Source organism: Bombina bombina, chromosome 2 (assembly GCF_027579735.1).
Source record: "Bombina bombina isolate aBomBom1 chromosome 2, aBomBom1.pri, whole genome shotgun sequence".
NCBI classification, from domain to species: Eukaryota; Metazoa; Chordata; class Amphibia; order Anura; family Bombinatoridae; genus Bombina; species Bombina bombina.
In genome coordinates this window covers 1,227,872,067-1,228,160,424 of record NC_069500.1, presented here as the reverse complement: position 1 = coordinate 1,228,160,424, position 288,358 = coordinate 1,227,872,067, and the positions used below count along the sequence as shown (strand labels likewise).

At 40.6% G+C, this 288,358-nt stretch overlaps 1 protein-coding gene across 2 annotated transcripts; it reads left to right on the top strand.

Moving 5' to 3' along the window:
* The first annotated feature begins 45,988 nt into the window (after nt 1-45,988).
* On the top strand, nt 45,989-282,958 carry SLAIN2 (SLAIN motif family member 2). 2 transcript variants are annotated; one of them, XM_053703984.1, is made up of 10 exons: nt 45,989-46,480; nt 138,563-138,711; nt 191,726-191,893; nt 193,268-193,432; nt 221,574-221,933; nt 222,796-222,933; nt 223,978-223,980; nt 235,290-235,367; nt 275,061-275,328; nt 280,095-282,958. In XM_053703984.1, the coding sequence occupies exons 1-10, from the start codon at nt 46,065-46,067 to the stop codon at nt 280,159-280,161; spliced, it is 1,812 nt and encodes a 603-aa protein (XP_053559959.1). In that variant the 5' UTR covers nt 45,989-46,064; the 3' UTR covers nt 280,162-282,958. The 2 variants fall into 2 exon arrangements, with proteins under 2 accessions (XP_053559959.1, XP_053559958.1); XM_053703983.1 differs by lacking the exons at nt 223,978-223,980; nt 235,290-235,367.
* Nucleotides 282,959-288,358: the final 5,400 nt, after the last annotated feature.

Genomic DNA, 288,358 nt, shown 5'->3' with positions numbered 1-288,358 from the left:
CTTTATGAACTGTTTTTCAAAATTATTACAAGGTGGCACTATGTTCCTGCAAAACTTCACAAGATGTTCCCGGACTGCTCCCCTCTTTGCTGGAGAGGATGTCAGGAGGTGAGCGACCTCCAACACGTGTGGTGGGCTTGGTCCGCCATTACCCCTTTGTGGAACAAAATTGAAACTCTGTGCTGCCGTCTTGGCCTGGTCGAGTCCCTCTCCCCGGAAAAGGCATTAGCTCATGTAGGCTTCAGTCCCATCTCTCCTCCAAAACGCTCACTCCTGATTATGATGGCGGCAAAACTATCAATAGCCAGGAACGGGAAGAAACCTAATCCCCCTAACTGGCAAGCACTGATCCAGCTTATCTCATATTTTAAGTCCATGGAGTGTTTTGTGTATACCTCCCGACATCAAGCAGATTTGTATTCTATGATATGGGAGCCGTGGGACTCATTGGCAGAGAGCTCGATCTCTTCTATGCTTCTCGAAGGCAGCTGAACTAGTAATTAGCTCAAGTAGTTTGGGGAGTCACGTGGAGAGGGTCTGTGTCGTTTCCCCCTCTCTGACGTTAGGCTCTGCCCACAATTTCTTCCCCCCTTAATTATTAGGGGCGGGGGTTCTGTCTTGGTTTTTTTTTTTTCCTCTCTCTCTCCCTTCCCCCTCCCCCCTCAGTCACCAACATTTCCACTTTGGAATTCTTTCGGACGGAAGTTTTCCATTTGAACTCTGTCCCTCTGACGGTAAACTTAATTCATATTGGTTTCATCTCCGTCTCAAATTACCAAATTATCAGATTTTTGTATTCTCTCTGTTACTCACACTAGTTAATCTTTTAAAACACATATATAAAACTCTAAAAGTCTAAATCCCACTTTGAAACCTGCTCGTTCAGTTTAGAGGAAGCGGTTCAATAGCTTTCAGTCCACAATAAGATTTGAACTGTCTTATATTTGGAAGAGTATATTCCGCTTTTCATTTTGTTTTCATATGGGCTGTTAATGTTTAATGTTTTTTGTTATTTATTGTCATGTGATTTTGACTTTAATAAAAAATAAAAAGTAAAAAAAGAAAGAAAAAAACCCACAAAGAAATCACAAATATTTTGAATAAACATTCTGATATCCTCAGAACTGATGAGGACTTGAGAGATGTGGTTGGGGAATATGTGGCAGTTAGTTGGATTATTATTATTGGACTATTAGCAACAAAGGCTTTCTCAGGAACCCACAGCTGTGAGCCCTGCTTATTCTGTAAATACATGCATAACCGCAAAGAAATACAGACGTTTCCAAAAGGTATAAAAATTTTTACAGATTTTGCTAACTGCAGAACCAAGAATGTTATATACTGGTTACAGTGTGACTGTAATAAATACTATGTGGGGATCACAACAAGAAAGGTATGCACCCGGCTTGGTGAACATATTAACAACATTAAAAATAGCACTGAGGATAGCAATAAAGTGAAAACCTTAACATCACTAGCCATAATTTATATTCACTTTTAACATAGAGATACATACATATACATGTCTACATATGGATATGGATATGTATATATATATATATATATATATATATATATGTGTGTCTATAAATGTGTACATATGTATTTTGTGTATAAATATGTTTACAGACATATATACACATATAAACAAATAAACAGATATGTACACACATATAGACATATATACAAGTCCGTTAGAGCCTTTTGCCATTAAGTAGATGAAAACATGTAAAAGGATATTTATGCACTATTCATATTTAATAAAAGTTGTAAATATGTATTTACTGTAAATATTTCACATTTCAATGTTCTGTACATAGCAGAATATGTTCTTTGTGTGTCTAAATAGATATTCCTATATATTTCTGTATATATCTTTACCTATATATAATCATATGTAGAAATATTTATGAACATATTCCGTTATGTAAAGAACTTTGGAATATGACATTCATATATTCATGTCGGGTTTGTGCTAATGAGAATATGTCATGGTGTTTTGGCGAGAGTCAGGTTTTAGGTTATTTTAAATATTTTTTCTCCATTGACTTCTATGGGGGAATGCGAAAACGTGAATTTTGACTTTTTTGCGATTTGGGTTACCGCTAGAGAAATTTTTTTTACTATCAACTTGTAATGCCAGCGCAATCTGACTAGCGCAAAAATGAAAATCCTAGCGGAGTTTTCGCTCTAGCGAAAGTGCAAAATACTGCTCCACTTGTAATCTAGCACATTGTGTTTAATACAACTTTTTTCTTCCCCTACCCTTTACGCGAGCTCTCAAGTCGGGCTAACATGATAAGCATAAATCTTGGTTGTGCTCAAGCAAAAGTGTTTACTTTCAACTTGTAATACGGCAAGTATGTGTGAAAAGCATGTGAAATACAGGCATCCTGTGTAAATTCTAATCTGTGATATTTTATCTAAACATCACTTTATAATAAACCACTAAAAAAGAATAACACTTAAATGGACATTGTACACTAGATTTTTCTTTGCATAAATGTTTTGTAAATAATCCATTTATATAGCCCATCTGGGAGTGTTTTTGTAACAATGTATAGTTTTGCTTATTTTTTAACAACATTGTGCTGATTTTCAGACTCCTAACCAAGCCTCGAAGTGTCAGATGTATAAGCTCATTTAGAGACTACTTCTGGCTCCTGAGTGAAGGGTGTCTGCGCTTCCTGGTTTCCTAGCCCCTTTCAGTTGGTGTCCCAGCCTAATCTCTTCAACAGTGCTAAACTGGGAGCTTCTAAGTAAGTTTTTAAAAGGTTTTATACTGGAGTTTTAGATCAGCATCTGTGCATATTATTCTGGTGGAATTGTCCAGTTTTGCAAAGAATTTATATGGATAAATTATATATGTTGGGATGATATAAATATTTACAGGTATTATTTTTTATCATTATTATTATTATACTTTATACATAGAGCGCCAACAAATTCCGCAACACTGTCCATGGGTACAAATGATAAAAGTACAACAGTGATAAAATATTTGAAAGAGAGGACATAAATTATCAAATACAGGAGGAATTGAGGGCCCTATTCCTCTGGGAACAAGAAGATATATACAGGATTTATTAAATCTAGAGAATGTATCCCATTAAATCACAATCGCCTAGATTTAGAGTTTTGCGCCCGAAGGGGTGCGTTAGCTAAGCGTCTTTTTTTTCTAGCGCTGCTTCTAAACAATGCTGGTATTTAGAGTTCTCTGAAGGGCTGCGTTAGGCTCCAAAAAAGGGAGCGTAAAGGCATATTTACCGTCACTTCAACTCTCAATACCAGCGTTGCTTACGGTAGCGGATAGCTGGAAAAACGTGCTTGTGCGCGATTCCCCCATAGGAAACAATGGGGCAAAAACCTAACACCTGCAAAAAAGCAGCGTTAAGCTCCTAACGCAGCCCCATTGTTTCCTATGGGGAAACAGTTTCTAAGTCTGCACCTAACACCCTAACATGAACCCCGAGTCTAAACACTCCTAACCTTACACTTATTAACCCCTAATCTGCCGCCCCCGCTATCGCTGACAACTGCATTACACAATTAACCCCTAATCTGCCGCTCCGGACACCGCTGCAACCTACATTATTCCTATGTACCCCTAATCTGCTGCCCCTAACATCTCTGACACCTACATAATATTTATTAACCCCTAATCTGCCCCCCCCAACGTCGCCGCTACCTAACTACACTTATTAACCCCTAATCTGCTGACCGGACCTCGCCGCCACTATAATAAATGTATTAACCCCTAAACCGCCGCACTCCCGCCTCGCAAACCCTATAATAAATAGTATTAACCCCTAATCTGCCCTCCCCAACATCGCCGCCACCTAACTTCAAGTATTAACCCCTAATCTGCCGACCGGACCTCGCCGCTACTCTAATAAATGTATTAACTCCTAAAGCTAAGTCTAACCCTAACCCTAACACCCCCCTAAATTAAATATAATTTTAATCTAGCGAAATAAATTAAATCTTATTAACTAAAGTATTCCTATTTAAAACTAAATACTTACCTGTAAAATAAACCCTAATATAGCTACAATATAACGAATAATTATAAAAAATAAAAAAAAGATTACAAGAATATTAGGCTAATTAAACCTACTCTAAGCCCTCTAATAAAATAAAAAAGCCCCCCAAAATAATAAAGGTCCCTACCCTATTCTAAATTAAAAAGTAACCAGCTCTTTTACCAGCCCTTAAAAGGGCTTTTTACAAGGCATGCCCCAAAGTAATCAGCTCTTTTGCCTTTAAAAACAATACAACCCCCCAACATTAAAACCCACCACCCACATACCCCTACTCTAACCCAAACCCCCCTTAAATAAACCTAACACTACCCCCCTGAAGATCTCCCTACCTTGAGCCGTGTTCACCCAGCCGGGCACTGATGGACCAAAAGAGGACATCCGGAGGGGCAGAAGTCTTCATCCTATCCGGGCAGAAGAGGACATCCGGACTGGCAGACATCTTCATCCAAGCGGCATCTTCTATCTTCATCCATCCGACGAGGAGCGGCTCCACCTTCAAGACCTCCGGCACGGAACATCCTTCTTCCCCGACGACTAGACGACGAATGACGGTTCCTTTAAATGATGTCATCCAAGATGGCATCCCTCGAATTCCGATTGGCTGATAGGATTCTATCAGCCAATCGGAATTAAGGTAGGAAAAATCTGGTTGGCTGATTGAATCAGCCAATCAGATTCAAGTTCAATCCGATTTTTCTGATCCAATCAGCCAATCAGATTGAGCTTGTATTCTATTGATCGGAACAGCCAATAGAATGCGAGCTCAATCTGATTGGCTGATTGGTAATTTTGTAATTATTTTAACTAGATAGCTATTAAATAGTAAATAACTATTTAATAGCTATTGTACCTAGTTAAAATAAATACAAAGCTGCCTGTAAAATAAATATAAATCCTAAAATAGCTACAATATAATTATTTGTTATATTGTAGCTATATTAGGGTTTATTTTACAGGTAAGTATTTAGTTTTAAAAAGGAATACTTTAGTTAATAAGATTTAATTTATTTTGTTAGATTAAAATTATATTTAACTTAGGGGGGTGTTAGGGTTAGACTTAGCTTTAGGGGTTAATACTTTTATTAGAGTAGCGGCGAGGTCCGGTCGGCAGATTAGGGGTTAATACTTGAAGTTAGGTGGTGGCGACGTTGGGGAGGGCAGATTAGGGGTTAATACAATTTATTATATTGTTTGTGAGGCGGGAGTGCGGCGGTTTAGGGGTTAATACATTTATTAGAGTAGTGGCGAGGTCCAGTCGGCAAATTAGGGGTTAATAAGTGTAGTTAGGTAGCGGCAACGTTGGGGGGGCAGATTAGGGGTTAAATATTATTATGTAGGTGTCGGCGATGTAAGTGGCAGCAGATTAGGGGTTCATAGGGATAATGTAGGTGTCGGCGGTGTGCAGTCGGCAGACTAGGGGTTAAAAAAATGTATTATAGTGGCGGCGATGTGGGGGGACCTCGGTTTAGGGGTACATAGGTAGTTTATGGCTGTTAGTGTACTTTATAGCACAGTAGTTAAGAGCTTTATAAACCGGCGTTAGCCCAGAAAGCTCTTAACTACTGACTTTTTTTTGCGGCTGGAGTCTTGTCGGTAGAGGGTCTACCGCTCACTTCAGCCAAGACTCTAAATACCAGCCTTAGGAAGATCCCATTGAAAAGATAGGATACGCAATTCGCGTAAGGGGATCTGCGGTATGGAAAAGTCGCGGCTTGAAAGTGAGCGTTAGACCTTTACTTACACGACGGCCAAAAGCAGCCCTTAACGCTGCTTTTGACGGCTACCGCAGAACTCTAAATCCAGGCGAATGTTAAGCATATCGTCCTTAGCCAGTGGTAGCAATATCTGCTATAATAAGCCCATAGAAGAGGCTAGATCCAGGACTGAACTGAATGTACTTCATGGGTAGCATATACAGCATCAACAACAGGTGGCGCATTATACCACACCAGTATTTACAATCACGTGTTACAATAGAAATAAGAATAAGGCACATATCTCTTCATATACAAGTTACCCAAATACATTACTTTTTGCAGGAAATAATACAAGCTTTTAGCTTTTTACACCTCAGGCTGCCACCTGACTGGAATTGCTATTCAGAAACATGCAGAAGTGCCCAGGACAAAAATCCACACATAGGGGCCTATCACAATCTGGTAGATATGTGTGTGGGTGGAACACAACTGCAGAATAGTAAAAATATGTATGTTACACAGGACTGTCTAAAACCTTTATTACTGAAAAGGTTTCCTTCAGTCTCGTGTATAAAGTATTATATATCAAGATTTGAAAACTTATTCAAGAGGTAGTGAATAAGAGACTAAAGATACTGTTAAGATCACCTTTAGATAATAACAGGAAAACGGACAATAAGATAAAGATTCAGACAGGCAGCAATTGAGATTCAGTGTAACAAACAAAGTGAAGTTGCGGTTTAAGGCTTTGAAGTATATGCTTAAACTTCTTATCTTTAATACAAGTCTGAGTTGCATACGTTATGAGATATGTTGTTAGCTGTAATTTGTACCTTGGTAATGCAGGCAGCCAGGAGAGCTAGCAGGGTTACCTTCGTAGGTGAGTCAGAGAGGTTAGAGCGAGACCGGAGCAGACCCGGAAGTGACGTCACGCTGTGTAGCGTAATCCGCTGAATCAGACTGACAGGCTGAATGAACACTGAGGGTATGAGCTGCGGCAAAAGGGAAAGCAGCGAAAGGTATTAGAAAATACAGTAGGTACTTTACCCCACAAGGAGAGAGAGTGACTTTATTTGGAAATCCAATGTAGAACTTGCTGAATTAGGAAAAAGGCTCAGAACTCCGGAATATGAGGTAGGGGTGGAAATGGCTGAGCAGGCAGGTAATCCTCTCTGTAGCGAAGATCATCAATACTGAGCAAGGTGTAACAGGTGAGCGGCACTCTTAAGGAAGGAGGAACAAATCAGAAAATAGTGGGTGTAGCTAGGAGGAAAATGGGTTGAAACAGGCAGAACCTGACAGAACCCCCTCCTCAAGGACGCTGTTCCACAGCGGTTGGACGAGGCCGGTCAGGATGGCGACGATGAAACAAGGAGAGAAGTCTAGGTGAGTTGAGGTTGGAAAGAGGCTCCCAAGAATCCTCATCACTTGAATAATTTTTCCACCTGACCAAGTACTGTAGAACACCCCTGGAGATCCTGGAGTCCAAAATGGATTCAACTTCATACTCATCATCTGCAAGAGGAAGGTTTGTAGGAGGTAGAAGAACTCGTGCATCTCTTGCGGGTACATAAGGTTTTAATAAGGATACGTGGAACGTAGGATGAATCCTAAGAGAGCTGGGAAGGCGTAGCTTGACAGCATTGGCATTGATAACCCTTTGGATAGGAAAGGGACCAATGAAAAGACTGGCCATCTTTTTGGAAGGAACTTGTAATCTTAAGTTCTTAGTAGAAAGCCAGACTAAATCTCCCGCGGAGTATTCAGGCGGCTTCCTTCTTCTGAGGTCATAATAATGTTTTTGGTTATCTTGGGCCAATCGAATGTTCTCCTGGATGACATTGAAATTCTCCTGCAGAGAATTGTGGAGCTGATCCAGCAGTGGTGAATCCGATGAGGCAAGGGTTGAGAAAGTCAGAGTGGGGTGATAGGCATAGTTCGCGAAGAAGGGTGTCATTTTTGTAGACGCATTGGTTAAGTTATTGTAGGCAAATTCAGCCATAGAGAGATAATTCATCCAATCGTTCTGTTGATAGGAACAATAACATCTGAGAAAGTGTTCGAGCCATTGGTTTAACCTCTCTGACTGCCCATTAGTTTGGGGATGAAAAGCGGTAGTAAAACGATGTTCCATATTAATCAATGTACATAATTTGCTCCAAAATCTTGAGGTGAATTGTGTACCCCTATCTGTCGTCAAGATAGAAGGTATCCCATGCAACTTAATGATGTGGTCTATGAACAGGGTGGCGGTTTCGGAAGAAGTGGGAAGTTTATGGAAAGGGATGAAATGAGCCATCTTAGTGAATAAATCAATGACCACAAGAATAGTTGTTTGATTTTTTGATGGTGGTAAATCTACAATAAAATCCATGGAAACATGGTGCCAAGGCTGTTTAGGGACTGGTAAAGGCATGAGCAAGCCAAAAGGTGGTCTTCTTTCTGGTTTGCAAGTAACACAAGTCCTGCAACTGGAGATATGATCAGAAATGGTGGATTTCATGTGTGGCCACCAATAAGTACGTGAGACGAGATCCAAAGTACGTTGAAGACCTGGGTGTCCAGCTAAGGGAATGTCATGGCAGGTCTCTATAATTTGTTTTCTCAAGGAGGGTGGTATGAAGATTTTCTTATCATAGTAGTAAATGCCATGCATTTTGGTTAAAGTTGGTTCAGGTGGGGTTGAATTTTCCTTGCAGTAATTGCGGAGATCAGTCAAGATCGTCGAAGTGAACCCAATGAAGCATTGTGGAGAAACAATGTCCTTTCTGACAGGGATGTGAGTTGGTCGTTCTGGTAACCGGGATAGAGCATCAGCTTTGATGTTTTTATTAGCTGGTCTGTAAATGATAACGAAATTGAAACGGTCAAAGTACAGGCTCCAACGAACCTGTCTGGCAGATAAGGTTTTATTAGATTGTAAATACTGGAGGTTCTTGTGGTCTGTGTAGATATTAATTGGCAGAGTAGTGCCTTCAAGGAGGTGTCTCCAGTGTTCAAGGGATCGTCGAATGGCCAATAACTCCTTATCTCCAATGGCATAATTTTGTTCGGCAGGTGACATTAGTTTGGAGAAATAGGAAATTGGATGGAGAGGATCAGTTAGAGATTTTTGTTGTGAGAGAACTGCTCCAATGGCGAAATCAGAAGAATCAACCTCCAGAGTGTATTGATAAGAAGGATTGGGAAATTGGAGGATTGGTGCGGAGGTAAATCTGGATTTCAAATAACGGAAAGCTTGTACAGCATCTGAACCCCATGAGAAAGGTGTTGTAGAGCCTGTTAAAACTGTGAGTGGTTTTACAATTTTAGAAAAACCCTTGATAAATTTTCTATAATAATTTGAAAAGCCAAGGAAACGTTGCAGGTCTTTTCTAGTCTTTGGTTCTGGCCAATCCAACACAGCTTCAACCTTCTCTTTCTGCATTTGGATTCCAGAAGGGGAAATATCGTATCCCAGAAAGGATACCTGTGTTGTGTGGAATTTGCATTTCTCCAATTTGGCGTACAATTTATTCGCTCTGAGTCGCGCAAGGACTTGTCGAACATGCCTGATGTGTTCCTGCATAGTTCTGGAATAGATGAGTATATCATCCAGATATATAACAATGCATACATCTAGGAGGTCTCGGAATACATCATTAATGAAGTATTGAAATGTGGCTGGGGCATTGCAGAGACCAAACGGCATTACGAGGTACTCGAACAACCCGTATCTGGTCCTGAATGCCGTCAGCCATTCATGACCCTCTTTAATCCTGACGAGATTGTATGCCCCTCTTAAGTCAAGTTTAGTAAAAACAGTAGCATCAGAAAGCCTCTCGATCATTTCAGGGATTAGGGGCAAGGGATAACGATTCTTAATCGTGCATTTATTTAGTTCACGATAATCTATGATGGGTCTGAGGCTGGAATCTTTGTTACGAACAAAGAAAAAACCCGCCCCTGCTGGAGAAGTTGATGGCCTAATGAAGCCTTTCTTTAAGTTGTCGTCAAGATACACTTTAAGATGTTCCAGTTCAGGATTACTTAATGGGTAAAGGTGTCCAATAGGTATGCGGGCACCAGGAAGGAGATCGATAGGGCAATCATATGCCCTATGAGGCGGCAGGTTCTCTGCCTCGGTCTTACTAAATACATCTTTAAATTCCATATATTGAGAGGGTAAGCCCTCAGAATCAGTAATAGTGTGTAACAAGACAGGACTAGGGAAACATGTTTCTTTGCAATAAGTGGAACAAAACTTTATTTGAAAAGGGTGCCAAACAATAGTGGGATTATGAAGTTGTAGCCACTTCAACCCAAGAACCAAACAAAAATGGGGAGAGGGAAGAACATCAAAAGAGAGCAATTCGAAATGTCCAGATATATTAAGCATAAGTGGAACAGACTCATGAGTTATAGGGCCAGAGAACATGAGTGAACCATCTATGACTCTGATTGGTATGGGAGTAGTTTTCTTTATCAGTGGTATATTTTCCCTAATGCAATAGTCCCTGTCGATGTAATTCCCTGAAGCGCCAGAGTCGACAATGGCATCACTGATCCTCAGTTGACTTTGCTCCAACTGTAGGGAGACAGATAGACTACAATAAGAAGATTGTTCAGGGGAAGGTAGAGATGTGTAAAGGTAAGTGGACTTACATTTTTTGTTCTTCAAAGGTTGGGGACAGTCCTGAACAGCGTGACTTGGGCTAGCGCAGTATAGGCATAGATTCCTTAAGCGTCTGCGTTGTTTCTCCTCTTGAGAGAGGGGGCCTCTGAGGAAGCCAATCTCCATGGGTTCCACAGAGGGTTTTGTAGCAGAAATACTGCTTGGGGCTGAAGAGCCAGAAGTGGGTTTAGGTTTTAGGTCTGTCGAATACTTTTCAGCCTTCCTTTCACGCAAACGGCGGTCTATCTGGATAGCTGTTTTCATAAAAGCTTCCGGGGTTGTTGGTAATTCAATTCTGGCGAATTCGTCTTTTAAAGACTCTGAAAGTCCCAACCGAAATTGATTTCGGAGGGCGACTGGGGTCCAGAGAGCATCCGTGGCGAACTGTTTGAAGTCTGTGATATAGTCTTCCACAGGTCTCTTTCCTTGTTTTAAACTCCTCAGACTCATCTCAGCAGTAAGCTGGATATCTGTGTCCTGAAACATTTCATCCATACTGGTGAAGAAATCTACAAGAGATCCGAGAATGGGATCCTGGTTCTCTATGAATTTATCAGCCCAATTCCTTGGATCCCCCCTGAGAAAGGAGATTGTAGTGAGGACTTTCACTCTCTCAGTGGGGTAAGTCCTAGGTTTCATTGAAAACAATAAAAGGCAGGCGTTTTTAAATTGCCTATAGGCTTTTATATTACCACAGAAGAGGTCTGGAAGAGAGACTTGAGGTTCAATAACACTTTCAGTCTGGTTACCCTTTATTGAGATAGACTCTGTAATTACTTTTCTCAGAGCAGCATTCTCAATTTGTAAATCATGCAGGCCCTGTGCCAGTTGATCAACCTTTTGATTTAGGTTATACACTATCTGGTGTAGGTCTGCTGGTTCCATAGTAGGGCTCAGTATTATATCACAATCTGGTAGATATGTGTGTGGGTGGAACACAACTGCAGAATAGTAAAAATATGTATGTTACACAGGACTGTCTAAAACCTTTATTACTGAAAAGGTTTCCTTCAGTCTCGTGTATAAAGTATTATATATCAAGATTTGAAAACTTATTCAAGAGGTAGTGAATAAGAGACTAAAGATACTGTTAAGATCACCTTTAGATAATAACAGGAAAACGGACAATAAGATAAAGATTCAGACAGGCAGCAATTGAGATTCAGTGTAACAAACAAAGTGAAGTTGCGGTTTAAGGCTTTGAAGTATATGCTTAAACTTCTTATCTTTAATACAAGTCTGAGTTGCATACGTTATGAGATATGTTGTTAGCTGTAATTTGTACCTTGGTAATGCAGGCAGCCAGGAGAGCTAGCAGGGTTACCTTCGTAGGTGAGTCAGAGAGGTTAGAGCGAGACCGGAGCAGACCCGGAAGTGACGTCACGCTGTGTAGCGTAATCCGCTGAATCAGACTGACAGGCTGAATGAACACTGAGGGTATGAGCTGCGGCAAAAGGGAAAGCAGCGAAAGGTATTAGAAAACACAGTAGGTACTTTACCCCACAAGGAGAGAGAGTGACTTTATTTGGAAATCCAATGTAGAACTTGCTGAATTAGGAAAAAGGCTCAGAACTCCGGAATATGAGGTAGGGGAGGAAATGGCTGAGCAGGCAGGTAATCCTCTCTGTAGCGAAGATCATCAATACTGAGCAAGGTGTAACAGGTGAGCGGCACTCTTAAGGAAGGAGGAACAAATCAGAAAATAGTGGGTGTAGCTAGGAGGAAAATGGGTTGAAACAGGCAGAACCTGACAGGGCCAATTTATTAAGATGTGAATGCAGCTGTTTCCGCGTCAGCCTTCAGGCTCTCCGATAAGATACGATTGGAATGATTGACACCCCTTGCTACCGGCCGATTGGCCGCGAATGTGCAGGGGGCGGCATTGCACAAAAATTTCACTAGAAATGCTTGTGCAATGTTAAATGCCGACAGCGTATTTTTATTTATTTATTTATAAAATATTTTACCAGGAAGGATACATTGAGATTTCTCTCGTTTTCAAGTATGTGCTGTAGTGGATCATGTCCGTCCGAAATTTAATAAATCTACCCCCTAATCTCTCTACTCTTGTACTTTAAAATGTATTTTTGATGTGTTTTGTGCAACTTTTTTGTGTTGCGTAACAGTTAACCAGTGCTCTAACGTGCGCGTTAAATTCATTTGTACTCAAATGAACACGTTTACTTTAAACTCGTAATTCTGTGCTACTTCAGAACCGCGAAAAGATAAACCCCTTGTCGCTCACACACACAGTTAGCGCTCCACTTGTAATCTAGCCCATACTGTGATATGGTTTATATGCAAATACAATAGCTTTTACATGTTCGAGTATAGTTACCTAGTGCTGTACAATACATGTACATGCGTGTGAATTGCAGGTCCCATGATTTCTTGCATTTTTTTTTTTTTATTTTTTTTTAAAGATTTTTATTCATTTTCAAACTTATAGAAGTAACAATGAGGGACACGCAGGTCCCAAACACAAACATCAATAGCATACATAAATATACGGTTACGGATCAGACCAGAGGTCCCAAAGATAAGAAATAATACAATAGTGATAAGATTAGATGGACTCCCCTGGTGGAGAGATGACATCTCACATCAATCTGAAAGCAAATGGGAGACCTTGAAAGAAACCTATACAACACATCGCATATCCTGAAATCAGAACAAAGTCCAGGGGGGGGAAAGGAGGGGGGGGGAGCATAGAAGAGGAGAGGGGAGAAATGGGGGAAGACGGTAGACAGATCAAAGAGAGTCAGGCCATAGGCTTTAGGACGTGACAGGAGGGCTCCAGGAAGTATCAAACTTATCTTTCCATTCTTGCATTTTTTTATTAGTTATGAAAATACATTTATGACCCATATGGCGGTAGCACAAACTTTTTGAACCTTGCAGTAGGAATCCAAAACTACACTACTGTGTTGTGGTAGTAAAGCACAAGCTTGAAGCATAGGAGTAAAACTATACAGCATTGTTGGTGCAGCAGATGTCATGATGTAAGGAACAGTGATATTATAGAACTGAGGTAATGCTTAGCTATCCTCACATGAGTGAGTCATTGTGCCTATAAGCAGGATCGTTCACATGAGCTAATCCAGTGTTACTATATTCAGGAAATGTAACAGCAGCCAGCAATTTATTTAATGAAGCGAACAAGATGATTTACTGTACAGGGCAGACCACTTTCACTCCTAATAACACAGGGAAGCTCATGCATGATGTATGCTGCACATTCTTGGTCTGACTAAATGGAATGGTTTTGTAGTGTTTATTGCATCCTCAGATTATTAAAGTGTGAACACATTAATACACTGTAATGGTCTCTTCACTGTTGTCTCTGCATAGTTTTTTTCCTCATATTCATTAGACTGGAAGAGCCTTGCTGTGCCATATATATATTATTATTTCTTTCATATGGTGGTGAGAGTCAACGATTCCTTACTGTTGGCAATTCATCAGATAGCCACCAGGAGGAGGCAAAGACACCCGACACCAAGAACTTTAATATCCCTCCTACTTCACTGACCCTCCCAGTATTTTTTTCTGACTCACTTAGGAGCAGGTGAAGTTAGAGGTGCTCAGGAATCTATTTTAAGAATTATAGGGATATTATTCCCATGTATCCTCATAAGGTGAAACTTGGAATAGAGGGATGTTGGAGAGTACTGGCTGTGCAATGTAAATCTCCTTGCAGGTTAAGTGGTCACAAGCCCACCTCAGGGGTCGCTGGGTCTCTTCCTTTTTGCCTCCTCCTGTCTTACCAAGCTGATGTACTCCTTCAGTATATCCACTACTGTTGGTAATAGTACTGAATGGCAATCTCCTGTATCCTCAGAATGCAAACGGGTAAGATCAGTGGAGTGGGCAGCTGCTTTGTGAGTACCTGCATCTTCATACAGCCCTTGGGCTATTATCAGGTACACTGCTTAGTGTACATCATAGCCAGCATTGTGCAAATTGTTGGATATTCAGATATTCAGCCTCAAGTATCAGAGATGAATGTTATGTTTGTGCACTATTACATTTGTGGTTGCCATCTTAAATGCATTGCCCCCTTAAGGTGTCCCACACTTCACTAACTCTTGCCGATCTCAGTTCCCTGCATACTTATAGCGTTGTGGCTGTATTCAGTCAGAGGAAGTACTACCCAGCTTCAGAGGAGTGTGCAGGACACAGAATATAAGGAACGCAGCATGATAGGCCTTCAGGCACTTCACCAGTGCAGTCCCTCAGTCCCTCCTTTTCACTCTGGTGGTGGCCATTTTTTGATTAGGTTGTTCTGATCTATGAAAAGCGGTTTTACCAGAGGGGGTAAAATTAGCCCTATACCATGATGAAGGGGGGTTATGGTGGGAGATTTAACTGTGCAGACAAAACATTTTGGAAACTTTAGCAGTTTAACGAAGTAATTTAGAGGGCGTTACTGTCAGTTAAGTAAGTCTGCTTTCTACTTCACTGTGAGCTGTGTTCCATTCCTTGGGAAATATGTTCGTTATCTTTGCAGAAAGTTTATCTTTTAACATTTATTAGCCTATTCACTGTATAGTTGCACTACTAGAGGGTATTACGGGGGCATCTCACATTTCTGTAATACTACTGCCTGTTTCTCTCACTCAAATATTTTTAGTGTTGCAGTACACATTGTTTATAGGGTGATTTATCTGTGTTAAATTGTTTTTGTGCTTGATGCAATACTTCAGTCTTTATAATGGAGTGGACTGGAACTGCCTCTGCTGGGGTTGATCAGTTAGATCCACAGACTTTGTTTTGCCAACGAATAAATGTTTGCTTGCAAATTGGTTACTATCTGTCCTCCAGCTCAGCTTTGCAGTACTTGTCTAAATTCTGTCTTACAGTCTCATTTGTCTAAGTTTACTACTTACTACTGTTAATCCAGTTTGCACCCCACCAGTTTATACTTCTCAGATTGGTGTTAATGATTTCCCCCAGATATTAAGAATCATTTAAAGTCAGCTATTTCTGAGGTTATGGCAGTTTTGCCTCCTTCAAGTAAGTGTAAAGGTAAATATATTTCTTCAAATTCCTCTACTAGAGGTGATGTACTTACTGTTTCTGAGGCTCTAAAGTCAGTTCAGATATCTGACTCGACGATTCTTCTTCACTGTCTGGTTGAGAATTGTTTTCTGAGGAATTATCCTCAAATTTGCATCAGGAATCTGAGAAATCTACCTTTCATTTTAAGCTAAGAGCGTCTATGTTCCTTACTTCAAGAAGTTTGAAGACTCTATGGGTTCAGGACCCTAAACCTGCTGGGGATAAGGCCTTAAAGCCTTCTGTCTCATGTCTCAAGGAGACAAGAGAAATGAGCAGCATTCATTCAGTGTGTACAGGATCTGGAGAATATGGATGTAATGTTTCCTGTTCCTGTGTCAAAGAAGGAGGTACGTTCAGACCCATTCTGGATCTGAAAACCTTAAACAAGTTCTTGAGGGTTCCTTCTTTCAAGATGGAAACTATCAGATCTAGCCTCACTAGTTCTCCAGGGTCAGTTCATGACAACTATAGACTTGAAGGGTGCTTACCTATACATTCCTATCCACAAGGAACATCAATTGTTACTTCGTTTTGCATTCCTGGACAGACATTATCAGTTTGTAGTTCGTCCTTTTGGTCTAGCTACAGCTCCCAGGGATTTTACCAAAAGTTCTGGGTGCTCTACTGTCTGTCATCAGAGCTCAGGGAATAGTTGTGGCTCCTTACTTGGATGATATTTTGGTTCAAGCCCCCTCTTTACCTTTAGCAACTGCTCATGCAGAGAAACTACTATGGTTTCTTCACAGTCATGATTTGAAGGTCAGCATTGCAAAGAGCTCTGTTTGAAAGGTTTTATTTGCGTCCACTGCAACTATGCATGCTAAGGCAGGGGAATGCAGACCACACCAACCTGTCCAAGTTAATAAATTTAGATTCTTCAATTAAGAAATGTTTTCCGTTGTAAATACCCCCCACTCCAGTTTCCTTTGGGATGCTCTTCCTTTGTCCGTCATGGGAAATAATTACCACAGATGCCAGGCTCTTAGGTTGGTGTGTGGTCTGGGGATTTTCGAAGGTCTCAGGGAGTTTGGTCTCTCCATGAGGCGAGGTTACCAATAAATATCTTGGAACTCCATGAGATTTTCAGAGCTCTTCAGGTGTGGCCTCTTCTCAGGACTGTTCCATTCATTTGTTTTAAATTTAACAACATTTCAGCGGTAGCTTATATCAATCATCAGGGTGGTACTCGTAGCGCTCTAGCGATGAAAGAGGTTTCTCGTATACTGAATTGGGCTTACCTATACATTCCTATCAACAAAGAACATCAATTGTTACATTGTTTTGCATTCCTGGACAGACATTATCAGTTTGTAGTTCTTGCTACAGCTCCCAGGGTTTTAGCCAAAGTACTGGGTGCTCTACTGTCTGTCATCAGAGCTCAGGGAATAGTTGTGGCTCCTTACTTGGATGATATTTTGGTTCAAGCCCCCTCTTTACCTTTAGCAACTGCTCATGCAGAGAAACGACTTGATGGCATCCTGCATGAATCACAAACTCCCCAAATATGAGTCGAGGTTAAGAGATCCTTAAGCAGAATTGATAGATGCTCTAGCAGTTCAGTGGTCTTTTCATGTAGTTTATCTGTTTCCCCCACTTGTACTTCTTGTGAAGGTAATTGCTCAAGTCAAACAGGAATGAATTTCAACAACCTGAATAGCTCCTGCTTGACCTTGCAGGACATGGTATGCCAATCTGGTTTAGATGTCCAGGACTTCTAGGTGGAGTCTTCCTCAGCACCCAGATCTGTTTTCCTAAGTTTCTTTCTTTTATCAAAATCTTCCATCTCTCAATTTGAGTGCTTGGAGAGTGAACGCTTAGTTCTTTCTCAAAAAGATTTCTCTGACTCTGTAGTGGATATTTTGATTCAGACTCGCAAGCCAGTCACTAGAAAAGCTTACTACAAAGTGTGGAAGGAATATTTTTCTTGGTGTGCAGACCGGGGTTATACATGACATTTTGTTCAGATTCCCCAAATCTTACAATTAATTCAAAATGTCTTAGACAACTTTTCTGCACTTTCAGTTTTATTGCACAGGAAGCTTGCTCGTCTTCCACATATTCAAGCATTTATTCTGGGCTTAGTTAGAATCAGACCTGTTATCAGGCCTATTTCTCCTCCATGGAATATGAATTTGGTCCTAAAGGTTTTGCAATATCCTCCTTTTGAACCTATGCATATGTTACAGGTAAAGCCAGAAATCCGGGTAATCCTAGGATTACCCAGTAGCTGTGGGTAAAGACCAATGTAAGATCATATTTTGGGCTTTACCCGGGTAATGCTAGGAGGGTAATGCTAGGAAAACACACCAACAGTAAAGTAAAGATTTTTATTTTGGATTAAACAAACACTTATGTTTTGTACAATGTTTTTGTTACAACAAAAGGAAATTAAAAAAATATATTTCATATGTGGATTTTTCATATGTTTTGTACCCTATTTTGTTACAACAACAGGAAATTAAACATTTTTATATTTCATATGTGGATTTTTCATGTTTTGTACCATGTTTTGTTACAACAACTGGAAATTAAACATTTTCAACAACAAAAATTTTATTTTTCAAAATTAAACATTTTTTATTTTTCAAAATTAAACATTTTTTATTTTTCAAAATTAAACATTTTTATTTTTGGGTGAAGCCCAAAATATGGCCTAGATTTAGAGTTTGGCGTTAGTGGTGAAAACCAGCGTTAGAGGCTCCTAACGCTGGTTTTAGGCTACCTCCGGTATTTGGAGTCACTCAAAAAAGGGTCTAACGCTCACTTTTCAGCCGCGATTTTTCCATACTGCAGATCCCCTTACGTCAATTGCGTATCCTATCTTTTCAATGGGATCTTTCTAACTCCGGTATTTAGAGTCGTGTCTAAAGTGAGCGTTAGACATCTAACGACAAAACTCCAGCCGCAGGAAAAAAGTCAGTAGTTAAGAGTTTTCTGCGCCGGTTTATAAAGCTCTTAACTACTGTACTCTAAAGTACACTAACACCCATAAACTACCTATGTACCCCTAAACCGAGGTCCCCCCACATCGCCGCCACTCAATTAAATTTTTTTAACCCCTAATCTGCCGACCGCCACCTACGTTATCCTTTTGTACCCCTAATCTGCTGCCCCTAACAACGCCGACCCCTGTATTATATTTATTAACCCCTAACCTGCCCCCCACAACGTCGCCGCCAGCTACCTACACCTATTAACCCCTAATCTGCCGACCGGACCGCACCGCTATTATTATAAAGTTATTAACCCCTAATCCGCCTCACTAACCCTATAATAAATAGTATTAACCCCTAATCTGCCCTCCCTAACATCGCCGACACCTAACTTCAAACATTAACCCCTAATCTGCCGACTGGAGCTCACCGCTATTCTAATAAATGTATTAACCCCTAAAGCTAAGTCTAACCCTAACACTAACACCCCCCTAAGTTAAATATAATTTAAATCTAACAAAATAAATTAACTCTTATTAAATAAATTATTCCTATTTAAAGCTAAATACTTACCTGTAAAATAAATCCTAATATAGCTACAATATAAATTATAATTATATTATAGCTATTTTAGGATTTATATTTATTTTACAGGTAACTTTGTATTTATTTTAACCAGGTACAATAGCTATTAAATAGTTAAGAACTATTTAATAGCTAAAATAGTTAAAATAATTACAAATTTACCTGTAAAATAAATCCTAACCTAAGTTACAATTAAACCTAACACTACACTATCAATAAATTAATTAAATAAACTACCTACAATTACCTACAATTAACCTAACACTACACTATCAATAAATTAATTAAATACAATTCCTACAAATAAATACAATTAAATAAACTAGCTAAAGTACAAAAAATAAAAAAGAACTAAGTTACAAAAAATAAAAAAATATTTACAAACATAAGAAAAATATTACAACAATTTTAAACTAATTACACCTACTCTAAGCCCCCTAATAAAATAACAAAGCCCCCCAAAATAAAAAAATGCCCTACCCTATTCTAAATTACTAAAGTTCAAAGCTCTTTTACCTTACCAGCCCTGAACAGGGCCCTTTGCGGGGCATGCCCCAAGAAGTTCAGCTCTTTTGCCTGTAAAAAAAAACATACAATACCCAAGCCCCCCAACAATACAACCCACCACCCACATACCCCTAATCTAACCCAAACCCCCCTTAAATAAACCTAACACTAAGCCCCTGAAGATCTTCCTACCTTGTCTTCACCTCACCGGGTTCACCGATCTGTCCAGAAGAGCTCCTCCGATGTCCTGATCCAAGCCCAAGCGGGGGGCTGAAGAGGTCCATGATCCGGCTGAAGTCTTCATCCAAGCGGGGCAGAAGAGGTCTTCCATCCGATTAAAGTCTTCATCCAAGCGGCATCCATCCGGAGCGGAGCGGCAGCATCCTGAAGACCTCCGACGCGGAACATCCATCCTGGCCGACGACTGAACGACAAATGACGGTTCCTTTAAATGACGTCATCCAAGATGGCGTCCCTCGAATTCCGATTGGCTGATAGGATTCTATCAGCCAATCGGAATTAAGGTAGGAATATTCTGATTGGCTGATGGAGTCAGCCAATCAGAATCAAGTTCAATCCGATTGGCTGATCCGATCAGCCAATCAGATTGAGCTTGCATTCTATTGGCTGATCGGAACAGCCAATAGAATGCGAGCTCAATCTGATTGGCTGATTGGATCAGCCAATCGGATTGAACTTGATTCTGATTGGCTGATTCCATCAGCCAATCAGAATATTCCTACCTTAATTCCGATTGGCTGATAGAATCCTATCAGCCAATCGGAATTCGAGGGACGCCATCTTGGATGACGTCATTTAAAGGAACCGTCATTCGTCGTTCAGTCGTCAGCCAGGATGGATGTTCCGCGTCGGAGGTCTTCAGGATGCTGCCGCTCCGCTCCGGATGGATGCCGCTTGGATGAAGACTTCAATCGGATGGAAGACCTCTTCTGCCCCGCTTGGATGAAGACTTCAGCCGGATCATGGACCTCTTCAGCCCCCCGCTTGGGCTTGGATCAGGACATCGGAGGAGCTCTTCTGGACAGATCGGTGAACCCGGTGAGGTGAAGACAAGGTAGGAAGATCTTCAGGGGCTTAGTGTTAGGTTTATTTAAGGGGGGTTTGGGTTAGATTAGGGGTATGTGGGTGGTGGGTTGTAATGTTGGGGGGCTTGGGTATTGTATGGTTTTTTTTACAGGCAAAAGAGCTGAACTTCTTGGGGCATGCCCCGCAAAGGGCCCTGTTCAGGGCTGGTAAGGTAAAAGAGCTTTGAACTTTAGTAATTTAGAATAGGGTAGGGCATTTTTTTTATTTTGGGGGGCTTTGTTATTTTATTAGGGGGCTTAGAGTAGGTGTAATTAGTTTAAAATTGTTGTAATATTTTTCTTATGTTTGTAAATATTTTTTTATTTTTTGTAACTTAGTTCTTTTTTATTTTTTGTACTTTAGCTAGTTTATTTAATTGTATTTATTTGTAGGAATTGTATTTAATTAATTTATTGATAGTGTAGTGTTAGGTTAATTGTAGGTAATTGTAGGTAGTTTATTTAATTAATTTATTGATAGTGTAGTGTTAGGTTTAATTGTAACTTAGGTTAGGATTTATTTTACAGGTAATTTTGTAATTATTTTAACTATTTTAGCTATTAAATAGTTCTTAACTATTTAATAGCTATTGTACCTGGTTAAAATAAATACAAAGTTACCTGTAAAATAAATATAAATCCTAAAATAGCTATAATATAATTATAATTTATATTGTAGCTATATTAGGATTTATTTTACAGGTAAGTATTTAGCTTTAAATAGGAATAATTTATTTAATAAGAGTTAATTAATTTCGTTAGATTTAAATTATATTTAATTTAGGGGGGTGTTAGTGTTAGGGTTAGACTTAGCTTTAGGGGTTAATACATTTATTAGAATAGCGGTGAGCTCCAGTCGGCAGATTAGGGGTTAATGTTTGAAGTTAGGTGCCGGCGATGTTAGGGAGGGCAGATTAGGGGTTAATACTATTTATTATAGGGTTAGTGAGGCGGATTAGGGGTTAATAACTTTATAATAATAGCGGTGCGGTCCGGTCGGCAGATTAGGGGTTAATAAGTGTAGGCAGGTGGAGGCGACGTTGTGGGGGGCAGATTAGGGGTTAATAAATATAATATAGGGGTCGGCGATGTTAGGGCAGCAGATTAGGGGTACATAGGGATAATGTAAGTAGCGGCGGTTTACGGAGCGGCAGATTAGGGGTTAATAATAATATGCAGGGGTCAGCGATAGCGGGGGCGGCAGATTAGGGGTTAATAAGTGTAAGGTTAGGGGTGTTTAGACTCGGGGTACATGTTAGAGTGTTAGGTGCAGACGTAGGAAGTGTTTCCGCATAGCAAACAATGGGGCTGCGTTAGGAGCTGAACGCGGCTTTTTTGCAGGTGTTAGGTTTTTTTTCAGCTCAAACAGCTCCATTGTTTCCTATGGGGGAGTCGTGCACGAGCACGTTTTTGAGGCTGGCCGCTTGCGTAAGCAACTCTGGTATCGAGAGTTGAAGCTGCGTTAAATATGCTCTACGCTCCTTTTTTGGAGCCTAACGCAGCCTTTATGTGGACTCTCAATACCAGACTTATTTTTATGGTGCGGCCAGAAAAAAGCCGGCGTTAGCTACGCGGGTCCTTACCGACAAAACTCTAAATCTAGCCGTATGATTTTACATTGGGCTTTACCCACAGCCACTGGGTAATCCTAGGATTACCCAATTTCTGACTTTACCCGTAACACATACATTGGATCTACAGATGTTATCCTGGAAGGTTCTATTTCTATTAGCGATTTCCTTGGATAGGAGAGTCTCTGAGTTGTCTACTCTTTCACTGTATCTGGTGTTTCGTCAAGACAAAGCAGTTTTATGAAATTTGTACAGTTTCTTACGTAAGGTGGTTTCTTCAGAGAATATTAACCAGGAAATTGTGGTTCCCTGTTTATGTCCTAATCCAAAATCTTCAAAAGAGAGATTATTACACAATTGTGATGTAGTCAGGGCATTGAAGTTGTATCTTAAGGCTACACCAGTCTTCCAGTTTGTTTTGTTTTCAGGTAAACGTAAGGGTCAAAAGGCAACTTGTTACTTTAGCTTCATGGTTGAAGAGTATAATTCCCAGATTTACTTGGAGGTGTGACAGTTGTCGTCTTTACATAGTACAGTTTATTAAGCCAGTTCTGTGTCTAATTCTTGGGCTTTCAAGAATGAAACATCAGTAAAACAAATTTGCAAGGCTGCAACATGGTCGTCTTTACCCACTTTCACTAAATGTTATAAGTTTTATGTTTTTGCCTCAGCTGAGGCAGATTTTGGTAGGAAATTTCTTTATACTGTGGTTCCTGGTAAATAGGTGCTTGCCTTTTTCCTTTTTTGTTCCACCCATTTTTTTGTGGACTCCACAGCTAGGGTATTAGTTCCCAACAGTAAGGAATTATGGACTCTCACCACCATAAGCAAGAAAACTTAATTTATTCTTACCTGATAAATTCCTTTTGTTCTTGGTTGTGGGAGTCCACGATCCCACCCAATTTTCCTAGTGGCGGCAGTACTAGTTTGCATCTTTTTACCCTATTATCTTTCTTACTTCTTCCTCCTATTCTTGGCTATACGTAATACTGGGAGGGTCAGGAAAGTAGGAGGGATATTAAAGCTCTTGGTATAGGTTATCTTTACCTCTACCAACAGTAAAGAATTGTGGAATCTCATCAACAAGAAAGAAAGCAATTTATCAGGTAAGAATAAATTATGTTTTTTTTATAAACATTTTTATTGAGGTTTAAAGAAAATGACAAATAGCTTATGTTTCAACAGTGCAAATAATTAAATAGCATAACATAACAATGACAATATCACATACAGCATAATATCAGATTAGCCTAATTAAAAAACAAACAAAACTAGTTCTAAACCTCTAATTTATATCTTTTTTTATCCTCCTTGTATCCACTGTTGGTCCTCCTCCAAGACGTATGCTTTAGTCAGTGGAGGGAACAATAATCAACATTCTTCAAACAAGTATAGGGAGAAGAGCCACTCGTCATCTTTTACACTATGGAGATGTTTTCCACATAGAAAAGAATGCCCTGTAACTGCAGCAAAGACAATAAAGAAAATCAGCAAATAATTATATACAGCACCAATCCACTATGTCTGTATAGCTACTCTAATTATCAATACAAAAGGCAAGCTAGAGATATATAACTAATAAAAAAGGCTACCATTTAGTAAACTCTGAACAGTGTCTTCCAATACTTTTCAAACAGCAAGACCAGAAATGTATCTTTCATCTTTTTTGTTAACTTGGCAGCCAGTTGAGGCTTTGGGCTACTATATCTTATGAATTAAAATCAAATAGTAAATAGCACAGTTTATAAACATAAAGAATATCCTGCAGAGATGAGTGCCAGTGCCAAAAATAATAATAATAAGGGAATAGCCCCAGTTCTCTGCTAGTAGCAATTAGTCCAATATATATATATATATATATATATATATATATATATATATATATAAAAAAACATCCTTATCAGGGCTGTGATTTACAGCTCTTTAAAAACAGAGAGAATAGATATTTCCTGCTGCATTAGCATAGTGACATCAGTACTTACAAACTTTAGACTATGAAAGTAAAAAAGCAGAGGGGTAAACAACAAATATCAAACTGGCAGCAGCTCAACTCCACAGAAGTTCATTACTAGCTGCCAAAAGTTCACAAAAAATATATAAATTGATGTTTTATCCTACTTTAATGCACAGAACATCTTACAACTCCTACAGATTAAGTAAACTAACAGCTAGATTACGAGTTTTGAGCGCTATAGGGATTTTAACAAACGCCACAAAAGCGGCGTTATTTCACCTCCCTATAGCGCTGGTATTACAGGTTTTAAAAAAGCAGGCTTGTGCGGGCAAAATGGTTGTGTTGAGCTCCATACCGCACTGAAAACAAGTGCTGCTTTGACGTACTCGTGCATGATATCCCCATAGACATCATTGGGGAGAGTAGGCAAAAAAAAATGTCTAACACTTGCGATCGCGGAAACAAAAGCTCTGTAACACAGCCTCATTGATGTCTATGGGTAAAAAGAAAATAATGTTTAAACCTAACACCCTAACATAAACCCCGAGTCTAAATACCCCTAATCTGCTGCCCCCAACATCGCCGCCACCTACATGATGTTATTAACCCCTAATCTGCCACCCCCAATATCGCCGCCACCTACATAAACTATTAACCCCTAATCTGCCGCTCTCAATGTCGCTGTCACTATACTAAAGTTATTAACCCCTAAACCTCTGGCCTCCCATATCACTACCACTAAATAAATCCATTAACCCCTAAACCTAACGTAACCCTAACCCTAACGTAACCCTAAGCCTAACCCTAACACCCACTAACTTTAACATAATAAAATATAGCTAAATTAAATTTACAATTATTAACTAAATATACCTATTAGCCCCTAAACCGCCAGCCCCCCCCACATTGCAACAATCTAAATTAAACTATATTAACCCCTAAACCTAACCCTAACCCCCCCTAACTTTAACATAATTAAAAAAGAGCTAAATTAAATTTACAATTATTAACTAAATAATTCCTATTTAAAACTAAATACATACTTACCTGTGAAATAAAACCTAAGCTAGCTACAATATAACTAATAGTTACATTGTAGCTAGCTTAGGAATTATTTTTATTTTACAGGTAAGTTTGTATTTATTTTAACTAGGTAGACTAGTTAGTAAATAGTTATCAACTATTTACTAACTACCTAGTTAAAATATATACAAACTTACCTGTGAAATAAAACCTAACCTGCCTTACACTAAAACCTAAAATTACAAAAAAAAACACTAAATTACAAAAAATAAGAAACAAATTATCAAAAATAAAAAAGAATTACACCTAATCTAATAGCCCTATCAAAGTAAAAAAGCCCCCCAAAATAAAAAAAACCCTAGCCTACAATAAACTACCAATGGCCCTTAAAAGGGCATTTTGTGGGGCATTGCCCCAAAGAAATCAGCTCTTTTACCTGTAAAAAAATACAAACACCCTCCAACAGTAAAACCCACCACCCCCACAATTAACCTCCCCAAATAAAATAACTATCTAAAAAAAACCTAAGTTCCCCATTGCCCTGAAAAGGGCATTTGTATGGGCATTGCCCTTAAAAGGACATTTAGCTCTTTTACATGCCCAGACCCTAAACTAAAAATAAAACCCACCCAAAAAACCCTTAAAAAAAACCTAACACTAACCCCCGACGATCCACTTACAGTTCTTGAAGTCCCGCTTGAAGGATCCATCCAGCGGGCGAAGACATCATCCATGCGGCAAGAAGTCTTCATCCAGGTGGCCTCTTCTATCTTCATCCATCTGACGAAGTTCTCATCCAGGCGACAAGAAGCCTTCATCCAGACGGCATCTTCTATCTTCATCCATCTGGCGAAGTCCTCATCCACGCGGCAAGAAGTCTTCATCCAGACGGCATCTTCTATCGTTATCCTTCCGGCGCGGAGCGGATCTCAACTGAAAACATCCAGCGCGGAGCATCCTCTTCATACGGTCGCCGCCGTAAACTGGAACTTCAATGCAAGTGACGCCATCCAAGATGGCGCCCCTTGCATTCCTATTGGCTGAAAGATTTCAATCAGCCAATAGGATTAGAGCTGCTAAAATCATATTGGCTGTTCCAATCAATGGGAATCTTAGTTTTTTTTTAGATAGTTATTTTATTTGGGGGTGTTGGTTGTAGGGGTGTTGGGTTTTACTGTTCCTGGGGGGGGGTGTTTGTATTTTTTTTACAGGTAAAAGAGCTTATTTCTTTGGGGCAATGCCCCACAAAAGGCCCTTTTGAGGGCCATTGGTAGTTTATTGTAGGCTAGGTTTTTTTTTTATTTTAGGGGGGCTTTTTTATTTTGATAGGGCTATTAGATTAAGTGTAATTCTTTTTTATTTTTGATCATTTGTTTCTTATTTTTCGTATTTTAGTGTTTGTTTTTTTTGTAATTTAGTTTTTTTTTGTAATTAGATACTTTTTGTAATTTTTAGAGTAGTGTTAGGATTTTTTTAATGTGTAGTTTAGTTTAATTTAATTGGTAGTTAAATTAATTGTAGTTTAATAATTATCTTAGTTTAATTGTTAGTTTAAAATTTATTTAATTTGACAGGCAAGTTTTAATTTAAGATAGGGAAATTGCAATTTTAATATAAAGTTAGGGCGTCGTTAGGTTTAGGGGTTAATAGGTTTATTATAGCGGCGGTGTGGGCGGATGACAGATTAGAGGTTAATAATATTTAAATAGTGTTTGCGATGCGGGAAGCCGGAGGTTTAGGGGTTAATAGGTTTATTATAGTGGCGACGATGTCGGGGAGCGACGGAATAGGGGTTAATACATTGTAATAGTGGCGGCGATGTCCGGAGCGGCAGATTAGGGGTTAATAAATTTATTATAGTGTTTATGATGCGGGAGGGCCTCGGTTTAGGGGTTAATAGGTAGTTTATGGGTGTTAGTGTACCTTTTAACACTTTAGTTATGAGTTTTTGCTACAGCTTTGTAATGTAAAACTAATAACTACTGACTTTAGATGGCGGTACGGATCTTGTCAGTATAGGGTGTAACGCCCACTTTTTTGCCTCCCAGGCAAACTCGTAATACTGGCGCTATGGGAGTCCCATTGAAACTTAAAGTGCGGTACTGACGTTGCGTGACGGGCTAAAAGGTGTGCGGTACACCTATACCGACAAGACTTGTAATAGCAGCGTTAGGGAAAAAGCAGCGTTAAGGGCCATAACGCTGCTTTTTCACTAATAACGCCAAACTCGTAATCTAGCTGTATGTTAATAACCTCAATAAGTATTTGGATGATTAGTAAAGCCTCTCTATAATTAGGTTATCAGATAAGATGAAATATACCCCAAAAATTAATGCTGCATAACAATTCAAACAACAGTAATGAGAGTAATAAGACGCAAGTCTTCTCTAGAGACATTCATATTATATATGAGCAATAACTACTATTTGAGCAACATACTATCATAAAAAAACAAAAGCCTGGAAGAGGCTCAATTGATTTTCTACTAACTGTCACCGTTCTCTGCATAGTAGATAGAAGAGAGTCCACAATATATAAGAAGCGAACTGTCAACTATGAATTAAGTATGGTAATATGAAGTAACCCTCTTTATCTGACTATCCAACACTATAAGAAAATTGTCTATAATACAATTAGGAGTAATGTTACCTTAACATAAAGAAAATTAAAGACTAACAGTACTATGCAAGTATTCTAGCGTATATCATAATGTCCAACACATGCTTGTAGAAGGTGACTGTGCTAACAGCTCAGCAAGCTCTTTAACAGCATAAGGACATTGTAAGAATGAGTCCAACAAGTATACTTTTTGTTTAGCCAATTACCCTTCTATACTGAGAAATTGCAATTTTTTTAGCTGAATCCTGCTTTCACTGAAATTGCACATCCGATAGACCAAATTTGAGAGAGGGTCATATCTAGAAAGGAACATACCAGATATCTGCTAAACCTGGATAGTAAACATAGAGTTCTCTTCAAAACAAAATTTGGAAAGCAAGTCTTTCTGCTTCACAGTTAGGATATCTCCTTCTACATACTTAGCAATTGGAGCCCCTTGAGTGCTGTCCGTACCTTTAGTCTGCCACATCAGAATAGCACTCCCTTAAGTTACCATCCATGGGTCCTTCTGGTCACTCTTATCTATGGGTTGGCAGCGCTAAAAGTTAGTTTCAAGGCCTAGATGACCTTATTTTGATTGCATAGGTAAGTAGCAGGATATTCAATCACTCAATAAGCTTTGCAAGCAACATCCAGCAGGGAATGTTAGCAGAGCCACTGCTATAGTCAAACCACATGTCTCCAGATTTATTCTCAGATTGCCTTGTTGGGGAAATGCTGTCGGGGTGTCTGCTCAGACGTTTCCCATCTTACATAGGAACCGATGTCAGTGTGACTGTGGATGGCAAAGCCAAATGCAATATCCTTTCAAGTTCTGAAAAATGTTGCTTGAGGAGCTTTTTCACCTCAGCCTCCCGCTTGTCAATAGTAGTCATGAATGGAATTTCCCTGTGGAAACCTGTTCTGTCTTTTTTTTACTCTCCAACACATCTCACACATGCAATAGGTTAGATGCAAGTCTAGTTGTATGATCTAACTGCCATAGGAACATTTTGTTGCTTTGGCTAATAATGAAAATGAGTGGCATCTTCTACTGTAGGTTGAAGATACAACATGTATTGAAGATACAACATGCTTGAACCCCGTATATCGTGTATGGGGGGGGGCCGGGTTGAAAGACTCTCCTTGTGAGGGTTGCAGTAGGCTCAGTTATCTGGTGTAGAACTCAGCACAATCTGACATAAAAAAACTCAGCACAGTCTGTAGATTTCAGACACCTTTATGTAAAGGATAAATGGTTTTGCTAACTGCTGATAAGTAGCATATTATCAGCATTCCACACATAGCAACAAATATTGCTCCCACTCAAGGTGCTGCCCAGCGACAAGCCCCCCCCCCCATATATACAGCATGTTCACTTTAAATGTTTCAATTATTTATTCTTAGGGCCAAATAATCTAAAGCTCTGGTGAGATTGTCTATGCATTTTATATAAAGTATTAGAACAGAAAGATATATACAATATAGGGCCAGATTATGATAATTTGTGCGCAGGTTCAATTGCGCTTCTATTACTAGTCGAAAGTAAACACGATCACTTGAGCGCAATCATGATTTATGCTAGAAGGATTACGAGACTTCAGAGCTTTGGTTATCGCGAAAATAAAAAGTTGCACAAATTACATTACAAAGTGCACTTACACTCATAATAACACCATCTAATAAAAAAATTTAAACAAAAATATTGCACACAAAAGTTATAAGTACTCAAAGATATGAGTTTTCAGGTGTTAGAAAAAAAAATCTTTAGACCTTATATTGTAATATAGGAGTCTCTCCTTCACATGAAGAACACTGAATAGTGACATAAACTTGTCTCAGGAGAAAATTTCGGCTAGATTACGAGTCTTGCATTAAGCTGAAAAAGCAGCGTTAACAGGTCCTAATGCTGCTTTTTCATTACCGCTGCTATTACGAGTCTTGCAGGTTTAGGGGCACCGCGCACTTCTTTGGCCTTACCAGCAAAACGACTTACGTAAACTTCATAAATCCTTTTTTCTATGGGACTTCCATAGCGCTGGTATTACAAGTCTGTCCTGGGAGGCCAAAACGTGAGCGGTACACCCTCTACCTCCAAGATCCGTAACGCATTCTAAAGTCAGTAGTTAAGAGTTTTATGGTACAACGCTGTAGCATAAAACTCATAACTAAAGTGCTAAAAAGTACACTAACACCCATAAACTACCTATTAACCCCTAAACCGAGGCCCTCCCGCATCGCAAACACTATAATAAATTTTTTAACCCCTAATCTGCCGCTCCAGACATCGCCGCCACTAGAATAAATATATTAACCCCTAAACCGCCACACTCCCACCTCGCAAACACTAGTTAAATATTTTTAACCCCTAATCTGCTGTCCCCAACGTCGCCGCCACTATATTAAATGTATTAACCCCTAAATCTAAGTCTAACCCTAGCCCCCTAACTTAAATATAATTTAAATAAATCTAAAGAAAATTACTATAATTAACTACATTACTCCTATTTAAAACTAAATACTTACCTATAAAATAAACCCTAAGATAGCTACAATATAACTAACCTAAGTTACAATAAAACCTAACACTACACTACAATTAAATAAATTAACTAAATTAAAACAATTAAATAAATTAAATTAAATTAGCTTTAAATTAGGATGGATGTCCAGTCTTCAAAACAGTAAGTCGATCTTCAGGGGGTTAGTGTTAGGTTTTTTAAGGTTGTATTGGGTGGGTTTATTTTTTAGGTTAGGGCTTTGGGCTGCAATAGAGCTAAATATCCTTTTAAGGACAATGCCCATCCAAATGCCCTTTTCAGGGCAATGGGGAGCTTAGTTTTTTTTAGTTAGTATTTTATTTGGGGGGTTGGTTGTGTGGGTAGTGGGTTTTACTGTTGGGGGGGTTGTTTGTATTTTTTTTTACAGGTAAAAGAGCTGATTACTTTGGGGCAATGCCCCGCAAAAAGCCCTTTTAAGGGCTATTGATAGTTTAGTTTAGTTTAGATAGCTACAATATAACTAACCTAAGTTACAATAACACCTAACACTACACTACAATTAAATAAATTAACTAAATTAAAACAATTAAATAAATTAAATTAAATTAGCTAAATTTAAAAAAAAACCCCCACTAAATTACAGAAAATAAAAAACAAATTACAGATCTTTAAAATAATTACACCTAATCTAATAGCCCTATCAAAATAAAAAAGCCCCCCCAAAAATAAAAAAACCCTAGCCTAAACTAAACTATCAATAGCCCTTAAGAGGGCCTTTTGCGGAGCATTGCCCCAAAGTAATCAGCTCTTTTACCTGTAAAAAAAAAAAAAACAACACCCCCAACAGTAAAACCCACCACCCACACAACCAAACCGCCAAATAAAATACTGGAACAGCCAATAGAATGCGAGTAGCCAATAGGATTGAACTTCAATCCTATTGACTGATTGAATCAGCCAATAGGATTTTTTTCTACCTTAATACCGATTGGCTGATAGAATTCTATCAGCCAATCGGAATCTAAGGGACGCCATCTTGGATGACGTCATTTAAAGGAACTGTCATTCAGTAAGAAGATTCTGGATGAAGAGGATGCTCCGTGTCGGATGTCTTGAAGATGGACCCGCTCCGCGTCGGATGATTGAAGATAGAAGATGCCGTCTGGATGAAGACTTCTGCCCATCTGGAGGCCCACCTGGCCCGGCTTGGATGAAGACTTCTCCCGGCTTCGTTGAGGACTTCGGCCCGGTTGGATGAAGACTTCTGCCACTTCCTTGAGGATGGATGTCCGGTCTTCAAAACAGTAAGTCGATCTTCAGGGGGTTAGTGTTAGGTTTTTTTAAGGTTGTATTGGGTGGATTTATTTTTTAAGTTAGGGCTTTGGGCTGCAATAGAGCTAAATATCCTTTTAAGGGCAATGTCCATCCAAATGCCCTTTTCAGGACAATGGGGAGCTTAGTTTTTTTTAGTTAGTATTTTATTTGGGGGGTTGGTTGTGTGGGTAGTGGGTTTTACTGTTGTGGGGGTTGTTTGTTTTTTATTTACAGGTAAAAGAGCTGATTACTTTGGGGCAATGCCCAGCAAAAGGCCCTTTTAAGGGCTATTGATAGTTTAGTTTAGGCTAGAGTTTTTTTTTATTTTGGGGGGGGCTTTTTTATTTTGATAGGGCTATTAGATTAGGTGTAATTATTTTAAAGATCTGTAATTTGTTTTTTATTTTCTGTAATTTAGTGTTTGTTATTTTTTGTGATTTAGCTAATTTAATTTATTTAATTGTTTTTAATTTAGTTAATTTATTTAATTGTAGTGTAGTATTAGGTGTTATTGTAACTTAGGTTAGGTTTTATTTTACAGGTCAATTTGTATTTATTTTAGCTAGGTAGTTATTAAATAGTTAATAACTATTTAATAACTTTTCTACCTAGTTAAAATAAATACAAACTTGCCTGTAAAATAATAATAAACCCTAAGATAGCTACAATGTAACTCTTAGTTATATTGTAGCTAGCTTAGGGTTTATTTTATAGGTAAGTATTTAATTTTTTAATAGGAATAATTTAGTTAATGATAGTAATTTTATTTAGATTTATTTAAATTATATTTAAATTAGGGGGTGTTAGGGTTAGACTTAGGTTTAGGGGTTAATCAATTTAATATAGTGGCAGCGACGTTGGGGGCGGCAGATTAGGGGTTAATAAGTGTAGGTAGGTTGCAGCGACATTGGGGGCAGCAGATTAGGGGTTAATAAATATAATGTAGGTGTCGGCGATGTTGGGGCAGCAGATTAGGGGTTAATAAGTATAATGTAGGTGGCAGCGGTGTCCGGAGCGGCAGATTAGGGGTTAATAAGTATCGTTTTGGTGTCAGCGATGTCGGGGGCGGCAGATTAGGGGTTAATAAGTGTAAGGTTAGGGGTGTTTAGACTCGGGGTTCATGTTAGGGTGTTAGATGTAAACATAGCTTTAGTTTCCCCATAGGAATCAATCTGGCTGCGTTACTGAGATTTACGCTGCTTTTTGGCAGGTGTTAGACTTTTTCTCAGCCGGCTCTCCTCATTGATGTCTATGGGGAAATTGTGCACAAGCACGTACGACCAGCTCACCGCTGACTTAAGCAGCGCTGGTATTGGAGTGCGGTAAGGAGCACAATTTTGCTCTACGCTCACTTCTTGCCTTTTACCGCCGGGTTTGTAAAAACCCGTAATACCAGCGCTGCAGGTAAGTGAGCGGTGAGAAAAAACTGCTTGTTAGCACTGCATAGCTCCTAACGCAAAACTCATAATCTGGCCGTTTGTGTTTTTAAATTTTTTGAAGGGCCTCAGCCGCCTCACTGTACTGACGAGACTTCTTAGCTCATTGCACCTGAGTGGAGAGCTTTAGATCAGTGCTGATAGAGAGGCTACTTTTATCTTAATATTTATTTCTCTGTCTCAATCAATTCTATTTTTTTGTTGGTGCTGCCTGGAACAGATATCATAATCCTACAGAGGGAAATCCTAAAACTAGAGCTAAATACTATGAGAAACTAACTAAAGATAATTTGTCAGTTATCTGCTATTGCTGAACCACACCTACCTTTTAGCTCAATAATTTACAAATTTAAAACATGTTTTTATAACATATTTAGAGTTTGTAATAAAAAAACGTCTATCACTGCATGCCAAACAGACTTTGTTCCTTGGAGGGAGTGGCTTTCTAATAACAATGAAGAGTGTTTGGGGTGTAACATGTCTGTATATCCTGTGTATTTATACTGATAAAACTGTCTATGCCATTTCTGAGACATACATTAGCAAGCATCCTTATATAGCATTTCATTTTTATATTACTAACCCTAACCTGGGCCTAATAATAAAAGGATTGTCAGAACTGCAAGATATTGCCTTTTTGGCCTCGCCAGTCTTGCAGTCGGTGGGTCCGGCGATATTTTAAAAGAAAGAAGGCTGACCCTCTCTGTGCTGGCGAGCAGCAAATATCCCTCCATAGGAAATAATAGGAATTGCAGTTTTAGCAATAGTCCGCCAACATCACCAGTGATCTCAGATCTTGGAGTGGGGGCTGTATTTAAAGTACGTTTACACAACATAGACTGTACGTTCACTAAAACAAAAATTGGTTTCTTTGTAGTAACAATTCAAATAATATTTATGTAATTATTTTCACTGTACATTAAGTGGATTTCTCGAATGGAAAATTCTCGCCACTGAAAAGCTGGTCAGATTGATATGGCTGAGAAGGTGCATCTAAGATTGAGAATAGTCCTTTCAAATTAGAAAGTCATGGCGCTGTTTAACCATTAAAATACAGGTTACTCCTATGAAACGTCCATGAAACTCACACGGAAGACCTGCATGTCTGCGATCTCTGTTGTTAATAAAGAACAAAAAAAATATTTATATTAAAACTATAGGAGCAGTGGGGATGTATATTATACATACGTGTATACAATGCTTTAATTTTATGTATTTTATTGTATAATGTTATCCTATCATATGTATTTTAGTCTTATCATGATTGTAAACATTGTGGGCTAGATTACAAGTGAAGTGCAAATGTTTTTGAGCAAGAGATATTGTGTTTTCATAAGCAGTTTTAATTGCGCTGATATTACAAGTTGAGCGAAATCCCAATTTACGCTACAATACTTACTGCGATCTCAGAGCTGTGGTTAACTGTTTTCTGAAACTAAAAAGTTGCAGAAAACACATAAAAAATACATTACAAAGTAAGTTACACTCATAATTACACCATCTAATAAAAATTATTACAAACAAATATTGCACAAAAAAGTTATAAGGGCTCAAAAGCCAAATAGACACAAGATCGATGACTGCTAGTTAACAACAGTCCGATGCTCATCGCCCCGTACTTGGTGTGCGTGTTTTTGACGGCTTTTTTATAAAGAAGGAAATCGTATTGAGATCCCCGGCCGCGATGTTTGGAGATATTAGGCGAGCGTATTGATGCCGGCTAATGAAACATAGTTGACGCTTTGATAAATATCACCCATAATATTGTGACCGCACTGTAACAAACGTGTTCTATATTAATAACAAGTTTGTTTACGTGCAGTATGACTATTATAACACATTCAGAATAATTAAATGTATAGTAAAACGACCAGACTGCCTTCAAACACTGATTTTAGTACTTTTTAACTTTTCACCGGCAATCTTGATCGCATGACGGATAACTTTTTAAAATAACACCAGAACATCGAGTCCTATGTGTTCATTCCCACAAGCAATTAGAGTATTTCATTTTTGCATTAAATTGTCTCTTTATAGGGGCATGAAAGCCCAAATTAAACTTTAATAGTTCAAATGGAGCATACAGTTTTAAGAGACTTTTTATTTAACTTTTTTTCATCAAATGTGCTTCATTTTCAGGGTGTCCATCATTGAGAAGCATACCTAGGTAAGCGCAGGAACAACAATGTACCAGTGGAAACTAGCAGGCTACACACATATGCCTCTTGTCTTTGGCTCACCAGATGTGTTAAGCTATGTCCCAGTAGTGCACTGAACCATCTGAAGATGTGTGAGAGACAAACTCCGGGCATGGCTCTTATTCATGGATAAGAAACAGAACCAAAGAATCAAACATCACTGCACTGAACACTGTTAGAGGGAAAAACATTGATAGATAATTTAAAAAACACATTATGTAGAGTAGTATGGTTTAAAGGGACACTAAACTGAAAATTAAACTTAATTAAATTCAGATAGGGCATGTAGTTTTAAAAGACTTTCCAATTTACTCCCATTTTCAAATTTTGCATAGTATTTTTATACACATTTTTTCTGAGGCTCCTACTAAGCATATGCACATATTTTCACTGTATGTATAAATATATATATATATATATATATATATATTAGGCTGTAATTGGCTGGTGGCTGTCACATGATAAAGGGGCGAAGCAAAAAATGGGGGGAATAAGTAACTTTGAAAAGAATCTCCTGCTTATTTGAAATTCAGATTAAGGGGCCGTTTTATCAAGCTTGATACCCCAGTTTCCGCGCAAGCCTTCAGGCTCGCCGGAAACAGAAGTTATGAAGCAGCGGTGTAACACCGCTGCTCCATAACTTGTCCACCTGCTCTGAGGCCGTGGACAGAAATCAACCCGATCGAATACAATCTGGTTGATTGACACCCCCTGCTCTTGGCCACAAATCTGCAGGGGGCGGCATTGAACTGCTGGTGCAATGATAAATGCCGACAGCGTACATGATACCCTACATCGTATCATGTCCACTTGCACTATGATAAATCTAACCCTAAGTGTTATTGCAATGTCTTTTTATTACGCACTTGTTAATTATGTAATTTTACTGTATTTTTTAGCTAAAAACACTTTTAATGTCCTTTTAAGTAAGTAATGTTCCAGGTAATCAGTAGTTTGCCACATCTGTGCAAGTCCTTACTAGATTACTAAAAATTATATTTTATAAATAGACACAGGTTAACATCTGCTACAAGAAAAAAATGCAAACTTCTATTATTTAACTCAATATATAGAAAGAAAGTTTTGCAAATCTTAAAAGTTGTTTTATGTAAAACATAAACAATTGGGAATTCTATGCTCAGTTACATGTCAGCATTGTACAGCATTATTACTTTAAATAATTGCTTTAAATGACGATGTTTATGAATTGAAGCGGGAACAGGCCTGCTATTTCTCTATGGGGCAGAGGTTGTACCAACCAGAGACATTGTGGAAGAAAAAAGAGTTTCATCTTGGGACTGTTCAGTTATAAAACCAAACACCCACAAGGAGCTAAAGTCATATGTGATAATTATAAACATATTCACATATGTCTGCGGTATATCTTGCATGTTATAAGTACAAAGTAAAAAAATGTTTATTGTGCTTTTAATAGACATATTACAGCTAGCAAACATTAGAGCAATTTAAGCAAGTTTGTGATCTATATTTACTGCTCAACTATATGTAAAATTTTCAATTGTTTAAATCTGTCTTTAACACAAAGATATTATGTTGTGCATATAAAAAAATAATTTAAACATCTTAAAATATTTTTACATGACAAAAAACTTGTTAAATCCATTGAAATTGATATTTAAAATAACATACAGCTAGATTATGAGTTTGGCGTTATGAGTGAAAAAGCAGCGTTATGGCCCATAACGTTTCATTTTCCCTAATGCTGCTATTACAAGTCTTGTCAGTATAGGTGTACTGCACACCTTTTAGCCAGTCACGCAACGTCAGTACTGCACTTTTAATGGGATTTTCATAGCGCCGGTATTACGAGTTTGCCTGGGAGGCCAAAAAGTGAGCGTTACACTCTAAAACCACAAGATCTGTACCGCCATCTAAAGTCAGTAGTTATGAGTTTTACGTTACAAAGCTGTACCATAAAACTCATAACTAAAGTGTTAAAAAGTACACTAACACCCATAAACTACCTATTAACCCCTAAACCGAGGCCTTCCCGCATCGCAAACACTATAATAAATTTATTAACCCCTAATCTGCCGCTCCGGACATCGCCGCCACTATTAAAATGTATTAACCCCTATTCCGCCGCTCCCCGACATCGTTGCCACTATAATAAACCTATTAACCCCTAAACTGCCACCCTCCCGCATCACAAACACTATTTAAATATAATTAACCCCTAATCTGCCGTCCGCCCACACCGCCGCTATAATAAACCTATTAACCCCTAAACTACAAGCCCCCCACAACAAAATATACTTAAACTATTATCCCCTAAACTGAAAGCCCCCACAACGAAATATACTGTACTAAAATAAACTATTAACCCCTAAACCTAACGCCCCCTAACTTTATATTAAAATTACAATTTCCCTATCTTAAATTAAATTAAAACTTAACTGTCAAATTAAATAAAAACTAACAATTAAACTAAGATAATTATTAAACTACAATTAAACTAACTACACATTAAAAGAAATCCTAACACTACTTTAAAAATTACAAAAAGTATCTAATCACAAAAAAAACCTAAATTACAAACCCCCCCCCCACTAAATTACGAAAAATAAGAAACAAATTATCAAAAATAAAAAAGAATTACACCTAAGCTAATAGCCTTATCAAAATAAAAAAGCCCCACAAAATACATTTTTAGGATGAGAGCTCAATCCTATTGGCTGATTGGAATTTTTTTGCTGGCTCTCCCCATTGATGTCTATGGGGAAATCGTGCACGAGCATGTCAAAGCAGAGCTTGATTTAGGTGTGGTATAGAGCTCAACATAACCATATCGCCCGCACAAGCCTGCTTTTTTAAAACTCGTAATACCAGCGCTATAGGGAGGTGAAGTAACGCTGCTTTTGTGGTGGTCGCTAAAATCCCTATAGCGCTCAAAACTCGTAATCTAGCTATTTGCTAGACCGTACAATTTTAGCTCTTGCAGACATGCAACTCTATGGGGGGTAGTTATCAAGCCGTCAACCTCAAATACGCTGGAATTTCGCAGCGTATTTGTGGCGAGGCTGATTCGCCTTAGTTATCAAAGGCTAGAGACCGGCAAAAGTAGAATTTTGTGACGTAAGCCTCGATCCGCCGGACTCAGTCCGACACAGATCGATTCTTACGTCACTCCAGATGTTCCGCACACAAGTGCGGCACAATCTGACTACTTTTGCTAGTTATCAAAAAACTAGCAGGTACGCTCGGCACTTTTCCGGCCCAGCGTACCTGGTTTTCAAACCGCCGCCCTGGAGGTGGCTGATCCCATAGGAATCAATGGGAGTCTGACCATAGCGAAAGTTCATGTTCGCTGCTGCCAGACGTCCCATTGATTCCTATGGGAGCTGTCTACACCTAACACCCTAACATGTACCCCGAGTCTAAACACCCCTAATCTGTCCCCCCCTACACCGCCGCAACTAAATAAAGTGTTTTCCCCCTAAACCGCTGCTCTCGGACCCGCCGCCACTATAATAAATATGTTAACCCCCTATACCGGCGCCCCCGGAGCCCCCCACAACTAAATTAAGTTAGTAAATCGCCGCTCCTAGACCCCGCCGCAACTCTTATAAATGTATTAACCCCTAAACTGCCGCTCCCGGACACCGCCGCCTCCTACATTATACCTACTAACCCCTATCCTGCCCCCCCCCTATACCGTCGCCACCTATAATAAATTTATTAACCCCTATCCTGCCCCCCCTACACCGCCGCCACTGTAATAAATTTATTAACCCCTAAACCTAAGTCTAACACTAAACCTAACACCCCCCTAACTTAAATATTAATTAAATAAATCTAAATAATATTTCTATTATTAACTAAATGAATCCTATTTAAAACTAAATACTTACCTATAAAATAAACCCTAATATAGCTACAATATAAATAATAATTATATTGTAGCTATCTTCGGATTTATTTTTATTTTACAGGCATCTTTCAATTTATTTTAACTAGGTACAATAGCTATTAAATAGTTATTAACTATTTAATAGCTTACCTAGCTAAAATAAAGAGAAATTTACCTGTAAAATAAATCCTAACCTAAGTTACAATTACACCTAACACTACACTATACTTTAATAAATTATTCCTATTTAAACTAAATACTTACCTGTAAAATAAACCCTAAGATAGCTACAATATAATTAATAATTACATTGTAGCTATTTTAGGATTTATGTTTATTTTACAGGTAACTTTGTATTTATTTTAGCTAGTTAGAATAGTTATTAAATAGTTATTAACTATTTAATAACTACCTAGCTAAAAGAAATACAAAATTACCTGTAAAATAAATCCTAACCTAAGTTACAATTAAACCTAACACTACACTATCATTAAATTAATTACCTACAAATAACTACAATTAAATACAATTACATAAACTAACTAAAGTACAAAAAATAAAAAAAGCTAAGTTACAAAAAATAAAAAAAATAAGTTACAAACATTTAAAAAATATTACAACAATTTTAAGCTACTTACACCTAATCTAAGCCCCCTAATAAAATAACAAAGCCCCCCAAAATAAAAAAATGCCCTACCCTATTCTAAATTAAAAAAGTTCAAAGCTCTTTTACCTTACCAGCCCTTAAAAGGGCCTTTTGCGGGGCAAAACAGCCAATAGAATGCGAGCTCAATCTGATTGGCTGATTCAATCAGCCAATCATATTTTTCCTACCTTAATTCCGATTGGCTGATAGAATCCTATCAGCCAATCGGAATTGAAGGGATGCCATCTTGGATGACGTCCCTTAAAGGAGCCTTCATTCGTCGTTAGTCCGTCGGGGAAGAAGGATGTTCCGCGTCGGCGGGATGAAGATGGATCCTGAAAAAAGAAGATTGAAGACCCCGCTTGGAAGATGACATCGCCCGGATGGAAGACTTCTTCAGCGCCGCTTGGAAGATGACATCGCCCGGATGGAAGACTTCTTCAGCGCCCCTTGGAGGATCACTTCATCTGATCGAAGACTTCTTCAGCGCCCCTTGGAGGATCACTTCTGCCGCTCCGGATCTCTTCTTCGGTTCCATCGGTGGCTCGGCTGAGTGAAGACGACTCAAGGTAGGATGATCTTCAGGGGGGTAGTGTTAGGTTTTATTAAGGGGGGTTTGGGTTAGATTAGGGGTATGTGGGTGGTGGGTTTTAACGTTGGAGGGGTTGTATTTTTCTTTTACAGGCAAAAGAGCTGTTTTCTTTGGGACATGCCCCGCAAAAGGCCCTTTTAAGGGCTGGTAAGGTAAAAGAGCTTTGAACTTTTTTAATTTAGAATAGGGTAGGGCATTTTTTTATTTTGGGGGGCTTTGTTATTTTATTAGGGGGCTTAGATTAGGTGTAAGTAGCTTAAAATTGTTGTAATATTTTTGAAATGTTTGTAACTTATTTTTTTATTTTTTGTAACTTAGCTTTTTTATTTTTTGTACTTTAGTTAGTTTATGTAATTGTATTTAATTGTAGTTATTTGTAGGTAATTAATTTAATGATAGTGTAGTATTAGGTTTAATTGTAACTTAGGTTAGGATTTATTTTACAGGTAATTTTGTATTTCTTTTAGCTAGATAGTTATTAAATAGTTAATAACTATTTAATAACTATTCTAACTAGCTAAAATAAATACAAAGTTACCTGTAAAATAAATATAAATCCTAAAATAGCTACAATGTAATTATTAATTACATTGTAGCTATCTTAGGGTTTATTTTACAGGTAAGTATTTAGTTTTAAATAGGAATAATTTATTAAAGTATAGTGTAGTGTTAGGTGTAATTGTAACTTAGGTTAGTTTTTATTTTACAGGTAAATTTCTCTTTATTTTAGCTAGGTAAGCTATTAAATAGTTAATAACTATTTAATAGCTATTGTACCTGGTTAAAATAAATTGAAAGATGCCTGTAAAATAAAAATAAATCCTAAAATAGCTACAATATAATTATTATTTATATTGTAGCTATATTAGGGTTTATTTTATAGGTAAGTATTTAGTTTTAAATAGGATTCATTTAGTTAATAATAGAAATATTATTTAGATTTATTTAATTAATATTTAAGTTGGGGGTGTTAGGGTTAGGGTTAGACTTATGTTTAGGGGTTAATAATTTTATTACAGTGGCGGCGGTGTAGGGGGGGCAGGATAGGGGTTAATAAATGTATTATAGGTGGCGACGGTGTAAGGGGGGCAGATTAGGGGTTAATAAGTTTAATATAGGTTGCGGCGGGGTCCGGGAGCAGCGGTTTAGGGGTTAAACTATTTATTTAGTTGCGGCGAGGTCCGGGATCAGCAGGATAGGGGTTAATAACTTTATTATAGGTGTCGGCGGTATAGGGGGGGCAGGATAGGGGTTACTAGGTATAATGTAGGTGGCGGCGGTGTCCGGGAGCGGCGGTTTAGGGGTTAATAGATTTATAAGAGTTGCGGCGGGGTCTAGGAGCGGCGGTTTAGGGGTTAATAACTTTATTTAGTTGCGGGGGGCTCCGGTATAGGGGGTAGAACAGTGTAGTTTAGTGTGGGTGCTTAGTGACAGGCTAGCAATAAAGCTGTCAAAAAGCCGAAGAGCAGCGAGATCGGATGAGTGATAACTATCACAATCCGCTGCTCATCGCCCCGTACTTGGTGCGCGGCTTTTTGACAGATTTATTGATAACTTAGGGAAATTTTGCAGGTCTGCGGCGGCGATGGTAGGCGAGCTTAGGCGGGCGTATTGGGCCGGCGAAGGCAGGAAAGTTGACACGTTGATAACTAGGCCTCCAAGTGTTTAATCCTTATCAAGTGGTTAAACTAAGGTGGTCATCTGTCCCAAATTTTCCGAGACAGTCCTGAATTTGGGAACTCTGTCTGTAATTTATCTGGTGTGCTGGTTTGTCAAGAATATGCAGAGTATGCCCCTCACATTGCCGCACACCCCTACTGAACCACTGCAGTAACCGCCTACTCATTTTACCCAACTGCAAGCAGCAGTAGTTCAGTAGGAATGTTGTGCAAATTTGGGACATAGTAATGAGTTAAAGGGACACTGAACCCAAATGTTTTCTTTTGTGATTCGGACAGAGCATGAAATTTTAAGCAACTTTCTAATTTACTCCTATTATCACATTTTCTTCATTCTCTTGGTATCTTTATTTGAATGTAAGTTTAGATGCCGGACCATTTTTGGTGAACAACCTGGGTTGTTCTTGCTGATTGATGGATAAATTAATCCACCAATAAAAAAGTGCTGTCCAGAGGTCTGAACCAAAAAAAAAAAGCTTAGATGCATTCTTTTTCAAATAAAGATAGCAAGAGAACGAAGAAAAATTGATAATAGGAGTAAATTAGAAAGTTGCTTAAAATTGCATGCTCTATCTAAATCATGAAAGAAAAAATTTGTGTTTAGTGTCCCTTTAAGTGGCAGAGTTCCTCTACCCTCAATTCTTTGTGCTCGCTCGTACTTAGTTCTTGTAGCCATTGGAATGTAACAACTTCTACCCACGGACGGGTGGCTCAAGCAGCTTCGGAAGTGCCACCCTTTGTGGTTAGGGTAAAACCTTGGGTTAAAGGGTAGTGGGGTGGATAAGCAGGTTACATACAGACCTGGTAAACAACCCAACAAAGAGCAGAAGGCACCAGGGTTGAGGAGAGCAGGACTGAAAGAATGAAGTTAAAAGGGTACTAGGGGGAGTAAGTGCTGTAACAACAGGAGCCAGGCCCCACGTATATTAATAGCTTAACCCTTCCACTGCTAGCTATGGCAACATTCTCAGTCTAGATTAATGTTGGTTCCGTCAAGTCATATGTTCTAAATTATATGTGTAGTTTTTCTATAAAGCAGTTTCCTACATGTAACGGGACCATTTTTTTTTATCAATGGTAAAGACATAATTAATTTCCAGGAAAGGCAATCATTAATTTGTTTGTACTACTGCATAGCTTTTGCACTAATCAGTCACCCTTTCTGCTAAAGAAGCACATTTTTTTTAATTATATAGTTATCTAATTAAATATATTGGGTCAAAGGCGTAAAATGTGTGTGAGTGGGTGTTTGTGTGTGGACGTGGGAGTATGCAGCTCTTCTTAATTTTAAAGTAAGGATAACAGTCTTATCAATAGTTTTTACTATTCGCTTTCATTGTAGGTAAACTATTTTCACATGCCTGTATACATTAAAATTTAAAACAGATTTTTTTTACCACCTCCTCAACATTGATGAGGTATCACGAATTTGAGTCTGGGAAATCTGGTCACCTAGCTAAACACGTAGTTAAAGTACCACTCAGGGGCCACAAAGAACTGCTGGTTCCAAGCAGAAACTGGCAGTGAGCCAATCAACAGCGGCAGTCGCATGTTTGGGTTGTGCAACTACACCTGCTGATTGGGTAATCAGCTGTTCGGAATAATGAAAGTATTTAAAGACAAGCGGAGAGATATAGAAAGGAAGCATTATTAGAACACTTATTTCTGAGTCGGATTAATAACAAATTGGGGGTAGGAGGGCTATATGTAAATAAAATATACCTTTTATTAGTGAATATGTAAAAAAAAACAAAAAAAAACGATGGACTATGCCATCCGCAAATAACACACATTTAAAAAACATAGAAATCTAATCAAGACTAACCTCTCGCTATATTTATCTATAATGAGGAGCTTGAGGTAACTATTAATTGCGGCTGGGGAAAAAAGTTGTATCCACAAATTAAAGTTTAAGTGTCAGGTTTGAGCCGGACCCACAGGGGAGTATGAGGGAGAATAAACAATCACCCACTCTGTGTAACCATCGTGCATAAGGACCGCAAAAACCCAAGTATTCCCCGTTTACCAAATTCCTCACTAAGCCCCTATATGCCAATGAAGGCCAACAATATTATATTAGCTGAGTATAGAGAGGCAGTGCGATCGGCGCCTTTGTTAAAGCAGTGGCAAAACGCGCTAATAAAAGGTATATTTTATTTACATATAGCCCTCATACCCCCAATTTGTTATTAATCTTCCTCAGAAATAAGTGTGCTAATAATGCTTCTTTTCTTTATCTCTCCTCTTGTCTTTAAGTTATGATTTGGCATTATGCACTGCCTCTTTAAGGCTACATAGGATTACCTTAAGGGGATATTTGTTCTGAGTTTAGATTTCCAAAGCCTACCCTGGGCACATCCAGAGATTTACTGGAAGTATTGAAAGATGCCATTCTGGGAACCAGTTCAACATAATTTAGAGTTATGTACATTGGTACTTTCCCATTTTACAGGACAACTGTTTTTGCCATTATACCAGGCCCGGACTGGCCATAGGGCATACAGGGAAAATGTCCGGTGGGCCAGGCTCTTTTGTGCACCTTGCTGCTATATACCACTCTCTCTTAATATGGGTAACAATAGAAAAGCTGTTATAGTCTGCCTATTTTATAAAGCAGAAAGTACATTGTCTGTTGGCTGATAAGCAGAGGTGATGCAGGATGAGGGATCTGGTATATTATGACTACCTAGCTGACAGAAGTCTAACTGATGTTGTCTGCTCTGCATTTAAATGCCTGGGCCTATTTGTGGTCCCAGTCCAGCCCTGCATTATACAGTTATACAGGACGTCAACTGAAACTCCTGCTGCTAAAAAAGAGCTGCTATGTAAGTGTTGCACAGGCACTTGCTAGTTATCCATGGGGAAGCACAGACTATTTTGAATTTCTATTACAGTACTAAACCATCAATTTCACAACTTGAATTCAATGGGACATGAAACAAATAAAAAAACAAGTCATGATTCATATGGAGCATACAATGTTAAACAACTTTCCAATTTACTTATATGATCAAATTTGCTTCATTTTCTTGGTATCCTTTGTTGAACGAGCAGTAAGGGACTACTGGGAATTACCTGAACACATTGAGTGAGCCAATGACAGGATGTTTATATGTGCAGTCACCAATCAGCAGCTAGCTCCCAGTAGTGCATTGATGTTACTTAGCCTATCTAGCCTGCTCTTCAAAAAAGAACCAATAAAATAAATCAAATTAGATAAAAGGAGAAAATTAGGAGTTGTTTAAAATTGTATGCTCTAAAAGTTTCAATTTAACTTTACAGTCCCTTAAAGGGATACTAAACCCAATTTTTTTTATTTTGAAATTCAGATAGATAGAGCATGCAATTTTAAGCAACGTTCTAATTTACTCCTATTATCAATTTGTTTTCACTTTCTTTTTATCTTTATTTAAGAAACAGGAATGTAAAGCTTAGGAGCCGGCCCATTTTTTATTCAGAACCTGGGTTACGCTTGGTTAGTTATTGGTGGCTAAATGTAGCCACCAATAAGCAAGCACTATCCAGGGTGCTGAACCTAAAATGGGCAGGCTCCTAAGCTTTACATTCCTGCTTTTTAAAAATAAAGATAGCAAGAGAATGAAGAAAAATTGATAATAGGAGTCGTCTGGCATTACTTTTAGTTTTCACCATTTTATAATAATAAAGTTCCCATAGTGAAGGACAAGGTCGATATGTAGTAATATGCGCTTCAATTTTCTGTAAACGATACAATTCCATGTCACTAAATGACTCATAATTAAACGTACAAACGATTACGTTTTCTTGTTTTGCCCGAATCAAAAATGGTAGATTCGTCAAACATCACATAACTTTTGTCTGCAGACTCGGCTAACTGGCAGCTGTATACAGTAAATCGAGACACAGGGGCTTGGCCATGATGTGTCGCCACGTCTCTTCTGGTACGTGAAGACGACGCGTAGAGGGAAGGTGGCTGGTGGAGAGAATTATGTGGGCGGGACTAGTTTATTATTGGTGATGTCAGTGTCATGGTCGCGTCTGGGCGTGGTTAGTTGGCAGAGAGTGGCAGTTGGTTGGAACTAGCCGGGCCAAGTGCTCAGGCCGGGTCTGGGGAAAGAGCGAGAACTCGTGGGAGATATGGAGGACTTAAACTCTAACGTGAAGGCTGACCAGGAGGTACGCAAGCTGCAGGCGCTGGTGAAGAAGCTTGAGAAGCAGAATGAGCAGCTTCGCTCACGCTCCACAATCACCCCCGGGTCCCCTGGAACCCCAACTTTTCCCGGAGCCCCTATACAGCATAACCGACAGCAGCCTTCCCCGCACCCCGCCTCGCTTCTCTTTCTTGGAGCCGAGGAACGTATGATGAGCACGAGCCCTGTGCAGCACGATCGGGGCGGGGGAGGTGGGGATGTAGCCGTCTGGGAAGACCTGATGGAAGAAATAAACGAGGAGAGGAGGAAGGACAGTAACAGTGGCCTCTTGCTGGACAAGGTGGTGCTTCTCCGGGTGGAGGACATGGACAGGCTGGTGGCTTTTGAGGAGGAAGAAAGCTGGTAAGTTTGGGTTATGTACCGGGCTTCAGCGATGTAAACACAGTGTGATCTGTAACTCTAAAGTCTCCAAAAGTTTACTGATCGCTTCCACCTTCACATCGGAAGTTATATCTTTAGTAAGTTGTGCTGCTTCCAGTAACAAGTTCCATTAGAAGAACTTATTTACCTGCCTAAAATATTGGTAATTCTGTATCTACTTATATAATTGCACTAATATTAGAAAAATAAAACTGCTTTTCTTAAACTAATTACATTTTAAAACCAATACAAGGCAAATGCAGTTACCCTTCGGATGTTAAAAACTGATACATCTCTTTGCAAAACAAAGTAGTTCATCCAGCCGTCTGGCATCCAATGGGTTAAGGAAGCTCCAAGTCTCCAAAACAGCTCCCAAGGAAAACATAACCTTTTGTCACCACAACTCTGTACACTCACTCAGTCCCTTTGCAAAAAGCCTAAAACTTCTAATGTAGGACATTACAGCTGTTTCCTTCTTGCTTGTGTGGAAGCCTCGGAATTACATAGAACACCTGTAATTAACAACAGGTTGCAATAAAAATTGTTAATAATAAACCACTAATCAATTCTTATTAGCAATACAACCTATCTTCAAGGGTGTAAATATATGGGATAAAAATAGCATGAGTACATGTTTTTATTTTTCTCAAATCGAAGTATAATCTGCTACTCTACTGTAAAGGGATATAGATGCCAGTCTTTTACTTTGATTTATTAGTTTTCTTTTAGAAGTGACAATAGTCTAAGTATTGTCAAACCTTTTGGGGGAAATTCATAGCTGTAGTTTAATTATCAAAAGCAAGAAGAGTTTCACTGCTATAAAAAGGACTAAGAATTCATTTCTTCTGTAAGATACTCGCTTCACATGATTTTCCAGTTTCTTGCTGGCTTTTACTTGTGGTGTTGCTGGGGTGGGGGGCAGAATGTGGATTATAGCAGTGATACACAACTTGCAACCTGGCGCTGCAGGTGAACCTCATCCTTCTTGTCTGAAGGGCAAAATACTAGATCTCCCACTTACTTGACAAAACACATAAGACTGTCTCTACTCTCCTTTAAACTTAGTGTGTTTTCCATTAAAATTCTTGTCTGTTGGATACTGTGTAGATTAAGGTGTTAAATGGTTATGTCCAGTGCTGGGCTAAAGGTTTAGTGAGGATTGTGGTACTGCTTATGCTGTTCCTTTTGAACAATATAGCAGACCCCTCATTGTTATAAAGAGTTTGCAATCTTCCACTGCATTGACATTTGTTTGAAGCATTGATATGTTGAGCTCTGTTCTGAAATGACTTATTAGGAAGATTTGTTAAATCAAAATATTTTAAAGTTTAATTTAAAGTTTATTTTTAGAGCTTGTGAATTATTGGTTGAAATAATATTTTGTTTTAGAAAAGTGCAGTATGTAAATACTTTACGACATTCAAATATAAAAATACATGATTTTTTCCCCCCCTCGTTTAACACATAGGAGATTATATTGTTAACTGTGAAACAAAGTATCATGCATGATATATATAGATATATATATATTAGTATATAATATATTTAGGCACTGGACATTTATGATCACCTGCTAGAAAACAGTTTTGGCATTTAGGATGTTTTTCATTTTTATTTTTTAACTGTAGTATTTATACTGACTGCACCTTCTTATTTAAAGGGATATAATGAGCTCTTGCTAGATCTGTTTGGAACTGGTTTAGTGCTTTTTATGTGTGTGTGTTACAGTTTATAAAGGATCATAGCTGAGCTTTTAAATTGTGTAAAAGGTACAAATGCACTTGTTTATCTATGTAGGTGTGAAATAAAATTTTTAAGCTAAATGAATTGTTAGGGTTAAAAAAACCTTTGCATTCTGGAGCTTCAGATACCAACATTTTGGATATATTTTAGTTGTCAAGCTCTATAAATAATAAAATAAATTGCAAAGTTGTTTCATTACGTATAACTAAACTTAATCCTTTCAATGTTAATGTTTGGATTATTTTACATAGGTACGTTTGTAGTCCTCTCTTTAACCAATCTCTCACCGCTGGCACATTTCCTGATACATTAAAACATGCGTCAATCATACCAATCCTAAAAAAGCCTTTGCTTGACCCCTCCACGCCTTCTATCAACCGGTCTCCTTACTTCCCTTTGCTTCAAAATTATTGGAACGACTGGTCTATAATCGGCTAACTCAATTTCTCACAACTAACTCCTTACTTGATCCACTACAATCTGGTTTCCGCCCTAAACACTCAACAGAAACTGTTCTTGCTAAAGTAACAAATGACCTGTTATCAGCTAAAGCAAAAGGCCACTACTCCTTTCTAATTATTCTTGACCTATCCTCTGCTTTTGACACAGTTGACCATCCTCTCCTCCTAAAAATACTACATTTATTTGGTATCCGAGACACAGCCCTCTCCTGGTTTGCCTCATATCTCTCAAACCACTCGTTTTTAGTTTCCTTTAACAACATATCTTGCAATCCTAAGCCTCTCTCGGAGTACCGCAAGGCTCTGTCTTGGGCCCCTTGCTTTTTTTTCTCTATACATCCTCTCTTGGAAAACTTATAGCCTCCTTTGGATTCCAGTACCACTTATTTGCTAATACCACCCAAATCTCCTCTCCTGATATCTCTTCCTCTTTACTCAACCAGATTTCCAAATGCCTCTCTGCAATTTCCTCTTGGATGACTTCACACTACCTCCAACTCAATCTGTCCAATACTGAGCTGCTTCTTATTCCCCTCTTTTCGAGACATCCAACACCTGACATTTCTGTGATGGTTGGAGACTATTCTCAACACCTCACCCCAGGTCCGCTGTCTTGGGGTCACACTAGACTCAGAGCTCACATTCAACCCACATATACAAGCACTTACCAAATCCTGCCGTTCACACCTATGCAACATTTCCAGAATTCGTCTCTTCCTTACTCATAAAACTACAAAAATACTTATTCATTCCCTCATTTTGTCACGCATTGATTATTGCAATCTTCTCCTAAATGGCCTTCCAAAACACCACCTCTCCTCCCTCAAATCTATTATGAATGCTTCTGCTAGACTCATCCACCTAAGTCTTCCGATCTACATCAGCTGCTCCACTCTGCCAGTCTCTACACTGGTTCCCCATACACTCCAGAATACAATTTAAAGTATTAACCCTAACTTACAAAGCACTAAACAGTCTTACTCCCAACTATATTTCCTCTCTCATCGTGAAATATTCTGCATACCGTCCTCTTTGATCAACCTCTGACCTACGTCTCTCCACCTCTGTTATCTCTACGTCCCACTCCCGCCTCCAATACTTAGCACGTGCTGCTCCTGTCCTCTGGAACTCAGTCTCTCTACCCCTCTCCATAAGACTTTCTCCAGCCTTGTATAGCTTCAGACGCTCCTTGAAAACCCACCTATTTAGAGAGGCTTACCATCTCTCCTCCATCCCTCATCCTAACCAAACTAATACATGAACTGCCTGACTCACTGCTGCAACTACAACCGATGTGACAAGCTACCCCAACCTTATGTCTCTGCACCCTAAACCTGTAGACTGTGAGCTCTCCTGTGCAGGGCCCTCTTCCTCCTGTACTGTAGATTTGTTTAGTTTTATGTTTTGTATTTTATCACAATACCTTGTCATTGCATACTCCTATCATTGTACCCAGCGCTACGGAATTTGACGGCGCTTTACAAATAAATGATAATAATAGACACTCATGTCTGGTTTTTAAAAAAAATAAAAAATAAATGCATGGCAGGCTTAAAAATTTGTAATGTATGTGTCAAACAGTTTTTTGGATTATTGGACTATTATTATTTTATATTAGGAGGTTTAAAAACCTCCCTTTTTAACAATTTTTTTTGTACTTTAAAAAATAAATTAAAAACTAGTCTTAAAGGGATACTAAACACAGATTTTTCTTTTGATTCAGATAGAGTTTGCAATTTTAAGCATCTTTTTAATTTACTCCTATTATCAATTTTTCTTTGTTCTTTTGCTATCTTTCTTTAAAAAGCAGGAATGTAAAGCTTAGGAGTCGGCCCGTTTTTGGTTCACCACCATGGTAGCGCTTGGTGATTAGTGGCTAAATGTAGCCACCAATAATCAAGCGGTATCCATGGTGCTGAACCTAAAATGGGCTAGCTCCTAAGCTTTACATTCCTGCTTTTTAAAGAAAGATAGCAAAAGAACGAAGAAAAATTGATAATAGGAGTAAATTCGAAAGTTGCTTAAAATTACGTGCTCTATCTGAATCATTAAAGACAAAAAATGGGTTTAGTGTCCCTTTTAATATACTTCTATACTTTTATATACTCTATACTTCTTTTTTTGTTTGAATGTCACTGCAATATAGGAAATCCCATAAGGCAAACAAAAGGTGATCTTTATTAACTTTTTGTTTTAGAACAGGAAATAAATGTTAGATGATTGTTTTATGCTTTTAGTTTGTCTGAGACTACTGTGTCTTGTGATTCTTGAATCTATTACCTTCTCTTTCCATCATAAACCTATAAAACCTCAAACTGTTTTACTTGTTCTTTATACCTCCCATTTTTTTCTTTTCTTTACTACATTTTTATTGTCACCTGTCACAAAAATCTTTGATGCCTATTAATCACAATACAGGCTTGAATTTAATTTCACTAGGTTGAACAGAGTTGGTTGCATTATAGTATTTTTTTTTTCTTTTCTTGTAAAACAGTTGTACTTGTTCCTGAACGTAGAGTGAGAAAAACAGATGTTTTTGTTGTTATGCTTTTGAGGTGTCACTGGCCAATAAAACAGCAGGAGATCTTTTAGCAGCCAGTGAGCAGTCAGCCCTTAACCTTTTAACGCCGTTATGTCGTTCTATTCCGTCATAATTACACTGGGCTTTAAAGCCGTTATGACGGCATAGAACGTCATAACAAACGGCTGCCCTGAAGCCTTCTGCGCTTCTAGGACTTGATCGCGGTCTGGAGGGCGTTCCTAGGGTTGTAGGGACGCCCCCCAGATGCGATCCAATAATTGAAATCTCGCGATCGTATGCACGATCGCGTAGTTTCAATTTGTCTACATCGGAACAGGTGTTCCGATGTAGGCACTTTCACCCTGTCACTAAAGGGTTAAAGGGTTAGAAAACAATGCAAAATTGAACCTAAAATGAAAGTCAACTATTGATTATCTTTATGCCGCACATAAAAATACATCTTTAAATATTATGACTTTAAATAATTATTTATTTTTAAAGAAGTTTCTTTAGCATAGTTATTTACCTTCCAATCCGCAAAACGATCTTGCTGTTCCTCCGCCCAACTAAAAAAACGTAGGCCTAGATTTAGAGTTCGGCGGTAAAAGGGCTGTTAACGCTCCGCGGGTTTTTTTCTGGCCGCACCATAAATTTAACTCTGGTATCGAGAGTTCAAACAAATGCTGCGTTAGGCTCCAAAAAAGGAGCGTAGAGCATTTTTACCGCAAATGCAACTCTCGATACCAGAGTTGCTTACGGACGCGGCCGGCATCAAAAACGTGCTCGTGCACGATTCTCCCATAGGAAACAATGGGGCTGTTTGAGCTGAAAAAAAACCTAACACCTGCAAAAAAGCAGCGTTCAGCTCCTAACGCAGCCCCATTGTTTCCTATGGGGAAACACTTCCTACGTCTGCACCTAACACCCTAACATGTACCCCGAGTCTAAACACCCCTAACCTTACACTTATTAACCCCTAATCTGCCGCCCCCGCTATCGCTGACCCCTGCATTACACTTTTAACCCCTAATCTGCCGCTCCGTAAACCGCCGCCACCTACGTTATCCCTATGTACCCCTAATCTGCTGCCCTAACATCGCCGACCCCTATGTTATATTTATTAACCCCTAATCTGCCCCCCACAACGTCGCCGACACCTACCTACACTTATTAACCCCTAATCTGCCGAGCGGACCTGAGCGCTACTATAATAAAGTTATTAACCCCTAATCCGCCTCGCTAACCCTATCATAAATAGTATTAACCCCTAATCTGCCCTCCCTAACATCGCCGACACCTACCTTCAATTATTAACCCCTAATCTGCCGACCGGAGCTCACCGCTATTCTAATAAATGTATTAACCCCTAAAGCTAAGTCTAACCCTAACACTAACACCCCCCTAAGTTAAATATAATTTTTATCTAACGAAATAAATTAACTCTTATTAAATAAATAATTCCTATTTAAAGCTAAATACTTACCTGTAAAATACATCCTAATATAGCTACAATATAAATTATAATTATATTATAGCTATTTTAGGATTAATATTTATTTTACAGGCAACTTTGTAATTATTTTAACCAGGTACAATAGCTATTAAATAGTTAAGAACTATTTAATAGTTACCTAGTTAAAATAATTACAAATTTACCTGTAAAATAAATCCTAACCTAAGATATAATTAAACCTAACACTACCCTATCAATAAAATAATTAAATAAACTACCTACAATTACCTACAATTAACCTAACACTACACTATCAATAAATTAATTAAACACAATTGCTACAAATAAATAAAATTAAATAAACTATCTAAAGTACAAAAAATAAAAAAGAACTAAGTTACAGAAAATAATAAAATATTTACAAACATAAGAAAAATATTACAACAATTTTAAACTAATTACACCTACTCTAAGCCCCCTAATAAAATAACAAAGCCCCCCAAAATAAAAAATTCCCTACCCTATTCTAAAATACAAATATTACAAGCTCTTTTACCTTACCAGCCCTGAACAGGGCCCTTTGCGGGGCATGCCCCAAGAATTTCAGCTCTTTTGCCTGTAAAAAAAAACATACAATACCCCCCCCCCAACATTACAACCCACCACCCACATACCCCTAATCTAACCCAAACCCCCCTTAAATAAACCTAACACTACCCCCCTGATGATCTTCCTACCTTGTCTTCACCATGCCAGGTTCACCGATCCGTCCTGGCTCCAAGATCTTCATCCACCCCAAGCGGGGGCTAGACATCCACTGAAGAAGTCCAGAAGAGGGTCCAAAGTCTTCCTCCTATCCGGCAAGAAGAGGACATCCGGACCGGCAAACATCTTCTCCAAGCGGCATCTTCTATCTTCTTCCATCCGATGACGACCGGCTCCATCTTGAAGACCTCCAGCGCGGATCCATCCTCTTCTTCCGACGACTAGACGACGAATGACGGTTCCTTTAAGGGACGTCATCCAAGATGGCGTCCCTCGAATTCCGATTGGCTGATAGGATTCTATCAGCCAATCGGAATTAAGGTAGGAATTTTCTGATTGGCTGATGGAATCAGCCAATCAGAATCAAGTTCAATCCGATTGGCTGATCCAATCAGCCAATCAGATTGAGCTCGCATTCTATTGGCTGATCGGAACAGCCAATAGAATGCGAGCTCAATCTGATTGGCTGATTGGATCAGCCAATCGGATTGAACTATATTCTGATTGGCTGATTCCATCAGCCAATCAGAAAATTCCTACCTTAATTCCGATTGGCTGATAGAATCCTATCAGCCAATCGGAATTCGAGGGACGCCATCTTGGATGACGTCCCTTAAAGGAACCGTCATTCGTCGTCTAGTCGTCGGAAGAAGAGGATGGATCCGCGCTGGAGGTCTTCAAGATGGAGCCGGTCGTCATCGGATGGAAGAAGATAGAAGATGCCGCTTGGAGAAGATGTTTGCCGGTCCGGATGTCCTCTTCTTGCCGGATAGGAGGAAGACTTTGGACCCTCTTCTGGACTTCTTCAGTGGATGTCTAGCCCCCGCTTGGGGTGGATGAAGATCTTGGAGCCAGGACGGATCGGTGAACCTGGCATGGTGAAGACAAGGTAGGAAGATCATCAGGGGGGTAGTGTTAGGTTTATTTAAGGGGGGTTTGGGTTAGATTAGGGGTATGTGGGTGGTGGGTTGTAATGTTGGGGGGGGGGTATTGTATGTTTTTTTTTACAGGCAAAAGAGCTGAAATTCTTGGGGCATGCCCCGCAAAGGGCCCTGTTCAGGGCTGGTAAGGTAAAAGAGCTTGTAATATTTGTATTTTAGAATAGGGTAGGGAATTTTTTATTTTGGGGGGCTTTGTTATTTTATTAGGGGGCTTAGAGTAGGTGTAATTAGTTTAAAATTGTTGTAATATTTTTCTTATGTTTGTAAATATTTTATTATTTTCTGTAACTTAGTTCTTTTTTATTTTTTGTACTTTAGATAGTTTATTTAATTTTATTTATTTGTAGCAATTGTGTTTAATTAATTTATTGATAGTGTAGTGTTAGGTTAATTGTAGGTAATTGTAGGTAGTTTATTTAATTATTTTATTGATAGGGTAGTGTTAGGTTTAATTATATCTTAGGTTAGGATTTATTTTACAGGTAAATTTGTAATTATTTTAACTAGGTAACTATTAAATAGTTCTTAACTATTTAATAGCTATTGTACCTGGTTAAAATAATTACAAAGTTGCCTGTAAAATAAATATTAATCCTAAAATAGCTATAATATAATTATAATTTATATTGTAGCTATATTAGGATGTATTTTACAGGTAAGTATTTAGCTTTAAATAGGAATTATTTATTTAATAAGAGTTAATTTATTTCGTTAGATAAAAATTATATTTAACTTAGGGGGGTGTTAGTGTTAGGGTTAGACTTAGCTTTAGGGGTTAATACATTTATTAGAATAGCGGTGAGCTCCGGTCGGCAGATTAGGGGTTAATAATTGAAGGTAGGTGTCGGCGATGTTAGGGAGGGCAGATTAGGGGTTAATACTATTTATGATAGGGTTAGTGAGGCGGATTAGGGGTTAATAACTTTATTATAGTAGCGCTCAGGTCCGCTCGGCAGATTAGGGGTTAATAAGTGTAGGTAGGTGTCGGCGACGTTGTGGGGGGCAGATTAGGGGTTAATAAATATAACATAGGGGTCGGCGATGTTAGGGGTAGCAGATTAGGGGTACATAGGGATAACGTAGGTGGCGGCGATTTGCGGTCGGAAGATTAGGGGTTAATTATTTTAAATAGCTTGCGGCGACGTTGTGGGGGGCAAGTTAGGGGTTAATAGATATAATACAGGGGTCGGCGGTGTTAGGGGCAGCAGATTAGGGGTACATAAGTATAACGTAGGTGGCGGTCGGCAGATTAGGGGTTAAAAATTTTAATCGAGTGGCGGCGATGTGGGGGGACCTCGGTTTAGGGGTACATAGGTAGTTTATGGGTGTTAGTGTACTTTAGGGTACAGTAGTTAAGAGCTTTAGAAACCGGCGTTAGCCAGAAAGCTCTTAACTCCTGCTATTTTCAGGCGGCTGGAATCTTGTCGTTAGAGCTCTAACGCTCACTGCAGAAACGACTCTAAATACCAGCGTTAGAAAGATCCCATTGAAAAGATAGGCTACGCAAATGGCGTAGGGGGATCTGCGGTATGGAAAAGTCGCGGCTGAAAAGTGAGCGTTAGACCCTTTAATCACTGACTCCAAATACCAGCGGGCGCCCAAAACCAGCGTTAGGAGCCTCTAACGCTGGTTTTGACGGCTACCGCCGAACTCTAAATCTAGGCCGTAGTGTTTTGAGATGACGAATATCGCTACAACTAATTGATTGGTCCCCCCGTACCGTCTGTAAAGCTTCAGTTTACACACCAATGTTCAAATGCGCATGTGCTACTCACTAGCGCGTTCATAAGACACACATGCGCATTGAACTGAACAGGGAAACCCAGCTAATTACGTAACTGCATCCGCACACAACGATCGGAGCAAGTTACTAGTTGTCATCAGTCTTGAACGAGAGCTAGCACGTATGACCACGTATAGAGCGAGTGGGATCGCTCTTGCGTGTAAAAGTCCAAAAGCAGGAAACGAGCAGGGGGCGGAGGAACCTACAAGACGGTAGGATAGAGCGAACATACAAATTTAGAAATTGGAAACTAATTTTTAAAAAATAAGTTGACTACATAGTTTGATACAAGGTAAATCCATAGCATTATTCCAGTTTGTTAAAATTTACTTTCAGTTAACTAAAACACATTATTATAACAACTATTATATATGTTATTATGAAAGGAGGGATAACAACCACCCACAAAAGGTGTAGTTTGTTAATTCTGCTACCGCCCCCCCCCATCCAAAGGTGATGCATTTGTGTCCCTTTGTTTAAATATTCATTTCAGCCCACATTGCATGCGCACTTGCTATTTAAGGAATTTGCATGCACACTACTTATGTAAATGTACAGCGGCCATAATTGTACTTTCTCCAACATAGGTGTGTCCGGTCCACGGCGTCATCCTTACTTGTGGGATATTCTCTTCCCCAACAGGAAATGGCAAAGCTGGTCACATGATCCCTCCTAGGCTCCGCCTTCCCCAGTCATTCTCTTTGCCGTTGCACAGGCAACATCTCCACGGAGATGGCTTAGAGTTTTTTGGTGTTTAAATGTAGTTTTATTCTTCAATCAAGAGTTTGTTATTTTAAAATAGTGCTGGTATGTACTATTTACTCTGAAACAGAAAAGAGATGAAGATTTCTGTTTGTAAGAGGAAGATGATTTTAGCAACCGTTACTAAAATCGATGACTGTTTCCACACAGGACTGTTGAGATGAAGTAACTTCAGTTGGGGGAAACAGTGTGCAGACTTTGCTGCTTGAGGTATGACACATTTCTAACAAGACTTGGTAATGCTGGAAGCTGTCATTTTCCCTATGGGATCCGGTAAGCCATTTTCTTAGTTTAAATATAAGAATAAAGGGCTTCACAAGGGCTTTAAAGACTGGTAGACATTTTTCTGGGCTAAAACGATTACTTTATAAGCATATTTAATGGATTATAACTTTGAAGAGTTATTTTAATCTGGGAATTGTATTAAAAAAACGGCAGGCACTGTATTGGACACCTTTTTCACTGGGGGCCTTTTCTAGTCATAGGCAGAGCCTCATTTTCGCGCCACTAATGCGCAGTTGTTTTTGGAAAGCAAGGCATGCAGATGCATGTGTGAGGAGCTCAGATCCACTGAAAAAGCTTATTGAAGGCGTCATTTGGTATCGTATTCCCCTCTGGGCTTGGTTGGGTCTCAGCAAAGCAGATACCAGGGACTGTATAGGGGTTAAATGTAAAAACGGCTCCGGTTCCGTTATTTTAAGAGTTAAAGCTTTCAAATTTGGTGTGCAATACTTTTAAGGCTTTATAACACTGTGGTGTAATTTTGGTGAATTTTGAACAATTCCTTCATACTTTTTCACATATTCAGTAATAAAGTGTGTTCAGTTTAAAATTTAAAGTGACAGTAACGGTTTTATTTTAAAACGTTTTTTGTGCTTTGTTATCAAGTTTATGCCTATTAACATGTCTGAACCATCAGATAGACGATGTTCTGTATGTTCGGAAGCCAAGGTTCCTCTCCATTTAAATATATGTGATGAATGTGATAAACAAAGTAGGGACAATGATGCCACTGATAATAATGTTGCCCAAAATGATTCCTTAAGTGAGGGGAGTAAGCATGGTACTGCATCATCTCCTTCTATGTCTACCCAAGTCTTGCCCACTCAGGAGGTCCCTAGTTCATCTAGTGCGCCAATCCTCCTTACTATGCAACAATTAACGGCTGTAATGGATAATTCTATTAAAAACATTTTAGCCAAAATGCCCACTTATCAGCGAAAGCGCGACTGCTCTGTTTTAGATACTGAAGAGCATGAGGACGCTGATGATAATGGTTCTGACATGCCCTTACACCAGTCTGAAGGGGCCAGGGAGGTTTTGTCTGAGGGAGAAATTTCAGATTCAGGAAAAATTTCTCAACAAGCTGAACCTGACGTTATTACATTCAAATTTAAATTGGAACATCTCCGCGCTCTGCTTAAGGAGGTGTTATCTACTCTGGATGATTGTGACAATTTGGTCATTCCAGAGAAATTATGTAAGATGGACAAGTTCCTAGAGGTCCCGGTGCCCCCCGAAGCTTTTCCTATACCCAAGCGGGTGGCGGACATTGTAAATAAAGAATGGGAAAGGCCCGGCATACCTTTTGTCCCTCCCCCTATATTTAAGAAATTATTTCCTATGGTCGACCCCAGGAAGGACTTATGGCAGACAGTCCCCAAGGTCGAGGGGGCGGTTTCTACTCTAAACAAACGCACTACTATCCCTATAGAAGATAGTTGTGCTTTCAAAGATCCTATGGATAAAAAATTAGAGGGTTTGCTTAAAAAGATGTTTGTTCAGCAAGGTTACCTTCTACAACCAATTTCATGCATTGTTCCTGTCACTACAGCAGCGTGTTTCTGGTTCGAAGAACTAGAAAAGTCGCTCAATAAAGAATCTTCTTATGAGGAGGTTATGGACAGAGTTCAAGCACTTAAATTGGCTAACTCTTTTACCTTAGACGCCACTTTGCAATTAGCTAGATTAGCGGCGAAAAATTCAGGTTTTGCTATTGTGGCGCGCAGAGCGCTTTGGCTAAAGTCTTGGTCGGCGGATGTGTCCTCCAAGAACAAATTGCTTAACATCCCTTTCAAGGGGAAAACGCTGTTTGGCCCTGACTTGAAAGAGATTATTTCAGACATCACTGGGGGAAAGGGCCACGCCCTTCCTCAGGATAGGTCTTTTAAGGCTAAAAATAAACCAAATTTTCGTCCCTTTCGCAGAAACGGACCAGCCTCAAATTCTACATCCTCTAAGCAAGAGGGTAATACTTCTCAAACCAAGCCAGCCTGGAGACCGATGCAAGGCTGGAACAAAGGTAAGCAGGCCAAGAAGCCTGCTCCCGCTACTAAGACAGCATGAGATGTTGGCCCCCGATCCGGGACTGGATCTGGTGGGGGGCAGACTCTCTCTCTTCGCTCAGGCTTGGGCAAGAGATGTTCAGGATCCTTGGGCGCTAGAAATAGTTTCTCAAGGTTATCTCCTGGAATTCAAGGAACTGCCCCCAAGGGGAAGGTTCCACAGGTCTCAATTGTCTTCAGACCAAATAAAAAGACAGGCATTCTTACATTGTGTAGAAGACCTGTTAAAAATGGGAGTGATTCATCCTGTTCCATTAGGAGAACAAGGGATGGGGTTTTACTCCAATCTGTTCATAGTTCCCAAAAAAGAGGGAACATTCAGACCAATTTTGGATCTCAAGATCCTAAACAAATTTCTCAGGGTTCCATCGTTCAAAATGGAAACCATTCGGACAATTCTTCCTACCATCCAGGAAGGTCAATTCATGACCACGGTGGATTTAAAGGATGCGTATCTACATATTCCTATCCACAAGGAACATTATCGGTTCCTAAGGTTCGCCTTTCTGGACAAGCATTACCAGTTTGTGGCACTTCCATTCGGATTAGCCACTGCTCCAAGAATTTTCACAAAGGTACTAGGGTCCCTTCTAGCGGTGCTAAGGCCAAGGGGCATTGCAGTAGTACCTTACTTGGACGACATACTGATTCAAGCGTCGTCTCTACCACAAGCAAAGGCTCATACGGACATTGTCCTAGCCTTTCTCAGATCTCACGGGTGGAAAGTGAACGTAGAAAAAAGTTCTCTATTCCCGTCAACAAGAGTTCCCTTCTTGGGAACAATAATAGACTCCTTAGAAATGAAGATTTTTCTGACAGAGGCCAGAAAATCAAAACTTCTAAGCTCTTGTCAAGTACTTCATTCTGTTCTTCTTCCTTCCATAGCGCAGTGCATGGAAGTAATAGGTTTGATGGTTGCGGCAATGGACATAGTTCCTTTTGCGCGAATTCATCTAAGACCATTACAACTGTGCATGCTCAGACAGTGGAATGGGGATTATACAGACTTGTCTCCGACGATCCAAGTAGATCAGTGGTACAGAGATTCACTCTGTTGGTGGCTGACCCTGGACAATCTGTCACAAGGGATGAGCTTCTGCAGACCAGAATGGGTCATTGTCACGACCGACGCCAGTCTGGTGGGCTGGGGCGCGGTCTGGGAACCCCTGAAAGCTCAGGGTCTATGGTCTCGGGAAGAATCTCTTCTCCCGATAAACATTTTGGAACTGAGAGCGATATTCAATGCTCTCAAGGCTTGGCCTCAACTAGCAAAGGCCAAATTCATAAGATTTCAATCAGACAACATGACGACTGTTGCATACATCAACCATCAGGGGGGAACAAGGAGTTCCCTGGCGATGGAAGAAGTGACCAAAATAATTCAATGGGCGGAGAATCACTCCTGCCACTTGTCTGCAATCCACATCCCAGGAGTGGAAAATTGGGAAGCGGATTTTCTGAGTCGTCAGACATTTCATCCGGGGGAGTGGGAACTCCATCCGGAAATCTTTGCCCAAATAACTCAATTATGGGGCATTCCAGACATGGATCTGATGGCGTCTCGTCAGAACTTCAAGGTTCCTTGCTACGCGTCCAGATCCAGGGATCCCAAGGCGACTCTAGTCGATGCACTAGTAGCGCCCTGGACCTTCAACCTAGCTTACGTATTCCCACCGTTTCCTCTCATTCCCAGGCTGGTAGCCAGGATCAATCAGGAGAGGGCTTCGGTGATCTTGATAGCTCCTGCGTGGCCACGCAGAACTTGGTATGCAGACCTGGTGAATATGTCATCGGCTCCACCATGGAAGCTACCTTTGAGGCAGGACCTTCTTGTTCAAGGTCCGTTCGAACATCCGAATCTGGCCTCACTCCAACTGACTGCTTGGAGATTGAACGCTTGATTTTATCAAAGCGTGGGTTCTCAGATTCTGTCATTGATACTCTTATTCAGGCTAGAAAGCCTGTAACTAGAAAAATTTACCATAAAATATGGAAAAAATATATCTGTTGGTGCGAATCTAAAGGATTCCCATGGAACAAGATTAAGATTCCTAAGATTCTATCCTTTCTACAAGAGGGTTTGGAGAAAGGATTATCTGCAAGTTCTTTGAAGGGACAGATTTCTGCTTTATCTGTTTTACTTCACAAAAAGCTGGCGGCTGTGCCAGATGTTCAAGCTTTTGTTCAGGCTCTGGTTAGAATCAAGCCTGTTTACAAACCTTTGACTCCTCCTTGGAGTCTCAATTTAGTTCTTTCAGTTCTTCAAGGGGTTCCGTTTGAACCCTTACATTCCGTAGATATTAAGTTATTATCTTGGAAAGTTTTGTTTTTGGTTGCAATTTCTTCTGCTAGAAGAGTTTCAGAGTTATCTGCTCTGCAGTGTTCTTCTCCTTATCTGGTGTTCCATGCAGATAAGGTGGTTTTGCGTACTAAACCTGGTTTTCTTCCGAAAGTTGTTTCTAACAAAAATATTAACCAGGAGATAGTTGTGCCTTCTTTGTGTCCGAATCCAGTTTCAAAGAAGGAACGTTTGTTGCACAATTTGGATGTAGTTCGTGCTCTAAAATTCTATTTAGAGGCTACAAAGGATTTCAGACAAACATCTTCCTTGTTTGTTGTTTATTCTGGTAAAAGGAGAGGTCAAAAAGCAACTTCTACCTCTCTCTCTTTTTGGCTTAAAAGCATCATCCGATTGGCTTATGAGACTGCCGGACGGCAGCCTCCTGAAAGAATCACAGCTCACTCCACGAGGGCTGTGGCTTCCACGTGGGCCTTCAAGAACGAGGCTTCTGTTGATCAGATATGTAAGGCAGCGACTTGGTCTTCACTGCACACTTTTACCAAATTTTACAAATTTGATACTTTTGCTTCTTCGGAGGCTATTTTTGGGAGAAAGGTTTTGCAAGCCGTGGTGCCTTCCATCTAGGTGACCTGATTTGCTCCCTCCCATCATCCGTGTCCTAAAGCTTTGGTATTGGTTCCCACAAGTAAGGATGACGCCGTGGACCGGACACACCTATGTTGGAGAAAACAGAATTTATGCTTACCTGATAAATTACTTTCTCCAACGGTGTGTCCGGTCCACGGCCCGCCCTGGTTTTTTTAATCAGGTCTGATGAATTATTTTCTCTAACTACAGTCACCACGGTATCATGATTTCTCCTATGCGTCGGTCGAATGACTGGGGAAGGCGGAGCCTAGGAGGGATCATGTGACCAGCTTTGCTGGGCTCTTTGCCATTTCCTGTTGGGGAAGAGAATATCCCACAAGTAAGGATGACGCCGTGGACCGGACACACCGTTGGAGAAAGTAATTTATCAGGTAAGCATAAATTCTGTTTTTTTTCCGTCTAGGGTAGTACTTCATATACTTTATAACATGCTCGTTAGTCTAGGAGTACTTTGCATACTTCGCTCAAATGACACTGGTAAATCTGCTGCCGCTCTTTCTTCTTCAACTTCCATGGTCCCCAGAACTTCAGCGCTCTGGTGCGCCACTCCCCCATCATGATCCACATGTCCATCCGTTGCCTGGATTGTGATGCGCTGCTAGAGAAAGTAGAGAAGGGACGATTCTGCGCATACATGGGCAATAGAATAATTTTAATGCGCATGCGGGCCGCCATGATGTTTCTCCCTAGATAGAACATCATAGGGCTCATATAACAAGTAAAAAATAGGTTTGGCACAGTAGTAATTTTATAAATAAAAATGACAAGAAAATGAAAGACAAATTTAAATAGGTACCTATTAGAAATAGATTTATTATATACAGTTTTGCGCAAGTTAAATACATTTTTTGGTTTTCTATCCCATTAAACCTTTTAGTGTGAATGGCAACCACATTGTCATCAAGGGTGGGGTGCTTTTGGTTTTCATTGCGCCCCCCCCCACCACTTGCACTTACCCCACATCCCTGGTGGTCTAGGGCTCCAGCATCGCTTAGGGAATCCAGGCATGCAGGTGACGTCACCACGCCCAGGATACCCCAAAGTGCCTAAATTGCTTGAGGGGCGCTAGATGGTCTAACCTCTCTATCGCAGCTCCCTTAAACACCACCAAGACTCAGTTTGAAAGTTAATCTCCCTCTCTTTCAAAGTGTGTCTTGGGGATTAAAACACTATTTTTACTCAATTTAACGTGTGTATATATCCATGTATAAAAGGCAATCCAAAAAGGCCTAGAGACCATCAAAATCCCTTGTTTTAAAGCCCCTCTTAAAAGTAAAGCCACAATATAAGTGTTAATGATAATAGTGATCACCTGGCATTAATAAATGACAGTTTATTTGCAGAGTCTCATTGGAGCCCCTATGTGCAGATTAAAGTTGCATAACTATACCCTATGCCCCTTATTTATATCAGGAAAATCCCTTCTTTTTACCATTGAAAAAGCCAGGAAAGGCGAAATACGTGTTGGAACATTTATCAATCCTGGGCCAAGGGAAGGGGCATTTAGGTATTAAGACATATTGTTTTGTCCGCAAAATATTTTTTGGCATTGTGATACAATATATGTACCATTTGTTACCTGATGTGCCCGTAAGGCAATTGGTGTTGTTTTAACAAAATAAATATATTTGAAGAAACACTGGCGGTGTGGCTGGTTGTGTGCCTAACATAACATTGCCCCAATACGATAGAGCTCGGTAAAAGCTCAGAACCACGTGAGTAATGAAAAACTGAATTTTGCAGTTGGTTCTCCTAATAGGATTACTCTATTGCCTCCCTCTGTTTCTTCTTTCAGAGGTGTTTTGTTGGAAACATAAGAACTCAAGGAGAAATTTGGCACAGTGGATCCATTTTCACATAAATAATTTCACTAAATTCACATTTTATTTTTATCACGTGTTTTAATGTTTTGTGTTGAATTGTGATTTATCATTATTTTATTTATTACACTGATATCGTAAAATAATGGTATAGTTGAAATCTGCTGGATCTCCTGGTATAAAATATCTGTATGGGTTTCTCACTGAAAAATGACCTACAGTAGGGCCTAAATGCGAGCAGCATCTAACATCTGCAAAACCGCTCAGCAGGTAAAGGATTAATAAAGTCAAAATGAAACTTAAATGGATCGGATAGATCATGCAATTAAAAACTACTTTCTTCTGTTAGCAAATTTGTTTAGTTGTCTTGGTATCCTTTGCTAAAGAGTAATCCTAGATAAGAGATTAAGATTGTGCACGTGTCTTTAGCCACCGGACAGTGTTTGCATTAGTGTTTATAGCAATGTTATACATAGTTGCAAACATTGCTGCCTTAGACTGCTAAAGAGACACACGCGCCTAAGCTCTTATCAGCCTACCAAGGTTTACTTTTCAGCCAAGGATACCAAGAGAACAAAGCAAATTAGATAATAGAAGTAAATTGTAAAGTTGTTTTTAAAATTGCATTATCTATCTGAATCATTACTGTCACTTTAAGGCCTAGGTGTATACAGGCATGAATAAACAGCCTTTTTGTTTAAAAATTATATATACACTTTACTATTATACTATAGACATTTTAAGTTAAACTCTAATTGCATTTCAAGTAAATAGTTTTGCTTTTGTAAATCTTGTGAATGTCTCATTTCTCTTGCATCTGTGATTTAGAACAAAATAATTGGAAGAGAGATCTAAAACTGGTCTTTTTTGCATTAGTAAGTCTCCTAGTTAACTCCAACAAAATTGTTAAAGGGATGGAACTCAAATTATTTCCGTCTTGATTCAGAGCGTACACATTTAAACAACGTTCTAATTTGCTTCTATTATCTAATTTGCTTAGTTTTATTGATGTCCTTTATTAAAAAGAATACCTAGGCAGGCTCAGGAGCTGGGACCTAGCTACTAATTGGTGGCTGCAATGAAATGCCTTTTTGTTATTGGCTTATTGATATTTTCAGCTAGCTCCCAGTAGTGCCTTGTTGCTCCTTCAACAAAGGATACTAAGAGAATGAAGTGAAATATGATACTAAAAGTACATTGAAAAGTAGTTTAAACATCTATGCTCTATCTGATTCATAAAAGAAAACTGTTGGGTTTAATGTTCCTTTAAGCACAAGCAAATTCCCAATTGGTAGCTGCCACCTTTGCAGCTTTTGAGCAGGATACAGCCGGCTAGCTCCCAGTAGTGCCTTGTTGCTCCTTCAACAAAGGATACTAAGAGAATGAAGTGAAATATGATACTAAAAGTACATTGAAAAGTAGTTTAAACATCTATGCTCTATCTGATTCATAAAAGAAAACTGTTGGGTTTAATGTTCCTTTAAGCACAAGCAAATTCCCAATTGGTAGCTGCCACCTTTGCAGCTTTTGAGCAGGATACAGCCGGTACCGGAACCAGTCAGGAGCTACAGTAGCACAACCCTATGAATGTGTCCTGTTTAAGCAGCAGCAGGAATTGTATCTAGGTGTTAAACCACTTTGTAACATAGTTATCTAGACTAATACAAAACAAAAATCACATTTCTTCCTTTTGAATGGCCCTTTAAGAGCAAGAAATACAATTTTATTAGCTGTCTCATGCTTTCTGGATTTGTCAAGTTCTGTAGTGTGTATTATGTCATAGTTAAATTTGATGGGGTATTATTATAATTCTCATTTATTTCTGTAGCGCTGGGTACAGAGATAGGAGTAAACAATGACAAGGACTTGTAATAACATACAAATCTAGTATAGGAGGAAGAAGGCCCTGCTCTGGAGAGCTTACGGTCTACAGGTAGAGGGTGCAGAGGCATAATGTTTGGGGTAGCTTGTCACATGGATTGTAAGTTGCAGCAGTGAGTCAAAGCACGTTTTAAGGTTTATTTTGCTTACTTTAAAGGGACAGTAAAGTGAAAATTAAACTTTCATGATTCGGATAGAGCATGCAACTTTCTAATTTACTCCTATTATAAATTTTTCTTTGTTCTCTTGGTATCTTTATTTGAATGTAAGCTTATGATCTGGCCCGTTTTTGGTTCAGAACCTTGGTAGCACTTGCTGATTGGTGCCTGCATTTAGACACCAATCAGAAAGTGCTAACCAGGTTCTGAACCAAAAATGGGCCGGCCCCTATGTTTTTATTCTTGCTTTTTCAAATAAAGATACCAAGAGAACGAAGAGAAATGTATAATAGGAGTAAATTAGAAAGTTGCTTAAAATTGCATGCTCTATCTGAATCATGAAAGTTTCATTTTGACTAGACTATTCCTTTAAGGTTTATTTTGGTTAGGATAAAAATCGGAGGAGAGATGGAAAGCCTCTGGATAGGTGAGTTTTCATAGAGCGTCTGAAGCTATACTAGGTTGGAGTCTTATGGAGCGAGTAGAGAGTTCCAGAGGACAGGAGCAGAACAGGAGAAGTCTTGTAGGTGAGAGAGGGACGGAGTGGAGAGATGTAGGTCAGAGGTTGATTGAAGTGGACGGCTTTATAAATTAGGGTGAATATTTATTTCCTAATTTTTCAGATTTCTGTGGCTTCTGAATATGGAAAAAGTTAAAATTAAAAAAATAAATAAAAATTTGGCTCAGTATGGTTTTATCATGTGGAAAACATTGAACAAAATAACGTTGTTGCATGATTACATGTTTCTGGGGAATGTATCAAATTAGAAACAATTTGAATGTTCTTAGAAAACTGGGATATACATAAAGATTCCCAGCACCACGCATAATTTAAGAAATATTTTGTTAGATATTAAATAAAAATATACCCATATTTACTCATACACAATACTAGTGTCAAATGAGTCATCTCAGAAATACAGACCCTTTAAAAAAATATATTCTCCAGTATATTTTGTTTGTTACAATAAAAAAAAGTCTTTAGAAATGTAAACACACTTGAGTTTATTGCACAAATGCTACGCCAGCAGAGTATGTAGGCACTCAGGCACAAGCTGTTATATAGTCCGAGCAGCAGAGCATAAAATCACACATGCAGTTAAAACATCAGAATTGGGATGAGCAAATGTTTGAACATTTAATAGAAGCTCAGCACATCAATCAAACACTTGATATTGGTTTTATAGCTTTTACAGTCTAATGAATCAAAGGCCAATCTGTAACTCTATATAGCACCAAATGGGATTAGCATTATAGCCTCTAATTAGGGCTAATCCAGGTCACTCATCTTGTCCAGAACTAGTTTGTTAGCACTGGTTGTGTGCATGATACAATGCCTTACCAATCCTGTGTGTTACTTATGTGCATTGCTGTGCATCTGTAGTTAGTGTCTCATGCTCCTCTTTAGCAACCAGTGTCTATCTAAGAATGGAAAGAAGTGCCCCTGCTGTATAGTTCAGGGTTTGTGTCCCTTCCATTGTAGTAAGCCCTGATGCCCAGGATGAGCCCTGGGTTTGTAATAGCATTTGGGCAGAGGCATGGCATGCTCGCCTGCAGACTGGGAGTGCTTCTTTATATACCTGCATAAACAGAGGCACGCCTGTTGCTACCCAGGTGGGAGAGATCCTCAGCTACATTTTACAAGCAACTAAAACAGGTTTTGGTGCCAGTTTAGACTTTTATAGCTGTTTGTACTGAAAAAAAGTTCTAGGTTGTTTTTGATCTGTGTGGAGTTATTTACATCTTGGTTTTACATCAAATGTTTAATGTGTCAATGACAATGAGTGAGTCAAATGTCAGGAAATGATCACATTTGCATTGTTTTAATTATTATTATTATTATTATTATTATTATTAATAATAATAATAATAGTCATTTGTTTTAAAGGGATGGTAAACCCCTTGGGATTATATTATAAAATATTAAAGGGACAGTCGATATTAATATAATAATAAAAAAACAAAACTTAATTTGCTTCTGGAATTTACTGGTAGCGCCTATTTTACATTTCAACAGAGCTAGCTATCAGTAATATTGTTAATCTCTCAGTGTAGCCAGATTAGCTTGTTCCACAAGTGTAAATCTGTTTACGTTGTGGCAATCACAAGAGCTTGATCTGCCCAGATCTCTGCATTTTACTTCTGGCTACAAATCATTTAAATTAATAGAGCTAAATAGGTACCTGTTAGTGTATCAGCAATTACTTCAGGTCCCCCCCCCCCCCCCCCCCCATGGTTGGGTCTGTGCAGTAGATATGTTGCTTTTGGCGTTAAGAAAGGCCCTCATTGCAAGTCTGGTGAATATTATATTTGTAAGGATATGGTCCATAACTGTGCCATATATAGACTGTCACTTTATAAATAATTATCTGTTCTTTCTGTTTCCATGAAGTGTCAGAGTCATACAAACAACAATAGTTTAATGTCCCTTTTAACTAGTTTGTTGCAGGTTTGTTTAAAATAAATTTTGGTGAACAATGCTCCCTTTTTAAGTATCCCAAAGAGCATTTAGAAGCTTTTATGAACAATTGTAGTGTTGAAGAAGCAGCGGCTTGCCCTTTTGGCAGTGTCTTGGTATCATATTAGTCATTTGTTTTAAAGGGATGGTAAACACCTTGGGATTATATTATAAAATATTAAAGGGACAGTCGATATTATTGTTACATAATTCTAAACTATGTGCATAATTATGTAGCATTAATCTAGTGGCAAATTTAAACAAAATAAGGCATATTAAAGATTTAACCTCCCCAGAATTTGACTTGCCTTCCTCACCATCATATTCTGCTCCTGTTTTGTTCATAAGTGCCGTGATTAAACAGTGCAGGAACAGTAAGGAGAGTTGTTAAAAACTTGGGTGAAATTTTATACCTGCCTGTAATTTTTGTTAAAATGAATTGCTAAGAACTTATTAAAGGGATATGAAACCCAAATATGTTGTTTTATGATTCAGAGAGAGCATACAATTTAAAAAAAAGAAAAGAAAAACGTATCAAATTTGCTTTGTTTCCATGTTCTTCTTTGTTAAAGAGATACCTATGTAGGCTTCCAGAGCACTACACGGCAGAAAATAATGCTCTTGCAAAACTGTTGCCATATAGTGCTCCGGAAGTGCACACTCCTGAGCTTCTTTTTTTTTTTTTTTAACACAAGATACAAAGAGAATGAAAGAAGCAGAAGTTAGAAACTTTTTAAAATCACATGCTGTACCTGAATCCTATAAACAAAAGGGGTTTTATGTCTCTTGTTTTCAGGTAACTGCATAAAATTAGCACATATCCTGGTTTTGTTTTTGCTTGATGGGAATGTAACGTTTAAAGGGACATGAAGTTGCATGGTTTAAATTCTAAAAGTTTCATTTTACCATTACTCTCCTCTTAAATTGTTTTTTTTTTTTGCCCTAGACGCTGCAGGCCTTACGCATGATTTGCTAGGACCTCTGCATTTAACCAAGCTCAATATTTCTCTCAAAATGTTATATTGGAGTAGATGGGCATGGTGTGCATATTTTTATTAAAAAAAAAAAACATTCTATTGTGTTAATATAACGCTCGGTTTTTGTTTTCAGAATTTTTTTTTTATAAATTGATAATAGGAGTAAATTAGAAAGTAAAATTGCTGCTCTATCTGAATCATGAAAGGGAAAAAAATGGGTTTCATATCCTAGCTTAAAGGGACAGTAAAGTCATAATTAGACATCCATGATTTAAAACAGTTTTCATTAGCACAAGCAAGCTTACATACAATGGGTCTGGCTTCCAATTTGAAAGAAAAAACAGCCCATTTTTAGTTCAGCACTACATTCAGCCACCAATCGGCAAGCACTACCCAGGTGTTGAACCAAAAATGGGCAGACTCCTAAGTTTACATTCCTGCTTATCAAATGATGATACAAACGAAGAAAAAATTAAAATGGGAGTAAATTAGAAAGTTGCTTAGGGCTCAATTCATCATTCTCCTATTTTTTCTCCTAAATGTTTGCATGTGAACTAATGCCCAATTTATCATTCAAATATGCGCCTAAAATAGGCAAGTTCGACTATAAAATTCTCCTACTCTGTTCCCATTCTCTGTGGAGAACATGTTCTCCAGAAAAATGGTTAAATTAGGTCCTTTTAGTTGTATTTCATATAGTTCTCCTCATTATTTCCCCTAGTTACAAATTTATCATTGATATTCTCCTGTGGAGGACTGGAAGTTCTCCTGCAAGTTCCTGCATTAAAGTTCTCCATAGCTACAGTGGAAAACAGCATTAGAAATCTATTCTCTACCAGTTGTAGAAGCAATGTTACCAAAAAAAGGTCTCTCTAAAAGGTGCAAATAACAGCGCAATAATAATGTTTATTGGAGCGCAATAATAATTTATATTGGGGTGATAAAAAAATATATAATGGAGCGCCAAGATAATATATAACCGAGCACAAAAATTATATCTATTGAGGTATAAAAATAAGAAATAAAATAAGTGCAAAAAGTGAAGTGCAAAAACAATGAAAATGTAGCTCTATTATCTTACATGACAGTTGGTTGAAGAGGGGCGTTAACAAAGCTGCTAGGGGGCTGTATAAATATTTCTTTTGGTTTATATATGATTCACATGTAGAATAGTTGCTTATTTTCAGTGATAAATAAGGCTAAGATACTAATCCGACTAGAGAAATGTATCATTAAGTGCCATAAAACAGGTTGAGATCTGTGCATATTCTAAAAGGGCTAATTAAGTAAAAATAGTTTGCATAAAATTGTTTAAAAATTGCTGGCAAGTATTTTAAAAATTTCAAAAATAAGCAAAATTGCTTACAAAGCCATGCTGTCTGGAGAAGTCTGATCCACCTCCCCTTATCAGTGTTTAGCATCAGAAACAAAGGCATTATATTTTAACTTAGTTCACAGCAGCTTATTTCCTTCTAGGCATGCTTCAGCAGATAATGACTGTTAAAGTCTTGAATTCTACCATATCAATGGTGGATATAGATGCAGCCATGAAAGGAATTGTGTTAGGAGAGTTAGAGCTGTACAATTCGGAAACTTAAAAGAAAGGGTTAATGGCAAGGCACTGAAGTATAAATTTGCAGGTAAAGTAATTTAAAGTACATATATTTTGTCTCTATCCCAACTTGTTTTATGTCCCTTTAGTTCTCAAATAAATCAAGCCCTTAAAATTCCATGCTCTATCTGAATTTGGGTTTCATATCCATTTTCTCCAACATAGGTGTGTCCGGTCCACGGCGTCATCCTTACTTGTGGGATATTCTCCTCCCCAACAGGAAATGGCAAAGAGCCCAGCAAAGCTGGTCACATGATCCCTCCTAGGCTCCGCCTACCCCAGTCATTCTCTTTGCCGTTGTACAGGCAACATCTCCACGGAGATGGCTTAGAGTTTTTTAGTGTTTAACTGTAGTTTTTCATTATTCAATCAAGAGTTTGTTATTTTCAAATAGTGCTGGTACGTACTATTTACTCAGAAACAGAAAAGAGATGAAGAATTCTGTTTGTATGAGGAAAATGATTTTAGCAACCGTAACTAAAATCCATGGCTGTTCCACACAGGACTGTTGAGAGCAATTAACTTCAGTTGGGGGAACAGTTTGCAGTCCCTTGCTGCTTGAGGTATGACACATTCTAACAAGACGATGTAATGCTGGAAGCTGTCATTTTCCCTATGGGATCCGGTAAGCCATGTTTATTACGATTGTAAATAAGGGCTTCACAAGGGCTTATTTAAACTGTAGACTTTTTCTGGGCTAAATCGATTGATTATTAACACATATTTAGCCTTGAGGAATCATTTTATCTGGGTATTTTGATATAATAATATCGGCAGGCACTGTTTTAGACACCTTATTCTTTAGGGGCTTTCCCAAAGCATAGGCAGAGTCTCATTTTCGCGCCGGTGTTGCGCACTTGTTTTTGAGAGGCATGGCATGCAGTCGCATGTGAGAGGAGCTCTGATACTTATAAAAGACTTCTGAAGGCGTCATTTGGTATCGTATTCCCCTTTGGGTTTGGTTGGGTCTCAGCAAAGCAGATACCAGGGACTGTAAAGGGGTTTAAAGCTTAAAACGGCTCCGGTTCCGTTATTTTAAGGGTTAAAGCTTCCAAAATTGGTGTGCAATATTTTCAAGGTTTTAAGACGCTGTGGTGAAAATTTGGTGAATTTTGAACAATTCCTTCATGTTTTTTCGCAATTGCAGTAATAAAGTGTGTTCAGTTTAAAATTTAAAGTGACAGTAACGGTTTTATTTTAAAACGTTTTTTGTACTTTCTGATCAAGTTTATGCCTGTTTAACATGTCTGAACTACCAGATAGACTGTGTTCTGAATGTGGGGAAGCCAGAATTCCTATTCATTTAAATAAATGTGATTTATGTGATAATGACAATGATGCCCAAGATGATTCCTCAAGTGAGGGGAGTAAGCATGGTACTGCATCATTCCCTCCTTCGTCTACACGAGTCTTGCCCACTCAGGAGGCCCCTAGTACATCTAGCGCGCCAATACTCCTTACTATGCAACAATTAACGGCTGTAATGGATAATTCTGTCAAAAACATTTTAGCCAAAATTAACCCTTGTCAGCGTAAGCGTGGCTGCTCTGTTTTAGTTACTGAAGAGCATGACGACGCTGATATTAATATCTCTGAAGGGCCCCTAACCCAATCTGAGGGGGCCAGGGAGGTTTTGTCTGAGGGAGAAATTACTGATTTAGGGAACATTTCTCAGCAGGCTGAATCTGATGTGATTACATTTAAATTTAAATTGGAACATCTCCGCATTTTGCTTAAGGAGGTATTATCCACTCTGGATGATTGTGAAAATTTAGTCATCCCAGAGAAACTATGTAAAATGGACAAGTTCCTAGAGGTGCCGGGGCTCCCAGAAGCTTTTCCTATACCCAAGCGGGTGGCGGACATTGTTAATAAAGAATGGGAAAGGCCCGGTATTCCTTTCGTCCCTCCCCCCATATTTAAAAAATTGTTTCCTATGGTCGACCCCAGAAAGGACTTATGGCAGTCAGTCCCCAAGGTCGAGGGAGCGGTTTCTACTTTAAACAAACGCACCACTATTCCCATAGAGGATAGTTGTGCTTTCAAAGATCCTATGGATAAAAAATTAGAAGGTTTGCTTAAAAAGATGTTTGTTCAGCAGGGTTACCTTCTACAACCCATTTCATGCATTGTCCCTGTCACTACTGCCGCATATTTCTGGTTTGATGAACTGCTTAAGGTGCTCGATAGTGACTCTCCTCCTTATGAGGAGATTATGGACAGAATCAATGCTCTCAAATTGGCTAATTCTTTCACTCTAGACGCCTCTTTGCAATTGGCTAAGTTAGCGGCTAAGAACTCTGGGTTTGCTATTGTGGCGCGCAGAGCGCTTTGGTTGAAATCTTGGTCGGCTGATGCGTCTTCCAAGAACAAGCTACTAAACATTCCTTTCAAGGGGAAAACGCTGTTTGGTCCTGACTTGAAAGAGATTATCTCTGATATCACTGGGGGTAAGGGCCACGCCCTTCCTCAGGATCGGCCCTTCAAGACAAAAATTAGACCTAATTTTCGTCCCTTTCGTAAAAACGGACCAGCCCAAGGTGCTACGTCCTCTAAGCAAGAGGGTAATACTTCTCAGGCCAAGCCAGCTTGGAGACCAATGCAAGGCTGGAACAAGGGAAAGCAGGCCAAGAAACCTGCCACTGCTACCAAGACAGCATGAAATATTGGCCCCCGATCCGGGACCGGATCTGGTGGGGGGCAGACTCTCTCTCTTTGCTCAGCTTGGGCAAGAGATGTTCTGGATCCTTGGGCGCTAGAAATAGTCTCCCAGGGTTATCTTCTGGAATTCAAGGGACTTCCCCCAAGGGGGAGGTTCCACAGGTCGCAGTTGTCTTCAGACCACATAACAAGACAGGCGTTCTTACATTGTGTAGAAGACCTGTTAAAAATGGGAGTGATTCATCCTGTTCCATTAAGAGAACAAGGGATGGGGTTCTACTCCAATCTGTTCATAGTTCCCAAAAAAGAGGGAACGTTCAGACCAATCCTAGATCTCAAGATCTTAAACAAATTTCTCAAGGTCCCATCGTTCAAGATGGAAACCATTCGAACTATCCTTCCTTCCATCCAGGAAGGTCAATTCATGACCACGGTGGATTTAAAGGATGCGTATCTACATATTCCTATCCACAAGGAACATCATCGGTTCCTAAGGTTTGCATTCCTGGACAAACATTACCAGTTCGTGGCGCTTCCTTTCGGATTAGCCACTGCTCCAAGGATTTTCACAAAAGTACTAGGGTCCCTTCTAGCGGTGCTAAGACCAAGGGGCATTGCAGTAGTACCTTACCTGGACGACATTCTGATTCAAGCGTCGTCCCTTCCTCAAGCAAAGGCTCACACGGACATTGTCCTGGCCTTTCTCAGATCTCACGGCTGGAAAGTGAACGTGGAAAAGAGTTCTCTATCCCCGTCAACAAGGGTTCCCTTCTTGGGAACAATTATAGACTCCTTAGAAATGAGGATCTTTCTAACAGAGGCCAGAAAAACAAAGCTTCTGGACTCTTGTCGGATACTTCATTCCGTTCCTCTTCCTTCCATAGCTCAGTGCATGGAAGTGATCGGGTTGATGGTGGCGGCGATGGACATAGTTCCTTTTGCGCGCATTCATCTAAGACCATTACAACTGTGCATGCTCAGTCAGTGGAATGGGGACTATACAGACTTGTCTCCGAAGATACAAGTAAATCAGAGAACCAGAGACTCACTCCGTTGGTGGCTGTCCCTGGACAATCTGTCTCAAGGGATGATGTTCCACAGACCAGAGTGGGTCATTGTCACGACCGACGCCAGTCTGATAGGCTGGGGCGCGGTCTGGGGATCCCTGAAAGCTCAGGGTCTTTGGTCTCGGGAAGAATCTCTTCTACCGATAAATATTCTGGAACTGAGAGCGATATTCAATGCTCTCCAGGCCTGGCCCCAGCTTGCGAGGACCAGGTTCATACGGTTTCAATCAGACAACATGACGACTGTTGCGTACATCAACCATCAGGGGGGACCAAGGAGTTCCCTAGCGATGGAAGAAGTAACCAAAATTATTCTTTGGGCGGAGTCTCACTCCTGCCACCTGTCTGCTATCCACATCCCAGGAGTGGAAAATTGGGAAGCGGATTTTCTGAGTCGGCAGACATTGCATCCGGGGGAGTGGGAACTCCATCCGGAAATCTTTGCCCAAGTCACTCACCTGTGGGGCATTCCAGACATGGATCTGATGGCCTCTCGTCAGAACTTCAAAGTTCCTTGCTACGGGGCCAGATCCAGGGATCCCAAGGCGGCTCTAGTGGATGCACTAGTAGCACCTTGGACCTTCAAACTAGCTTATGTGTTCCCGCCATTTCCTCTCATCCCCAGGCTGATAGCCAGGATCAAGCAGGAGAGGGCGTCGGTGATCTTGATAGCTCCTGCGTGGCCACGCAGGACTTGGTATGCAGATCTGGTGAATATGTCATCGGCTCCACCTTGGAAGCTACCTTTGAGACGAGACCTTCTTGTTCAGGGTCCGTTCGAACATCCGAATCTGGTTTCACTCCAGCTGACTGCTTGGAGATTGAACGCTTGATTTTTTCGAAGCGAGAATTCTCAGATTCTGTTATCGATACTCTTGTTCAGGCCAGAAAGCCTGTGACTAGAAAGATTTACCATAAAATTTGGAAAAAATATATCTGTTGGTGTGAATCTAAAGGATTCCCTTGGGACAAGGTTAAGATTCCTAGGATTCTATCCTTCCTTCAAGAAGGATTGGAAAAAGGATTATCTGCAAGTTCCCTGAAGGGACAGATTTCTGCCTTGTCGGTATTACTTCACAAAAAGCTGGCAGCTGTGCCAGATGTTCAAGCCTTTGTTCAGGCTCTGGTTAGAATCAAGCCTGTTTACAAACCTTTGACTCCTCCTTGGAGTCTCAATTTAGTTCTTTCAGTTCTTCAGGGGGTTCCGTTTGAACCCTTACATTCCGTTGATATTAAGTTATTATCTTGGAAAGTTTTGTTTTTAGTTGCGATTTCTTCTGCTAGAAGAGTCTCAGAATTATCTGCTCTGCAGTGTTCTCCTCCTTATCTGGTGTTCCATGCAGATAAGGTGGTTTTACGTACTAAACCTGGTTTTCTTCCAAAAGTTGTTTCTAACAAAAACATTAACCAGGAGATTATCGTACCTTCTCTGTGTCCAAAACCAGTTTCAAAGAAGGAACGTTTGTTGCACAATTTGGATGTTGTTCGCGCTCTAAAATTCTATTTAGATGCTACAAAGGATTTTAGACAAACATCTTCCTTGTTTGTTGTTTATTCAGGTAAAAGGAGAGGTCAAAAAGCAACTTCTACCTCTCTCTCTTTGTGGATTAAAAGCATCATCAGATTGGCTTACGAGACTGCCGGACGGCAGCCTCCCGAAAGAATCACAGCTCATTCCACTAGGGCTGTGGCTTCCACATGGGCCTTCAAGAACGAGGCTTCTGTTGATCAGATATGTAGGGCAGCGACTTGGTCTTCACTGCACACTTTTACCAAATTTTACAAGTTTGATACTTTTGCTTCTTCTGAGGCTATTTTTGGGAGAAAGGTTTTGCAAGCCGTGGTGCCTTCCATTTAGGTGACCTGATTTGCTCCCTCCCTTCATCCGTGTCCTAAAGCTTTGGTATTGGTTCCCACAAGTAAGGATGACGCCGTGGACCGGACACACCTATGTTGGAGAAAACAGAATTTATGTTTACCTGATAAATTACTTTCTCCAACGGTGTGTCCGGTCCACGGCCCGCCCTGGTTTTTTTAATCAGGTCTGATATTTTATTTTCTTTAACTACAGTCACCACGGTTCCATATGGTTTCTCCTATGCAAATATTCCTCCTTAACGTCGGTCGAATGACTGGGGTAGGCGGAGCCTAGGAGGGATCATGTGACCAGCTTTGCTGGGCTCTTTGCCATTTCCTGTTGGGGAGGAGAATATCCCACAAGTAAGGATGACGCCGTGGACCGGACACACCGTTGGAGAAAGAAATTTATCAGGTAAACATAAATTCTGTTTTATCAATAAAAAATATCATGTAGACTGTCCCTTTAAGCCCTACAGTAGGTCATTTGTAGGATCAGTTTAGTGCGAAACTCAAACAAAATATATATATATATATATATATATATATATATATATATATATATATATATATATATATATATATATATATATATATAATTTTTTATTTTTTTTAAATTAAGCAAACACAGCATTTTATATGTGTATGACGTGAGAACTCTACAACAAATTGTGCGTACAAAATGTATATTTTTGTTAAAACTTTAATAAACAAAGTTGTATGCTGTGTGTGTTTCTAAATTCCTTTAGTCAAGATAAGGGTTATCTTCTTAAAAATAAGTGCCTTTGGGTATATGTATATCACTTTGATGTGCACCTAGGGGTCTCCCATAAACCTCTACTCAAATGAATTCACATTTACTCCCTCTAGGTGATCACTGTTAGCACAGAGATCACATGGCTATTAAAACTTATAAAGGGGCTTATGAGCTTTATAGTAAGGGGCCATGGGTGGTCTCTAGGTCTTTTTGATGGCCTATATTATGTGTGTAAAGTGTTTAAAACTGTTTTTATTTTTACTTTAAAATTGTGCTTATTCTTTAATCCCCAAGACGCACCATTTGAAAGGTACACCTTTTGAAATGTCTTGGGGGTTTCTAGGGCTTAAGGAAGCTTAGAGCGAGGGGTCTGAATACTTATCCCTCATCCAGTTCCCTGTAAAGCAGTCTGAGACTTTATTTTTTTACATACACATTAAATGCTGTTTGGGGTTTACAACATTCACCCGTACAATCAGTGAAAAGAAAAGTAAAGAAAATAAGACGAGACATGTAAGGGATGTGATTATTAGGTTCCAAAATTTTAGTTCCGGACAGGTCCATCAGATTCATGACAGCAATATTATAACAAGTTCTACCTTTTCCATTTTCTCATCTTTTCCTTACATTAAATCTTATACAATGTTTATCAAAACAGTGAGTAAGGATTTGACCGTAACTTTTAACAAAGTCATACGGGTTCATTTAGCAACAAGTATTGTCAATACCAGCCGTGGTCACAGTTTCTCTCATCGACCAGGAATCAGTCAGGGAGTAAGTATTATTTAAAATAAATAGGAAGGAGGAAAAAAAAAGGGAGAGGGAAAGGGGGAACTCATCCGAACTGGGTATGTCATAAGAGGGGGTATTGTACAGTAGTCCCCCATTCATAAAGTTTCCTAAACTCCTCCGCTCCACAGATGGAGCAACATTTCGTACTCGTCTGCATTTGATATGTTTATGTAGTGTTATTTTTCCAGCTGCAAGAGGTCACAGACATTCTGTTTCCAGTCGCCAACCGTGGGTACTTGCGCAGTCTTCCACAGAGAGGGGATATTTTCTGGGCTTTTTAACAGATTCCCCCAGCAATGCTGATACCCTTGGCCACCCCACATTGCCCCAGTAAATGTGGAAATGTGACACCTGGTCATCTGCGGAAATAAGTAAATTGGGAATTAACTTTTAACTTTCATGTATATCATCTCTGCTCTTCCTAACTGCCATCTATCTCCTTTAAAATCTATATTGAATGCCTCTGCCATGCTGATCTTCCTTACATGTTGCTCCTCATCTGCTGCAACTTTCTACCAATCCCTTCACTCACTTCACTGGCTTCCTCTAGCCTCCAGAATAAAACACAAAATCCTAGTTTTGACATTGTAGGCCCTCAAAAACACTGCTCTCCCTATTCCTAAGGCCTTGTCTCCATATACTCTCCCTCCTGTCTTCTTCGCTCTGTTCACAACCTCCTTCTCTCTTGTTACCTCCTCACATTCCTTTCTAAAGGACTTCTCCAGAATGGTCCTTATTTTGTGGAACACTCTGCCTCGCTCAACTAAAAGTTCCCTTAGTTTTTTTAATTGCAAGCTTTCCTTAAAGACTCTACGGTTCAGGGATGCATACAATACACACTATCCTTTTGTCATCCCCTTGAACCCCTTTAGTATGTAAGCCTACGAGCCCAGCTAATTTTGTAAATCACTTCCATAACGGGTGATTTAAGACTCTTGGCAGGGCCCTCTATGCATTTGTCTCCTATAAATGCTACCTTTGCACATTACACACATGGTTTTTAGCATTGCAGAATCGGTATCATCCATTCAGGTTTTATGACTATAGCCCCAGCTATATTTTCTCATAGACTTGCATTCGATTTTTGAAAGCTGCAGTTCTTTATTTGCATAGCATATAACATGCATGAAAATGTGGCTTTGTTTGTGTACCCACTCTGGTTTGAGAGTGCAGACCACGTGTGTGTGTTTTGTATGTCTTCAAGGGAGGTTACAAATAGTTATGACACCCTTGGGAGTTCTCGGTGTGTGTTGGCTGTAGATTAGGACCCAGGTAAGAAGACACTGTGCAGTGGTTTATTATTGTGTTTATCACTGTTTGGGCCAAACACTGTTAGCAAACTACATTTTTATGCTTTTAGCCTAGCTGTGTGTTGGAGTGCTGTCTATTCTGTTTGTCTGTATGTATGTATTCTATCTATCCTGAATTCGAAATTGTTGTCTTTTGGTATTGTTTTGTACTTTTTATTGGGGGTGATTTCAGAACCATTGCAATAATTGGATCTGTCGTCAGTAATTACCTCCCATTAGTATAACCCTTCCGGGATAAGCCTTATGCTAAAACAAAGTTTTATAGAATGCTTTTACAGCATTTTCATTTTTCTTAAATGAGTCGAGTGGTGTGTCACTAATGTATGTTGGATGATATAGTAGGAATGAAATTATTTATGAGCTTATGTTCAAATTGCTATCCTGATTACTTAGTGCTAAGAATACATTTCCATGTTTAACTACATCCTTTCCCCCCCCCCTACATAACTTCCATTTTGTAATTACCCTTTCCAAGCTGCACAACATTTCTCTGTATTAGGATTCATTTGTAAAGTGCCACCATTTTCTATAGATCCAAGCAAATGATAATGGGAGTATATATAGACCCAAACAAATGATCATGGGAGTATAGAATACATTACCCCTGTAAAAAATGCTAGACCAATTATTAGACGTGACATAAAGTAATATTACATCAGAAGAGAATTACCTTCTGTATAGTTATTTAGCTTGTAGAATGGTTTGTAGTTCTGGTGTATAGTGATGAACATCTTTATGATAGAAGGTTCTCTAAACAGGTGAATTTTCAAATGGCTCTTGAAGCTTTTATAAGTGGGAGACAATTTGAGTGAGTTAAAGAGTTAAATAATGTAGATGCAGCACAAGAGATGTCTTGGTGATGGGAGAGTGAGGAAGCAATGATGGAGAACAGATAGATCAAAGAAAGTATTTTGGGCAGTACCTGGGGACATGTGTGGAATATAGTTTGGTACAAGATTGTTTGATTAAGTGTACGTCAAGATAAGTATTTTGAATTTTACTAGGGACCTTATGGGGAGCCAGTATAAGGATTGACATAGGTATGGTTTGTAATTAAAGGGACAGTCTAGTCAAAATTAAATTTGATTCAGATAGTTCATGCTATTTTAAACAACTTTCCAATTTACTTTTACCATCAAATTTGCTTTGTTCCTTGGTATTCTTGGTTGAAAGCTATACCTAGTTAGGCTCATGTGCTAATTTCTAAGCCCTTGAAGGCCGCCTCTTATCTGGATGCTTTTGACTGTTTTTCACAGCTAGAGGGCGTGCGTTTGTGTGTCTCGTATAGATAACATTGTGCCCATGTCCGTGTAGTTATAAGAGGGCACTGATTTGGCTAAAATGCAAGTCTGTCAAAAGAACTGAAATAAGTTGGCAGTCTGCAAAGGCTTATTAATAAAAAGTATATTAATATAACAGTGTTGGTTATGCAAAACTGGGGTATGGGTAATAAAGGATTATCTAACTATGTATCTAGAGTAGACTGTCCCTTTTTAATATTGAATAACATGCCGCTGCCTTGCTCCTTTATCTCTGGTAGATTTAAGAGTGGATAGGGTGGTAGACCAAAGAGTAGGATGCAGAAGTCCGTGAGACAGGATAAGTAAGTGAATTCTGATGTCTTTTGTGAGGATTGGAAAGGGTCAATTCTTGAGATGTTACATAGTTGAGAACAGCAGGATTTGTAGAACAGAAAATAGGTTGTGTCTTAGAAGCTTCAGATTGAATAAGCAAGAATTGAGACAGTACAGTATAGGTATTGGGTTGTGACACGGGGGAATTATTTGTGATGTCATCTGCAAGCTTTTGGGCAGTGAGCCTGTTGCTGAATGAGGGAGTTGGATTGACAGATGAGAAAATTAAGTTAAAAATAGTATCTTCACAACCATTCACCTGAAAATAGCGCTGCAGAATCTGTTGGCGCTCTACAAATAACCGATAATAATAACCAAGAAACATAACCTCAATTTTGCAATTCCCTTTTCCAGTTTCAGTGCACATGATCCCTATGTATTTGCAGGCTGTTTCTTTCCTAAAATGATGATGGCCCACAGTCCGCCATAACATATGGGATATATTTCCCGCCACTAGGAGGAGGTCAATAATTCATACAAGAGCTTTAAAACCCTCCTACCTCCAATTTCTCAGTTTTGTTCTTCGTCTCTTAGGAGATGTTTGAGAATAGAGGTTGTTCCAGCTACTTGCTTATGGATTACAAATTGGGAGCTCAGACCTATGTTAAAGGGACACTAAAACTATTTATTTTTTTCTTTGATAATTCAGATAGAACATGCAATTTAAAGCAACGTTTTAATTTACTCCTATTATCAATTTTTCTTTGTTCTCTTGCTATCTTTATTTGAAAAAGGAATCTAAGCTAAGAAGCCAGACAATTTTTGGTTGATACCCTGGACAACACTTGTTTATTGGTGCTGTCCAATCAGCAAGGACAACCCAGGTTGTGAACCAAAAATGGTCCGGCTTCTAAACTTTCTTGCTTTTCAAATAAAGATAGAAAGAGAATGAATACAAATTGATAATAGGAGTAAATTAGAAAGTTGCTTAAAATTGCATGCTCTATCTGAATCATGAAAGAAAAAATGTGGGTTCAGTGTTTCTTTAAGCCCAGATTCCTTGAGGAGTATAATTTACAATAAAGAAAGAAAACTCTTCACAGCAACTGAATGATACAGGGACACAGAAATACCCTGTTATGTGCACAGCATTTCCCTAATGGGACTTCAGCCATAACTACCCTCAGGACTCTTCCCTAGCCTCCCCCTGAGGGACTCTGGCATTTCCTACTGCAATCCTCTGCGGTACTCGATACCTACACTAGATGGGCACTCTAATGGATACAGCTACATGCCTGGTAAGCCTGTGGAGAGGTGCTGTGTAAGGTAACCCAGAGACTATTTGTAGATACTCTGACACAGGTAAAGCATAGCCAAGGGACTTAACCTGCTCCCCTCATAACACAATTTTTTCTCCATTTCATATCCCTAGCTTTGGGCACATTATTAGGGAAGCATCTGACCTTTTTTTTTAACCCTCTGGCATCTTTAGGATTTTTTATTTGAGCACTTTTAAGAATTGTGTATGGCCTTTTTGATAGAACCGGCAATAGCTTAGTGCATGATGGGGTTCGGTAGTGCAGGCTCCAGTTAGGCTGGGGAACACATTTTGACAGGGTTTATATGATTATTATGTTATGCTTGATGCACTATATTTTATTCTTAAACAACCAAAAGTGTTTTTTTTGTTTGTTTTTTTTTTCTTGTTTTTTTTTTTTTTTTTCATTACTCAGACACCAGCTGGCTGTAGCTCCACCCCTCAGTGTTTCTAGAGTTTTCTCTCTCAATCTGGAGCCTCTGTGACTAGATTTCAGGCCAGAACTGATTACATTGGGAGATTGTTTTAAGTGTCTGAGGGAGTATTATTATAGTGGTAGAGTGCTCTCTACCAAGTTTTCTCTGTACTGTTTTATATAAGGTGTCATAGTATACTGTTATATAAACATGGAACAAATTATATATATATATATATATATATATATATATATATATGTATATATGTTTTTATATATATATATATATATATATATATATATATATATATATATTTGCAAAGGTGTTCCAGTATAACGGGTCACTTAAATATGTAAGAATTTTCTGCATACTTATCAGCTGCAACAATCTCTAATGTTCAGAGGGAATTCTCCCTGTACTTGACACTCATGGGAAAAACGACTGTTTTTACCCCTGAAGCTAAAAATAAAATATACAAATTAGTGACGGTTTGTTTAATGGCTGTCCCCAAACTAAGTAAGTGTAAGCATAAATCTGGGGTTTTACTAATTTGTCTGAGGTAAATGTGCACAATATTTATTATGCTGATAACCTATGGTTCAGCATTAATAACATCCTCCCTAAAGTTTTTTTTTTTTTTATAAGGATCTTAGGCAGCTGTACACCATAGCACATTCTTATGTGATCTGCAGTGTACCCATTTTATTATATTATGTGCAATTATATATGGTAATAACCATAATAACATATGTTGTCATTACCATTTATTATAATTATCTGTGCTTTCAATATTTATTTAGAAGTCAATTAATCAGTTTACTCCCATCATTGCTAGGGGATATAAACTGTTTATGCCAGTCTGCATTTTTAAACTGTTGTATCATGCGGATGCTGTACACTATTCTGTTAAACAAAAAATACTTTTTACATAGACATAACTCCTGTCTCTGTGGATGCATGACATTACATGTCCTATGCTATTAGTGAACACAATCTATAGTATATACCCCACTAGGTATATACTTTTTCATTCATGGTGCTCTGCGTGTTTATTTCCTATAACAGTTGGCAGGATTTATCTGTCATTTTATACAACAGTGGAGATCCTTTATACCTATGTTATGTGTAAATTTATATGCACAAAGGTGCTTTCATGCTGATACTGGACATTGATCATTAATATTTTCACTATTTTTGGAGATCCATACATTGTTATCTCTTGTTCCATTGTATGAGTGATTTAGATGCATGCACATCTATTTTTCATGCAGACAGAGTATGAATTAGGAATATTTTCATTAACTATGCACATTGTACATTTACTTTGTGAGTATACACAGTGTCTGCTTACTGTTGGTGTACCTGTTGGTCTGTTTTCTGCTCATTTAGTCAGGAAGGCCACATAAGTATTTGCACATAGACTGTTAAGTAGGTACATGTGTACTACATATGATGTTTGTCATGTACAGATTTTTAAACTTTGTATAAATTTATGTATAAGTTTCTACATTTCAGGTTCTACCCTGAAAATATTTTGGATATCAGGACCGATTCTCTTATCCTTCAAGAGATCAAGTGTTTTTGTTCTCTTTGAGCAGTTCTCTCTGATTGACCAGTGGTCCTATCCAAATGTTGTCTATAATCTTTAAAGTGAAGGTGAATTTTGATGAATTAGTGCCCGGTTTTTAATAATCCTATTAAAACACGGGAACTTTAATTCATCAAAATTGACATTTCTCCAACATAGGTGTGTCCGGTCCACGGCGTCATCCTTACTTGTGGGATATTCTCCTCCCCAACAGGAAATGGCAAAGAGCCCAGCAAAGCTGGTCACATGATCCCTCCTAGGCTCCGCCTTCCCCAGTCATTCTCTTTGCCGTTGTACAGGCAACATCTCCACGGAGATGGCTTAGAGTTTTTTAGTGTTTAACTGTAGTTTTTATTATTCAATCAAGAGTTTGTTATTTTAAAATAGTGCTGGTATGTACTATTTACTCTGAAACAGAAAAGAGATGAAGATTTCTGTTTGTAAGAGGAAAACGATTTTAGCAACCGTTACTAAAATCGATGGCTGTTTCCACACAGGACTGTTGAGAGGAATTAACTTCAGTTGGGGGAAACAGGGAGCAGACTTTTGCTGCTTGAGGTATGACACATTTCTAACAAGACGATGTAATGCTGGAAGCTGTCATTTTCCCTATGGGATCCGGTAAGCCATTTTTATTACATGAAGAGAAAAAAGGGCTTCACAAGGGCTTTTAAGACTGTAGACATTTTCTGGGCTAAAACGATTTATATATAAGCATATTTTATACTCCATAGCCTTGAGGAATTATTTTAATCTTGGGAACTATGTAAAATAACCGGCAGGCACTGTATTGGACACCTTATTCTCTAGGGGCTTTCCCTAATCATAGGCAGAGTCTCATTTTCGCGCCTCTATTGCGCACTTGTTTTTGGGAAGCATGACATGCAGATGCATGTGTGAGGAGCTCTGATACATAGAAAAGACTTTCTGAAGGCGTCATTTGGTATCGTATTCCCCTTTGGGCTTGGTTGGGTCTCAGCAAAGCAGATACCAGGGACTGTAAAGGGGTTAAATATAAAAACGGCTCCGGTTCCGTTATTTTAAGGGTTAAAGCTTCCAAATTTGGTGTGCAATACTTTTAAGGCTTTAAGACACTGTGGTGAAATTTTGGTGAATTTTGAACAATTCCTTCATACTTTTTCACATATGCAGTAATAAAGTGTGTTCAGTTTAAAATTTAAAGTGACAGTAACGGTTTTATTTTAAAACGTTTTTTGTACTTTGTTATCAAGTTTATGCCTGTTTAACATGTCTGAACTACCAGATAGACTGTGTTCTGTATGTGGGGAAGCCAAGGTTCCTTCTCATTTAAATAGATGTGATTTATGTGACACAAAATTTAGAGAAAATGATGCCCAAGATGATTCCTCAAGTGAGGGGAGTAAGCATGGTACTGCATCATCCCCTCCTTCGTCTACACCAGTCTTGCCCACACAGGAGGCCCCTAGTACATCTAGTGCGCCAATACTCCTTACTATGCAACAATTAACGGCTGTAATGGATAATTCTATCAAAAACATTTTAGCCAAAATGCCCACTTATCAGCGAAAGCGCGACTGCTCTGTTTTAGAAAATACTGAAGAGCATGAGGACGCTGATGATATTGGTTCTGAAGTACCCCTACACCAATCTGAGGGGGCCAGGGAGGTTTTGTCTGAGGGAGAAATTTCAGATTCAGGGAAAATTTCTCAACAAGCTGAACCTGATGTGATTACATTTAAATTTAAATTGGAACATCTCCGCGCACTGCTTAAGGAGGTATTATCTACTCTGGATGATTGTGAGAATTTGGTCATTCCAGAGAAATTATGTAAAATGGACAAGTTCCTAGAGGTCCCGGGGCTCCCCGAAGCTTTTCCTATACCCAAGCGGGTGGCGGACATTGTAAATAAAGAATGGGATAGGCCCGGTATACCTTTCGTCCCTCCCCCCATATTTAAGAAATTGTTTCCTATGGTCGACCCCAGAAAGGACTTATGGCAGACAGTCCCCAAGGTCGAGGGGGCGGTTTCTACTCTAAACAAACGCACCACTATACCCATAGAAGATAGTTGTGCTTTCAAAGATCCTATGGATAAAAAATTAGAGGGTTTGCTTAAAAAGATGTTTGTTCAGCAAGGTTACCTTCTACAACCAATTTCATGCATTGTTCCTGTCACTACAGCAGCGTGTTTCTGGTTCGATGAACTAGAAAAGGCGCTCAATAATAATTCTTCTTCTTATGAGGAGATTATGGACAGAATTCATGCTCTCAAATTGGCTAATTCTTTCACCCTAGACGCCACTTTGCAATTGGCTAGGTTAGCGGCGAAAAATTCTGGTTTTGCTATTGTGGCGCGCAGAGCGCTTTGGCTAAAATCTTGGTCAGCGGATGCGTCTTCCAAGAACAAATTGCTTAACATTCCTTTCAAGGGGAAAACGCTGTTTGGCCCTGACTTGAAAGAGATTATCTCTGATATCACTGGGGGCAAGGGCCACACCCTTCCTCAGGATAGGTCTTTCAAAGCCAAAAATAAACCTAATTTTCGTCCCTTTCGCAGAAACGGACCAGCCCCAAGTGCTACGTCCTCTAAGCAAGAGGGTAATACTTCTCAAGCCAAGCCAGCCTGGAGGCCAATGCAAGGCTGGAACAAAGGAAAGCAGGCCAAGAAACCTGCCACTGCTACCAAGACAGCATGAGATGTTGGCCCCCGATCCGGGACCGGATCTGGTGGGGGGCAGACTCTCTCTCTTCGCTCAGGCTTGGGCAAGAGATGTTCTGGATCCTTGGGCACTAGAAATAGTCTCCCAAGGTTATCTTCTGGAATTCAAGGGGCTTCCCCCAAGGTGGAGGTTCCACAGGTCTCAATTGTCTTCAGACCTCATAAAAAAACAGGCATTCTTACATTGTATAGAAGACCTGTTAAAAATGGGAGTGATGCATCCTGTTCCATTAGGAGAACAAGGGATGGGGTTCTACTCCAATCTGTTCGTAGTTCCCAAAAAAGAGGGAACATTCAGACCAATCTTAGATCTCAAGATCCTAAACAAGTTTCTCAATGTTCCATCGTTCAAAATGGAAACCATTCGAACAATTCTTCCTTCCATCCAGGAAGGTCAATTCATGACCACAGTGGATTTAAAGGATGCGTATCTACATATTCCTATCCACAAGGAACATCATCGGTTCCTAAGGTTCGCATTCCTGGACAAGCATTACCAGTTTGTGGCACTTCCGTTCGGGTTAGCCACTGCTCCAAGAATTTTCACAAAGGTACTAGGGTCCCTTCTAGCGGTGCTAAGACCAAGGGGCATTGCAGTAGTACCTTACTTGGACGACATTCTGATTCAAGCGTCGTCCCTTCCACAAGCAAAGGCTCACACGGACATTGTCCTGGCCTTTCTCAGATCTCACGGGTGGAAAGTGAACGTAGAAAAAAGTTCGCTATCTCCGTCAACATGGGTTCCCTTCTTGGGAACAATAATAGACTCCTTAGAAATGAGGATTTTTCTGACAGAGGCCAGAAAATCAAAACTTCTAAACTCTTGTCAAATACTTCATTCTGTTCCTCTTCCTTCCATAGCGCAGTGCATGGAAGTAATAGGTTTGATGGTAGCGGCAATGGACATAGTTCCTTTTGCGCGAATTCATCTAAGACCATTACAACTGTGCATGCTCAGTCAGTGGAATGGGGACTATACAGACTTGTCTCCGACGATACAAGTAGATCAGAGGACCAGAGATTCACTCCGTTGGTGGCTGTCCCTGGACAACCTGTCACAGGGGATGAGCTTCCGCAGACCAGAGTGGGTCATTGTCACGACCGACGCCAGTCTGGTGGGCTGGGGCGCGGTCTGGGGACCCCTGAAAGCTCAGGGTCTTTGGTCTCGGGAAGAATCTCTTCTCCCGATAAATATTCTGGAACTGAGAGCGATATTCAATGCTCTCAAGGCTTGGCCTCAGCTAGCAAAGGCCAAGTTCATACGGTTTCAATCAGACAACATGACGACTGTTGCGTACATCAACCATCAGGGGGGAACAAGGAGTTCCCTGGCGATGGAAGAAGTGACCAAAATCATTCAATGGGCGGAGACTCACCCCTGCCACTTGTCTGCAATCCACATCCCAGGAGTGGAAAATTGGTAAGCGGATTTTCTGAGTCGTCAGACATTTCATCCGGGGGAGTGGGAACTCCATCCGGAAATCTTTGCCCAAATTACTCAATTGTGGGGCATTCCAGACATGGATCTGATGGCCTCTCGTCAGAACTTCAAGGTTCCTTGCTACGGGTCCAGATCCAGGGATCCCAAGGCGACTCTAGTAGATGCACTAGTAGCACCTTGGACCTTCAAACTAGCTTATGTATTCCCGCCGTTTCCTCTCATCCCCAGGCTGGTAGCCAGGATCAATCAGGAGAGGGCATCGGTGATCTTGATAGCTCCTGCGTGGCCACGCAGGACTTGGTATGCAGACCTGGTGAATATGTCATCGGCTCCACCATGGAAGCTACCTTTGAGACGAGACCTTCTTGTTCAAGGTCCGTTCGAACATCCGAATCTGGTCTCACTCCAACTGACTGCTTGGAGATTGAACGCTTGATCTTATCAAAGCGAGGGTTCTCAGATTCTGTCATTGATACTCTTGTTCAGGCCAGAAAGCCTGTAACTAGAAAAATCTACCACAAAATATGGAAAAAATATATCTGTTGGTGTGAATCTAAAGGATTCCCTTGGGACAAGGTAAAAATTATTAAGATTCTATCCTTTCTTCAAGAAGGTTTGGAGAAAGGATTATCTGCAAGTTCTTTGAAGGGACAGATTTCTGCCTTGTCTGTGTTACTTCACAAAAAGCTGGCAGCTGTGCCAGATGTTCAAGCCTTTGTTCAGGCTCTGGTTAGAATCAAGCCTGTTTACAAACATTTGACTCCTCCTTGGAGTCTCAATTTAGTTCTTTCAGTTCTTCAGGGGGTTCCGTTTGAACCCTTACATTCCGTTGATATTAAGTTATTATCTTGGAAAGTTTTGTTTTTGGTTGCAATTTCTTCTGCTAGAAGAGTTTCAGAATTATCTGCTCTGCAGTGTTCTCCTCCTTATCTGGTGTTCCATGCAGATAAGGTGGTTTTACGTACTAAACCTGGTTTTCTTCCGAAAGTTGTTTCTAACAAAAACATTAACCAGGAGATAGTCGTGCCTTCTTTGTGTCCGAATCCAGTTTCAAAGAAGGAACGTTTGTTGCACAATTTGGATGTAGTTCGTGCTCTAAAATTCTATTTAGATGCTACAAAGGATTTTAGACAAACATCTTCTTTGTTTATTCTGGTAAAAGGAGAGGTCAAAAAGCAACTTCTACCTCTCTCTCTTTTTGGATTAAAAGCATCATCAGATTGGCTTACGAGACTGCCGGACGGCAGCCTCCTGAAAGAATCACAGCTCATTCTACTAGGGCTGTGGCTTCCACATGGGCCTTCAAGAACGAGGCTTCTGTTGATCAGATATGTAAGGCAGCGACTTGGTCTTCACTGCACACTTTTACTAATTTTTACAAATTTGATACTTTTGCTTCTTCTGAGGCTATTTTTGGGAGAAAGGTTTTGCAAGCCGTGGTGCCTTCCATCTAGGTGACCTGATTTGCTCCCTCCCTTCATCCGTGTCCTAAAGCTTTGGTATTGGTTCCCACAAGTAAGGATGACGCCGTGGACCGGACACACCTATGTTGGAGAAAACAGAATTTATGTTTACCTGATAAATTACTTTCTCCAACGGTGTGTCCGGTCCACGGCCCGCCCTGGTTTTTTATCAGGTCTGATAATTTATTTTCTTTAACTACAGTCACCACGGTATCATATGATTTCTCCTATGCAAATATTCCTCCTTTACGTCGGTCGAATGACTGGGGAAGGCGGAGCCTAGGAGGGATCATGTGACCAGCTTTGCTGGGCTCTTTGCCATTTCCTGTTGGGGAGGAGAATATCCCACAAGTAAGGATGACGCCGTGGACCGGACACACCGTTGGAGAAAGTAATTTATCAGGTAAACATAAATTCTGTTTTCACTCGTTTTCTTCAAAAACGTACCTTTTTTTTAATCCTGGCAGCCGCTCCAGCACTTCCTCCGCCCGTCGCAAGCCTCCTTCGCGGGTCCGGAATGACGAATCCAGCTTCCTCCAATCACAGCGTTGCATCAGGCCAAGATTCCCCGGTGGGGGGCGTGATTGGAGGAAGCCGGATTCATCATTTTTGATGCCAACAGAGGCTTCTGACGGCCGGTGGAATTGCTGGAGAGGCTGCCAGGATTAAAAGGTAAGTTTTTGAAGAAAACTAGTGAAATGTCAATTTTGATGAATTAAAGTGCCCTTGTTTTTAATAGGATTATTAAAAACCGGGCACTAATTCATCAAAATTGACCTTCACTTTAAGAGCGGCAACATTTACAAAAGGATTTGGAGGATAGGAGCATATTTAATCCTATTACCTTTGTAATCTCAGGGTCGAGATTTTACTCCAATCTGTTTTTTTTATACAAAAGATTTACAGTTCTTCCCTGGATTTCATATCCCTAAACATATTCGTCTGGATTTTTAATTCTATAATGGGAACATCCTTCACTGTCTTTATCCCTTAATCAAGGGTCAGTTTATGACTACTATAGGATCCTTATCTGCACTTTCTTATACATAGGGATTATTTTGTGCTCCTCTGTCTTTGTCCCTTGGGACATCAATCTTTAGTCTTGGTCTATTGTACCGACAAACTCCGGGCTCTCAGACTGGTGGGGGGTCTGGGTTTCTTGAAGATCTTAAAGAGTATGGTATCGCCTTAAGGCAATGTTACCAATCAACATTCCGGAACTTTAAGTAATCTTCAGGCTAGTCAGCCCTGACCTTTTTTGAAGGAGGAAAGTTTATCTGTTTCCAGTCGGACAACATCATGGTGGTGGCCTACATAAGTTATCACGGGGGTTAACTGCAGTCCACTATCCATGCAGAAAGTGTCTATTACTTTTTCTTGAGCAGAGAGGAATTATAGATCCTTATTGGCAATCACAATACCATGTGTGAACTGGGAGATGGATCATTCCAGCAGTCAATCGGTCCATTCATTATTGGTCTCTCTATAGGACATTTTCGATTGCTTACTGATCCTAATGGCCTCACTTAAATCTCACACTGCCAAGCTATTGTGCAAGATCAGGTTCACCTAGGTTCACATATCCGTTACCTTGGTATGTCCATGGGACTTTCATCTAGCATACCTGTCTTTCTTGGATCAAACAGAAGTCAACATTAGTAATATTAGTTGCTCCAGCCTGACTTCGCAAGACTTAATGTGCGGACCTAGTTCCAATGTCCTTTTGCTTTCCATAGCTCTTTTTTTTTTCTAAGACACACTGTTGACTCGAGTTTCTATTTTCCGATCAAGATCTCAAATCTCTAATTTAATGACTTGAAGTTTGAACACCTAGTTTTCGAGCATGACAATTCTATTTGATTCAGTCATTTAATTTTTAATGCAGGCCAGAAATCCTGTAACACAAGAGATTTCACACAAGAATAAAAGACACATATTTTAAGTGGTGTCCTTCCAGTGGGTTTTCTTGGTATCCTTTACAATTCGTAGAATCCTTCAGTTTTCAGGATGCCATGGTCAAGGGTTTGTCTTCTGCCTTATCTATTTTTCATAGGAAAATGTTTGTTCTCCACGTTCAATACCCTTCTCCGCCCACCTCCTACTACAACTTCTCTCTGAGTCGATTTTGTTATTAAAGTGACTGGCAAAATCTTGAGCTATCAGAAATGAAATCAGCTCTCAACAGAATACCAGTCTCCCACCCCCTCAAAAGCTTACAATCATCCAAAACTCACATAGCCATAAATTTTAGCTCTTTTGCACCTGTTACAGAGGAAGAAGTTTCTGCCCTTATACTGTCCTCTCACCTCACTACCTGTCCCCTCGACCCCATCCCCTCATAGCTACTCCCCTCCCTCTCTTCTACCCTTACTCCTATACTCACACATGTCTTCAACCTCTCCCTCAGCACTGGTATATTTCCCTCATCTCTTAAACACGTACTGGTCACACCTATCCTCAAAAAAACCCATCGATCCAACCTCGCCATCCAATTACCGCCCTATTTCCCTACTCCCTCTTGCCTCAAAGCTTCTTGAAAAGCAAGTATATACATGTCTATCCCATTTCCTTACATCAAACTCCCCTCCTTGACCCACTACAATCTGGATTTCGCCCCCATCACTCCATAGAGGCAGCAATTGTTAAGGTTACCAATGACCTACTTACAGCAAAATCCAAAGGCCACTTTTCTCTGCTTATAGTCCTTGGTCTGTCTGCATCCTTTAAAACTGTCGACCACCCTCTTCTGCTCCAAACCCTCCAATCCTTTGGTATTTGCTACACAGCTCTCTCTTGGTTCTCTTCCTATCTGTCTAACCGTACCTTTTAGTGTAGCCTTCTCTAGGTTATCCTCTGCCCGTTACCACTTTCTGCTGGGGTACCGCAAGGCTCTTTCCTCTGTCTCCTTTTCTTCTCAATCTACACATCATAGGTTCCTTAATAAAGTCCCAAGGGGTTCAATATCATTTGTATGCCGATGACACCCAAATCAACCTCTGCAGCAGACAGATATCCTTCTCACTAACTGTCTTACCATCTTAATATGGGAAGAGTCCACTTCTGCATTCCTTACTTGTGGGAAATACTGAACCTGGCCACGAGGAGGAGGCAAAGACACCCCAGCCAAAGTCTTAAATACCTCCCCCACTTCCTCATAACTCCAGTCATTCTTTGCCTTTTGTCACAGGAGGTTGGCAGAGAAGTGTTAGAAGATTTCAGAGTAGTCTCTTATGGAGGGTGGTACTCTTCGAGATGGGACTGGAGTTTTAAGTAGTCCTGTCAGCCTCTTAGAGCATGGATGAAAGTTAGAGTCTGGAGATGCAGGGAAACCATCCCGACTCAAATTAACAGCTCCATAGGCAATCAGCGTTGACGAGTTTCACTGCCTGCTTTTGTCACTCAAGTCCATGTCAGAAGCGATGCTACCATCTGTCACACTTGAAGGGTGGTGTTCCTGTTCCACGGCGTAGATTCTGGTAAGATAGTTTCATATTTTATACATGTATGATAACGCGGGGATTATTGAACAGGGGGGAATAATCTCATATGTTTATTTGATTTTATGCTGCTTTTATGTGTGAGAGATGTTATGGGCTCATAGGCTGTTATGGAATATACAGGTTTCACTTTCACTTTGAGAGCCATGCAGCTTACAAGCTGGAGCACTTTTTCTCATAGCAGGGACAGTCCTGCATTGTGCACCATGTGATTAATTCCCTCTTTCCTGACCATGATAAATCTTTGTACTATCTGGGTCATAGGAAGTGGTGAGTGCCCTAGCCATTGGGGTATAACGGTGCAGTTTTTTTGAATAAAATAAGATGTTTTCTCTTGTAAGATGTATCGAGTCCACGGATTCATCCTTACTTGTGGGATATTCTCCTCCCCTACAGGAAGTGGCAGAGAGAGCACCCACAGCAGAGCTGCCTTTATAGCCCCCCCTTAGCTCCACCCCCCAGTCATTCTCTCTGCCTGCTTAACTGCTAGGAAGGGCAAAGAGGAGTGTGGTGACAAAAATGTTAGGTTTTTATTTTCTCAAGCAAAAGTTTATTTTTAAATGGTACCAGTGTGTACTATTTACTCTCTGGCAGAAAAGGGATGAAGATTTCTGCAAGGAGGATGATGATCTTAGCATTTTGTAACTAAGATCCACTGCTGTTCTCACAAGGGCTGAAGAGTACAGGATAACTTCAGTTGGGGGAACAGTTTGCAGGCTAAACTGCATTAAGGTATGTTCAGTCTATTTTTTTCTAGACAGACTATGTTATTTCTAGAAAAGGCTGGCAATATCCCCATGAGGGAAGGGTAAGCTGTATTCAGACACTTGGATAGGAATTTCAGCTTGCATGAAGGGCTCATTAGTTACTGGTGACACTGTTTGGTAAAAACGTTTTTGTTTATTCAGTGAATGATGCAATTATAACGTTTTTTTTAAGGGACTAAAGGGGTCCTTGTGGCTTGTTTTTGAGTTTTCTAACCCACATGGTTAATTTAGAGACACTCTAGTGTTTGTCTGTTAGGCCTCAAAACATTGAGTGAGGTGGGAGGGGCCTATTTTCACGCCTCAGTTGTGCAGTTTCTTTTCCTCTGAGACATCTAACTGCTTCTCCAGAGGTTCCTGCCGTGTTTGAGGGCTATAAAATAAGTTTTTTTCCCACAAATTGTTCTGAAGGGCAGGTAGGAGCTACAGCAGAGCTGTGGCAAAGTGCTGAAAGTCTTTTTTTTACTAGTTTTGATGTTTTTTCAATCCGGTTTTGCCATTAAGGGGTTAATTGTTTATTTGCATAGCTGTGCAAAGTTACTAAGGCTATATGATACTACTGTAAAAATGTTGTTATGTTTACTGCTTTTTTACACTGTTTTGCAGAATTTGTGCAGCTTTTTTTCTCTTAAAGGCACAATACCGTTTTATTTCTAAGTGTTATTTACTTTGATTACAGTGTTTTCCAAGCTTGCTTGTTAGATTACTAGCCTGTTTAACATGTCTGACACCAAGGAAAATCCTTGTTCAATATGTTTGGAAGCCATTGTGGTACCCCCTCTTAGAATGTGTCCCAATTGTACTGATATGTCTATAAACTATAAAGAACATATATTAGCACTTAAAAATAGAGCAAAAGGTGATTCTCAGTCAGAAGTAAATGAGGGTTCGCCATCTAGCTCTCCCCAAGTGTCACAACCAGTAACGCCCGCACAAGTGACGCAAAGTACCTTTTAGTGTGTCGAATTCATTTATTTTACAAGACATGGCCACAGTTACGAATACAACCCTCACAGAGGTTTTATCCTGGCTGCCTGGTTTACAAGGAAAGCGGGACAGCTCTGGGTTAAGGAAAAATGCTGAGCAGTCTGACGCTTTAGTAGCCGTATCTGATATGCCCTCACAATGCTCTGAGGTAAGGGTGAGGGATTTGTTATCTGAGGGAGAAATTTCTGATTCTGGAAAGACGCTTCCTCAGACAGATTCTGATATGACGGCCTTTAAATTTAAGCTTGAACACCTCCGCTTATTGCTCAGGGAGGTATTAGCGGCTCTAGATGATTGTGACCCTATAGTGGTCCCAGAGAAATTGTGTAAGATGGATAAATACTTAGAGGTTCCTGTTTACACTGATGTTTTTTTCCAATCCCGGAGGATTGTGAATATTATTGCTAAGGAGTGCGATAGACCAGGTATTCCGTTCATTCCCTCTCCTGTTTTTAAGAAAATGTTTCCCATATCTGACACCATGCGGGACTCGTGGCAGACAGTTCCTAAGGTGGAGGGAGCTATTTCTACTCTGTATAATCGTACAACTATACCTATTGAAGTCAGTTGTGCTTTCAAAGATCCTATGGATAAAAAATTAGAGGGTCTCCTGAAGAAAATTTTTGTTCATCAAGGTTTTCTTCTTCAACCTATTGCGTGCATTGTTCCTGCAACTACTGCAGCTGCTTTCTGGTTTGAGGCTCTAGAAGAGGCTCTTCAGATGGAGACTCCATTAGAAGAAATTTTAGACAGAATTAAGGCCCTTAAATTGGTAAATTCTTTTATTACAGATGCCGCTTTTCAACTGGCTAAATTAGCGGCAAAGAATTCAGGTTTTGCCATTTTAGCACGCAGGGCGTTATGGCTTAAATCCTGGTCTGCTGATGTGTCATCTAAAACTAAACTTTTGAACATCCCTTTCAAAGGAAAGACCCTATTCAGGCCTGAACTGAAAGAGATTATTTCAGACATCACTGGAGAAAAAGGTCATGCCCTCCCTCAGGATAGATCAAATAAGATGAGGACCAAACAAAATAATTTTCGTTCCTTTTCAAATTTTAAGAGTGGTCCCGCTTCAGCTTCCTCTGCTGCAAAGCAAGAGGGGAATTTTGCCCAATCCAAGTCAGTTTGGAGACCTAACCAGGCTTGGAACAAGGGTAAACAGGCCAAGAAGCCTGCAGCTGCCTCCAAGACAGCATGAAGGGGTAGCCCCCGATCCAGGACCGGATCTAGTAGGGGGCAGACTCTCTCTTCGCTCAGGCTTGGGCAAGAGATGTTCATGATCCCTGGGTTTTAGAAATTGTGTCCCAGGGATATTTTCTGGAATTCAAAGGCTCTCTTCCAAGGGGGACTTTTCACATTTCTCGATTGTCTGTAAACAGACAAAGAGAGAGGCGTTCTTACGCTGTGTAGAAGACCTACATACCATGGGGGTGATCTGCCTAGTCCCAAAAGAGAAACAGGGGCTAGGTTTTTACTCAAACCTGTTTGTGGTTTCCAAAAAAGAGGGACCTTTCAGATCAATCTTGAATCTCAAAATTTTGAACAAGTTCCTCAAAGTTCCATCATTCAAGATGGAGACTATTCGGTCTATTCTACCTCTGATCCAGGAGGGTCAATATATGACCACCGTGGACTTAAAGGATGCGTATCTACACATCCCTATTCACAGAATTTTCACAAGGGTGCTAGGGTCCCTTCTGGCGGTTCTACGACCACGGGGCATAGCAGTGGCGCCTTATCTAGACGACATCTTATTTCAGGTGTCAACTTTCCAGCTATCCAAGTCTCACACGGCCATTGTGTTGGCTTTTCTGAGATCTCACGGGTGGACGGTGAACATAAAAAAAAAGAGTTCTCTCTTCCCTCTTATAAGAGTTTAGTTCCTAGGGACTCTGATAGACTCAGTAGAAATGAAAATATTTCTGACGGCGGTCAGAAAATCAAAGCTCTTAACCACTTGCCGAGCTCTTCATTCCATTCCTCGGCCATTAGTGGCTCAGTATATGGAGGTAATCGGACTCATGGTAGCGGCAATGGACATAGTTCCTTTTGCCCGCCTACACCTCAGACCACTACATCTATGCATTCTCAAACAGTGGAATGCTGATTATGCAGATTTGTCTCCTCAACTGCATCTGGACCAGGAGACAAGAGATTCTCTTCTCTGGTGGTTGTCTCAGGACCACCTGTCTCAGGGAATGTGTTTCCGCAGGCCAGAGTGGCTCATTGTAACGACAGATACCAGCCTGCTAGGCTGGGATGCAGTCTGGATCTCCCTGAAAGCACAGGGCTTATGGTCTTGGGAGGAATCTCTTCTCCCGATAAATATTCTAGAACTGAGAGCGATATTCAATGCGCTTCAGGCGTGGCCTCAGCTTGCTGCGGCCAAATTCATCAGGTTTCAGTCGGACAACATCACGACTGTAGCTTATATCAATCATCAAGGAGGAACAAGGAGTTCTCTAGCGATGCTGGAGGTAACTAAAATAATCCGATGGGCAGAGGATCACTCTTGCCATCTCTCAGCAATCCACATCCCAGGAGTAGAGGACTGGGAGGCGGATTTCCTAAGTCGTTAGACTTTTCATCTCGGGGAGTGGGAACTCCATCCGGAGGTATTTGCCCAGCTGATTCAGCTATGGGGCACATCAGAATTGGATCTGATGGCGTCCCATCAGAATGCCAAACTTTCTCGTTACGGGTCCAGGTCCCGGGATCCCAAGGCGGTACTGATAGATGCTCTAGCAGTGCCTTGGTCCTTCGATCTGGCCTATGTATTTCCTCTCCTTCTACGTCTGGTTGCCAGAATAAAGCAGGATAGAGCTTTGGTGATTCTGATAGCACCTGCATGGCCACGCAGGACTTGGTATGCAGACCTAGTGGACATATCCTCGGTTCTACCATGGACTCTGCCAATGAGGCAGGACCTTCTAATCCAAGGTCTGTTCATGCATCCAAATCTAATTTCTCTGCGTCTGACTGCTTGGAGATTGAACGCCTGATTCTATCAAAGCGTGGTTTCTCTGAGTCAGTCATTGATACCCTGATTCAGGCTAGAAAGCCTGTCACCAGGAAGATCTATCATAAGATTTGGCGCAAATATCTTTATTGGTGTGAATCCAAAGGTTACTCGTGGAGTAAGATTAGGATTCCTAGAATATTGTCTTTTCTCCAAGAAGGTTTGGAGAAGGGATTATCGGCTAGTTCCTTATAATGACAAATATCTGCTTTGTCTATTCTTCTACACAAATGTCTGGCAGATATCCCAGACGTTCGAGCATTTAGTCTGGCTTTGGTCAGAATCAAGCCTGTATTTAAACCTGTTGCTCCGCCATGGAGCCTAAATTTAGTTCTTAAAGTTCTTGAAGGGTTTCCGTTTGAACTTATGCATTCCATGGATATTAATCTTCTATCTTGGAAAGTTTTGTTTTTAGTAGCTATCTCTTCGGGTCGAAGAGTTTCTGAGCTATATGCTTTACAGTGTGATTCCCCGTATCTTATTTTCCATGCAGATAAGGTGGTTTTGCGTACCAAACCTGGGTTTCTTCCTAAGGTTGTTTCTTATAAGAATATCAATCAAGAGATTGTTGTTCCTTCACTGTGTCCTAATCCTTCTTCAAAGAAGGAACGTCTGTTGCACAATCTTGGTGTGGTTCATGCTTTTAAGTTCTACTTACAAGCAACTAAAGATTTCTGTCAAACATCTTCATTGTTTGTTGTTTATTCTGGTAAGCAGAGAGGTGAGAAGGCTTACGGCTACCTCTTTCCTTTTGGCTGAAAAGCATTATCAGTTTGGCTTATGAGACTGCTGGCCAACAGTCTCCTGAAAGAATTACTGCTCATTCTACTAGAGCTGTGGCTTCCACATGGCTTTTAAAAATGAGGCTTCTGTTGAACAGATTTGTAATGCGAAGACTTGGTCTTCGTTTAATACTTTTTCCAAATTTTCCAAATTTGATACTTTTGCTTCTTCGGAGGTTATTTTTGGGAGAAAGATTCTACAAGCAGTGGTGCCTTCCGTTTAAGGTCCCTGTCTTGTCCCTCCCTTCATCCGTGTCCTAAAGCTTTGGTATTGGTATCCCACAAGTAAGGATGAATCCGTGGACTCGATACATCTTAAAAGAGGAAACATAATTTATGCTTACCTGATAAATTTATTTCTCTTGTGATGTATCGAGTTTACGGCCCGCCCTGTTTATTAAGACAGGCATATATATTTTTATTTTTAAACTTTCAGTCACCACTGCACCCTATAGTTTTTCCTTTTTCTTCCTAGCCTTCGGTCGAATGACTGGGGGGTGGGGCTAAGGGGGGAGCTATATAGGCAGCTCTGCTGTGGGTGCTCTCTCTGCCACTTCCTGTAGGGGAGGAGAATATCCCACAAGTAAGGATCAATCCGTGGACTCGATACATCACAAGAGAGAGAAATTTATCAGGTAAGCATAAATTATGTTTTATTTCTATAGTTCTCCGGTTATTGCTCTAACGATGGAGGATTCTGTTACCTTACAGGGCTCTCCCTCTATTCCTAAAGAGTAATTTCTGTTTATTTGGTGAGGAGGCCTTAGTTCCGCCCTCTCAATTATGTTCCATATGCCTTGATTATGTGATGATATCAAATATGTTTGATACCATGGAGCCGCCCACCTTTGAGGAGCTGTCGTCCAGTGAGGTGCGTACCCTACATTATCTCTCTACACATGCAGTTTTCCCGTAGCATTGCTGATCCTCCATCTGGAGGGGGCCTTTTTTCACCAGACGTTACTGCGCAGTTCAGATGGCGGTGTCTGCGGCCTTTAATGCTTTACCTCGCCCTGCTAAGCGCAAGTGAAAGGTTACGTATTGCACTCCTTCCCAGAGTACATCAGATACTATATTGGATTTAACTGATAGGGTTATCCGAGGATGAAGTTCTTTCTGAGACTTCAGAGTATGAAATTCTGGGTCGGAGTCTGCTGTCTCTAAACCTCCGGGTGTGGAGGAACCTGACTTTAGTTTAGAAATTTGCGCTTTCTTCTAAAGGAAGTTTTTGGCGCATGCAGAGGTTCCAGAGGCCAAATTGCCTGATAAACCTTTCATTCCTAAATTGGATAGAGTTTGAGGACAGGGTAGTACCCTGCTCCTGTTAAATGGCGAACATTATTTAGAATGAATGGGACAGGATTGGATTCCTTTTCCCCCTCTTCTCCCTTTAACAAATTGTCCCCGGTCCTGGACTCTTAATGGAGTTGTGAGGTTCCGTCCCTAAATTATCTTCACCCTTGCTAAACGTACTACTATCCCACTTGAGGATAGTTCTTCGTTTGAAGAGCCCATGGATATAAGATGGAAACTTTAAGAAAGATGTTTCAACATACGGGATATTTGTTTCAACCGGCGGTGGCTGTTGCCGCGGTTACTGGAGAAACCACCTTCTGGTGTGACTCCTTAAAGGATTTGATCGGGGTGGAGGATCCCCCAACGTTACTTAGAAAAGACTTACGGCCTTGAGGGTTGTTAATTCTTTTATCTGTGCTGCTATTAGGCAGTTTGTTCGCTTGAATGCTATGGCTTCAGCTTTTTTCTGTTCAGTTCCGTCAGGCTCTGGCTGAAGTCATGGTCTGCGGATATGACTTCTAAGTATAGACTTCTTCCCTCCCTTTAAGGGAATGATTTTGTCTGGTCCAGGCCTGGACTCTGTTATCTCCACGGTCACAGGGGGCAAGGGTGCCCTCCTACCGCAAGAGTATATGAGATTTGCAAGAGGAGGATCTTATAACGTCTCAATGTTAAGCTACCCAGATAGGGACCGAAGTACAGGGAATCCTCAGGCTGAGCTATCAGATGCATTAGCGGTGCCTTGGAGGTTCAATCAAATTTATCGTTTCCGACCGTTACCACTTCTTCCTAGTGTAGTGACTCGAGTCAAGCAGCTGTCAGTGATATTGACTGCTCCGTCTTGGCTGCGAAGGATATGGTTTGCGTATCTAGTGTGGATGTCATCATCTCCTCCGTGGAAGTTACCTTGTCGCAGGGATCTTCTGACCAAGGTATCTTTGTTCATCGATGTCTAGATTCTCTGAGGCTGACTGTGTGGAGATTGAACGCTTAGTCCTAGCCAAGAGAGGGTTTTCTGAGAGAGTTATTTTTACTTTCATTCAAGCTTGTAAGAATGAAGAAAAATTGATAATAGGAGTAAATTAGAAAGTTGCTTAAGATTGCTTGCTTTATCTGAATCACAAAATAAAAAAAATTGGGTTCAGTGTCCCTTTTAAGCTAAATCTCCTCCTTATTTTCCCCCCTTCTTCCAAAATCTCCCCCCCATTTCTCTAACTGTTGATAACTTCATCATTACCCCTACCCCACATGCCCGATGTCTTCGGGTCACACTTGACTCAGATCTTTCTTTCACTCCTCACATTCAGTCTTGGGCTAAAGCCTGCCGCTTCTACCTTTTTAAAAAATCTCTAAAATTAGATAATTCCTCACACAAGACACAACTAAGATTTTAATCCACTCTCTCATCTTTCCCGCCTTCACTACTGCAACTCCATCTTCTCTGCTCTCCCTAACTGCCACCTAGCTCCTTTATAATCCATAATGAAGGCCTCTGCCAGGCTCATCTTCCTTATACGTCACTCCTTAATCTGCTGTACCTCTCAGCCAATCCCTTCACTGGCTTCCTCTTACCTCCAGGCTTAAACACAAAATTCTCACTCTGACATTTAAAAGCCCTCAACTGCATTGCTCCCCCCTACATCTCAGACCTTGTCTCCAGATACTCTCCCTCCCAACCCCTTCGCTCTGCTCACAATCTCCTACTCTCCTTCTTGTTACTTTCGCACATTCCTGTTTACAAGACTTGTCCAGACTGGCTCTCATCTTATGGAACTCTCTGCCTCGCTCCACATGACTCCCCCCTAGTTTTGAAAACTTCAAGCGCTCCCTTAAGACTTTACTATTCAGGGATTCATACAACCTACACTAACCTTTTCCTAACTCCATTACTATCCCCTTGAAACCCTTCACATGTAAGCCTATGAGCCCAGCTGTTTGTAGATCGCCTTCAATGCAACTCTCGGCAGGGCCCTCTACCCATTTGATCCCTATAAATGATATCTTGCATACAGCCTATGTTTAACTGCAGAATCTGTTGGCCCTCTACAAATACCTTATAATTACGACAACGCTTCCTGTAGTTCAGGCTTTTGTGCAGGCGTTAAAATTCGGCCACTGACAGATCCTTTTTCTCCACCCTGGAATCAGAACTTACTTTTCTATATATTACAAGATTCTTCTCTTAAACCTTTGCATTACATTACATTACATTGCAGTTAGGAACTTGTTAAGTGTGCTTTGCTGTGTTTTCCTAACATGTTGCTGCCCTGGTATAGAAAGCCAGAGTAAGTTTACTGTCTTTCTTTTTTTCTACAGGTCTATGTGAGGAGCGGCATTCTCTCATACCTAGTGAGCTGTCCTCCTGCCGGACGGCCAGACTGCAGGTAAGTGCCTTTGTCTTCTATGTATGGGGACTTGCACTGTTGGGCCAAACTGCAATTTTATTTGGGACAGGGTATATATCCTTTGGAAGGATATTTTAGGCAGAAGGCAGGTACTTTTGGGTGACAGGGAGACTAGGGGTTAATACTTTTCTATTTATTTAATTTTCGCAACTCTTATATCTAATTTTTACTTTAATTATAGTGTTTGATCTGCCTTTTACTAGGAAAGGAGTAATGGCAGAGAGGTAAAACTTTTTTTACTCTGGAGGTGTATGTTGTGCAGCGCCATTTTCTGGATCTAATGCCTTTTCTTTTTGTTTCGGCTGACAGAATGAAGCGTGATTCTAGCTCTTAGCTGCGCGCTTTATTTCTGCGACGACTCTGTGCTCTTCCTATTTTCTGTTGCGTAGTCAGTATAGGACAGAAGCGCCATTTTCGGCTCTCTGAGCCGGTTTTGCGTACACGCCTTTTTTTCTCGGAATACGTTGGAGCGTTATGTTCAGAGACATGTTTGTCTTTTATATTAAGTGCGCAAGTGGGGAGCTTGAGAAATGCTTTATCTTGCTTTCTGTGGGGCTGCCCTATTGTATATCATGGTCGGCAATAACGTTTTCCTGTGATTTACAGTTTAAACTAGTATTTTTAATGCGTATGATGTTATTCAGCCTTACAATTAAAGTTTGTGCCACTGTTATTTTCCATTGCCTTATATAAAGTGTATTTAGGGCATGTAATATTAAACAATTTTCCAATTTACTTTTATCACCAATTTTGCTTTGTTTTCTTGGTTTTCTTAGTTGAAAGCGTAACCTAGGAGGTTCATATGCTAATTTATTAGACCTTGAAGGCCGCCTCTTAAGAATGCATTTTAACAGGTTATTTACCACTAGAGGGTGTTAGTTCATGTGTTTCATATAGATAACACTGTGCTCATGCACATGAAGTTACCTGGAAACTATCACTTATTGGCTAAACTGCAAGTCTGTCAAAAGAACTGAAATAAAGGGGCAGTTTGCAGAGGCTTAGATACAAGATAATCACAGAGGTAAAAAATATATAAATATAACTGTTGGTTATGCAAAACTGGGGAATGGGTAATAAATAGATTATCTATCTTTTAAAACAATAACAATTCTGGTGTAGACTGTCCCTTTAATGCATATGATAAACAATTCAGCTTTATAATTAAAGTTTTTGATTGTTTTCTAAGATAGTGTCCCTTTTTTGTTTTATGGTGGAATAGAGGTCTGTTCCTAGGAATAAATATTTTTTGCTTTTGAGCATGTCTGTTTTTTAAAATGGGCCTTATTTCTCCCAGGATGATGTTGTTCAGGCGATGCCACAGCTTTCTCCTCAAATGTTCCTAGCCTCTATGGGGTCACCTTCAGTGCCCTGCGGTTCCTCATAGTCTCCTGGAGGAGTATATTTGCCTGCAGATTTTGCAGCTCAGGTATTCTTGCAATATCTGTAGCTTTATCTGACTTTCTTTTTCTTCAGGGAAAGTGCAAGAGGATATTTATATATTCAGATAGGCCATTTCTGCTATATAATTTTGCTTCCCTCATTAGTCTCATACGGTGCAGTAACTAGTAGCTTCGGAGGTTTTTATATCAGATTTGTTCAGTATAATTCCTTCATCTGATGCTGAAGAGTTTCCTTTGGGGCGACTCTGATACGCATGTCGTTGTCAACCCTAAGAATCTGTTCTTTTCAGGATTATTGGACTAAGCTGGGTCTTACATGGAAGTTTGGTATGCCACTGTGTCAAGTGTGGCATCTTATGGGTGCAATGCCTTTTACAATTCCATTTTGGTAGAGACTCCTTTTAGAGCAGATCCAGTACAGACTTAAGGCTCTTAAGCTAGTCAAAATTCCTTATTTCTGATGCTCCCATGCATTTTCTGACGGGAGTCAAGATATCTGGCTTCGCTGTACTAGCCTGTGGGGTGTTTTGGACAGTGGATTTTTCCTCTGAGTCCAAGTTTCTGGTACATCCGTACAAGGATAAGACCTTGTTTGGTTCTGATCTGTATGGCGTGGTTCTGATATTAAAGGAATTTGCTCCCAATCCGGGATTAGTCCAAGTGGGGGGGTTGATTCTCTCTGTCTTCAAACTTAGATGCGAGGTGTCCCAGATATTCTGTGGACATAGTACATCTGGGTTCTACGTAGTAGCCCTTCCTTCTCTGCCTGTGGCAGGTTCCACCTTTTTAATTTTATCTGCAGGCCAGATAACAGTGAATGCTTTGGGATTTCTCTTCCCTGTGAAGGATAGTCTCGGTTCCTGTAAGAGAACAGGGCCTAGGATTTTTTTCATTCCTCTTTGAGGTCCTTGATTAGGAGGGAATTCCTATAAGTAGACCTAAAGTGTCTCAACGGGTTGTCTCAGGGTACCATTCTTCCTTCTTATCTGAGAAAGGTCAATTCATGGTGACCATTGTCCTGGAGGAAGCATATATTGCAGTTTTCTGAGCTTTGCTTTTCTGTCACACACTTTCAGTTTGTGGTTCTTCTCTTTGGCCTTGCCATGGCGCTCAGAGGGGCTGTATTGGCAGGAATCAGTTTTCAGGGAGTTACTGTGGTGCCATTCCTGGATGTCATAATGGTTCAGGCACCATGTGTTCAACAAGCATTTTCTCATTCTGAGATATTGCTGTCTTTTTTCATTCCTCGATTGGAAGTGAATCTGAAAATAAGTTCCCTTGGTCCAGCTACAGAGGTAGTGTCTTTGGGACCAGATTGGTTTACTTCTCTCTGAGGTTATTTTTGTCAGAGGTCAGGTCATAAAGGATTTTTTCTTCTTTCGGCACTCTACAGTTTGGCCTTTTAGGGGCCTGATGTATGGAATGGTCTTATGATTGTTTATTTGGACATCATCCCTTTTGTCAGTTTGCGGTTATGCATGTTCTGATAGTGGACCAAGGATTTTCTGGCTCTGTCTTAAAGGATTCATATAGATCTGCCGAAATGAGATTCTTCCCTGTGATTTAGAGAGGGGAATTTGTGGTAGAGCGCTCGTTTTGTTTGCAATAGTTAGCAGGATTGTTACCCGCATTCTTCAGAGGCTTTTGGGTTTCTCTGGAGCATCTGTTTTGAGGTGCATTCTTACGCAAGCTCTAGTGGTCCGGTAGATAGCTTAGCCTCCTTGCAACCAGAGGGTTGGGAGTTTGAACCCAGTTGCAGTTGAATTAATGGTGTACCTGTGTGGTCTTGTGGGTAGCCTTATATGCTTACAAGCAGGAGCTTGAGAGTTCGATCCCGCCTGCTACTGAAGTATCTGATTTTTAAGACCTTTCTGAATAATAGTCACAGTCGCTAGCCTGTTTGGTTGGTGACTATGTTCTTGGGAGTAGTTTACTCTCCACATCACCATCTTGGAGTGAAGAGCAATCTAAAATGCTCTGACGACTTGGACTCCGTTGTCCTATCCGGTTTTTCAGGTTATAGTTACTATTTCTTCTTAGTGGTTTACACCAACTACCTGGGAGGATCCTGAAGTTCCTTTGCCATGATTGGCATGGGTTGTTCGGTGGGAGGACGCTCAAATTCTAGTTTATCCACTATTCACTTTTCAGTGTATACTAGGTGCGGAGTTCCTGAGCTGTTAGTTTTTTCATCCCGGGAGTGGGTTTTCTCGGAGGGGTTCTCCAGGCTAACTTTCACATGGGGGTGCTGGAGTTTGAGATTACAGTACACCAAGTCTCCAGGTTATGTTTAGGGTCAGTGATTAGCAGGCTGCTCTGCTAAATACCCTGGCGGTTCCTTGGGGACTGATGGCTCTCCTCTTCGAGTCTTTGCTCCATATCAAATGAGAGTGAGCATCAGTATGGTTATAAGTTCCTGCATAGTCGCAGGGTCTTGTTTTCAGACCTAGCAGAGATGTGTTTTTTCCATCTTGGTGGTTGTTCCTGTGGAAGGACCTTCTAGTTCAGGGTCTTTTCTTTCATTCAACTTCTTTTTCTCTGAAGCTTTCTGCTTGGAGATTGTCTGCTTAGTTATGTCTAAGCGTGGTTTTTCTGAATCTGTCATTGAGATCATGATTAAGACTTGCAAGTCTGTTTCTAGTTTCTTTTATCATAAGGTATGGGTTATTTTCCGAATTGGTGTGAATCCATGAACTTGGAAGTAGGGTCAGGATTCTTAAGGGTTTTGCCCTTCTCCAGGTCGGTCTGGAGGAGGGTTGTCTGTTCGTTTTGGCTTTCTAACTAAAGTTTCTGTTGAACATATTTGCAAGTCTGCAAATGTTACAAATATGATTTGTTGTCTCGGTTGAGGCTTCTTTTGGGATATAGGTTCTTCAAGCAGTGGTTCCTTCTCTTTAGGTTACCTGTCTTGTCCCTCCCTAATCATCTGTTTCCTCTAGCTTGGCTATTGGTTCCCACTAGTAATTGATGATTCAGTGGACTCACCATATCTTAGGAAAAAAAAGCCTAATTTATGCTTACCTGATAAATTTATTTATTTCCGGATATGTTGAGTCCACTACCCACCCTTTATTTTAAGACAGTTATTTTTACTAAAACCTCAGGCACCTCTACACCTTTGTGTTATCTTATTCCATTTATCTTCGGCTGAATGACTGGGTGTTATGGGTAAGGGAAGTGACATATATAGCAGCTTTGCTGTGGTGCTATTTGCCTCCTCCTGCAAGCCAGGAGTTATATTCCCACTAGTAATTGATGATTCCATGGACTCGCCATATCCGGAAATAAATACATTTATCAGGTAAGCATAAATTATGTTTTTAGTGATTTATAAATCCTATCTCCTATCCCCCCCCCCCCCCATTTTTTGGGGATTCAGAAAGACAACACAATTTAAAAAAAAAATATATATATATTTTCTTCTATTGACTTTTTTCTTCATTCTCATTAGGGCTGCAACTAACCATTTTCATAATTGATTAATCGGGGGCTTTTTATTTTTTCAATTATTTGGATAAAAAAATATTAAATACCATGTTTTCCTATATTTAATATGCAATGCACAAACTGAGTGTTACAAAACAGACCATCATTTTACATTCACACAACTGTTTTTAACAATTTGTAAGCAGCAGTACAACAAACTGTTCGAACAGAGGTAGAAGTAGAAAGAGGTAGACTATCGCTGTTTAGAACATTGTTAATCACTCTTCCAGAAACTTTCCGTTGAAATGCAAAAATGGCAACATGTCTACATGCTCCTGGCTGAGCCTGGCACTCTGTTTGCAAGCTATATTGCCTGCATCAGAGAAGAGGCACTCGGATCGTATTGAGGTGCCTGGGATGCATAAGTAACATTTTTCCAATTTCACCAATATATGATATTTATCTTTAACTCTCCACCAATGCAAATGGATTTCCTCCTTGGCAAGGGGCCTCTTGACAAAGTTAATATGGACTTAATTTCTTACTTAAAGCGATACCAAACCCAATTTATTTTCTTTCATGATTCAAATAGATCATGCAATTTTAAGCAACTTTTATCTTTTTTTTTTTTCGTTCTCTTGGTATCTTTATTTGAAATAGCAGGTCTGTAAGCTTACGAGCCGGACGATTTTTGGTTCAGAACCTGGGTAGCGTCTGCTGATTGGCTAAATGTAGCCACAAATCCGCAAACGCTACCCAGGTGATAGTCCCAAATCACCTTATTTAATATAAACAATCCAAACAATGACCCCTATTATTTTTGGACTGCACAGGTGATCTAACCCACATAGGCCAGAAGAAGTTGTAAGGTTAAAAAGAACCTTTAAACAAAAAAAAATGAAGTGTCTGTAGATGTTTGCTCTGGACACATGCACACCCTTAGCCTACTTACATAGTTTTCTACAAAAGATAAGAGAAGAAAAAAGTTATTGTATTTTGTTAATAGAAGTGGACTTTTTTTTTTGCATGCTCTCTAATCGTGAAGAACCATGGCATTTCCAAAGTAATTGTACACCAGGGCTTGCAAAACACTTGCATACACTTAGGTTGATTGAATTGGCACATGTGTATGAGCAGTAATAATAAAAAAATAAAAATAAACACACAGTGGAGCAGTGCTGCAAAGTGACAGTTCTCTTCAAACAGAGCTTTGCTCTGGCTGCACTGTTTTTCTTTACACTGCACATCCAGAGCAAAGTGCTGTTTGAAGAGAACAGGCACAGTGGGAGGGAACTGCTGTAATGCACTTGTGCCAAATTAGTAATTGGTGATGCAGAACACCTGTCCTGCTTAAAGGGACAGTATACACCAATGTTTATATAACTGCATGTAATAGACACTACTATAAAGAACATGCACAGATACTGATATATAAATCCAGTATAAAGCATTTTAAAAACTTACTTAGACGCTCCGAGTTTAGCACTGTTGATGAGGTTAGGCTGGGACACCAACTGAAAGGGGGTGGGAAAGCAAGAAGAGCAGGTATAGGGCCAAAAGTATGTGGACACTTGTCTACCACACCTATGTGAGTTTGTTGGGCATAGCATTCTAAAACCAAGGTCATTAATATGGCCCTACCCCTGAAAAACAGCCACAAACCATTATCCCTCCTTCACCAAACTTTACAGTAGGTGCTGTGCATTCTGGTAGGTAGCGTTCTCCTGGCATCCACCACACCCGGATGACAATACGTCATTACGCATGTTGTGAGGCTTGTGTACAGCTGCTCAGCCGTGGAAACCTATTTCATGAAGCTCCCAACACACAGTTCTTGTGCTGATGTTACTTCCTGAGCCAGTTTGGAACTCTGTAGTGAGTGATGCAACAGATGAAAGATTATTTTTGCGCGCTTCAGCACAGTTTGCGTGGTCTACCAGAGACCGAGAGCAAGGGGGGGAAATATTTAGATGTAAATCCTATGGAAACATTTGCCTTTTATATATGTATATATAATCTTACATTATTAATTATAACATTTAATACAAGAATTTTGTTTTTTAAGAACATAACAAAGCCTTGTCTATACTGAAATCTCCTGCTCAGCATAGGCCGTGTCTTATCAAAGCATTTCATGAACCGCTCATTCTAAATATAGTTGAGAAAAACTCAGCAATATGTGGTTAATGTCTGATCTGGTAAAATAACCCTCTTGCATGGTATTTGTTTTGCTATCACATAACTGTGCCTTGTTTATATAAACATGATACCCATTTGTAGTGTTTCTATTTTTTTAATGTGACTAACTGCAAGGCTTCTGTTTCCAACACGTATAAATCGCTTAATTTATTTTAGCATGTGAGGTTTTTTTATGTATAGCAGCTGTTGTCTATATTAAGTGCTCTTATATCCCACAGCTGTTTTTGTAACACTGGATTTAAGTATATTACTACAGTGTACTGGTTATTTATGTATATAAAAATAAGTTGTGTTTTTTTTTTCCCAATGACAACTTGTTTAATTCAAGAGAATTACACATTTATTTTTATATGTCACATTTGTGTGTGTGTGTGTGTGTGTATATGTATGTATATATATATATATATATATATATATATATATATATATATATATATATATATATATATATATATATATATATATATATATATATATATATATATATATATGTATATGTGTGTGTATATATATATATGTATATGTGTGTGTATATATATATATGTATATGTGTGTGTATATATATATATGTATATGTGTGTGTATATATATATATATATATGTGTGTATATATATATATATATATGTGTGTATATATATATATATATATATATGTGTATATATATATGTATATATGCACACACACACACGCATATATAGACACACACACACACGCATATATAGACACACACACACACGCATATATAGACACACACACATATATAGACACACACACACACACACACACATACATATATATATATATATATATATATATTTATTTATTAAACACTGGCTACCTCTTACCAGTTACAAGGTCAATCTATGCAACATTGTATACCTAATCGTAAGATTGTTTGTTTGTTTTTAAAGGGATACTGAACCCAATTTTTTTTTAGATAGAGCATGCAATTTAAGCACCTTTCTAAGTTACTCCTATTATCAATTTTTCTTTGTTTTCTTGGTATCTTTATTTGAAAAAGCAGGGATGTAAGCTTATGAGCCGGCCCAGCTTTGGATCAGCACCTGGGTAGTGATTGGTGGCTAAATGTAGCCACCAATCAGCAAGCACTATCCAGGGTGCTGAATCAAAAATGACCAGGCTCCTATGCTTGCATTCCTGCTTTTTCAAATAGCAAGAGAACTGAGATAAATTGATAATAGTAGTAACTTGGAAAGATGTTTAAAATTGTATGCTCTATCTGAATCTGGAAATTTTTTTAGTTCAGTTTCCCTTTAACCTTGGCTAGGATTGCCAGATTCATGATTTTAAGGTAGGGTTTCTTGGTTTGAAATAATTTATTTATACAAAGCTACTTGTTATGGTGCTGCAGAAGTATATTACTAGAAGCTTATTCAGTGCAATCTTTATGCCATTGCAAGCTGTTTGCAAGATACTCCTATCCTGCATCTTTATGTGATGAACAAATAATATATTTTACTTTTGTAAGTTGTAGACTAGTTAGGCTTCAGATTTTCTCAAGTTTTTTCCTCAGATCATATGCTTTCTAGTCCTATAACACATATGTAAGTTCATGTTGGTGAAGTGACCATGAGCTGTGTATAATAATAATAATGTGGCTTTTTATTTACTTGTGCACCTCACTGACCATTCTCTGCTGGCACCAAGGTCCCTATACACATTTTTGCAGATTTATAAATTCTTGTGGCTTCAAAACCTAAACATTGAAACCAATTTTAAATACAATGCAGTGTATACATATTTAGCTTGCATGCTGTTACTACACTCAGAGAATAGGTTGCATTTTCTTTCCTATGGCATGGAGAGTCAACGACTTAATTCCAATTACTGGTGGCATATTCAACTCCTGACCAGCAGGAGGAGACAAAGAGCACCCCAGCAAAGCTGTTAAGTGTAACTTCCCTTACCCATAATCCCCAGTCATTCTCTTTGCCTTTGTCAATGGAGGATGTGCGAAGATGGTGTCTGAAGATATTTAATCCTTTTATGGGTACTTTTCCCTGCAAGCAAGGATTGGGGCTATGCTGTGTACTAAAGATTGCTATTTAGTAAGAGTAATGGTGGCTTTTAGCAGTTAGAAAGGGGTGAAGTTGTCTTTGTTTTATTGCTAACATTATTGCTACCCCTTTATAGAAAGCCAGGGTTGGTTCTTTCTTTTTCTGGTACTCTGTTCTTTCTTTTTCTGAAGGTCCCTGATAGAGAGTGGAGTGTCTATTGCACCTAAGAAGCTGTTCCCGCCCTGCAGCTGGATCCACAGGTAAGTGCATTTGCCTTCTAGGTATTGAAGGACAGCAATTTGGAGGTTAATTCCTCTAGTGGATTTACTCTTGGGACAGTTTTAACCTTAGCTTAGGTTAACAGTTTGGGCAGTTTTTTTTGCAGGCACGGGCATGTGAGCATTAAGGGGTTAATTCCCTGATGAGACTTAATAAGAGACTTAATAACTTAAGAGGCTCGTCTGAAGGGTTATAAGTTTTTGCTTTATTATGCAGCAAAGTTTTTTGTCCCTATTATATAAGAAGGGAATTAGAGTGCTTAGAATGTTTACAATTATTTATTGCACAGTCAGAAATGCACGTTTTTACTGTGGTGCAGTTTCTTTTCAGAGTCTGATCACGTGACGCTCCGCTCTTCTGTTTTACACATAGTTGAGCGGAGTTAGTATCTGCAGTAAAGTGAATACGTAGCTTTAGACGGTCAGTGTGTAACCGCTACAGCCGACGTTATACCGGAGAGAGAGGGGGTGTTGCAGAAGGCTGACATCATCCAAAGGCAGCCACAAACTCGACTCAGAGAATCAGGCAAGGTGCAAAGCCTCGTGAAGCGGGAACAAACCACTAAAGGAAACAATGTCAGAAAAAGACTGCACAACAGGTAAAAAATAAAGAGCAAATAGGTTTATTGTAATAATAAAACCTTGACAGACATGGACAGATAGTCTGACGCATTTCGCACCCCCTAGTGGCACTTAATCATAGACTCAATTGTGCTACAAAGCATACATCTTTAAACAGGGCTATAATTGCCCTTACATTTGCCAATACTTCATTCAACAAAAAGTGCACAAAATATTTTCAAAGCAAAAATACAGAGAATAATTTCCATCTTATATATTAGCTGAAGCCTTGTTCATTTGAGACGTTATTTGGAGTAATACTGTCATACTATAACCATTTATATTTAATTACAATTTTAATTATAATTTTAAATATAATTTTAAAAGATAGACTGGGATAGATGTTGTGAGAATGAGCTATGTAAATATGCATTATTGTTTTACCTGTATGGTTATGGGAGTACTTGAATCCTAGATGAACAGAACAGACACTAATAAAAGACCCTGTTTCAAGTTATACATAAAGAGTGCAAATAGCATAATTCTATATGTCATCAAAATAATATTCACATACCCCTAAATAACCAATATTGTTAGTGAATAAATGGTCTAAACAGTATTATTTAAAACATTGAAATTACACAAAGTAGCCGATATCCCACTCCTTATTAAGGCCATTGGGAATTCTTGTTTTTAATTTATAGATCCAGTAGAGTTCCTTTTTTAACTAAAATCTTATTTTTGTTACCTCCCCTAACTGGGGAAAATAATAATAAATAATACTGTTTAGACCATTTATTCACTAATACTATTGGTTATTTAGGGGTATGTGTGTTCACACTTACTTTATTAGTAGTGACACTGTTGAATATTATTTTGATGACATATAGAATTATGCTATTTGCACTCTTTAGGTATATCTTGAAACAGGGTCTTTAAATATAGTGTTTGTGAGAATGAGCTATGTAAATATGCATTATTGTTTTACCTGTATGGTTATGGGAGTACTTTGAATCCTAGATGAACAAACATCTATCCCAGTCTATCTTTTAAAAATGTATATTTAAAATTATAATTAAATATAAATGGTTATAGTATGACAGTATTACTCCTAATAACGTCTCAAATGAACCAGGCTTCAGCTAATATATATAATGTAAGCTGGAAATTATTCTCTGTATTTTGTGTGTATTTTTGCTTTTAAAATATTTTGTGCACTTTTTCTCCAACATAGGTGTGTCCGGTCCACGGCGTCATCCTTACTTGTGGGATATTCTCTTCCCCAACAGGAAATGGCAAAGAGCCCAGCAAAGCTGGTCACATGATCCCTCCTAGGCTCCGCCTTCCCCAGTCATTCTCTTTGCCGTTGTACAGGCAACATCTCCACGGAGATGGCTTAGAGTTTTTTGGTGTTTAACTGTAGTTTTTATTATTCAATCAAGAGTTTGTTATTTTAAAATAGTGCTGGTATGTACTATTTACTCTGAAACAGAAAAGAGATGAAGATTTCTGTTTGTAAGAGGAAAATGATTTTAGCAACCGTTACTAAAATCGATGGCTGTTTCCACACAGGACTGTTGAGAGGAATTAACTTCAGTTGGGGGAAACAGTGAGCAGACTTTTGCTGCTTGAGGTATGACACATTTCTAACAAGACGATGTAATGCTGGAAGCTGTCATTTTCCCTATGGGATCCGGTAAGCCATTTTTATTACATAAGAAAAAAAGGGCTTCACAAGGGCTTTCAAGACTGTAGACATTTTCTGGGCTAAAACGATTGATATATAAGCATATTTTATACTTCATAGCTTTGAGGAATTATTTTATTCTTGGGAATTATGTAAAATAACCGGCAGGCACTGTATTGGACACCTTATTCTCTAGGGGCTTTCCCTAATCATAGGCAGAGCCTCATTTTCGCGCCTCTATTGCGCACTTGTTTTTGGGAAGCATGACATGCAGATGCATGTGTGAGGAGCTCTGATACATAGAAAAGACTTTCTGAAGGCGTCATTTGGTATCGTATTCCCCTTTGGGCTTGGTTGGGTCTCAGCAAAGCAGATACCAGGGACTGTAAAGGGGTTAATTATAAAAATGGCTCCGGTTCCGTTATTTTAAGAGTTAAAGCTTTCAAATTTGGTGTGCAATACTTTTAAGGCTTTAAGACACTTTTGGTGAATTTTGAACAATTCCTTCATACTTTTTCACATTTGCAGTAATAAAGTGTGTTCAGTTTAAAATTTAAAGTGACAGTAACGGTTTTATTTTAAAACGTTTTTTGTACTTTGTTATCAAGTTTATGCCTGTTTAACATGTCTGAACTACCAGATAGACTGTGTTCTGTATGTGGGGAAGCCAAGGTTCCTTCTCATTTAAATAGATGTGATTTATGTGACACAAAATTTAGAGAAAATGATGCCCAAGATGATTCCTCAAGTGAGGGGAGTAAGCATGGTACTGCATCATCCCCTCCTTCGTCTACACCAGTCTTGCCCACACAGGAGGCCCCTAGTACATCTAGTGCGCCAATACTCCTTACTATGCAACAATTAACGGCTGTAATGGATAATTCTATCAAAAACATTTTAGCCAAAATGCCCACTTATCATCGAAAGCGCGACTGCTCTGTTTTAGAAGATACTGAAGAGCATGAGGACGCTGATGATATTGGTTCTGAAGTGCCCCTACACCAGTCTGAGGGGGCCAGGGAGGTTTTGTCTGAGGGAGAAATTTCAGATTCAGGGAAAATTTCTCAACAAGCTGAACCTGATGTGATTACATTTAAATTTAAATTGGAACATCTCCGCGCCCTGCTTAAGGAGGTGTTATCTACTCTGGATGATTGTGAGAATTTGGTCATTCCAGAGAAATTATGTAAAATGGACAAGTTCCTAGAGGTCCCGGGGCCCCCCGAAGCTTTTCCTATACCCAAGCGGGTGGCGGACATTGTAAATAAAGAATGGGAAAGGCCCGGCATACCTTTCGTCCCTCCCCCTATATTTAAGAAATTGTTTCCTATGGTCGACCCCAGAAAGGACTTATGGCAGACAGTCCCCAAGGTCGAGGGGGCGGTTTCTACTCTAAACAAACGCACCACTATACCCATAGAAGATAGTTGTGCTTTCAAAGATCCTATGGATAAAAAATTAGAGGGTTTGCTTAAAAAGATGTTTGTTCAGCAAGGTTACCTTCTACAACCAATTTCATGCATTGTTCCTGTCACTACAGCAGCGTGTTTCTGGTTCGATGAACTAGAAAAGGCGCTCAATAAAGATTCTTCTTATGAGGAGATTTTGGACAGAATTCATGCTCTCAAATTGGCTAACTCTTTCACCCTAGACGCCACTTTGCAATTGGCTAGATTAGCGGCGAAAAATTCTGGGTTTGCTATTGTGGCGCGCAGAGCGCTTTGGCTAAAATCTTGGTCAGCGGATGCATCTTCCAAGAACAAATTGCTTAACATTCCTTTCAAGGGGAAAACGCTGTTTGGCCCTGACTTGAAAGAGATTATTTCTGATATCACTGGGGGCAAGGGCCACGCCCTTCCTCAGGATAGGTCTTTCAAGGCCAAAAATAAACCTAATTTTCGTCCCTTTCGCAGAAACGGACCAGCCCCAAGTGCTACGTCCTCTAAGCAAGAGGGTAATACTTCTCAAGCCAAGCCAGCCTGGAGGCCAATGCAAGGCTGGAACAAAGGTAAGCAGGCCAAGAAACCTGCCACTGCTACCAAGACAGCATGAGATGTTGGCCCCCGATCCGGGACCGGATCTGGTGGGGGGCAGACTCTCTCTCTTCGCTCAGGCTTGGGCAAGAGATGTTCTGGATCCTTGGGCGCTAGAAATAGTCTCCCAAGGTTATCTTCTGGAATTCAAGGGGCTTCCCCCAAGGGGGAGGTTCCACAGGTCTCAATTGTCTTCAGACCACATAAAAAAACAGGCATTCTTACATTGTGTAGAAGACCTGTTAAAAATGGGAGTGATTCATCCTGTTCCATTAGGAGAACAAGGGATGGGGTTCTACTCCAATCTGTTCGTAGTTCCCAAAAAAGAGGGAACATTCAGACCAATCTTAGATCTCAAGATCCTAAACAAGTTTCTCAAGGTTCCATCGTTCAAAATGGAAACCATTCGAACAATTCTTCCTTCCATCCAGGAAGGTCAATTCATGACCACGGTGGATTTAAAGGATGCGTATCTACATATTCCTATCCACAAGGAACATCATCGGTTCCTAAGGTTCGCATTTCTGGACAAGCATTACCAGTTTGTGGCACTTCCGTTCGGATTAGCCACTGCTCCAAGAATTTTCACAAAGGTACTAGGGTCCCTTCTAGCGGTGCTAAGACCAAGGGGCATTGCAGTAGTACCTTACTTGGACGACATACTGATTCAAGCGTCGTCCCTTCCACAAGCAAAGGCTCACATGGACATTGTCCTGGCCTTTCTCAGATCTCACGGGTGGAAAGTGAACGTAGAAAAAAGTTCTCTATCTCCGTCAACAAGGGTTCCCTTCTTGGGAACAATAATAGACTCCTTAGAAATGAGGATTTTTCTGACAGAGGCCAGAAAATCAAAACTTCTAAACTCTTGTCAAATACTTCATTCTGTTCCTCTTCCTTCCATAGCGCAGTGCATGGAAGTAATAGGTTTGATGGTAGCGGCAATGGACATAGTTCCTTTTGCGCGAATTCATCTAAGACCATTACAACTGTGCATGCTCAGTCAGTGGAATGGGGATTATACAGACTTGTCTCCGACGATACAAGTAGATCAGAGGACCAGAGATTCACTCCGTTGGTGGCTGTCCCTGGACAACCTGTCACAGGGGATGAGCTTCCGCAGACCAGAGTGGGTCATTGTCACGACCGACGCCAGTCTGGTGGGCTGGGGCGCGGTCTGGGGACCCCTGAAAGCTCAGGGTCTTTGGTCTCGGGAAGAATCTCTTCTCCCGATAAATATTCTGGAACTGAGAGCGATATTCAATGCTCTCAAGGCTTGGCCTCAGCTAGCAAAGGCCAAATTCATACGGTTTCAATCAGACAACATGACAACTGTTGCGTACATCAACCATCAGGGGGGAACAAGGAGTTCCCTGGCGATGGAAGAAGTGACCAAAATCATTCAATGGGCGGAGACTCACTCCTGCCACTTGTCTGCAATCCACATCCCAGGAGTGGAAAATTGGGAAGCGGATTTTCTGAGTCGTCAGACTTTTCATCCGGGGGAGTGGGAACTCCATCCGGAAATCTTTGCCCAAATTACTCAATTGTGGGGCATTCCAGACATGGATCTGATGGCCTCTCGTCAGAACTTCAAGGTTCCTTCCTACGGGTCCAGATCCAGGGATCCCAAGGCGACTCTAGTAGATGCACTAGTAGCACCTTGGACCTTCAAACTAGCTTATGTTTTCCCGCCGTTTCCTCTCATCCCCAGGCTGGTAGCCAGGATCAATCGGGAGAGGGCATCGGTGATCTTGATAGCTCCTGCGTGGCCACGCAGGACTTGGTATGCAGACCTGGTGAATATGTCATCGGCTCCACCATGGAAGCTACCTTTGAGACGAGACCTTCTTGTTCAAGGTCCGTTCGAACATCCGAATCTAGTCTCACTCCAACTGACTGCTTGGAGATTGAACGCTTGATCTTATTAAAGCGAGGGTTCTCAGATTCTGTCATTGATACCCTTGTTCAGGCCAGAAAGCCTGTAACTAGAAAAATCTACCACAAAATATGGAAAAGATATATCTGTTGGTGTGAATCTAAAGGATTCCCTTGGGACAAGATAAAAATTCCTAAGATTCTATCTTTTCTTCAAGAAGGTTTGGAGAAAGGATTATCTGCAAGTTCTTTGAAGGGACAGATTTCTGCCTTGTCTGTATTACTTCACAAAAAGCTGGCAGCTGTGCCAGATGTTCAAGCCTTTGTTCAGGCTCTGGTTAGAATCAAGCCTGTTTACAAACCTTTGACTCCTCCTTGGAGCCTCAATTTAGTTCTTTCAGTTCTTCAGGGGGTTCCGTTTGAACCCTTACATTCCGTTGATATTAAGTTATTATCTTGGAAAGTTTTGTTTTTGGTTGCAATTTCTTCTGCTAGAAGAGTTTCAGAGTTATCTGCTCTGCAGTGTTCTCCTCCTTATCTGGTGTTCCATGCAGATAAGGTGGTTTTGCGTACTAAACCTGGTTTTCTTCCGAAAGTTGTTTCTAACAAAAACATTAACCAGGAGATAGTCGTGCCTTCTTTGTGTCCGAATCCAGTTTCAAAGAAGGAACGTTTGTTGCACAATTTGGATGTAGTTCGTGCTCTAAAATTCTATTTAGATGCTACAAAGGATTTTAGACAAACATCTTCCTTGTTTGTTGTTTATTCTGGTAAAAGGAGAGGTCAAAAAGCAACTTCTACCTCTCTCTCTTTTTGGCTTAAAAGCATCATCAGATTGGCTTACGAGACTGCCGGACGGCAGCCTCCTGAAAGAATCACAGCTCATTCCACTAGGGCTGTGGCTTCCACATGGGCCTTCAAGAACGAGGCTTCTGTTGTTCAGATATGTAAGGCAGCGACTTGGTCTTCACTGCACACTTTTACTAAATTTTACAAATTTGATACTTTTGCTTCTTCTGAGGCTATTTTTGGGAGAAAGGTTTTGCAAGCCGTGGTGCCTTCCATCTAGGTGACCTGATTTGCTCTCTCCCTTCATCCGTGTCCTAAAGCTTTGGTATTGGTTCCCACAAGTAAGGATGACGCCGTGGACCGGACACACCTATGTTGGAGAAAACAGAATTTATGTTTACCTGATAAATTACTTTCTCCAACGGTGTGTCCGGTCCACGGCCCGCCCTGGTTTTTTAATCAGGTCTGATAATTTATTTTCTTTAACTACAGTCACCACGGTATCATATGATTTCTCCTATGCAAATATTCCTCCTTTACGTCGGTCGAATGACTGGGGAAGGCGGAGCCTAGGAGGGATCATGTGACCAGCTTTGCTGGGCTCTTTGCAATTTCCTGTTGGGGAAGAGAATATCCCACAAGTAAGGATGACGCAGTGGACCGGACACACCGTTGGAGAAAGTAATTTATCAGGTAAACATAAATTCTGTTTTTGTTGAATAAAGTACAGGTATACCTCATTTTACAGCGCTCCACTTTACAGCGATTCGCTAATACAGCGCTTTGTGGAGCTGAAGTTCAACCTCCAAGGATTTTGAAACAGTGCTGTAATCATTGTGAGATTGCTAGAAAAGTGACTGGCACCATTTTGTTATGCTTAGTTCACTCTGTTTATAGCATTACAGTGCAATCTGTGTCTCAGTGTTATAGTCTGGCAAATTCACTACAGTAATTGTCACTATTTTACAGGTACAGTATTTATTAAATACTAATTGAAATACTTGCTGTGCTAGTGTTAAACTAAACGTAGCACTATTGCACCCATAATATAAGTTAGTTCAAACATGTTTTCAAGATTTTAAACACTGAAAAGAAAGCTAAAACTGCCTTGTTTCACTTTAAGGCGGTTTTCACTTTACAGCGGGGCTCCGGTCCCTAACCCGCTGTATGAGTGGGGTATACCTGTATTGGCAAATGTAAGGGCAATTATAGCCCTATTTAAAGATATATGCTTTGTATTACAATTAAGTCTATAATTAAGCGCCACTAGGGGGCACGAAAAGTGTCAGGCTATCTACCCGTCCATGTCTGTCAAGGTTTTATTATTACAATAAACCTATTTGCCTTTTATTTTTTACCTGTTGTTCAGCCTTTTTTTGACATGGATCACGTAGCTTTCTTTGTGTAGACTAGTTGGATCGAGCCGGATCTTTTCGACAGCTCGCTTAGCCTGATAGTTTATCCCGACAGCGGATTGGATGCATGAGTGTTTCTTTGCAGTTTCTAGTGAGGTCCTGGTGCGGTAAGACTCAGCTTGCTGAGGTATAGAGGTGTCGGTAAAATAAAATAAAAAATCTTTAAAATGACTGTCTTTTTTCTCAGTTGCTTGTGGCTGATTTATTTACCGGACTAGTGAAATTATTATCTTAAGATTTGGGAATCAGTTTTGTGGTTATGGACCCAGACCAAATTACTATTTCCTTTTGATAATCTTTGCTTTGTCTGGAGGCCCAGGTTACCCCCCCCCCCGTACAATTTTACGCCACTTGCTTATCTAAGACCCTTAAGTTTTTAAAGACAAATTAGTGCCTTCTGGGCCATATATCTCTCAGGACAATGCTGTTCAGGATATGCCTCGGCTTTCTCCTCAGACATCCCAAGCGCTGATAGTCTCACATGCAGTGCCCTGCAGTTCCTCTCAACCTCCTGGGGGTGTTTATTTGCCAGGAGATTTAGCTGCGCAGATAACTTCTGCGGTGTCTGCAGCTTTATCTGCTTTCCCTACTTCGAGTAAGCGTAAGAAACCTTACCAGCAGAAATATGTTTAGATTTCTTCTGACACCTCTAAATCTGCGCTGGTCAACCTTTCCCAAATGTCTGATGAGGAGGATACTTCAGTAGCTTCTGAAAGTGAGATCTCAGACTCTGACACGATGGGGAAAAATCTTCAGAATCTGAAGAAGTTAATTTCAGATTTAAGCTTGCTCCGATTGCTACTGAAGGAGGTTCTAGCTACTTTGGACAACTCTGAACCTTTGGTTGCTGTCAACCCTAAAAAGTCTATTAAACTTAATAGAGTTAATGATTCTCCCTCATCTGTGGAAGTTTTTCCTGCTCCAGACAAGATGTCTGAAATTATAGCTCGGGAATGGGATAAGCCAGGGATTCCTTTTTCCCCTTCCCCTGTTTTTAAAAATGTTTCCTGTTGCTGACTCAATTTGTGACTCATGGCGCACTGTGCCTAAAGTAGAAGGAGCCATATCTACTCTAGCTAAAATAACTACTATTCCTATAGAGGATAGTTTTCTCTTGTTAAGTGTGTTCAGTCCACGGGTCATCCATTACTTATGGGATATATTCTCCTTCCCAACAGGAAGTTGCAAGAGGATCACCCAAGCAGAGCTGCTATATAGCTCCTCCCCTCACATGTCATATCCAGTCATTCTCTTGCAACTCTCAACAAAGAAGGAGGTCGTGAGAGGAGTTAGGAGTTTTTTACTTATTCTTCAATCAAAAGTTTGTTATTTTAAAATGGCACCGGAGTGTGCTGTTTTTTCTCTCAGGCAGTATTTAGAAGAAGAATCTGCCTGCGTTTTCTATGATCTTAGCAGACGTAACTAAGATCCACTGGCTGTTCTCGCACATTCTGAGGAGTGGGGTAACTTCAGAAAAGGGAATAGCATGCGGTGTCCCCTGCAAATGAGGTATGTGCAGTAAAATATTTTCTAGGAATGGAATTGACTAAGAAAACACTGCCGATACCCATATGATGTAAGTACAGCCTAAAATGCAGTAGTAGCGACTGGTATCAGGCTGGTAAATGTATGCACAGTAGAGTTAATTTCTAGGGACTAGAATTTGACTGAAAAAATACTGTTAATACTGAAATAATGTATGAGCCTTAACTGCAGTAGAAGCGACTGGTAGCAGGCTTAGTGATAACTTTATACAACATCTGAAATGTTGTTTTTTAAAACGTTTGCTGGCATGTTAATCGTTTTGTGAGGTACTTTGGTGATAAATCTCTTGGGGCATGATTTTTTCCACATGGCTAACGTATATTTCTGCATAGAAACAGTTATAGCTGGTCTCCCACTGTTGTAATATGAGTGGGAGGGGCTTTTGTTAGCGCCTTGTTGCGCAGTTAAAATTCAATCATAGTCTTCCTGTTTTCCTCCTCCTTGATCCAGGACGTCTCCAGAGAGCTCAGGGGTCTTCAAAATTTATATTTGAGGGAGGTAATCAGTCACAGCAGACCTGTGACAGTGTGTTTGACTGTGATAAAAAAAACACTAACTGTTAAATTGATTATCCGTTTTTGGTTATTAAGGGGTTAATCATCCTTTTGCTAGTGGGTGCAATACTCTGCTAATTTCATACATTTAATGTAAAGATTTGGTTGCTATAACTGAATTAGTTCATTGTTATTTCAACTGTAATTGTTTTTTGTGTTTTTTTTTTTTTTTTTTTAATAATTTTTATTTGAGGTTTTTTTGAAAAAAAAAAGGCATACAAAAATCTTGAAACAGTAATACAGAATAGCATTGGGTTACAATAGTAATATGCAATTTAAACATACATGTATGAAATGCCTAGTACTCAACCTTCCTCTAAATTCACACACAAGACCGCTCTTGGGCCTCAAGCAAAAATAAACCAAGTTTAGGAGGTTATTGCTATCTGGAGAGACCACTCACAGGCCTCAATGACAAACCTCATTTTATATTTGAGATAGGTTACAATATTTAAGATGGCACCTTGAACAAAAAAAAAAACTTGAAACATCATTCTCCTAACTTAATAGGCCACTTTTGGACCTAACCTATATATTTACTCAAGGTAGGAGAGAAGAATTATTTAAATATAGGTACCCTTTGCTTGCGAGAGTCGGTGTATAAGAAAGATAAGTCCCCAGAAGGAAAATAATGGCCACTCTTGGACCATTCACATTAGTATGTGTTAGTAGGGGGACATAGCAGGGGTCACTTGTAGACAGTAGGAAAAGTAAGTGGGTACGTTGTATCTAAAAGGATACATTATATAGATAGTTATGGTGGTAGTTATAATAATTAGGTAGATAAATTATGGCATAGGAAAGAGAAGCCATATAGTTAACCCTCCTAAATTAGGAGGTGTATTATGGGGGGGGGGGGAGGTGGTAAATTGTATATGGTGTGAAAAACATACAGCTTGGGAAGCTTTTTATATCGTACTTCAAAGTAAGCGTTCATTAACAAAACAAGGTACCACATCAGAGCGAGAGATCTACTTAGAACATAGATTGTCAGTATGAATGCGAAAGGGACCAAGTGTACATTGTACCATTGCAAGATCCGACATACCAGGGCTTAAAAAAAAAATCTTAGGGAATAAGTTTAATGGAAGTTACATAGATCAACTGTGGCATCCTGAGGAGGGAAACCATATATAAAGCAGGACCAGCCTGCAATAACAGACATGTTAAATGCGCGGATGCTAGATTGCACACAGTAATATATGGGTATTAATGAAGAGCAAAAATCTGACAAAATGTGGCTGTAAGGTGACTATAATGGAGGCTCACATGTAGCATAACATATAAACTTAGTGCCAACTTCAAGCAGACATTGTGGAGTAGTATATTTATAACCCTGTGGGGAGGAATCCCAAAAGTTAAGCATATATACAGTATAAAAGAAAAAAAAGTGCTCTTAAATCTTTTAAGCATAAAACAATTCTAAACAGTCATACCAGCTAACGTCTCCAGGGGGTAAATCTGCAAAATAAATAACAAGGGACATTTGACCGGCATAAAAAAACACAATTGAGTTTTAGCGCTAGAGTTCAAAGGCGCTCTTGCTTAGACCTAGGGGTCACTTATGTGAATGGTAATAATCTATTTACGGATAGTAATTAAAGGCTAATCTCACATAAACATAAAATGTAGTGGTTTAGTTACTTCTATGCAAGCAATAGCATTGTCATGAGATCTTCACTGATGTTAAGTGGAACAGAAGGGTAGCTATTTTCGAATTGGGAAGCACATATTTCCTATTTAATTAGTAGAAACCTGGTGATTGGGCATGGGCCCTATGCCCATCACACAAGATCCCACATAGGTGGAGGCCAAATACAAATATATGAGGGGAGGGAAAAAGAGTTTAAAGGAACCCTGCGCAAGTGTAAATGTACCAAAGGATAACAAAGAGAGCAAATAATAATACACTGCAGCCTAAATATTGTTGTAACATATGAAGCTGCATGGGCATTAATATAGGCAATATAAACAAATAGTCAAGAATGCTGCAGCAGAGTGTTCTAGAAAACAGGGCTCATATCCTTTTTGCTAACGGAGCAGTAGCTTATTCCTGTTACCGAGTTCAAGTCTGCTCAAACCCTTCAGAACCTTGTCCCTAGAGTAGATTAAATGTCAGGCTTTACATAGTTCAGATCGCCACCGGGATCCCAGCCTCTTAGAAGGGAAAAGAGTACACAGAATGTTATATGAGGCTGCGGTGGAGCTGTCAGGGTAATCGCTAAGGCAAGCAACAGCAGATCTGTCGTCGGGAAAAGTATGGGGGAAGTGCCGGGGTTGATGCCCACATTTGTATAGCTCCCAGAGAGGTATAGTGGGTAACGGGCTGTAAGTGAGTCTATAATGAAATTTAGGCCAGCCGCCAGGCTAAGGTACCTGTGAGCTCGGCTTGATTCTTTGCGTGGCTTCTTCCTCCTTTTTTCAAAGAGAGTCGACTTTGGGTCTAGCTGGGGGAGACACAGGGTATTAGGTGATTGACCCACTACAGGAACATTTGAGGCTCTCTCTGAAGTGTCATTTACATTGAGCTGGCCTCGAGGGGCGTCTGAGGGGCAACTTGAAAGTGTGCACTTGGTACTGGTGATAAAATGTTCAGAGCAATAGGATTCACGCTCCGCTATGTAAGGCATCTTGTTAAAGTGGACCCCGCCTAGAGTTATTGTATCTGAGTCACGTTTTCCCCTTATATGCTGAGAATCAGTGTGCATACTCACATCTCGCTTGTTGTGCAACTGACCGGGGTATGTGGGTCCACTGAGGCTTATCAATAGGTCCGTATCTTCACTGTCTCCGCTTTCACAACTAGTGTGTAGGTTTGTGGGTGCTACAGATAAAGGTAAGGTTGTCTGTGTAGCAGTTAGCGTGTCAGTAGAGCTAAACGCTGCGTGCAACTCAACTTCCAGAGCGCTATGATGATCCTGGAGTAGTCTCCGGAGTTCATTGAAGAAATCAATAGCCCTCTCCATGTTAGCGCCACTTAGTGTAGATGTTACTCAGGTAGAGAGGGCCTTTAGCCCAGTATGTGTACCTCAGATAGATGAGTTGTGGAGCTGCTGCAAGAGGGATGTGGTGTCCATTCAGCTTTGTACTGTAATAAAGATTTTGAAGATATTTTAACTGCGCCTAATAAACAAGATGGCCACCGGCACTTCTCTTTCTCTTCTCTATCTCAGCTTGCTTCAAGCTCCTTAAAGGCATGCAGTATCTCTCTGGATCTAGGGCTAGATGTTCAGGGTACGATTAACAGTTAGATTCAGGTGTTTCAAGCTGTCTTTTATGGGAGGTGAGCGGTGTTAGATGAAGGTTTGTTCGGAGCTCACAAGATGTGCGACCGCTCACCTACCCGGCTGACTCCGCCCCCCGTTTTTTGTGTTTTTAAACGCGCTGCCGCGTTTTTACATTGCTTGAAAAATTTCTGAAAGTAATTTCCAAGCTTGCTAGCCTCATTGCTAGTCTGTTTAAACATGTCTGATACAGATGAATCTGCTTGTTCATTATGTTTAAAAGCCAATGTGGAGCCCAATAGAAATATGTGTACCAATTGTATTGATATTACTTTAAATAAAGGTCAGTCTTTACCGGTAAAGAAATTATCACCAGACATCGAGGGGGAAGTTATGCCGCCTAACTCTCCTCACGTGTCAGTACCTGTGCCTTCCGCTCAGGAGGTGTGTGATGTTGTGGCGCCAAGTACATCAAGGCCCTTACAAATCACTTTACAAGATATGGCTAATGTTATGAAAGAAGTATTATCTAATTTGCCTGAGTTAAGAGGCAAGTGCGATAGCTCTGGGTTAAGGACAGAGCGCGCTGATGACACGAGAGCCATGTCTGATACTGCGTCACAATTTGCAGAACATGAGGACGGAGAGCTTCATTCTGTGGGTGACGGATCTGATCCAGGGAGACCGGATTCAGAAATGTCAAATTTTAAATTTAAGCTTGAGAACCTCCGTGTATTGCTAGGGGGGGTGTTAGCGGCTCTGAATGATTGTGATACGGTCGCAATCCCAGAGAAGTTATGTAGGCTGGATAAATACTATACGGTGCCGGTGTGTACTGACGTTTTTCCTATACCTAAAAGGCTTACAGAGATTATTAGCAAGGAGTGGGATAGACCTGGTGTGCCCTTTTCCCCTCCTCCGATATTTAGAAAAATGTTCCCAATAGACGCTACCACACGAGACTTATGGCAGACGGTCCCTAAGGTGGAGGGAGCAGTTTCTACTTTAGCTAAGCGCACCACTATCCCGGTGGAGGATAGTTGTGCTTTCTCAGATCCAATGGATAAAAAATTAGAAGGTTACCTTAAGAAAATGTTTGTTCAACAAGGTTTTATATTACAGCCCCTTGCATGCATTGCGCCCGTCACTGCTGCGGCGGCTTTCTGGTTTGAGTCTCTAGAAAAGGCTATTCGCACAGCACCATTGGATGAGATCATGAACAAGCTTAAAGCACTTAAGCTAGCTAATGCATTTGTTTCGGACGCCGTTGTGCACTTAACCAAACTAACGGCTAAGAACTCCGGATTTGCCATCCAGGCACGCAGAGCGCTATGGCTTAAATCCTGGTCAGCAGATGTGACTTCTAAATCTAAATTGCTTAATATTCCTTTCAAAGGGCAAACCTTATTCGGGCCCGGCTTGAAAGAAATTATTGCTGACATTACTGGAGGTAAGGGTCACTCCCTTCCTCAGGATAGGGCCAAATCAAAGGCCAAACAGTCTAATTTTCGTGCCTTTCGTAATTTCAAGGCAGGAGCAGCATCAACTTCCTCCGCTCCAAAACAGGAAGGAACTGCTGCTCGTTACAGGCAGGGTTGGAAAAGCAACCAATCCTGGAACAAGGGCAAGCAGGCCAGAAAGCCTACTTCTGCCCCTAAGACAGCATGAAGGACGAGCCCCCTATCCGGAAACGGACCTAGTGGGGGGCAGACTCTCTCTCTTCGCCCAGGCTTGGGCAAGAGATGTCCAGGATCCCTGGACGTTGGAGATCATATCTCAGGGATACCTTCTGGACTTCAAAGCTTCTCCTCCACGGGGGAGATTTCATCTGTCAAGGTTATCAACAAACCTAATAAAGAAAGAGGCATTTCTACAATGTGTACAAGACCTCTTAGTAATGGGAGTGATCCACCCAGTTCCGCGAACGGAACAAGGGCAAGGGTTTTACTCAAACCTGTTTGTGGTTCCCAAAAAAGAGGGAACCTTCAGACCAATCTTGGACCTAAAGATCCTAAACAAGTTCCTAAGGGTTCCATCGTTCAAAATGGAAACTATTCGAACCATCCTACCCATGATCCAAGAGGGTCAGTATATGACCACAGTGGACTTAAAGGATGCCTACCTTCACATACCGATTCACAAAGATCATTATCGGTACCTAAGGTTTGCCTTTCTAGACAGGCATTTCCAGTTTGTAGCTCTTCCCTTCAGGTTAGCTACGGCCCCGAGAATTTTTACAAAGGTTCTGGGCTCACTTCTGGCGGTACTAAGACCGCGAGGCATAGAGGTGGCTCCGTACCTAGACGACATTCTGATACAAGCGTCGAGTTCTCAAAATGCAAAGTCTTATACAGAGATAGTTCTTGCATTTCTGAGGTCGCATGGGTGGAAAGTGAACGTGGAAAAGAGTTCTCTGTTACCACTCACAAGGGTTCCTTTTCTAGGGACTCTGATAGATTCTGTAGAGATGAAGATTTACCTGACGGAGTCCAGGTTATCAAAGATTCTAAATGCTTGCCGTGTCCTTCATTCCATTCCAAGGCCATCGGTAGCTCAGTGCATGGAAGTAATCGGCTTAATGGTCGCGGCAATGGACATAGTGCCATTTGCGCGCCTGCATCTCAGACCGCTGCAATTATGCATGCTAAGTCAGTGGAATGGGGATTATTCAGATCTGTCCCCTCTACTGAATCTGGACCAGGAAGCCAGAGATTCGCTTCTCTGGTGGTTGTCGCGGGTTCATCTGTCCAAAGGAATGACTTTTCGCAGGCCAGATTGGACGATTGTAACAACAGATGCCAGCCTACTAGACTGGGGCGCAGTCTGGAACTCCCTGAAGGCTCAGGGATCGTGGACTCAGGAGGAGAAACTCCTCCCAATAAATATTCTGGAATTAAGAGCAATATTCAATGCTCTTCTAGCTTGGCCTCAGTTAGCAACACTGAGGTTCATCAGATTTCAGTCGGACAACATCACGACTGTGGCTTACATCAACCATCAAGGGGGAACCAGGAGTTCCCTAGCGATGTTAGAAGTCTCAAAGATAATTCGCTGGGCAGAGTCTCACTCTTGCCACCTGTCAGCGATCCACATCCCAGGCGTGGAGAACTGGGAGGCGGACTTTCTAAGTCGCCAGACTTTTCATCCGGGGGAGTGGGAACTTCATCCGGAGGTCTTTGCTCAACTGATTCATCGTTGGGGCAAACCAGAACTGGATCTCATGGCGTCTCGCCAGAACGCCAAGCTTCCTTGTTACGGATCCAGGTCCAGGGACCCGGGAGCGGTGCTGATAGATGCTCTAGCAGCTCCTTGGGGTTTCAAGATGGCTTATGTGTTTCCTCCGTTTCCGTTGCTGCCTCGATTGATTGCCAGGATCAAACAGGAGATCACGCAGGTGATTTTGATAGCGCCTGCGTGGCCACGCAGGACCTGGTATGCAGACCTAGTGGACACGTCGTCCTGTCCACCGTGGTCTCTGCCTCTGAGGCAGGACCTTCTAATTCAGGGTCCTTTCAACCATCCAAGCCTAATTTCTCTGAGGCTGACTGCATGGAGATTGAACGCTTGATTCTATCAAAGCGTGGTTTCTCGGAGTCGGTTATTGATACATTAATACAGGCTCGGAAACCTGTTACCAGAAAGATTTACCATAAGATTTGGCGTAAATATTTATACTGGTGTGAATCCAAGAGTTACTCATGGAGTAAGGTCAGGATTCCTAGGATATTGTCTTTTCTACAAGAGGGTTTAGAAAAGGGTTTATCTGCTAGTTCGTTAAAGGGACAGATTTCTGCTCTGTCTATTCTTTTACACAAACGTCTGGCAGAAGTTACAGACGTTCAGGCTTTTTGTCAGGCTTTGGCTAGGATTAAGCCTGTGTTTAAGACTGTTGCTCCACCGTGGAGTTTAAACTTAGTTCTTAAAGTTCTTCAAGGTGTTCCGTTTGTACCCCTTCATTCCATTGATATTAAGCTGTTATCTTGGAAAGTTCTGTTTTTGATGGCTATTTCCTCGGCTCGAAGAGTCTCTTGAGTTATCTGCCTTACATTGTGATTCTCCTTATCTGATTTTTCATTCAGACAAGGTAGTTCTGCGTACTAAACCTGGGTTTTTACCTAAGGTGGTTTCTAACAGGAATATCAATCAAGAGATTGTTGTTCCATCATTATGTCCTAATCCTTCTTCGAAGAAGGAACGTCTTTTACATAATCTGGATGTAGTCCGTGCCCTGAAGTTCTACTTACAGGCAACAAAAAATTTTCGACAAACTTTTTCTCTGTTTGTCGTTTATTCTGGACAGAGGAGAGGTCAAAAGGCTTCGGCCACCTCTCTCTCTTTTTGGCTTCGTAGCATAATTCGTTTAGCCTATGTGACTGCTGGACAGCAGCCCCCTGAAAGAATTACAGCTCATTCCACTAGAGCTGTGGCTTCCACCTGGGCCTTTAAGAATGAGGCCTCTGTTGAACAGATTTGCAAGGCTGCGACTTGGTCTTCACTTCATACCTTTTCAAAATTTTACAAATTTGACACTTTTGCTTCTTCGGAGGCTGTTTTTGGGAGAAAGGTTCTACAGGCAGTGGTTCCTTCTGTTTAATGTTCCTGCCTTGTCCCTCCCATCATCCGTGTACTTTAGCTTTGGTATTGGTATCCCATAAGTAATGGATGACCCGTGGACTGAACACACTTAACAAGAGAAAACATAATTTATGCTTACCTGATAAATTTATTTCTCTTGTAGTGTGTTCAGTCCACGGCCCGCCCTGTCTTTTTGAGGCAGTTCTAAATTTTAATTGAAACTCCAGTCACCACTGCACCCTATAGTTTCTCCTTTCTCGTCTTGTTTCGGTCGAATGACTGGATATGACATGTGAGGGGAGGAGCTATATAGCAGCTCTGCTTGGGTGATCCTCTTGCAACTTCCTGTTGGGAAGGAGAATATATCCCATAAGTAATGGATGACCCGTGGACTGAACACACTACAAGAGAAATACATTTATCAGGTAAGCATAAATTATGTTTTTCTTTTAAGGATACCATGGATAAGAAGCTAGAGACTCACTTAAAAAATATGTACATCCATCAGGGATTACAGTGGCAACCTGCTGCAAGTATTTCTATGGTTGCAGGAGCACCATCTTATTGGTGCGATGCCTTGTCTGAGCTGATATCAGAAGAGACTACAATAGAGGAGATCCAAGATAGGATCAAGGCTCTTAAACATACCAATACCTTTATCTGCAATGCTAACATGCAGGTAATTAGACTGGGAGCTAAGATGTCTAGCTTCACTGTTCTAGCTCGCTGAGCTCTGTGGTTAAAATCTTGGTCGGCTGATGTAACTTCAAAGGCCAAGCTTTTGTCTTTGCTTTATAAAGGTAAAACTTTATTTGGTCCTGGTCTGGCAGAAATAATTTCCGAGATTACGGGTTGAAAGGGTTCTTTCCTACCTCAGGACAAGAAGAATAAACCTAAGGGTCGCCAGAGTTCTAATTTTCGCTGCCTTCGTAATTTAAAGGACCGAAGTCTTCCTCCTCCTCCTTCTTCCAAACCAGAGCATTCCAAAACCTCATGGAGGTTCAGTCAGCCATGGCATAAGGAGAAGCAAAACAAGAAGCCTTCCACTGATTCTAAATCGGCATGAAGGGTCTGCCCCCGATCCAATTTTGGATCAAGTGGGGGGCAGGCTTTCTCTTTTAGAAAGCTTGGATACGCGATGTCCCAAATCCATGGGCTGTGGACATAGTTTCTCAGGGTTACAGAATAGGATTTAAGTCTTGCCCTCCAAGGGGCAGATTTCTCCTTTCAAGACTATCCACAAACTAGGTAAAGAGGGAGGCCTTCTTAAACTGCGTAGAGGACCTATCCTCCCTGGTAGTAATTGTTCCAGTTCCTGTAGAGGAACAGGGTCAAGGATTCTATTCAAATCTCTTTGTAGTTCCCAAAAGAGGGAACTTTCCGTCCCATCCTAGACATAAAGTGTCTCAACAAATTCCTCAGAGTTCCGCCTTCAAGATGGAAACTGTTCGTTCCATTCTTCCATTGATTCAGGAAGGTCAGTTCATGACAACCATAGACCTAAAGAACACGTATCTTCATGTTCCCATTCACAGGGATCACCACCAGTTTCTGAGGTTTGCCTTTTTGGAAAAGCATTTCCAGTTTGTTGCACTTCCGTTTGGTCTTGCCACGGCTCCCAGAATATTCTCAAACGTTCTGGGGGCCCTTTTGGTGGTGGTCAGATCTCAGGGAATTACGGTGGCGCCTTACCTAGACAACATTTTGGTTCAGGCGTCCTTTTTTCAACTAGCAAAATCTCATACAGAGTTGTTGTCTTTTCTACATTCCCACAGATGGGAAGTGAATCTGGAAAAGAGTTCCCTTGTTCCAGCTACAAGGGTGTGTTTCTTAGGGACAATCATAGATTCCCTGTCCATGACAATTTTTCTGACAGATGTCAAAAAATCCAAACTTCTTGCTTCGTGCCTTTCTCTCCAGTTTGCTATTCGTCCATCAGTGGCTCAATGCATGAAGGTGATTGGTCTGATGGTTGCCTCCATGGACATCATTCCTTTTGCTCGGTTCCATCTGAGACCTCTGCAACTATGCAAGCTCAGTCAATGGAACAGAGACCATTCAGCTTTATTGTAGAGGATAGATCTGGATCCTCTAACAAGAGACTCTCTCGTGGTGGATTTAACAGGAACATCTGTCTTGGGGCACTTGCTTCCTGAGACCTTCCTGGGTTATTGTGACTACAGACACCAGCCTGTTAGGCTGGGGAGAAGTTTGGGGCTCTCTAAAAGCTCAGGGCCTGTGGACTCGGGAGGAGTCTTCTCTTCCCATAAACATCTTGGAGTTGAGAGCAATCTTCAATGCCTTGACAGCTTGGCCTCAATTATCTTTAGTCCGGTTTATCAGATTCTAATCGGACAACATCACCTCAGTGGCTTACATCAATCACCAGGAAGGAACTCTTGAGTTCCTTGGCCGTGAAGGAGGTGACTTGCATTTTGCAGTGGGCGGAAGCTCACGATTGTCTCCTATCTGCCATCCACATTCCAGGAGTGGACAACTGGGAGGTGGATTTTCTGAGCAGACAGACATTTCATCCCGGTGAGTTGGCTCTCCATCCTGAAGTGTTTTCAGAGATAGCCCTCAGGTGGGGGGTTCCGGAGTTCGATCTGATGGCGTCTCGTCAAAACGCCAAGCCTCCGAAGTACGGTTCAAGGTCAAAAGATCCTCAGGCCACTCTGATAGACGCTCTAGCGGTTCCTTGGATCGTCTCTCTGGCATATGTTTCCTCTGTTTGCTCTCCTTCCACGAGTTATTGCTCGTATCAAACAGGATAGAGCATCTGTAATTCTAATAGCTCCTGCATGGCCTTGCAGGATCTGACTCGCGGATCTGGTGACAATGTCATCTCTTCCGCCTTGGAGGTTACTCTGAGGAAGGACCTTCTACTTCAAAGTCCATTCCTCCATCCAAATTTGGATTCTGTGAAGCTGACAGCTTGGAGATTGAACACCTAGTTTTGTCTAAAATGTTTTTTTCTGAGGCGGTCATTGATACCATGCTTCAGGCTCATAAACCTGTTACTCGCAGGATTTACTATAAGGTATGGCGTAAATACCTTTTATTGGTGTGAATCTAAGGGTTTCTCCTGGAGCCGGGTGAGGACTTCCCATATTTTATCCTTTTCTTCAGGATGGTCTGGAGAAAGGGTTGTCAGTGAGTACTCTGAAGGGTCAGATATCTGCACTGTCTATTCTTTTGCACAGTCGCCTGGCTGATTTGCCAGATGTTCAAGCTTTTGTTCAGGCCCTGGTCAGAATCAGGCCTGTGTTTAAACCAGTTGCTCCTCCTTGGAGTCTTAACCTTGTGCTTAAAGTTTTGCAGCCGGCTCCGTTTGAGCCATTGCATTCTTTTGATATTTAATTGTTATCTTGGAAGGTTTTGTTTCTTGCTATTTCTTTTGCTCGCAGAGTGTCTGAGCTTTCGGCTCTGCAGTGTGATTTCCCTGTACCTTATTTTTCATGCAGATAAGGCGTTCTTAGTGCTAAGTTGGGTTTTCTCCCTAAGGTTGTATCGGATCGAAACATTAATCAGGAAATTGTGCTCTAAAATTTTACCTCCAAGCAACTAAAGATTTCAACAGTGTTCTGCCCTGTTTGTGGTTTTCTCTGGCAAGCTTAAAGGTCAGAAGGCCACTTCTACTACCCTTTCCCTCTGGTTAAGAAGTGTTATCCGTTTAGCTTATGAGACAGCAAGACAACAGCCTCCTGAGAGAATTACGGCACATTCCACTAGGAATAAGCCGTAATTCTTTTGTCTCGGCTGAGGCCTCTTTTGGGAGAAAGGTTTTTATGCGGTGGTGCCTTCTGTTTAGGCCTGCCTGCCTTGTTCTCCCCCCCCTTTTCTTTCTGTGTCCTCGACCCTGCCCTCTTTTTAATTTAATTTGTCAGTTTTTTTGAGTAAACCTCAGGCACCTTTTATACCCTTGTGTTTCTTCTTTTCTCCAACATAGGTGTGTCCGGTCCACGGCGTCATCCTTACTTGTGGGATATTCTCTTCCCCAACAGGAAATGGCAAAGAGCCCAGCAAAGCTGGTCACATGATCCCTCCTAGGCTCCGCCTACCCCAGTCATTCTCTTTGCCGTTGTACAGGCAACATCTCCACGGAGATGGCTTAGAGTTTTTTAGTGTTTAACTGTAGTTTTTATTATTCAATCAAGAGTTTGTTATTTTGAAATAGTGCTGGTATGTACTATTTACTCAGAAACAGAAAAGAGATGAAGATTTCTGTTTGTATGAGGAAAATGATTTTAGCAACCGTCACTAAAATCCATGGCTGTTCCACACAGGACTGTTGAGAGCAATTAACTTCAGTTGGGGGAACAGTGAGCAGTCTCTTGCTGCTTGAGGTATGACACATTCTAACAAGACGATGTAATGCTGGAAGCTGTCATTTTCCCTATGGGATCCGGTAAGCCATGTTTATTAAGATCGTAAATAAGGGCTTCACAAGGGCTTATTAAGACTGTAGACTTTTTCTGGGCTAAATCGATTCATTATTAACACATATTTAGCCTTGAGGAATCATTTTATTTGGGTATTTGGATATAATAATATCGGCAGGCACTGTTTTAGACACCTTATTCTTTAGGGGCTTTCCCAAAGCATAGGCAGAGCCTCATTTTCGCGCCGGTGTTGCGCACTTGTTTTTGAGAGGCATGGCATGCAGTCGCATGTGAGAGGAGCTCTGATACTTAGAAAAGACTTTCTGAAGGCGTCATTTGGTATCGTATTCCCCTTTGGGCTTGGTTGGGTCTCAGCAAAGCAGATACCAGGGACTGTAAAGGGGTTAAAGTTATTATTTTAAGGGTTAAAGCTTCCAAATTTGGTGTGCAATACTTTTAAGGCTTTAAGACACTGTGGTGAAAATTTGGTGAATTTTGAACTATTCCTTCATGTTTTTTCGCAATTGCAGTAATAAAGTGTGTTCAGTTTAAAATTTAAAGTGACAGTAACGGTTTTATTTTAAAACGTTTTTTGTACTTGTTATCAAGTTTATGCCTGTTTAACATGTCTGAACTACCAGATAGACTGTGTTCTGAATGTGGGGAAGCCAGAATTCCTATTCATTTAAATAAATGTGATTTATGTGACAATGATGCCCAAGATGATTCCTCAAGTGAGGGGAGTAAGCATGGTACTGCATCATTCCCTCCTTCGTCTACACGAGTCTTGCCCACTCAGGAGGCCCCTAGTACATCTAGCGCGCCAATACTCCTTACTATGCAACAATTAATGGCTGTAATGGATAATTCTGTCAAAAACATTTTAGCCAAAATGAACACTTATCAGCGTAAGCGCGACTGCTCTGTTTTAGATACTGAAGAGCATGACGACGCTGATAATAATGTTTCTGAAGGGCCCCTAACCCAGTCTGATGGGGCCAGGGAGGTTTTGTCTGAGGGAGAAATTACTGATTCAGGGAACATTTCTCAACATGCTGAACCTGATGTGATTACATTTAAATTTAAGTTGGAACATCTCCGCATTCTGCTTAAGGAGGTATTATCCACTCTGGATGATTGTGACAAGTTGGTCATCCCAGAGAAACTATGTAAAATGGACAAGTTCCTAGAGGTGCCGGGGCTCCCAGAAGCTTTTCCTATACCCAAGCGGGTGGCGGACATTGTTAATAAGGAATGGGAAAGGCCCGGTATTCCTTTCGTCCCTCCCCCCATATTTAAAAAATTGTTTCCTATGGTCGACCCCAGAAAGGACTTATGGCAGACAGTCCCCAAGGTCGAGGGAGCGGTTTCCACTTTAAACAAACGCACCACTATACCCATAGAGGATAGTTGTGCTTTCAAAGATCCTATGGATAAAAAATTAGAAGGTTTGCTTAAAAAGATGTTTGTTCAGCAGGGTTACCTTCTACAACCAATTTCATGCGTTGTCCCTGTCGCTACAGCCGCATGTTTCTGGTTCGATGAGCTGATAAAGGCGGTCGATAGTGATTCTCCTCCTTATGAGGAGATTATGGACAGAATCAATGCTCTCAAATTGACTAATTCTTTTACCCTAGACGCCACTTTGCAATTGGCTAGGTTAGCGGCTAAGAATTCTGGGTTTGCTATTGTGGCGCGCAGAGCGCTTTGGTTGAAATCTTGGTCGGCTGATGCGTCTTCCAAGAACAAGCTACTTAACATTCCTTTCAAGGGGAAAACGCTGTTTGGCCCTGACTTGAAAGAGATTATCTCTGATATCACTGGGGGTAAGGGCCACGCCCTTCCTCAGGATCGGCCTTTCAAGGCAAAAAATAAACCTAATTTTCGTCCCTTTCGTAGAAACGGACCAGCCCAAAGTGCTACGTCCTCTAAGCAAGAGGGTAATACTTCTCAAGCCAAGCCAGCTTGGAGACCAATGCAAGGCTGGAACAAGGGAAAGCAGGCCAAGAAACCTGCCACTGCTACCAAGACAGCATGAAATGTTGGCCCCCGATCCGGGACCGGATCTGGTGGGGGGCAGACTCTCTCTCTTCGCTCAGGCTTGGGCAAGAGATGTTCTGGATCCTTGGGCGCTAGAAATAGTCTCCCAAGGTTATCTTCTGGAATTCAAGGGGCTTCCCCCAAGGGGGAGGTTCCACAGGTCTCAGTTGTCTTCAGACCACATAAAAAGACAGGCATTCTTACATTGTGTAGAAGACCTGTTAAAAATGGGAGTGATTCATCCTGTTCCATTAAGAGAACAAGGGATGGGGTTCTACTCCAATCTGTTCATAGTTCCCAAAAAAGAGGGAACGTTCTCTTCCAAAAGTTGTTTCTAACAAAAACATTAACCAGGAGATTATCGTACCTTCTCTGTGTCTGAAACCAGTTTCAAAGAAGGAACGTTTGTTGCACAATTTGGATGTTGTTCGCGCTCTAAAATTCTATTTAGAAGCTACAAAGGATTTTAGACAAACATCTTCCTTGTTTGTTGTTTATTCCGGTAAAAGGAGAGGTCAAAAAGCAACTTCTACCTCTCTCTCTTTTTGGATTAAAAGCATCATCAGATTGGCTTACGAGACTGCCGGACGGCAGCCTCCCGAAAGAATCACAGCTCATTCCACTAGGGCTGTGGCTTCCACATGGGCCTTCAAGAACGAGGCTTCTGTTGATCAGATATGTAGGGCAGCGACTTGGTCTTCACTGCACACTTTTACCAAATTTTACAAGTTTGATACTTTTGCTTCTTCTGAGGCTATTTTTGGGAGAAAGGTTTTGCAAGCCGTGGTGCCTTCCATTTAGGTGACCTGATTTGCTCCCTCCCTTCATCCGTGTCCTAAAGCTTTGGTATTGGTTCCCACAAGTAAGGATGACGCCGTGGACCGGACACACCTATGTTGGAGAAAACAGAATTTATGTTTACCTGATAAATTACTTTCTCCAACGGTGTGTCCGGTCCACGGCCCGCCCTGGTTTTTTTAATCAGGTCTGATAATTTATTTTCTTTAACTACAGTCACCACGGTACCATATGGTTTCTCCTATGCAAATATTCCTCCTTAACGTCGGTCGAATGACTGGGGTAGGCGGAGCCTAGGAGGGATCATGTGACCAGCTTTGCTGGGCTCTTTGCCATTTCCTGTTGGGGAAGAGAATATCCCACAAGTAAGGATGACGCCGTGGACCGGACACACCGTTGGAGAAAGTAATTTATCAGGTAAACATAAATTCTGTTTTTTCCATTTTCCTTTGTGACTGGGGATTATGGATAAGGGAAGTTACACGCAACAGCTTTTCTGGAGTGGTACTCTGCTGGCCAGGAGTTTAATATCCCAGTAGTAATTGGAATTAAGTCGTGGACTCTCTATGCCCGGAAAGAAAGAAATTTATCAAGTAAGCATACATTTTGTTTTTCCTCATACCGAAAGTATGGAAAAGAGCCCAGAGGTTGCGTGGTGCATATTGATTGGATATAGAGTACAAAGCTATTTGCATATGGCCGCCGATTGGCCCCAATAGAGGAGACAAGGAAGAGGGGGGGTAGTAGGATGTGTCCCTGGACTGCTTCCCATTAACAAAACACTGCAAATTGGGCTAATAAAAATCACACTTGCCTTTAAAACCTTAATTTTGAATGCAGATCTTTCCTAAACAGCTCTTAATATCTGAATTAGAGCCTATAAAAATGCCTACAATGTCTGTTTAATGCATCACATATCTTTTTATTTTCAGGTTGTATACGTCGCCAAAGAAAAAATTAACTCCTTCGCAAAAGTCCTTAAGTCCATTGGTCTGGTGTCGACAGGTTTTTGACAGTCCAAGTCCTGATCTGGAATCTGCAAAAAAGTCAATCAATCATAGGCTTGAACAGACTATGTCAGGTATGTACCGTATGACTAAATGTGTTACATGGACAAAGCTTACAAATGAGCTATACACCATAGGAAACCTTATTTTCTCTTGTTAAGTGTATCCAGTCCACGCATCATCCATTACTTGTGGGATATTCTCCTTCCCAACAGGGAGTTGCAAGAGGATCACCCACAGCAGAGCTGCTATATAGCTCCTCCCCTCACTGCCATATCCAGTCATTCTCTTGCAACTCTCAACAAAGATGGATGTAGTAAGAGGAGAGTGGTGTATTATAGTTAGTTTTTTAACTTCAATCAAAAGTTTATTTTTAAATGGTACCGGAGTGTACTGTTTATCTCAGGCAGTATTTAGAAGAAGAATCTCCCTGCATTATCTATGATCTTAGCAGAAGTAACTAAGATCCATGGCTGTTCTCACATATTCTAAGGAGTGAGGTAACTTCAGAGAGGGAATGGCGTGCAGGTTTTCCTGCAATAAGGTATGTGCAGTTAATATATTTCTAGGGATGGAATTTGCTAGAAAAATGCTGCTGATACCGGATTAATGTAAGTTAAGCCTTAAATGCAGTGATAGTGACTGGTATCAGGCTTATTAACAGAGATACATACTCTTATAAAAGTGTAATATAAAACGTTTGCTGGCATGTTAATCGTTTTTATATGTTTGGTGACAAAACTTATTGGGACCTAGTTTTTTTCCACATGGCTGGTTTGATTTTTGCCTAGAAACAGGCTTTCCACTGTTGCAATATGAGTGGGAAGGGCCTATTTTAGTGCTTTTCTGTGCAGCTAAAAATACTGACAGAGACATTCAGCTTCCCTCTACATGATACAGGACATCTCTGAAGGGCTCAAAAGGTTTCAAAGTGGTGTTTGAGGAGGGTAACAATCACAGTAGACTGTGGCAGTTGTTGTGACTGTTTAAAAAAAGTTTTTGTCATTTATTATTCTGTTTTTGTTATTAAGGGGTTAATCATCCATTTGCAAGTGGGTGCAATGCTCTGCTGACTTGTTACATACACTGTAAAAAATTTGTTAGTGTAACTGCCTTTTTTTCACTGTTATTTCAAATTTTGTCAAAATTTGTTTCTCTTAAAGGCACAGTAACGTTTTTTATATTGCTTGTTAACTTGCTTTAAAGTGTTTTCCAAGCTTGCTAGTCTCATTGCTAGTCTGTACAAACATGTCTGAAACAGAGGATACTTGTTCATTATGTTTAAAATCCATGGTGGAGCCCCATAGGAGAATGTGTACTAAATGTATTGATTTCACCTTAAACAGTAAAGATCAGTCTTTATCTATAAAAGAATTGTCACCAGAGGGGTCTGTCGAGGGGGAAGTTATGCCGACAAACTCTCCCCACGTGTCGGACCCTTCGCCTCCCACTCAAGGAACGCACGCTAATATGGTGCCAAGTACATCAGGGACGCCCATAGCGATTACTTTGCAGGACATGGCTGCAATCATGAATAATACCCTGTCAGAGGTATTATCCAGATTGCCTGAATTGAGAGGCAAGCGCGATAGCTCTGGGGTTAGACGAGATACAGAGCGCGTAGATGCTGTAAGAGCAATGTCTGATACTGCGTCACAATATGCAGAACCTGAGGACGGAGAGCTTCAGGCTGTGGGTGACGTCTCTGAATCGGGGAGACCTGATTCAGAGATTTCTAATTTTAAATTTAAGCTTGAGAACCTCCGTGTATTGCTTGGGGAGGTATTAGCTGCTCTGAATGACTGTGACACAATTGCAGTGCCAGAGAAATTGTGTAGGCTGGATAAATACTATGCAGTGCCGGTGAGTACTGATGTTTTTCCAATACCTAAAAGGCTTACAGAAATTATTAGTAAGGAGTGGGATAGGCCCGGTGTGCCCTTTTCCCCACCTCCTATATTTAGAAAAATGTTTCCAATAGATGCCACTACACGGGACTTATGGCAGACTGTCCCTAAGGTGGAGGGAGCAGTTTCTACTTTAGTAAAGCGTACCACTATCCCGATTGAGGACAGTTGTGCTTTTTCAGATCCAATGGATAAAAAATTAGAGGGTTACCTTAAGAAAATGTTTATTCAACAAGGTTTTATTTTACAGCCCCTTGCATGCATTGCGCCTGTCACTGCTGCAGCGGCATTCTGGTTTGAGGCCCTGGAAGAGGCCATCCATACAGCTCCATTGACTGAAATTGTTGACAAGCTTAGAACTCTTAAGCTAGCTAACTCATTTGTTTCTGATGCCATTGTTCATTTGACTAAACTAACGGCTAAGAATTCCGGATTCGCCATCCAGGCGCGTAGGGCGCTATGGCTCAAATCCTGGTCAGCTGATGTGACTTCAAAGTCTAAATTACTCAACATTCCTTTCAAGGGGCAGACCTTATTCGGGCCTGGATTGAAAGAAATTATTGCTGACATTACTGGAGGTAAGGGTCATACCCTTCCTCAGGACAGGGCCAAATCAAAGGCCAAACAGTCTAATTTTCGTGCCCTTGAAATTTTCAAGGCAGGTGCAGCATCAACTTCCTCCGCTTCAAAACAAGAGGGAACTTTTGCTCAATCCAAGCAGGCCTGGAAACCTAACCAGTCCTGGAACAAAGGCAAGCAGGCCAGAAAGCCTGCTGCTGCCTCTAAAACAGCATGAAGGAGCGGCCCCTATCCGACAACGGATCTAGTAGGGGGCAGACTCTCTCTCTTCGCCCAGGCGTGGGCAAGAGATGTTCAGGATCCCTGGGCGTTGGAGATCATATCTCAGCGATATCTTCTGGACTTCAAAGCTTCTCCTCCACAAGGGAGATTTCACCTTTCAAGATTATCTGCAAACCAGATAAAGAAAGAGGCATTCCTAAGCTGCGCAGACGGAACAAGGACAGGGGTTTTATTCAAATCTGTTTGTGGTTCCCAAAAAAGAGGGAACCTTCAGACCAATTTTGGATTTAAAGATCCTAAATAAATTCCTCAGAGTTCCGTCATTCAAGATGGAAACTATTCGAACCATTTTACCCATGATCCAAGAGGGTCAGTACATAACCACAGTGGACTTAAAGGATGCCTACCTTCACATTCCGATTCACAAGAATCGTCATCAGTTCCTGAGGTTTGCCTTTCTAGACAGGCATTACCAATTTGTAGCTCTTCCATTCGGGTTGGCTACAGCCCCAAGAATTTTTACAAAGGTTCTGGGCTCACTTCTGGCGGTCCTAAGACCGCGAGGCATAGAGGTGGCTCCTTACCTGGACGATATCCTGATACAGGCGTCAAGCTTTCAAATTGCCAAATCTCATACAGAGATAGTTCTGGCATTCCTGAGGTCGCATGGGTGGAAAGTGAACAAAGAAAAGAGTTCTCTATCTCCTCTCACGAGGGTTTCCTTCCTAGGGACTCTAAATTTCTAAATGCTTGCCGTGTTCTTCACTCCATTCCGCGCCCCACGGTGGCTTCAGTGCATGGAAGTAATCGGCTTAATGGTAGCGGCGATGGACATAGTGCCATTCGCGCGCCTGCATCTCAGACCGCTGCAATTATGCATGCTCAGTCAGTGGAATGGGGATTACACAGATTTGTCCCCTCTACTAAATCTGGATCAGGAAACCAGAGATTCTCTTCTCTGGTGGTTATCTCGGGCCCATCTGTCCAAGGGTATGACCTTTCGCAGACCAGATTGGACAATTGTAACAACAGATGCCAGCCTTCTAGGTTGGGGTGCAGTCTGGAACTCCCTGAAGGCTCAGGGTTCATGGACTCAGGAGGAGAAACTCCTCCCAATAAATATTCTGCAGTTAAGAGCAATATTCAATGCTCTTCTAGCTTGGCCTCAGCTAGCATCACTGAGGTTCATCAGATTTCAGTCGGACAACATCACGACTGTGGCTTACATCAACCATCAAGGGGGAACCAGGAGTTCCCTAGCGATGTTAGAAGTCTCCAAGATAATTCGCTGGGCAGAGACTCACTCTTGCCACCTGTCAGCGATCCATATCCCAGGTGTAGAGAACTGGGAGGCGGATTTTCTAAGTCGTCAGACTTTTCATCCGGGGGGAATGGGAACTCCATCCGGAGGTGTTTGCTCAATTGGTTCTCCGTTGGGGCAAACCAGAATTGGATTTCATGGCGTCTCGCCAGAACGCCAAGCTTCCTTGTTACGGATCCAGGTCCAGGGACCCAGAAGCGGCACTGATAGATGCTCTAGCAGCGCCTTGGTTCTTCAACCTGGCTTATGTGTTTCCACCGTTTCCTCTGCTCCCTCGTCTGATTGCCAAAATCAAACAGGAAAGAGCATCAGTGATATTGATAGCGCCTGCATGGCCACGCAGGACCTGGTATGCAGACCTAGTGGACATGTCATCCTTTCCACCATGGACTCTGCCTCTGAGACAAGACCTTCTAATACAAGGTCCTTTCAATCATCCGAATCTACTTGCTCTGAGACTGACTGCATGGAGATTGAACGCTTGATCCTATCAAAGCGTGGCTTTTCCGAGTCAGTAATTGATACCTTAATACAGGCACGAAAGCCTGTCACCAGGAAAATCTACCACAAGATATGGCGTAAATATCTTCATTGGTGTGAATCCAAGAATTACTCATGGAGTAGGGTTAGGATTCCTAGGATATTGTCCTTCCTCCAAGAGGGTTTGGACAAAGGATTATCAGCTAGTTCTTTAAAGGGACAGATTTCTGCTCTGTCTATTCTTTTACACAAGCGTCTGGCAGAAGTTCCAGACGTTCAGGCATTTTGTCAGGCTTTAGTTAGAATTAAGCCTGTGTTTAAACCTGTTGCTCCTCCATGGAGCTTAAACTTGGTTCTTTAAGTTCTTCAAGGGGTTCCGTTTGAACCCCTTCATTCTATTGATATCAAACTTCTTTCATGGAAAGGGCTATTTCTTTCATGGAAATGGCTATTTCCTCGGCTCGAAGAGTCTCGGAGTTATCTGCCTTACATTGTGATTCTCCTTATCTGATCTTTCATTCAGATAAAGTTGTTCTGCGTACAAAACCTGGGTTTTTACCTAAGGTGGTTTCTAACAAGAATATCAATCAAGAGATTGTTGTTCCATCATTATGTCCTAATCCTTCTTCAAAGAAGGAACGTCTTTTGCATAATCTAGACGTAGTCCGTGCTTTGAAGTTTTACTTACAGGCTACTAAAGATTTTCGCCAAACATCTAACCTGTTTGTTGTTTACTCTGGACAGAGGAGAGGTCAGAAGGCCTCGGCAACCTCTCTTTCTTTTTGGCTTCGGAGTATAATCCGTTTAGCCTCCTGAAAGGATTACAGCTCATTCTACTAGAGCTGTGGCTTCCACCTGGGCCTTTAAAAATGAGGCCTCTGTTGAACAGATTTGCAAGGCTGCAACTTGGTCTTCCCTTCATACTTTTTCCAAATTTTACAAATTTGATACTTTTGCTTCTTCTGAGGCTGTTTTTGGGAGAAAGGTTCTACAGGCAGTGGTTCCTTCCGTTTAAGTTCCTGCCTTGTCCCTCCCATCATCCGTGTACTTTAGCTTTGGTATTGGTATCCCACAAGTAATGGATGATCCGTGGACTGGATACACTTAACAAGAGAAAACATAATTTATGCTTACCTGATAAATTTATTTCTCTTGTAGTGTATCCAGTCCACGGCCCGCCCTGTCCTTTTCAGGCAGGTCTAAATTTTAATTAAACTACAGTCACCACTGCACCCTATGGTTTCTCCTTTCTCGGCTTGTTTCGGTCGAATGACTGGATATGGCAGTGAGGGGAGGAGCTATATAGCAGCTCTGCTGTGGGTGATCCTCTTGCAACTTCCTGTTGGGAAGCAGAATATCCCACAAGTAATGGATGATCCATGGACTGGATACTCTACAAGAGAAATAAATTTATCAGGTAAGCATAAATTATGTTTTTATTATAGAGCTACCGTATTTGTTATATTACTGTCCTGTTTCCTGAATTATGAAGGGAATTCAGACCTCTGGTACCTTTCTGTTGTAAACTTTAGGGAAATAAAGGTTTCAGCAAATCTGGGATATGAAACATAAAATTTTTCTTTTGTGAGTCATACAATTTTTTTAAAAAAAGTTTTCAGTTTACTTCTTTTATTAAATGTGCTTTGTTGAAGAGATACCTAGATAGGTAGTGTCCACATCTGGAGCACTACCATCTAGTGCGTTTATAAATGTAAAACATTCTTGCAAAAACTGCTGCCATATATTGCTGTATAGACGAGTGCAGTGCAGAAATAGACGGGCAGAGTTGCCAATGCAGAGAGGGCCGCGCTGCGTCGGCCAGCGGAAGTTCCCATCATCGGTTGGTGGGAGGGTAAGGAGAGAGGTGGGTGGCGACCCATCGCTGGAGGTAGACGGGACTGTTGGGCTACAAACCCCCCCCCCCCACTGAGAGCAGCAGGGAGGGGCAAGGAGGGAGTGGGGAGGAGATAGAGGAGGAATCTGGTTCTTGCAAAAACTGCTGCCATATATTGCTGCAGACGTGCATACTCCTGAGCTTACCTCCCTGCTTTTCAAAGGATACCAAAAGAACAAAACAAAGAAAATAAAAGTAAATTGTAAAGTTGTTTAAAATTCCTTGCTCTATATTGCTTCTTTGCTGATTTAAATGAAGCACATAATTATAAAATAAAGTTCCTAGTTTACTTCTGAAGCTAGAGAATAGTCAGTTGGAGGACTATAAAGATCCAGGCACATTGGATTTTGCAAAACCTAAATGAAAGAAGGCGCCTCATACAGTAGACAGACAGCACAAGACAGATGCACTATATGAATGTAGTAAAACGTGCATATCAGGCAGTCTGGATCCTCTGAGTCCCCCGGCAGACTCTCCTCCGGTCATGGGAGCTCACCCTCCTCCAGCGCTCCAGAACATCAGAAGACACCCGAGCCAACTCTCTGTTTAGACTCCCAGTCACGAGATACAGCTGGTAGGGGATAAATACACTAGCAGATAGACAAGGATACAACCATAAAGTGATGGTAAACTTTAATCAAATGTAATCTTTGCTATTAATAAAGTATATATATATATTTTTTTTTTTAAATCTATCTGTGAAAGGGTTAAATTTAGTTCATATAGTAATGCTTCAATTGCTATGTTATACCGACCCACTTTTTTTGACAATTCCAGTGAACATCCAATCAACGTGTGTCATTTGACAATCTTGAAGTCCAACCCCTTTAAAGCCCTTTGAAAGCCTAGAGAGTGGGTGGGACTGCTCTAAACAGCCCAGCCAAAAGAGGAAATGAAGGGGAGGCAGAGGAACAGACAATACCAACTGGGATTTATAAATGTTTTATTATAAAATATATATATGATTATGTGGTTTTACTTGCAAACTAATATATTTTACATTGCAACATTAAGGACCAGTGTCGTACTCTGTACAACGCTGCTGTCCTGGGCCTCTCTCTGCCGTTATCTTGCTAAAACTAGCGAGATTGCTCTATTTCACGAGTGGGGCAGTGCAGAAATAGACGGGCAGAGTAGCCAATGCAGAGAGGGCCACTCTGCATCGGCCAGCGGTTGTTCCGATCATCGGTGGGTGGGAGGTTAAGGAGGGAGGTGGGTGGCGTCCCATCGCTGGAGGTAGGCGGGACTGTTAGGCTACAAAAAAAACAAACCACTGAGAGCAGCAGGGAGGGACAAGGAGGGAGTGGGGAGGAGATAGAGGGGGAATCTGGTTATAATACTGATTGATGGTGACAAATAGGTACAGGGGGGAGGGTTAGATAGCTGTTTGGAGGGTAAGAGGGGATCCTACACTGCAGAAAATTATTTTAATTTAAAAAAAGAAAAAGCCTTATTTTAGTACTGGCAGACTTTCTGCCAATACTTAAGATGGGGTGACCATTGTGGGGTGGGGGAGGGAAGAGAGCTGTTTGAGAGGGATTAGGGGGGATCAGTGGTTGGGATTTGTCAGGTTGGAGGGTAATCTATACACTAAAGCTAAAATTATCCCTACAAGCTACCTAATTAACCCCTTCACTGCTGAGTATAATAAAAGTGTGGTGCGCAGCGGATTTTAAGCTGCCTTCTAATTACCAAAAAGCAATGCCAAAGCAATATGTCTGCTATTTCTGAACAAAGGGGATCACAGAGAAGCATTTACAACCATTTGTGCCATGATTGCACAAGCTGATTGTAAATAATTTCAGTGAGAAACCTAAAATTGTGAAAAAGTTAAAAAAAAATTATTTGATCGCATTTGGCGGTGAAATGGTGGCATGAAATTTACCAAAATGGGCCTAGAGCAATACTGGGTTGTCTACTAAAAACAGCGTGAACAAATTAGGAAACTTTGTATTTCTGTATATCTTTTACAAATTGAATTTCATTTTCTCTTGCAAGATGTATAGAGTCCACGGATTCATCCAATACTTGTGGGATATTCTCCTTCCCAACAGGAAGTGGCAAAGAGAGCACCCACAGCAGAGCTGTCTATATAGCTCCTCCCTTAGCTCCACCCCCCAGTCATTCTCTTTGCCAGCTCTAAGCAATAGGAAGGGTAAAGTGAGTGTGGTGACAAAAATGTTAGTTTTATTTTCTCAAGCAAAAGTTTGTTATTTTAAATGGTACCGGTGTGTACTATTCACACTCTAGCAGAAAAGGGATGAAGATTTCTGCAAGGAGGATGATGATCTTAACACTTTGTAACTAAGATCCACTGCTGTTCCCACAGAGGCTGAGGAGTACAGGAAAACTTCAGTTGGGGGAACGGCTTGCATGCTAAGCTTCACTGAGGTATGTTCAGTCATTTTTTTCTAGACAGACTGTGATAATTCTAGAAAAGGCTGACAGTATCCCCATGAGGGGAGGGTAAGCTGTATTCAGAGACTTAGTAGGAATTGCAGCTTGTATGAAGGGCTAAGTTATTACCGGTGACACTTATGAGAAAAATGTTTTTTTATTAAAAGGATTAACGTTTTGAGGGACTTTGGAGGTTCATTTTGGCTTATTTAAGGGTTATTAACCCACATGGCTAGTTTAGAAACACTTTGGTGTGTTTCTTTTAGGCCCCACAGACATCGAGTGAGGTGGGAGGGGCCTATTTTCGCGCCTCAGATGCGCAGTTAATTTTACAGACAAGACATCAAGCTACTACTCTGGAGGGTCCTGCTGTACTTGAGGGCCTAAAGGAAGTTTTTTCCCCACAAATCTATCCCTAAGGGCAGGTAGGCGCCACAGCAGAGCTGTGGCAAGGTGCTGAGCGTTTTTGTACCGGTTTTTGACGTTTTGTCAATCCGGTTTTTCCATTAAGGGGTTAATCGTTTATTTGACTGGTGGGGCAATCTTAAAGCTTTATGAATCCACTGTAAAAATTTCAAAAAGTTTACTGCTTTTTAGAGCTGCAACAACTAATCGTCATAATCGATAATAATCGATTATTAAAATAGTTGTCAACAAATCTCATAATCGATTAATCGATTAGTTGGTTTGCAATTAGTTGGTCTGTGCTCAACACCAGCTGCTTTACTCCAATGAACTCCTGCACATGGTATTGTGTTTTATGGTTATGTCCTTAGCCTAAAGGATGTTTACAGACGTATACTTTTTACTTTTTCAGGACAGCATAAGTTTACAACTACCCCTGGCTTATGTACAACCCAGATATAATAGGAGTCATCATTTGGATTGTTTATATTAAATCATATGATTTGGAACTATGCTTTGCATGATACAGTGCCAAGCTTGTTATTTACACCTAGCCCCTAGATTGATGGGAGTTATTTAAATTGATGTGCACTATTATCTGTTTGCACAATTATTAGCAGATCGCTTGCTATTGCTGATTATATGTACTGTATAAATACATGTGTAAGGCTTTGTCCTGTTATTGATATACAGTCCTTGGCGCTTCTGATTTAGTTTTTTATTGTTTTTTATATTTTTAATAAATTGTTACACTATGTACCAGATTCAACCTTTATAAGTATATATTCGTTATTTTTAGAGCGGACTAGATATTTCCCCTAACCTTATAGCTGGTTATTTACCATTGCATATAGATATTCAAGATATTTTTATGTTAGAATGAAGTCAAGGATTACTTTATTGAGAGGCCCCTTGCCAAGGTAGAAAACACTTAGCATTGGTGACGAGCTAACAAAGAATAAATATCCCACTTGGGTGAAATTGGCAAAATCCTACTTATGCATCTCAACGCCATCTGAGTGCCTCGTCTCGGCTGCAGGAAATATAACTGCAAATAGAGAACCAGCCTTAGCCAGAAGCATGTGGACATGTTGAGATTTTTGCATTTCAATGCAAAGTTTCTGAAAGAGTGAATAACAGAATGTTATTAACAGGGATAGTCTAACTCTTTCTAGTTCTACCTCTTTTCAAACAGTTTGTGGTTTTGTTTTGTTTAATTATAAAACTGTGCTCTGCTGTTTAAAAATTGAAGTTGTGTTAATGTAAAATTTTAGTCTGAAGTTTATATTTGTAACACTCATTATGTGGATATTATTTAAAATATAGAAAACTATTATTGATTCTCTTTTTATCCGATTAGTCGATTAATCGAAAAAATAATCGGCCGATTAATCGATTATGAAAATAATCGTTAGTTGCAGCCCTACTGCTTTTTTACACTGTTTTGCTTTGAATAAAGTGTTTTCCAAGCTTGCTTGTTACATTACTAGCCTGTTTAACATGTCTGACATCAAGGAAACTCCTTGTTCAATGTGTTTAGAAGCCATTGTGGAACCCCCTCTTAGAATGTGTCCCACTTGCACTGCTATGTCTATAAATTTTAAAGAGCATATTGTAGCACTTAAAAATATAGCGCTAGATGATTCTCAGACAGAAAGAAATGAGGTTATGCAATCTAGCTCTCCCGAAGTGTCACAACCAGTAACGCCCGCACAAGTGACACCAAGTACCTCTAGTGCGTCGACTTCATTTACTTTACAAGACATGGCCGCAGTTATGTATACAACCCTCACAGAGGTTTTATCTAAACTGCCTGGGTTACAAGGGAAGCGTGACAGCTCTGGGTTAAGAACAAATGCTGAGCCTTCTGACGCTTTAGTAGCCGTATCCGATATACCCTCACAATGTTCTGAAGTAGGGGTAAGGGATATGCTGTCTGAGGGAGAGATTTCTGATTCAGGGAAGACGCTCCCTCAGACAGATTCTGATATGACGGCCTTTAAATTTAAGCTTGAACACCTCCGCTTGTTGCTCAGGGAGGTATTTAGCGACTCTGGATGATTGTGACCCTATAGTGGTTCCAGAGAAATTGTGTAAAATGAACAAATACTTAGAGGTTCCTGTTTACACTGATGTTTTTCCAGTCCCTAAGAGGATTGCTAACATTGTTACTAGGGAGTGGGATAGGCCAGGTATACCGTTCGCTCCCCCTCCTGTTTTTAAGAATATGTTTCCCATATCTGACAACATGCGGGACTCGTGGCAAACGGTCCCTAAGGTGGAGGGAGCTATTTCTACTCTCACTAAGTGTACAACACTACCTATCGAAGACAGTTGTGGTTTCAAAGATCCTATGGATAAAAAAGAGGGTCTCCTAAAGAAAATTTTTGTTCATCAAGGTTTTCTTCTCCAACCTATTGCGTGCATTGTTCCTGTAACTACTGCAGCTGCTTTCTGGTTCGAGGCTCTTCAGATGGAGACCCCATTTGAGGATATTATGGATAGAATTAAGGCCCTTAATCTGGCTAATTCTTTCATTACAGATGGCGCTTTTCACCTTGCTAAATTTAGCGGCAAAGAATTCAGGTTTTGCCATTTTAGAGCGCAGGGTGTCATGGCTTAAGTCCTGGTCAGCTGATGTGTCGTCAAAATCTAAACTTTTGAGCATCCCTTTCAAAGGAAAGACCCTATTCGGGCCTGAACTGAAAGAGATTATTTCAGACCTCACTGGAGGGAAAGGCCATGACCTCCCTCAGGATAAAACAAATAAGATGAGGACCAAACAAAATAATTTTCGTTCCTTTTGAAATTTCAAGGGTGGTCCCTCTTCCTCTTCCCCGGCTGCAATGCAAGAAGGGAATTTTGCCTAATCCAAATCAGTCTGGAGACCTCTGATCCAGGAGGGTCAATATATGACCACCGTGGACTTAAAGGATGCGTATCTGCACATCCCTATTCACAGAGATCATTATCAATTCCTCAGGTAAGCCTTTCTGGACAGGCATTACCAGTTTGTGGCCCTTCTCTTCGGGTTGGCCACGGCTCCCAGAATTTTCACAAAGGTGCTAGGGTCCCTTCTGGCGGTTCTAAGACCGCGGGGCATAGCAGTGGCGCCTTATCTAGACGACATTTTAATTTAAGCGTCGACTTTCCAGCTAGCCAAATCTCACACGGACATCATGTTGGCTTTTCTGAGATCTCATGGGTGGAAGGTGAACATAAAAAAGAGTTCTCTCTTCCCTCTCACAAGAGTTTCCTTCCTAGGGACTCTGATAGAAATGAAAATATTTATGACAGAGGTCAGGAAATCAAAACTCGTAGCTGAGCTCTTCATTCCATTCCTCGGCCATCAGTGGCTCAGTGTATGGAGGTAATCGGACTTATGGTAGCGGCAATGAACATAGTTCCTTTTGCCCGCCTACACCTCAGACCACTGCAACTATGCATGCTCGAACAGTGGAATGGGGATTATGCAGATTTATCTCCTCAGATACATCTGGATCAGGAGACCAGAGATTCTCTTCTCTGGTGGTTGTTACAGGATCATCTGTCCCAGGGAATGTGTTTCCGCAGGCCAGAGTGGCTCATAGTAACGACAGATGCCAGCCTACTGGGCTGGGGTGCAGTTTGGAACTCCCTGAAAGCACAGGGTTTATGGACTCAGGAGGAAGCTCTCCTCCCGATAAACATTCTAGAACTGAGAGCGATATTCAATGCGCTTTAGGCGTGGCCCCAACTGGCTGTGGCCAAATTCATCAGATTTCAGTCGGACAACATCACGACTGTAGCTTATATCAATCATCAAGGAGGAACACAGAGTTCTCTAGCGACGATGGAGGTGACCAAAATAATCCGATGGGCAGAGACTCACTCTTGAAGTGAAAAAACAAGTACTGTGGGCGCCTTAAAGGGCAGGTCAAAAAAATATATGAGTTGATTTTGTCCTAATACATATGAAAAAAATCTTTTAACAAATGATAGGTAAATGATCAAGAAAAAAAAAAAAAAAACCCCAATTGAAATGAATGTTAAAATATAATTTAATTAGACTTTACTAAATGTATTAAGAGTTGTAAGCGAAATAATTCATACAATGAGATAAATATAAAAAGGCAATACTAAATGTACATAAATAAATGCATAAAAACTTGTTTATATAAAATAAGTGATTCTCTGTAAGTGACTTATCTATGTAGAGAGAAGACCTCTAAAGACACTTCAAAATACTTAGCCTCTGCTGCAGACAGGGTTAAGGATGCAAAAAAGCAGTACTAATGAGAGAAAACGAATCCTGGTGATTTAAGCAAAATAACAATGAGCTGCAACAATGATGCTCAATTCAATTTCAAAGTTTTAGGATTGGTGTAAAACGGCAATCCTGCGCAGGTTATAGCCGTGAAGAAATAGTACCTTAATTTGTTCAGGAGCTCCAAGTGTTTTTGTAATCCAATGTAGCAGTTATACCGCCAGCATGAAACAGCTCTGGGAACCCTCTGTGTGTGATGGGAAGAAAGCCGCCAAGCTCCTCTCCCCTGCACGCTCTGGAATTCCACCCTCAGCTGTGTGATGTCCGTTTGTTGCTTCAGTGTTTCCTGGAGTACGGTGTCCTTAGTGAGCCACAATAGTGTGAAGAAAGTAGTTCCGGCAACGTTTCAGCTCTTAGCAGAGCCTTTGTCAAGCCTGAGACTCACTCTTGCCATCTTTCAGCAATCCATATCCCAGGGGTAGAGAACTGGGAGGCGGATTTCCTAAGTCGTCAGACTTTTCATCCACGGAGTGGGAGCTCCATCCGGAAGTATTTGCCCAGCTGACTCAGCTATTGGGTACACCAGAATTAGATCTGATGGCGTCCCGTCAGAACGCCAAGCTTCCTTGTTACGGGTCCAGGTCAAGGGATCCCCAGGCAGTACTGATAGATGCTCTAGCAGTGCCCTGGTCCTTCAACCTGGCCTATGTGTTTCCACCGTTTCCTCTCCTTCCACGTCTGGTTGCCAGAATCAAGCAGGAGAGAGCTTCTGTGATTTTGATAGCACCTGCCTGGCCACGCAGGACTTGGTATGCAGATCTGGTGGACATGTCATCTGTTCCACCGTGGACACTGCCAATGAGGCAGGACCTTCTAATCCAGGGTCCATTCAAGCATCCAAATCTAATTTCTCTGCGTCTGACTGCTTGGAGATTAAACGTCTGATTTTATCAAAGCATGGTTTCTCTGAGTCGGTCATTGATACCCTGATTCAGGCTAGAAAGCCTGTCACCAGGAAAATCTATCATAAGATATGGCGAAAGTATCTTTATTGGTGTGAATCCAAGGGTTACTCATGGAGTAAGATTAGGATTCCTAGGATATTGTCTTTTCTTCAGGAAGGATAGGAGAAGGGATTATCACCTAGCTCATTAAAAGGACAGATATCTGCTTTGTCTATTCTTTCTCTTGTTAAGTGTATCCAGTCCACGGATCATCCATTACTTATGGGATATTAACTCCTCCCCAACAGGAAGTGCAAGAGGATTCACCCAGCAGAGCTGCTATATAGCTCCTCCCCTAACTGCCATTACCAGTCATTCTCTTGCACCCAACGAATAGATAGGATGTGTGAGAGGACTGTGGTGATTATACTTAGTTTCATACCTTCAATCAAAAGTTTGTTATTTTATAATAGCACCGGAGTGTGTTATTCCTTCTCTGGTAGAATTTGAAGAAGAATCTACCTGAGTTTTTCTATGATTTTAGCCGGAGTAGTTAAGATCATATTGCTGTTTCTCGGCCATCTGAGGAGAGGTAAACTTCAGATCAGGGGACAGCGGGCAGATTAATCTGCAAAGAGGTATGTAGCAGCTTATTATTTTCTGACAATGGAATTGATGAGAAAATTCTGCCATACCGATATAATGTAAACTCAGCCTTAAATGCAGTAGCAGCAACTGGTATCAGGCTGTCATGTATGTATATTTTACACTTCAGTATTCTGGGGAATGGCACTTCACTGGAATTATACTGTATGCATAAAACTTTAGCCTAATTTGCAGGGACTAGCAACAGGCTTTTTAATAACACTCAATTTATTAATGTTAAACGTTTTTTGCTGGCATGTAAAATCGTTTAATTTTCTGAGGTACTGGGTGAAAAAATGTTTTGGGCACTATTTTTTTTTCCACTTGGCAGTCGTTTTATTTAATTTATGACAGTTTACTGATCTCTCTCACTGTTATGTGTGAGGGGGAGATTCAGTCAGAAGTTTATTGTCTTCCCTGCATGATCCGGTTCATCTCTACAGAACTCAGGGGTCTTCAAAACTTGTTTTGAGGGAGGTAATCACTCACAGCAGAGCTGTGAGATTGTAGTTGACTGTGATAAAAAAACGTTTATTTCTGTATTTTTTTTTTTTTTTTTTTTCTGCTATCAGGGTTAGTTATCCTTTGCTAATGGGAGCAATCCTTTGCTAAAATTGTGTTTTTTACAAAGATTTGATGCTATAACTTTTCAGTTTATTAATTTTCAACTGTCATAACTTTTTCTGTGCTTCTTATAGGCACAGTACGTTTTCATATTATAGTAAATTACTTGAAAAGTATTTCCAAGTTGCTAGTTTATTTGCTAGTGTGTTAAACATGTCTGATTCAGAGGAAGATATCTGTGCTATATGTGCTAAAGCCAAAGTGGAGCCCAATAGAAATTTATGTACTAACTGTATTGATGCTACTTTAAATAAAAGTCAATCTGTACAAATTGAACATATTTCACCAAACAATGAGGGGAGAGTTATGCCGACTAACTCGCCTCACGTGTCAGTACCTGCATCTCCCGCTCGGGAGGTGCGTGATATTGTAGCGCCGAGTACATCTGGGCGGCCATTACAAATCACATTACAGGATATGGCTACTGTTATGACTGAAGTTTTGGCTAAATTACCAGAACTAAGAGGTAAGCGTGATCACTCTGGGGTGAGAACAGAGTGCGCTGATAATATTAGGGCCATGTCAGACACTGCGTCACAATTTGCAGAACATGAGGACGGAGAGCTTCATTCTGCGGGTGACGGTTCTGATCCAAACAAACTGGATTCAGATATTTCAAATTTTAAATTTAAGCTGGAAAACCTCCGTGTATTACTAGGGGAGGTGTTAGCGGCTCTGAATGATTGTAACACAGTTGCAATACCAGAGAAAATGTGTAGGTTGGATAAATATTTTGCGGTACCGGCGAGTACTGACGTTTTTCCTATACCTAAGAGACTTACTGAAATTGTTACTAAGGAGTGGGATAGACCCGGTGTGCCGTTCTCACCCCCTCCGATATTTAGAAAGATGTTTCCAATAGACGCCACCACACGGGACTTATGGCAAACGGTCCCTAAGGTGGAGGGAGCAGTTTCTACTTTAGCTAAGCGTACCACTATCCCGGTGGAGGATAGCTGTGCCTTTTCAGATCCAATGGATAAAAAGTTAGAGGGTTACCTTAAGAAAATGTTTGTTCAACAAGGTTTTATATTGCAACCTCTTGCATGCATTGCGCCTGTCACGGCTGCAGCAGCATTTTGGTTTGAGTCTCTGGAAGAGACACTTGAATCAGCTCCATTAGATGAGATTACACACAAGCTTAAAGCCCTTAAGTTAGCTAACTCATTTATTTCAGATGCCGTAGTACATTTAACTAAACTTACGGCTAAGAATTCCGGATTCGCCATTCAGGCACGCAGAGCACTGTGGCTAAAATCCTGGTCAGCTGACGTTACTTCTAAATCTAAATTGCTTAATATACCTTTCAAAGGGCAGACCTTATTCGGGCCCGGGTTGAAAGAAATTATCGCTGACATTACAGGAGGTAAAGGCCATGCCCTGCCTCAAGACAGAGCCAAACCTAAGGCTAGACAGTCTAATTTTCGTTCCTTTCGTAATTTCAAAGCAGGAGCAGCATCAACTTCCTCTGCACCAAAACAGGAAGGAGCTGTTGCTCGCTACAGACAAGGCTGGAGACCTAACCAGTCCTGGAACAAGGGCAAGCAGGCCAGGAAACCTGCTGCTGCCCCTAAGACAGCATGAATCGAGGGCCCCCGATCCGGGAACGGATCTAGTGGGGGGCAGACTTTCTCTCTTCGCCCAGGCTTGGGCAAGAGATGTCCAGGATCCCTGGGCGTTAGAGATCATATCTCAGGGATACCTTCTAGACTTCAAATTCTCTCCCCCAAGAGGGAGATTTCATCTGTCAAGGTTGTCAACAAACCAAATAAAGAAAGAGGCGTTTCTACGCTGCGTACAAGATCTTTTATTAATGGGAGTGATCCATCCGGTTCCGCGGTCGGAACAAGGACAAGGGTTTTACTCAAATCTGTTTGTGGTTCCCAAAAAAGAGGGAACTTTCAGGCCAATCTTGGATTTAAAGATCCTAAACAAATTCCTAAGAGTTCCATCGTTCAAAATGGAAACTATTCGGACAATTTTACCCATGATCCAAAAGGGTCAGTACATGACCACAGTGGATTTAAAGGATGCTTACCTTCACATACCGATTCACAAAGATCATTACCGGTATCTAAGGTTTGCCTTTCTAGACAGGCATTACCAGTTTGTAGCTCTTCCATTCGGATTGGCTACGGCTCCGAGAATCTTCACAAAGGTTCTGGGTGCTCTTCTGGCGGTACTAAGACCGCGAGGAATTGCGGTAGCTCCGTACCTAGAGGACATTCTGATACAAGCTTCAAGCTTTCAAACTGCCAAGTCTCATACAGAGTTAGTACTGGCATTTCTAAGGTCGCATGGATGGAAGGTGAACGAAAAGAAGAGTTCTCTCTTTCCACTCACAAGAGTTCCCTTCTTGGGGACTCTTATAGATTCTGTAGAAATGAAGATTTACCTGACAGAAGACAGGTTAACAAAGCTTCAAAATGCATGCCGTGTCCTTCATTCCATTCAACACCCGTCAGTAGCTCAATGCATGGAGGTGATCGGCTTAATGGTAGCAGCAATGGACATAGTACCCTTTGCACGCCTACATCTCAGACCGCTGCAATTGTGCATGCTAAGTCAGTGGAATGGGGATTACTCAGACTTGTCCCCTACTCTGAATCTGGATCAAGAGACCAGAAATTCTCTTCTATGGTGGCTTTCTCGGCCACATCTGTCCAGGGGGATGCCATTCAGCAGGCCGGACTGGACAATTGTAACAACAGACGCCAGCCGACTAGGTTGGGGCGCTGTCTGGAATTCTCTGAAGGCTCAGGGACAATGGAATCAGGAGGAGAGTCTCCTACCAATAAACATTCTGGAATTGAGAGCAGTTCTCAATGCCCTTCTGGCTTGGCCCCAGTTAACAACTCGGGGGTTCATCAGGTTTCAGTCGGACAACATCACGACTGTAGCTTAAATCAACCATCAGGGAGGGACAAGAAGCTCCCTAGCAATGATGGAAGTATCAAAGATAATTCGCTGGGCAGAGTCTCACTCTTGCCACCTGTCAGCAATCCACATCCCGGGAGTGGAGAACTGGGAGGCGGATTTCTTAAGTCGTCAGACTTTTCATCCGGGGGAGTGGGAACTTCATCCGGAGGTCTTTGCCCAAATACTTCGACGTTGGGGCAAACCAGAGATAGATCTCATGGCGTCTCGACAGAACGCCAAGCTTCCTCGTTACGGGTCCAGATCCAGGGATCCGGGAGCGGTTCTGATAGATGCTTTGACAGCACCTTGGACCTTCGGGATGGCTTATGTGTTTCCACCCTTCCCGATGCTTCCTCGATTGATTGCCAGAATCAAACAGGAGAGAGCATCAGTGATTCTAATAGCGCCTGCATGGCCACGCAGGACTTGGTATGCAGATCTAGTGGACATGTCATCCTGTCCACCTTGGTCGCTACCTCTGAAACAGGACCTTCTGATCCAGGGTCCCTTCAAACATCAAAATCTAATTTCTCTGAAGCTGACTTTGAACGCTTGATTTTATCAAAACGTGGTTTTTCTGAGTCAGTTATTGATACCTTAATACAGGCTAGGAAGCCTGTTACCAGAAAGATTTACCATAAGATATGGCGCAAATACTTATATTGGTGCGAATCCAAGAGTTACTCATGGAGTAAGGTTAGGATTCCGAGGATATTGTCTTTTCTACAAGAAGGTTTAGAAAAGGGTTTATCCGCTAGTTCCTTAAAGGGACAGATTTCAGCTCTGTCCATTCTTTTACACAAACGTCTGTCAGAAGTTCCGGACGTTCAAGCTTTTTGTCAGGCTTTAGCTAGGATCAAGCCTGTGTTTAAAACTGTTGCTCCACCATGGAGTTTGAACTTAGTTCTTAATGTTTTACAGGGGGTTCCGTTTGAACCCCTTCATTCCATTGATATCAAGTTGTTATCTTGGAAAGTTCTGTTTTTAATGGCGATTTCCTCGGCTCGAAGAGTCTCTGAGTTATCTGCCTTACATTGTGATTCTCCTTATCTGATTTTTCATTCAGACAAGGTAGTTCTGCGTACTAAACCTGGGTTCCTACCTAAGGTGGTCACTAACAGGAATATCAATCAAGAGATTGTGGTTCCATCTTTGTGTCCTAATCCTTCTTCGAAAAAGGGACGTCTGCTACACAATCTAGATGTAGTCCGTGCCCTGAAATTTTATCTACAGGCAACTAAGGATTTTCGACAAACGTCTTCCCTGTTTGTCGTTTATTCTGGTCAGAGGAGAGGTCAAAAAGCTTCGGCTACCTCTCTCTCCTTTTGGCTTCGTAGCATAATACGGTTAGCCTATGAGACTGCTGGACAGCAGCCTCCTGAAAGAATTACAGCACATTCTACTAGAGCTGTGGCTTCCACTTGGGCCTTTAAGAATGAGGCTTCTGTTGAACAGATTTGCAAGGCTGCAACTTGGTCTTCTCTTCATACTTTTTCCAAATTTCACAAATTTGACACTTTTGCTTCTTCGGAGGCTGTTTTTTTGGGAGAAAGGTTCTTCAGGCAGTGGTTCCTTCCGTATAAAGAGCCTGCCTGTCCCTCCCGTCATCCGTGTACTTTAGCTTTGGTATTGGTATCCCATAAGTAATGGATGATCCGTGGACTGGATACACTTAACAAGAGAAAACATAATTTATGCTTACCTGATAAATTTATTTCTCTTGTAGTGTATCCAGTCCACGGCCCGCCCTGTCACTTTAAGGCAGGTAATTTTTCCATTAAACTACAGTCACCACTGCACCCTATGGTTTTCCTTTCTCTGCATGTTTTCGGTCGAATGACTGGTAATGGCAGTTAGGGGAGGAGCTATATAGCAGCTCTGCTGGGTGAATCCTCTTGCACTTCCTGTTGGGGAGGAGTTAATATCCCATAAGTAATGGATGATCCGTGGACTGGATACACTACAAGAGAAATAAATTTATCAGGTAAGCATAAATTATGTTTTTACACAAGCGTCTGGCAGATGTTCCAGACGTTCAGGCGTTTAGTCAGGCTTTAGTTGGAATCAAGCCTGTGTTTAAACCTGTTGCTCCGCCATGGAGCTTAAATTTAGTTCTTAAAGTTCTTCAAGGGGTTCAGTTTAAACCTATGCATTCCATAGATATTAAGCTTCTATCTTGGAAAGTTCTGTTTTTAGTAGCTATCTCTTCGGCTCGAAGAGTTTCTGAGTTATCTGCTTTACATTGTGACTCACCTTATCTTGTTTTCCATGCAGATAAGGTGGTTTTGCGTACCAAACCTGGATTCCTTCCTAAGGTTGTTTCTAATAGGAATATCAATCAGGAAATTGTTGTTCCTTCTCTGTGTCCTAATCCTTCTTTCAAGAAGGAACGTCTATTGCACAATTTTGATGTGGTTCGTGCTTTAAAGTTCTACTTACAAGCAACTAAAGATTTCCGTCAAACATCTTCATTGTTTGTTGTCTATTCTGGTATGCGGAGAGGTCAAAAGGCTACGGCTACCTCTCTTTCCCTTTGGCTGAAAAGCATCATCCGTTTGGCTTATGAGACTGCTGGCCAGCAGCCCCCTGAAAGGATTACTGCTCACTCTACTAGAGCAGTGGCTTCCACATGGGCTTTTAAAAATGAGGCTTCTGTTGAACAGATTTGTAAGGCGGCGACTTTTTCCAAATTTGATACTTTTGCTTCTTCAGAGGCTATTTTTGGGAGAAAGGTTCTACAAGCAGTGGTGCCTTCCATTTAGGTACCTGTCTTGTCCCTCCCTTCATCCGTATCCCACAAGTATTGGATGAATCCGTGGACTCGATACATCTTGCAAGAGAAAACAGAATTTATGCTTACCTGATAAATTTCTTTCTCTTGCGATGTATCGAGTCCACGGCCCGCCCTGTCTATTTAAGAAAGGTAATCTATTTTATTAAAAAACTTCAGTCACCTCTGCACCCTATAGTTTCTCCTTTTTCTTCCTAACCTTCGGTCGAATGGCTGGGGGGTGGAGCTAAGGGAGGAGCTATATAGACAGCTCTGCTGTGGGTGCTCTCTTTGCCACTTCCTGTTGGGAAGAAGAATAGCCCACAAGTATTGGATGAATCCGTGGACTCGATACATCACAAGAGAAAGAAATTTATCAGGTAAGCATAAATTCTGTTTTTTGTATCTATGTAAAAGTAATTCTGACTTTTTCAGAAAGTGCCATGGACAGGAGAGATTTTGTGGCCTAGACTGGGGAAGTTCCTTGAGTGTTACTGAAGCGCTCTCTCAGGTCTCACTCATATCCTCTAAGCATTTTACAGCTGCAGGTGACACTGATTTGTCTCGCCTGCTTGAAATTCACAGTACACTTAACTGATAGAAAAGTAATGTTTACTAAACTTTTTAGTTTGCTACAAACTGAGAATTTATATTTATATGTTAACCTCACTCTCCCCTTTGAGATTCTATAGCTGAAAATCTTGTTACTCTCTTTGAGAGACATTTCTCATCTCTGAGACTTCCAAGGTTTGCCCCTTTTGTTAGAGAGTGGTTTCTTGTGGAGCCCTTTTTTTATATTCATGGTTCTCACAGAAGGCTGCAGTGCATCACTACACAGTGTGACAACCCACTGTTCTTGTCAGTTTAAGAAAGCTGGAAGGAAACTGTGATTTATCACTTAGCAAGCATGACTTGCATGCCTTTATAGAACTTTTTAGGCTGTTCTGAACACTTTGTACACTTTGCTCTTGAGCCAAATGGTACAATAGGCCCTTTCATCTTTTAAGAAGGCTTGTTACAATAGCAGATCCATGTAAAAGTTCTGAAAACATGTTTACAGAAATATTCTTATAGATTGTAGCAGATTGGAAAATCGGTTTTGAATCAAATGTTCCTTTATACAATTGCTTATCATCTTAAAGGGACACTGAACCCAATTTTTTTTCTTTCATGATTCAGATAGAGCATGCAATTTTAAGCAACTTTCTAATTTATTCCTATTATCAATTTTTCTTCGTTCTCTTGCTATCTTTATTTGAAGGCATCTAAGTTTTTTTTTCTTTTCTTTTACAAGATATGATGAGTCAACGGATTTCATCCTTACTTGTGGGATTAAATCTCCTGTTAGCAGGAAGTGGCAAAGAGCACCATAGCAGAGCTGTATATATAGCTCCTCCCACTCCAGTCATTCTCTTTGCCTGTGTTAGTGATAGGAAGAGGTAAAGTGAGGTGTTAGTTTAGATTCTTGAATCAAGAAGTTTTTTTTTATTATTTTAAAATGGTGCCAGTGAGTACTATTTTTCTCAGGGAGAAATCGTCGGTCTAGAACTTCACAGGAGGAGTGGAGACATTTGTATTTTTCTGCCCTGATGTTGATGATCTTAGCAAACGTTATCTAAGATCCATGCTGGTTCCCACAGAGCAGCTGAACGTAGTGTAAAGAAAAACCTTCAGTGTGGAGAACGGTGTCATGCTACAAGCAGCATTGAGGTATGTTCAGTCTTTTGTTTCTGGGGAGACTTGAGGCATCAGAACAGGCTGACATTATTCCCTATCTGGGAGGGGTAATCAGTATGCACTATATGTGAATAAATGGTGTACCTGGAATCCCTTTATATTGATTGCTAAAATATGTATAATATATATTTGACATATTCAAGTTGGGCTAGACGCTGGGAGCTGCGGTTTGCTTAAGGGCTGTCATTTTTATCACTGGCCTGAGGGAGTGCAGTGTTTTTTTTTCTTTTCATGATGTTACACTTGATATTTGCGGTGTGTGCAAGAGGGGCACATGGCTTTTTATTTTATTTGATTCAACATGTTTGGTTTTCTTTGCGACCCATGTGGGTCTTAGTCAGGCTAGAGTTACGCCCACGGTAGGTGGGGCCTAATTTCGCGTGCTCAGATGCGCAGTATCATCCGGATCGGATAGACAGCAAGGTCCTGGACTCCGGTGGGGCCTAAGTTATTTGTGTCAAACGAAGGGGCTACTCGATCAGAGACAGTGTGTTCTGAGGGCAGGTAGGCGCCGCAACAGAGCTGTGGCGAGGTGCAGAGGCCTGAATAGCTTAAAAAGTTATTTTATCTGATAAAATCGATATAATTTCCTATATAACATACCTAAGCAAAGTGGTGCAATATTATTAAGCTATTTTGGGCACATTAGGAAAGTTTGTATTGCTGCAAACGTTGTTTTTGAGAGATCAGAAAAATTGTTGCGCTTTTATTATTTAAAGGCGCAGTACGCTTTTCAGTTCTAAATTTTTAACTATGTAATTTGACTTCAGAACTCAATATTTCAAGTAAAGAACGACTATTATTGCTAGTCTGTTTAACATGTCTGAACTTAAGGAAACTACTTGTTCTATGTGTTTAGATGCCACTATGGAACCCCCTCTTACTTTTTGTCCCTCATGTACTGAAAGGGCCTTGCAATGTAAAGAGCAGATTTTATTTAAGGAAAATATGTCTAAAGATGATTCTCAGTCTGAGGAGAATCGGGGTATGCCGCCAAATTCTCCCCAAGTGTCACAACCTTTAACGCCCACCCAAGTGACGCCGGGTTCTTCAACCGCGTCTACTTCATTTACTCTGCAGGATATGGCTGCAGTTATGTCATCTACCCTTACAGAGGTATTATCTAAGTTGCCAGTGTTACAGGGCAAACGCAGCAGGACAGAAGTCAATTTGAATACTGAGACCTCTGATGCTTTGTTGGCCATTTCCGATGTACCCTCACAGGGATCTGATTTGGGGGTCAGGGAACTTCTGTCTGAGGGGGAACTTTCCGATTCGTGAAGTGTTTTACCTCAGACGGATTTGGATGTCATGTCCTTTTAGATTTAAGCTGGAACACCTCCGCCTGTTACTTCGGGAGGTTTTAGCGACTCTGGATGACTGTGACTCTATTGTGGTACCACCAGAGAAATTGTGTAAAATGGACAAATACTTAGAGGTACCTGCTTACTCTGATGTTTTTCCGGTTCCTAAGAGAATTTCAGAGATTATTACGAGGGAATGGGACAGACGGGGTATCCCGTTCTCACCTTCTCCTAATTTTAAGAAAGTGTATCCCATATCTGACACTGTTCGGGACTCTTGGCAAACAGTCCCTAAGGTGGAGGGAGCTATATCTACCCTGGCTAAGCGTACAACTATTCCCATTGAGGACAGTTGTGCTTTCAAATACCCTATGAATAAGAAATTGGAAGGTCTTCTAAAGAAGTTGTTTATTCATCAGGGTTTCCTTTTACAATCGACGGCCTGCATTGTACCAGTTACCACTGTGGCGGCCTTCTGGTTTGATGCCTTAGAAGAGTCTCTTAAGACTGATATTTTCTATAGAATTAAGGCTCTTAAGCTGGCTAATTCTTTTATTACAGATGCCGCCTTTCAGATTGCCAAATTGGCGGCTAAGAATGCCGGATTTGCCATTTTAGCACGTAGAGCGTTATGGTTAAAATCTTGGTCTGCTGATGTGTCATCTAAGTCAAAGCTTTTGGCTATTTCTTTCATAGGAAAAACCCTATTCGTGCCTGACTTGAAAGAAATCATTTCTGACATTACGGGAGGTAAGGGTCATCTCCTACCTCAGGATAAAACAGCTAAACTAAGGGGGAAACAAAATATTTTTAATTCCTTTCGGAACTTCAAAGGAGTCCCCTCTTCTTCCGCTAAGCAGGAAGGGAATTTTGCTCAGGCCAAGTCCGTCTGGAGACCCAACCAGGCTTGGAACAAGGGTAAACAACCCAAGAAGCCCGCTGCTGCTACCAAGACAGCATGAAGGGGCGGCCTCCGATCCGGGACCGGATCTAGTAGGGGGGCATACTTTCTCTCTTTGCCCAGGCTTGGGTAAGAGATGTTCAGGACCCCTGGACACTGGAAATCGTGTTCCAAGGGTATCAGTTGGAATTCAAAAATTCGCTCCCAAGGGGAAGGTTTCTTCTTTCACGATTGTCTGTAGACCAGATAAAAAGAGAGGCGTTTTTACGTTGTGTAAAAGACCTCTCTACTATGGGAGTAATCCGTCTCGTTCCAATACTGGAACAGGGACAGGGGTTTTACTCAAATCTTTTCGTGGTCCCCAAAAAAGAGGGCACGTTTCGACCTATTTTAGATCTAAAAAGTCTAAACAAGTTTCTCAGAGTCCCATCCTTCAAGATGGAGAGTATTCGAACAATTCTGCCATTGATCAGGAGGGTCAATATATGACTACCGTGGACTTGAAGGATGCATATCTTCATATTCCTATCCACAAGGATCATCACCAGTTCCTAAAATTTGCCTTCCTGGACAAACCTTTTCAGTTTGTAGCTCTTCCCTTCGGGTTGGCCACAGCACCCAGGATCTTCATGAAAGTTCTAGGGTCTCTTCTGGCGGTTCTCAAGCCGCGGGGCATTGAAGTGGCACCTTATCTGGACGATATTCTGATCCAGGCGTCGTCTTACCATCTGACAAAATCTCATACAGACAGGGTTCTGTCCTTTCTGAGGACTCACGGGTGGAAGGTGAATCTAGAAAAGAGTTCACTAATTCCACAGACAAGGGTTAACTTCTTGGGAACTCTAATAGATTCCTTATCCATGAAAATTTTCTTGACGGAGGTCAGAAAGTTAAAGATTCTGAATACATGCCGAGCCCTTCAGTCCAATCCTCGGCCATCAGTGGCTCAGTGCATGGAGGTAATTGGATTGATGGTGGCGGCAATGGACATCATTCCGTTTGCTCGCTTTCATCTCAGACCGCTACAACTGAGCATGCTCAGACAGTGGAATGGAGATTATGCAAATTTGTCTCCTCAGATAGATCTGGATCAGGTGACAAGAGACTTTCTTCTTTGGTGGTTGTCGCCAGATCATCGGTCCCAAGGGACGTGTTTCCGCAGACCCTCATGGGTGATGGTGACAACGGACGCCAGTCTATTAGGTTGGGGTGCAGTCTGGAATTCCCTGAAGGCTCAAGGGTTGTGGACTCAGTTGGAGTCTCTACTTCCAATCAATATTCTGGAATTGAGAGCAATATTCAATGCGCTTCAGGCTTGGCCTCAGTTGGCTTCGGCCAAATTCATCCATTTTCAGTCGGACAACATAACGACTGTGGCCTACATCAATCAGGGAGGAACAAGGAGTTCCTTAGCAATGACAGAAGTATCAAAGATAATTGGATGGGCGGAGGCTCACTTATCTGTCAGCAATCTACATCCCAGGAGTGGACAACTGGAAAGCGGACTTTTTAAGCAGACAGATGTTTCATCCGGGGGAGTGGGAACTCCACCCGGAGGTCTTTGCCACCCTGATTCTCAGATGGGGCAGACCGGAATTGGATCTGATGGCGTCTCGTCAGAATGCCAAGCTCCCAAGATATGGATCCAGGTCAAGGGATCCTCAGGCCGAACTGATAGATGCCTTGGTCGTTCAACCTAGCTTATGTGTTTCCACCGTTTGCTCTCCTTCCCCGGGTGATTGCACGGATCAAACAGGAGAGGGCTTCAGTAATTCTAATCTCTCCTGCGTGGCCTTGCAGGACTCGGTATGCCGATCTAGTGGACATGTCCTCTCTGCCGCCGTGGAAGCTTCAATTGAGGCAGGAGCTTCTCATTCAGGGACCCTTCCAACACCCAAATCTAGTTTCTCTTCAACTGACTGCTTGAAGATTGAATGCTTGATTTTATCTAAGCGGGGGTTCTCTGATTCGGCCATTGATACTTTGATTCAGGCACGTAAGCCTGTTTCTAGAAAGATCTACCATAAGATATGGCATAAATATCCATGGAGTAGGGTTAGGATTCCCAGGATTCTATCTTTTCTCCAAGACGGATTGGAGAAAGGGTTATCAGCGAGTTCCTTAAAGGGACAGATCTCTGCTTTGTCAATTCTGCTACACAAACATTTGGCAGATGTTCCAGACGTTCAGTCTTTTTGTCAGGCTCTAACCAGAATCAAGCCTGTGTTTAGACCAATTGCTCCACCCTGGAGTTTGAATTTAGTTCTTAATGTTCTTCAAGGGGTTCCGTTTGAACCCATGCATTCCATAGATATTAAGTTGTTATCTTGGAAAGTTTTATTTTTGGTTGCTATTTCTTCTGCTCGTAGAGTTTCTGAGCTTTCAGCGTTACAATGTGACTCGCCTTATCTTATCTTCCATTCTGATAAGGTGGTTTTACGTACCAAACCTGGTTTCCTTCCTAAGGTTGTTGCTAATAAGAATATTAATCAGGAAATCGTTGTTCCTTCATTATGTCCTAACCCTTCTTCTAAGAAGGAGCGTCTGTTGCATAACTTGGACGTGGTCCGTGCCCTAAAGTTTTACTTGCAGGCGACTAAGGAATTTAGTCAATCATCTTCATTATTTGTTGTTTTTTCTGGAAAGCGTAGGGGCCAGAAAGCTACGGCTACCTCTCTTTCTTTTTGGCTGAAGAGTATCATCCGTCTGGCATATGAGACTGCTGGACAGCAGCCTCCTGAAAGAATTACGGCTCATTCTACTAGGGCTGTGGCTTCCTCATGGGCATTTAAAAACGATGCTTCTGTTGAACAGATTTGCAAGGCTGCAACTTGGTCGTCTCTTCACACTTTTTCAAAATTTTCCAAATTTGATACTTTTTCTTCTTCTGAAGCTGTTTTTGGGAGAAAGGTTCTTCAAGCAGTGGTGCCTTCCGTTTAGGTTCCTGTCTTGTCCCTCCCTTTCATCCGTGTCCTGTAACTTTGGTATTGTATCCCACAAGTAAAGATGAAATCCGTGGACTCGTCATATCTTGTAAAAGAAAAGGAAATTTATGCTTACCTGATAAATTTATTTCTTTTACGATATGATGAGTCCACGGCCCACCCTGTCATTTCTAAGAAGTATGTATTTATTTTTGTTAAACTTCAGTCACCTCTGCACCTTTGGCTTTTCCTTTCTCTTCCTAACTTCGGTCGAATGACTGAAGGGAGGAGCTATATATACAGCTCTGCTGTGGTGCTCTTTGCCACTTCCTGCTAACAGGAAATTTAATCCCACAAGTAAGGATGAAATCAGTGGACTCGTCATATCGTAAAAGAAATAAATTTATCAGGTAAGCATAAATTTCCTTTTTTGGTTCAGTTCTCTGGACAGCACTTTTTCAAATTTATCCACTTATCAGCAAGGACAACCCAGGTTGTTCACCAAAAATGGGCCGGCATCTAAACTTGCATTCTTGCATTTCAAATAAAGATACCAAAAGAATGAAGAAAATTTGATAATAGGAGTAAATTAGAAAGTTGCTTAAAATGTCATACTCTATCTAAATCACGAAAGAGGTAATTTGGGTTCAGTGTCCCTTTAAAGTATTTGGGTTTTTGATGTTGTTTGTGTGTGTGTTTTTTTTGTTTTCTTGAATCTGAAAAAGATACAGTGAGTCTGATCAAGTTTTAATTTTATATGCTGAAAATAGCCCTACATTAAAAGGCAATGCTTCATCCACACAACTGTGGGGGGGCACTTTCAGAGCTTTTTGAACCCCCCTCGCCGCAATCTTAGGCAGCTTATGAAGGGGTATTGGGTTAGGCCTCAGTTAGGAGATTCCTGGGATGTAAGTGATGTCACTTAGACCAAGATACCCTGGAAGTAACAAGCACAGTAAACAGGAGAAGGAAGCTGGATGGGTGGTGCTTATAAAAAAAACCTTGATCTCAGCTCCCTTAACTCCTACAAACCTCTAAGACACATTGTTGGTATTTTTATTGTATGCCTTGGGGGCATAAAATGTATATTACATTTTTTTATTAATAAATATAAAAAAAAAATGTTACCACAATGGCCTAGAATCCCCCATGCCACCTGGTTTTAAAGCCTCTATCGCCCTCTTTAATATTAAATCCCTATATAAGTTTTAATAGCCAGATGATCACTGTAGTAATAGTGATCATCTAACATGAAAATAATGTTAATTTATTTGAGCAGAGGCTCATCAGAGCCGATATGTGCAAATCAAAGTTATATAAATATACCATTAAGGCCCTATTTTATTAGGCTAACCCTTCTTTTTTCCATATAGAGTTTAGGGGGAAAAAACACACTTTTTTATTTTGTAAGATGAGTCCATTGTTATCCATTGGTATCCATAACATGTAGAATATATTTCCCGCCACTAGGAGGAGGTCAAGAACCCTCACAAGAGCTTTAATGCCTCACACCTCCTCTCCCCTCTGCTTGTTCTTGTCTTTCAAGGAGAGAGGTTGCAGATTGATGTGCTCTTTTATCAATTTGTTACTTTAAATTATTGGGAGCTCAGACCAATGTGAGACCCAGTATCCCTTTTAGCTTCACTAAGTGAAGATTCTTCAGACAAGGCCAGTGTGCTGAGTGAAGCAGGGGTAAAGGATTACCTCTTTTATGGCATAGTGCTACTTAAAGGGACAGTATATACTAATTTTCATATAACTGCATGTAATAGACACTACTATAAAGAATAAGATGCACAAATACTGATATAAAAATCCAGTATAAAACTGTTTAAAAACTTACTTAGAAGCTGTCAGTTTGGCTCTGTTGAAAAGGTAGCTGGAAAGCCCACTGCAAGTGGCAAATAAGACACTCCCCCCCGCCACCCTTTTACATATGAAAAGACCCTTTACACAAACAGGAGCAAGCTGGAGAAGGTAGCTGACGGTATTCACATAAAACTTTAGGGCTTGGTTAGGAGTCTGAAAATCAGAGCAATGTTATTTAAAAATAAGCAAAACTATACATTTTATTTTTAAAAAAAACTTTATGGGCTATATAAATAGATCCTCTACAAAACATTTATGCAAAGAAAAAATTAGTGTATAATGTCCCTTTAAGAGTTTAAAGACATAATTGCTCTCCTGTCACTGTTGTTCAGTGTGAGAGAATGCTTGGCTGTTTTCTCTCCCGCTGAAAGTATAAGTACCTCATCAGTTTGCTGCCTCGGTTTGTAATTGTGAGAGAGAGATTGTTGTCGTTCCCGCTATTTTCTCATGCTAGTGCAGAATAAGTTATGCCCTCAGTGCTCCGTGGGAGTCCTTGGTAAGGTGAAGGGGGGCGGGGTGTAAGGGCTTTTAACCCTGTGATGTGCCGGTATGAGTAGTTGAGACAACGTAATGATTTATATATTTTAACCCTTTACTTGCAGGTTTCAATGTGTCCCAAAGCTGCACTTTGCATCTGGGTAAAGTTTTTTTTTTCCTCTGTATGGTTTGTGCACCTATTTCTTGACCATAATTGAGCTGACTTTAACTATGTGAATCTTTTCACTAGCTTGTAAGCTTCTAATATTGCCTTTATTCTTAGTATGGCAGTTACATTTTCCTTACAGGAACCTCTATATATGCTGTGGACAGTTTTACTCTCAGATTATTCTTATTCTCAGAGCTCAGAGTTCCTATGTCCTATAAAGGATTATGTTTGGTTACTGTAAAGATCCCCCAGCAGTGCTCTGACAGCACAGAGCTTCACAAGCTAAGGGGTCACTGGATTGAAGCCAAGCTCAGCACCTGAAAGTATGACTATTCAGCTAAAAGCTTACATACCATTTGCATTCATATATATGTGTATACAAGGATACATTTATCCTAGATTTATATAGGTATAGCTGTATCCAAAGGCATAAAATAATGACTTCATTTTTCCTAACTTTTTTCTACCAATGCACACTTTATTCCATTATTCTTAGGGGCATGGTTCTCAATATTTTCTATGCAGCATACAGGTTCTCCAGCTATGTCATAGTTGGGGCCCTTTGTTTATGTACATCAGCCACCTGCTTTTTTTTTTCCATGCTGAGTCTCTGTCCTATTTCAAAGGCATTACCTACAGAGAAGATTCCGAATTTACTCTCAATCTGCTTGAATGGTAGCTATTTCCTAATCCTATACATAATATTGTTTCTGTTATGGCAGAACTTTCCTATTTAATGATTTTGGAAAAAGTTTCAATATTATGTTTACATTTACATATTTATTGCAAGGGCAAGAGAACATGCAGATACTGTTTAGAGTAGACCGTACATGATGTGAAACAATTCCATTCGCTTGCTGCGTGTTTGTGTGACCTATGTATAATCATTTCCATAAGATTTATTTTCTATTAAGTGTTTTTCACAGTAATTTTATTTTCACATCTGTGTTTATATACGATTACTGCATGACACACGTTTATTTATCAGTTACATTGTAATGTAATAATTACATACTGACATTCTGTTTTAGTTCAAAGTAAAGATCTGCTGGGAGCCTAATAAACAGATACCTGTAATTTGTTTTCTGTATAAAGTCCTTTTCTCAAGCTATGATAGCTTGTAGCCTTGTAACACCATGCAATTTAGAGTTTGTGTTTCTTCTATATATGAGCTATGTGTTTCATACATGTGTTACACTTAGTATCTGTCTGACAGAACATGATTATTACATGACCCTTACTTTGTAATGCAATGTACCTTATGGTTCACAATATAGATTCTGTTTTTGCAGGATCTGCTGTTTATCTGTATCTCATTTGATAGACCAGTATCTCTTTGCATGTAGAATGGATTGTATACAATCAGAACATGCTAGTTATACACTAATTCCTGTTTCTTAACAGTTACTAAATATACTTTGGCTCATGCAATGTAGATTCTATGTTTGCAGAATGTGTTGCCTACCGGTAATTTAATTGTTAATACTGGTGATTTTTGGTGCATAATATACTTTTTTTTTTTTTTTTTTTGTATATATCAAACTTTTTAGTACCTGTATTTTCCTTGTCAATTACATGGATCCTTCTGTAAGCAATTTAGATCTATATCTACCAAAAATGCTGAGCACATGTAATTAAATTTCTAATCACAATGTAAGTTACTTTTATGTACTTTACATATTGTGGGCAGTATAGAGTCTGTTTTGACAGATCCTGCTAATTACTTATAATTTATTATTGGTTATTTGTAGAGCGCCAACAGATTCCGCAGAGCTAACGTATCATTTATGTTAATCGCAATGTCCAGCTACTTACAGACTTGTATCTCTAGAGATACCTTATGACGTGATATTATTAATATATGCCTCAACACGTATTGTTTTTCTCCATACATTCAGACCCTGTCTAGCTTAAGATTTAGATACCTAGCTTTTCAAGCTGAGGACCTAGAAATTGAATTGAGCTATAGAAGCTTTTCTCATTTTCCAGCTCTTTTTTATATATGTTTCTTGCATATCCTTTTTATTATGCAGATATTTTCTGATCTAATGTTTCCTCAGGCCACCAGTGGCTCTAGGACGGAGTAAAGGCTGCAAACCAGGAATCCTAGTTTATTCCAGGGTATGGGTGAGACAAGGTGCTATATTTGGTATTTCACCTTAGTTTATTTCACTCTAATGTTTAGGGTACGCTCCAATATACAGCAGTATTTAAAAGTGTACTTTGTCTCAGTCCTCTGGACCAGAGCACCATTTAGGGGTATAGAAGGACGTGAGGTGTTGGTCACCTTGGAGGCGAGGTTACCAGTAGGTTTTTTTGTACCTCCTAGGTGATCCTTTGAGCTCTTCAGTTCTGGCCCCTTCTCCAAATCATCGGGCTTCCATTGCTCAATATTTCAGCTGTGATCTATCAAACTTTTCAAGGAAGAACCTGCATTCCTCCAGCCATACAAGCGTTGGTGTTATCCAATCTCTGAGAGGAAAAACTCTCTACACTCTTTTGGTAATTTCTTTCCTAAAGTAATTCCAGGGAAGTAGGCTATCTAAGTCACCAGTCAGTTTATCACAGAGGTTAGGTTCCTTAATGAAAACACTTTCCATTGCCTCCTTTTACAGCGGGCTCTTTTGGAAAGGTGGCTCCATAGCTCAGGGGCTTAGACCCTGGTTTTGTAACCAGGAGTTTTATCTATCAACATGACATGCAAAAAGTATCTAACTTCCTGCCATGGGTAGAGGATAATTGTGTATCTCACATCCCGTCATGGGCAGTGGAAAATGGTTGCGCTTTGTCGGCCGATCTCCTCCAGGAGTTGGTTAGCACACTACCTCAGTCATTCATCAGTCTAACCTGGAGAATAGTCTCTTCATCAGAAAATGTTCTATTCCATTGTCCAATAGTTGGGTCTTCCAGAAATATATCTAATTGCGTCCAAGTTGGAATCATAGACTTTAAGCATTTTGCACGAGATCAAGTGATCTAAACTCTCTCCCTATAGATAATATAGTCTGCCCCTGGAATTTTCAACTGTGTATCTGCTTCCCATGTTTGTCTTGCTTCCTAGAGTCATTAGAAGAATCTAATAGGAGTCAGCTTCAGAGGTCTTAATAACACTAGTTTGGCCCCGAAGTACATATCATCTACTCATCAGTGGATTCTACCTCTAAAGAAAGATCTTCTGAGCAAAGGTCCATTATTTCATGCAGTCCTTAAGTCTTGGAATTTGGCAAGTGGAGATTGAAGGATTTATTCTTAAGAATAGAGGTATTTCTCATTTTGTTAGTTCCAATCTGTTACAGGGAGGATGCCTGTCACTCAGAAGGCCTGCCACAATATTATAAAAATGTTCTTCTCTTGGTGGTCTTCAAGAGTTTTTCTAGTGGAATTAATTTGGAATTCCTAGAGTTTGTCTGTTTTTCACAACTTTTTCTTTCCCTTTGATTCTAAATTTTTATGTGTTGCTATATGGCTCAGAAAATTATCACACGCATAGAAAACCCTTTATCCAAACTGCTTGGGACCTTTAAAAGGTTTGGATTTTGGAATACTTGCATCTGTAAAAGGGGACAGTTTGGAGAGGGGATGAAACAAAGTGTAAACAATATTATCTTATGTAATTTAGGCAATAGTTACATGTCATCATACAGCTTATACATGCAAACTAAAGGGGTTTACATAATTTGTATTACTTTTGTATACATAGTATCCTCAGATATTACTGCACTGTAATCAGAAAGTTTTTTTCTTTTAAATAAATATAGACTATTATTTGCATTTTACACCACCAAAAAACAGGCAGGGAAAAATAGTAATTTTTGATCATTTTATTTTTTAAATAAAAATATTAATGAATAAGTTTGGATTTTGGAATTCTGGATTTGGGGATTTTTGTGGGTGTCAGGGTGGATAAAAAAATAAATGATTAAAAAAAAAAAAGTTTTTTTAAAAAAAAAATTTAAATCAGATTTTCTTCTTAAATGGAAAGAGTCCACAGCTGCATTCATTACTTTTGGGAAATAAGAAACTGAGCACCAGGAGGAGGCAAAGACACACCAGCCAAAGGCTATAATAGTCCTCCCACTCCCCTCATCCCCCAGTCATTCTTTGCCTTTCGTCCCAGGAGGTTGGCAGAGAAGTGTCAGAATTTATTTTGTCTCTTATGGAGGATAGTACTCTTCGGCATGGGACAGGAGTTTTAAGTAATCCTATCAGTCTCTCAGTGAGGGCTTGGATGAAAGTTGCATGAAAGAGTCCGTAGATGCAGGAAAAGTCTTTCTTCGAAACCATCATGTTAACAGCTCCTCAAGCAATCGGCATTGTCGAACTTCGCTTCGCTGTCTGCTTTCTTCTCTCAAGTCCATGGCGGAGGCGATGCTACTATCCGTCACACTTGAAGGGCCGTGTTCCTGTTCCACTGCGTAGATTCCGGTAAGATTGTTTCATTTTATTTTCTTCATGAATGTACTGTACCTTGCGGGTCTAACTTAACATAAGGGTCTCAGTGAGTCTCCTTTAGTATCTTGGAATCAAGGGTTAATATCTCCTAAGGGGGGTTATTGAACAGGGGGGTTTATGATCATGTTTGTTATGTGATTCAACCTGCTTATGTGTGATGTTTACTGGGCTCGTGGTTTGGAACATTGAGGCCTTTGGAAGTGACACAACCTTAGGGATGGGCGTGTTTTTTTTTTTTTTTTAGACTATACGGTTCATTTTGTGGTCGGGCGTGGCTACGCTCAGTCTTTTCGCATTCCCGACCGTGTGGTGAAGGAGAAATTCTAGTCCGCAGGGGTCTGGTCATAGGAGGTGGTGAGTGCCCCAGCCATTGTGGGTGTCCGGTGCCATTTTTGTTTTTACTTCTTTAGTCCATATTTGGAGGATTCTGATGCTGAGACTGTTTTAAATTCATATTCTGCATCCGGTGAAGAATCCAGATTGGCCTCGTTGACACGTCAACCAGTTTTGTTCTGTATGCCATATGAGAGCGCCTTGTTCCTCGGGCTCGGGGAATCAATCGACAGCTGAGCCATCCGCCTCTGGGGGTCCTGTCCTCCGAGAGGCAAATTCCCTACCGCTCCATACTTCTACACATACGGGTAACCCAGTTTATGATTATTCCTCCAGGGTGACGTGTACCCCCCGGAGGTTGCAGCACATTTTTGCTTTCACATATTATTGGCGATTATTCATCTGCAGAGCCCAGACGTTTATGTGCTTTTGTGCTCGTGCCCTATTGTCCTGGGTCTACCTCCTTGGGGAGGGCCTGTATAATACCCGGCGGGTGTAACTGTCCCTGAGTGTTGTGCCTTTCGTTACAGAGTTACGCGCCTTTGTGTCTCACTCAGACATGTTTTTCAATTACGAAATGATCCTATCCTTATCGGATACGGGAATTGTCAGTCTGCTTCGAATGGTGCACCTCATTAGACATGTGGGGATGATGTAATCTCCTGACTGTTTTGAGATCCTTCCCAGTTTTTGGGAGATTAGGGCTCTGTTTGTCTGGTCCTGCGTTAGGCTTGTTTCCTTATTGGGTGTTAACCTATGGGTTGCCTTATATTTTCTTTTTATCCGATTACAATGTCTTTTATTTTGTTTATTGAATTAGTGAGCAGTGATTTGCCTCAGTGAGCAAGGCTCTAGCTTTGCAAACAATTATCTCCAACGCCGTAGGTTTGATTCCCAGCTGGTAACATTGTAACTTGGTCCGATCGGTCTGTGAGACTGCTGTAAGCTGGAGGACGCTCCAGTCTCTTTGTCATCAGTGACGTCAAACGCCAAACTTGTGTGCAGTCGTGTAACAACTTTCCACTGACTGGCAAGAGGTGTCGGAACACAGCCTGTGAGAGATTGCAGTGTTCTAGCTGCCTGCATACTGGATTTTACTTTTTTAGATGTAAGTTCTTATGTGTCACTTTGTTTTAATACATTGAATAAATCGATAATCCGTTGTGCGCCTTTCTTATGTATTTTTGACTTATTTTGTTTATTTGTTTCCTTCGGGAATCTTAAACTGGGATCGATACTCTGTTACTTCTACGGAAGTGTTTTTGGGGACATGTTAGTCTTCTGTTTGTCTGTTTTCCCTTCTTCCCCTCTGAGGGAGGATTTATGCAGCTTGACGGTTAGGACCCGGGTTGCAGGCTGGTCCTGTTGGGTACGGTTCTGTCTTTGGCTGTTCAGAATTGTGGCGCCGTTCTGATTGGCTGATCCAGTCGAGGCGTTGAGTGCTCAGGTTATCTTTTCTTTTACATTCAACTAAGCATTCTAGAGGACCTATGGATCCGCGAGGCTGGAAGGATTGTCTCAGTCCTTATAGCCTTCTCTTGGATGACTGGGTCAGTGGAGTTTCCGCTGCGTCACTTTCTCTTGCATCTGGTATTGTCGGACTCTAGAGTTTCCTCCCCCACGTGGTGGAGAGTTGGAGCGCTTGGCTTCTTCCCGCTGAGTGAGCGGTTTGGCCTTTTTTCTTTTGAGGCTCTGGGATGTCATGGAACATGGTCCTCTGCAGCTAGTAGTTTAAAGGGTAGTTTAGCTGCCTTGCAGCGTATGGTTTGCAAAATATAAGCAGCTGCAGCTATTGCACATCGTCTGTGTACTGTCTAGCTGCTTTTTCGGAGACCTTTTTGGTCTCCTCTGGGAGATGTTTGTTCCCTGTTAGGGACACTGGGCGTGGTCTCCTTGGGCTTGCTTGGGGTTCCACCTGGTGCTGGGGATGGTTTGCGCTCCTTCTCCCTGTGATTATCCGGTGATGTGGAGACCAGCCTTTGCTCGAGTGGTTTTGTCCTTGAGGTATCCCCTTGCTTTATTGTCCTGAGGCTGTTGGAGAGTCTAGGGGCTCTAGTGTCGTTGTACGACTTTTTACCGCCTTAGCTCCTTTGAGAGTAGGACTTTGGCAAGGGGTAGTCTCTTCCTTAGGTTGGGACTTGCAAGTTTTTCTTGCTGTCCGGGTGGATCTGGATATTGAATTATTATCCCCTGTGGTCTGGGTTGTTATATCAGATGGGGTGTTACAGTTTTCAGGGTGTTCGGACCTGTTTCTCCCTTAGCTTCCGGTTGCTGAGTTTCACTCAGTGTTTTCCCTTAGGGGACCCCGTTGTGGGTTGTTACTGGACTTTTAGGCTCTAGGGCAGGCTCGGGGTTCCCTAGTTCCTGGGAACCTGGGACTATGTCCTTTTACTTGGATTACTTGACCTGGTCTTGGTTGGCCAGGTTTTCTGAGTATCGTTGCTCATTGGGCTTGTTTTGCACCTTAGGCGGTTTCCCTTGGTCAGCTTGCTGTAGTATCCATCGTATTCACTGCTCTGCAGGTGAATGGACTTGCATTGTCACTGCTGCTACTATTGCACATTGGTTGCGTGTTAGCAAAATAGTTTTTAGGGGAATGCTTCTGGTTGCTGAGTTTTAGTGGTTTTAGGCTTGGTGCCATCAGAATGGGCCCGCCTATTGTACCCTCCCGTCTTGGCATTCAGTGTCCTCTATAGCTTGGGTATTGTTTTCCCAAAAGTAATGAATGCAGCTGTGGACTCTTTCCATTTAAGAAGAAAAACATAAATTATGCTTACCTGATCATTTTATGTGGGGCGGCTGTAATTTTTGTTCTTCTGGCACCTTTTTACCTTGATATTTCTTCTACTGTTCCTTGTTCCTCTGCAGAATGACTGGGGGATGAGGGGAGTGGGAGGAGTATTTATTTAAGTTTTTGGCTGGGGTGTCTTTGCCACCTCCTGGTGGCCAGGTTCTTATTTACCAAAAGTAATTAATGCAGCTGTGGACTCTTTCCATCAGAAGAAAAGAATATTATCAGGTAAGCATAATTTGTTTTTTCTTATGTTAAATAGAATTTTTTTATTTTTTTATTTTAAATAAAATGCTTTTTGAGAAAAAAAATCTATCTAAAGATAATTTCTATTTAAGATACATTATAATCCAAAGGCTTTTCATCCTGAAATATGTTGGCTTTTAATTACAGGTAGCCCTCAGTTTACGCCGGGGTTAGGTTCCAGAAGGAATGGTTGTAAATTGAAACCGTTGTAAATTGAAACCCAGTTTATAATGTATGTCAATGGGAAGTGAGGGAGAGAGGTTCCAGGCTCCTCTCAAAATTGCCATAACACCTAATACATTATTTTTAAAGCTTTGAAATGAAGACTTTAAATGCTAAACAGCATTATAAACCTAATAAAATAATCACACAACACAGAATATATAATTAAACTAAGTTAAATGAACAAAAACATTTGCTAAACAGCATTATAAACCTAATAAAATAATCACACAACACAGACTTCACTTGCGTTTTTCTGCAAACAGTTCTTTCTATTCATTCCAATCTGGACTGATTTATAGACAGGAAGCTCTTGTTCCTTTGAAATCTGCTCGATAGCTCAGGCCTGGTTAAACTGATTAATTTCAGCTTGCTTGACTTTGCTGCAACACAAGCGGACAGCTCCACCTACTGGCTATTTTAATAAATGCACTGCTTCTCAATGCTTTTCAATAGCACTCACATGACTGGAAAAAAAGGTTGTTATTCTGAAACGGTGTAAATTGAACCGTTGTAAAACGAGGGCCACCTGTATATAGCAAGATGCTGTAATATTCATGGCTGTAATGTTTCCTTTTTTTGATAAATGAATTCCATTAATCCATTCACAACGTCATGCTCTCCCAAAGCTTTGTCAGATTATTTTGGACAAAAAAGGTATCCCATATTATTGGTTTTGTAGTTAGAAATAGCTTCCCCCTTCTTCAGAGCAAATAGTTATAAAATTATCATACAGAGTTCATAAATAGACATTAAAGGTACATAATCATTAAAGAGATAACTTTTTGGTTTCAGATAGAGCATACCATTTTCAGGTCTACTTCTATTATCTTGTTTTCCTTATTAACTTGGAATACTTTGTTGAATGAGATCAATGTTCTACTGGGGCCTAGCGGAATCCACTGGGTGAGACAGTGACAAGCAGCTAGCTCACAGTAATGCATTGCTTCTAAGCCTTCCTATGCAAGCTTTAAAACAATTAATACCAAGAGAACAAAGCAAATTAGATAAGAGAAGTCAATTAGAAAATTGTAAAAAATGGCATGTTCTTTCTGAATCATGAAAGTTTAATTTTGACTTTACTGTCCCTTTAATGCCATTGCTCCCCTGCAAGTCTCTATACACAGAATCAACCCATAGTAAGTTTAAGAAGCTCACTAAATAGAAGATATTTTTCTCTTGTAAGATGTATCGAGTCCACAGATTCATCCTTTACTTGTGGGATATTCTCCTTCCCAACAGGAAGTGGCAAAGAGAGCACACAGCAGAGCTGTCCATATAGCTCCCCCTCCAGCCCCCAGTCATTCTCTTTGCAGGCTCTAAGCAATCGGAAGGGTAAAGTGGATGTGGTGTTAGAAATGTAGTTTTTATTTTCTTCAAGCAAAAGTTTGTAATTTTAAATGGTACCGGTGTGTACTATTTACTCTCTAGCAGAAAGGAGATGAAGATTTCTGCAGGGAGGAAGATAATTTTAGCATGTTGTAACTAAAATCCACTGCTGTTCCCACAAAGGACTGATGAGTGCAAGAAAACTTCAATTGGGGGGAACGGTTTGCAGGTTAGGCTGCAATAAGGTATGTTCAGTCATTTATTTCTAGACAAGACTGTGATAATGCTAGAAAAGACTGATAATATCCCCATGAGGGAAGGGTAAGCTGTATTCAGAAACTAAGTATAGATTTTCAAGCTTACATAACAGGGCTAGTTTATGCTGGTTGACACTGCTTTCATGACAAACGGTTTTTATTGAAAATTTGTTTTTTTTGAGACACTTTGAAGGTTCCTTTGGGTTTCTTTCAGGGGTTGTTACCCACATGGCTATTATTAAAACACTTGGGAGTGTTTCTTTAGGCCTCACAAGCACCGTAGTGTGGTGGGAGGGGCCTCAGATGCGCAGTTATATTTGACTAGAAGTTCAGGCTGTTTCACATGGAGGGTCTGGCTGCAGTTTGAGGGCCTATAAGTTTTTTCCCCACAAATCTGGTTCCTAAGGGTAGGTAGGGCCACAGCAGAGCTGTGGCAGGGTGCTGAACGTTTTTTAACCGGTTTTCTGGCTTACGGTCGATCCGGTTTGGGCATTAAAGGGGTTAATCGTTTTTATTGCTAGTGGTGCAATCTTACTAAGGCTTTAGGTACATGCTGTAAAAATTTCGAAGTGTTTGCTGCATTTTTCACTGTTTTGCAAAATTGTGTGCCTTTTTTATCTCTTAAAGGCACAGTAACGTTTTTTTCAAAGTGTGTTTTTATTTGATTTAAGTGATTTCCAAGCCTGTTTGTCTTACTGCTAGTCTGTTAAACATGTCTTGACTCCAAGGAAAATCCTTGTTCAATGTGTTTAGAAGCCATGGTGGAACCCCCTCTCAGAATGTGTCCCACTTGTACTGATATGTCTATACACTTTAAAGAACATATTGTTGCACTTAAAAATGTGGCTCAAGATGATTCTCAGACAGAAGGTAATGAGGTTAGCCCGTCAACCTCTCCCCAAGTGTCACAACCAGTTACGCCCGCTCAAGCGACGACTAGCATCTCTAGTGCGTCTAACTCTTTTACCTTGCAAGACTTGGCGGCAGTTATGAATAATACTCTCTGTGTTTTTATCTAAACTGCCCGTGTTACCTGCAAAGCGTGATAGCTCTGTTTTAAGAACAGATTCTGAGCATTCTGACGCTTTAGTAGCAGTATCCGATATACCCTCACAACGCTCTGAAGTGGGGGCGAGGGATGTGCTGTCTGAGGGAGAAATTTCCGATTCGGGAAAGGTTGCTCCTCAGATGGATTCAGATACGTTGGCTTTTAAATTTAAACTAGAACACCTCCGCTTATTGCTCAGGGAGGTATTAGTTACTCTGGATGACAGCGACCCTATGGTGGTTCCAGAGAAATTGTGTAAAAGTACCTAGAAGTTCCTGTTTACACTGATGTGTTCCCGGTCCCTAAGAGGATTGCGGATATTGTTACTAGGGAGTGGGATAGACCAGGTATTCCCTTTGTTCCCCCTCCTGTTTTTAAGAAAATGTTCCCCATATCTGACCCCATGCGGGACTCGTGGCAGACCCTCCCTAAGGTGGAGGGGGCTATTTCTTCACTTGCTAAACGCACAACCATACCAATTGAAGACAGTTGTGCTTTTAAAGACCCTATGGATAAAAAATTAGAGGGTTTACTTAAGAAAATTTTTGTTCAACAAGGTTTTCTTCTCCAACCTATTGCGTGCATTGTTCCTGTAACTACTGCAGCTGCTTTCTGGTTCGAGGCGCTGAAAGATGCGCTCCAGACGGAGACCTCATATGAGGACATTATGGACAGAATTAAGGCTCTTAAGCTGGCTAATTCTTTTATCACAGATGCCGCTTTCCAACTAGCTAAGTTAGCGGCAAAGAATTCAGGTTTCGCCATTTTAGCGCGCAGGGCGCTATGGCTAAAGTCCTGGTCGGCCGATGTGTCGTCAAAATCCAAACTCTTGAACATCCCTTTCAAAGGAAAGACCCTCTTCGGGCCTGAATTGAAAGAGATTATTTCAGAAATCACTGGGGGAAAAGGCCATGCTCTCCCTCAGGACAAGTCCTTTAAGATAAAGAACAAACAAAATTAATTTTCGTTCCTTTCGGAATTTCAGGAGCGGTCTCGCTTCATCCTCACCTGCTACAAAGCAAGAGGGTAACGCTTCGCAACCCAGGTCAGCCTGGAAACCTTACCATGGCTGGAACAAGAGTAAACAGGCCAAGAAGCCTGCAGCTGCCTCCAAGACAGCATGATGGGGTAGCTCCATATCCGGGACCGGATCTAGTAGGGGGCAGACTCTCTCTCTCTTCTCTCAGGCCTGGGCAAGAGACGTACACGATCCCTGGGCCTTAGAGATTGTATCCCAGGGATATCTTCTAGAATTCAAGGACTCCCCTCCAAGGGGAAGGTTCCACATTTCTCGTCTGTCTACAGACCAGACAAAGAAAGAGGCGTTCTTACGCTGTGTAGAAGACCTACATACAATGGGAGTGATCCACCCAGTTCCAATTGCGGAACAAGGGCTGGGTTTTTACTCAAACCTGTTTGTGGTTCCCAAGAAAGAAGGAACTTTCAGACCAATCCTGGATCTCAAAATTCTAAACAAATTCCTCAGAGTCCCATCATTCAAGATGGAGACCATTCGGACAATCTTACCAATGATCCAGGACGGTCAATATATGACTACCGTGGATCTAAAGGATGCGTATCTGCACATTCCTATCCACAAAGATCACCAGTTTCTCAGGTTCGCTTTCTGGACAAGCATCATCAGTTTGTGGCTCTTCCTTTCGAGTTGGCCACTGCTCCCAGAATTTTCACAAAGGTGCTAGGGTCCCTCCTGGCGGTTCTAAGACCACGGGGCATAGCAGTGGCGCCTTATCTAGATGACATCTTAATTCAGGTGTCGACTTTCCAAAGATCCAAGTCTCACACGGAAATTGTATTGGCCTTTCTGAGGTCTCACGGGTGGAAGGTGAACATCAAAAAGAGTTCTCTCTCCCCCCTCACAAGAGTTTCCTTCCTAGGAACCCTAATAGACTCGGTGGAAATGAAAATATTTATGACGGAGGTCAGAAAGTTAAAACTCTTAACTACTTGCTGAGCTCTTCATTCCATTCCTCGGCCATCTGTAGCTCAGTGCATGGAGACAATCGGACTAATGGTAGCGGCAATGGACATAGTCCCCTTTGCACGGATACACCTCAGACCACTGCAACTATGCATGCTCAAACAGTGGAATGGGGATTATGCAGATTTATCTCCTCAAATACAGTTTTACCGGGGGACCAGAGATTCTCTTCTCTGGTGGTTGTCTCAGGATCACCTGTCTCAGGGAATGTGTTTCTGCAGACCAGAGTGGATCATCGTAACGACTGACGCCAGTCTGTTGGGCTGGGGTGCATTCTGGAAATCCCTGAAAGCTCAGGGCTTATGGTCTCGGAAAGAAGCTCTTCTTCCGATAAACATTCTGGAACTGAGGGCGATATTCAACGCGCTTCAGGCATGGCCTCAGCTAGCTGCGGCCAAATTCATAAGATTTCAGTCGGACAACATCACGACTGTAGCTTACGTCAATCATCAAGGGGGAACAAGGAGTTCCCTAGAAATGATGGAAGTAACCAAAATAATCAGGTGGGCGGAGGATCACTCTTCTCTCAGCAATTCACATCCCAGGAGTAGACAACTGGGAGGCGGATTTTCTAAGTCATCAGACTTTTCACCCGGGGGAGTGGGAACTCCACCCGGAGGAATTTGCCCAGCTGACTCAGCCATGGGGCACTCCAGAATTGGATCTGATGGCGTCCCGTCAGAACACCAAGCTTCCTCTTGACGGGTCCAGATCCCGGGATCCCCAGGCGGTGCTGATAGATGCTCTAGCAGCGCCTTGGTCCTTCAGTCTGGCCTATGTTTTTCTACCGTTTCCTCTCCTCCCTCGTCTGGTTGCCAGAATCAAGCAGGAGAGGGCTTCGGTGATTCTAATAGCGACCAATGGACACTACCAATGAGGCAGGACCTTGTAATACAAGGTCCTTTCAAACATCCAAATCTATTTTCTCTGCGTCTGACTGCTTGGAGATTGAACGCCTAATTCTATCAAAGCGTCGGTTATTGATACCCTAATTCAGGCTAGAAAGCCTGTCACCAGGAAAATCTACCATAAGATTTGGCGAAAATATCTTTTTTGGTGCGAATCAAAGGGTTACTCATGGAGTAAGATTAGGATTCCCAGGATATTGTCCTTTCTCTAAGAAGGATTGGAGAAAGGATTATCAGCTAGTTCCTTAAAAGGACAGATATCTGCTTTGTCTATTCTTTTACACAAACGTCTGGTAGAGGTACCAGACGTTCAAGCGTTTAGTCAGGCTTTAGTCTGTATCAAGCCTGTTTATAGACCTGTGGCCACGCCATGGAGTCTGAATTTAGTTCTTTCAGTTCTGCAAGGGGTTCCGTTTGAACCTTTACATTCCATAGATATTAAGCTTTTATCTTGGAATGTTTTGTTTTTGGTAGCTATCTCTTCTGCTCGAAGAGTTTCAGAGTTATCGGCTTTACAGTGTGATTCACCTTACCTGGTTTTCCATGCAGATAAGGTAGTTTTGCGTACCAAACCCGGTTTTCTTCCTTAGGTTGTGTCTAATAAGAATATTAATCAGGAAATTGTTGTTCCTTCTCTGTGTCCTAATCCTTTTTCGAAGAAGGAACGTCTGTTACACAATCTTGATGTGGTTTGTGCTTTAAAGTTCTATTTACAAGCAACTAAGGATTTCAGACAAACAACTTCATTGTTTGTTATCTATTCTGGTAAGAGGAGAGGTCAGAAGGCGACTGCTACCTCTCTTTCCTTTTGGCTGAAAAGCATCATCCGTTTGGCCTATGAGATTGCTGGCCAGCAGCCTCCCGAAACAATTACTGCTCATTCTACCAGAGCAGTGGCTTCCACATGGGCTTTTTAAAAATGAGGCTTCTGTGGAACAGATTTGCAAGGCAGCGACTTGGTCTTCGCTGCATACTTTTTCCAAATTTTACAAATTCGATACTTTTGCTTCTTCGGAGGCTATTTTTGGGAGAAAGGTTTTACAAGCAGTGGTGCCTTCCGTTTAAGGTACCTGTCGTGTTCCCTCCCTTCATCCGTTTCCTAAAGCTTTGGTATTGGTATCCCACAAGTAAAGGATGAATCCGTGGACTCGATACATCTTACAAGAGAAAAAGAGAATTTATGCTTACCTGATAAATTACTTTCACTTGTGATGTATCGAGTCCACGGCCCGCCCTGGCTATTAGTCAGGTAGTTTTTTTTTATTAAACTACAGTCACTACTGCACCCTATGGTTTCTTCTTTTTCTTCCTAACCTTCGGTCGAATGACTGGGGGTTGGAGCTGGAGGGGGAGCTATATGGACAGCTCTGCTGTGTGCTCTCTTTGCCACTTCCTGTTGGGAAGGAGAATATCCCACAAGTAAAGGATGAATCCATGGACTTGATACATGACAAGAGAAAGTAATTTATCAGGTAAGCATAAATTCTGTTTTTTTTTTAGTGGAATAGATCTGCACAATGACCTAAGTGTGAGGAAGGAGGGACAAGCATTAAAAATGAAAAATGTTATTGTTTTAATTAAATAAAACAATTTTAATTGTTATTATTAATGTAATCATTATTTTTCTCCTTCCAAAAAAATACAAGTTGATCAATTATGAATGATTAACCAATTAAACTAGAGATAGTTCAACTCTCTAATAATTTAATTAATTTTAATGATCTATCTATGCAGATCAAATGATAAATAACCAAATAGATAATGGTCTGATATAATTGGCAAAATAATCTGAAAACTTATTCTAAAAATGATTTAAATCTATTTGAAATCGGTCTTACTTACTAGTGATTTAAATCCACATATGTGTGTATGTATGTGTATATGCAGGGCCAGCACAACCATGAGACCAAGTGGGTTTAAGGGACCCTGGCAGCACTTGACAAATGTCAGCAGTTCAGTGACTTAGTCAGTCACTGTCAGACCCAGACCATTATACACAAAGATACAGAATCGATCAGGAGTGACATTTAAGGTGCGACAAGTGAACCTCTGCCCTAACTTCCTTCCCACGTATTGTTCAATTGTGCATAAGCATTTGTTGCATGCAGGTAGGCAGGCTTAGTAAGGTCAGCGGCCAGGCTAGTAGTTGATATGCTAATTAGTCTCAGTAATATTACTACTGGGGGGGGGTCATTGCATTCTCTATCCCAGGCAGCACAATTTCTTGAGCTGGCCGTGTGTGTGTGTGTGTATATATATATATATATATATCATTTCTATATCTCAAACCTAACCATAGCTAGTTGGGATGAAGAAGCAAAACAACTTTTCTTTTGCCATATATTTCAGGTGTGGCAACATTTATTTTACACATTGTGAGCTGCAGTTTTCAATAGTCCTGTTTTGGCTAGTTTCATACTTTTTGAATGTTTAAGATTGTTTTCTCTTGTTAAGTGTATCCAGTCCACGGATCATCCATTACTTATGGGATATTCTCCTTCCCAACAGGAAGTTGCAAGAGGATCACCCACAGCAGAGCTGCTATATAGCTCCTCCCCCAACTGTCATATCCAGTCATTCTCTTGCAAGCCTCAACCAAGATGGAGGTCGTAAGAAGAGTGTGGTGTTTTATACTTAGTTTATTCTTCAATCAAAAGTTTGTTATTTTTAAATGGTGCCGGAGTGTACTGTTTAACTCAGGCAGTATTTAGAAGAATCTGCCTGCGTTTTCTATGATCTTAGCAGAAGTAACTAAGATCCATGGCTGTTCTCACATATTCTGAGGAGTGAGGTAACTTCAGAGAGGGAATGGCGTGCAGGTTTTCCTGCAATAAGGTATGTGCAGTTAATATTTTTCTAGGGATGTAATTTGCTAGAAAATGCTGCTGATACCGAACTAATGTAAGTAAAGCCTTAAATGCAGTGATAGCTACTGGTATCAGGCTTATTAATAGAGATGCATACTCTTATAAAAATGTAATATAAAACGTTTGCTGGCATGTTTAATCGTTTTTATATGTATTTGGTGATAAAACTTATTGGGGCCTAGTTTTTTTCCACATGGCTGGCTTGAATTTGGCCTAGAAACAGTTTCCTTAGGCTTCCCACTGTTGTAATATGAGTGGGAGGGGCCTATTTTGCCATTTTTTTGCACAGCAAAAATTACAGACACAGACATCCAGCTTCTTCCTGCATGATCCAGGACTTCTCTGGAGGGCTCAAAAGGCTTCAAAGTCGTTTTTGAGGGAGGTAAAAAGCCACAGTAGAGCTGTAGAGAAAAAAAAGTTTGTCTTATTATTTTTTGGGTATTAAGGGGTTAATCATCCATTTGCAAGTGGGTGCAATGCTCTGCTAACTTGTTACATACACTGTAAAAAAATTTGTTAGTGTAAATGCCTTTTTTCACTGTTTCAAATTTTGACAAAATTTGTGTTTCTTAAAGGTGCAGTAACGTTTTTTATATTGCTTGTAAACTTGTTTAAAGTGTTTTCCAAGCTTGCTAGTCTCATTGCTAGTCTGTTTAAACATGTCTGACACAGAGGAAACTACTTGTTCATTATGTTTGAAAGCCATGGTGGAGCCCCATAGGAGAATGTGTACTAAATGTATTGATTTCACCTTAAACAGTAAAGATCAGTCTTTAACTATAAAAGAAATATCACCAGAAGTTATGCCGACTAACTCTCCCCACGTGTCAGACCCTTCGCCTCCCGCTCAGGGGATGCATGCTAATATGGCGCCAATTACATCAGGGACGCCCATAGCGATTACCTTGCAGGACATGGCTGCAATCATGAATAATACCCTGTCAGAGGTATTATCCAGGTTGCCTGAATTAAGAGGCAAGCGCGATTGCTCTGGGGTTAGGAGAAATACAGAGCGCGCAGATGCTGTAAGGGCCATGTCTGATACTGCGTCACAATATGCAGATCATGAGGACGGAGAGCTTCAGTCTGTGGGTGACATCTCTGATTCGGGGAATCCTGATTCAGAGATTTCTAATTTTAAATTTAAGCTTGAGAACCTCCATGTGTTGCTTGGGGAGGTATTAGCTGCTCTGAATGACTGTAACACAGTTGCAGTACCAGAGAAATTGTGTAGGCTGGATAAATACTATGCGGTACCGGTGTGTACTGATGTTTTTCCTATACCTAAAAGGCTTACAGAAATTATTAGCAAGGAGTGGGATAGACCGGGTGTGCCTTTTTCCCCACCTCCTATATTTAGAAAAATGTTTCCAATAGACGCCACTACACGGGACTTATGGCAGACGGTCCCTAAGGTGGAGGGAGCAGTTTCTACTTTAGCAAAGCGTACTACTATCCCGGTTGAGGACAGTTGTGCTTTTTCAGATCCAATGGATAAAAAATTGGAGGGTTACCTTAAGAAAATGTTTATTCAACAAGGTTTTATTTTACAGCCCCTTGTATGCATTGCGCCTGTCACGGCCGCGGCGGCATTCTGGTTTGAGGCCATCCATACAGCTCCATTGACTGAAATTATTGACAAGCTTAAAACACTTAAGCTAGCTAACTCATTTGTTTCTGATGCCATTGTTCATTTGACTAAACTAACGGCTAAGAATTCCGGATTCGCCATCCAAGCGCGTAGGGCGCTATGGCTTAAATCCTGGTCAGCTGAAGTGACTTCGAAGTCTAAATTACTCAACATTCCTTTCAAGGGGCAGACCTTATTCGGGCCTGGTTTGAAGGAAATTATTGCTGACATTACTGGAGGTAAGGGTCACACCCTTCCTCAGGACAGGGCCAAAGCAAAGGCCAAACAGTCTAATTTTCGTGCCTTTCGAAATTTCAAGGCAGGTGCAGCATCAACTTCCTCCGCTTCAAAACAAGAGGGAACTTTTGCTCAATCTAAGCAGGCCTGGAAACCTAACCAGTCCTGGAACAAAGGCAAGCAGGCCAGAAAGCCTGCTGCTGCCTCTAAGACAGCATGAAGGAACGGCCCCCTATCCGGCGACGGATCTAGTAGGGGGCAGACTTTCTCTCTTCGCCCAGGCGTGGGCAAGAGATGTTCAGGATCCCTGGGCGTTGGAGATCATATCTCAGGGATATCTTCTGGACTTCAAAGCTTCCCCTCCACAAGGGAGATTTCATCTTTCAAGGCTATCTGCAAATCAGATAAAGAGGCATTCCTACGCTGTGTGCAAGACCTCCTAGTTATGGGAGTGATCCATCCAGTTCCGCGGACGGAACAAGGACAGGGTTTTTATTCGAATCTGTTTGTGGTTCCCAAAAAAGAGGGAACCTTCAGACCAATTTTGGATCTAAAGATCTTAAAGGGACACTGTACCCAAATTTTTTCTTTCGTGATTCAGATTGAGCATGACATTTTAAGCATCTTTCTAATTTACTCCTTTTAGCAATTTTTCTTCATTCTCTTGGTATCTTTATTTGAAATGCAAGAATGTAAGTTTAGATGCCGGCCCATTTTGTTGAACAACCTGGGTTGTCCTTGCTGATTGGTGGATAAATTAATTCACCAATAAAAAAAGTTGCTGTCCAGAGTACTGAACCCAAAACAAGCTTAGATACCTTCTTTTTCAAATAAAGATAGCAAGAGAACGAGGAAAAATTGATAATAGGAGTAAGTTAGAAAGTTGCTTAAAATTGCATGCGCTTTCTGAATTACAAAAGAAAAATTTTGGGTACAGTGTCCCTTTAAACAAATTCCTCAGAGTTCCATCTTTCAAAATGGAAACTATTCGGACCATCCTACCCATGATCCAAGAAGGTCAGTACATTACCACAGTGGACTTAAAGGATGCCTACCTTCACATACCGATTCACAAAGATCATCATCGGTTTCTAAGGTTTGCCTTTCTAGACAGGCATTACCAATTTGTAGCTCTTCCCTTCGGGTTGGCTACAGCCCCGAGAATCTTTACAAAGGTTCTGGGCTCACTTCTGGCGGTTCTAAGACCACGAGGCATAGCGGTGGCTCCGTATCTAGACGACATCCTGATACAGGCGTCAAACTTTCAAGTTGCCAAGTCTCATACAGAGATAGTTCTGGCATTTCTGAGGTCGCACGGGTGGAAAGTGAACAAGGAAAAGAGTTCTCTATCCCCACTCACAAGAGTCTCCTTCTTAGGGACTCTTATAGATTCTGTAGAAATTAAAATTTACCTGACGGAGTCCAGGTTATCAAAACTTCTAAATGCTTGCCGTGTTCTTCACTCCATTCCGCGCCCTTCGGTAGCTCAGTGTATGGAGGTAATCGGCTTAATGGTAGCGGCAATGGACATAGTGCCATTTGTGCGCCTTCATCTCAGACCGCTGCAATTATGCATGCTGAGTCAGTGGAATGGGGATTACACAGATTTGTCCCCTCTGCTAAATCTGGATCAAGAGACCAGAGATTCTCTTCTCTGGTGGTTGTCTCGGGTACACCTGTCCAAGGGTATGACCTTTCGCAGGCCAGATTGGACAATTGTAACAGATGCCAGCCTTTTAGGTTGGGGTGCAGTCTGGAATTCCCTGAAGGCACAGGGATCGTGGACTCAGGAGGAGAAACTCCTTCCAATAAATATTCTGGAGTTAAGAGCGATATTCAATGCTCTTCTGGCTTGGCCTCGGTTAGCAACACTGAGGTTCATCAGATTTCAGTCGGACAACATCACGACTGTGGCTTACATCAACCATCAAGGGGGAACCAGGAGTTCCCTAGCGATGTTATTAGTCTCAAATATAATTCGCTGGGCAGAGTACCACTCTTGCCACCTGTCAGCAATCCATATCCCAGGCGTGGAGAACTGGGAGGCGGATTTTCTAAGTCGTCATACTTTCCATCCGGGGGTGTGGGAACTCCATCCGGAGGTGTTTGCTCAGTTGATTCATCATTGGGGCAAACCAGAGTTGGATCTCATGACGTCTCGCCAGAACACCAAGCTTCCTTGTTACGGATCCAGGTCCAGGGACCCAGAAGCGACGCTGATAGATGCTCTAGCAGCGCCTTGGTTCTTCAACCTGGCTTATGTGTTTCCACAGTTTCCTCTGCTCCCTCGACTGATTGCCAAAATCGAACAGGAGAGAGCATCAGTGATTCTGATAGCACCTGAGTGGCCACGCAGGACTTGGTATGCAGACCTAGTGGACATGTCATCCTTTCCACCATGGACTCTGCCTCTAAGACAGGACCTTCTGATACAAGGTCCTTTCAATCATCCAAATCTAATTTCTCTGAGACTGACTGCATGGAGATTGAACGCTTGATTCTATCAAAGCGTGGCTTCTCTGAGTCAGTCATTGATACTTTAATACAGGCACGAAAGCCTGTTACCAGGAAAATCTACCGCAAGATATGGAGTAAATATCTTTATTGGTGTGAATCCAAGAATTACTCATGGAGTAAGGTTAGGATTCCTAGATTATTGTCTTTTCTCCAAGAGGGCTTGGACAAAGGATTATCAGCTGGTTCCTTAAAGGGACAGATTTCTGCTCTGTCTATTCTTTTGCACAAGCGTCTGGCAGAGGTTCCAGACGTCCAGGCATTTTGCCAGGCTTTGATTTGAATTAAGCCTGTGTTTAAACCTGTTGCTCCCCCGTGGAGCTTAAACTTGGTTCTTAAAGTTCTTCAAGGAGTTCCGTTGGAACCCCTTCATTCCATTGATATTAAACTTTTATCTTGGAAAGTTCTGTTTTTGATGGCTATTTCCTCGGCTCGGAGAGTCTCTGAGCTATCTGCCTTACAATGTGATTCTCCTTATCTGATTTTTCATGCAGATAAGGTAGTCCTGCGTACCAAACCTGGGTTTTTACCTAAGGTGGTTTCTAACTAGAATATCAATCAAGAGATTGTTGTTCCATCATTGTGTCCTAATCCTTCTTCAAAGAAGGAACGTCTTTTACATAATCTTGACGTAGTCCGTGCCTTGAAGTTTTACTTACAAGCTACTAAAGATTTTCGTCAAACAGAGGAGAGGTCAAAAAGCTTCGGCAACCTCTCTTTCCTTTTAGCTTCGGAGCATAATACGCCTAGCCTATGAGACTGCTGGACAGCAGCCCCCTGAAAGGATTACAGCTCATTCTACTAGAGCTGTGGCTTCCACCTGGGCCTTTAAAAATGAGGCCTCTGTTGAACAGATTTGCAAGGCCGCGACTTGGTCTTCGCTTCACACTTTTTCCAAATTTTTCAAATTTGATACTTTTGCTTCTTCGGAGGCTGTTTTTGGGGGAGAGGTTCTTCAGTCAGTGGTTCCTTCCGCTTAATCCTGCCTTGTCCCTCCCATCATCCGTGTACTTTAGCTTTGGTATTGGTATCCCATAAGTAATGGATGATCCGTGGACTGGATACACTTAACAAGAGAAAACATAATTTATGCTTACCTGATAAATTTATTTCTCTTGTAGTGTATCCAGTCCACGGCCCGCCCTGTCCTTTTAAGGCAGGTCTAAATTTTAATTAAACTACAGTCACCACTGCACCCTATGGTTTCTCCTTTCTCTGTTTGTTTTCGGTCGAATGACTGGATATGACAGTTGGGGGAGGAGCTATATAGCAGCTCTGCTGTGGGTGATCCTCTTGCAACTTCCTGTTGGGAAGGAGAATATCCCACAAGTAATGGATGATCCGTGGACTGGATACACTACAAGAGAAATAAATTTATCAGGTAAGCATAAATTATGTTTTTATCATCACAAGTCTGTTTTTTTTTTTTTTTTTGTACTATGTAAACTTCTACTTCCCCAAGCAACATTAGGCTGATAGAATAAGTATTATAAATGTTTAATGTCTTTTCTTTTCCAGCCAGCAAGAGACAAAGCATGTACAGTATCCCTTATAATTCCGTCAGCTACTCTAGTCCCTATAGTCCAAACCTAAGTGGAAGCCCATACAGCAGTGGATTAAATTCTCCCTCCTCTACCCATGCGAGACCTCCAGTAGTGAGGCAGCTTGTACTGCCTAGCAACGCAGGTGAGTTAATAGTGTGTGGCCTTTCCCTGCATATGTAATAGTGGCTCTCTTCATGGTTAGAAAGATGTGTATCACAGTATGTATTGTATATTGTGCTCAAGAAGTAGCCTCTTTAATTTCTTCCATTTGTAGAAAGGGAAAGGAAATGAAAGTGAAAAGCATCAAAAGTTAATTGAAGAACTTACGCACAGAACAGAGTGAACTCAATGATTTTCTGTAGCATTTAGCTGACTGAATTTTTCACCAAATTAGCTTGCTAAATTATTATGATTATATAAACCTGATTTACATCCATTACATTATAGTTCTGAAGCATTCCTGTATATATATGTGTGTGTGTATCTATGTATGTATTCAGGCGTACCTCAGAGAATTTGCAGGGTTTGGCACCAGACCACCGCAACAAAGCGAATATAGCAATATATAGCATTTTTATTCTTTTGTTTCCCAGTGCATGTAAAAGTTATATTTAAACTATTCTGTGGTCTATTAAATTTGCAATAGCATTATGTCTAAAAAAAAAAACAATGTTCATACCCTAATTAAAAAATGCTTTATTGCTAAAAAATGCTAAGCATTATCTGAGCCTTCATAATCTTTTTGCTGGTGGTGTGGGTATATAGGTGTAGATGTATAGGTGTAGATGTGTAGTTATGTGTTTATATATATATATATATATATATATATAAATAAACAGTCTCTGGGGAACTCTGCACTCACTTTATATCCCAGCCGCCCAGGGTGCATCCAAAGAACATTCAGAATTTTTTTACAAAGAGAGAGCACTCACCGGGACTAACACTTATACAGCATAACAAGCTTTTTATTAGTATAGGTGACATTTCGGGGATTCCAACCCCATCCTCAAAGGTTTGAGGACGGGGTTGGAATCCCCGAAACGTCACCAGCTTGTTATGCTGTATAAGTGTTAGTCCCGGTGAGTGCTCTCTCTTTGTAAAAAAATTCTATATATATATATACAGTCACCAATCGGCAGCTAGAACCTAGGTTTTTTGCTACTCCTGAGCGTTCCTAGATAAACTTTCAGCAAAGTATAACAAGAGAAGGAAGTAAATGAAATAATAGAAATAAATTAGAAAGTTGTTTAAAATGGTATGTTCTATCTAAATCATGAATGTCTAATTATGACTTTACTGTCCCTTTAATAAATTAAAGTGCCCCTGTTTTAAAAATTATTTTTAGATACTGGGCAGTAATTCATTAAACTTTACAATTGTTTATTTAGTAATTTGCTTTAAAATTTGTTATAGTTTTTTTTTATCAGTTATTTCCATATTTTTTTTTAGATATTTACATTCTCTGAACTTTCAAAACTGTTGCAAGCTATTGACAACCCTGTTTGTTTTCGAATAGGACACTATAAAAGCAATGCAGATAGAAACCCACCTCCAGTTAGCCCTCAGTCCTCCATAGACAGTGAGCTGAGCACTTCAGAAATGGATGAAGACTCTGTGGGATCAAATTACAAGCTAAATGATGTCACTGATGTCCAGATTTTAGCTCGTATGCAAGAAGAAAGTAAGTGCTTGCCAGTAAGCCATTCTGGTGATGTGAAGTCTATTTATTTATTTTATCATTTGTTTAGTTTAATAATTTCTTATTTATGATCACATTGACCGTTCTAATTAGAGGCATTTAATTTTTTTTTTTTTAAATAATTTTCTTTATTGGAGACTGTAAAGAAAATAAGTGTGTATACAAGGAATTGGAGGTTCCGCATAATACCATAGTCTGCAACAAAACAACATTTTTGGGGGGCGTGTCTAGTCAGCGTCCGTGCTAGGTCGCAATATCCGAAGCTTTTGTTGAAAACTGGGCAATACGCTGATTAAAACCAGATGCAGGCAGCATCTTTGGAAAACAATATTACTGACATACATAGCATGACTTGCTACATCGAATAATACCAGATTTGCTAAATCTATGATCCTGCAGCGCTGACCTGGACCGTCGAGGCCTCAGACGGCAGCCTACCTAATAGCCAAAATCCTAGATGAACAGCTTGCATGCCTCTCTAGTCACCTGCCACGAGAATGGGGCAGTATTTGTAATCCCAAGCCCAAAACAAGTTCCATACCAATCACAGAAAATATATGTAACACCGCAGGAAAACTAACTTTGAGGGGGCACTTAGCTGATAATGGGACAGATGACATCCAGCCTTGCGAGTTGTTTGCTAACTTCAAGACTCCAAATGTGCACGGGACTGCCTTGGGAGCCAAGTGTCATGGAAAGTGTCCCGATGAGGAAGAGACCCTTCCTAGGTTTGCATACATGCGCTACTCAAGCATATCTAGGCAATCACTACTAGGGGAGAGTAAACAGGAGGACCCAATTTACTGCGCCCAGGTAGGAAATGATGCAGAAGCCGACAATGAGTTTGCTGGAAATCGTGAGCCTGGTTTTAAGATGCAACGCATTAGTGGAGCCATGGGGACATAATCTTTCCAGGTAAATAGGGGAAACACACTAGAACGGATACTGATGAGCCTTAACAACCTTAATCAGAATCAGGCTATGAGCTCAAAGACTGCCCCAATGTCACTATTGGTGTCTGCTGACTCATACTTAACCCGAATCACTCACAATTACAGACATGGATGGGTCTCATAATAGGACCTTATAGCTTGTTGGCGACAAGGATTTTACTGCAAAACTATGACTGCCCAGAGAGTCCAACTAACCCAAACTGGCACTGGAGCCCCGGGCAATTATCTGTGAGCAGCGGCAAAATGGGGATATGGTGAACGATCACCTCATTAGCGATGGCATGGGAGTTCTGTTATCAGTGGGGTGCCGAAGCTGTAGTCTGGACTGCCATGTCTTCCTATTTAGAGGACAGTCTATTTGGAGACCTTCACAACGTCTACTCATGATACCCACAGGTTGATCTTTACTATTGTGTTGGCATAAGTGGACTGACCATCACATAATATGGGATTAACCCACATACTCCATAGTAGTCTGTGAAACATATACCTAGATACATTATCTGTTTGCTTATTTTTTTTGTATACAGGCTTCAAGCAGTCATATGTGTAACCTGATATCGAGTGTACCTATATACGTTTGCACTACACTAACCCCTCTGCATTCCCTAGAGACTCACGCTGTATTTGTAATGTTTTAGAGTCAGTTATCATTCTGTGGTACCGACTGTTTCTGAATGTACTATTTGTTTCCAAGATATTTATCTACTGCTCTGCTAGGTACAGTATATAACTACAGCATTATTGTATTCTCGTTTCTTTGAGTCACTGACCCAGTAAGCCAGATACTACATACTCTTGGATTTTTTCCAATTTTTTTTTTATTGTCACCTTTTTCTCCAGCTAATAGGTGCCTGGGTGAGTGACCCTTTCTGACCCACACTCCCTAAAGTCTGTCACTAAATCTGAATAGTATAGCCCAGAAACTCTTTAGTTCTGTAGTATGTGTTAATTTATGTTTACACAGGTGGATACCTACTGGCACCTGGGGGTAGATAGTGGTGCATGTCAGGTCATGTAGTCTCCAATTTTTTAGATATATTCTGTCTTAGTAGTATGACTGTATATACATTTATTGAAGTTTAAGAATGAGAATATTCAGCTGTTTGATATTACTGTTTCCTGTTTGCCTATAATTAAACACATGGGGATTCTCTAGCGATTCATATGGTTAGCTGCAGACGTATTGCTGTTACATAGCATTATAGTTAGCCCAGGAGTTACCTCTAAGTACTAAACCCTAAGCTGCACATAGGATTCTTATGACCATTATAACCTGATTCATATATAAGGTCTTGGATTTGACTCTATGGCTAAGTTTGCTCCTCTGCTAAACAGCTTCCTCCCCCACACCATTAATTGGAATTTTTTTTACTGTTGCTGCATAGTCAGTGGCCAAGTCGATGCAGCACATTATATTAGTTTTAATTATAGAGGTGAGGAGAGCGCCAAGTCGATGCAGCACATTATATTAGTTTTAATTATAGAGGTGAGGAGAGCGCCAAGTCGATGCAGCACATTATATTAGTTTTAATTATAGAGGTGAGGAGAGCTTACTTATTACATAGCATTGTTGCCTTATTGGGAAGAGAGCGGAGAGCTATTCAACCTGAGATGTAATATTACAAGTTAGATCCAACTCATCAGGAAATTGGCTATACTAAATTTCTCTCCTACAAGTCTGTTTGAAATATCATCCTTGTAATAGAAAATGATTGGGTAGTCTGCTCTACCATATCTTGAGCTATACGCTACGTTAGTAGACTTAATAACTAGTTAATAACTAGCCCCCCCCCCCCCACCCATGTATAACTCGCCCCCATTGACCTTACTTTTCTGAAAGTACGACTTGGCTGTAACTACTGCTCACATTGTTTATCCATGCCACATCACTAGCCTCATATGGGTTGACAACAGGTCTTATGAGATATGATCTTTCTGGGTTCCCCTCTATAAGTTGGGACCATGTTCCCTTTACCTTTAGTATTTTATTAATTTTCTCCTTTGTTGTTTCCGTGAATGTGTTGTTAGGGTCCAAATATTTATGTGGTCCCCCACTATTTAAACTACAAAATTCCTATGGTCCGAAAGGAACCAGAGTAACTTAATCTATACTTCTCCCTATAAGTGATTTTAGTATTAGTAGAAGTCCAAAAGTGGCTTCTTCTCAATCTGGGAGATATACATATTTATACTACTATATATGTTACAAAATGAGGTTCTGTATCATTTACCTTATGTTTTCTAGGCATATACTGTGGCGTCACTGTCTAGTAATATGTCTGTATATACAGTATATGTACCATGACAGTTATACCATTGATTATTGTATTATGTTTGTGACTTTGTCTACGATCTTTGGAGGCAAATAATATTTATTCCTATGTTTTCTAAACCTCAATAAAAAATATTATAAAAAAAACAAAACCTTTTTGAGTGAATAAGCAGTATAACTGTCAGAATCATAACTGTTTAAATCCACCCAGTATTCAACATCCAAAAGATCTTATGGTTGTGGAGTCCTAAAAAGAAAAAGGATATTGTCCAGGCCAGTCCCGATAATAAAGGGTCCCTTTTCTTCAGGGATGAAGCAACAAGTCCAAGTAGGAATCATCATTGTATTCATGCAGGAAATCCTCTACCCTGCCGGAAACTAGAGAAAGGCAGAGGTGGATTCTTTGACCAATGTGGTTCAATCTCCCTTTTTTAAATTAAGTAATAGAACATTAAACATTAGATTCAACAATAAACAGAATATTTAACATTAATAGAAACATAGTCCAACAATAACATATTATCATCGGGTATAACTGGTAACCATTTGGTGATTGTGGTATTACAAGGAGTTATGACTTCCGACATTTAGATTTAAATACTGGTGCACAGGCCCTCACAGCATATGTGCGTCGCTGCTGGAAACAGTATTAGCTTTTAGTATAAGCATTTTTTTATAATGCAATAATATTTAAAATCAAAATGTATGCATACACGTTTCAATTTTTTCCTTTAAGCTTTGAGGCATAGCCCATTCAAGCAAAGGGTCAGATTTGAAGTTGTCAGATGTGTGTGTACTTTGTTTGTTTTACCCTAAATTAGGTTTTTGGTATTTAACAGCTGTTTCTTTATATTTCATAGTTCATTTAATACTACATTTTTAATTACTTAAACTGTAAATAACTAAATGTTGACATGCAGGTGCAATGTCCCTTTAACCATAACCACGTTGCTGGCATCATTACAAAGTTGCACTAATAAAGATTTGGAAGATGCACGTATTGTCAAAGCAAGATGTTGGTGCTTTACAAATAATAATAAAAATGATTAGATAGTGATAAATCCGTTCAAGAAAGAAAGATGCACATGATACAATGTCCTTGACAGTAAGCTACCACCTGATGTAACAAGCTTTACACGTAAAACAGAGATAGAATAGTCAGTTTTGTGTAAATTGCTGAGCGAGTGTGTTATAGATCCCCTCTTTCACATGGGGATTTTGTGTTTTTTTCCCCGAGCGGTCTTTCCATAGCTCTAAGAGCACTTAATCCCTCCAACCTCTCTGGTATTCTAATCTTATCTTTGCCTATCAGGAGGTAGGTGAATTACTGTGGTGCTTCACCAGTTTCTTTGTGAACACAAAAGGGTTCTCAAACCTTTGTGAAAACCTTTTCTCCCTTTTTAGGATTCCTGGATTTACATAGAGGGGAGTATCGGAGTACTTGGGTAGTGACTTTAATTCTCATGCGGGAGTTTATCACTAGCCTTACCATAGTTGTCACAGAGACTGGTCCCTTAGCATCCTCCTGTTGGATTAGTTTGCCACAGGTGTCGCAGGGACTTGTCCCTAAGCCTCCTCCTGTTGGCTTGTTGTTGTACTCTGTGACATCCTCTGCTGTTGCTGACATTCTTTTCTGCAGCTAGATGCACAGTAGAGTGGGTGCATCTCAAGGTGAGGACTTTTCATGTACTCTCATAGCCCGCAGGCTATTAGTAGGTACACCAATTTTGAGGTACATAATAGCCATGGGACATACACATGTAACATACTAATTCCAATCATTGGTGTGTCACAGTGAAGCCAGTAATATCCACTGCTAACAGTGGGGGTGCTCAGTGCCAATATAATAGTTAAAGAGAATAGGAAAGAAGCACTCATTTCATTAACAATATTCTTAGCTGAGAGATATCAGTCTATAAAACATAACTTTCTAATGACATGGTGAGTCCACGGATCATCTAATTATCGGGAATATCACTCCTGCCCAGCAGGAGGCGGCAAAGAGCACCACAGCAAAGCTGTTGAATATTACCTCCCTTCCCTCCAACCCCAGTCATTCTCTTTGCCAACGTTAAGAGCAAGGAGGTGGTAAAGTTTAGGTGTCTGGAGAAGATTCTTCAATCAAGATTTTATTTTTCAGCAGTACAAGCTTGTCCGGCTTTTCTCCTGGGGTGTAGCCGTAGTCCATGTCAGTCTCTTCAGTAGAGCAGTGGTGGCTTTTAAGCAATGGGAACTTGTGTGGTACAATCCTCACTGCGCCTCCCATGTAGTTAATGCTGCCCTAATAATGAGAGCCTGAGTAAGATTGCTCAGCCTTTATCTTTTTGTCCACAGGTCCATGTGAGGGAGCATGCCTCTCAAACCTATTGAGCTGCCTTGCTGCCTGGCAGAATCCATTGAGGTAAGTGCTATTTTTCTTTTTCTGGGCTGCATACAGGAAAAAAACTTTTTTATTTCATTGGGACACTAAATATGGCCTCTTGCAAGTTAATGGGCTTATCTAAGGCAGTGGTGCAGGCACTAGGGACGAGGAGATCAGCTCTGTTTAATCATGGTGTGTTTTACTTGCTCCCAGCGTTTTTTTACTTCAGTATAATCATGCCGACCAGGAGGTTAGTTCTGTTACGCCCACGATGCGCAGGGCTACCAGACTCACTAAAATTTTCTGTTGCGCACTCTTCTCTTCACTTCCTGTGTTCCAGAGGTGAGAGATCTTGTTCCGGTCTTGTATAATACTCGACGGACCTTGGGTGCAACACTCTGGTTTGAGTCCAGAATTCATCTGATAGCTATTGGCTCCGGTTTTCAGCAGGGCAGGTAGGCACCTCCAGCAAGTGCTAAGCTGAGGTGTAGAGGCTGTCAGGAGTGATTTAAAAGTTGTTTTCTTTTCTCACAACAGTAGTTTTAAATAGTTTTGCTGTGAAAATAAAGCAGTTTTCCTTTTTATATTTAATTGAAATAATTTTTATTGAGTTTCTTTGAGTCGCATTACACATCATACAAAATGAATAAAGAATAACTAGGATGTACAGACATATCGGATAGCAGAACAGTTAAAACCATTAGCTCACCAAAAAAATTAGTTTTAAAATGGGCGGCAGGAATGCAGGGTATTAGAATGGCACCACTAGATTACAAAAGTAAGTTACAGTGCATCTTTATTTGAAGTGATCTATTAAAATCCATCTAAAATATTACTTGGATTCCGGACCTGATTTTAAAATATGTAAAATTTACCATCATTTAATTAATTTTTTTCTGGTGGGAGTTCCAGTTTGCATCTCAATTCCCCTACTTTGTCCCTAACTACCTTTCAACTTCTTTCTAGGCTATATGTCAGACTAGAATACCAGGGTGATGAGAGGGATTAAAAATGCCCCCTCCTCTAGCATTGCGTGGGTTAGTAATTGGGTAAAGTGATCACTTGAATTAAGATGGATAGATGGATAAGGGCTCCGTAATAGCTAAACCTCTTACTAGAAATTACTTGGTAGATAATCACCATTTTTAACTCTGGTCAGCCATTCTTATAGTTATATTACACAAAAGGTGTGTGAAATAATATGTATTCTATTTTAATTACAAGAAACAAAATGAAAATGCAACCTGCAAAATTGCTTAATAAAGTCAAAATGTATTTTTTATTTTCAGTAAATAATACCAGAACTTATAGGCACGTTTCTTTCTCCCCCCCTCCTATCTTCCTCCTCCTAAGGCAAACAAATGCTGTTGAAACAAATACCAGGTAGTAGGAAAAAGAGAGGAGTACCTTGATAGAAGAATCTAGCAGGCTAGGATCCGCAATGGAGTTCCAGGTGGATGGGAGCACTCTTTTCAAAGCCGGACGTATACCGTATACCATACGGACCGAGAAATTACTCGGTAGGCTCCATCAGCTGTTCGTCGGCGTGAGATCCTCCACACTCCAGGCCAGTCCGGAAGATGCACGTCTATAACGTACGTGTGATGCGTCGCGGGGGGAGGGAATAGTGTACCGGCTGGTAACTGCAGAGACCGGACTCAGTAAAGTAACCAGTAGGCTCCAAATTATTGGTGTGATAAATGAAGACAAGGATGTGGAGCCACTGGTGAAAAAAAAAAAGTCTTTATTATTCAACAGAACGTAAAAAAGTAGGAAGCATCCCACAACAAAGCAAATGGCGGAGTACCAATGCTGACATGTTTCAGCCCTCAGGCCGTAATCGTAGCATACGGTACTGGTAGAAAGGTGTAGCTTAAAACAGGTAAAGTGTTACCTGATTGGACAAACTTGATTAAAACAAATACGACCATATGCTTGACATTATCCTTAACTCTAAACATGCCTGAATGAAGTGCTAGAACGATGCTCCATAATAATGGTATCATATAAAGACACAATATGAGATAACATATGTAAATATACAGGACCGGCACAGTATATGAAAAATGGTGTTGTATGCATATTATAAATATTATAAAACATAATATAGATACAGTTTAAAAATGAATACCAGCAAACAAAGGAGACAGAATTGATTCTAAATTTAGCAATGTAATAAAAACTGAAAGGGTAGCTGAAAAAGGAGCAAAAATTATAGTGCCTGTTTATAAAGGCTTATCCAGAGCTAAGATATTTTGCTATGTCTAAACCAAAGCATACCTATCCATAGTGATTCTAAATATTATAGTTAGGTAGATGGATTATATATATATATATATATATATATATATATATATATATATATATATATATATATATATATATATATATATATATATATATATATATGCATTTGTAAGGGACCGGGCAAAGTAGATAATATAATGCAAGCAGTCCACCAAGTTTGTTTATACAAATATATACTGTGTGTGTATATATACACACATATATATATATATATATATATATATATATATATATATATATATATAGATAGATACACAAGTATATAGGTATGGATGAATGTGTAGATATAGAAGTAGAAGGTCTGGGAAATGCCAATCAATCATGCTAGATCATTGTATACATCTATAGATATTGGAACCCCAGAGTAGGATGTATGGAAGAGAATGACCTGCACAAAAAGATGCCATGTCATTCCCAGAAGTTGATTATATCATAACTGGAGTTTAAGCCTTGGGGTGTCCTGGTTTTCAAATGGAAAATCCAGAACACCTCACGCTTACCCAGGAGACTATCAATATCCCCTCCTCTTTTGGGTACCTTTACTTTTTCAATAGCAATCCACCTGAAGGTGTCTAGTTTGCTATTGTGAAGAGTGGCAAAATGCTGTACCAATGGTGTAGTAGATTTCCCCCTATTAATGGTGGACATGTGTTCCCTTATGCGTGTATTAATGTCCCTAGAGGTGAGACCTACATATTGAATATTGCACTTGATACACGTGATAAGATATATCACATGTGTGTGGGTGCAATTCAAACATGCCTTAATGTCGTACACTCTGCCTGTAATGGCCGATGTAAATGTGTTCGAGATCTGGACATATTTGCACGGTTTGCATTTTTGATGCCCACATCTGAACATGCCTGTATGAGACAGCCAAGAGCTGGTTGATCTGTTGGCTTGTTTTAATTGGGTTGGAGAAAGAATAGTGCCAAGTGTGCGACATTTCTTGTATGTGCATCTAATGCCTTGCTGAACAGTATCTTTAAGCTGATCATCAGCTGCTAGTAGTGAGAAATGTTTCTTCACAATGCCGCTGATTTTAGAAAATTGGGTACTATATGTGGTCACAAAGTGCACACCTTTAAAGGTCTGTTTGTCATTTGAGACTGTTTTCTCCTCTAGGAGCTGATCCCTAGATATCTTATGAACTTTCATCCTTGCTTCTTTAATATGGCTGTTATTGTACCTATGTTCTCTTAATCTCTGTTCTAGATCATTAGCTTCCCTCAGATAGTCGGATTCCCTGCTGCAATTCCTCTTCAAACAAGAGAATTGGCCCTTGGCTACCTGAGATGGGTTTACGGAAGACTTTAGTGTGTATTTTGCAATCCTGATTGCCCATAAGACATAGGTCAAGGAAGATAATAGTGTTGGAATTGTATTCAAACGTGAATTTCAGGCCCTTATCGTTGGTATTAAGCCATTCCACAAATTCAGCAACCAAATCAGCAGGACCTGACCATATGAGTAACAGATCATCAATAAAAAGTTTGAAAAATCATATGTATAGTCTGTAGGGATTAGTATCTCCAAAGATGTGGTAGAGCTCCCATCATCCAAGGTAAAGATTTGCATATGATGGGGCAAATTTAGCCCCCATTGCTGTACCACACCTTTGGAGATAGTAAGTACCCTCAAACCAAAATAAATTGTGAGTAAGTAAATATTCAAGTACCCGAATGATATAGGCCTGAAACTCAGAGGTATGTTCGGTAAAGTTTGCCAGAAAAAAATCTATGGCCTCAATACCTTTAGAGTGTGGAATTGATGAGTATAGGTAAACGGCACCTATAGTTACCCAAATGTAAGACCTATCCCACTCCACACTATTAATGAGATGAATCTCTAGTGTAGGACAACAGATTGCTCACCAAAGGTTGGAGTATGGCATCAAGCCACTGTGACATACGCTCCAGGATAGAGTCAACCCCACTGACTATTGGTCTCCCTTTGATGTTGGTAAGGGATTTGTGGACCTTTGCAAAATGGTGGAACATGGGTATTTTGGGGAAAGGCACATGCAAATAAAGGGCCGTGGACACATCCATAAACCCATGTTCCAAACCATCATCCAAAATGTCCTTTAATTCCTTCCTAAAAAGATTAGTGGGATTGTGTGTCAAGACTTCGTAGTCATGTGTGTTTTGTAATTGGCGTAGGGCTTCCAAGACCTAATCAGACCAGTTCAGGACTACTATAGTGCCGCCCTTATCAGCAGGGTGTATGACTATAGAGAGATCTTCCTGCAAAGCATACCTTGATTTTTTTTTATTTATTTTTTTAAATAAATTTTTATTCAGTTTAAACAATACAAATGACATCTGGGGACTCGCAGGACCCCATCACATATAAATACGCGTCTAGTGTGCCAATGCATACATTTAACAACACGTGTCATATAAATTCAACAATCTCTAACTTATGATAATGAACAATAATAAAATAGGTGGTGAGCAGTTATACTCTAACACAAAAGTATAGTCGATACATCACAACGTCGTCACATGGGGGGAAGAAGGAAGAGCACTGATATGGGAAAGGGGATGGGAAGGGGACATTTCAGTTAGTCCTCTTTACTTAGGGTAGGTCGGGACCTCTCAATTCTTGACCAGTGGTTTCCATAAAGTGTCATGTTTGTCCTTCCAGTCAGCCCAGGCCATTTCAAATAAGTCCACTTTATCTAGGCTATAGTATATGTCTTTTTCCATCGTGTGCAGATAGGCCATAGTATTTAGGATCTCAGTCCATCGTGGGGGAAGCTCTTTCTTCCAGGACCTCGCAATGTTAGTTTTGAAGGAAGATAGGAGATATACGCATAATATCTTCTGGTCTATAGGAAGGGTATGTAAATTTAGGTGGAGGAGCGCCGTAGCTGGGCTTTTAGGTATTGTAATCTTAACTACAGACAGAGTGTGAAAGCACAAGTTCCATAAGGGTTTGATTTTTGGTCACTCCCACCACATGTGGAGCATATCCCCCTGAAGGCCGCACTGCCTCCAACATAGAGGGGAGGTCTGAGGAAACATTTTAGATAATCGCGTGGGGACCAAATACCATTGAGTTATGACTTTATAATAGGTTTCAAACATTGTTATGCAGTGTAATGTTTTCTTTCATGTAATTAACAAGAGTCCATGAGCTAGTGACGTATGGGATATACATTCCTACCAGGAGGGGCAAAGTTTCCCAAACCTTAAAATGCCTATAAATACACCCCTCACCACACCCACAAATCAGTTTTACAAACTTTGCCTCCAAGGGAGGTGGTGAAGTAAGTTTGTGCTAGATTCTACGTTGATATGCGCTCCGCAGCAAGTTGGAGCCCGGTTTTCCTCTCAGCGTGCAGTGAATGTCAGAGGGATGTGAGGAGAGTATTGCCTATTGAATGCAGTGATCTCCTTCTACGGGGTCTATTTCATAAGGTTCTCTGTTATCGGTCGTAGAGATTCATCTCTTACCTCCCTTTTCAGATCGACGATATACTCTTATATTTACCATTTCCTCTACTGATTCTCGTTTCAGTACTGGTTTGGCTTTCTACAAACATGTAGATGAGTGTCCTGGGGTAAGTAAGTCTTATTTTCTGTGACACTCTAAGCTATGGTTGGGCACTTTATTTATAAAGTTCTAAATATATGTATTCAAACATTTATTTGCCTTGACTCAGAATGTTCAACTTTCCTTATTTCCAGACAGTCAGTTTCATATTTGGGATTATGCTTTAATTATCATATTTTTTCTTACCTCAAAAATTTGACTTTTTCCCTGTGGGCTGTTAGGCTCGCGGGGGCTGAAAATGCTTCATTTTATTGCGTCATTTTTGGCGCGGACTTTTTTGGCGCAAAAATTCATTTCCGTTTCCGGCGTCATACGTGTCGCCGGAAGTTGCGTCATTTTTTGACGTTATTTTGCGCCAAAAATGTCGGCGTTCCGGATGTTGCGTCATTTTTGGCGCAAAAAGCATTTAGGCGCCAAATAATGTGGGCGTCTTTTTTGGCGCCAAAAAATATGGGCGTCGCTTTTGTCTCCACATTATTTCAGTCTCATTTTTTCATTTGCTTCTGGTTGCTAGAAGCTTGATGTTTGGCATTTTTTTCCCATTCCTGAAACTGTCTTATAAGGAATTTGATCTATTTTGCTTTATATGTTGTTTTTTCTCTTACATATTGCAAGATGTCTCACGTTGCATCTGAGCCAGAAGATACTACAGGAAAACCTCTGCCTGCTGGATCTACCAAAGCTAAGTGTATCTGCTGTAAACTTTTGGTAGCTATTCCTCCAGCTGTTGTTTGTATTAAATGTCATGACAAACTTGTTAATGCAGATAATATTTCCTTTAGTGATGTACCATTGCCTGTTGCAGTTCCCTCAACATCTAAGGTGCAGAATGTTCCTGATAACATAAGAGATTTTGTTTCTGAATCCATAAAGAAGGCTTTGTCTGTTATTTCTCCTTCTAGTAAATGTAAAAAGTCTTTTAAATCTTCTCTCTCTACAGATGAATTTTTAAATGAACACCATCATTCTGATTCTTTGGACTCTTCTGGTTCAGAGGATTCTGTGTCAGAGATTGATGCTGATAAATCTTCATATTTATTTAAGATGGAATTTATTCGCTCTTTACTTAAAGAAGTACTAATTGCTTTAGAAATAGAGGATTCTAGTCCTCTTGATACTAATTCTATACGTTTGGATAAGGTTTTTAAAGCTCCTGCGGTTATTCCAGAAGTCTTTCCTGTTCCTAATGCTATTTCTGCAGTAATTGCTAAGGAATGGGATAGATTGGGTAATTCATTTACTCCTTCTAAACGTTTTAAGCAATTATATCCTGTTCCGCCTGACAGATTAGAATTTTGGGACAAAATCCCTAAAGTTGATGGGGCTATTTCTACCCTTGCTAAACGTACTACCATTCCTACATCAGATGGTACCTCGTTTAAGGATCCTTTAGATAGAAAAATTGAATCTTTTCTAAGAAAAGCTTATCTATGTTCAGGTAATCTTCTTAGACCTGCTATATCATTGGCTGATGTTGCTGCAGCTTCAACTTTTTGGTTGGAAACTCTAGCGCAACAAGTAACAAATCGTGATTCTCATGATATTATTATTCTTCTCCAGCATGCTAATAATTTCATCTGTGATGCCATTTTTGATATTATTAGAGTTGATGTTAGATTTATGTCTCTGGCTATCTTAGCCAGAAGAGCTTTATGGCTTAAGACTTGGAATGCTGATATGGCTTCTAAATCAACTCTACTTTCCATTTCTTTTTCAGGGAAATAAATTATTTGGTTCTCAGTTGGATTCTATTATTTCAACTGTTACTGGTGGGAAAGGAACTTTTTTACCACAGGATAAAAAGTCTAAAGGTAAAAACAGGGCTAACAATCGTTTTCGTTCCTTTCGTTTCAACAAAGAACAAAAGCCTGATCCTTCGTCCTCAGGAGCAGTTTCAGTTTGGAAACCATCTCCAGTCTGGAATAAATCCAAGCCTGCTAGAAAGGCAAAGCCTGCTTCTAAGTTCACATGAAGGTACGGCCCTCATTCCAGTTCCGCTGGTAGGGGGCAGGTTACGTTTTTTCAAAGAAATTTGGATCAATTCTGTTCACAATCTTTGGATTCAGAACATTGTTTCAGAAGGGTACAGAATTGGTTTCAAGATGAGACCTCCTGCAAAGAGATTTTTTCTTTCCCATGTCCCAGTAAATCCAGTGAAAGCTCAAGCATTTCTGAATTGTGTTTCAGATCTAGAGTTGGCTGGAGTAATTATGCCAGTTCCAGTTCCGGAACAGGGGATGGGGTTTTATTCAAATCTCTTCATTGTACCAAAGAAGGAGAATTCCTTCAGACCAGTTCTGGATCTAAAATTATTGAATCGCTATGTAAGGATACCAACGTTCAAGATGGTAACTGTAAGGACTATATTGCCTTTTGTTCAGCAAGGGAATTATATGTCCACAATAGATTTACAGGATGCATATCTGCATATTCCGATTCATCCAGATCATTATCAGTTCCTGAGATTCTCTTTTCTAGACAAGCATTACCAATTTGTGGCTCTACCGTTTGGCCTTGCTACAGCTCCAAGAATTTTCACAAAGATTCTCGGTGCCCTTCTGTCTGTAATCAGAGAACAGGGTATTGTGGTATTTCCTTATTTGGACGATATCTTGGTACTTGCTCCGTCTTTACATTTAGCAGAGTCTCATACGAATCGACTTGTGTTGTTTCTTCAAGATCATGGTTGGAGGATCAATTTACTAAAAAGTTCTTTGATTCCTCAAACAAGGGTAACCTTTCTGGGTTTCCAGATAGATTCAGTGTCCATGACTCTGTCTTTAACAGACAAGAGACGTCTAAAATTGATTACAGCTTGTCGAAACCTTCAGTCACAATCATTCCCTTCGGTAGCCTTATGCATGGAAATTCTAGGTCTTATGACTGCTGCATCGGACGCGATCCCCTTTGCTCGTTTTCACATGCGACCTCTTCAGCTCTGTATGCTGAACCAATGGTGCAGGGATTACACGAAGATATCTCAATTAATATCTTTAAAACCGATTGTTCGACACTCTCTAACGTGGTGGACAGATCACCATCGTTTAATTCAGGGGGCTTCTTTTGTTCTTCCGACCTGGACTGTAATTTCAACAGATGCAAGTCTCACAGGTTGGGGAGCTGTGTGGGGATCTCTGACGGCACAAGGAGTTTGGGAATCTCAGGAGGTGAGATTACCGATCAATATTTTGGAACTCCGTGCAATTTTCAGAGCTCTTCAGTTTTGGCCTCTTCTGAAGAGAGAATCGTTCATTTGTTTTCAGACAGACAATGTCACAACTGTGGCATACATCAATCATCAAGGAGGGACTCACAGTCCTCTGGCTATGAAAGAAGTATCTCGAATTTTGGTTTGGGCGGAATCCAGCTCCTGTCTAATCTCTGCGGTTCATATCCCAGGTGTAGACAATTGGGAAGCGGATTATCTCAGTCGCCAAACGTTGCATCCGGGCGAATGGTCTCTTCACCCAGAGGTATTTCTTCAGATTGTTCAATTGTGGGGGCTCCCAGAGATAGATCTGATGGCCTCTCATCTAAACAAGAAACTTCCCAGGTATCTGTCCAGATCCCGGGATCCTCAGGCGGAGGCAGTGGATGCATTATCACTTCCTTGGAAGTATCATCCTGCCTATATCTTTCCGCCTCTAGTTCTTCTTCCAAGAGTAATCTCCAAGATTCTGAGGGAATGCTCGTTTGTTCTGCTCATAGCTCCGGCATGGCCTCACAGGTTTTGGTATGCGGATCTTGTCCGGATGGCATCTTGCCAGCCATGGACTCTTCCGTTAAGACCAGACCTTCTGTCACAAGGTCCTTTTTTCCATCCGGATCTGAAATCCTTAAATTTAAAGGTATGGAGATTGAACGCTTGATTCTTGGTCATAGAGGTTTCTCTGACTCCGTGATTAATACTATGTTACAGGCTCGTAAATCTGTATCTCGAGAGATATATTATAGAGTCTGGAAGACTTATATTTCTTGGTGTCTTTCTCATCATTTTTCTTGGCATTCTTTTAGAATACCGAGAATTTTACAATTTCTTCAGGATGGTTTGGATAAGGGTTTGTCCGCAAGTTCTTTGAAAGGACAAATCTCTGCTCTTTCTGTTCTTTTTCACAGAAAGATTGCTATTCTTCCTGATATTCATTGTTTTGTACAAGCTTTGGTTCGTATAAAACCTGTCATTAAGTCAATTTCTCCTCCTTGGAGTTTGAATTTGGTTCTGGGAGCTCTTCAAGCTCCTCCGTTTGAACCTATGCATTCATTGGACATTAAATTACTTTCTTGGAAAGTTTTGTTCCTTTTGGCTATCTCTTCTGCTAGAAGAGTTTCTGAATTATCTGCTCTTTCATGTGAGTCTCCTTTTCTGATTTTTCATCAGGATAAGGCGGTGTTGCGAACTTCTTTTGAATTTTTACCTAAAGTTGTGAATTCCAACAACATTAGTAGAGAAATTGTGGTTCCTTCATTATGTCCTAATCCTAAGAATTCTAAGGAGAAATCATTGCATTCTTTGGATGTTGTTAGAGCTTTGAAATATTATGTTGAAGCTACGAAATCTTTCCGTAAGACTTCTAGTCTATTTGTTATCTTTTCCGGTTCTAGGAAAGGCCAGAAAGCTTCTGCCATTTCTTTGGCATCTTGGTTGAAATCTTTAATTCATCTTGCCTATGTTGAGTCGGGTAAAACTCCGCCTCAAAGTATTACAGCTCATTCTACTAGGTCAGTATCTACTTCCTGGGCGTTTAGGAATGAAGCTTCGGTTGACCAGATCTGCAAAGCAGCAACTTGGTCTTCTTTGCATACTTTTACTAAATTCTACCATTTTGATGTATTTTCTTCTTCTGAAGCAGTTTTTGGTAGAAAAGTTCTTCAGGCAGCGGTTTCAGTTTGAATCTTCTGCTTATGTTTTTTGTTAAACTTTATTTTGGGTGTGGATTATTTTCAGCAGGAATTGGCTGTCTTTATTTTATCCCTCCCTCTCTAGTGACTCTTGTGTGGAAAGATCCACATCTTGGGTAGTCATTATCCCATACGTCACTAGCTCATGGACTCTTGTTAATTACATGAAAGAAAACATAATTTATGTAAGAACTTACCTGATAAATTCATTTCTTTCATATTAACAAGAGTCCATGAGGCCCACCCTTTTTTGTGGTGGTTATGATTTTTTTTTTTGTATAAAGCACAATTATTCCAATTCCTTATTTTATATGCTTCGCACTTTTTCTTATCACCCCACTTCTTGGCTATTCGTTAAACTGATTTGTGGGTGTGGTGAGGGGTGTATTTATAGGCATTTTAAGGTTTGGGAAACTTTGCCCCTCCTGGTAGGAATGTATATCCCATACGTCACTAGCTCATGGACTCTTGTTAATATGAAAGAAATGAATTTATCAGGTAAGTTCTTACATAAATTATGTTTTTTTAGCGTGATGGACTTTTGCCAGTCATTTACAGAAATGTGGGTATGAAGTGAAGTATTCCACCTGAGTAAATACGGTGCCGGTTCAGGTGGTACCATCAATTAGGCCATAGTGTCTCGATAGAGGCTTAATCAGTCTGTGTCCCCTTTGCCAGATGGACTCCCATGGGGTTAGCGGGTGGGTAGCATCGGGGAGAAATCCCCAACTAGTGAGGAAACTCTTAATCTAGTAAATTCAAAGTGAAGGAAGGGCGGGATGCTTTCGGAAGATGCATCTTGGGCCCAACGAGATAAAGCCACCCCAAACAGACAGACATTCTAGTATTACGTGGTTGGTTATGCACAGAGTTCTGCGACTATGAGCTGGGGTCCAGATTAGGTCTTTGAGAAAGATATTATATGGCAGGGAAGCCTGTTCAATATCTCTCCATCTATCTCGAGCCTGAAGCACCCCCCATTGGGATAAATGTGTTAGCATAGCCCCTTCATAGTATTTAACTATGGATGGGGAGGCCAACCCTCCGAGGTGGATAGTAAATTGTAGGGTTCTATGGGCAACTCTGGGAGTCTTTCCCTGCCAAATAAACTTTGTACATTCACTTTGAAATTGCAATAAGAGGTGGGTAGGTATCCTGATTGGGAGACACCTAAAAAGGTAAGTAAGCCTAGGGAGGAAAGACATTTTAAGAGAAGCTATGCGGCCCATCCAGGATATAGACTTATGGTCCCATTCATGTTTAAGAGTGCGTAGATCTGCCATTAAAGGGAGATAGTTGTCTTTAACCATCTGCCCTAGGCTATTAGAGATCTTAACTCTGAGGTGGGTGACCTGCTTGTTTGACCACTTAAAGCTGAATTTATGTTGCAGATCCAGAATATAACCTTCCTGGTACCCCCACCAGTATATCTCTGTTTTAGGTACATTCAGTTTGTAAAAAGAGGGTGCCGAAGACTTCCAAGATCTCCATGAGTTTGGGGATTGTACGAAGCGGATCTGCTGAAAATACAGTAACATTGTCAGCAAACAGAGCAATTGTTAACGGGGAGAGTGGGCTACCCTGCCTCGTCCCATTAGAAATTGAGAATGGATCAGATTGGAAACCTAAACCCCTAACCACTGCCGTCGGCCTAGAATATAAGGCTTGTACCGCAAGGCACGTGTCAGAGGGAAACTTGAAGGCTCTCAATGTCTCCCAAGGATAGGCCCATCGAACCCGATCAAAAGCTTTCTCGGCATCTAAAGAGATAACCGAGAAAGGCTTGTTCATTCTCGTCGACTCACACACAACATTAACAAGACGCCTTGTGTTATCTCGGCCCTCTCTATTGTATATAAATCCTACCTGGTCCGGATTGATTAAGCTGGGTAAAAGTTTACGAATACGATTGGCCAAAAATTTTAAATAGATTTTGATGTCTATATTGATCAATGAGATGGGCCATTAATTAGGGCATAATGAGGGGTCTTTGTCTGGCTTGGGGATCATGACCATGCTGGCTTCTAGGAATTCTTGCTTAAAGTTACCTTCCTGTCTCGCTAAGCCAAAAAACCTTAGAAGCAGCGGCGTCAGCTCTTGACAGTAGGTCTTATAGAATTGTGCGGAGAATCCATCCGGCCCAGGGGCCTTAAAGGGTTTCAGATGCTTGGTTACTTGTTTAAGTTCAAGCAGAGTGAATGGGCTGGTCAGCAACTCTTGTTGTTCCGACGTTAAGGTCGGAAGATCCAGAGAGGTAAGAAACTGTCTAACGTGTTGTATGGGGTCAGGAAAGTTATTTTCGTGTTTTTCAATATTATATAATTTGGAGTAATAATCTGCGAAACATTCCCCGATCAATGAGGGTAGTCTGATCACCTTGTTGTTGTATTGTATCCGATGAATTCGGGACACCTCATTCCTATGACGTAATTTATGGGCTAGCATAGTGTCTGCTCTATTGCCTTTATGATTAAATAACTGCCTAAGTTTTGTGAGAGTTTCTTGAGTGCGGCTCAATTCTAATTGGTTAATGTGTGTCCGAATGGCTGAAATCTGTGCTAGTCTTTCATCTGTAATGTTGGCCCGATTAGCAGTTTCCAACATTCTAAGTTTGCAATTGGCTTGAGAGAGACCCGCCAGCTTTCTAAGGCGGGATTGCTTACGAATGATGTACCCCCTAATTACGGCTTTAATGGCCCCCCACAATGTGTCGTCTGCAGTCTGACCGTTGTCGTTATGTTGGATGAGTTCAATTATATCTCTGCGTAACTCTTCCCGAAAGGAAGTGTCTGACAGAATGTTGCGAGGTAAGGACCACTTACCTTTGTTTAGGTGGTGGTCACTAGGTTGTAAATCAGCGAGGACTGGATCATGGTCTGACCATGAGCAAAGGGAAATGCTAGTGCAAGAAACTGAGTCTAATGTCGGTGCTGAACAGAATATGTGGTCTAATCTGAAGTAGTTTTTGTGCGCAATCCCTGTCTGTCGTGTGCAGCGACCTCCACATATCAAAGTAATCAAATTCTGACACAATGTTTTTGAACCTTGTGGAAAGCAGGCTCAATTTGGGGTGAACTTTAGTCGGGGTCAGAGTTTTACAGTCCAATTTAGTATCCCAAATCATATTAAAATCTCCTACCAGAAGAACCCTACCTTGTCTGTGTTGGTCTACTATCCATAGAATTTTCCTAAGATACGCTGGTGGTTGGGAGTTGGGCAGGTATATTGAGACCAAGGTGTGCAGGACATGGTCTAGCTTACAGACTAAAAGTGTAAACATGGCTTGGGGGTCTCTTATTACCAGTATTTGTTCAAAAGCTATCCTTTTATGAATCATTACTGCTGTTCCTCTGGCTTTCTTTTTGAATGCAGAGTATTCTATAGTCGTATAAGAACGGGAATAAAATTTGTGGGAAGTGTCTATCTGCCAATGAGTTTCCTGTAAAAATACAAGATCCGGGTTATGAAACTTGAGCATACGGGTAAGTAGACTACGTTTAAAGGGGGAGTTAAGGTCTCTGGAATTATGTGTGAGTATTCTAAGGAGATTCATTCTCTAGTTCTATTCCTGAAGTGGGAGGGAGGAGGAAGAAACAAGTCAATGTCCTGTCAAGTGGTGATCTCCAAGTGTGGGGGGGGGGAAGTTGGAAGGGGAGGGGAGGTCAAATAGCACTTAAGTCAGAAGGATGTATTGACAATATGAGGTGAAAATAGTCCACCTGGGTGGAACCCTGGCATGGATTACCCTGTATGGGGGGGGGGGGGGGGAGGTTAAAAGCAGAGCTATGGGTGCGGGAGCCAGAAGCTCCAGCCCCACTCCGTGAACAAAGTGAGCTAAACACATCATGGATAATCAACATTCATCAACCAATAAGGCCTCTTGTGAGGCATCAACAAACTTTTCAACAACCATATATAGATAATTACTGTAAACAGAGTTAACCATTAAACTCGTCTGTCGAAATGGAGAAATAACACATTTAGTAATGTACCAACCCTGCTCCTGGGCATATAAAGCATTACAGCGAACATTAAGGTAAAGAAACCCTATCAACCTGATTAGGCCTGTACATTAGAATATTGATCTGATAACTATTTCTCCAAGCGACCCTGAAATCTCCATGTCAACCTCCTAAACTACATGGAAAATGTCAAGGGATACCAGGGAGAAAACAAGGCTGTCATTATTAGTTTCATAGTCGAGGAGATTGAGTATGTGGACCAGGAGAGTCCCAAATCTGCTGGTTTTTCAACCTCTTAGGTCTCTGGTCTTTGGCAGACCATTCAGGAGCGGTGACCCTTAACTTCGAGAGTGAAGAGGGGGGGTTCCCTCACATCATCAGTCATGAGACCCCACTGTGTGAGGAGAGCGGTCCCCTGAGGTAGTGAGGACACCGTGTATGATTTGTTGTCTTTTGTTATTATCAATTTGGTAGGGTATCCCCACCTATACTTGATACTCGCCCTCCGAAGAATTAGAGTAACCAGTTGGAAATATCTTCTGTGCTGCAAGGTATGCGCTGAGAGGTCGGGCAGCAACTGAATGTCTTTAAACCTTTCCTTTCCGAAAGTTGTGGTTTGCGAAAGGCAGCCTGCATAAGTCTATCTTTGTATAAAAAACTATGGAAGCAGACAATAACGTCCCTCGGTTTCTCTTGTGAAACCGTTCACGGACACAAGGCTCTATGGGCCCTTTCCATGGTGTTGGTCATCCCTTCCGTTGGGCCAAGAAGATCCTTGAAGTGGTCTTTTAGGAAGTTTTGTAAATCAGCAGGTTGCACATCCTCCGGAATTCCCCTAAACCTAACATTATTTCTGCGGGCTCTATCTTCTACATCAGCGAGCTTGAACTCCAGCTGGTTTATCTGTTCGGCTAGGGATTCTGAGTACGCCAGGAGGTTTGTCTGGTCTGTGGCTATATCATCCTGCTTTCTCTCCAAGGAGTCTACTCGTTCTCCAATTTCTGAGATGTCCTTTCGAAGTTCAGCGTGACTTTGCTGGATCTCCTTAGTTATGGAAAGGGTTTGGTTTGCAAGCATTTTTTAAAGGGTGGCTTCCATGATAAAATGTTGAGGCTTAGCAGTTGGCATATGATCGGGCAGAGAACCATCACCCACTGATTCAGAATCACTCTGACCATCATTTGATTCTCCTAAGTGCTCTTTGGAAGGTTGTGTAAAGTGGTCCAAAACTGTTTTTTTCACAGATCCAGGAGTCTTCGGGTGTCTTCGAGACGTATGAGGCATTTTTGTATGAAATGTGGATGACTAATACTGAACAACCAACCAGACAATGGGGGTTGTGAATGAGGCTCTGAAAAGGGTTCACATATACATTAATGTGTGGAGCAGGGCTGGATGGCCTCTCCTGACCCCTATCTCCCCATGACCGCACTCAGAGTGAAAATACACCCTTCAGAGCTTAACATGTTTCTGAAAGTACCTGGTCAAGTGGAGAAAGGGGGCCAAGCCAACGCCACAAGCAAGATTACAAGTTACTGCCTAGCCCCTCACCTTAGGGAGCTTAGGGATATGACCCCGACCCGAGGGAAGGGAGAAGGAAGTTGGAAGTGACCCACCCAGACAAGCTGGGCTGGAGCTGGAAGGTGAGGGGTAATCACATAAAGGTTACACTTATATGATCTCAAACAAATGGTGTAAATGAAATGTGCAACATACACCAAGAATATTGTTAAATAGTGGGCAACCTTGGGGCTCAAAGTCCCCTCTCAACTTGGGGGGGGGGGAGGGAAGTGGAAGTGACCAGCCTAGACTAGCTAGGCCGGAAAGTGTGAGTCTTGAGGGGGTAGCACCTAAGAAAACACTTAACTAGATTGCAGGTATGAATTTAACATGCACGTGGTTAGGGAACAGTAAGGTCATTTTACAACAACCAAACATAACACAGAATACCTGAGGAGGCAACACACATCTATTGACAACCTGTAAAGGAAGAGCGTTAAGGCAGGTAAAATACTGACACTACACTTGGGTAAAATGGCCCAAGGACAAATTAGCTGACGCAGCAGCACCAATATTGCAAAAGTAAGTGATGTGAGCAACCTTCTCAAGTCCAGGATAGCCTATATGAGGGTTTGACTAATTATTACTACCCCGTGTGATATGAAAGGGAAATTTGGGAGGGTGATTTGCAATATAAAAGGTACCCAGAGTGTAGTAGGCTAGCAGAGTATGAGCGTCATTTACAAATTATGTGAGAATGTGACATGCAAACATATAAAAAATGCACTCCACTTTGTGCCAAGACAGCAGCAAAAGTAATACAATAGGAGGAATATGTACCCAAAGGCACAATAAATTACTTCCAAATATAGCCAGAATGTGAGTCTATCTGGGGGATAAGTGTGTAGGTTATTGAATTGGCCTGAAGTAGATGAGAGCCAAGAGTTAACCCTCAGAGATGCTACCCCCACTTGTATGAATTCCTCTTAATTTCCAGCTATTTTGCACACCCTTGGGGGCCAAAAATCCAAGTTTAAACGTCTTGTGTATACCCCAAAAGTGGATTTGGCAGGGCTAAGATGAGGGGAGAGGAGCACCTCGGTACAGTTATATGGATGGGGGTATGATGTGAAAGGCAGGCTGCAGCCCAGGAGTGGGGAAAAAAAATTGTGAAAAACAGTACCTGTGGCCTCTACGTGGGTGAAGGCCATGCAGCTCGTTCCAGCAGATTAGTCCCAATGAAGAGGGGTAGCTGCCGTGTTCCCCGAAGTATTGAGTGAGTGCCCGGTAAACACCGGTATCCGCCAGGCAGTGATGTGCGGGGTTGGAGGTGCAGGGATGATGGCCTCGAGCAGGCAAGCCACGGAGTTAACAGGAGCAGACACAAAATCAGGTGACTCGTCAGCAGAGGATCGGCCAGAGGGGGGGGGGGGGGGCGCATAGGCCCAAGATGGCGGCTGTTCGCGCCTTTTTGTGGAGCACTGCTGGCAAGTAAGAAAGTCAGCCCCTGTGGCCCACCCGAACACACAATATCCCAGACGAGCTCCGGACCTCCTCCGCAACCAGACGTGAGCCCAAACCTCACTTAGCTCTTGCTCCTAGGACCTCCAGGAGGATCAGGTAGGCGTCTGAGGTTTTGTTAAGGTGCTTGTTGAGCACCGGGTATGCAGCTGATTGCTCCGGAGCGGATCCACGGCCCTCCGGAGCGGTGAATAAGGGGGGGGGGGGGGGGCTGGTGTAGAGTCTGACCAGCTGTCGGTAAATGCAGGATCTTTGGAGCGGAGCCCCGACCCTCCGGAGAGTAGAATTTCCTGCCACCACACACAGATGAGAGGGTTAGAGTAAAGGTTATTTTGCGAGTCCAGCCAACAAAAGGGTATATACCTAGGCACCTATTACTGTTTATAGAGGTTTTTATAGGTATAGGCTTAGCAATTATTAATTAAATATTAAAAAACCCCCACTGTTTTAGGCAGAGCTCAGAGAAGGCACGTCTGAACGCTCTTGCGGTTAGCTCCACCCCCCTAAATACCTTGATTTTAATGTCCCTTTTGCACGGTTGTGGGTCATACTACTTGTGAAAGAGTTGTCTGCATTAGACAGGGAATATTGTATCCTTTAGGCATGTTTTGTTACACCAAATAGATGACTATAGAAGTGCACATATCACACAGAATATGAGGCTTTTATGAGCAGTTCAGTTTAATATAAGTTTAAAGGGGGCAGTAAACCTTCAAAAATAAAATCAACTATTCAAACAAACATATAGTAAACTGTTTTTTCATAATTCAATGTTATTTTTTAATGTAATATATAAATTCTCTATTTTGCACTCCCTCAGTTTACCTCGTTATGCAAACCCATTCACGGATGGCTCTACATATAGCCCTCGTGAGCGGCTCATATTCAATCCCATGATTAATTTCGTTAGGATTTCTGTAGGAGGAGTATTCGCTTGCAGACTTGCTCTGTGAAATACACAAGCGCAAATAGTTTCACACATGCTTGACACTGATGAGATATGCGTGTTACTATAGTGACACTACTGTGCATGCGAATGGGATCGCGCTTTGCCGTATTGAATAATCATTACACTAATTATAATACAAGCTACGATTGGTTGATTGCTTGGACCCATTTCAGTTGCTTGTTCACTGGGCTGTCGGCTATTGCTAGACCACAGCATAAAGTGGCTGCTTCAAAATCATCGAAAAAAATAAGGTAATGAATATTATTTAACTACATTTACATTTCCAAAATATTAAAAATGCAGTTCACAAACGAAATAATATTTTTTATAAAACACACTTTTCTGACCCTTTAAATGATCTGGTATTGCCAATGCAGACTTTTTTTTCACTCCTGTGTTGTGCTGGAGTGAACCAGTTAATCTACACTTTAGGAGCTTTCAGATTGAGCAATGCCTATATTTCATGGTTAATTTGAGAGGGATGGCTGTATGTGACCATGGGTATCAATCTCATTATTAATATCCTGTACAAAACAAGATTCTAAATTATATTATTGTCTGTATTTATTAACTGTCAAGAATGTTAAAGGTTCTTGCAACACTTTGCAAATCACTGCTAGCATTCCAACAGACTTGTATCTCTGTTTCTAATAGTTTTTAACATTTTCATGAAATAGGATATTTTTATTACTTTTTTAAAACATAAGGTATTGCAAAAAAGAATAACATTTTATGTATAAACTTGTTTAGTCAGTTTTTCTTTCTAATTAGTCCTCTATTAAGACATGTAATCTAGTTGCATGTATGTAAAAAATATATATGTGTGTGTATAGATAGAGATATATAGATATGTGTGTGTATATGTATGTATAAGGTATTGCAAAAAAGATTAACATTTTATGTATAAATATGTTTAGTCAGTTTTTCTTTCTAATTAGTCCTCTATTAAGACCAGGGTCGGCTCCAGAACGAATGAAATATGGGGGGGGGGGGGCATGTATTTACAGTCAAAATAAGAGCAGACCTACATATTTTACAGGGAAGTGTAGCTTCTGGCTGGCTTGTCCCCCACTATTAACATTTAGAGAATATGTGCTTAATCACTAGAACACTAAAACAGAGCCGTTAAACTTGAGACCCCCAGTGCAATAGCTCGTTAAAAAAATCACCCCTTAATCACCATGATCCAAAACCCTTAAACTCATTCTCAAATCTAAATCATGTCCCCTAAACAGCCATGCACCCCGAACCTCCAATGCAATGAACCCCTTTGCTTGCAATAGCAGTGAGGATACTACGTTTTCAGGTACTGGTCATTTTGTAGATTAGATTTAGCTATACCCGTTTCACAATAACTAAAGGATATCAGGCTACTTAATACAACCTATGTACTGTGAACCTATAAGAATATGATTGTATCGTATAAATATAAGTCTATAAATGGCTACCGGCTTTTAGCGACGCCTCAAAAGTGCACTGTGATTTTAGGCCAGGCCTAAGATCACAGTGCACTTTTGAGGTGTCAATAGAAGCCAGTAGCCATTTATAGACTTATATTTATATGATACAATCATATTCTTATCATGGTCTATTGTTTAAGAAAATGAGTAACTCACAATAGTTAGGTAAAATTTATAGGGTTAAAGTCAAGTCCAAAAAGTCTCTAACTTCCAATTCCAAATTAGAGGTTAAGACACGGAGCTCCTTGCAGATGCATGATGCGACCTCACAGTTTGGCAGCTAACTCTGCCCCTAGCATGCAGCATTACATAACAATTCATTATTTTATTTATTATTTTTAAAGCGTATGATCATATCCATATTTTTTGAGGGGGCACAGCATTTCATTTGGGTGGGCATTGTGTGTGTATATGTGTATATATGTGTATATATATATATATATATATATATATATATATATATATATATAGATATACAGGGAGTGCAGAATTATTAGGCAAGTTGTTTATTTGAGGATTAATTTTATTATTGAACAACAACCATGTTCTCAATGAACCCAAAAAACTCATTAATATCAAAGCTGAATAGTTTTGGAAGTAGTTTTTAGTTTGTTTTTAGTTTTAGCTATTTTAGGGGGATATCTGTGTGTGCAGGTGACTATTACTGTGCATAATTATTAGGCAACTTAAAAAAAAACAAATATATACCCATTTCAATTATTTATTTTTACCAGTGAAACCAATATAACATCTCAACATTCACAAATATACATTTCTGACATTCAAAAACAAAACAAAAACAAATCAGTGACCAATATAGCCACCTTTCTTTGCAAGGACACTCAAAAGCCTGCCATCCATGGATTCTGTCAGTGTTTTGATCTGTTCACCATCAACATTGCGTGCAGCAGCAACCACAGCCTCCCAGACACTGTTCAGAGAGGTGTACTGTTTTCCCTCCTTGTAAATCTCACATTTGATGATGGACCACAGGTTCTCAATGGGGTTCAGATCAGGTGAACAAGGAGGCCATGTCATTAGATTTTCTTCTTTTATACCCTTTCTTGCCAGCCACGCTGTGGAGTACTTGGACGCGTGTGATGGAGCATTGTCCTGCATGAAAATCATGTTTTTCTTGAAGGATGCAGACTTCTTCCTGTACCACTGCTTGAAGAAGGTGTCTTCCAGAAACTGGCAGTAGGACTGGGAGTTGAGCTTGACTCCATCCTCAACCCGAAAAGGCCCCGCAAGCTCATCTTTGATGATACCAGCCCAAACCAGTACTCCACCTCCACCTTGCTGGCGTCTGAGTCGGACTGGAGCCCTCTGCCCTTTACCAATCCAGCCACGGGCCCATCCATCTGGCCCATCAAGTCTCACTCTCATTTCATCAGTCCATAAAACCTTAGAAAAATCAGTCTTGAGATATTTCTTGGCCCAGTCTTGACGTTTCAGCTTGTGTGTCTTGTTGAGTGGTGGTCGTCTTTCAGCCTTTCTTACCTTGGCCATGTCTCTGAGTATTGCACACCTTGTGCTTTTGGGCACTCCAGTGATGTTGCAGCTCTGAAATATGGCCAAACTGGTGGCAAGTGGCATCTTGGCAGCTGCACGCTTGACTTTTCTCAGTTCATGGGCAGTTATTTTGCGCCTTGCTTTTTCCACACGCTTTTTGCGACCCTGTTGACTATTTTGAATGAAACGCTTGATTGTTCGATGATCACGCTTCAGAAGCTTTGCAATTTTAAGAGTGCTGCATCCCTCTGCAAGATATCTCACTATTTTTGACTTTTCTGAGCCTGTCAAGTCCTTCTTTTGACCCATTTTGCCAAAGGAATATAATTTATTTATTCCTAACCAATTTGCTACCATCAACTTTCCAATTGCTGTTGACAGCATGTGGTAAGTATTATGGTTTTTTTTTTCTTTAGTGATTTGTCAATCTTTGTCCAGTTTATTTAAAAGATCTATTTAGTCTTTGTGCCTCTCCTATTCTAATGAATAGAATTGAGTGCTTTGCAAAATCTATCAATGTCTATATGGACATTTGTTTTTTATATAAATAGGGCAATAAAAAGCTTGCTATTAATAGCTTTTATATTTCCAAGAATGTATAGAAACCATAAAAGAGATGCAGTGTAACACTCATTAATGCCTTAATTTATTGTGTTATGTTTTTTATTGCATGATTATTCGTTAGCTAACAATTACAGGGCTTGTGTTCATTTTTAGCTTCTTAATCTGTATGTGCAGTAGAAATAATTGTGCTGTGGTTTTGAGTGAACCTTTTTAAGCACACCATATTCTAAGTAAACTTCTTTCCAAATATGAGTGTCTCACTAAATGCTGAATACATTTTTTTCTTCTGTTCTTTAAGGTCTTCGACAGGAGTATGCAGCATCTGCTTCACGACGTAGCTCAGGCTCATCCTGCAATTCCATGAGGCGTGGGACATATAGTGATCAGGAACTTGATTCTCATAGCTTAGAAGATGAAGAGGAAGCAGTTCCTCATACAATGCACTTGTCTGTGAACAGGTTTTCCCCCTCTCCACGCCACTCGCCAAGACCTTCCCCTAGACATTCACCACGAAACTCCCCACGATCAAGATCTCCAGCCCGAAGTCTGGATTACAGAGGATCTTCTCCCCAGCCTATGATCAGTCGTTTGCAACAACCTCGCCTTTCACTTCAGGGTCACACAACAGATCTGCAGACAAACGTGGTGAAAAATGAAGGTAAGCTAAGCTCATCATGCACATCTATGATGCAACAGGAATCTTAGAATATGATCAGTTTCTTACAGACTACAAGTTAATTGAAACTGTTATAGCATTCCATTTCCTGCATGTGCACAATGTGTTTAGATGTAAGCATCCATAATTGAGCAACATGTGAATGTTAGTCTCTCTGCTTAAACAAAATAGTATATTATGTTTGTTATGCATTTTAAACCTAAACATACACAATTTGATGGTATTTCTGAGCTTACACTTAGGTAGTCTTACCAGGCTGCCTCAGTATTGTGAATGTCGATGAGAACATCTCATTTTTACATGGCTAAGATATTTCTGTTGCTGAGAAAAACATTGGTTTCTGAAGCCGACAATATTTTTGACATCCTTCTGCCTGAGGAGTACAAAGACATTGATGCATGGACAAACTCTCTCAGCTGCAGGCATCTGCGTAGAAAGGGCACTTCACTCCTACCTTTCATACGGTTCACTTAGTTCCTGATGAGAACTCTAGATGAAATTCTATTGTAAGACTAAAGTTCTGGGTTGAAAAAAAAATTATTTTTACCGCAGCACAAGAGCTAAAACAGTCATGGACACCGTTATTTAGCAGTAGAGTACCTGGTTTTACACACTGCTCTAAAAATATTTTATAATTCTGGAATTAATAATAATCTTTTAAGACTACTGATAAAATATTCATACTATTGTGCTTTAGAATATTGTACAGGGTGAAGCACCTTATATTTGTCTAACTATAGATTTAAATGGTCATTGCCATCTGAGTAGTATGTGTCACTAGAAAAAGAAATATAAAGTCCTTTTTTTTTCTTTTTCTTTTACTTGTTTTTTTGTAATTGCACAGAGAAACTGCGACGTAGTCTTCCAAATCTCACCAGGGCAACTGGTATTCAAACAGCAGAGGCTGTGAAAAACAGCAGAAGTTGTGATTCAAACTTACAGATGCCAAATGGATCAGCATCTCGTGCACCTGTTACTTCCAGTAAGTGCATAACCTGTAAACTGTGAGACAGATTATAGCAACGCTTAGTACACGAGCTTGTGAAAGGTGGTGTTGATGGAACAACTTGTATATTTCCACACAGTTATTTTTTTTTTCTCCCCAAACTTGCGTTTTATGCAGCACTATATATTTCACTGGGGAACTAAAACACTAGCATTTGAAAAAAGGATTAAAAAATGTGATTTGTTCCAGTAGTAATCTTTAAAGGAAAATTCCATTAGTGATTGAAAATGTACATCAGTGTGTATCAGTTGTGAACAGATCGTTGTTTGCAATATGTTTGTATTAGTAATAATACTTCTGTTTTCAGTGAATGCTTGTACTGTGCATGTGCATGTGAAGCATATCTAAATGCACCAGCATGTGTGTCTGCTCAGGCAGTGGCTTGTAGCATGTAAAGTCATTGACCGTGCAATAAAAAGTTCTCTGAGCTTCAATTCAAAATGTAAATGCTCTGGGGGGGCGGAGCCAACAGAGCACAGGAGAGGACGCAGATCTTTAGAGCTCCTGCATAATTTTACCTAAATATGACTTAAAAATGAATTGTTGGCACAGCGTGAACTAATACCATAGTGGGTCTACTCCTATAACTGCTTGGAAGCTACAAAATTTTGATTTTCTGCTAAATCTTGTGGACTACGCCTGGGAATCCTGCTCTGTATCTACAGAGGCGGCAGACATTTTCTCACACCGATAGACACGCAGTTACTATGGCTGCTGTTCACGGGATATTTGTTGAAATCAACAAACTACTGACTCACCACCACAACAAGCTTACTGCCGCCCTAGATGGAGCTGGGGAATCGGAGGAGCAGCGCGAGAGCTTGCTAATAAAGTCTCCGGATCAAAATGAGGTAGACACTGAGTGGGGGGATGCTTCGGGGCCCCAGCTTCCCTCTCATATCTCTAGCCCTACATTTACTGGATCCGGGACATATCGGGAGGCTGTGGAGATCAGCGTTAAGCTCTTGCTTACCAGCACGGTCCGGCAGCACTACATGGAGGAGGATTCCATCCGCTTAGCCGGTTTAATGGCTGCTGTGAGTCAGGAATCTCCCGGGCAAGTAAAAGGCCTTGACGCCATTAGCACTAACTGCCTCCCTATCCAGCTCTTTCGCACATGGGAACAGCGGTGCTTGCTCCGTCTGTTCTGGAATAAGTCTTTTGAAGCGGTTGAGGAGAGCCCTCATTCCTACACTGAGAGGGCCGGAATTGGTTAAGTAGTCTTGCTAACATGGTCTTCCCACTGCAACAGAAATTTCTATACTTTGGTCTGACATCTTGACACAATTTCTGACGGATAAAGCTGCAATTAATAGGGCATGCCATGATGCTGTAAACATAGTGGACATCAGCAAATGTGACAATACTGAACGTTTAGTGTGTCGGCAGGTTTGGGAACTATATTCCTCACTATATGGACTACAATGCACTTCTATGTGATTGCCCTTTATGGAGCGTTTGCTATAGTTTAAAGCCCATTTGTTTCAATATGTGTGTGCGCAATATAAGTGTAACTTTATTCATTCCAGCAGGTTATGGGATTGGAACAACAATCTACTTACTGAGGTACTGCCAGCATGTGACCCATATAGCTTTATTTTTTTAAAGATGGCAGGTACCTAGCATTTAAGATTACTATGAGCACGATAGTCAAGTCAGAACTCTCATATACCTAGATGTGCCTATATAGATCAATACAGATATAGATCTTGATACATGAGCATGCGAAAATGATGTATTCCTGACCTTTGTGCTTATGTTGGACTAGTTACACTTGTAATGTTATATGGTTCAATCTCTAGAGTACTGGTTGTCTTACTGCCCTGAAGTTCAATATGCTAAAAGCATGCTTATTTTTCATTTCTTGTTTGACTGTTTTAATGAGCCACATGTGAATGTTAGAAATTGCGGTGCTCTAGGACATGTTGATGACATTTTATTCATGCCTTAAAGTTGTCAGCTTGTATGTTCCTTTTAACAGGGAGTCATCCTAATGTTTTTGACCCCCTTAACCTATGACTCCTGGAATAATTCACTTTTCTAATTTTTATAGATGTTTAGTCATGTATCTTTATATGCTCTCTGTTTCTGTTTCATGCCGGCTCTGTAAAGTTTAGAACTAAGCTTTGTTATGCCAGATACACCACTGATCTAATATGTCACCAGTCCGCTCTTATTTTTCCCCTGTTAACCAATATGTTCATGAGACTTTATGTATGACTAGGTTGCCCTGTAACACTAAAGTCTGTCTACTTATCATTTCCTATCTCTCGCATTTCTTTAATCGCCCCCTCTCCTAAACTTCAATGAGCTTCTTAGTCCCTAAGCTATATATTTTATTTATTATACTCACTCTATCACCTCCCCCCCCCCACTCTCCATAATAAACCTCCTTCTGTAGGAGGTCTAACTACGCGGCCTATCTGCCCTGTGCCGCACCCCAACTTTAGTCTTTTTTGTTTGTTTGTTGTTTTGTTTTTTACTAATAACCCTTGCAGTATAATATAAAGTTGACCTTGTCCTCTATGCCTAGCGTAACAAGACTGCTCGGGTATCTAGCTCAATACACTAACATATAGTATTTTACAGTGCTAGTTATATCGCAAAATGATATTTTCACTATTGCTACCATTTAAAAACCAACTACTAAGCTATTCTAAGTCTATAGGTCCTAATGTGACCACTTAAATTGCTCATTTTAGCTTATGAAAAAGAAAAGAGGTTCCAATGTTTGTTTGTTTTTTTCTCTATAAGATTATTTACTTGGAGAATTATGTCTTTGTAACTGCGCAAAAGTTGTTAAACGGAGATGTACCATTTATGTATGCTGCAAGGATATGATGTTTCATATATGTTGTACTGTTTTCGCACAACCTCAATAAAAACTTTAAATATAAAAAAAAAAATGTAAATGCTCTGCATTTCAGTTACAGCTGCAATACTCTTTGTTAAATAGACACTTTACTCCAAAGAGATTCATTGAAATGTCAGCATTTAAACATGGGCATTAGCAGAAAGTACTTACCAGAGAATGGGCATTAGCTTAACGTACTTACCAGAAAATGGGCATTAGCAGGAAGTGCACACCAAAGAATAGGCATTAGCAGAAAGTACTTACCAGAGAATAGGCATTAGCAGAAAGTACTTACCAGAGAATAGGCATTAGCAGAAAGTACTTACCAGAGAATAGGCATTAGCAGAAAGAACTTACCAGAGAATGGGCATTAGCAGAAAGTACTTACCAGAAAATGGGCATTAGCAGGAAGTGCACACCAGAGAATAGGCATTAGCAGAAAGTACTTACCAGAGAATAGGCATTAGCAGAAAGTACTTACCAGAGAATAGGCATTAGCAGAAAGTACTTACCAGAGAATAGGCATTAGCAGAAAGTACTTACCAGAGAATGGGCATTAGCAGAAATTACTTACCAGAGAATGGGCATTAGCAGAAATTACTTACCAGAGAATGGGCATTAGCAGAAAGTACTTACCAGAGAATGGGCATTAGCAGAAAGTACTTACCAGAGAATGGGCATTAGCAGAAAGTACTTACCAGAGAATGGGCATTAGCAGAAAGTACTTACCAGAGAATGGGCATTAGCAGAAAGTACTTACCAGAGAATGGGCATTAGCAGAAAGTTCTTACCAGAGAATGGGCATTAGCTTAATGTACTTACCAGAGAATGGGCATTAGCTTAACGTACTTACCAGAGAATGGGCATTAGCAGAAAGTACTTACCAAAGAATGGGCATTAGCAGAAAGTACTTACCAAAGAATGGGCATTAGCTTAACGTACTTACCAGAGAATGGGCATTAGCAGAAAGTACTTACCAGAGAGTAGGCATTAGCAGAAAGTACTTACCAAAGAATGGGCATTAGCAGAAAGTACTTACCAGAGAATAGGCATTAGCAGAAAGTACTTACCAGAGAATAGGCATTAGCAGAAAGTACTTACCAGAGAATGGGCATTAGCAGAAAGTACTTACCAGAGAATGGGCATTAGCAGAAAGTACTTACCAGAGAATGGGCATTAGCAGAAAGTACTTACCAGAGAATGGGAATTAGCTTAACGTACTTACCAGAGAATGGGCTTTAGCAGAAAGTACTTACCAGAGAATGGGCATTTGCAGGAAGTGCACAGCTGATACTGTTTAAATTTAGATTTTTTTTCTGGAAAAAAAAAGGCTTAAATTTTGCTCTTTCATATGACTGAAACATACATTGTCCTTTTTAACAACTGGTAGCATCAACAGCAATTTCTAAAGTCTGTAAAAATGTATTGTTACCACAACTTTACATATAAGCCAACACATTTCTCAGCCATGCATAATTAAAATGTTTATGGTTTTTCAATTAAAATGAATTTTATTTATTTATTAAAATATGCAAGATATCTGATATATCTATGTCTGAAGTAACAATATTGAAGCACTGATAATAATAAAACATTTTTTTTTCTTTTTAACTAAAAACACATTAATTGCATGAAATTTACTAGCAAGTTTACCTGGTGCATGCGCAGAATCACATTTTGCTTTATGTGCCTGTGGTTCTTGGTTCGGAAACTAAAGCGATTACGGGGGATACCGTAGAGCTGTTGGCATTATTACAGCTCAGACCAAAACTAACTTCTTATATTGTTTATTTACATTTTTTTGGCTAGATTGATTTTATTTCCATTTGGGGTGTTGCTGCCTCCTTATAACACCTGAATAGTTTTTGGATTAACTTGCATTTGCAAGATGTAATAAGATTTATTTTTACGTTCATGAATTTTGTGTTTATTTTATCAGGCAGGTTTATTATTCAAAAATCAAGTTTATAATAGTACTGTGCCATTTCATAGTATGCTATTTTCACAGTGACGTAAAGCTACAATTTACTCTTCTGATATGGTTAATCTCAAAGTTCTGTGCAAAGTGTGATTTAAAAAAACAAAAAAACATTGCAGCTTTATGACCCTTTAAAGGGAGATTTTAAACTCAGAAAGCTTTGCTCGGGATACCCTAACATCTCCATATATATCTGTTTATAATAGGTGATTTTTTAAAAATGATCAAAATTGCAAGTTTTACTGCTGAAATAAAAGTAACATGAACAATTTTGACAGAATGGTACCATTAAAGGAACATGAACCTTTTTTTTTCTTTTTTAATTCAGGCAGAACTTTAAAAAAAAAAAAAAAAAAAGGTTCCAATTTACTGGTATTATGAGATTTGCTTCGTTAACACACCTAGTAGGCAGGGGCAGATATTCGTTATTCAGCATTTGTTTACTAAATAAATACTGCAGTGCTCAAAAAAAAACAGGAGCCTATCTATAAAGAAATACTACTGCCTAGCTCCTAAATATTCTTACTGGCTCTTAAATGTCGAACCGATTTTCAGCTAATTTTGGTACTAGATTTATCAGTGTAAATGTCCAATGCACAAATCTGAGCTAATCAAGATATTTGTGTGTTGTTTTACAGTAATAAATCTGTCGAAGAATATAGCAAAATGCAGCTGTTTGCAGTGATATTCAACTATTTGCCCAGCCCATGCCTAATACCTGGGTAGTTAGCGTGCACGTCTGAATAATTGCATGCTGCCATCTAGTACTCCTGCAAATATATTGGTAAAAGTATTCTTGCAATACTGCTACCTTATATTGCTCTAGATATGTGCACACTCCTATGTTTATTTACCTGCTTTCAACAAAGGATACCAAGATAGCTAAGTAAATTTTATAACTGATGCAAATTGGATTTTTTTTTTTTTTTTTTACATTAATTTTCTGTTTAAATCATAAAAGCAAGAAATTGGGTTTCTTGTCCCTATAATGTAGCCTTATGTAAATCTTACTGCTCCATCCCCACACAAGTAACCACCTTTTGTGCCCTAAATCACTTGCCCACACTGATCCTTTTACAGATAGGTCTTTTCTCTGACACCCTTAGAGGTTCCACCCAGTATAACATATGTAATGAAGTTAAATTTAACCATTTCATGCATCTTATTTTATTTACTTAGTCCATACTTATTATAGGGATTTAAAACCAAAGCCTTCATTTTTATTGCACAGTTATTTTAGTATTATCATTTGCAGTTTTTTTTGTGTGAAGTATTTCAGTTTACTGCAAATATCTAAGCATGATGCTACAGATCACTAAAGTGGTTATCAGTAGCCAATTTCCTTCTTAATATGGGAAGAGTCCACAGCTGCATTCCTTACTTGTGGGAAATACTCAACCTGGCCACCAGGAGGAGGCAAAGACACCCCAGCCAAAGGCTTAAATACTTACCCCACTTCCTCATAACCCAAGTCATTCTTTGCCTTTCATCATAGGAGGTTGGCAGAGAAGTGTTAGAAGATTTTGGAGTATTCTCTTATGGAGGGTAGTATTGTTCAAGATCGGACTGGAGTTTTAAGTAGTCCTGTCAGCCTCTCAGTGAGAGCATGGATGAAAGTTAGAGTTCAGAGATGCAGGGAGAGTCTTTCTGCTAAACCATCCCGACTCATATTAACAGCTCCATAAGCAATCAGAGTTGACGAGTTTTGCTGCATGCTTTCTTCACTCAAGTCCATGTGAGATGCAACGCTACTATCTATCAAACCTGAAGAACCGTGTTACTGTTCCATGGTATAGATTCTGGTAAGATTGTTTCTTTTTTTATACATGTATAATAACGCAAGAAGACAGAGGGGTGTGATTTTATGCTGCTTTTATGTGTGAGATGTTAAGGGCTCATAGGCTGTTATGGAATTTACAGGTTTCACTTTGAGAGCTGTGCAGCTTACAAGCTTGGGACACCTTTTCTCTTAGCAGGGACGGTCCTGCATTGTGCACCATGTGATTCATTCTCTCTTTCCTGACCGGGTGTTTATCAGAGAGGTGTCATAAATATCTGTACTGTCTGGGTCATAGGAGGTGATGAGTGCCCTAGCCATTAGGGTATAAGGTGCCGTTTTTTAAAATAAGATTGTTTTATTTCTATAGTTCTCCGGTTATTGCACTAGCGATGGAGGATTCTGTTACTTTAGAGGGTACTCCCTCTATTTTTAAAGAGTAATTCCTGTTTATATTGTGAGGAGTCTATAATCAGAAGATTTCCAGCCTCCAATTTGGACAATTTTGCAATTACAGGTTTGAAACATTGTTGCTGTATTATGGACCCTGTGTAAGCAAATAAAGGTATTTTGAAATTGGAGGCTGGAAGTATTTTGATTATTGACAGTGATGTTGGGATCTGGCTAGTCCCTGTTCTGTGCTCCAAAGGTTGGAGAGAGTGCTGTCTTCCCTTGTGAATTGTTTATATTGTGAGGAGGCCTTAGATCCGCCCTCTCAATTATCTTCCATATGCCTTGAGAATGTAATAATATCAAACATGTTTGATACCACTGAGCCGTCCACCTCTGCGGAGTTGTCGTCCAGTGAGGTGCGTACCCTCCATTCTTATCCCTCTACATATGCAGTTTCCCGTAGCATTGCTGATCCTCCATCTGGAGGGTGCCTTTTTTTCACCAGACGTTACTGCGCAGTTCAGATGGCGGTGTCTGCGGCCTTTAATGCTTAACCTCGCCCTGCTTCCACAAGTAAAAGGTTACATATTGCACTCCTTCCCAGAGTACATCAGATAATTTATTGGATTTAACTGATAGGGTTATCTGAGGAAGAAATTCTTTGAGACTAAAGAGTATGAACATTCTGGGTCGGAGTCTGCTGCCTCTAAACCTCCAGCTGCGGAGGAACCAGACTTTAGTTTTTAGGAATTTGCGCTTTCTTCTAAAGGACGTTTTTGCCTAATTCCGAGGTTCGAGAGGCCAAATTACCTGATGTACCTTTTATTCCTAAATTGGATAGAGTTTGAGGACAGGGTGGTACCTTATCCTTCCCTGCGCCTGTTAGATGGCAAACATTATTAAGAATGAATGGGACAGAATTGGATTCCTTTTTCCCCTCTTCTACCTTTAACAAATTGTTCCTGGTCCTGGACTCTAAATGGCGTTGTTAGGTTCCATCCTTAAAAGGGATGGCACTATCTTCACCCTTGCTAAACGTATTACTATCCTGATTGAGGATAGCTTTTCGTTTAAAGAGTCCATGGATAAAAGATGGAAACTATGTTAAGAAAGATGTTTCAACGTACGGGATATTTGTTTCAACCGCATTTGCTTTGAGCAGCTACCTACTGGTGCGACTCCTTACGGTATTTGATCGAAGGGGAGGGTCCTCTTGACGTTATTCAGGAAAGAAGGCCTTGAGGGTTGCTATTTTTTTTATCTGTGATGCTAATAAGCAGATTATTCACATGAATGCTACGGCTTTAGCTTTTTCTGCTCAGGCCCATCTGGCTCTGGCTGAACTAAGTCTAGACTTCTTTCCCACCCCTTTAAGGGAATGATTTTGTTTGTTCCAGCCCTGGACTCAATTATCTCCACTATCACATGGGGTAAGGGTGCCCTCCTACCGCAAGAGAATATGAACTAGTCTAAGACAATTTTCATTCTGATAAAGCCCATGTCAGCAGTCCTCTGTTAAGCCAGAGCAAAACAGGAGTTCTTGGAAGCTGGCTCAGTCCTGGAATAAATCCAAGCAGAGCAAGACTGTCGCTCTTTTCAGTCGCTTGGTTCAGGGACGTGCAGGATCCATGGGTCCTGGAGGTCATAGCTCAGGGTTACAAGATGGGTTTTAAGATTTAGCCACCCAAGAGCAGATTCCTCCTCTCTTTCCTGTCTACCTGACCAGAAAGGAGGGAAGCCTTTTTGGGGTGCGCACGGGATCTGTCCTCTTAGGAGTTATTGTCCCGGTACCTATTGCAGTGAGAGGTTTGGGATACTATTCAAACCTTTTGTGGTCCCAAAGAAGGTCCGATTCTGGACCAAAAGTGCTTAAACAAGTTTTTAAATGTCCTCTCGTTCAAGATGGAGACAATAAGGTCCATTCTTCCCCTTGTTCGAGAAGAGCAGTTCATGACCACGATAGATCTAAAGGATGCTCCCTTCACGTACCAATCCTCAAGGATCACATCAAGTTCCTAAGGTTTGCGTTCCTGGACCAGTACTTAGTTTATTGCACTTCCATTTGGTCTAGCTACGGCTACAAGAAATTTTTCGAAGAGCGAACCATTCGGAATCTCTCCTCTGTCTTCTTCGATCTTGTATCAAGTACCAGGGTAGAATTCATGGGTGCTATAATATGAGAATATTTCTAACAGACCAAAGATGTAGCAAGCTAGCTTCAACATGTCTTGCCCTCCAGACCTCCTTAAGGCCATCTGTGGCTCGGTGTATGGAGGTGATTGGTTTCATGGTGTCCAGCATGGACATCATTTCCTTTGCCAGGTTTCACCTCAGACTGTTGCAACTGCGCATGCTGAAGCAGTGGAACGGCAGTCATTTGTATCTGTCTCAACAGATTTCTCTGGACAACTGATCGAGAGAATCGCTCTCTTGGTGTTTTTGTCTGAATCACTTGTCCCGAGGGACGTCTGTCTTAGGACCATCCTGGGTGATAGTGACTACGGTTGCGAGTCTGTCAGGATGGGGAGCTGTTTGGGGTGCCTCCCAATCTTAATTTGGCTCTTCGGGCAATATACAATGCTCTGAAGGCTTGGCCTCTGCAGGGTTTGTCCCAGTTTATCAGATTCCAATCAGACAATATAACCTCGGGGGACATCAACCATCAGCGGGGGGGGGGGGGGGGGGGGGACGAGAAGCTCCCTAGCTATGAGGAAAGTATCTCAGATTCTGGAGTGGGCGGAGACCCACATTTATTCCCCGTCAGCGATCCACATTCCGGGTGTGGACAACTGGGAAGCGGATTTCCTCAGCAGACAATACTTTCATCCGGGGGAATGGTCTCTCCATCCCGAGTGTTTGCGGAGATTTGCAAGAGGGAGATCTTATGATGTCTCAAACCAAGCTGGGTCGAGGTACAGGGATCCTCAGGCAAAGCTAACAGATGCATTAGCGGTGCCTTGGAGGTTCAATCTAATTTCATATTTTCCGGCCGTTACCACTACTTTCTAGTGTAGTGGCTCGAATCAGCAGGCGTCATTGATACTGATTGCTCCGTCTTGGCCGCGAAGGATATGGTTCGCTGATCTAGTGGGGATGTCATCTCCACCGTGCAAGTTACCTTGTCGCAGGGATCTGCTGACCAAGGTCTCTTTGTTCATCAATGTCTAGATTTTCTAAGACTGACTGCGTGGAGATTGAACACTTGGTCCTAGCCAAGAGAGGGTTTTCTGAGAGAGTTATTTTTACTCTCATTCAATCTCGTAAGCTGGTTGCTCGTCGCATCTATCATAAGGTGTGGAGTACCTACTTATTCTGTTCTCCAGGATGAACTGGAGAAGGACTTTTCTGCAAGTCCCCTGAAGGGACAGATTTCGGCCCTGTCTGTTACTGCACAAGAGGTTCGTAGGGCTTCCAGATGTGCATTCATTTGTTAAGACTCTGCTAGGATCAGGCCTGTGTTTCGATCGAATGCTCCTCCTTGGAGTTTTAAATCTTGTTCTAAAGTTTTGCAACGGGCTCCGCGCGCAGATTATCTGTGATTGCTGCCTTGCAATGCGTCCCTTATCTGGCTTTCCATGCTGATAAGGCTGTTCTACAAACCAAGTTAGGTTTTCTTCCTAAGGTTGTGTTAATTCGCAACATCAATCACGATTGTGGTTCCTTTCTTATGTCATAATACATAAACAACGTAATTCTGGATGTGGTTTGTGCCTTGAAGTTCTATCTTCAGACCACAAAGGAATTTAGACAAACTTCTTTCTCTGTTTGTTCTCCTTTCCGGGAAGCGTAGGGGTCAAAGGGCCTCTTTGACTTCCTCATCTTTTTGGCTGAGTTGTGTCATCGGTTTAGCATTGAGCCAGTGGGACATAAGCCTCCTCTGAGGATTATGGCTCATTCTACGAGAGCAGTAGTTTCCTCTTGGGCCTTCAAAAATGAGGCCTCTATGGATCTGTTTTGTAAGGCTACCTGGTCCTCCTTACATACTTTTTCCAAATTTTACAAGTTTGATATTTTTGCTTCTGCTGAAGCAGCCTTCGGGAGAAAGGTTTTGCAGGCTGTGGTGCCCTCAGATTAGGGTCCGTCTCTCTCTCTTTTTTTTTTTTTTTTTTTCCCCTCCCGTTAGCATTCTGTGTACTCTAGAGCTTGGGTATATGTTACCCACAAGTAAGGAATGCAGCTGTGGACTCTTCCCATATTAAGAAGGAAAACATAAATTATGCTTACCAGATAATTTCCTTTCCTTTTATATGGAAAGAATCCACAGCTCCTGCCTGTGTTCTCCGATGGGCGGCCCTAAATTTAAATTTATTCTTCTGGCACCTTTTTCACCCTGATACTTCTCCTACTGTTCCTTGTTCCCTCGGCAGAATTACTGGGGTTATGAGGAAGTGGGGGAGGTATTTAAAAGGGCATTAAACCCAAAAAAATATTTCATGATTCAGATAGAAAATACCATTTTAAATAACATTGCAATTTACTTCTATTATCTAATTTTCTTCATTATTTAGATATATTTTGTTAAAGAAATAGCAATGCACATGGGTGAGCCAATCACGAGGCATCTATGTGCAGCCACCAATCAGAAGCTACTGAGCCTATCTAGATATGCTTTTCAGGAAATAACATCAAGAGAATGAAGCAAATTAGATAATAGAAGTAAATTAGAAAGTTGTTTAAAATAGTATTCTCCATCTGAATCATGAAAGAAAATTTTGGGGTTTATTGTCCCTTTAAGCTTTTGGCTGGGGTGTCGTTGCCTCCTCCTGGTGGCTAGGTTCAGTATTTCCCACAAGTAAGGAATGCAGCTGTGGACTCTTCCCATACAGAAGGAAAGGAAATTATCTGGTAAGCATAGTTAGTTTTTATATAGAGATGTTAAAAGTTTATATATAACCTGCATACTAAGCAGAATAGATGCTGTTTTTAATTTGAGGTGTTATTTTTTTTTTTTAAGTATATTTCAGCAGGTTTTTTTTTTTGTTTTTGAATATTGATTGCCTAGTGCGTTTTTGTTTTGTTATTATTTCTCAGTTTTGTGTTTACAGTAGAGCTGCTGTACTCACAAGTGAATTAACATTAGTACATGATCATTTAAATGTCTTCACCTAGGCCGTGAAGCCCTTTTTCTGACCACTCCTTTTTTGTCACTGCTTTTATGCACTCCCCTTATTTTTAAATCTCTATGGCTGCTTCACTCTTCACTAATGAATCATAACATTTCACTGTTATGCCTTCCCTGGGTTTGTCTTTGGTAGCATTTTTAAATGCTTCTTCCAAAGCTTTCAGGTGATCTTTAAGGGAATATGTAACTGTTTCTTATGTTTCAACAGCATCAAAAAAGCAAATAAGTTTACCACGTACCTCCCAGAAAGCAAAACGGGTTGTACCACCTTCAGTCCCTAAACAAGGTAAAGTTCAGTTGCCTCTTAAAGTACTTTTTCTGCAGTCCTCCTCCTAAACTATTAAACAGCCATGTATATACTCCTTACCTGCTAAGTATTTATAGAGTTCAGTGTGCCTATATGCTCCTTGCCTGCTGAGTAATTATAGAATTTAGTGTGCCTATATGCTCCTTAACTGCTGAGTATGTATAGAATTCAGCATACCTATATGCTCCTTACCTGCTGAGTATGTATAGAATTCAGCATACCTATATGCTCCTTACCTGCTGAGTAATTATAGAATTTAGTGTGCCTATATGCTCCTTACCTGCTGAGTGATTATAGAATTTAGTGTGCCTATGTGTTCCTTACCTGCTGAGTAATTATATAATTTAGTGTGCCTATATGCGCTTCACCTGCTGAGTATTTAAAGAATTCAGCATACATATATGCTCCTTACCTGCTGAGTAATTATAGAATTTAGTGTGCCTATATGCTCCTTACCTGCTGAGTGATTATAGAATTTAGTGTGCCTATGTGTTCCTTACCTGCTGAGTAATTATATAATTTAGTGTGCCTATATGCGCTTCACCTGCTGAGTATTTAAAGAATTCAGCATACATATATGCTCCTTACCTGCTGAGTAATTATAGAATTTAGTGTGCCTATATGCTCCTTACCTGCTGAGTAATTATAGAATTTAGTGCGACTATATGCTCCTCACCTGCTGATTAATTATAGAATTTAATGTGCCTATATGCTCCTTACCTGCTGAGTAATTATAGAATTTAGTGTGCCTATTTGCTCCTCACCTGCTCAGCATTTATAGACTTCAGCATACCTATATGCTCCTTACCTGCTGAGTAATTATAGAATTCAGCATACCTATATGCTCCTCACCTGCTGAGTATTTATAGAATTCAGCATACCTATATGCTCCTCACCTGCTGAGTAATTATAGAATTTAGTGTGCCTATATGCTCTTCACCTGCTGAGTATTTATAGAATTCAGCATACCTATATGCTCCTCACCTGCTGAGTATTTATAGAATTCAGCATACCTATATGCTCCTTACCTGCTGAATATTTATAGAATTCAGCTTACCTACCGTATATGATTCTTACCTGCTGAGTATTTATAGATTTCAGCATACCTATATGCTCCTTAGCTGCTGAGTAATTATAGAATTTAGTGTGCCTATATGCTCCTCACCTGCTGAGTAATTATAGAATTTAGTGTGCCTATATGCGCTTCACCTGCTGAGTATTTATAGAATTCAGCATACCTATATGCTCCTTACCTGCTGAGTAATTATAGAATTTAGTGTGCCTATATGCTCCTTACCTGCTGAGTATTTATAGAATTTAGTGTGCCTATTTGCTTCTCACCTGCTGAGTATTTATAGAATTCAGCATACCTATATGCTCCTTACCTGCTGAGTAATTATAGAATTCAGCAAACCTATATGCTCCTCACCTGCTGAGTAATTATAGAATTTAGTGTTCCTATATGCTCCTCACCTGCTGAGTATTTATAGAATTCAGCATACCTATATGCTCCTCACCTGCTGAGTAATTATAGAATTTAGTGTGCCTATATGCGCTTCACCTGCTGAGTATTTATAGAATTCAGCATACCTATATGCTCCTTACCTGCTGAGTAATTATATAATTTAGTGTGCCTATATGCTCCTCACCTGCTGAGTAATTATAGAATTTAGTGTGCCTATATGCGCTTCACCTGCTGAGTATTTATAAAATTCAGCATACCGATATGCTCCTTACCTGCTGAGTATTTATAGAATTCAGCATACCTACCGTATATGATTCTTACCTGCTGAGTATTTATAGATTTCAGCATACCTATATGCTCCTTAGCTGCTGAGTAATTATAGAATTTAGTGTGCCTATATTCTCCTCACCTGCTGAGTAATTATAGAATTTAGTGTGCCTATATTCTCCTCACCTGCTGAGTAATTATAGAATTTAGTGTGCCTATATTCTCCTAGACTGATGAGTAATTATAGAATTTAGTGTGCCTATATGCTCCTCACCTGCTGAGTATTTATAGATTTCAGCATACCTATATGCTCCTTAGCTGCTGAGTAATTATAGAATTTAGTGTGCCTATATTCTCCTCACCTGCTGAGTAATTATAGAATTTAGTGTGCCTATATTCTCCTCGCCTGATGAGTAATTATAGAATTTAGTGTGCCTATATGCTCCTCACTTGCTGAGTATTTATAGAATTCAGCATACCTATAAGCTCTTCACCTGCTGAGTAATTATAGAATTTAGTGTGCCTATATGCGCTTCACCTGCTGAGTATTTATAGAATTCAGCATGCCTATATGCTCCTCACCTTCTGAGTAATTATAGAATTTAGTGTGCCTATATGCTCCTCACCTGCTGAGTAATTATAGAATTTAGTGTGCCTATATGCTCCTCATCTGCTGATTATTTATAGAATTCAGCATGCCTATATGCTCCTTACCTGCTGAGTATTTATAGAATTCAGCATACCTACCGTATATGATTCTTACCTGCTGAGTATTTATAGATTTCAGCATACCTATATGCTCCTTAGCTGCTGAGTAATTATAGAATTTAGTGTGCCTATATTCTCCTTGCCTGATGAGTAATTATAGAATTTAGTGTGCCTATATGCTCCTCACCTGCTGAGTAATTATAGAATTTAGTGTGCGTATATGCTCCTCATCTGCTGAGTAATTATAGAATTTAGTGTGCCTATATGCTCCTCACCTGCTGAGTAATTATAGAATTTAGAGTGCCTATATTCTCCTCACCTGCTGAGTAATTATAGAATTTAGTGTGCCTATATGCTCCTTAGCTGCTAAGTAATTATAGAATTTAGTGTGCGTATATGCTCCTCACCTGCTGAGTATTTATATAATTCAGTGTATAAGTTCTTTGTCCCTAACCGTTTTTTCTTCTGTTGTCATAAGTTGTAAGTTTTAAAACTAAATTGAAAATTCCTATTGCCATTTGGCACAGTTTCTGAATGTGCTAATTGTTTTTGCTTAGAACTGTGAGATTTTTAAACTAGGAAGCTGCGTTTAACACTGAATGTTTCATACTGGCCTTGCCTTATTATTAGGTTTCCTCCAGGCAGAGCACAGAATAGTTTACTGGTTTGTAAAGTCCAGTTTCTCCACTATCTATATCGCTCGTTGCTATCTGTGTGTAACTGTTACTAAGGTGTTTCTTAAACAGATGTTTTATTTTTTCCATAAAGTAAAACCTATGTTCAATTCTTTAAACCTTAAAGGGACAGTAAACGTTCAGAATAATGTTATATAATTCTGCACACAGTGTGCAATTATATAACATTAATTAAGCTGTAACTTCAAAAATTAAAAGTATTTGCAGATTTTGTAGTCTAAAGTTGGACTACGCTCCAGGATCTACTGAGCGGGTCTTGGATATCCAAATCGCTTTGCGGGCTTGCTGGCTAGTCACAGCACGCCCGGTCGCGCTATTGAACTAAATGTAGCTCGCTCCCGCTCTGGTCTAGTAGGTTTTAATTTTTGAAGTTACCGCTAAAATAATGTTATATAATTCCGCACTGTGTGCAGAATTATGTAACATTATTCTGAATGTTTACTGTCCCTTTAAAGGAACATGAAATTTAACATTTTCCTTTATGAATCAGATCGTGCATACAATTTCAAACAACTTTCCAGTTTATTTCTATTATCGTTTTTTTTTTCTCATTTTTCTTGGTATCTTTTGTTGAAGGAATGGTCATGTACCACTGGGGGCTAATGATGAGAACTATATGTGTAGCTACCAATCAGCAGCTGGCTCCCAGTTAGGGTTGCACCGATACCATTTCATATAACTGCATGTAATAGACACTACTATAAAGAATAATACGCACAGATACTGATATAAAAATCCAGTATAAAACCGTTTAAAAACTTTAAGTTTAGCTCTGTTTAAAAGGTTACTGGAACACCCACTGCAAGTGGAAAATATCAGAAACTCCCCCTTCCTCTGCATATGAAAAGACCCTTTGAACAAACCGAAGCAAGCTGGAGTAGGTATGTCTGTATTCTCCTAAAACTTTGGGGCTTGGTTAGGAGTCTAAAAATCAGAGCAATGTTATTTAAAAAATAAGCAAAACTATACATTTTTTAAAAAAAAGAAAAAAAATTGTATGTCCTATATAAATGGATCATCTACAAAACATGTATGCAAAGAAAAATCTAGTGTATAATGTCCCTTTAAAGTCTATGGAGTTGGAAATGTGAATAGAGCATTGGTAAAGCTTACCAATCAAATGTAATCTAAATCTAGTCCTATAATTGTAGGATAGTGTTCATAGGAATTAACTTAATGTCATATGAACACTCTTCCTGCAATTATATAAGCTAAGGATGTTCCCCAGAGTACAGTATGTTTTGAGCGTAATTCTGCAAGATAAGAACTAGCAGTATAACAGGTAATTAACAATTTAGAATACATTTTTGAAAAGTTAGTGGCAAGTTTTTTTTTTGTTTTTTTTTAAGGAACAGTAATATATTTTTGGGCCATTAAATCTCAGTTTATGTACTGCCCTGTACTTCAGGACTTGTCTGAACAAGGTACAGTGATCTCTCCCAGGTAGACTTCCAGCTATATAGTAGAAGCTTTTAGAGCAATGCTCTGACGTACAATAAAACAAATAAAAGCAATTTTTATTGGCAGAACAGAAGTGAACAATTTTTAGTTAAGTTCACTCCAGTTTAAAATGAAATGGGAACATGAAGTTTGAAAAAACACCACAAGATGGCGTATGGGTAAGATCTAAGATCTGGAGGTATCGATTTAAGTATCAGTGTATTTGCACGAGTACAAGTACTGGTGCAAGTACTTGGTATCGGTACCAGTGGCGTATTTAGTTTTTTTTTGTTTTTTTTTTAACAAATTTTTATTGAGGTTTAGGAAAAGCACAGATACATCATAAATATAAACTACGGTTACATGACAGCGTTGCAGCTTAGAATCCACTATTTCAAACATATACATGTGTAATACAAACTTATTCGTAACAACATTGCAGAGTTGGGGCTAGGGAAGTTTTGTAACATAACCATCTTATTCTTAATGTGCCATATACACTATAACCCCTCCATATCACCCAGGAGGCCACTTTTGGACCTCATATGATAAAATATATAGATTGCTTAATGGGGAGTATTATGATAAATAGGTAACCACTCATGGGTTACTTTGGTTGTACCTCAGTTTTTAAGTTATTAAGAAGTTATGTGCATATAATAAGCTTCACTTATTGTTATAGCCAACATTGAGTCTTACTATGGAGCTGGGAGTACAACTGCCACTATCAGGTAGCTGGGGGAGAATGACGTTGATGAGCATATGGATGACATGTGTAGCGCAGATAATTGATATTATAGGGTATGCTTCCTAAGTAATTAAGAAAGAAATGGTGGGAGCCCTCATTACATTTCCCTACTTTTGCATAGGTCACTGTAAGGCATGCTTGAACCGACCACGGACTATAAGAGGCTGATAGAACACTAACAATCTGACAGTATAATAAACATATATAGGGTTATATATAGTGCTAGCCCTCAGATATCAAAAAGGATCATACAATGTGAAAATATAGTTTGTACATTAACCCTAATGAGCTGTCTTCAGCATTATATTATGTGACAAAAACAAAGGGAACATCCTACATTACACACATCATGCAGGCCTAGGCTTCAGGTCTTGTGACCATCATCACACAATTGATGTATCCTTAAAATGTTTAGGAGTCAATGCCTATTAAAGTGTCCATGCACATAATAAAGGAAGGATAAACACCATGCTTCAGGCTTATCAGCCATCATTGTGAGATCTCCCAGAAGAAATAATAAAAAAAAAAAAATATAACAATAACTCTCCACTTTGAGAAATATAGGGTGGCTCGTGGTGTAAAAGTCCCAGGGAAAAGGACAACTAGGCGGGCCAAGCAATTAACAGAGAGTTTCTGCTACACACAAGCCGTCACTACACCCTGTGGAAATCTTCCCGAACCCATACCCACTCACAGACCGTCCAGAATATGACAAGGTGAGTTCCCACCGGTATGATAAAATCCCCAAGACTGGTCCATGGGCTTTTTCGGCACACTAGGGAGATACACAGGCAAAGTCATAGCTCCAGGCATGTGCACATAAGGAGACCCCTCACTAACCAATTCCAGTCCTCACAGCCCGGTAGAGAAAATAGCAGATGGGCAAGACAAGATGCTGTGAGATGTTGTATGCAGCCGTATGATCCATTTGCGACTGCCGGGCAGCTTCCGCATTCTCAGCATAGAGACAGCGAGGGTCGGTAAGCCACGACCCTTTCTGAACAAGCATGACTCCCTTTATGGTATGAATGAGTACAGCCGCTGTTCCCATATACAGACACGGAACATCTTCAGATAAAGGATCCCCGTCCGCTACAGCAGGTAGCTCCATGCCATATGTTGCGCTACATCCAGCGTGAGTATAGCGGGCTGGTAGATCGTGTCCTTTCTCCATCTGTGCCGACACTGTTTGTGCTCCCGGTGGGAACGGTAAGCTCCTGGGTATGAGTTTAACAGAGAGCTCCTCTCTTTCAGGGTACCCGCTCAGACCTCCATTTTCAGGGGCAGCTTCCTGTTCACCTCCGATCTCAGAATCAGGCTGAGTAACAGCTGTCACCGCAAGCGAGATGCACTTTACCCCAGTAACCTCCTCTCCCACAGTAGCTGCAGTTTCTCGCCTCTTTGGGGAGCACGTTGCGGTCTTGGAAATGCAGATTCTACCATATTCTGATGCCAGGAGGTCTGAGATGCTTGTGAGTTGGTCGTCAAGTAGTTTGGTAATGACGCCAATTAACGATGCTTCTCTAGGGTCCATTTTGTATCAGTATTCTTGTAGCTTTCTCTTATTAACCCAGCGTAGGTTAATCTGTTAGGTAGTTTGCCCCGAAAGGCACTGACCACACCGCAATGGTGAGGCTTTATATACAGAGGAAGGCCTCAAATTAAAAGTCCGGTACTGAGGGCTGGGAAACACACTATATTCCAAAAACCCCTGCCGTTTGTGTCAGAGTGCCTTCAGTCGAGCTGCTCTACCAGTTTGGATGGCCTGTCGCCAAATCTTCAAGGTAAACTTAGGAGAATCTGGTAAGCAACTCAGGAGCTGAAGCTCAGTGCGACCAGCAAGATGGCCGCTGCCCGGAAGTCGCGTATTTAGGTTTTGTGCTGCCCTAGGCACTCAAAATTCTGCTGACCCCCCCTCACCCCACCCAGATTTTGGGGCTTTTTTAGCCATAATATTTTTTGGTCAGTGTGTAACGAAATTTTTTTTTTATGTATTTAAGTCCTAGGGCTTCCATTCACTCAGGTGGGTTGATTTAAATATGCAGGGTGAGAGAATAACTAAAGCATATGCACACACACACATATATATATATATATATATATATACACATATATATATATATATATATATATATATATATATATATATATATATATATATATATATATATATATATATATATATAAAATCCCTAGCAATTGCATGGCTCTAGGCGAAACTGCAGCATTGCGGTAGAACTAAAAAAAAAAAAAAAAAAAAAAAGGTACAATGCACTAATCCACACAAACAAACAGATATACATACACAGATGCATAAACACACAGATACAATCATACACAGGTGCACTCACAAACAGGTACATGCAAACACATACATACAAACAGACAGATGACCGCCGACATAAAAAGTACTGTTGACAAAATGGGAATAGGGCACACCAGGTGCATTAATCATAAACATACTTTTTTTTTTTTTTTACAGTGAGTTTTTTGTTGTTTGAATGAGACATAATCCTGAAGAGATGGATATTAGCAGAAATGCAAAGGAGCTAACTTCCAGCTGAAATACAGTTCTATCTGTTCCTTCCCTGTGCATAGTGAAACCAGGGAGTTCTTTATGTCAATCAATTAACTCACTCTTTATTTTACTTTAGTATTTGAAATAAAGTGCATAATGTACCATCTCTAAAATGCATATTAATATATATTGAGTGTACTAACTGTGTATGTTTTTAGCATAGAAACTATTCAGCACAATATATAACTTACTTTCTGCCAGACAAAACTATTTAGCAATGTATTGCTTTTTTTCTTTGGGAGAAACGGTTAATTTGTCAAAGCCAGCCCTCTGACAATCCCACTGAATGCCAATGATAAGTTAAAAAGATCATACAGATACTGTTGTGATAGGAGACGCTGGCTTGGTCAGTATATGACAGCCTGTTTTAAGGATAGTTAAATTGCTCCAAATGGTTTTTATACATTCTGTTTAGTATGGAGAGTTGCAATGTGACTTTTAAAAAGTGAAGTGCAGACCGCTGAGCACAACTGCAGGTTGTAGCACTTTACTGTGCGCGGCAATCAAAGCATCTATGATCCACTAAAAGAAGTAAAATTGAATACACGCTGCCCGCCCCCAACCTTAAGTTATTTTCCCTGCACTTTCAGCACTACCCCAGCTGCCACTGTGTTAGTAAAGGAACATCGGGAGGCCAAGATTCTTACCTGTGGGTTATAAAGTATTGCCACCACCACGCACTGCTTCCTCTGCAGTCTATCCTGCCTCTCCATCTCTGCCGACTAACACGCCCCCTGCCCACATGCCAACAGTCGCCCCATCTCCCTAGCCCACACGCTGTAGCGCTCAGTCAGTGTACTGCATGGATAAGGTAGGTACTGCATGGATAAGGAAAATACTGCCGCTATAGGCACCGGCCTTGTTTGCCTAGGCCATAATACACCCCTGATAAGTACCAATACTAGTATCGGTGCAACCCTATTCCCAGTAGTTCATTGCTGCTCCTCAGCCTACCTATGCATGCTTTTCAACCAAGGATAACAATACAACAAAGGAAGTTAGATAATATAAGTACATTGGAAAGTTGTCTAAAATTGTAATGCTCTGTTTGAATCATGAAAACATAATTTATGCTTACCTGATTGATTTATTTCATGGTAGTGAGAGTCCATGAACCATTCCTCTTGGAAAATACTCTTCTCTACCACTAGGTGGAGGCAAAGATTCCTTAAAGGGCCATGATACCCAAATGTTGAAACACTTAAGTGATGCAGCATAGCTGTAAGAAGCTCACTAGAAAATATCACCTGAACATCTCTATGTAAAAAAGAAAGCTATTTTACCTCAAAATGTCCTAAGTATTCAAACCCCATTGTAAAGGACTTTAAGCAGCAAATCAGCATGCCTGTCCCGGGACAGCTAAGGGAGTGAGCTTCGTGCACACTCATATTATTTCCCTATTCAGTTTAAGGAAGTTTACTATGGAATCTCATGAGATCACAGTAAAAGAGTTCATGACCTCAGCACTGCTGATGCTGATTGGCTGCGGTTCATTTCTTTTTTTTTTCTTAACCTGCAGCTGGGCAACAGCTGAAGCATAAACTTTTTACACAGGACTTACTCTGCTGAGCTGAGGAAATTGTGAGGTAAAATATCTTCCTTTTTTATATAGTGATGTTCAGGTGATATTTTCCTGTCAACTTTTTACAGTTATACTGCATCAGTTTCAAGTGATTTAGCATATGAGTATTATGTCCCTTAAACCACCATGAAAGAAATTAATTTATCAGGTTAGCATAAATTGTTTTCTTTCATACAGGTAGTGAGAGTCCATGGTCTATTACTCCTGGGAACAAATACCTAAGCTGGGGAGTTCTTCAGTAATACTCAAAGAAAGGGATTTAAAAAACATATTTTTTTCACTGATAAATTAAATCCACAACCCCAATTTTTTTTTAATGCACTTAAAATAAATCAAATGGGCAAAACATCAAATGGAAACAGCTGTCTGAAGAACCTTTCTACCAAAGGCTACTTCAGAAGAAGACAAAGTAGCTGCCTTTCAAATCTGGTCAACTGAAGCCTCATTCTTGAAAGCCCAAGAAGTGGCAAATAACTAAGTAGACTGAGCAGTAATCCGCTGCGGTAAAGGCTGGTTTGCCTCCAAGTAAGCCTTGGGAATCAAAAGTTTCAACCAAAAGGCCAAAGAAACAGCATACACTTTCTGATTAATGTACAAAAACTAGATGTTTGTGTAAAGTCCTTATTAGCATCAATCTAATATTTAAATACCCTAACAACCAAAGAATGCATAGATCTCTCTGAAGCATTCTTAGGATTAGGACACAACCTTAGGCAAAAAATCAAAAGAAGTCCGTAAGACTGAAAAATCAAATAAGGAGGATCACAAGGAAGAGCAGAAATCAAGGCCTTCCAGACCTTGTAATAGATTCTAGTTACAGGTTTTACGAACAAGCTGACGCGCGAAAAACAAACTAAGCAAGGGAATAGTGAGAAGGTTTTTGTCCCATGGTCATATATATTAGCAAATATATATACAAATTTAAAAAAAGTCCCCATAACATAGCTATAGAGTGTCTAAAATGTTTAATAAAAGATACTTGCCAATAGACACTCGTCCACCAGCAAATAAGAAGCCAGTCAAACCAGTACTGAAACTTATCAACAGTGGTTATGGAATAGAAGTATATTGTAGATCCATAAAGGGAGGCAAAAGACAAGTCCCTATAACCAATTATACAAGGTTTATGAAAAATTTCCCATGAGGTGAAAATAGACTCACAAACCATACCTCCATATACAGCCCTTTGACAAGCACTGTACTCAGAGAGGAAACCGGCCTCAATATAGACTGAAAAACCCTAAATGAAGCTATATTCATTTACGCAAAAATTTGATTTCTTTGCAACTGCTTATGATAGAGCAATTAAACTTGCTTTATATTGTGACTTAGGTACTTGTATGCCATTACAAAGGGGATGCGCTTGGCCACCTTTATTGCTGCTTGCAGCTATATTTATTATTATTATTACGACGCTTTTTCTATTGCCCATAACTTTTCAACTGCTAGTACAGCCTATTGCTCTGCTACATCTCATGCAACTCTGAACTCATAGGTCACATGGTCTAGCGGCCATGTTGCTTTTTGCGACTAATTTCGACAAACGCTTAAAAATATTTAGCTCTGTAACTGCTTTTGTTACAATTTTGAAACTTGCTGTGCATAGTGCTGCTATGACTTAGATTTGCTATTGCTCAAAAGAAGTGCCTCAGTCACATGCTGTAGCAGCCATCTTGAATTTTGCGAAAATATTCAAACATCTTCTTCTCTGAAACCGCTGAGTGCAATGAAGTGCCAAGTTTGTTCAAACTGCGTTTTTTCAATAATCAACATGACTGCCGTGAGACATTAACCTTATAGACATTTAATTGCGTAAATTTGCACTTTATGCATTAGTTTTACAATATTTAAAAATATTACAGTGTAATAGACGCATGATTACACAGTCATAACCCTCATCAAAAACAATATTGCAGTTAAAATTCGCACTGCGCAATCGCCGTTGTAAAGTAAAACATTTGCAAATTTTCATGAAACTTCTGCAAATTGTAGATGTCTTATATAATATGTGCAATTTGAAAGCCATACATTGCATATCTTGGTGGCTATTTTGTTTTGTTTGTGCTGTTTTTAAAAACTACAAAAATCTTCTTTTCCGAAACTGCTTAAGGGACAGGCTTGAAATGTTGTTTATAGAGTTATCTTATGACTAACATTCAGATTTGTTCAAGAGAAGTTGATTCGTCATGTGGTTTGGCAGCCATTTTGAATTGTTAAAAAATGCTTAACGATATTTTTTAATCATTAATTAATAATAAAACAAAAACCATTTGACAAAAATACTTTAATTTTGCCATGTTTGACATCTATGGTGAGGACTATTGTGCATAATATGAAGGCTGAATATCATATGATCTGGCAGTCATCTTGTTTTACGCAAAATTTTTGAAAATCTATTTTCCTTCTTAATACAGGGAGAGTCCACAGCTGCATTCCTTACTTGTGGGAAATACTGAACCTGGCCACCAGGAGGAGGCAAAGACACCCCAGCCAAAGGCTTAAATACCTCCCCTACTTCCCTCATCCTTAGTCATTCTTAGCCTTCCGTCACAGGAGGTTGTCAGAGAAGTGTCAGAAGATTTCAAATTAGTTCCTTATGGAGGGTAGTACCCTTCGAGATGGGACTGGAGTATTAAGTAGTCTTGTCAGCCTCTCAGTGAGAGCATTGATTAGAGTCTGGAGATGCAGGGAGAGTCTTTCTGCAAACCATCCAGACTCATATTAACAGCTCCTAAGCAATCAGCGTTGAAAAGTTTTGCTGCCTACTGTTCTTCACTCAAGTCCATGTAAGAAGCGCTGCTACAGTCTGTCAAACTTGAAGGACCGTGTTTCTGTTCCACGGCATAGATTCCGGTAAGATTGTTTCAATTTTTACTCATATTGCAAATGCTAGAAGACAGGGTCACAGTGTGGCTCCTTTTATCTATATGGAATCAAGGGTTAATATCTCCTGAGGGGGATTATGAACATTTGGGTTTAATCATATATGCTTTATTTAATTTTATGCTTCTTTATGTGTAAGATGTTTATGGGCTCATAGGCTGAGATGAAACATACAGGTTTCACTTTCATTTTGAAGGTTGCGCAGCTTAAAAGCTTGGCGCGCTTTTTGTCATAGAAGGGACGGTCCTGCATTGCGCACCATGTGACCAGAATGGTCGAGGCTTCCTTTGACCAAATTACTTCCGGAGAGGAGTTTTATTTCTGTTCTGTCTGAGTCATAGGAGGTGGTGAGTGCCCCAGCTTTTGAGGGTATGAAGGTGCAATTTTGTTTTATTTAGAATAAAGTTCATTTTTTCTGTAGTCCTCCACATATCATACTTTATCTATGGAGGATTCTGATTCTTTAGAGGGTTCTCCCTCTATTTCAAAGAGTAATGCCTGTTTATATTGTAAGGGAGCTCTGGAATATCCACCCTCTCAATTGTGTTCCATATGCCTTTTGATTAGGGGATTATATCAAATAAGGTTGACATGTTTGCTACCACTGAGCCCGCCCACCTTTGAAGAGTCCTCGTTCAGTGAGGTGCACACCCTACATGTATCTTTTTATACACATGCAGCTTCCCAATGCACTGCTAATCCTCCATCTGGAGGTGGCCTTTTTTCACCAGACGTTACTGCGCAGTTTCATACGGCGGTGTCTGTGGCCAATAGTGCTTTCCCTCGCACTGCTAAGCACAAGCGAAAGGTTAAATCTTGCACTCCTGCCCAGGGGGCATCATGTAATTTGTCGGATATAGCTGATCGGCTATCCGAGGATGAGGTTCTCTCTGAAACTTTAGAGTATGAACTTTCAGGATTGGAGTCTGCTGCTCCGTCTGTGGAGGATCCAGTTTTTAGATTTAGGACAGAACGTTTACACCTTCTACTAAAGGACTACATTACATTACATTACTAAAGGACTATATTAGAGGTTTCAAAGGCCGAGCTGCCAGACGAACCTCTGGGTCCTAAATTTGATGTCAATCATTATTAAGGACAAGTGGGACAGGATTAGATTCCTCTTCCCCGTCGCCTGCCTTTTAAGGATCCGGGCTCTCTATGGGGGTGGGTTTTCTTTTTCCCATCCCTACTTGGTTGGCACATTTTTTACGCTTGCCACGCGTAATACTAGCCCGTGTGAGGATAGTTGTTCATAGTGCCGCCGGATATAAGGATGGATGGTGGGTGTTTCAACCTAGGGGATATTTTCTTTTACGGGCGGCTCTCGTCACCACAGTTGGTGGAGCGGCTACCTTTTGGTGCGTCTTTTTTTTTAAAAAATTGATCGAGGTGGAGGGTTCCCTTGACATTTTTCAGGAAAGAAGACGGCCTTCTGGGTTACTAATTCTTTTATCTGTGCTGTTATTACACAGATTAATTAGCCTAAGGCTAAGACTTCAGGTTTTCTGTTCAGGCTTACAGATATAACTTCTAAGTCTAGATAAGGGGAACAAAGTTTGTATTTTCGTTCCTTTTAGTTCTGATAAAACCCCAGCGTCAAAGCCCTCCGCTAAGCCAGAGCAAATCAAGAGTTCTTGGAAGCCGGCTCAGTCCTGGAATAGATCCAAGCAGAGCAAGAAGCCTGCCGAGACTAAGTCTGCATGAAGGGGTCCTATTTTGGATTATGTAGGGGACAGACTGTCGCTCTTTCAGAGGCTTGGTTCAGGGACGTGCATGATCCTTGGTTCCTGAAAGTCCTAGCTCAGAGTTACAAGATGGGTTAAAATCTCATCCACCCAGGGGCAGATTCATCCTCTCAACCTGTCTTCAAGACTAGGAAAGAGGGAAGCCTTTCTGGGGTGTGTAAGGGATCTGTCCTCCTTTGGAGTCATTGTCCCAGTACCTATCGCAGAGAGAGGTTTAGGATACTATTCAAACATTTTTGTGGTTCCAAAGCAGGAGGGAACTTTCCGTCCAGTTCTGGACCTAAAGTGCTTAAACAAATTTCTAATGTCCCCTCGTCAAGATTTGGACAATAAGGTCCATCCTTCCCTTAATTCAGGATGGGCAGTTTATGACCACTATAGATCTGAAGTAGACATTCCTTCACCTTTCAATCCACAGGAAATATTTCCAGTTCCTCAGGTTTGCGTTCCTGGACCAGCACTTCCGGTTCATTGCACTTCCGTTTGTTCCAGCTACTGCTCCAAGAATTTTTACGAAGTTTCTAGCGGCTCTTCTAGCAGTCACCAGAACCCAGGGTGTAGCAGTGGCTCCCTACTTGGACGATCTTCTGGTACAAGCACCATCGTTTCGTCTGGCGGAAGACCATTCAGAATCTCTCTTCTGTCTTTTTTGATCCCACGGAGGGAAGATAGAGAAAACAGTTCTCTTATTCCAAGCACCAGGGTGGAATTCCTGGGTCACGATAATATACTCCATAGACATGAGAATATTTCTAACATACCAGAGAAGTTGCGAGTTAGCTTCAACATGTCTTGCCCTCCAGACTTCCTTAAGGCCATTTGTGGTTCAGTGTATGGGGGTGATTGGTCTCATGGTGTCCAGCATGGACATCTTTCTCGCATGCTGAGGCAGTGGAACAGCAATCATTTGGATTTGTTGCAACAGATAACTCTGGACAACCGGTCGAGAGAATTCGCTCTCTTGGTGGCTCTGTCCGGATCACCTGCCCCGAGGGACATCCTTTTTAAGACCATCCTGGGTGACTGTGACTACGCATGTCTGTCAGGATGAGGAGCTTTTCTTCTCTCAAGTCTATGTCAGGAGCAATGCTACTACCCTGTCGTACTTGAAGGGCCGTGTTCCTGTTCCACGGCGTTGATTCTGGTAAGATCGTTTCATTTATATATATTTGATTACGCATGAAGACGGGGTCACAGTGTGGCTCCTTTTATCTTTATAGAATCTAAGGTAATACCCTCGGAAGGGGGCTGTTGAACAGGGGGGATATTATTATGCATAATATTGTTTATTGTGTTTGCTACTACATTTGTGTGAGATGGGGCTCTGTCAGTGTGGAACACAGTTCATTAGCGAGTGATTAAGGCAGACTTTTTTGGCGCATACTTCTCTTGAGTGCAGGGGCGGTCCTGCATGGCACTCCATGTGGCCTCTACAACTTCCTCTTTCTCTTACGTGGTGAGTGCCCCGGCCATTGGGTTATAAAGGTGCCATTTATTTTTGATCAAGTCCATAATAAAGTCACAAGCTATGGAGGACTCTGATATGTTAGAGGATACTCCTTCTTTATCTAAATCCATTAACTGTGTATATTGTGGGGAGGTTCCAGTTGAACCACCAATGCAACTGTTCCACATGCCTTGACAATATTGCGATTTCCAAAAAGAATAAAGTATTTAGTACAACTGAGCCGTCCACCTCTGAGGGTTCTCCGCCCCACGAAGTGCGTTTCCTGCTATTATCTCCGAATACACAAGCAGTTCCCCAGGGCACTACTAATCCTCCTGCAGGAGGGGCCCTTTGGCCCCCAGACCTCACCGATCAGTTACAGACGGCGGTTTCTGCGGCCATTAATGCGATGCCTCGCCCTACTAAGCGCAAGCGGAGGGTACGGCACGGCTATCTGTCCCAGTGGTCTTCGACTCCGCTGGAAGTCTTGGACAGATTCTCTGCTGAGGACAATTCCGACTTATCGGAGGAGGTCGATTTTAAATTTAAGATGGAGCATTTGCGCTTTCTGCTAAAAGAGGTCCTTGCTACGTTGGAGGTTCCCAACGCGATCCAGGGATCCCCAGTCGGAACTGATAGATGCTTTGGCGGTGCCCTGGGACTTCAACCTAATTTACATATTTCCACCATTGCCTCTTCTACCTCGGGTAGTGGCCAGCATCAAGCAGGATCAAGTTTCGGCATTCTGATTGCTCCCTCGTGGCCGAGGAGGATGTGGTTTGCGGATCTGGTGGCGATGTCGTCATCTCCGCCGTGGAAGTTACCTTGTCGCAGGGATCTGCTAGTTCAAGGTCCTTTTCTACATCAAAATCTCGAGAGGATTTTTGGAAAAAGTAATTGACACTCTCGTTCAGGCCAGGAAGCCAGTCATTCGTCTCATCTACCACAGGGTGTGGAGGAACTACTTGTCCTGGTGTGAGGAACGAGGATATCCCTGGCATAAGGTCAGGGTATCCAGGATTTTGGCCTTTCTCCAGGACGGTCTGGATAAGGGTCTTGCAGCCAGTTCCCTGAGGGGACAGATCTCGGCTTTGGATCTCGGCTTGGAGCTTAAACTTGATTCTTAAGGTTTTGCAGAGGGCTCAGTTTGAGCCTATGCATGCACTTGACGTTAAGGTTCTTTCTTAGAAAGTCCTATTATTACTGGCTATTGCATCGGCACGCAGAGTTTCTGAGTTGGCGACCTTGCAATGTGAGCCTCCCTACTTAGTTTTTAATGCTGATAAGGCTGTTCTTCGCACTGGATTGGGATTCTTTCCCAAAGTAGTGTCAAGTCGTAACATCAATCAGGAAATAGTGGTTCCTTTGTGTCCTAACCCTTCTTCTTCGAAGGAGAGGTTACTTCATAATCTGGACATAGTTCGGGCTTTGAAGTTTTATCTTCAGGCCACGAAGGAGTTCAGACTGACTTCATCCTTATTTGTTGTGTTTTCAGGGAAGCACAGGGGGCAAAGGGCCTCTGCTACCTCTCTATCCTTTTGGTTGAGGAGTATGATTCGTCTGGCATTTGAGACAGCAGGATATAAGCCTCCTCAGAGGATTACGGCTCACTCGACTAGAGCTGTGGTCTCTTCTTGGGCCTTTATGAATGAGGCTTCTATGGAGAAGATTTGTAAGGCGACCAATTGGTCTTCCTTACATACTTTTGCAAAATTTTATAAATTTGACGTTTTTGCTTTGGCTGAAGCAGCTTTTGGGAGAAAGGTGTTCTGCAGGCTGTGATGCCCTTAGTTTAGGGTCCGCCTCCTTTTACCCTCCCGTTTTGTTCATTCAGTGTCCTCTAGAGCTTGGGTATTTGTTCCCACAAGTAATGAATGAAGCAGTGGACTCTCCTCCCATTAAGATGGAAAACATAAATTATGCTTACCTGACAATTTAATTTCCATCTGTCTACCCGTTCTCCGGTGGGCGGACCTACATTTATTGTTAATCTTCTGGCACCATTTATACCCTGATATTTCTCCTACTGTTCCTTGTTCCCTTGGCAGAATGACTGGGGAGGAGGGGAAAGGGGGAGGTATTTAAGCCTTTGGCTGGGGTGTCTTTTCCTCCTCTGGTGGCCAGGTTCTTAAATCCCACAAGTAATGAATGAAGCAGTGGGCTCTCCTCCCACGGATGGAAATGAAATTATCAGGTAAGCATAATATTTTTGTTTTTTGCTTCTGCTGACGCAGCCTTCGGGAGAAAGGTTTTGCAGGCTTTGGTGCCCTCAGATTATTGGCCGTCTCTCTTTTTTACCCTCCATTAGCATTCAGTGTCCTCTGGAGCTTGGGTATAATTTCCCACAAGTAAGGAATGCAGCTATAGACTCTCCCTGTATTAAGAAGGAAAACACAAATTATGCTTACCAGATAATTTCCTTTCCTTCTGTACAGGGAGAGTCCACAGCTCCCACCCGTGTTCTCCAATGGGCGGCCCTAAATTTCTTTTTTCACCCTGATATTTTCCCTACTGTTCCTTGCTCCCTCGGCAGAATGACTGGGGGATGAGGGAAGTTGGGGGCTATTTAAGCCTTTGGATGGGGTGTCTTTGCCTCCTCCTGGTGGCCAGGTTCAGTATTTCCCACAAGGAATGCAGTTGTGGACTGTCCCTTTACAGAAGGAAAGGAAATTATCCAGTAAGCATAATTTATATTTTCTCTGTGAACTGTGAAACTTGCTGTACACCTTATATAGTGATCTAGAGTCAAAGTTGTTGATGTTGAAGGAATTGGTCACAAGCTGTGGCAGCCATATTGGTTTACGCGAAAATTTAGAAAATGTGTTTTCTTTGCAACCGCTTATGTTAAAGCTGTGAAAATTGCTGTATAACAATATAGTTTGACCTAGAGTTACATCTGTTTGTGTTGAAAGTATTGGTCATATGGTGTGGCAACCATCTTGAAAAATGCAAACAAATGTGTTTTCTTTCCAACTGCTTATGTTAGAACTGTAAAAACTTACTTTGTAGCTTTATATTGTGACTTAGCTGCTTGTATACCATTACAAAGTTGATGCGCTTGGCCACCTCTATTGCTGCTTGCAGCTATATTTATTATGTGCTTTATAGAGAGACAACATAAAACTGCATTATTTCATTTTAAAGTCAAACATGGCTGAAAGGTTTTCCCTGCACCTATAGAGATCACTTTGCAAATGCAGTGCAAAACTACCATACACTGAAGATTGTGCACATCATTTGATGCATTCATGTGCTTGTTATTAATTGCTTTATTTATAGCCCTGGTAAAGATGCATTCAAAATATAACAAATTAAATTTTTTGTTTTTCTTTTAACCATTTCTAATTATTAGTTTCTGTGACTTTACATTTATTAAATGAAAGTGGAGATATTTTTTATTTTATTATTTTTTTAAGTTTAAAATGACATTTTATGTTGTCATTTTTTAGCTTGACTATGTAGTTTGATATCCTGGAAAGTCTAAAGTTTACCAACTTTTTTTTAAATAATTCTCTGTTCTATATCTATAATAATGTGGAAATAAATGTAGTTTTATTACATCAAGTAGGCTATTTAACCTAATTATCAATGTATTAGTAATTCTAAAAATGAGCGTTGCTATTTTGAGTTTAGTGGTTTACATAGACTGATTAACATGCAAGTGTGTAACTTAAAGTGATGGTAAACCTTAACTAATCAAATGCCATATATTTAATATTTGCCATTAAAAAGTATGTGTACCTTTTCTGTTTTTAATCCATCTGTTAAAGGGTTAAATGAATGCATATAGTAATGCTTTTATTGCAATGTTATCCCGGCCCACTTGGATAAACTTTTTTTTTTTTTTCGACAATTCTAGTTAACATCCAATCAGCGTCTGTATCATTTGACAATCTTGAAGGCCAGCCTCTTTAAAGTCCTTAGAAAGCCTATTTATAGAGTGGATTTGATTGCTCTATACATCGCAGCCCAGCCAAAAGAGGAAATGAAGGGGGGGCGGAGGAGCAGACAATACCAATTATTATAAATCTTTTATTATAAAATATATATATATATATATATATATATATATATATATATATATATATATATATATATACACACACACACTTTTTAAAAAAATTACGTGGCTTTTTTTTACTTGTAAACAAATATATTTTTCATTGCAATATTATTATAGTCTGAAATTTCCCGTCACTTTGAGGTTTATTTCTCTTGTTAAGTGTATTCAGTCCACGGGTCATCCATTACTTATGGGATATATTCCCTTCCCAACAGGAAGTTGCAAGAGGATCACCCAAGCAGAGCTGCTATATAGCTCCTCCCCTCACATGTCATATCCAGTCATTCTCTTGCAACCCTCAACATAGAAGGAAGGTCGTGAGAGGAGTGTGGAGTTTTTTATATTTAATTACTTCTTCAATCAAAAGTTTGTTATTTTTAAATGGCACCGGAGTGTGCTGTTTTTTCTATCAGGCAGTATTTAGAAGAAGAATCTGCCTGCGTTTTCTATGAGCTTAGCAGAAGTAACTAAGATCCACTGGCTGTTCTCGCACATTCTGAGGAGTGGGGTAACTTCAGAAGGGGAATAGCATGCGGGGTTTCCTGCAAATAAGGTATGTGCAGTAAATATTTTTCTAAGGAATGGAATTGACTAAGAAAATACTGCTGATACCGATGTAATGTAAGTACAGCCTTAAATGCAGTAGTAGCGACTGGTATCAGGCTGATGAATGTATGTGCAGTAAAGTAATTTTCTAAGGAATGGAATTTGACTAAGAAAATGCTGTTAATACTGAAGTAATGTATGAGCCTTAACTGCAGTAGTAGCGACTGGTAGCAGGCTTATCTATAACAATACATAACCTTTAAAATTGATGTTTTAAAACGTTTTCTGGCATGTTAATCGTTTTTTGTGAGGTACATTGGTGATAAAACTTATTGGGGCATGAATTTTTCCACATGGCTCTCGTATATTTCTGCATAGAAACAGTTAACTGAGGTTTCCCACTGTTGTAATATGAGTGGGAGGGGCCTATTTTAGCGCTTTTTTGCGCAGTAAAAATTCAGTCACAGTCTTCCTGCTTCTTCCTCCATGATCCAGGACGTCTCTAGAGAGCTCATGGGATTTCAAAAATCATTTTGAGGGAGGTAATCGGTCACAGCAGACCTGTGACAGTGTGTTTGACTGTGTTAAAAACGTTAATTCTTATATTGATTATCCATTTTGGGTACTAAGGGTTTAATCATCCATTTGCTAGTGGGTGCAATGCTCTGCTAACTTAATACATTTACTGTGAAAATTTGGTTGCTATAACTGATTTGGTTCATTGTTATTTCAACTGTGACAGTTTTTTGTGCTTCTTAAAGGCGCAGTAGCGTTTTTTATATTGCTTGTAAATTTATTTGAAAGTATTTTCCAAGCTTGCTAGTCTCATTGCTAGTCTGTTTAAACATGTCTGACACAGATGAATCTGTTTGTTCACTATGTTTGAAGGCCAATGTGGAGCCCCATAGAAAGATGTGTACTAAATGCATTGATTTCACTTTAAATAATAAAGGTCAATCTTTATTTGTAAAGGAATTATCACCAGACAACGAGGGGGAAGTTATGCCGACTAACTCCGCTCACGTGTCAGTACCTTCGCCTCCCGCCCAGGAGGCGCGTGATATTGTGGCGCCAAATGAGAGGCCCACACAAATCACTTTACAAGACATGGCTAATGTTATGACAGAAGTATTATCTAAACTGCCGAAATTAAGAGGCAAGCACGATTGCTCTGGGATAAGGACAGAGCGCGCTGATAATGTGAGAGCCATGTCCGATACTGCGTCACAATTTGCAGAACATGAGGACGGAGAGCTTCATTCTGTGGGTGACGGATCTGATCCAGGGAGACCGGATTCAGAGATCTCTAATTTTAAATTTAAGCTTGAGAACCTCCGTGTATTGCTAGGGGAGGTTTTAGCGGCTCTGAATGACTGTAATACAGTTGCAATTCCAGAGAAATTATGTAGGCTGGATAGATACTATGCGGTGCCGGTGTGTACTGACGTTTTTCCTATACCTAAAAGGCTTACAGAGATTATTAGCAAGGAGTGGGATAGACCCGGTGTGCCCTTTTCCCCTCCTCCTATATTTAGGAAAATGATTCCAAAAGACGCCACCACACGAGACTTATGGCAGACAGTCCCTAAGGTGGAGGGAGCAGTTTCTACTTTAGCTAAGCGTACCACTATCCCGGTGGAGGATAGTTGTGCTTTTTCGGATCCAATGGATAAAAAATTAGAAGGTTACCTTAAGAAAATGTTTGTTCAACAAGGTTTTATCTTACAGCCCCTTGCATGCATTGCGCCTGTCACTGCTGCTGCGGCATTCTGGTTTGAGTCTCTGGAAGAGGCCATTCGCACAGCTCCATTGGATGAGATTATGGGCAAGCTTAAAGCACTTAAGCTAGCTAACGCATTTGTTTCTGATGCCGTTGTACATTTAACCAAATTAACGGCTAAGAACTCCGGATTCGCCAACCACGCGCGCAGAGCACTATGGCTTAAATCTTGGTCAGCTGATGTGACTTCTAAATACAAATTGCTTAATATTCCTTTCGAATGAGGAAAAAGGAATGCTGAGGCTTGAAGTAGATGAAATCAAGTTTTATTCAGGAGCAGGCTTATCATCAGACACTTGGTAAGCTCCTATCTAACGCGTTTCGCGCATGGGCACATGCGCTTCATCAGAGATAATGGTCTCTGCTGGTCAGGATCCTTATAAAGGTGTGGTGGCCAATCAGGAGGGATATCTTGTTAACCCTTTTGATAGTTGTAAACTTTCTCAGATTTGTTTACTGATAATGTCATGCACAGCCGGTTTAATGATCCTGAGCAGCAGAGTACATACTTAAACAGATGGTATGTTAAACAGATATTTGAATACACAGTACTTGTTAACAAACAATTTTCCAATGATTGATTTTGGAATTGTTCCAATGCTTTTACATTGCCTTAAAGATTAGTAAAAAATAATGGCTTGGTGGAAGAGAGCTACAAATAAAAGTGGGTGTTTATAGATGGATAGGTATTTTTCATTTTTTTAAAAATGGGACAGTTATATAAAAACACCTTAGACTGTGTCTGCTTTTAAGTGAACCAAAGCGGTCACATGCAATAGAAGACTTTGTATGTCTCTCTTTAAAACCACAGCGATGTATTTCTTATTATATTTTGAGAATGGCATAGTTACTCGAGAGTGTAGTAGACTTTATCTGCTAGTGTTAAAATGAACAAAAATGGTCACTAGCAGGGAGAAAACATTATGTAGCTCTCTATAGATCCACAGTTGTGTGTAGCAACTATTGTGTAACTTACTCTAAAGCAACAGCTATGTACAAAGCATGATTATTCGTTAAAATGATTAATAACATTTCTAGGACATTGAAGAAGTATCTAAAAAAGCACTTTGTTGGCTATGGAATCTATATGAAACCCCTAGCTATTGTGATATTATATATAGTATATTTCACATATTTTGTTATGAAACTATAAAAAAGACTAAATAATAGTGTTGGTTACTACTGTATTTATAAATCTAACCCTAAAGAAGAAATATTGGGTTAGTTTAAATAGTTGGTTCATAACTTAATAGTTTCAACAGTGCTAGAATTAGATGGATATAACTAACAGATAAGTTATGTTAAAAACATTTTCTTATGAAGTATTGCAGGAAAAATTCTTTTTTAACTCATTTTTTTAATTCCTTTTGGATTGGGGAGGGATAGGTTATGCTTACATGGATGGAGCATAAACGGTTTTAGCAAACCTTTGGTGGGAACAGAGAGGAGAGAATGGAGAATATAGGAATGGACTATATGACTTATATGTATGGTATAGGGACTACTAGGCTGAACCCTATAAATTATTAATATTAATATTCCTTTCAAAGGGCAGACCTTTTTCGGGCCCGGATTGAAAGAAATTATTGCTGACATTACTGGAGGTAAGGGTCATACTCTTCCTCAGGACAGGGCCAAATCAAAGGCCAAACAGTCTAATTTTCGTGCCTTTCGAAACTTCAAGGCAGGAGCAACATCAACTTCCTCCGCCCCAAAACAGGAAGGAACTGTTGCTCGTTACAAACAGGGCTGGAAAACCAACCAATCCTGGAACAAGGGCAAGCAGGCCAGAAAGCCTACTACTGCCCCTAAGACAGCATGAAGAGAGGGCCCCCTATCCGGAAACGGATCTAGTGGAGGGCAGACTTTCTCTCTTCGCCCAGGCTTGGGCAAGAGATGTCCAGGATCCCTGGGCGTTGGAGATTATATCTCAGGGATACCTTCTGGACTTCAAAGCTTCTCCTCCACAAGGGAGATTTCATCTTTCCAGGTTATCAGCAAACCAAATAAAGAAAGAGGCTTTTCTTCACTGTGTACAAGACCTCCTAGTAATGGGGGTGATCCACCCAGTTCCGCGGACAGATCAAGGGCAAGGATTTTACTCAAATCTGTTTGTGGTTCCCAAGAAAGAGGGAACCTTCAGACCAATCTTGGACCTAAAAATTTTAAACAAATTCCTAAGAGTTCCATCATTCAAAATGGAAACTATTCGAACCATCCTACCCATGATCCAAGAGGGTCAGTATATGACCACAGTGGACTTAAAGGATGCCTACCTTCACATACCGATTCACAAAGATCATTATCGGTACCTAAGATTTGCCTTTCTAGACAGGCATTACCAGTTTGTAGCTCTTCCCTTCGGGTTAGCTACGGCCCCGAGAATCTTTACAAAGGTTCTGGGCTCACTTCTGGCGGTGCTGAGACTGCGAGGCATAGCGGTGGCTCCGTACCTAGACGACATTCTGATACAAGCGTCAAGTTTTCAAATTGCCAAGTCTCACACAGAGGTAGTTCTGGCATTTCTGAGGTCGCATGGGTGGAAGGTGAACGTGGAAAAGAGTTCTCTATTACCACTCACAAGGGTTCCCTTCCTAGGGACTCTTATAGATTCTATAGAGATGAAAATGTACCTGACGGAGTCCAGGTTATCAAAACTGCTAAATGCTTGCCGTGTCCTTCATTCCATTCCACACCCGTCAGTAGCTCAGTGCATGGAAGTAATCGGCTTAATGGTAGCGGCAATGGACATAGTTCCATTTGCGCGCCTACATCTCAGACCGCTGCAATTATGCATGCTAAGTCAGTGGAATGGGGATTACTCAGATTTGTCCCCTCGACTAAATCTGGATCAAGAGACCAGAGATTCTCTTCTCTGGTGGCTTTCTCGGGTCCATTTGTCCAAAGGGATGACCTTTCGCAGGCCAGATTGGACGATTGTAACAACAGATGCCAGCGTTCTAGGTTGGGGCGCAGTCTGGAACTCCCTGAAGGCTCAGGGATCGTGGACTCAGGAGGAGAAACTCCTCCCAATAAATATTCTGGAGTTAAGAGCAATATTCAATGCTCTTCTAGCTTGGCCTCAGTTAGCAACACTGAGGTTCATCAGATTTCAGTCGGACAATATCACGACTGTGGCTTACATCAACCATCAAGGAGGAACCAGGAGTTCCCTAGAGATGTTAGAAGTCTCCAAGATAATTCGCTGGGCAGAGTCTCACTCTTGCCACCTGTCAGCGATTTACATCCCAGGCGCGGAGAACTGGGAGGCGGACTTTCTAAGTCGCCAGACTTTTCATCCGGGGGAGAAGGAACTTCATCCGGAGGTCTTTGCTCAACTGATTCATCGTTGGGGCAAACCAGAACTGGATCTCATGGCGTCTCGCCAGAACGCCAAGCTTCCTTGTTACGGATCCAGGTCCAGGGACCCGGGAGCGGTGCTGATAGATGCTCTAGCAGCCCCTTGGGTTTTCAACATGGCTTATGTGTTTCCACCATTTCCGCTACTACCTCGACTGATTGCCAAGATCAAACAGGAGAGAGCATCAGTGATTCTGATAGCGCCTGCGTGGCCACGCAGGACCTGGTATGCAGACCTAGTGAACATGTCGTCCTGTCCACCTTGGTCTCTGCCTCTGAGGCAGGACCTTCTAATTCAGGGTCCTTTCAACCATCCAAATCTAATTTCTCTGAGGCTGACTGCATGGAGATTGAACGCTTGATCCTATCAAAGCGCGGCTTCTCGGAGTCGGTTATTGATACCTTAATACAGGCTCGGAAACCTGTTACCAGAAAGATTTACCATAAGATATGGTATAAATATTTATATTGGTGCGAATCCAAGAGTTACTCATGGAGTAAAGTTAGGATTCCTAGGATATTGTCTTTTCTACAAGAGGCTTTAGAAAAGGGCTTATCTGCTAGTTTGTTAAAGGGACAGATTTCTGCTCTATCTATTCTTTTACACAAACGTCTGGCAGAAGTTCCAGACGTTCAGGCTTTTTGTCAGGCTTTGGCTAGGATTAAGCCTGTGTTTAAGACTGTTGCTCTGCCGTGGAGCTTAAACTTAGTTCTTAACGTTCCTCAAGGTGTTCCATTTGAACCCCTTAATTCCATTGATATCAAGCTGTTTTCTCCAACATAGGTGTGTCCGGTCCACGGCGTCATCCTTACTTGTGGGATATTCTCTTCCCCAACAGGAAATGGCAAAGAGCCCAGCAAAGCTGGTCACATGATCCCTCCTAGGCTCCGCCTACCCCAGTCATTCTCTTTGCCGTTGTACAGGCAACATCTCCACGGAGATGGCTTAGAGTTTTTTAGTGTTTAACTGTAGTTTTTATTATTCAATCAAGAGTTTGTTATTTTAAAATAGTGCTGGTATGTACTATTTACTCAGAAACAGAAAAGAGATGAAGATTTCTGTTTGTATGAGGAAAATGATTTTAGCAACCGTTACTAAAATCCATGGCTGTTCCACACAGGACTGTTGAGAGCAATTATCTTCAGTTGGGGGAACAGTGAGCAGTCTCTTGCTGCTTGAGGTATGACACATTCTAACAAGACGATGTAATGCTGGAAGCTGTCATTTTCCCTATGGGATCCGGTAAGCCATGTTTATTAAGATAGTAAATAAGGGCTTCACAAGGGCTTATTAAGACTGTAGACTTTTTCTGGGCTAAATCGATTCATTATTAACACATATTTAGCCTTGAGGAATCATTTAATCTGGGTATTTTGATAAGATTATATCGGCAGGCACTGTTTTAGACACCTTATTCTTTAGGGGCTTTCCCAAATCATAGGCAGAGCCTCATTTTCGCGCCGGTGTTGCGCACTTGTTTTTGAGAGGCATGACATGCAGTCGCATGTGTGAGGAGCTCTGATACATAGAAAAGACTTTCTGAAGGCGTCATTTGGTATCGTATTCCCCTTTGGGCTTGGTTGGGTCTCAGCAAAGCAGATACCAGGGACTGTAAAGGGGTTAAAGTTAAAAACGGCTCCGGTTCCGTTATTTTAAGGGTTAAAGCTTCCAAATTTGGTGTGCAATACTTTTAAGGCTTTAAGACACTGTGGTGAAATTTTGGTGAATTTTGAACAATTCCTTCATATTTTTTCGCAATTGCAGTAATAAAGTGTGTTCAGTTTAAAATTTAAAGTGACAGTAACGGTTTTATCTTAAAACGTTTTTTGTACTTTTTTATCAAGTTTATGCCTGTTTAACATGTCTGAACTACCAGATAGACTGTGTTCTGAATGTGGGGAAGCCAGAGTTCCTTCTCATTTAAATAAATGTGATTTATGCGACAATGACAATGATGCCCAAGATGATTCCTCAAGTGAGGGGAGTAAGCATGGTACTGCATCATTCCCTCCTTCGTCTACACGAGTCTTGCCCACTCAGGAGGCCCCTAGTACATCTAGCGCGCCAATACTCCTTACTATGCAACAATTAACGGCTGTAATGGATAATTCTGTCAAAAACATTTTAGCCAAAATGCACACTTATCAGCGTAAGCGCGACTGCTCTGTTTTAGATACTGAAGAGCATGACGACGCTGATAATAATGGTTCTGAAGGGCCCCTAAACCAGTCTGATGGGGCCAGGGAGGTTTTGTCTGAGGGAGAAATTACTGATTCAGGGAACATTTCTCAACAAGCTGAACCTGATGTGATTACGTTTAAATTTAAGTTGGAACATCTCCGCATTCTACTTAAGGAGGTATTATCCACTCTGGATGATTGTGACAAGTTGGTCATCCCAGAGAAACTATGTAAAATGGACAAGTTCCTAGAGGTCCCGGGGCTCCCAGAAGCTTTTCCTATACCCAAGCGGGTGGCGGACATTGTAAATAAAGAATGGGAAAGGCCCGGTATTCCTTTCGTCCCTCCCCCCATATTTAAAAAATTGTTTCCTATGGTCGACCCCAGAAAGGACTTATGGCAGACAGTCCCCAAGGTCGAGGGAGCGGTTTCCACTTTAAACAAACGCACCACTATACCCATAGAAGATAGTTGTGCTTTCAAAGATCCTATGGATAAAAAATTAGAAGGTTTACTTAAAAAGATGTTTGTTCAGCAGGGTTACCTTCTACAACCAATTTCATGCATTGTCCCTGTCGCTACAGCCGCGTGTTTCTGGTTCGATGAGCTGGTAAAGGCGGTCGATAGTGATTCTCCTCCTTATGAGGAGATTATGGACAGAATCAATGCTCTCAAATTGGCTAATTCTTTCACCTTAGACGCCACTTTGCAATTGGCTAGGTTAGCGGCTAAGAATTCTGGGTTTGCTATTGTGGCGCGCAGAGCGCTTTGGTTGAAATCTTGGTCAGCTGATGCGTCTTCCAAGAACAAACTACTTAACATTCCTTTCAAGGGGAAAACGCTGTTTGGCCCTGACTTGAAAGAGATTATCTCTGATATCACTGGGGGTAAGGGCCACGCCCTTCCTCAGGATCGGCCTTTCAAGGCCAAAAATAAACCTAATTTTCGTCCCTTTCGTAGAAACGGACCAGCCCAAAGTGCTACGTCCTCTAAGCAAGAGGGTAATACTTCTCAAGCCAAGCCAGCTTGGAGACCAATGCAAGGCTGGAACAAGGGAAAGCAGGCCAAGAAACCTGCCACTGCTACCAAGACAGCATGAAATGTTGGCCCCCGATCCGGGACCGGATCTGGTGGGGGGCAGACTCTCTCTCTTCGCTCAGGCTTGGGCAAGAGATGTTCTGGATCCTTGGGCGCTAGAAATAGTCTCCCAAGGTTATTTTCTGGAGTTCAAGGGGCTTCCCCCAAGGGGGAGGTTCCACAGGTCTCAGTTGTCTTCAGACCACATAAAAAGACAGGTATTCTTACATTGTGTAGAAGACCTGTTAAAAATGGGAGTGATTCATCCTGTTCCATTAGGAGAACAAGGGATGGGGTTCTACTCCAATCTGTTCATAGTTCCCAAAAAAGAGGGAACGTTCAGACCAATCTTAGATCTCAAGATCTTAAACAAGTTTCTCAAGGTTCCATCGTTCAAGATGGAAACCATTCGAACAATTCTTCCTTCCATCCAGGAAGGTCAATTCATGACCACGGTGGATTTAAAGGATGCGTATCTACATATTCCTATCCACAAGGAACATCATCGGTTCCTAAGGTTCGCATTCCTGGACAAGCATTACCAGTTCGTGGCGCTTCCTTTCGGATTAGCCACTGCTCCAAGGATTTTCACAAAGGTACTAGGGTCCCTTCTAGCTGTGCTAAGACCAAGGGGCATTGCCGTAGTACCTTACTTGGACGACATTCTGATTCAAGCGTCGTCCCTTCCTCAAGCAAAGGCTCACACGGACATTGTCCTGGCCTTTCTCAGATCTCACGGATGGAAAGTGAACGTGGAAAAGAGTTCTCTATCTCCGTCAACAAGGGTTCCCTTCTTGGGAACAATAATAGACTCCTTAGAAATGAGGATTTTTCTGACAGAAGCCAGAAAAACAAAACTTCTAGACTCTTGTCGGATACTTCATTCCGTTCCTCTTCCTTCCATAGCGCAGTGCATGGAAGTGATAGGTTTGATGGTAGCGGCAATGGACATAGTTCCTTTTGCGCGCATTCATCTAAGACCATTACAACTGTGCATGCTCAGTCAGTGGAATGGGGACTATACAGACTTGTCTCCGAAGATACAAGTAAATCAGAGGACCAGAGACTCACTCCGTTGGTGGCTGTCCCTGGACAACCTGTCACAAGGGATGACCTTCCGCAGACCAGAGTGGGTCATTGTCACGACCGACGCCAGTCTGATGGGCTGGGGCGCGGTCTGGGGATCCCTGAAAGCTCAGGGTCTTTGGTCTCGGGAAGAATCTCTTCTACCGATAAATATTCTGGAACTGAGAGCGATATTCAATGCTCTCAAGGCTTGGCCTCAGCTAGCGAGGGCCAAGTTCATACGGTTTCAATCAGACAACATGACAACTGTTGCGTACATCAACCATCAGGGGGGAACAAGGAGTTCCCTAGCGATGGAAGAAGTGACCAAAATCATTCTATGGGCGGAGTCTCACTCCTGCCACCTGTCTGCTATCCACATCCCAGGAGTGGAAAATTGGGAAGCGGATTTTCTGAGTCGTCAGACATTGCATCCGGGGGAGTGGGAACTCCATCCGGAAATCTTTGCCCAAGTCACTCAACTGTGGGGCATTCCAGACATGGATCTGATGGCCTCTCGTCAGAACTTCAAAGTTCCTTGCTACGGGTCCAGATCCAGGGATCCCAAGGCGGCTCTAGTGGATGCACTAGTAGCACCTTGGACCTTCAAACTAGCTTATGTGTTCCCGCCGTTTCCTCTCATCCCCAGGCTGGTAGCCAGGATCAATCAGGAGAGGGCGTCGGTGATCTTGATAGCTCCTGCGTGGCCACGCAGGACTTGGTATGCAGATCTGGTGAATATGTCATCGGCTCCACCATGGAAGCTACCTTTGAGACGAGACCTTCTTGTTCAGGGTCCGTTCGAACATCCGAATCTGGTCTCACTCCAGCTGACTGCTTGGAGATTGAACGCTTGATCTTATCGAAGCGAGGGTTCTCAGATTCTGTTATCGATACTCTTGTTCAGGCCAGAAAGCCTGTAACTAGAAAGATTTACCACAAAATTTGGAAAAAATATATCTGTTGGTGTGAATCTAAAGGATTCCCTTGGGACAAGGTTAAGATTCCTAAGATTCTATCCTTCCTTCAAGAAGGATTGGAAAAAGGATTATCTGCAAGTTCCCTGAAGGGACAGATTTCTGCCTTGTCTGTGTTACTTCACAAAAAGCTGGCAGCTGTGCCAGATGTTCAAGCCTTTGTTCAGGCTCTGGTCAGAATCAAGCCTGTTTACAAACCTTTGACTCCTCCTTGGAGTCTCAACTTAGTTCTTTCAGTTCTTCAGGGGGTTCCGTTTGAACCCTTACATTCCGTTGATCTTAAGTTATTATCTTGGAAAGTTTTGTTTTTGGTTGCAATTTCTTCTGCTCGAAGAGTTTCAGAATTATCTGCTCTGCAGTGTTCTCCTCCTTATCTGGTGTTCCATGCAGATAAGGTGGTTTTACGTACTAAACCTGGTTTTCTTCCAAAAGTTGTTTCTAACAAAAACATTAACCAGGAGATTATCGTACCTTCTCTGTGTCCGAAACCAGTTTCGAAGAAGGAACGTTTGCTGCACAATTTGGATGTTGTTCGCGCTCTAAAATTCTATTTAGATGCTACAAAGGATTTTAGACAAACATCTTCCTTGTTTGTTGTTTATTCCGGTAAAAGGAGAGGTCAAAAAGCAACTTCTACCTCTCTCTCTTTTTGGATTAGAAGCATCATCAGATTGGCTTACGAGACTGCCGGACGGCAGCCTCCCGAAAGAATCACAGCTCATTCCACTAGGGCTGTGGCTTCCACATGGGCCTTCAAGAACGAGGCTTCTGTTGATCAGATATGTAGGGCAGCGACTTGGTCTTCACTGCACACTTTTACCAAATTTTACAAGTTTGATACTTTTGCTTCTTCTGAGGCTATTTTTGGGAGAAAGGTTTTGCAAGCCGTGGTGCCTTCCATCTAGGTGACCTGATTTGCTCCCTCCCATCATCCGTGTCCTAAAGCTTTGGTATTGGTTCCCACAAGTAAGGATGACGCCGTGGACCGGACACACCTATGTTGGAGAAAACAGAATTTATGTTTACCTGATAAATTACTTTCTCCAACGGTGTGTCCGGTCCACGGCCCGCCCTGGTTTTTTAATCAGGTCTGATAATTTATTTTCTTTAACTACAGTCACCACGGTATCATATGGTTTCTCCTATGCAAATATTCCTCCTTAACGTCGGTCGAATGACTGGGGTAGGCGGAGCCTAGGAGGGATCATGTGACCAGCTTTGCTGGGCTCTTTGCCATTTCCTGTTGGGGAAGAGAATATCCCACAAGTAAGGATGACGCCGTGGACCGGACACACCGTTGGAGAAAGTAATTTATCAGGTAAACATAAATTCTGTTATCTTGGAAAGTTCTGTTTTTTGATGGCTATTTCCTCGGCTCGAAGAGTCTCTGAGTTATCTGCCTTACATTGTGATTCTCCTTATCTGATCATTCAGACAAGGTAGTTCTGCGTACTAAACCTGGGTTCTTACCTAAGGTAGTTTCTAACAGTGATATCAATCAAGAGATTGTTGTTCCATCATTATGTCCTAACCCTTCTTCAAAGAAGGAACGACTTTTGCATAATCTGGACGTAGTCCGTGCCCTGAAGTTCTATTTACAGGCAACTAAAGATTTTCGTCAAACGTCTTCCCTGTTTGTCGTTTATTCTGGTCAGAGGAGAGGTCAAAAAGCTTCGGCTACCTCTCTCTCCTTTTGGCTTCGTAGCATAATACGTTTAGCCTATGAGACTGCTGGAGAGCAGCCTCCTGAAAGAATTACAGCTCATTCCACTAGAGCTGTGGCTTGCACCTGGGCCTTTAAGAATGAGGCCTCTGTTGAACAGATTTGCAAGGCTGCGACTTGGTCTTCACTTCATACCTTTTCAAAATTTTACAAATTTGACACTTTTGCTTCTTCGGAGGCTGTTTTTGGGAGAGAGGTTCTACAGGCAGTGGTTCCTTCCGTTTAAAGTTCCTGCCTTGTCCCTCCCATCATCCGTGTACTTTAGCTTTGGTATTGGTATCCCATAAGTAATGGATGACCCGTGGACTGAATACACTTAACAAGAGAAAACATAATTTATGCTTACCTGATAAATTTATTTCTCTTGTAGTGTATTCAGTCCATGGCCCGCCCTGTCTTCTTTTGAGGCAGATCTAAATTTTAATTAAAACTCCAGTCACCACTGCACCCTATGGTTTCTCCTTTCTTGTCTTGTTTCGGTCGAATGACTGGATATGACATGTGAGGGGAGGAGCTATATAGCAGCTCTGCTTGGGTGATCCTCTTGCAACTTCCTGTTGGGAAGGGAATATATCCCATAAGTAATGGATGACCCGTGGACTGAATACACTACAAGAGAAATAAATTTATCAGGTAAGCATAAATTATGGGTTTTTTTAATATTGATTAAATGTTCTTGAAATTTTAAAAATGTATTTTATTTTTAAAATTTCAAAAACATTTCCGAAGTAAAGTTTTCTTTCCTAAGATATGGTGAGTCCACGGCGTCCTCCATTACTGTTGGGAATATCACTCCTGGCCAGCAGGAGGAGGCAAAGAGCACCACAACCAGGCTGTTAAGTATCACTTCCCTTCCCATAAACCCAAGTCATTCTCTTTGCCTTCGGTGCAAGAAGGAGGTGAAGTTTTGTTGTCTGAAGAAGATTTAATTTATTTTACTTCAATCAAGATTTTATTATTTTGAAAGCCAGTGTAGGATTGCTCTAATCTTTCCTTTCAAGATGGGTTTAGCCGTACCCCACTTTAGTCCCTTCAGTAGGGCGGTGGTGGCTTTTAGACAGTTAGGAACTTGTGGGGTGGGCCTCACTGCGTTTTCCTAACATGATGCTGCCCCTGTGTAGAAAGCCAGAGTAGGTTTACTCTGTCCTTTCTTTTTTTCACAGCTCTCTGTGAGGAGTGGCTTCCTCTCATGCCGGCTGAGCTGTCTTCCTGCCAGACAGCTAGAGGTGCAGGTAAGTGCCATATTTTATCTTTTAATAGCGTTTCTGGCACTAAAGGGTTAATTTCTAGCTGCACGAATATGGGGACAACAATCCTGAGCTCAGGGTTTTATTGGCAGTGTGCAGGCGCTTGGTCTGTGACTAGAGAGGGGAATTTGGTGTATATGTTTTATTCCCATTGGTGGCTCAGGGTTTTTTTGTTACACAGGGAGCGCAATTACTCATTACAAACTTGTACCAGTTGCGAGGGTCAGAACATGCCGACTTGTCCTCGCTTATGGATGTTTTGCTCCGCCCTGTCAATCAACAGAGGTTCTGTTTGTGAAGCGGTTTTTCTTTTTTCGCTTCTGGGCTATAGCACATCTGTGAGATCACGTGTCACGTGATTTTCTTGTTGGCAGAGACTGGAGCGGCTGTATTGCTACTAGCGCTTAGCAGTGCAACTCCGTTGGTGTAAGGAGGCAGGTAGGTGCCTCTGCTGTACGCTGAGTTGTAGAGGGCTTGATGTATTACGTTTTCCTTGTAATGTTAATTTGTCAAGACACTCTCTTCTATTCTTTCACTAAATTGAAGAAGGGTTTCTGATATTAGTGTTACGCCTCCTGATTGGAGTTAGTAGTACAGTGTGTCCCTGGGGAACACTTTTCTTAAAGGGGCAGTGTTTCTAATTAAAATTTTTTTTTGTTTTTTTTTTTGTCGTTTAATATGGATCAGGAAGTTTCCCCTATTGCTCAATGCAAACTTTGCTTAGATAGCCAGGTTGAACCTCCTCTGACTTTGTTCCTCCTGCATAGAGAGGACTCTGTTACATAAAGGTAGTATTGTTGCCTCTGAGCCACAGCTCTCTCAGGATGATGCTGTTCAGGCAATGCCGCAGCAGTCTCCTCCATCATCCCAAGCCTTAACGGCATCACAGGCAGTGCCCTGCGGTTCCTCTTATTCTCCGGGAGGAGTTTATTTGAAAGCAGAGATTGTTGCCCAGGTATCTTCTACGGCATTGGCCGATTCCCATGATACAGGGAAAACGCAAGAGGAAATTTAGACAGAAGGGTTTCTGAGGCTACACAGGTTATTCTTTCTCATAAGTCTAATGATTCAGATAGTGTAATTCCCTCATCTGATGCTGAAGTTGTATCCTTCAGATTTAAGCTTGAACACCTCTGTTTCTTGTTAAAGGAGGTTATGGCTACCTTGGACGACTCTGATACTCCTGTCGTCAACCCTAGGAAATCTAGTAAACTTAATAAGTACTTTTGATGTTCCTTTCTCTGTGGAGGCGTTTCCTGTTCCAGACCGTGCTACGGAAATTATTGCAAAAGAATGGGAGAGACTCGGGATTCCCTTTATACTGTCACCAGTTTTTAAAAAGAGGTTTCCCATGGCAGACTCCATTAAGGAGTCATGGCAAACGGTGCCCAAAGTGGAAGGTGCAATTTCTACTTTGGCTAAGAGAACTACTGTTCCTATTGAGGATAGCTGCTCCTTTAAAGATCCAATGGATAAGAAGCTGTAGGCTTATTTAAAAGGGATGTATGTCCATCAAGGTCTCCAATGGCAACCTGCGGTGTGTAATGCTACTGTGAAAAGTGCGGCAGCTTATTTGTTTGATGCATTGTCTGAGTCCCTTCAGGTAGAGACTTCCTTGGAAGAGATCCAGGACAGAATTAAGGCTTTTAAGTTAACCAACTCCTTTATTACTGATGCTTCATTGCAGGTAATTAAGTTGGGAGACAAAATATCTGGTTTCGCTGTTTTAGCACGTAGAGAATTATGGCTGAAATCTTGGTCAGCGGATGTTTCATCTAAGTCCAAGCTTTTGGCAATTCTTTACAAGGGCCCTGGTCTAGCAGAATTTTTTCCAATATTATGGGTGGTAAAGGGTCTTTTCTGCCACAAGATAAGAAGAATAAACCGAAAAGACATCAGTAATTTTCGTTCCTTTTGTAATTTCAGAGGTAAGTTTTCTCCTTCCTCTTCCAAGCAGGAATAGTCCAAGCCTTCTTGAAAACCCAATCAGTCTTGGAACAAGGGGATGCTATCAAAGAAACCCAATAATGAATCAAAATCAGCATGAAGGGGTTGCCCCAGATCCGGGATCGGATCAAGTGGGGGGCAGATTTTCTCGGTTCTCTCAGGCCTGGATACGAGACGTCCCAGACCCTTGGGCAGTGGACATAGTATCCCAAGGTTACCGGTTATAATTCAAGACCTTCCCTCCCAGGGACAGATTCCACCGCTCAAGTTAATCTGCAGACCAGATAAATAGAGGCGTTTTTGAAACGTGTACAGGATCTTTCCTCCCTGGGAGTGATAGTTCCAGTACAGGAACAGGGTCTAGGTTCCTATTCAAATCTGTTTGTGGTTCCAAAAAAAGAGGGAACTTTCCGACCTATTCTAGATCTATAGTGTCTAAACAAGTTTCTCAAAGTACAGTCCTTCAAGATGGAAACTATACGTTCCATTCTTCCTTTAGTGCAAGAAGGTCAGTTCATGACGACTACAGACCTGAAGGATGCGTACCTTCATGTTCCCATTCACAGGGATCATCACATATTTCTGAGATTTGCCTTTATGGACACTCACTTTCAATTTGTGGCTCTTCCATTTGGCCTTGCCACAGCTCCAAGAATTTTCTCAAAGGTTCTGGGGGCTTGCTTGGCAGTGATTCGGTCTCAGGGAATTGCTGTGGCGCCCTATCTGGACGACATTCTGGTTCAGGCGCCATCTTTTCAACAAGCAATATCTCACACAGAGATCTTATTGTCTTTTCTACGTTCCCACGGATGGAAAGTGAATCTGGAAAGGAGTTCCCTTGTTCCAGCCACAAAGGTAGTTTTCTTAGGTACCATACCCTATCGATAAAAATATTTGACGGAGGCCAGAAAAGCCAAGATTCTTTCTGCTTGCCTCTCTCTATAGTCTACTGTTCGGCCATCAGTGGCTCAATGTATGGAGGTAATTGGTCTGATGGTAGCTTCCATGGACATCATTACCTTTGCTTGATTCCATTTGAGAGCTCTGCAATTGTGCATGCTCAGGCAATGGAACGGGGACTATGCAGATCTGTCTCAGAGGATGGATCTAAATCAGTCGACAAGAGAGACTCTTCCGTGGTGGCTCTCTCAGGAGCATCCGTCTCAGGGCACATGCTTCCGGAGACCTTCCTGGGTGATTGTGACTACGGACGCCAGCCTGCTTGGCTGGGGAGCAGTCTGGGACTCGTTAAAGGTGCAGGGACTCTGGACTCGGGAGGAGTCTGCTCTCCCCATAAACATCTTGGAGTTGAAAGCAAGCTTCAACACTCTGATGGCTTGGCCTCAGTTGTCCTTAGCCTGGCTTATCAGGTTCCAGTCGGACAACATAACCTCAGTGGCTTACATCAACCACCAAGGAGGAATTCTGAGTTCCTTAGCCATGAAAGAGGTGGCTCGGATTATTAAGTGGGCGGAAGCTCACAATTGCTGTCTATCTGCCATCCACATTCCAGTAGTGGGACAACTGGGAAGCGGATTTTCTGAGCAGACAGACTTTTCATCCCGGGGAGTGGGAGCTCTATCCGGAGGTGTTCTCCAGCTTGACCCTCAGATGGGAGATGCCGGAGCTGGACCTGATGGCGTCATGGCAGAATGCCAAGCTTCCAAGGCACAGTTCGAGATCAAGGGATCCGCAGGCCACTCTGATAGATGTTCTGGTGGTCACTTGGGAGTTCAGGCTGGCATACCTGATTCCTCTGTTCACTCTCCTTCCACAAGTTATTGCTCGTATCAAGCAGGAGAGGGCGTCAGTGATTCTAATAGCTCCTGCGTGACCTCGCAGGATTTGGTATGCAGACCTAATGGAAATGTCTTCCCTTCAAACTTGGAGACTGCCTCTGAAGGAGGACCTTCTACTTCAGGGTCCCTTCCTTCATCCAAATCTTGTTTCTCTGAAGCTTGGAAATTTAACACTTAGTTTTGTCTAAGCGTGGATTCTCTGAGTTGGTCATTAAGACCATGATCCAGGCTCGCAAGCCTGTAACTAGGAAGATTTACCACAAGATATGGCGTAATTATCTTTATTGGTGTGAATACAAGGGCTACTCTTGGAGTAGGGTCAGGATTCCTAGGATTTTGTCTTTTCTCCAGGAAGTTCTGGAGAAGGGTTTTGTCAGTCAGTAACCTGAACGGTCAGATTTCTGTTTTGCTACATAAGTGTCTGGCGGATGTGTCAGATGTGCAATCCTTTTGTCAGGCCTTGGTCAGAATCGGGTCTCTGTTTAGGTCCATGGCTCCTCCTTGGAGCCTTAAAGGAACATAATACTCACATGCTAAATCACTTGAAACTAATGCAGTATAACTGTAAAAAGCTGACAGGAAAATATCACCTGAGCATCTCTATGTAAAAAAGGAAGATATTTTACCTCCCAATTCCCTCAGCTCAGTAGAGTGAGTTCTGTGTAAAAAGTTATACTCAGCTGCAGGTAAAAAAAATGAAGAAATGAACTGCAGCCAATCAGCATTAACAGTGCTGAGGTCATGAACTCTTTTACTGTGATCTCATGAATTTTCATTGTAAATTTCCTTACACTGAATAGGGAAATAACATGAGTGCACAAGGCTCAATCCTTCAGCTGTCCTGGGACAGACATACCGATTTGCTGCTTAGAAGTCCTTTTACAATGGGATGTGGCTACTGAGGAATTTTTGAGGTAAAATATCTTTCTTTTTTACATAGAGATGTTCAGGTGATATTTTCTAGTCAGCTTTTTACAGCTATGCTGCTTCACTTTCAAGTGTTTAAACATTTGGGTATTATGTCCCTTTAACCTTGTTCTTAGAGGTTTGCAGCAGGCTCCGTTTGAGCCTATGCATTCAATAGACATTAAGTTGTTGTTTTGGAAGGTTTTGTTTCTTATTGCTATTTCTTCTGCTCGGAGAGTCTCGGAACTCTTGACTTTGCAGTGTGATCCGCCTTACCTTGTATTTCATGCTGATATGGAGGTTCTTCGTACTAAGTTTAGTTTTCTTCCTAAAGTTGTTTCGGATAGAAATATTATTTAGGAAAATGTTGTTCCTTCTCTATGTCCTAATCCTTCCTCTCATAAGGAACGTTTGTTGCACAATTTGGATGTTGTGCATGCTCTAAAATTCTACCTACAGGCGACTAAGGATTTTTGTCAGTCTTCTGCCCTGTTTGTTTGTTTCTCTGGGAAACTTAAAGGTCAGAAAGCTACTGCTACTTCTTTTTCTCTGGTTGAGAAGTATAATTTGTTTGGCTTACGAGACTGCCGGACAGCAGTCTCCTGAGAGAATTACAGCTCATTCCACTAGGGCTGTCTCCTCTTCTTGGGCTTTCAAAAATGAAGCTTCTGTGGAACAGATTTGCAAGGCCGCTACCTGGTCTTCTATACATACTTTTTCCAAATTTTATAAACTTGATACTTTTGCCCTGGCTGAGGCTTCTTTTGGGAGAAAGGTTGTTCAAGCGTTGGTGCATTCTGTTTAGGTCTACCTGTCTTGTCCCTCCCTAGTCCTCTGTGTACTCTAGCTTGGGTATTGGTTCCCAACAGTAATTGAGGATGCCGTGGACTCACCATATCTTAGGAAAGAAAACAAATTTTCTGACTAGCATCAGGCACCTCTTTACCTTGTGTTACTCCTTTTTTTCTCCATTTACCTTCTGTCGAATGACTGGGGTTTGTGGGAAGGGTGATAGAGTGATACTTAACAGCTAGGTTGTGGTGCTCTTTGCTTCCTCCTGCTGGCCAGGAGTGATATTCCTAACAGTAATTGAGGATGCCGTGGACTCTCCATACCCAGGAAGAAAGAAATGTATCAGGTAAGCATACATTTTGTTTTTGTAATTTATGGGTAGAGTTATGCATTGATATGGCCATGTTGTGTTACCTCTACTGTATGTGTTCAAAATGCTACGTCATTTTTTTTTCTTACCCTTAGAATACTTTTTTTTCACTGCATGAAAGTAAATAAGCCATTATATAAGCATGTTTTGGTATCCATCTGCCTGGCACATTTTTATTTGGTACCAAGTTAGCCCTTATTATTGCAACAGGGATTGTGGACCACACTAGTTGTATGTAGGTTTTGGTTCTTGTGGTGACTTTATTTTCCTGTCAACAGTACCTTCTCCATGTAAGATCCGCCCTCCTGCAGCACCATCTCCGTTAGCATTGCGTCAGCCGATGAAAGCTTTAACAAATCATGCCCCACAGACTGTCCAGGAAGCAAATGCGATTACAGCCGGACCTCCTGCAAGTCAGCCACCTGGCTCTGCCAGCCCTATAAACAAATCTGGGTCAGGATCGAGAAGTGGTTTACCTAGACCTAGTACACCTTCTGGTGGAAGTATACCAGTGCCTCGCAGTAAACTTGCACAGCCTGTACGTAGGTATGTAGTTTGGGTTTTTTTTTTTTTTTTTTTTTTATCTATTTTTTAAAATATATATATATATATATATATATATATATATATATATATATATATATATATATATATATATATATATATATATATATATATATATATATATATATACACATACAGTGGATATAAAAAGTCTACACACCCCTGTTAAAATGTCAGGTTTCTGTGATGTAAAAAAATGAGACAAAGATAAATCATTTCAGAACTTTTTCCACCTTTTAATGTGACCTATAAACTGTACAACTCAATTGAAAAACAAACTGAAATGTTTTAGGTAGAGGGAAGAAAAAATATAAAAATAAAATATGGTTGCATAAGTGTGCACACCCTTAAACTAATACTTTGTTGAAGCACCTTTTGATTTTATTACAGCACTGTCTTTTTGGGTATGAGTCTGTCAGTATGGCACATTTTGACTTGGCAAGATTTGCCCACTCTTCTTTGCAAAAACACTCCAAATCTGTCAGATTGCGAGGGCATCTCCTATGCACAGCCCTCTTCAGATCACCCCGCAGATTTTTAATCGGATTCAGGCTCTGGCTGGGCCATTCCAAAACTTTAATCTTCTTCCGGTGAAGCCATTCCTTTGTTGATTTGGATGTATGCTTTGGGTCGTTGTCATGCTGAAAGATGAAGTTCCTCTTCATGTACAGCTTTCTAGCAGAAGCCTGAAGGTTTTGTGCCAATATTGACTGGTATTTGGAACTCTAAATAATTCCCTCTAGATTAACTAAGGCCCCAGTTCCAGCTGAAGAAAAACAGCCCCAAAGCATGATGCTGCCACCACCATGCTTCACTGTGGGTATGGTGTTCTTTTGGTGATGGGCAGTGTTGTTTTTGCGCCAAACATATCTTTTGGAATTATGGCCAAAAAGTTCAACCTTGGTTTCATCAGACCAGAACACCTTTTACCACATGCTTTTAGGAGACTTCAGATGTGTTTTTGGAAAATGTAGCCTGGCTTGGATGTCTTTCTAAGTAAGAAAAGGCTTCCGTCTTGCCACTCTACCCTATAGCCCAGACATATGAAGAATACGTGAGATTGTTGTCACATGTACCACACAGTCAGTACTTGCCAGATATTCCTGCAGCTCCTTTAATGTTGCTGTAGGCCTCTTGGTAGCCTCCCAGACCAGTTTTCTTCTCGTCTTTTCATCAATTTTGGAGGGACGTCCAGTTCTTAGTAATGTCACTGTTGAGCCATATTTTCTCACTGTGTTCCATGGTATATCTAATGCCTTGGAAATTCTTTTGTACCCTTCTCCTGACTGATACCTTTTAACAATGAGATCCCTCTGATGCTTTGGAAGCTCTCTATGGACCATGACTTTTGCTGTGGGATGCGACTAAGAAAGTTTCAGGAAAGACCAACTAGAGCAGCTGAACTTTATTTGGGGTTAATCAGAGGCACTTTAAATGATGGCAGGTGTATGCTGACTCCTATTTAACATGATTTTGAATGTGATTGCTTAATTCTGAACACAGCTACATCCCCAGTTATAAGTATACACTTATGCAACCACATTATTTTAGTTTTTTTTGTTTTCTTCCCTCCACCTAAAAGATTTCAGTTTGTTTTTCAATTGAGTTATACAGTTTATAGGTCACATTAAAGGTGGAAAAAGTTCTGAAATGATTTATCTTTGTCTCATTTTTTTACATCACAGAAACCTGACATTTTAACAGGGGTGTGTAGACTTTTGATATCTACTGTATATATGTGTGTATACACCAATTTCCTGATAAAACACAATAGGATAGGTGCTTTTGAAGCAATCTGCAGTATTATATGTTAAAAAAAAATGCTACAGAGTTATTATTATACAGTGTTTCTATTGCAGCAAAGCATTCTGGGTATAAGAATGCATATTTAGCTTTTCATTTTCTTTTTACAGTTACATTTAAGTACATTTTTGTTTTTGCATACAGATATTTTGTAATGTAGTGCTTACTTGTTGCTTTATGCTATCCATGTACAAAAACATACTTTAACCCCTTAACGACCGAGGACGTGCAGGGTACGTCCTCAAAAAAAAAAAAAAAAAAAAAAAAAAAAGGCAGTTAACGCCTGAGGACGTACCCTGCACGTCCTCGGTCTGGAAAGCAGCTGGAAGCGATCCTGCTCGCTTCCAGCTGCTTTCCGGTTATTGCAGTAATGCCTCGATATCGAGGCATCCTGCAATAACCATTTTTAGCCATCCGATGCAGAGAGCGCCACTCTGTGGCTCTCTCTGCACCGGACATCGACGGCTAAGTTCGTTGGTGGGTGGGAGCCGGTGTGGGAGGTGGGTGGCGGCCATCGATGGCCCTTGTGACGTGGAGGGGGTGGGATCGTGGGCGGGGATGGCTGGGGGCGCGCACGGGGGTGGCGGGCGCGTGCACGGGGAGGGAACGGGTGGGAACCGCTACACTACAGAAATATAGTTAGATCAAATCTAATCCCCCCTTTTTCCCCACTTCTAACAAGATCGTTTTGGCTGGTGGGGTGTTGGTCTGTGGGGAGGAAAGTTACACTACAGAAAAAAAAATTAAAAAAAAATTTTTTTTTTTTGCAAACTGGGTACCCAAGATGGCCCCCAATAAGGCAGAGGGGGAGGGTAAGAGAGCTGTTTTGGGGGGGGTCAGGGAGGTTGGGGGCTAAGGTGGGATCCTACATAGCAGCATATGTAAATATGCAAAAAAAAATATTCAAAGATTCCTTTTATTTTAGTACTGGCAGACTTTCTGCCAGTACTTAAGATGTTGGGGACAATTGTGGGGTGGGGGAGGGATCAGGAGATGTGATGTGTCAGGTGGGAGGCTGATCTCTACACTAAAGCTAAAATTAACCCTGCAAGCTCCCTACAAACTACCTAATTAACCCCTTCACTGCTAGCCATAATACACGTGTGATGCGCAGCAGCATTTAGTGGCCTTCTAATTACCAAAAAGCAACATCAAAGCCATATATGTCTGCTATTTCTGAACAAAAGGGATCCCAAAGAAGCATTTACAACCATTTGTGCCATAATTGCACAAGCTGTTTGTAAATCATTTTAATGAGAAACCTAAAGTTTGTGAAAAAGTGAACAATATTTTTTATTTGATCGCTTTTGACGGTGAAATGGTGGCATGAAATATACCAAAATGGGCCTAGATCAATACTTTGGGTTGTGTACTACACTACATTAAAGCTAAAATTAACCCTACAAGCTCTTTAATTAACCCATTCACTTCTGGGCATAATACACGTGTGGTGCGCAGTGGTATTTAGCAACCTTCTAATTACCAAAAATCAAAGCCATATATGTCTGCTATTAATGAACAAAGGGGATCCCAGAGAAGCATTTACAACCATTTATGCCATAATTGCATAAGTTGTTTGTAAATATTTTCAGTGAGAAACCTAAAGTTTGTGAAAAAATTTGTGAAAAAGTGAACAATATTTTGATCGCATTTGGCGGTGAAATGGTGGCATGAAATATGCCAAAATGGGTCTAGATCAATACTTTGGGATGTCTTCTAATATAAATATTTACATGTCAAGGGATATTCAGGGATTCCTGACAGATATCAGTGTTCCAATGTAACTAGCGCTAATTTTGAAAAAAAGTGGTTTGGAAATAGCAAAGTGCTACTTGTATTTATGGCCCTATAACTTGCAAAGAACATGTAAACATTGGGTATTTCTAAACTCAGAACAAAATTTAGAAACTATTTAGCATGGGTGTTTTTTGGTGGTTGTAGATGTGTAACAGATTTTGGGGGTCAAAGTTAGAAAAAGTGTGTTTTTTTCCATTTTTCATCATATTTTGTATTTTTTATAGCAAATTATAAGATATGATGAAAATAATGATATATTTAGAAAGTCCATTTAATGGCGAGAAAAACGGTATATAATATGTGTGGGTACAGTAAATGAGTAAGAGGAAAATTACAGCTAAATACAAACACCGTAAAAATAGCCTTGGTCCCAAACGGACAGAAAATGGAAAAGTGCTGTGGTCATTAAGGGGTTAAAGGGATACTGAACCCAATTTTTCCTTTCATGATTCAGATAGAGCATGCAATTTTAAGCAAGTTTCTAATTTACTCCTATTATCAATTCTTGGTATCTTTATTTGAAAAAGCAGGAATGTAAGCTTACAGGCCGGCTCATCTTTGGTTCAGCACCTGGGTTGCGCTTGCTGTCATCAATCAGCAAGCGCTATCCAGGGTGCTGAACCAAAAATGCAAGTAAAGATACCAAGAGAATAAGGACAATTTGACATCAGTAGTAAATCAGAAAGTTGCTTAAAATGACATGTTTTATCTGAATAATGAAAGAAACAAAGTGGGTTCAGTATCCCTTTAATATTATATTATTAATATTGGTGCAAAAATCAGTTATGGGTAAGAAAAAAAAAAACTATTAAAATAAACTTTATTATTAATAATAATAATACTGCATTATTCAGAAGGAACCGATAGCCATGCGCAAAAATGTTATATTTGTGTATCTGGCTTTCATTCTGCATCTCCATAACATTCTAGTAAATGTGTAGTGTTTGAGGGAAGTGGGTGTACTGTATTGCTGGGATACAAAAAATATGAGGACTTACACATATTTAATTTTTGAGTATTACAGTTGTGTATATATATATGTGTGTGTGTATATATGTATGTGTGTGTGTGTATATATATATATATATATATATATATATATATATATTTGTTTTTTTATATAAATATTTTTTTTTTTATATATATAGATCGTTGCCAGCCCCAAAAACCTATGGTAATATGAAAGATGACAGCTGGAAAGAAGGTTGTTACTGAACTGCAAAATCCATGCAGTGCAACTTGATGGACACCACATCTTCCCCTCAGAGGATGTCAGAAGAATCTACTCATATGGAACTATAGGGGATTTTGCAAACGGATCCCATAGTACTCTGTCCAAATCTAGCACAAGTGGCAGAGGCTACAAAACAGGAGCACTTTATTGACACCACCAGAAATTCTATCATCATGCCATTAATTTCAAGGAATCGCAATCCTCTATTTTTTTATATTTTTCTTTTCTAATAATAATTTATTTTACTTGTTGGGTCGTGAAAGCCACTGCAGCATGGTTTAACCTATTTGATAAGGAGGGAATAGGAAAATGCATTACTGTACAAATTTGTTGTGAAATGCCTAGTATAAGGGAAACTATTTTGTCTCCAATATAGACTCTACATAACCTTATATATATTTTATAAAGATTTCTGTGAAATATGCAATCAATTAGTGCTACTGGAAACTGTAGCCAAAAAAACATATCTTAATGGCGTTCTGGTCACACACCTTGATGGGTCTGTAAATAGCAAAGGAAACGTTTGGAGAAATCTGAAAATGTAAAACATGCTTGTGAGGAAAATATTTAATATATGAAATTTACTAGAGCCTCAATTGGAAACATGGCAGTGTCCCTTTAATGCCAAAGAAAAAGCTCTCTGTATATTTATTTTTAAGGTGTTCAACACAATTTTGCAGTGATCTGCAATTTTTTAAACTGATTTTTAGAGAAGCTCACTTTTATGGGTTCCTTTTTTAATTTAAATATGACATCTAAATTCTGTATGAATTTAGATTCACGATAATCAGCTTTTTCAATAACACGTATATGCCCCTATACTCTGCTGCGGTGGACAAGATACTACTTTATATCTCAGTACTTTAGGGCTTTTATCTCATAGTACAGTATCATTGACATAAAACTCAAAATTGAAATGCACATGAAATCACTTCTAGTAAAAGTTGTGACTGTTCTGATTATAGCTTTTACTTCACAAGTATCATATATATATATATATATATATATATATATATATACCTTGTGCACCCCACCTGCCCAGAGAGCAGAATTAGTTTGTGCACTTTGATGAAAATTGAGTCATTGCTCAACATATGCTGTGTGCGCAGGTCTAGTTTGTATGAGGGTGAAGCATATTTGCATATGCTACACATACAGTAAAATCTTACACTATTACTAAAAGCATTTTTGTTAATATAAATCTATTACACAAGTGCTTCTGTTCTAAATGGACATGCATAATGGATATATCAATTTGGCGTTTTGTGTTTCTTTAATGTTAGTTACAAACCGTTTAGCACTATACCCATTTTTTTATTTGGAATTGAGTTGGTTTAATTTCAATGCATTAAGTTAATTTTTCTACTTTCTATTTAATTCTACATTCTTTCAAAGTTTATCTGTTTGATCTAAGTACTGTTCTTGTGTTTGCCAAAGGGCTTGTACAATCTTTTAAGAAAAGAAAAAAAGCAGCTCCTGGTTGGGGAAGTCGTGTAATCAAGCGCTATGTGCAGTGGGAGATTGGCGCATCTGAGGAGCTGAATTACTGCCTAAGCAGTGTGTTGTGCTCAAGGGCAGGAATTAAGCTGCAGTGGAAGACCCATCCATCAGCACAAATCTATGCACATGTATAATAGGTATGGATGGGATTTTACTTGCATTGCCATGAAACCTTTATTAACCTCCTAATTGGTAAGAATGAGTGATCGTTTGTGCCTATAACAGTTATGTGGATTAGGTGAAATCTTCTGCAGAGGGGTTTGTATCATTCTGTTCATTAACAATTAATTTTATTTACATTCAAAATGTTACGTTAGCTTTGTAATTTAAATTGTAAATAATGCTTTCCTCTTGTTCGCCTTTCAGTATTGGAATTATGTACTTTGCCTTACATATCCCGTATATTGCATTATATATGCCAGCTTTTATATTGTGCTACACCTGTTTACATACTTAAAGGTTATTGCACATTTAAAATCCCTTTTATTTATTTATTTTGTAATCTGTACACCAGTCTATGCAGGCTTAACACACAATAAGTTAAAAAAAATAAAAATTTTTATATATATATATATATATATATATATATATTTTGAATTTCACTATATCATGCATCTACCCAGACACAGGCTTTTGTGTAATATAGCCCCCCCCCAATATGATTTTATGTTAACACATTTTGTACATTCAGTCATTTTAGGTAATTTGATGCACATTTAAAGTACTAAGCACTGAGTACGTTTATTATTTTGCAGAAGAAATAGAAAACTGCTTCTGCTCAGGAATTCCACTGAAGGGCTATTTATATTGCTGAATAATATTACACAGCATTTCAGGGGGCCAAATAATCTTTAAAATCTGTATATACTTAATGCTCAAACACCATGTTTAAAAATGTCTGTACTAAGTTTGTTTTGATTAGGCCACTGTATGCCCTAGAAATGAGCTAGCGTCACCAGAGGCCTCCGTTTCCTTCGGTAGGACAAATAGTAAATATGAAAACTAAGCACTGTATAAGCAGAAACAATAGCTATGTTGCATAATTATTTTCCTTTTAGTTGAAAGATGTTTTGGCTTTGGAATGCCTTAGCTACAGCCTGGGGCTATCACTTTAAAGATGTGTAAAGACCTGTAAAGAAGGAAAAGCTAGTTCTTGATGCAAATGAATATTCATATGACCCATATATGCTCATCTGTCCAGTGTATAAAATGTTTTCTTTCATGTAATTAGCAAGAGTCCATGAGCTAGTGACGTATGGGATATACATTCCTACCAGGAGGGGCAAAGTTTCCCAAACCTTAAAATGCCTATAAATACACCCCTCACCACACCCACAATTCAGTTTTACAAACTTTGCCTCCTATGGAGGTGGTGAAGTAAGTTTGTGCTAGATTCTACGTTGATATGCGCTCCGCAGCAGGTTGGAGCCCGGTTTTCCTCTCAGCGTGCAGTGAATGTCAGAGGGATGTGAGGAGAGTATTGCCTATTTGAATGCAATGATCTCCTTCTACGGGGTCTATTTCATAGGTTCTCTGTTATCGGTCGTAGAGATTCATCTCTTACCTCCCTTTTCAGATCGACGATATACTCTTATATATATACCATTACCTCTGCTGATTTTCGTTTCAGTACTGGTTTGGCTTTCTACAACATGAGTGTCCTGGGGTAAGTAAGTAAGCTTATTTTTTGTGACACTCTAAGCTATGGTTAGGCACTTTTTTATAAAGTTCTAAATATATGTATTCAAACATTTATTTGCCTTGACTCAGGATGTTCAACATTCCTTATTTTCATACAGTCAGTTTCATACTTGGGATAATGCATTTGAATCAATCATTTTTTCTTGCCTTAAAAAATTTGACTTTTTCCCTGTGGGCTGTTAGGCTCGCGGGGGCTGAAAAAGCTTCATTTTATTGCGTCATTCTTGGCGCTGACTTTCTTGGCGCAAATTTTTTTTTCTGTTTCCGGCGTCATACGTGTCGCCGGAAGTTGCGTCATTTTTTGAAGTTTTTTTCGTCAAAAGTGTCGGCGTTCCGGATGTGGCATCATTTTTGGCGCCAAAAGCATTTAGGCGCCAAATAATGTGGGCGTCTTATTTGGCGCTAAAAAATATGGGCGTCATTTTTGTCTCCACATTATTTAAGTCTCATTATTTATTGCTTCTGGTTGCTAGAAGCTTGTTCACTGGCATTTTTTTCCCATTCCTGAAACTGTCATTTAAGGAATTTGATAAATTTTGCTTTATATGTTGTTTTTTCTATTACATATTGCAAGATGTTCCACGTTGCAACTGAGTCAGAAGATACTTCAGGAAATTCGCTGCCCGGTGTTGGAGCTACCAAGCTAAGTGTATCTGCTATAAACTTTTGGTATCTGTTTCTCCAGCTGTTGTTTGTATTGCATGTCATGACAAACTTATTAATGCAGATAAAATTTCCTTTAGTACTGTTACATTACCTGTTGCTGTTCCGTCAACATCTAATTTTCAGAGTGTTCCTGATAACATAAGAGATTTTATTTTTTAAATCCATTAAGAAGGCTATGTCTGTTATTTCTCCTTCTAGTATACATAAAAGTTTTTTAAAACTTCTCTTTTTTCAGATGAATTTTTAAATGAACATCATAATTCTGATACTGATAATGGTTCTTCTGGTTCAGAGGTTTCTGTCTCAGAGGTTGATGCTGATAAATCTTTATATTTGTTCAAGATGGAATTTATTCGTTCTTTACTTAAAGAAATATTAATTGCATTAGAAATAGAGGATTCTGGTCCTCTTGATACTAAATCTAAACGTTTAAATAAGGTTTTTAAATCTCCTGTAGTTATTCCAGAAGTGTTTTCTCTCCCTGATGCTATTTCTGAAGTAATTTCCAGGGAATGGAATAATTTGGGTAATTCATTTACTCCTTCTAAAACGTTTAAGCAATTATATCCTGTGCCATCTGACAGATTAGAGTTTTTTGGGACAAAATCCCTAAGGTTAATGGGGCTGTCTCTACTCCTGCTAAACGTACTACTATTCCTATGGCAGATAGTACTTCATTTAAAGATCCTTTAGATGGGAAAATTGAATCCTTTTCTAAGAAAAGCTTACTTATGTTCAGGTAATCTTCTTAGACCTGCTATATTTTTAGCGGATGTTGCTGCAGCTTCAACTTTTTGGTTAGAAGCTTTAGCGCAACAAGTAACAGATCATAATTTTATAGCATTATTATTATTCTATAACATGCTAATAATTTTATTTGTGATACCATCTTTTGATATCATTAGAGTTGATGTCAGGTATATGTCTCTAGCTATTTTAGCAAGAAAAGCTTTATGGCTTAAAACTTGGAATGCTGATATGTCTTCTAAGTCAACTTTGCTTTCCCTTTCTTTCCAGGGTAATAAATTATTCGGTTCTCAGTTGGATTCTATTATCTCAACTGTTACTGGAGGGAAGGGAACTTTTTTACCAAAGGATAAAAAATCTAAGGTAAATTTAGGTCTAATAATCGTTTTCGTTCCTTTCCTCACAACAAGGAACAAAAGCCTGATCCTTCATCCTCAGGAGCGGTATCAGTTTGGAAACCATTTCCAGTTTGGAATATATCCAAGCCTTATAGAAACCTAAAGCCAGCTCCTAAGTACCCATGAAGGTGCGGCCCTCATTCCAGCTCAGCTGGTATGGGGCAGATTACGTTTTCTTCAAAGAAATTTGGATCAATTCCGTTCACAATCTCTGGTTTCAGAACATTGTTTCAGAAAGGTACAGAATTGGCTTCAAGTTAAGGCCTCCTGCAAAGAGATTTTTTTCTTTCCCGTGTCCCAGTAAACACAGCAAAGGCTCAGCATTTCTGAAATGTGTTTCAGATCTAGAGTTGGCTGGAGTAATTATGCCAGTTCCAGTTCTGGAACAGGGGCTGGGGTTTTATTCTATCTCTTCATTGTACCAAAGAAGGTCAATTCCTTCAGACCAGTTCCGGATCTATCAATATTGAATCGTTATGTAAGGATACCAACATTCAAGATGGTAACTGTAGGACTATCCTGCCTTTTGTTTAGCAAGGGCATTATATGTCTACAATAGATTTACAGGATGCATATCTGCATATTCCGATTCATCCAGATAACTTTTAGTTTCTGAGATTCTCTTTTTAGACAAGCATTACCAGTTTTGTGGCTCTACCGTTTGGCCTAGCATCAGCTCCAAGAATTTTTTCAAAGGTTCTCAGTGCCCTTCTGTCTGTAATCAGAAAACAGGGTTTTGGTATTTCCTTATTTGGACGATATCTTGGTACTTGCTCAGTCTTCACATTTTCGCAGAATCTCATACGAATCGACTTGTGTTGTTTCTTCAAGATCATGGTTGGAGGATCAATTTACCAAAAAGTTCATTGATTCCTCAGACAAGGGTAACCTTTTTTAGGTTTCCAGATAGATTCAGTGTCTATGACTCTGTCCTTGTCAGACAAGAGAAGTTTAACATTGATATCAGCTTGTCAAAACCTTCAGTCACAATCATTCCCTTTGGTAGCCTTATGCATGGAAATTTTAGGTCTTAGGACTGCCGCATCGGATGCGATCTCCTTTGCTCGTTTTCACATGCGACCTCTTCAGCTCTGTATGCTGAACCAATGGTTCAGGGATTACACAAAGATATCTCAATTAATATCTTTAAACCGATTATACGACACTCTCTGACGTGGTGGACAGATCACCATCGTTTAGTTCATGGGGCTTCTTTGTTCTTCCGACCTGGACTATAATCTCAACAGATGCAAGTCTTACAGGTTGGGGAGCTGTGTGGGGGTCTCTGACGGCACAAGGGGTTTGGGAATCTCAGGAGGTGAGATTACCGATCAATATTTGGAACTCCGTGCAATTTTCAGAGCTCTTCAGTCTTGGCCTCTTCTGAAGAGAGAGTTGTTCATTTGTTTTCAGATAGACAATGTCACAACTGTGGCATTCATCAATCATCAAGGAGGGACTCACAGTCCTCTGGCTATGAAGGAAGTATCTCGAATTTTGGTTTGGGCGGAATCCAGCTCCTTTCTAATCTCTGCGGTTCATATCCCAGGTATAGACAATTGGGAAGCGTATTATCTCAGTCGCCAAACGTTGCATCCGGGCGAATGGTCTCTTCACCCAGAGGTATTTCTTCAGATTGTTCAAATGTGGGAACTCCCAGAAATAGATCTGATGGCTTCTCATCTAAACAAGAAACTTCCCTGGTATCTGTCCAGATCCCGGGATCCTCGGGCGGAGGCAGTGGATGCATTATCACTTCCTTGGAAGTATCATCCTGCCTATATCTTTCCGCCTCTAGTTATTCTTCCAAAAGTATTCTTCAAGATTCTACAGGAATGCTCGTTTGTCCTGCTGGTAGCTCCAGCATGGCCTCACAGGTTTTGGTATGCGGATCTTGTCCGGATGGCCTCTTGCCAGCTGTGGACTCTTCCGTTAAGACCAGACTTTCTGTCGCAAGGTCCTTTCTTCCATCAGGATCTCAAATCCTTAAATTTTAAGGTATGGAGTTTGAACGCTTGATTCTTGGTCAAGGAGGTTTCTCTGACTCTGTGATTAATACTATGTGACAGGCTCGTAAATCTGTATCTAGAGAGATATATTATAGAGTCTGGAAGACTTATATTTCTTAGTGTCTTTCTCATCATTTTTCTTGGCATTCTTTTTGAATACCGAGATTTTTACAGTTTCTTCAGGATGGTTTAGATAACGGTTTGTCCGCAAGTTCCTTGAATGGACAAATCTCTGCTCTTTCTGTTCTTTTTCACAGAAAGTTTGCTAATCTTCCTGATATTCATTGTTTTGTACAAGCTTTGGTTCGTATAAAACCTGTCTTTAAGTCAATTTCTCCTCCTTGGAGTTTGAATTTGGTTCTGGGGGCTCTTCAAGCTCCTCCTTTTGAACCCATGTATTCTTTGGTCATTAAATTACTTTCTTGGAAAGTTTTGTTTCTTTTGGCCATCTCTTCTACCAGAAGAGTCTCTGAATTATCTGCTCTTTCTTGTGAGTCTCCTTTTCTGATTTTTCATCAGGATAAGGCGGTGCTGCAAACTTCTTTTGAATTTTTTACCTAAGGTTGTGAATTCTAACAACATTAGTAGAGAAATTGTGGTTCCTTCATTGTGTCCTAATCCTATGAATTCTAAGGAGAAATCATTGCATTCTTGGATGCTGTTAGAGCTTTGTATTATTATGTTGAAGCTACTAAGTCTTTCCGAAAGACTTCTAGTCTATTTGTCATCTTTTCCGGTTCTAGAAAAGGCCAGAAAGCTTCTGCCATTTCTTTAGCATCTTGGTTGAAATCTTTATTTCATCATGCCTATGTCGAGTCGGGTAAAATTCCGCCTCGAAGGATTACAGCTCATTCTACTAGGTCAGTTTCTACTTCCTGGGCGTTTAGGAATGAAGCTTCGGTTGATCAGATTTGCAAAGCAGCAACTTGGTCCTCTTTGCATACTTTTACTAAATTCTACCATTTTGATGTGTTTTCTTCTTCTGAAGCAGTTTTTGGTAGAAAAGTACTTCAGGCAGCGGTTTCAGTTTGAATCTTCTGCTTATGTTTTTCGTTAAACTTTATTTTGGGTGTGGATTATTTTCAGCAGGAATTGGCTGTCTTTATTTTATCCCTCCCTCTCTAGTGACTCTTGTGTGGAAAGATCCACATCTTGGG

Bases quoted from the DNA above. Each gene is read 5' to 3' on its own strand.
- SLAIN2 (XM_053703984.1), top strand. From the start codon at position 46,065: ATGGAGGACTTAAACTCTAACGTGAAGGCTGACCAGGAGGTACGCAAG. The intron at 193,433-221,573 runs GTAAGTGCTTGC...CTGTTCTTTAAG, and splicing joins AGCTCGTATGCAAGAAGAAA to GTCTTCGACAGGAGTATGCA. The intron at 235,368-275,060 runs GTAAAGTTCAGT...TCCTGTCAACAG, and splicing joins ACCTTCAGTCCCTAAACAAG to TACCTTCTCCATGTAAGATC.